This window comes from Patiria miniata, unplaced genomic scaffold, assembly GCF_015706575.1.
Source record: "Patiria miniata isolate m_02_andy unplaced genomic scaffold, ASM1570657v1 HiC_scaffold_9, whole genome shotgun sequence".
Lineage (NCBI taxonomy): Eukaryota > Metazoa > Echinodermata > Asteroidea > Valvatida > Asterinidae > Patiria > Patiria miniata.
In genome coordinates, this window is record NW_024037076.1 from 15,868,200 (window position 1) to 16,156,557 (window position 288,358).

General features: G+C 40.6%; 9 protein-coding genes and 1 long non-coding RNA gene across 16 annotated transcripts; 4 read left to right on the forward strand and 6 right to left on the reverse strand.

The window, feature by feature from the left end:
* Positions 1-3,720: 3,720 nt before the first annotated feature.
* Positions 3,721-33,859, forward strand: LOC119720226. 2 transcript variants are annotated; one of them, XM_038189839.1, is made up of 14 exons: positions 3,721-3,991; positions 6,261-6,370; positions 7,538-7,655; positions 8,660-8,763; positions 13,409-13,500; positions 15,700-15,832; positions 17,119-17,191; positions 19,033-19,236; positions 22,256-22,319; positions 23,022-23,223; positions 27,146-27,272; positions 29,047-29,191; positions 30,449-30,532; positions 32,846-33,859. In XM_038189839.1, exons 1-14 carry the CDS (start codon positions 3,873-3,875, stop codon positions 32,996-32,998), a joined length of 1,728 nt encoding a protein of 575 aa, XP_038045767.1. In that variant the 5' UTR covers positions 3,721-3,872; the 3' UTR covers positions 32,999-33,859. The 2 variants fall into 2 exon arrangements, with proteins under 2 accessions (XP_038045767.1, XP_038045768.1); XM_038189840.1 differs by having other exon boundaries at positions 3,722-3,985.
* Positions 33,860-38,223: 4,364 nt separating this feature from the next.
* Positions 38,224-41,261, reverse strand: LOC119720092 (UDP-D-xylose:L-fucose alpha-1,3-D-xylosyltransferase MGP4-like). Its single transcript, XM_038189624.1, has 2 exons — positions 41,166-41,261; positions 38,224-39,621 (listed from the first exon to the last, which is right to left on the reverse strand). Exons 1-2 carry the CDS (start codon positions 41,257-41,259, stop codon positions 38,732-38,734), a joined length of 984 nt encoding a protein of 327 aa, XP_038045552.1. The 5' UTR covers positions 41,260-41,261; the 3' UTR covers positions 38,224-38,731.
* Positions 41,262-50,439: 9,178 nt separating this feature from the next.
* Positions 50,440-79,815, reverse strand: LOC119720224 (golgin subfamily A member 1-like). Its single transcript, XM_038189835.1, has 21 exons — positions 79,647-79,815; positions 76,772-76,995; positions 75,797-75,956; positions 74,307-74,437; positions 72,813-72,932; positions 71,388-71,536; positions 70,489-70,600; positions 68,443-68,538; positions 66,703-66,831; positions 65,778-65,873; positions 64,232-64,423; positions 62,797-62,970; positions 60,222-60,317; positions 59,786-59,875; positions 58,513-58,615; positions 57,049-57,230; positions 55,450-55,506; positions 53,971-54,093; positions 52,365-52,661; positions 51,900-51,986; positions 50,440-51,740 (listed from the first exon to the last, which is right to left on the reverse strand). The coding sequence occupies exons 2-21, from the start codon at positions 76,973-76,975 to the stop codon at positions 51,672-51,674; spliced, it is 2,667 nt and encodes an 888-aa protein (XP_038045763.1). The 5' UTR covers positions 76,976-76,995; positions 79,647-79,815; the 3' UTR covers positions 50,440-51,671.
* A 67-nt stretch (positions 79,816-79,882) lies between these two features.
* Positions 79,883-82,838, forward strand: LOC119720225 (peptidyl-prolyl cis-trans isomerase FKBP62-like). Of its 3 annotated transcripts, none has more exons than XM_038189838.1 (2): positions 79,883-79,988; positions 81,620-82,835. In XM_038189838.1, exon 2 carries the CDS (start codon positions 81,673-81,675, stop codon positions 82,603-82,605), a length of 933 nt encoding a protein of 310 aa, XP_038045766.1. In that variant the 5' UTR covers positions 79,883-79,988; positions 81,620-81,672; the 3' UTR covers positions 82,606-82,835. The 3 variants fall into 3 exon arrangements, with proteins under 3 accessions (XP_038045766.1, XP_038045765.1, XP_038045764.1); XM_038189837.1 differs by having other exon boundaries at positions 79,909-80,106; positions 81,620-82,838; XM_038189836.1 differs by having other exon boundaries at positions 79,910-80,089; positions 81,620-82,836.
* A 6,382-nt stretch (positions 82,839-89,220) lies between these two features.
* Positions 89,221-161,580, reverse strand: LOC119720030 (myomegalin-like). Of its 2 annotated transcripts, XM_038189534.1 has the most exons (43): positions 161,440-161,580; positions 154,043-154,134; positions 153,185-153,252; positions 152,432-152,530; positions 152,180-152,256; positions 151,647-151,770; positions 148,937-149,079; positions 147,034-147,193; positions 144,871-144,933; positions 143,311-143,406; positions 142,055-142,096; positions 141,347-141,466; positions 139,426-139,518; positions 138,715-138,807; positions 136,804-136,920; positions 135,166-135,240; positions 132,234-132,329; positions 130,076-130,117; positions 127,372-127,446; positions 123,977-124,114; positions 122,972-123,055; positions 121,602-121,805; positions 120,798-120,893; positions 119,380-119,475; positions 119,144-119,239; positions 116,766-116,919; positions 115,659-115,758; positions 114,132-114,192; positions 112,143-112,250; positions 111,385-111,456; positions 109,502-109,763; positions 106,550-108,904; positions 105,552-105,615; positions 105,264-105,398; positions 103,115-103,746; positions 101,030-101,462; positions 99,329-99,435; positions 98,494-98,817; positions 97,055-97,168; positions 94,114-94,334; positions 92,589-92,823; positions 92,004-92,050; positions 89,221-90,397 (listed from the first exon to the last, which is right to left on the reverse strand). In XM_038189534.1, exons 1-43 carry the CDS (start codon positions 161,490-161,492, stop codon positions 90,359-90,361), a joined length of 7,905 nt encoding a protein of 2,634 aa, XP_038045462.1. In that variant the 5' UTR covers positions 161,493-161,580; the 3' UTR covers positions 89,221-90,358. The 2 variants fall into 2 exon arrangements, with proteins under 2 accessions (XP_038045462.1, XP_038045463.1); XM_038189535.1 differs by lacking the exon at positions 130,076-130,117.
* A 2,872-nt stretch (positions 161,581-164,452) lies between these two features.
* On the forward strand, positions 164,453-208,367 carry LOC119720042. Of its 3 annotated transcripts, none has more exons than XM_038189550.1 (3): positions 164,453-164,525; positions 181,336-183,203; positions 183,738-208,367. In XM_038189550.1, exons 2-3 carry the CDS (start codon positions 181,466-181,468, stop codon positions 204,614-204,616), a joined length of 22,617 nt encoding a protein of 7,538 aa, XP_038045478.1. In that variant the 5' UTR covers positions 164,453-164,525; positions 181,336-181,465; the 3' UTR covers positions 204,617-208,367. The 3 variants fall into 3 exon arrangements, with proteins under 3 accessions (XP_038045478.1, XP_038045477.1, XP_038045480.1); XM_038189549.1 differs by lacking the exon at positions 164,453-164,525 and adding an exon at positions 172,168-172,406; XM_038189552.1 differs by lacking the exon at positions 164,453-164,525 and adding an exon at positions 172,444-172,557.
* Positions 208,368-215,709: 7,342 nt separating this feature from the next.
* LOC119720814 (TAR DNA-binding protein 43-like) lies at positions 215,710-227,986 on the reverse strand. Its single transcript, XM_038190666.1, has 6 exons — positions 227,590-227,986; positions 226,045-226,211; positions 222,454-222,591; positions 220,418-220,615; positions 219,399-219,498; positions 215,710-217,782 (listed from the first exon to the last, which is right to left on the reverse strand). Exons 1-6 carry the CDS (start codon positions 227,828-227,830, stop codon positions 217,130-217,132), a joined length of 1,497 nt encoding a protein of 498 aa, XP_038046594.1. The 5' UTR covers positions 227,831-227,986; the 3' UTR covers positions 215,710-217,129.
* Positions 227,987-228,914: 928 nt separating this feature from the next.
* Positions 228,915-230,517, forward strand: LOC119720917 (macrophage migration inhibitory factor-like). The gene is made up of 3 exons (XM_038190784.1): positions 228,915-229,016; positions 230,116-230,291; positions 230,397-230,517. The coding sequence occupies exons 1-3, from the start codon at positions 228,915-228,917 to the stop codon at positions 230,515-230,517; spliced, it is 399 nt and encodes a 132-aa protein (XP_038046712.1).
* A 25,186-nt stretch (positions 230,518-255,703) lies between these two features.
* On the reverse strand, positions 255,704-274,241 carry LOC119720918 (uncharacterized protein K02A2.6-like). The gene is made up of 2 exons (XM_038190785.1): positions 272,045-274,241; positions 255,704-255,975 (listed from the first exon to the last, which is right to left on the reverse strand). Exons 1-2 carry the CDS (start codon positions 274,239-274,241, stop codon positions 255,704-255,706), a joined length of 2,469 nt encoding a protein of 822 aa, XP_038046713.1.
* A 336-nt stretch (positions 274,242-274,577) lies between these two features.
* Positions 274,578-275,775, reverse strand: LOC119721067. The gene is made up of 3 exons (XR_005270142.1): positions 275,579-275,775; positions 274,932-274,982; positions 274,578-274,737 (listed from the first exon to the last, which is right to left on the reverse strand). It is a non-coding gene; the product is annotated as an uncharacterized LOC119721067 (long non-coding RNA).
* Positions 275,776-288,358: the final 12,583 nt, after the last annotated feature.

Genomic DNA, 288,358 nt, shown 5'->3' on the forward strand with positions numbered 1-288,358 from the left:
GAAAATGCAAATGTAACTGAAGAGTGATTTCAGGTCAGGCTAATTAGTTTAAGAGTGGGGCAGAAAGCGCGAAGGGGGGCGTGGCCGCCACCCCCTCCGTGTACATTTCGGCTTACATCTTCGCAATGCAATTTTTAAATAATGCCAAATTTCTCTGACAGGTGTGCTGATGTCTTGCAGTTATTTTGACACCAGTTGTATGAAATTAGGGCATGTCTTCGTCAACAAGTGTTCATTTTCCAGAACAGGTAGGCGTAAGTTAACTTTTCCCATTGAAAATGTACACGTATGCACATATGCATGGAAGTGCACTTGAGAGTGGCTCAGGCTAACAGATCGAATTAAAACTTCCCAGATGCATTACAAATTTAAGAGTATGAAAGTAAAACCATGTTTTATTGGTGCCTTGGTAGTTTTAGAAAATTACATCGTAAGAATGATTTCAGGTTAGACAAAATTAACTTAAGAAAAGAGTGGAGGGGGCGTGGCCGCCACCCCCTCCATGTGCATTTTCGTCCATATCGTCACAATGTGCTTGTTTTTAATCCTGCCAAGTTTCTCTGACATATTTACTGATGTATTTCAGTTGCTTTGAAACCAATATTATGAAAATAGAGCACACCTTCGTCGCCAAACATCCGTTTTCTAAAACAGGGAAGCCTAATGTTAACTTCTCCATGATCATGTTTAATGTCTATGACAGTGCGCATGAGAGTGCCGACGTTAGATGACCATGGCAACTAAATATTTTTAGAGGTTCAATTGAAAGTTCACATATGTACTTCAGATGTCCGGTGGTGTTTTTTTTTTATCTAAGTACCGGTAATTACATTGAAACACACAGGACTAGCAGGAGATGACTAGTCATAGAACAGTAACGGCTTTGTGGATTGGGCTGAAGATGGAATTGAATCTTAATGGGCAGCAGTGCAGGGCGGTTAAGGTCAAATATTTTGTACAAAATTGAGCACATGTTAACACATTTTTCAATGGAATATATAGCAGTATTCACTATTACACCAGTTGTATCCATATCGACTTGGGTAAACCACGTTGTAACTCTTTATCAATCCAACTGGTCACCGTCAGAGTGCGACGTTTGTCCGATGTGCCTGTTGTAAATATTCATTTGCACCTGCTTCGGCATTAAAAAAAAAGGGGGGGGGATGGAGACCAGAGGATGTGAGAAAATTATCTCTGGGGTCTAAATTCTTAACAAGAAAAAGGTCGCATTTTGAAGTAAAGTGGGTATACAAAGTTCACTCGGTGACATATTAAAGGTCACCAGAGGTCAGACATGAACTGTCCATATAGCCTATGTGGAAATTCATATCATGGCAAGAAGACTAGAAGTTTAGATGTGGGTCGTGAAAAAGTAGGGTTTACTTAGTTAATACATAGTCTACCTGATGTTCCCCAATACCGATGTTTCCCGAGATCCTTAGGATGGAGGGTTAAGGTTAGGCGTAGGGTTAAGGTTAGGGTTAGGATAAGGGTTAGGGTTATGGGGTAAGGATTTCGGGGAACATTGGTATTGGGGAACATCGGTATTGGGGAACAGAAGTATGCACCTGCTCCATGGTTAATATCACCATTGAGGTTTCTCTACCCTCATGATATCACCAAAAACCTTGGGCATTTGAACATTGATCTCTTGAAGCACACCAGAGGTCAGAGATGGAATGCCCTGCACGAAAATTCTTTTCATAGCATAAACACCTGCAATTAGAATTGGGTTCTGAAAAAATGGCCTAAGTTAATTACTTGTAGTTGTCGAATAAATAGCCTATAAATGTACACAAAAGCCATGACCTCTGCCAATTATGAATTTTTCCATATCGGATCATTACTTATATAGAACTTAAATTGTATATATATTGTATATACAAATTGTTTGATCTCAAAGTAAACAACTATTTAAGATGTTTGACTTTAACAGTCGATACTGCTCAATAAGATTCAATTCCATCTTCAGACTCAAGTCCCAAAACCACTTTGACTAGTCATCTGCTACCTGTGTGTTGTAATTACTTATAAGAGGACCACTTGACATCTGTAGTGTAAGTTTTAACTCAACCTTTTGTACTGCATAGCAAACATGTCAGAGAAACTTGGTACGATCAAAACATGCATTGTGACAATATACAAATGTAGGCACAAATGCACTGGAGGGGGTGGCGACCAACTCTTTTTGCACCACTCTTTAAGTTAATTTGTCTACTCTAAAACCGGCACATTGTAATTTTCTAAAACTACCAATTAATTAACAAAAACTGGTTATATTTTCGTACTCATAACTTTTATGCATCTGGGAAGTTTCAAATGAATTCGATCTGCCACTCTCATGCGCACTACCGGTACCATGCACATGTGCATGTGTGTACATTATCAATGGGAACAGTTGTTCAATTATGAATGGGAGCTCTGTTTTCATGCTTTCAAAACAACTAAAATACATCAGTAAACATGTCAGAGGAACTCGGCGCCATTAAAAACAAACACATTGTGACGATATAGACGAAAATACACATGGAGGGGGTGGCGGCCACGCCCCCTCCATTCTTTTCTTAAGTTAATTTGTCTAAAAATCATTATTAAGAAGGAATTTTCTAAAACTACCAAGGCACCAATAAAACATGGGTTTATTTTCATACTCTTAAATTTTTAATGCATCTGGGAAGTTTCAATTTGATCTGTTAGTAGCCACTCTCATGTGCACTTCCGTGCATATGTGCACACGTGTACATTATCAATGGGAAATGTTACATTAGGCCTACCTGTTCTGGAAAATGAACATTTGTTAAAGAAGGTATGCCCTAATGGCATACAACTGGTGTCAAAATAACTGCAAGACATTAGCACACCTGTCAGAGAAATTTGGCATTATTTAAAAATTGCATTGCAAAGATGTAAGCCGAAATGTACACGGAGGGGGTGGCGGCCACGCCCCCCTTCGCGCTTTCTGCCCCACTCTTAAACTAATTAGCCTGACCTGAAATCACTCTTCAGTTACATTTGCATTTTCTACAAGTGCTAAGGCATCAATATAAACTAGTTTCAATTTTTTTGTAATCATCACGTTGTAACCGTATCAGCGAAAATGAAAAGGAGGGGTGACGGCCACGCCCCTCCTCCATCCACTTTGGATGTGTCTGGCGGGCCCTATGCAGCAGACAATTTGTCTGGCAATGGATATTTTATACCTAGTAGGGTGTAATTGTTCATTTAAACTTGGTTTTATGTGGAACCTCGAATGTTTGATCCAGCCCATTATTTGCCCCCTTCTTTTGGGCCCCAGGGGCCACATGCAGCAGGGGGTTCCCGGCAGACATCCATATCTGAATATGTTAGGTTACACAATAAATGTTTATGTGCTCGGATATTGGTACCTCGTTCGTTTGATCAAAATGCTCTGGGCTGCCGGTCTATAATGGGAGCATGGGCGTCGGTACAGCTCGAATTTTTGCTAATCTTCAAAACATGCGTAGTAGACATATCAAAGATTAAAAACATAACAGAAAAATTGAAAATCAGAAGAAAAAAAATCGTCTCTAGTTATTTTTCCCACCATTGTTCTCCACTATTGCCTTTGCCCAGAACGGTTTTGGTCGGTAGGGCCTACGTCAAGTGCAATGACAATATTTTTCGTTTCTTGATCTTCGGCCTCTACGCTGAACAAGGGCGCCCTCCATTCTGAAATCCCGGAAGGTATAATCCACTAAGCATTACGTCATTTCTTTTTTCTAAACAAAGACAGCATTGGGGGTGTAACTTGGCGGAATGATGGGGTGAATCAAGCTTGTTCTAAGCCCGTAACTATTGGTTTTTTATTCCTCAGTTTCTTTTGGTTCAGTGTTTTTGGTCTGTAAGTAATGTCCATGCTGTGTGAGCGCGATACCAACCACAATACGGAGGCAGATAATGTGAATGCGATTGTTGACGATTGGCGAAATGGAGCAATGCAAGTCTTCGGTGCCACAACACGGTTTGTGTAGGCCATTGGTTTTGTAATAATATAATATTAATAACGCAGTGGCTATCGTTACGGCAGCCGTAACGTATTTCGGAAAAAATTCCGTACTCGGACGTCACTTTTTTCAATTATTTTTCTAGCGCCAAAAGTTACATCTTTTTTATGGTTATTCCTCCAATTTCCCTCCTTAATTTCTATTTATTAATCAGTCAGTTACTTCATCGGGATTCGAACCTCTGACGCTTGCTTGATATACACGAGACTCTTAACCGCTAGGCCGTGCACGATCGCTGTTGCAATAATCAATCTTTGGACGTATTTGAAGTATCCATTGAAATAAACTAAATATTCATGAGAAAATAAATATTCATAATGACGTATTGCACTATCATTGGCAGGCTCATGCGACGTCATGGTTGTTGATGTCAAGTGTATAACGTACCGCTGTCTTTTAGCCACTACAATCAGTTTTGACCGGCTGCTTCAAGTTAGTTCTGCACGACGTATGCATCCAAAATGTGCTCTAAAAACACATTTTGAGTAAATTTTTTTCACCTTAACACAGCTTCCTGGATTTCTCTTGGTTCAAATGACAAGGTGAGGTGACAATTAATATGTTTGGCAGCAGATAAATTGACGTCCGAGTATGGAACTTTTCCCGTGAATTTGAACGTTATGAAATTCGGACTTTATTTCCCTTTTGAAAAACATCCTCCAAAGCCTCGGGTTAGAAAAGGAAAAAAATTCGAGTGCAAAACTGAGATGCGAACCTGCAACCTCGCGGTGCAAAATCCTACCCTCTATCGACTGAGCTGTCGCACTGCTCGCTAAAACGTGGGGAAACAAATAATTATATACCTGCGTGCATATCAAAAAAGTATCGTAGAGGGCGCTAAACAATGGCTGCCATAACGATAGCCACTTCGTATTAATAAACAGTGCTATTTTAATAGTAGTAACTGTTTATCATTTAGAAGGCACCCGTGTGCAGAGTTAAAGTTGGGAAAGAATGTTGAAACCTGACGCTACTTTTTTTTTCTGAAATAAATCATATCAATTATCATCTCAATAACATAAATAAAGGTCAGTCATTGTGGAAATGTTGAAAAGACGTTTGTTTCTCATCAGTCCCAGATTAATCTGGGACTGAGAAACATTTCCAATTTTGTTGGCAAATATTTAGAAAATTGGGAAAAAATGTTGCAACCTTACGCCACTTCTGCGATAGTGTACAAAGTCTACGGAGAGTCAAGAAGTATTTCCTTGGAAATGTTTCTCAGTCCCAGATTCATGTCTTATCATCATTGTTGCAATGAATGACCTTTATTGAGATGATATATGAAGAAAGAGGTGTCGTCAGGTTGCAACATTTTTTCCGAAAATTGTCTTGACTCTCCATTCGACTTGTACACAACTGCTGAAGAGCCATCTAAATGTCGGTCGCGTTCGGGTGATGTGGACAATCAGTCGATCATGACACTATCATGACACTAGTCGAACACCTTTTCTTTCTAATTCACAACTCTGGATTTTTTTTTTTTAAATGTTAGTAAAGCCCGAGATATCCTACAGAATTGATCGATCGCGCAGATCGACCGATTGCACCCAACACGGATACTTCATTTTTTGCCGACTTTAGTCTTAAAGGTTCCCAATTTATAGTATACAATCAGTTCCAACTTCAGTATTGCACTTGAGCAGGCCAAACCATAGTTGGTATGGGCGGGACGTGTGGAACAAAACCAAAATAATTATGTAACTAAATACAAGTTAGTTTCACTGGTACTTTTCAGCATGTTTGACCAATGTGTACATAAGGCCAAAAAAAAGTCTCCGTAGCCATGCGCGTCGGCAAAGTGAAAAAGTTTTTTTTTCAATGAAAGATGATGTCTCAAAACCGCCAAACTCACTGGTTTGACTGGAATCCTGCTGCTGCACAATTTTAACGTGTTTTTAGATTGGGTTATGGTCGAGAATAAGCTTTATGTGGCCTCTCTGGACTCCCATATATTTGCACTAAGTTTAGTCGGGCACCATTTGCAGTCATCAGCCGAAATTTGAAGCAAAAAAATCAGGTAAAAAAAAAAAAAAGCCGCGTTGCCGCACCACTTTTTGGGCAAGCTCCATACCAGAAACCGGAGACTTTTTTGGGGGGGCCTAAGGCATGGTTCTAAGGACGCCCTCTAACTATAGTTGGGACCAACTGTATATAGTTGGGGCAAAATTACGCTACGATTACTGATTGATGTACGTGTCCTGATTGTTCTTGTTTCACAATCATCCACAGACGCTACTTGGAAGTTTTTGAGGAATTTGATCGTGGAAACAACAAACTGGACAGACAGAATCTACGACAGGCCCTGAATCACATGAAGATATTTCCAACCAGATCCCAAAGTTTGTAGAATTTTATGATATTTCAGGTAGACAATATTTTTTGTGTGAAATTTGCACCAGCCATTTTATTGTTTATGTCAATTGAATTTTTCTTAAGGTTCCCTAAAGATCATATGTCACATGATAAATCATTTATATTCTTCAAAAAAATTGATGATTTGTCCACTAGCATTGACTAGTAAGCCTCAAATCTACATATAACACACTTATTCAAAAACTTTGTTTTCAGTGTTTTATACACTTTGTCTTTGTATACAAGCCGACTAAATTTGCTGGAAATGACATTTCGTTTAAATAAGGAAGTTTATTTTTCCATAGTCAAGGAGTTGTGGTGTCCATAAAGTGAATCATAGCTGCATGAAGACATTTTGGATGAAAACTTTTCGATGAAAAAATTACTGAAACTCCTCAATCCGTTCGAAGAATATCACATTAAATATTAAATGCAACGACCCTAAAACCTGTTTTGTCAACAACAACAACAACAAAAATTTATTGAGTATTCTTACTGTTTGTGGAACAACTAAGAAAATAACATAGAATACTTAACAACTGTAGTGCACGATATCTTTATTAACAACCCTGGTTAGGCAAACAAAAGGATTCATAAAAATCCACTTTTTGGAAAGACGGGCCTTCAAAAGACTTTATTGAATATTTTTAACTTTTAAACTGAGGTTTTATCGCTGCTGATGTTTGAAGACAATTGTGACAACGCATTTTTGGACCAAAGAGGTTTTAGGGTCATTGTGTTTAATGGTGATATTCTTTGAACGGATTTAGCAATTTTGGTAATTTCTTCATCTAAAAGTAGCTTATGAAATTGGCTTTCCAGTCATTATTATTTTTGGTACTACATATTTTGTCAAATATGAAATATAATTTAGGGGGTTTGGGTTCCACTTTTTTTGAACACCCTGTATAACAAAACAATTCTTGACTGCTGTGATGTGAGATATGCCGTTTTTGACCCCCTCGGGTGCATAGCACCCTTGGTTTCGCCTCGGGTGTTAAAAATGGCATGTCCCACATCACAGCAGTCAACAATTAGTAAACATGTCATGGGTTGTATATTCGTCATTGCACGTTACTAAACATGCCTGAGTATTTAAGACTTCATGAGAATTGTTAACATCTTTTGTTCTCTTTTTTTTTTATTGTTGACAGTTTATTCCATGCTGAAATGTGGGAGTGAGTGCTCGGAGAGAGATACCGACGATTTCATTACTTTTGGGGAGTTCTGCGTCTTTGCCTCAGACCTAGAGGAACATTATGAAAAATCCAGGTACTTGACTGTTACTATTTAAGTTATATTGCATTTTCAGTAAAAAATGTCCTTCCAGTAATTAAACCCAGCTGACACTGCATTATGGGGAAGTTTGACCAATTTGTGGGGACTTTCTGCTGTCCCCATAGTGTCTTTGGTCCCCACAATAACTATCACTCAACAGATTTGTAGTCTCTATATGCACAATTATGGAACAAGGGCGGATCCAGGGGGGCCTAAGGGGGCCATGCCCCCCCCCCCCCCCAAAAAGAACCCAATTTTTTTTTAGATGACTTTGTAACAAAGGCAGGCAATGAGTACACTTCCATCTTCTCCTCAACAAACATTGGTTAAAGTGGTCAGAAATTGCCTCAGATCGCACAACAAAGCTTCTAGAATCAGAAAAAAAATTTTGGCCCCCCCCCCAAAAAATTGTGCTCTGGATCCGCCCTTGTTATGGAACAAGGTTGTTTGTACATTCATGGGCGTTGCCAGAACGGGGGGGGGGGTTGACAACTTAATTGCCAACATACCACTCGGGGCTAAAAGGTATAGCCAGGTATTTTGTCCACATCACCAAGCTGCAACATTTGACTTATGGGGATGCTTCAAACAGATCGGACGGACCAATGTTGGGTAACGGGTGGCACTATTCTTGCAGCTTTGCAGGTTTTTTTAGGTCAACTTTCACGCTTTATAAAGGGTGTATCAACAATATGAACCAAATCCAGCTCTGGAACTGTTGCAGTCAGACCTGAGAATTCCAAGCTTAGTCTCACCTCAAGATTCCAAAGACTGGATTTGATTTATCTTGTTCATGCACCCTCTGTACATGTAGCTCCTATGACTGGACCGTACTTGCTATCCAAATCCAGTCTTGGAACAAGACTACCTTCCTGTAAGAACACAATGCTGGAGTACTGAGGCCCTTACACTCGTTTGCTGAGGTGCACCCCTGCACCTACATGCATGGATTCCCCTGATAATGTACAATTCATTTATTTTGCCCCATTGATCCACAGTGCCTTAAATCATTCCTGTGAGATTCCTAATGCAGCTGATCCGCGATTTCACCACAGCACAACTCAGCGACCGCGATCTTCATCGTCCATACCCAAATTCAAAGGTAAACAGTCTTTTAAACTCTTTTCATACTGTGAGTTGAGAAAGTGGCTCATTACATGTATAGGGCTGTGTATCGGAACCAGTTACCGGTTATGTCAGGAAGCAGGTCTGAATTATGGAATCGAGTGCCCGTAACCAACTTTACCTAGGCCCAGAGTTGTAATGACTCAATCAATGACTCGACTCGAGTCTGACTCGGGTCACATTTTTTTAAACACATTTTCTAATTCGCTGTTTCATCATTGGTTTTGGGCGATTTCTTATAAAGCTCTTGGATTCGAACGCTGGCTAAAGTTATGGCCTCCTTTTATAAATGTTGGTTTATAGTGTTCAAATAATCGTTACTCGAATTGACTCGAGTTAAATATTTGACTCGACTCGACTCGACCTTTTGACCTAATGACTCGACTCGACTCGAGTCACTTCTTTAAAATGACTCGACTCGACTCGAGTCACAAAAATCAGTGACTCGTTACAACTCTGCCTAGGCCTAATACTTGAAATAACTTGAAATAACCCATATTTCAACATACTTGTGAACATGCGATGCAGAATGGAACGGTTTGCAGACATGCAGTCGGCATCACACGCCCACAACATCTAATTGTGTAAACAGGTATTTTCAGTCTCTGTCACTCCCACCAATTGCAAAAGCAAATGACTGGGCTCGACTAGAGTCACTGTGAACAAGTGACTCAACATTAGTCGAAGGCTTTGCGGCACAATATACAATGACTATCTGGTTACTACATGTACGTAACATCAAGTTGGAATGCGACTCGCGCCTGCAAGTTCAAAGAAAGAGACTTAACATTTTCTTTCATTTTTTGTCAGTATCATCATTCCTAAATATACTTCTTTTAATTAAAGCAAATTTGTTCATTTTTTTATGGGGCATGCTTGGATGACTTTTGTGAAACAGATATTTTGTGGTATCATTACTGCATGTGAAATAAACCTTGACTAAAGCTAAGGCCAAGTTCGCGCAAGGACTATAGTTGACCAATGGTTAACTAACGTTTGCCCGAACTCTGTCTAGTCGACGGTGGTTGACTACGCTAGTCGACTATTTGGAACCATCCTACTGGGGTTGGTTGCTTCGCTGGTAACCAATAGCCGCGCGCATTCATAACGCAAGCAGAGAGCCAGGATCCAGAAGTTTTGCGATGACATTTTGACCAGCGTTTGACTAGAGACGTTCGCACGTTGCTATCAGTGCGCAGGCGTAAGGTACGTCACAAATCAACCACTAGTCGACTAATGGTCCTTGCCCGAACTTGGCCTAATCTGCTAATCCAAAAGGTTTAAAAATAATTCCCTGAAACACTGACCCTATTTTGAAACAGATCATGTAATCAGAAGGAGACCTTTTTTTTGGCCTAATAATATTTGATCAATTCCTGAGAATGGCGGAAAGCAAAGAAGCTCACAGAAAGCAAGATTTGTTTATTAAAGGAAATGGATTGCATGTACCATGAGAGTATATCCTGATTATTTTAGGCCCTACATGTACTTGTTACTTAAAAGGAATATACAACATTTGCAAACATCGAAAAATAAAACTACCCAGTTTTTATGAAATACCTTACTAGGATGTTGGTAAATGACAGTGTAAAGCATCCTGTAAAATTAAGGCACCTGGTGTGAAGTCATTTTCAAGAAAATTGTGTTTTTGTATAAATTTCCAACAGTGGTCGGCCGACCACCGTTGGAAAAACCTAACTATTTTTCAACTACTGCTCTAAATTCACCATTTTTTCAGTCCAAAAGTTTGTTTGCTATTGGGTACATGTTCATGAACGGGTGCAGGCCAGCTAGACTGCTTCCCTTACCTTACAAATTTCCGGCATCTATAAATTGATCCATTTTATCTTTAGTGGAGTCCGGGAACCAGACTACTCCACCATTTGTGTTTTTCTTGGTTTTTCCAGCATTTTCGAACACAAAACTTCAAACATGTCAGTGAAACAATATTTGATATATCATAGTAACCCCTCAACTAGTTCATTTCTGAAAATTACAGCAAACCAATGATGTACATTCTCTTTAAAGAGGTTGTGGAATGCTCGAAGACATTTCCGTCATTTTTACCCCTCAGCCGAGAGGCTCGAGGGGTATTGTCATCGCCTAGGGCGTCCGTCCGTCCGGATGTATGTGTGTCTGTCCGTCCGTCCGTCCGTCCGGGCAGCTTAGTTTCCGGATGATAACTTGAGTTAGAAATGTTGTTTGGGGTTGTAACTTCGGTAGGGGGTTGCCCTTGGGAGTAGACAAGTTGGGATTGGTTTTGAGGTCAAAAGGTCAAAGGTCAAGGTCACCGTGGTGAGTTAAATGTAAATGGTTTCCGGATGATAACTTGAGTTAGAAATGAGATTTTGGTGTCTAACTTTGGTAGAGGGTTGCCCTTGGGAGTAGGCAAGTTGGGATTGGTTTTGGGGTCAAAAGGTCAAAGGTCAAGGTCAGCATGGTGAGATAAATGTAAATGGTTTCCGGATGATAACTTGAGTTAGAAATGAGATTTTGGTGTCTAACTTTGATAGGGGGTTGCCCTTGGGAGTAGGCAAGTTGGGATTGGTTTTGGGGTCAAAAGGTCAAAGGTCAAGGTCACCGTGGTGAGTTAAATGTAAATGGTTTCAGGATGATAACTTGAGTTAGAAATGAGATTTTGGTGTCTAACTTTGGTAGAGGGTTGCCCTTGGGAGTAGGCAAGTTGGGATTGGTTTTGGGGTCAAAAGGTCAAAGGTCAAGGTCACCATTGTGAGTTAAAGGTAAATGGTTTCCGGATGATAACTTGAGTTAGAAATGCGATTTTGGTGTCTAACTTTGGAAGAGGGTTCCCCTTGGGAGAAGGCAAGTTGGGATTGGTTCTGGGGTCAAAAGGTCAAAGGTCAAGGTCAGCATGGTGAGTTAAAGGTAAATGGTTTCCGGATGATAACTTGAGTTAGAAATGAGATATTGGTGTCTGACTGAGGTAGGGGTTTGCCCTTGGGTACAGGCAAGTTGGGATTGGTTTTGGGGTCAAAAGGTCAAAGGTCAAGGTCACCGTGGTGAGTTCAATGTAAATGGTTCCGAATGATAACTTGAGTTAGAAATGAAATGTTGGTGTCTAACTTCGGTAGGGGGTTTCCCATTGGTACAGGCATGTTGGGACTGGTTCTGGGGTCAAAGGCCAAAGGTCAAGGTCACCACGTTGAGTTAAAGGTTAATGGTTTCCGGATGATAACTTGACTCTGGCTGAGGGGTTTCAACAGCAACGCTGTTATTTTTCGGGTATACATGTATGTAGCCTAAGGCATGTAAGGTGTGATGAAATAAAAACGACTATTGTTTCTGTCATAAAATGAGTACAGAAGATATTTTTGAGAGCTGTTTTTCAAGTCCTGTCATGCCTGTTTCGACCCGAACGTGCAATTTGTGTAAAAGTCGCCGTTGCGGGCAGCAAACAAAACACAGCAAATCGTGACGTAATAAACAGGACTCCCGATGCAGAGTAGCATAAACGAGTCCGTTTTATTACGTCACGATTTACTGTGTTTTGTTTGCTGCCCGCAACGACGACTTTTACACAAATTGCACGTTCGGGTCGAAACAGGCATGACAGGACTTGAAAAACAGCTCTCAAAAGTATCTTCTGTACTCATTTTATGACAGAAACAATAGTCGTTTTTATTTCATCACACCTTACATGCCTTAGGCTACATACATGTATACCCGAAAAATTGCACGTTCGGGTCGAAACAGGACCTGAAAAATAACTCTCAAAAGTAACCTTTGTACTCATTTCATGACAGAAACAATAGTCGTTTTTATTTCATCACACCTTAGGCTGCATATACCCAAAAAATGACGGAAATGTCTTCGAGCATTCCACAACCTCTTTAACACAGTGAAAGGGATTGTTATTTTTAACAGATGATTCACATCCTGTAAAAGTTCTTGAACATGTACATTGTAGTGCATACATACATACACATTATGTGGGATGTAGGTTTATTGGTTTTGTCAATGTTTTTGCCACCTCACACCTATCACCACCCAAGGGGAAACACTGGTTTGGCGGTTTGGCTGCAGCACTACATGTACTTACAACCTGTAACATTTTCCACATCTGTCAGGCATTCTGGCAAAATGAGACAGAACTGGGCGGGGATAGAAATAAGGCTTTTCAAGTGATTTTCATGAAAAAGCCTAAAATGCTCCTTACAATACTGTTTGTTGCACTTCAATCGGATATTCCATTGACAAGTTATGGCTGTTTATATTTCACATTAATCGACAAGACAAAAAAAAATACTGAGAAAAAGGCCTTTAAAGTATCAAGTTTTGTATTCATGAAAAGGAAAGATGTCAATTGTTTTTCCTTAAAAAAAAATGTATTCCACGATTTTTTTAAAATATTTTTTTTAAATATGTGTAGTAGGCGTATCAGAGATTACAAATTTATAAATCGAAAAATCAAAAAAAAAATCACCCCATTGGGTTTTGCATTTTTCACCTGAGCCCAGTTCCGCCTCTTTTTGGCCAGATGGCCTCAGATTTGTGCCATATGTACATGATACAGGTATACATTGTACATGTACATGTTGTATTTTACCATCTAAATGAACAAATATGTAGTTATTTCCCTCTCTTCTCTATTTACTGTTCAGTGTTCCTAGGCGGTTCGTGCAACCCAACAACATGGAGGAAAGACATAGCTATCCCAATGTTGGAAGAGTACAACCTATCCTACTACAACCCAGTCAGTATAGACGTGTATATCGTTAGTCAGTTGTAGTCTAGTCACCAGTCAATCATAAGTCCATTACATGTCTGTTTGCAAGTCCATCACAAGCCTTGAAGGTCAGTCACAAGTCAATCACAAGTCAATCACAAGTCAATCACAAGTCAATCACAAGTCAATCACAAGTCAATCACAAGTCAAGCACAAGTCAATCACAAGTCAATCACAAGTCAATCATAAGTCAATCACAAGTCATATCAATCAAATGTCAATAACAAGTCAATCACAAGTCAATTACAAGTCAATCAAATGTCAATCACAAGTCAATCACAAGTCAATCACAAGTCAATCACAAGTCAATCACAAGTCAATCACAAGTCAATCAAATGTCAATCACAAGTCAATCACAAGTCAATCACAAGTCAATCACAAGTCAATCAAATGTCAATCACAAGTCAATCACAAGTCAATCACAAGTCAATCAAATGTCAATCACAAGTCAATCACAAGTCAATCATAAGTCAATCACAAGTCAATCATGAGTCAATCACAAGTCATGTCAATCAGATGTCAATAACAAGTCAATCACAAGTCAATCAAATGTCAATCACAAGTAAATCACAAGTCAATCACAAGTCAATCACAAGTCAATCACAAGTCAATCAAATGTCAATCACAAGTCAATCACAAGTCAATCACAAGTCAATCAAATGTCAATCACAAGTCAATCACAAGTCAATCATAAGTCAATCACAAGTCAATCACAAGTCAATCATAAGTCAATCACTAGTCATGTCAATCAGATGTCAATAACAAGTCAATCACAAGTCAATCAAATGTCAATCACAAGTAAATCACAAGTCAATCACAAGTCAATCACAAGTCAATCACAAGTCAGTCACGAGTCGTCAATCAAATGTCAATAACAAGTCAATCAAATTTCAATCACAAGTCAATCAAATGTCAAATCACAAGTCAGTTAAAATTCAATCACAAGTCAATCTTCTGTCATCTCATCTCAACAACATTTATTTCCATATTGCAAAATTTACATTGTAATATACAGAAGGTCAATATTATAAAGAAAGATGTTTGATGAAATACATGAATAATTATGTGAGACAAACATGAAAGAGAGGCATTGTGGAGGCATATTCAAAAGACAACGTGTTATAGAAATGCCATTTTAAGACAAGAAACGGGACAAGCAGAACTTACAACAAATCAGACAGGAAAGACAGAGAACGGAACAGGACAGACAAAACAAACAAGAACCAACCAACTGGGATGTACGTGTATTGAAAAGTAGAAACTGGAATCCTCTCAGAAGAGTTCAAGAGGATGAAAAAAATAGAATGATAAAGAGAAGGAGCTACTTTAGATAATTGGAGACAAGATGGTTTTGTAGAAACATGGTTTCTTAAAACATCCCACACTGGATGACCAAGTTGATCACAAGTCCATCAAAATTCAGTCTCAAGTCAGTCATGAGTCTATCACATGCCCAGTGGAGCTTCCCATATTGATCTTTTGCATTGCAGACATCTTTGATGTGTGAGCTTGTATGGCCTTGAGTAGATCTCTTGTACATGTATATGTTCATTATTAATGAATTTTTTGGGATGTTTGAGTAGCTCACCCGGATCGACTCGAGTAAAGGCAGACAGGTTAGCCACAACAGCCGGGCTAATCGAATGTTCAACCGCGGGCCATCACTAATCTCACGTGATGTCTGTAGCAACACCCATAGCCACTGACAAAACGCTCTTTTCAGACTGGGTCTTAGTTTGATAGGCCTATTTATTGTTTTTCAGTCAGTTGCAAAACTAATAATAGTTGGGCTGGAATTATAGCCTTTAAAGTCGCAATGAACTCAACAAATAATTACCTTTAGACTTCAAAGGAACTTGATTTTTTGGTCCTTGAGATTTCCACTGTCCGGCTGCCATATTTGTCCGTTTCTAAAAATGAATGCATGGGTGACGTACTTCCACCACTGACTCTGCTCCAAGAGCAGGGTTTGTGGTGGCTGGCCCGGGTGAGCCCCGAGAATGAAGTCAGAGCTAATCCAACGGCACAGGGCTAACCCGAGTCGACTCAGGTGAGCTAATCGAACGCACCGAATGTAACAAAACACACCTCAGAGATGGCTACTGCATGCAGTAAATTTATTGGAAATACTGGAATTGACTTCGGCCTACTTCTTGTCACAAGCAGCAGGTTGAGAGTTGGAGCCATGAGCTGATAGCTATTGAGGACGATGCCAAGGAAAGAGCTGAGCTGCTCCTGTTTGTCATCGACAGCTCAACGCGCAGTGTAGCATCGCTAGTCGAAGCAGCATATCTATCAGGTATTTTATTTTACATAGGGCAGTCAACCGTCTGGCTCCCTGACCTGACGACATTCAACATCAGGATCTTTGGCTCTTGGAACCAGACTGGTTCAACCATATGGTTCCTGGACAATATTTCATTTAAGAAAAAAAAATGAAATGTACTTCAATGAAAAGTAGGATTTGATTAAAAACATCAAATTATTAAGAGAAGTATTAAAAGAAAAAGACAAATTTCTCACATCCCGAATTTGATCCCCGAACCATTGGCATGATAGTCCATCCTTTATAACCGATCGAGATACCAAAGTGCTCTGATCAGCAGGGCAGTACTAAGTGTGATATAGATTCACAACAGTGTTTTTGCAATGCCGTAACAATAGCAGTTGAAAATCGCGTTACCGCTGCTATAACGATAGCTACTATGTTTATTTTATGGATATGGCCCCCAAAACACAAGGCCAAGAGCTACTCAAGTTACGGTCTACAAACTAGAAGAAACAGAACAGAGCAAAAAGAAAGTCCAAATGACCAAACAAATATCTGTTCACGTTTCTTTTGAATTGTGAAAGATTGGTCAGTTGTACATGTAGGCTCTGAATGTAACATGGAATTGTCCTATTTTCATTTTCAGTTAAAACTTCATTTCAAGAATATTTGGGGAAGCTGTTGTGGATCTTGCAGCTAATACCCAAGGCAATGGGCCTGTTGCCGATAAAGATTTCCGCAAATTATAATATAATACTGAAAAGCTTTGAGGGGGATACAAGAATATAATTGCACGAGCTATAATAATATTGCTCAAGTTGAAATGTTATAGGGAGTTCAATATACTCTTGTATTCCCCGGAAAAAAAGCCATCCAATATTATTATTAGTATTGCTTTCAGGCTGACTTGATATGCAAAAAATTAATTTCAGGACACTGTCTGTATTTCTCAAATTTCGTTTGAAACATTCTCCGAAGCAATTTTCGCCGCTCAAAGCTGCTATTGTGGTTGTTGACAACAGTGCGTGTGTAACCTGCTTGTGCTGTGCGCTGCGTCCGCGTGCAGTCGCGATTGTACAACGAGCTATTCTTAACTGGTTGACAACTGTGAGTTTTATGCTCATGATTGTGAGGGAACCATTGAATATATCCGGAAGACTGCAATATCAAAAGTAATATCGCAGTCATCCGGGTACTTTTTACGAAAGCATACAATACCCTGATATATTTTTACCACTGGAAGCCTGATCATAATCCCAGATATTTTAATGAGATGATTCTTGTCACATTTTTTCTCCCGATAATTTTCTTCATAGGTGGAGGGAGACCGTTGGTGCTTGTCATGAAGGGATTGCCCACAGAAGTAGACAATGAGAGAATCTCAGAAAAGTAAGACATGACGATGCTGTGGCATGTGGCCATTATGGTCTTGTCCCCTGTATCTACAGAACATCATTGATACAGCCTTTCATGATGCAATTGGAACCTGACTATTATTTTGCTTTACTATACTTATTCATGATCGAGAGCCGAATTCTCACCATCATGTGCCAGCCGCTATTTGTGCTGTGTAACCAAGCGTGCATGTGAGTATTCACGCACAGTGTAGATACGTATGCGTAATAGACTATCGCACGGGTTACCCGAACTTTATTTCTGGTATTTATTGGTTTGGTTTTGAAAAGGTTTTTGAAATTGTTCGTGTTCAAATAAAGGCATGTCAAACACAAACTCAACCGATTTCAAGGAAAATCAATCATGCGCATTTTTTCTAATTTCAAAATGCTTCATCTTGTTCATGATGTAAAAATCTTGTTGCCTTTTCCCTTCTGTGTTTCCTTTTCTTTTCGATCCACTTAGACTACACCTTAAATGAATTCACAATATTGTTCTTCATTTCAAGTTCAATGTGTTTTATATATAAATCAACTGTTTTTGTTTTGTTATTTCAACTTGATGACTTGAGTTTGCATCTGATGTACCGCATCATCGATTTTCCTTGAAATCGGTTGAGTTTGTTTTCGACATGCCTTTATTTGAACACGAATAATTAAAAAATTCTTTTAAATATCAAACCAATACTCCAAGCTTTAAAATGGTATAATGTTTAAAAATAAAAGCGGCACGTGTGTCCGCACTGACACTAGAGCCTTGCAAAAAAAAGTTGCGGGTATTTTTGGATGTGCTGTAATTCTTTTGCTTCCCAAACTGCCCTGACTGTTACTTACGTACATGTACAAAATGTACTACCTAAAACACCTAAAACCACCCAATCCCTGCTTGGGTTAATCGATTCATGCAATCAGGAAGGAAATACAGTGTAGTACAATGTAATACAAGTTCTGAAGGGTTATCTCATGACTGTGTACATGTACACATGTTATGCACATACACAAGAACTGAATGTTTTAAAGCTATAGTCCATCATTTGTAATTAGTGCATTTTGTTCGTTTGAAGCAACAAAAGTGTTCAAAATCTAATGAAGGACACTGAACAACTTACTTGATGAAGTTTCAGCTCAGCTTCAGCTTCATATTCCCTTAAAAACAGCATTCTAGGATCTCAATTGAAAATCAAAAGTTGCTAAATTATGTTTCGAATTGTTTTGAATTGCAGCTTTACGCGATGTCGCGCACTGATCCGAGGAATTATACCAACCGCGCGTGCCTGTGCGCCGTTCCAATGCTTGTGCGCGCTGCGCCGAATAACAAAACGAGCAACTAATTTTTATATTTTTTTACGGTGCTTCTTAAGCCTTCTTTCATTGATTTCTTCAAAATGACAGCTTGCCAGAAAGGATAATTTCACAGGGAGTTTAGTCCCCTTACTATCTTTCAACCAGTATGTTTTTCAACAATAATTAGGCCAGTTACTTTTTCGGATAGCTGCAAATGATGGACTTGGGCTTTAAGGTTGCCATTGGAAAGGAAGTCATTCAGGAAATGCCCGGCTCCGTAATAAAATGAGATAAAATCTCATGTCACAAGGTCACAGAGAAGATATTTTAGACATTTGTTTACAAGGGTATTCATTTTGTATGAATTCACATGTTGATTAGGGGTTGCTAAAAGAAAAAACGAACATTCCTAACATTAATTTTTAAGAATCAACTTCCAATACCTTGGGGAGCTTGTATCGACTATCCACCTCAAACCATGTTATATTTTAACAGCAATTTGATAGTCACGGTTTTTAAATGTTTGCAAATGTTGTGCATTACCTTGAGCAGTGAGTTGAAGGATCTCAAGCACAGCCATGCCTTTCTGTGCGATATGGTGGAGAGACAGTGGTGTCCCATCTTTGAGGATCTGAAAATCGCCTTACACTGTGCGGCCAAGGTTCTGCACCAGGGACTGCACATGAGTCAACTTACATCAGAAGACAGAGCACAACCTGTGAAACATCCCACCTTGAAAGTTGGAGACAAACTAAGGTCAGTTACACGATACAAGGGTTATTGCACCAATAGTTAATCCTTTAGGCACTGTAGCGCCCCAAACAGCCCTGCTTATTACACACTGTACTGCCCGAGCAGTCTATGGTTTTATTGATTCTTCAGTAAATATAAAAAAAAATGATGTAATGCAAAGTGCTACATTGTTTTTTCTCACAATCAATCTGGGGCAACACTGAGTATACAGTAGTTAAAAAATATGTTGGTGAAGAGCAAAACCCAATAGTAAGCGTTCTACAGGCGCTAGTGGGTTTATACAGTACAGATGAACACTGCAAAACTGAACATTCAACTACAACGAAACTCTTTGCCTCCCCTGCGCCTCGCTATCATTTTTTGTATACCGATGATAATGAGTCATAAGTTATGACTATTATCTAAACAGCGGTACACATTTGAATAGGGTCCAAAATAAGCTGCAAATATTTTTGGGATAGACCCAATCTAATACTAACCTCGTTCCCAGGGTGTCGAGTAGTACGCGCCCATTACTTCCTGCTCTCTCACTTACTATTGGAAACGAGATGGAAAAAGTAAGCACTGGGGACGAAGTTGATTCCATATGTACCCAACGTGTGCATGTACATGTACACACATACATTGCATGCAGATACATGTACCATGCAGGTTGCCCAAGTAGTCTTGAACACAAGTAGGTTTATTGCGTTGTCGCGATTGGTAACCGACGCTTGTGGCGTGTATTAAGACAAATGAACCTGGTATCCCGCCCATTTGCATGGCGCACTGATTTTACGCATGCTTTAAGTCTATACATGTACCTCACTGGTCCACATGCATATGGTGCTCCGATAGACGTATACACAATACACTTTGCATTGTACATATGCGGTACATGTACCCCGTAATAAACAGGCAAAGGGTAAAAGCAAACGAATCAGAACACAGGAGTTGAATTGGCAAGTCAAACGAGCTTTCATTTTCTTTTTTTCTATCTTATTAATTAAAAAAAAGGGAATTTTGCTTTCCAGTAATTTATCATGACCCACCCACCCACATTTTCGAAAACTTTTTGAAATTTAAAAACATCAAACATTTTGAATGGCCCCTTTAGGGAACTTCTACTGGTACTACTAGGCAGAGGAAGGCAAGGGCTATTATCTGCAGCCATGCCCTAACCGGTTTCAAACATCACGTTTATAACTGTATTAACTCCGGCATCCCACTATTACCCCCCTTCATGTACCTTTTTGGTTCAAAACCATGATAAGTTTAAAAGGTGACAATTAAACCTCCCACGATTTTTGTTCTACCATTTTATTTCATGTTCGGGACTTCTCTGTGATGCGCGTGCACGCGTGTGGTACCGGTACCATCCCATTCAACAGTTCACAATTTATTAAGTACATTCAGGGAACACGACCAAAATGGCTTCATCATGAATAAGGTCCATAGCCTTGGTGGGAATTTTTTGTGTGTTAATTTTTAACATTGAGCTTTTTATTTCTCACCAGAATAACTTTATAAGCAATACACTTAGTGCTGTCACTGCAAAAAGAATTTGATGTAAATGCTCAGGCGTGATTCAAACCAGAAATGTTTGTTAAATGTACTTCATCTGCAAATTTCAAGCTGGGAAACTAATTATGCAAATTTCATGGCACTGCAAAGAATTGAATATGATAGGGCTGTCCATTTCTTAATAAGTTAGTACTTGATTATTCAAAACTGCACTTGACTGAATATTCAAATATTCGAAACGTGCCAGTCAAGTTTTCCACACGCCAACTGCAGCTGCCTTCCTCACTGGTCAAAAGTTGCATACAAAGCGCGCCAGTTAAAATTGCATGCGGCGACAGATATTATGGGCCGCTGGTGTGTTTTGCATTAAGTATTACTATACCTCATACATATTCATGATCGAGAGCCGAACTCTCACTGGTAAATTCACCATCACGTGCCAGATGTTATTCACGTGCCATGATTCACGCACAGGGTAAATACGCATGCGTAGTAGACAGTCTACTACGCATGCGCATTACAGAGCAATCGAGGAACTGTCGCACGGGTGCAGTATGCACGCGCGAACATCGCCCAGGAGAGATGCATGGTTGCACGGTTTGCGTAAATGTGGATTTCCAGAGCTCAATGATGCCATACTGGAGAAAATTTATGGACCGTGTAAAGATGTCTCCTGTACAAAAGAAAGTTGAACACAAACAACTGTATTTACAACTGTAGTAACTGTATTATATTGCAAACAAACTAGTAATTGAAGTTGAGCAACAATATTCTTTTGGTGAGCTGTACAAGTTTCCCCGAATTTTGTTTTACAAATGTAGGTGCATATAATATATAAAAAAAATTGGCAACTGAATATGTATGAAGTATAGTAAAACAAATATAACATGGTTTATTTCGGGTGGACGGCCGATATTAGCTCCCCTCGGTATTGGAAGTTGACAAACTAGTTCCCACAGCTTCGTCTCGGAAACTAGTTTGTCAACTTCCAATACCTCGGGGAGCGAATATCGACTATCCACCCTCAAACCATGTTATATTTGTAGACTGTACAACTGTCAAGGGATTTTACCTACCAAAAAGAGTGGGACCCAATAAATAGGCATCGACAAAAAAGTTACCTTTTACAAAAAAGTGGCATCTGACAGTCAACAACGCAACTTTACGAGCAAAATAACATCACAGCCGTGTGTGCACTTGCATGGTTCTCATGGCCTGGTGAACAGGGGTAATAATTGTGAAGCGCTTGGAGACCTTTGGTGTTAAGCGCTATGTATTGTAAGCACCAGATTATTATTATTATTTTTGTTTTTTCTTTACGAGTATTCAAAACAGCAAAAAAACTATTCAAATTTTCGGTTGATGATCGAATATTTGAATATTCGATATATTCTGAACAGCCCTAGACTTTGCATTTGCTAAGCTTAAAAATCATATTCTTGGCAAACTAGAGGGAAAGTTGGCTGAACTTGTTTTAATTGAGCAAAACGGTTTCTTTTCTATTTTGTTTGCATTTCAGGCAAATCAGAGAGGTCTTCGATGAGTTTGATCGAGATAGTCGCAGCAGAATATCACTGTCTAATGTAAGTTCTGTTACTTGACAAATATTCAAAGCACTGCTAAATTTCTCAAATCTTCAGGCTTGTTTGTACATTATCATGCCGACATGTTTTCTTTTTGTATGAAAGTGGTTCCATTTTTCTTTGGTATCCAAATGTAAAGGAAAAACTATACTTCCAAAGGAGTTGGGACAGACCCAGGAATTGTGGGTAATATTACCCACAATTCCCGGGTAATACTCCATTTCTTGTATTATATCATTACTCACAAGTAGCTGTTGAATGTTGTATATTTTTAGTTATCCCACGAGCCAAGAGGAACACAGAATAATGTAGTGCGTCTGTGTCCCACTTCAGCCTCGTGGTATGTGGGATGCAGACGCACTGCATTTTCCGTGTTCCACGAGTGCAAGTGGGATAACAAATTTATCTTCAAGCAAACTTGGCGCACAGAAAAGATAGAACACGCATGCTGTACGCAAACTTTGCAGCAGTTATCCTACATACATGTATATTACATGTGCGTGCAGCAGGAATGGTGCACGCATCTTGGAATAGCACGATAGACATGATAGAGTGCAATATGGACCATTAAATATTAGGTATAATATCACACGGTTGTTGCCATGGATCGACCAATTAGGATCCACCAATCAGGAATTTCATACTTGTTTTTTTCTTCATTTAGTCTGATACCAAACACAAAAACTTTTCTATTGATTTTAGGCATTCCTTGCCATCCGGGCTGTTACCGGTAAAGATCTAGCCTTCCCAGCGTACGACCAAATAGTAGCCAGCTGTGCCGAGTCAGGGGACAAGACCGACTTGGATTTTAATGAGTTTTGTTGCCTGGTTACCGAGTATAAACACTACGAACCACCGCCCACCAGTAAGGGAGCTTTCTCCCGACTTGTGTCTTCCATATATCGTAAGTCTTTTGTAATTACCAGTACTGATAAAGGTGATTATGTAGTTATGGGCCCCTCTATCATTTAGATCCTTAGAGTATTTTGACATTCCAAAATGACCTCGATAAATTCTAATAACACTATAGCTTGTAATGTTGACCAGCGTCTTTTCCTAGAATATTTTCATATATGCATTTTTCAGTTCATTCCATACAAATTGAAGTGTTTTACACAATTTTGTGCTGCATTTTGTCAACATCATAGTTTACCCCAAAATTTCCCCTTTAAAAAAATCTACAGAGCTGAAACTTTTCAGATTTTAATCTGAAATCAGATTTTTTTTACTTTTCCAATGAAATTTCAGATTTTTTAACGATCTCACAAAAATGATTATTTAACTATTTTTCCAGTTCTTTTTTTTTTTTTATTATAATTTCCATAAAAAGTCGATGAAAAGTCGATGAAAACGGCACGTAAAAATTTTCACAAGTGTAGTAGTTTTAATCTCTTTTACCAGTCATGAATGGAGTGATTCTAAGGTAGAAACACCTAGGCCAACGCTGATCAGATCCTTTTCTGGCTGGAGAAAAGGTTAAATACTGATCTATGACATGGAAAATTCCCTGGGTCCCACGTTGATGTGCTGCACTGCACTGCGCAATGCTGTGGCAGCTCGGAAGGTCCAATTTCAGATTGTTTTTGCCAAGGCCAGTTTCATCTCTGAATCTAAACCCTGCCCTCTATCCACGACACTCTTGTTGGTTTCAAACATCGTTATTAAGGGCATCCCTTTTTGTTTCTTTGGTTCTCATTTCCGACTGATCCAATTTTGGGCTCCCAACCCAAGAAACAGAAAAGTATTACCGCCGACCCTGTCTGGAACCCCATTATTAAACCAGTTCACTTCAGATGACGTATATGTACATGTACACGCAAAGGTTTTGCGGTATTTGGAACAGATGATGGATAAACACACAATGAGCGAGGCCGGAAATATTTGTGTGTTACCCGCTCGCACAGAGCAAGGCCGGAAATATCAGGGTGTGCTACCCGCAGATGATGGCCTGAACCCGTCATAAATCGAGGTTCGTGAAAAACAATCCTGCGCCTGGATCTGGTCTATTTCAAAATAATCCCGGCTAACAAAGTGGTTAACAAAAAAGATATAAATAAATAAACAATGAATCCAAAATACAGGCAATAAGGCTCTAGTGTTGAAAATTGAAAATGAATACCAGATTTTTTACGTGAAGTACGGCATGTAGCAACCAGTGCAATGCCAGAAGATGAGAGGATGTTGCCTCTCATAGTCTAATTAAGGTGTCAGAAAATGGTCAGAAAATATGGCAACATCAATTTTTTTTGTAAGTTAAAACCTCCCAAAAGATGGTCCAACCAATTGCCAAAATTAATATTTCATGCCAACGGAAGTACATTGCCCCCCCCCCCACTATAGTCTATAGTTTACCTTTACTGGTTTATCATGGCTGCATCTATAGCAGTGGTTCAGATGTAATGTAAGTCAACTACATCTCGCCAAATGTGGTTTCATTATTTTATTTTGTGATATCAACTCAGGATAAACCCACTTCAATTTACTAGAAACAATATGCACTTGAGATCATTTAAATTATCCAGCTACAGTAATATACGGGTGCAAGTGCAATTCGTTTTCTTTAATTTATTTTTTTGACTGCCCGACCCTACTATAGAGGCAAAAAATATGAGAACCACGGAAATAAAAAGGGTTGCCCTGACAAGTTGGGTGAGTTCAATAACCTTAAAGTGTAGTTTCCATCTCTTCTAGGAACGGGGCCCGTAACTACCCAATTGCACCGATAAAAATATAAGACGTTTCCTGCTTCCTGACATCCGAGGTTACATAGGTTGTGCCCCGAAATTAGTTCCCTTCATTTCTTTATCTTTGGAAGTTTTTCTGTCCTGAAAAGTTCACATGTACTCTTCTGGATCCTGAAAGATTCCATGGTGAACAGTTCTTGCATTGTTGTTGATTTGAGGCAAAACCAAAAACAAATAAAAGGGCTATTCCAGCTCTTCAGCGAAATTCAGTTTGCGATCCAACCATGTGAAACACATCAGACAAACTTTACTGTTAATACAGGCCCCTAGACAAATCTTGCACAATAAAAACAACATGAAATTTCATTTCTTTGAAAAAAAATATACAACATTTGCTTTTGCTGTAATTTTTAGAAATGGATGGATTTGGGGGTTGGTATTTTAAAGCAAAGATTGTTTTACTGACCTGTTTAAAGTTTTGTGTTTGTAGATGCTGGAAAAAGCAAGGAAAAAAAATGCTCTTGTAGTCTGGTTCCCTGACCCTACTTCAGATGAAACGGAGCAATTTACAAACGTCGGGTAATTGCAGGTCAGGGAACCAGACTAGCTGGCTTGCACCTGTCACGGATGTGTAACCGATTGCAAACAAAATGTGGACTAACTAAATTTGGTAAATTGGGGGCAGAACTTTAAAAATAAAAGTCAATTCTTTCCAACGATGGTCGGCCAACCATTGAAATTTATACAAATATAACTCCACTCTTCTTGAAAATGACAGCACACCATTTGCCAAGATTTCACAGGATGGTTGAGATTATTATTCAATACAGTCCAGTAAGGTATTTCATAATGATTTGGAAGTTTTGTTTTTTGATGTTTGCAAATGTTGTATATTTCCCTTAACATCCATATTCATCAGTGCCAAATTGCGTGATGAAAACAAAGAGATGGGTTTCTAATGCTACAGTGCATGTTCCAGATGCATATGTCACATACGAGTGCATGCATGTTGGATATTTGTGCACGCGTACTGGGCATTAACCCTAGCTCCCTAGGCATTTTTGCTAGGATGCAACCTCAATCCTGCAAAATCCTCCAACTGCCTCCATGTAAAAATAGCATAGGCAGCCTCAATCCTGCAAAATCCTTCATTATTTCTCAAAAGTGGTCCTTGGAGGGGTGACCACTGCCTCAATCCTGCAAAATCCTCCAGCAATCACTGTCAATATTTGAGGCAGAGCCAGTGACATCCTGGAGAAGTGCGGAGGATTTCAAGTATGATTAAGGCCTAAACTAATGCATGGCTGAGCACAGATAACACAAATTCCAGCCCAAGACATTGAGACAGTGGATCCTCCAAAATCAGCCACACATTTTTGCCATATAGCCTTAAATCCTGCAAAATCCTCCACTTTGCAAAGAGGATTTTGGAGGATTTGGGAAGGCTAGGGTTAATCACAGTTGTGATTGGTCAATATGTTGCATTTTTCATAGGGGATAATCTTTGTTTTTTTAACTAATTAACAAATGCACGAAAGGTTTTCTCATGCCTGTCCGAGCAATAGAAAACCATTGCTTGCTTACACCAACTTAAAGGGAAAATACAACATTTGCAAACATCAAAAAATAAAACTACCAAATCATTTTGAAATACCTTGCTGGACTGTTAGTGAATGACAGTGTAAAGCATCCTGTAAAATCATGGCACCTGGTATACTGTCATTTTCAAGAAAAGTGGTATTTTTGTATCAATTTCCAATGCTGGTCGGCCGACCAGCATTGGAAAAAACTGGCTTTTTTTCAAATACTGGCCCCCATTGGCCATCGCACTTGTTTGCAATCGATTACACACCTATGAACGGGTACAAGCCAGCTAAACTGGTTCCTTGACCTTACAATTCCCAAATGTATGTAAACTGCTCTGTTTCTTCTCAAATGGAGTCAGGGAACCAGACTACAGGAAAATGATTGTTTTTCTTGGTTTTTATAGCATTTTCGAACCCAAAACCTCAAAAAAGTCAGTGTAACTATATTTGCTATATATTTCCAACCCCCCAATTCCATCCATTTCTGAAAATGACAGCAAAAAGCAAATGATGTATATTCCCTTTAACTCATGTGGTCTTATTCTTCATTGGCCAGGTTGGCTGAGCACGTTCACGATACAGTCCGTTCCTAGAGAAGTCGTCCAACTCAAGACGGATGTCTTCCTTGGTGGCACCTGCCTGGACACAACATGGAGAGAGGAGATAGCCATCCCTTGTCTCGAGTAAGAATTCGCACTGCATTTGGGACTCCTTGCATGGTCAATAGTATACAAATATAGACTGATTCGAGTGGTGTAGTAAAACCAGCCTCCCGAGGTGATCCATTAAGCATTCTATTTTTCCCAAAGATAATATTATTAGAATGTTCCATGGATCACCGAGGGAGGCTAGTTTTACTACACCACGAGACAAAGCAGTCAATATTTGTTTTATAACACCTCTCCCACAGATCCTGCTTGATTTTAAGTGATAACTGTGTATTCATAACACCTAAGACAGTTTACGCATTCCTATTGGTCGAGAGCCCGTCACGTGGCCGGTCTTAAACAGATGATAAAGACGTGGCTGGCTGGTCTTAAACACTTTTCCAGTGTCACATGAAATTTGGACTCCCATGAAATCCGGTGCCTTTAACGTTTCATTGGTTGAACGTTCACATTCCTCGCGTACAATGTATGCATGTGCAATGTACTACCAGTGAATCAGTATTTCATGGTTTGAAATTCTCACTACACCAGCCCAGCTGCGTTTTGTGTGACATCGCGCAGTACGCGCTACCATGGAGGTGAAATGCATGACGCGCACGCGATTGTGGAGGAGCATTCCATATTAAAGTCAGAGGGGTGTTTCGTAAAACATGAAGTAAAATTGTTGAACAAAATGGTTAACAACGTCTAGTTTTTGACTTGTTTTGATTTTTGGACAGAAAAGATTTGTTTTTTGACCAAAAAGGTATTTATGAATGGGAATAAATAAGTGTTCCGTTGGTATTAAACACTCTGTTTAAAACCGGTGTGAGTCTGGATGGGTGATAATACCCTCGGCTTCGCCTTGGGTAATTATCACCCATCCAGACTCACACCGGTTTTAAACAGAGTGTTATAATACCTCTGGAACACACATTTATTCCCTTAATGTAATCTAAATACGTTTAAAATGTACTTCAATTTGAATACGAAATTGGTTAAAAATTTAACTGCACTTTTCCAAACTACCCCTTCACGAAATATTTGAACGAGGATTTGTAGCGCGCGCTAGCACTTGGGAACAATACGCACATCACGCACACCCGTACATGCATTTGCACACAATAGAGTGCCAAAGTGCGCTGCAAATTATGTTCCATGCTGCAAATTATGTTCCGCACAGCTTTAGTGTGGGACATCAGCGCGCGAACCAGAGTGAACAGCTGACGTCACACTTCGGTACTCTATACCGGTTCTTGTGCGTATAGTACTTTGGTTGCTACGGATATATTGCTTTGGTTGCTACGGGAATAGTACTTTAGACCGTGCACGGCAAGATAGCAAAAATAGCTAATACCATGTGATTCGTTCTCGGCCAATCAAGATACAGAATCTGTGGGTGAGGGGTTACAAATGGCACTATGTGACTTTTCACAAGATGTCCAGTGTACAGTGTATGCTGCATGCATGTACCGATTCATCCATGCATGGTATGGAATATGCACAAGTTACAAGGGAATAACCAACCTCTTTTTCGAGGTGCAACTTGAAAAATAGCACAGGAAGGCATCTTTAAACTCCGGATTTAAGAACACAGCAATTACGTTACTGGTTTAAAGTAGCACATATTACTTATTCAAGTTGCTAGAGAAAAACAATCCAAGTGTATCACATTAGAGGCCTTGCTAAAATATGTGCTTAAAATACACACACGGTACGTTTTGTGGCATGCGTCTACTCTGAGTCAACATCGCAAAATCAGATCCACAGGAATCCAAGTTTGATACCTCCTTTTATTCATCATCATCAGGAGGCACGGCCTGTCCTACTTCAACCCTAAGGTAGCAGACTGGAGCATGTCCAACATCGCCCTGGAGGCCATCGCTAAGGATACATCGCTGTACCTTCTATTTGTCATCAGTGCTACGTCCCGCGGCATTGCATCCATGATTGAGGTACTTAACAAAGATGATCCATAAACAATGGGGGAGGGGCTTGACCTTATTCAACACTGGGGCTACTCTTTTCCTCTTTTTCTTTTTTCTTTCTGTAACTTTTCACAAATCGTTGGAGGGAAATGGCATGATGGAGGGTGGGGGGAGGGGAGCATGGCCCAAGTTGCCACCCCCCCTCTTCCCCTTGGAACCACTCCTCCGATGAATATATCTGAACATAGATAAAGGTCTCAACCAACAGTTTTGGCCCTCTGTGAAGTTGTGCCTTTGACACTTACGGTAATAACTTTTGTCAGCCTGTTCTGAACATTGTGTTGGTAGTGTTGTGGAGTAGTCACAAAGAAAGGCCTGTATCCTTTGCATTCATGGCTGAATATCAGTGAAACTTGTACTGACTGTGACCAAATGTTGGCTGAAGAGAAAACTGGTAACCCTTCCTGTTTTTGTGGGAGACAAAAACGCATCCAAAGAGACATTTGCTTAAATTCACCCTGTAGTGTGATTTGGTAGGGTTACATCTTGTATTAGTATACAAATAATGAAGGTTTGTGAGTGCAGTGGTGAGAATAATTTCATGAGGTGACAGATGAAATGTTCCATTTTACGAGGCGAAGCCGAGTGGAACGGAACATTTCATCTGTCACCGAATGAAATTATTCTTACCATCGCACAAATGTGAAACATTCAATATTTGTTTTATACAACACCTGAATAAATCCTTGTCATCTGATATAGTGTGCCGCGTTTTCTCTTCTCAGTCCTGAGTAAAATCGCGACAAGAAGTTGTTCAGCTGTGAATCAGTATAATGCTTCAACAGATGTTCCTGTATGTTTTGCAAATTTGTCTAGTCGTTTGGCAGCATATTTTATTTGCTTCCTTGTGTCAGCAGCGTCAGTATCGCCTACAAGTTCTGATATTTCATCTTCTGTGAATAGGAGAACAAAGGGTGTTTCAGTCTCGGGTAACATCCGCATTTTGTGAAATAGAGTCATGTCACAGCGCCACCACCGGCAGCAGTGAAACCGTGTAATGGAAGTTCTATTCATCGTGCAATAGAACTTCCATTGCACTGTGCGTTGGGACGAATAATTCAATGACATGTGATCAACGATCCACCAATTAGATGACAGGGATTTATTCACTTGTTGTATAATGTCTGTTACTGTCTTTCGGGGGCCGGGGTGGGGGGAGTACAATGAAGACTTAATGTAGCATTGTTTTATTAACCCTGAATTTTTGCCAATTTGACTGTTTAGGTTGCCCACTATGTTGGTCAAGGGAGGAAGGTTGTCTTATGCATACAGCACATGAAGCATGGACTTTGTGTCTATGGTGAAAAGGTTAGTCATCTGAAGAAGAATCCAGGTTTTCATTCTGGGGCCGGGGGGGGGGGGGGGGGGGGAGTATGAGTCGCCGCATTTTACACATATGGAGATCGATGACGATCATCTTATTATCATTATTTATTCATATCTATTTCTGGTGAAACCAAGGATTTCTCAAAAGCGACCTTGGCAATGTAGCTCACAAGCTTTAAGAAACCTGTAGAGAGGAGACAATGAGAAGAAATTACAGTTTTAGAGGTGGGAGGAAAAGCCCAGAAGAATATTCTGGGGAAAACCCACGGAATTGAGTAGGGACTGAAAACCCAATCCACATGTTGGCCCAGTGGAGAGAAGACAATGAGAAGAAAATTACAGTTTTAGAGGTGGGAGGAAAACCCAGAAGAATATTCTGGGGAAAACCCACGGAATCAGGTAGGGACTGAAAACCCAATCCATTTGTTGGCCCAGGCGGGATGCGAACCCGGGTCACAGCGGTGGAAGGCGAGGAAAGTACCACTACACCAACCTTGACCCCCTTGATGTATTTGAATGCAAAATATTATGCAACCCAGCGTGCCAGTCAGTCATGGACAGAAAATTGTCCAAGCTGTTGATTGGTCAATAGCTGTCGGATGACCCTTTTATTATTAACCCTTTTATTGTATCCCTAACCCTCCGAAATTTCGGACTTATGAGACATTAATTCCGCCTCATAGGTCCGACGCCTCGTAAGTCTGACGCCTGGATAAGTGGCATCTGACAACAATGGATAAATGCTGTTTCGGACTTATGAGGCATCGGACTTATGCAGCGTCGGACTTATCCGGCATTGGACCTATTAGGCGGAATAAATAAATTTTAAGCCTCATAAGTCCCATGCTTCAAAAGTCTGTTGCCTCATAAATCTGAAATTTCGGACTTATGAGGCGTCGGACTTATGAGCGAACCCCCATTGAACATATTCAAGAAATAACGAATTAGCTGGATCCAATTTGTACATGGTAGCAATTGGAGGATTTTGCATGATTGAGGGTAGTTCCTAGCCAAAAGGGCCTGGGTGGTTTAGGGTTAATAGACATGGCAGCCCCACAGTCAAAGATTTTGACCAGGACAACTTCATCAGTTTTCAACTCTCTCCGCCTATCAATTCCAGCACTGAGAAGGGCAAAGAATACTTCATTTTGCACTGTTGCCAACTGCTCAGCTCTCACTTGTTACTGACAGAAGTATTATTTATCAGATGTTAGTGCCTGTAATGCCGTAGACTCGAAGACAAGTCACTAGACAGTCGTGTTTCGATTTTCGGCACCCCAAATATTTACTAGCACGGTGCAGTGTATCGTGTTTATCATTTGCTGGCTTTGACATGTTTTAATGACTTGACTAACATTGTTTTGGATGGATATTTATATGCGACTAGCAAAATGCACGCGCATTACATTTCCATAGAGAAGGCCAGTGACCGCTCAACTGTACCACTGAGGAAGCATCCGTTATTAGTCTGGGGATATCTTTCTCTTGATCAGTGTGCGTTTCTCTCTTTTTTTCAAAAGACTCACATTAGAATGCTAAACTCAGCAGTATAGTAATAAAATTAGAAAATATAACATGTTTTGAATTGACGGCGTAGTATACAGAAGTTTTCGGTGGAGTCAGTCAGTCAGTCATTTAGTCAGTGACTCATTCAGTGATTAGTCAGTGGCTCGGGGGGGGGGGGGGAGTCAGTCAGTCAGTGACTCGGTCGGGGAGTGACTCAGTTAGTGACTGCCAGTGACTCGGGGAGTTAGTCAGTGACTCGGTCAGTTGGTCAGGGACTCAGTCAGTTAGTGACCCAGTTAGTGACTGCCAGTTACTCGGGGAGTGGGGCAGTTTGTCAGTCAGTCAGTGACTCAATCAGTCAGTGACTCAATCAGTCAGTCGGTCTGTCATTGACTCACTCAAAGACTCAGTCAGTGCCTCGGGGAGTCAGTCAGTGACTGAGTGACGGGGAGTCACTCGGGGAGTGACTCAGTCAGTCAGTGACTCATTTAGTCAGTGACTCAATCAGTCAGTGACTCAATCAGTCAGTGACTCAGTCAGTGACTCAATCAGTCAGTGACTCAATCAGTCAGTGACTCGGGGAGTCAGTCAGTCTGTCATTGACTCACTCAAAGACTCAGTCAGTGTCTCGGGGGAGTCAGTCAGTCAGTCAGTGACTCGGTCAATCTGAGGACAATAGGCTGGTCATTCTGGTGCATCAGTACCATATGTAGAAGGAAAAAAAACAATAGTGAAAGTTATTATAGTGATTAGTGATTAGTTATTTTGCATTTTTGTTTTCGCTTACAGCTGACGGAAAGAGCTATCACAGATTACAACCGGGCCCGTAGCTACCTCGCTGATCTGACAGAGCGTCGGGGGCTGGCACTCTATGACGACATCCAGGAAACGATTGATGCACTGGTGCAGAAACTCCAAATGGAACACACCAGACAGACATGAACTACGCGTCGTAAGTGGCCTTGAAATCAGTATTGATTTGCGTACATGCGATCCCTCTCACAGTTTGAAGGAATGATTAGGATTTTTTACTGTAGGCAGGTGGGCATGGGGGGGGGGGGGGTTGACTTTAGTATTTCCTTACTAAAAAAAATATGAAATTCTGATTCCAGAATTTTCCGTTTATTTTCTGTCTGATTCCATCCAGCCAGATTTTTGTAATAAAGAGTAAGTTTTTAGTTTAAAAATCAGGGCCCAATTTCAAAGCGCTGCTTAACAGCCGATTTTGTGCTAACAGAGCCTCCGTCTTTTTCATAGGACTGTAAGCAGTAAGCACAGCAAAAGCACGCTCAACCCCGGAGCAAGAACTTGCTTAAATCAGTGGCATAATAGAAATCTCCATGCACGCGCAACCGTTAACACATCCACGCCATGAAATAATACTTAGGCTCAGCATGAGTTTCTGCTATAGTATGCACAGTTTTCTGCTAACTGTTAAGCAGCGCCATTAAAGTGGGCTCAGTTGTGAGAATATCCTCAAGAATTACTTGTGCATGCAGCACAAATTTGTGTAAGTTCTTGTAATACCCAATTGAAATAGTAAAATGACCCATGTGCCTATCGGAATCACTTGATGATAACCACTCATACCTCCCAAATCTAGCCTTTCATTAATCATTCAATGAAACACAAAGGGAAATTGACTCGGTGCATTATAACAATTTGTAAAAGTTGAACAAAGAAATTGACTGGAGCTGGGCTTGAACCCACGGGGCTTGAATCTACGGGGGTAGTGCACATGCACAAACATTGCCCTAGTTGCATGTACATGAAAAGATGACAGCACATACATCAACATTTTGTCAAGATAATGATGCGTATCAATGAAGTTTTAGTGATTATGTAGATGTATTAGGTACAACATGTATAGTAAAACAAATATAACATGGCTTATTTCGGGTGGATTGTCGATATTAGCTCCCCTCGGTTTTGGAACTTGATAGACTGGTTCCCTGACTTTTCCTTGGGAACTACATTTGTTTTGTAGTTTGTCAATTTTCATTACATCAGGGAGTTCATTACTGACTATCCCCCTCAAACCATGTTATATTTGTATACTATCTACCCTCAAACCATGGTATATTAGTAAACTACACCCCTTGAAACCACAGTATGCCACAACTGAAAAGAACAAACATGTGTTTCAAAAGTTAAGGATCACACCTTCAGTTGGATTTTTCATTGTATCTTGCCATATATGTGATAAATAGGGGTCTAGGAGTTAGTATAGGTTTTCCCGGCCGATTTCCTGAAATGTTCATTCACTTCTGAAAACCGGTCATTCGTTTTCGTCTGAATTTGAATGCACATCTTTAATCCCATTTCAATTCAACAAAAGTTCAATCGTTTTCATTGTCTGTGCATTCGGTTTTGGGAAACAGACGGCCAGTTACGTAACCTGTGCATTCATTTACGCAAGCATACCTTTTCCAAATTGAATTCAGGTACAGCTAATTTGACTGACGGTTAATAAACAAGAAACCCCTAATTGTATCTGGTGCCGATGGCATTAAACTAAAAGTGAAATAGAATGGTGAATGTTTGAAATCACCCTCTTAAAGCGAAAAAGAAGTCGTGTAAACGAATCTGAATGGACATAAACGAAAGGTGCTGCTCAATCACTTAATTGATTGAACTGAAATGGAATCGAATGCTCTGGTAGTGAAGATGAAACGTGTGCTCAGAGCAATTCTCAAATTCAGACAAACATGAATGACCGATTTTCAGAAGTGATTGAACATTTTAGGAAATTGGCCAGGAAAACCTATATTAGTTAGCCTAATAAATGATCTGTGCTTTGTAAATTCCGTGATTCTTTTTTTAATATAAATCTACTCTTGAGGCATTTTGTAAACACTCAATTTATCTACATGTACATGTATATCGATATGTGAGAGGTCTGCACAAACCAGAACATTTAAACTATTAAGAAATTTTGCACATTTTTGTGAATAAAGTAGGTTTTCTATGAACAAATTTAATTCCCAATTTTATTCGGAATTGTTAATATGTATGTACAAAAGGTTGTGATTTGTATAATTTTTAAATACTGCTTTTTTATTTCATATTTCATACTGGTTGATTTCCTCAGTCATCCAGTTCTTTCAGATTGATGGTATTATGATCCACTTTATACACAATTTTACAGCTTTTTCCTATAAATTATAAATTCTTGGGATCTGAAAACAAAACCATCCAGGGAATTACACAAAAAGCAAGGAAACGGATCAAAAGAAAATCTCTTCCTCTTTATATTTTTGGTAGCCTCATCCACTTTATGTACACATTCCAATTTTCCAGGAACTTTATATAATACTGAAATTGCTTTTTTTCTTTTCTAAATACAGTCTGTATAGATTTGCTTAAAAAGCGTTACTTGAACATTCCTAGAGATAGCTTATTATCCATGTATTGTAACAGAGTGTGTCATTGTCACATTATTGATGGCCACAAATGGCATGGACCTTCTGAACAACTTTGCTGCGGTGAAATTAATGTTTAATGATAAGCACTAAACATTCATAATATAGAATTTTGCGTCGGGGTGATGTAAATCAAATTAGGTTTTGCCCTTCACCGACGTATAAACACTGTATACTCGGTGGTTTTGTTTTTAATTTCATCTGCACTAGAAAGCAGGAGGTCGTGGGTTCGAGTCCCACCTGTGTGATTTTTGTCCAACTTTCACTCGGGAGGTAACACACTGAGTATACAGTGTTTATACATCGGTGAAGGGCAAAACCTAATGTGAAACACTAAACATGTAAAATAAAGTGTCATTTTTGTCTGACTAAAATGTCATATGTTTGGGCACAATCACTTAAATGTGTAGGTCACAACATCAACTTATGTTTCTGTCTAGTCCGCAATTCCTGAATATTTACATCTTCCAGACGCAAAACAATTTCATCTGAAGTCACAGCCTCCAAAAACAGCCTCTGTCTTTGTACAGGGTGTCCCGAAGAGTTGTGCAAGCAGATATCCTTTAATTTCTCAAAAACTACATGACATGAGTATTTCATCTTGATGGAGCATATTGATTATACTCTTGTGTATATTCAGTAAAAATGCCATGGAAATCCGTTCATGCAAACCAGAGATTTAACACATTGTAAAAGGCTATGGGTTTTTCAGCCATTCCAATGGGATTTAATACACAGTTAGTGATATCAGTGCATCAGATTGTCATGGACCTTGTCACTCTGATGTAAATTAAGTCAATTGTGCAAATCCAATAGGACATTAAAAAGAAAAGCGCGAGATATCTGCTAAGTTTCGTGCTCATTTTCTGTTGATGACTACAGGTATGTCAAAGCCTTATGAAATAGTGTTTTAGAGGCTGTAGGTTACTTATAACCAGTAGTGTTTCATGCTGCAGTACACATACACAGAGTTTAAATGAGACACATTTATGAGCATGTATAAAGTTTGTAGTATTACTTGTATACTCGTAGCCTTTTGTAATACACAAGATATTTCGAATTGTATATTATACTTATGCAAATTTGATATCCCATGTCAGTTTGTAACTTGTGAAAAACTATTTTCTCCACACAGATATATGCCCTTGATTTACAAGGTTGAAATATGTTGTCATGAAATAAAATGAATAATCGGGATGTTTTTCTACACACACATTGTATTTAATTATAACATTCTTATCTACTCCAATAGTTCTAGCATTTCACACTTATCTACATTTGTAACAATTTTGTGACAGCCATGCAAATGTGTAGTGTTTCTATATTTTTGTTAGAACACGGATTATGTATACTACCTCTTTTGCGCTCAGTAAACAAGAAATGGACTTGTCTGATGAAGTTTTTGAAAAGTTGAAACTTGAAGAGGAGCATTTGCGAATTGAGACAATTAAGACTCGAGAAAACGTAAAAGCTTCGACTTCCAAGGGCTATGCACAAACGTTCAAAAATAGACGAACGATGAAAAAGAATTACCAATGTGTATTTGGCGCGGTAGACTTTAGTTGGATCTGAAAACTGACCTCTAAGAACAATTAAACTGTTCTGCAAACTAGCAGGTTTCTTGTAATTTTGACATCATTTTGAGCCCCACTGGATATTATTTGATAATATCAAGAATATTATACCCTGACGTCAATTAATGGGTCGTTCCTAGTTAGAATACCTCACTGAAATGGTGCCTGTCTTTTATTTGTATGGATCTGAATTAAAAGGAAAAAGAAGACGAATGATGATACTGCCTTACTTGTTCTTATCTTTGCCCACTGTTATGCCTTTGACTTTTAATGTCTTGTATAAAGTTGGTCACCATTATTTGGGCTTTTCAGTCCGGCCAATGTTAGTTCCAATGTTTTTCCCGGGCAAATTTAAAGTAATGCTGAGGGAGGTAACCTTGAATTTTGACTGATATGGGCTGATGTCTTTCCTTTGAAACTGTCATGAATTTCCCTGTGAAGAAAGAAAAGCAAGTTTTGAATATTTTCTGGTCATTTTAGTTTTTGGCGAGTATTAAAGACTTTTATAGAGGATCATTTGTATTTTACCCAAAAGTAACCTAGAGAATTATTATCAATAAGTGGATTTAAGATCCTACTAATACTAAACACCCCGTGAATTTTTTTCTGGCTTGCTGTCATTTAGAAGAAATCAAGAAATGTTGGTGATTTCCAACAACCAGTCGATTTACTGATCGTTGGAAATAAAGAGTTCTTAAACGAAATCGTGTTTCGCGATCAAAAGGTTGTGCGTGCCTCTGCGCTGTTTTCACGAAAAGTGTAATATATCCACCGAGTTGCCGAAACCGCAACAGGTTAATACGTGTATTAGATTTTTTAAAATTCTTTGAATGTTGTGGTTTTATTATTGGAAACGATCAAAATGAATGAAACAAATAATAACAATACTATTGTAAGGGCTAGGGGTTAAAGAGGTTGTGGAATGCTCGAAGACATTTCCGTCATTTTTCGGGTGTATGTAGCCTAAGGTGTGATGAAATAAAAACGACTATTGTGTCTGTTTTGAAATGAGTACAAAGGGTACTTTTGAGAGCTGTTTTTCAGGTCCCGTTTCGACCCGAACGTGCAATTTGTGTAAAAGTCGTCGTTGGGGACAGCAAACAAAACATAGTAAATCGTGACGTAATAAACAGGACTCCCGATGCAGCGTAGTCGAAACAGGACCTGAAAAACAGCTCTTAAAAGTACCTTTTGTACCCATTTAATGACAGACACAAAAGTCGTTTTTATTTCATCACACCTTAGGCTACATATACCCGAAAAATGACGGAAATGTCTGCGAGCATTCCACAACATTTTTAACGTTGCATTCTAAATTGAAATAGCTCGAAATTCGACTTTTCTATGAATCACGGACTTTTAAGGCAAGATGGGCGTTTTCTGATTTTTTGTTATGACCAATAGATTCAAAGAATCATTATTCAGATTTGTACAGCGAAACAAATTAAGTAAATATATAAATAAATACAAGAGTAAGGGATTAACCTTGCAATACGGCCAATACTTCCCAAACATCCAAGAAACCATTTGCTAGCGTTTTTTCTCGAACATTTCAGCCTAAAAGTTGTATTATTCATGTAATATAAATAAAATTTTAAGAATCAGACATTTTGAGATTTAAATTGCCGTACCTCATTTTTGTGTGTGACGTCACTATCTTTGTAACGGAGGCCTAGATTTCATAACAACCATAATCCATTTTCCTTGAACTTCTTCAATTTGCCCTCGTAACCGAAAATGTGACTGAAATGCAGCACAGCCGACCTGCCAGCTTGTTTCTTGACCCAACCTTTATCCCGGAGCACGCGGCCGTCCGGGTACCTACCGGGGTCCAGTGACTTCATTCTTAGGTTTGGTTTTCTCTTCTGGATCACGCGATTCAGCACATCTTTATCCATCGTCTTCTTGTGCGTGGTGTTTAGCAGGCGCACCCACTCCCGCACCACGGCCAGCGTGTTTTCCGTTGGTCGATAGAGGGCCAACCCGTTACAGAACACAGGGCTGAGGCTTGCTGGGTTGACCTCCTGTCGCATGGCAATGTCGAAGTTGCCTCGGAAATCGGGGAACGGATCTTGAAACCAGAAAGTGTCGGCATCGGCAAAGAGTACATTGTAACCATCTTCAAGAAAGCGCAGTATGTAATGCGTGCGTCTCTTCACAAACTGGACGTACGTTCTCCCGTAAACTCGGAGTCGATCTGAAGTTGTCGCCCCTAGATTCGTTCTTTGGACGTGGAGCCCTGGGTGGAGCGTTTTCAAAGCAGACAGTCGCCTGTAAGACCTTTCGTCCTCGGCGATAACGGTGATGTTGGGACAGATTCTAAGTCTCTTGATGCTGTGCAGCATGTTCTCCGTCATGTCCAAGAACCCAGCGTTCGTCGTGGTCAGCAAGACGGTACCCGCGTGTCGGTCGATGTCGACCTGGGTGCAGAGCCGCGCAGGAATTTTCGCAGATGCATCATCAACACGGTTGCTTGACTTGACGGCGTTTGTTACACGCGTCTGCTCCTTAGAATTCGCGTTGGGATAAATATTCTTATTTGTTTGTGAACATTTCATCAATAGGCTTGCTGTACGTAAAAGACACAAAGAATTAAGGGTAAATCACATAAGAATATTTAAGAAAAACAAGGGAGGGAGATATGTTGTTTTTTTCCAAACAATTTCTTGAATGAGACTTGAGGTGTCAATAACGAAAACCAACCAAAGGGTGCGCATTACTATTGAAATGAGAATTTCTACGTGAGCTCATAAGCATGAAAAGTGCCCCCACAACTTTTGTTTTTTTAAGGAGACCGTTGAGCTTAAAAAAAAGGGAAGGATTATGTTAATATAGCCGAGGATCAACTCCCTATGGTTTTGGGTTTCCATCTAAAAATTGGTAAAATCACGGTTGAAAAAAATGGGTCCTATTTGCCTGCGAAAGTGGAGGGATGCCATTTATAAATTGGCTACATGCAGGCTTGCGGACTATCACTTTGCGGGAGGTGAGTTTGTTTTAGTGTGAATATTTAAAAATGTAATTGGCTAACCCACCAAGAATTGAAAAGAAATAGAAAAACGATGGACAAGACAATCATTTAATTTTGTCTGAGAAACCCCAGTGATGTTGGCTTGCATGTTATTTGGCCCTGAACTTTGTTGATTTTACACTGTTTTCAATGAGGCTTGAATTGGTGCAGTGCACCGCAAAATACATCATAGGCTAATCAACATTTTCCAGAAAGCAACTTTGACTTTAAAGTTCTATTTTCATTTTTGACAAAGTAAAATAGACCTTTCATCGTTCTTTGTTTAATTGTTATTATACCCCTGCATTTTATTTTAATAGGCCTATAGGTTTTCTCGTTCAATTTCCTAAAATGTTCATTCACTAAAAATCGGTCATCCATTTTCGCCTGAATTTGAAAACCGCTCTGAACACGCGTTTCATTTTCGCTACCAGAGCATTCGATTCCATTTCAGTTCAATCAATTAAGTGATTGAGCAGCACCTTTCGTTTGTCCATTCAAGACTTCTTTTTCGCTTTTAGAAGGCGATTTCAAACATTCACCATTCTATTTCACTTTAAGTTTAATGCAATCGGCACATACATTTAGTGAAAATGTGAATGCACAGTTAACGTAATTGGCCGTCTGTTTCTCAAAACCGAATGCACGGACAATGAAAACGATTGAACTTGACCGGGAAATTGGCCGGGAAAACCTATATTTATGAATATCAAGCACAGGCGCGGTTCTACGGGGGGGGGGGGGGGCTAGGGGGGGGGCTGTAGCCCCAAAACATTTTGGTTAGGCCCCCCTCAAATAAATTCCTTAAAAAAAAAAAATGCATTAGCAAAAAGAAGGATTGTGATGTACATGCGAACGGTCTCCCCCTAAAGAAGAAATAGCCGTGACAAGGGTGCATTAGTTAATATAGTGTATTTTCGGAGGCCTAAGTGTCTGGAAAAAATAACCGGTCAACATTTCAGCACGCCTCCCTGAAAAAAATCTGGATCCACCTTTCTAGCCCCCCCAAAATATTGGTTCTAGAACCGCGCCTGATCAAGCAGCCCTTTCATTAAAGATGGTATCTCATTATAAATGTCAGGCATGAATACCACATTATTTACCCGCAAGAATAAGCAGCAGCAAGGAGCAAACAAAGCACCAAGCATTGACCTTCCGCGTTGCCATGACGGTTGCCATGGGAACCAAGCCAGCCATATCGCCACCTGTTAATAAAATCCATCATGGCTCCATTATGACTGCTGCACTTGGAAGATATATTCATCATAAAGAACAATGCTTTTCTTCGTTTGGTGTGCTTGCTATACCCGAATACAACAGGTATAAGAATATAGGCGCACAATGTTGGGTGATTTTTTCTTCTGATATTGCCATAAAAAAAAGAAATGAGCAGTAATATAGAAGCTTGATGCAGTCAAACAATTATATCTGGAAAAAAACCCCGACAAATATAGATCTTGAAACTCAAGCAAAATCATTTTAATTCTACACAACTGGCGACAAAATTGGACCTGGGGTCCCTTAATGTAGCCACATTTACCGACGTTTAAACAATGAAATCGTTCGGTTAAATAGCTGTTATAACCCATTTCGAACCTTAATTACCAATGTTAAATTGTATACAGAGGTCCTACCAACAAAAACAGTGAAGAACAGTTGAAGCCACATATACCTCATGCGTTGTAGGTATTGTTATTTTTAATTTTTTACAAATGAATGAACGTACAGTGGTAGTAAACCATTGCCCTCAATCGCTTTAAAATGCATTGTAAGGAAAATAATTTTGTGACTTTAAAGAATAATAGAAAATAACTTACACGTGTTTCCGATGAAAGTCACACAGGGTCTGTGTTTGGTGCATGGAGCTGAGCGGAGTGTTTTATATTTAGATTGCCGTTCTCTTGTTTCCATTGTCACCACAGGGCGGCGTTATTACAATATGGATGGTTACATTTTGTATATATCGACACATTTAATCTGCGCATGCCCATCAACAAATACACCACCGGGCCACTGATCTCTATATAAAGACTGGATAGCTAATAAAGAGCCGCACAATGAATGAATTTGACGCCATATTGGTGAGACCGGCTGGTGATCTACAAGGGACAAGTTGCCGTTTTTATAGACAGCATGATTTCTTTTGTAACGTCGCGGTTCACTTGACTTATATTTTGACCACCACCACTGACCAAGGTTAACTACAGTTTTTCTAACGTCGTGGTTACTAAAATGCCGCAAATATCACTTTTTCGGCGTTTTGAAATAATAATCACTACGGAAATGTGTCCCTTTTAGAACATCATATAATATGTGTACGTGCCCAAAATGCGCGTCAACTGTCGATACAACGCGCGCGTATTTACGCGTAGAACGTTCGTATTATACGCATAGATATAGACCGCTTGCAGACGCGTTCGATAATCGACGCGCGAAGGCGCGCGACGCCATGTTGTGGGACAAGCGCATATCTATCCATGCACATTTTGTCCCACAACATGGCGTCGCCCACCTTCGCGCGTCAATTATCGAACGCGTCTGCAAGCGGTCTATAGAACTTAAAATAACTAGATCGGACGCGCGTTCGAACGCGCCATTCACTGTGCACAAAACTTCTGGGTTCTTCATGGACGCGCTGCAAAGTCACGTGAATAGGGCCACGCGCAAAGGGCAGCTGGTGAATGCTGGACGGAAAAATATCGCCAACACCCCCACCTGAATTCAGCTATGCGTTAAAGTTCTTAACAACAGGTTGACATTTTTAACTACGATTTTTGACAATGTGAAATTTCATATTCCTTTGAAAAGTTACACATGAGTTTGCCTCTGTGTCTTATTTGGGGCCAAATTGGCGACTGTGTTGAAGGTAATTGATTTTCAGCCAAGAATACTAATTTGTACCGAAAAGTAGCCACATTGTGTTCTTATATCTTTAACAAAGGCAAATGTCAAAAGCGTAGTTAAATGTCAACCTGTTTCATGAGATTTTCCCCTCTTTTTAAAATGTGCAATAAAAATCAACCGTTACTTGCCTATCAGACAAAACATAAACTTTTAATTTTACCAACATCAAAATGAAATAACAGAAAATCACTTTGTAAATGAGCAACGATAAAAACGGGCACTCGAAATATTGCGTTGCTTTAATAATAATAATAGCTTTATTTACAGATGGTAGCCATGTCACCTGACAGATGATTTTCAATGGGCCATCAATTAATACTGCTAACCTCAATAGGAACATTACATTTGAAATGAATGGATGACTACAAAAACAAGTCTCTGGCCATCTGTTGTGAGTACTGAACAAACTAATACTTAAATAACTTTTAGGTAATAAACAATTTATATACAATGAAAACTTACTTAGCTAATAAATAATCTGATGAAATGGCAGTTCCATATCCATATCCTCCATTAATCAAGATGTCAAGAATATCATTGCTCATGAAAAAATACATTTGGTTGTCACCATTCGAATATTTATGTGAAGGTCTAGCCTATGCAACTACCAGCAGGTGAGTATTGCTTCCCATAAATTTATGAACCAGAATAAGTAATCCAATATATCTTCCTCATATGCATGAACGCTAACTGAGGGCTATTCAATCTTTCAATTTCTGAGGGGCAACAATAAGACGATAACGAAATACTAAGCGAAACTTGTTACATTTTAGCTATGGTCCACGCACGAGGCCCAGTTATGCATGCGTGGCCAGCTATCTCCTCACTGTACGCACAGTCGGCAGTGCAATCTTCTTTCTGACGAAGATGTACGCTTTTGTCGAGCAGTGCAAACTTCTTCATCTGTTCACTATGATTGTGATTCGTTGAGCAAGGCGCAGTTTTCCCAGCTCCAGCAAAGTGACTTTCAATTGCAGAATAGGAAACTGTGTTTCCATCTGGTCGGCCGTCTCTGGAGTAACAAGTTGCTCCTCTTACAGGCCTTTTACCACCTCTCTGACGGATAAGATCTTTTTTGACATGATCGTCGATTTTCCTGCCGGAGTTGTCTGTTTTCCTGTTCAAGCTTGGATTATATAGCCTTTCTGCTACTGTACTTCCGAGGGTAGATCCATTTCTGGTGGTAGACTGTATGCATGCTCTATCGCTGATGTTTGTTTCGCCGGTACAGCCATGCACTGAAGCAATATCTTCGACGGGGGCTTGGGTCGGTTCTTTCCTTGCCGTCGGCAGCTTTTCTCTCTCGTGCTGAAGTCCATACACGAGACTGTAGTCTTTCTACGAAATAAAACAAATAAAGCACATGATAGGCCTTTAAATACATGACAGTAATTATCGATAGCCTATCCTGGCCGCAAGGCTCATTGTAATACTTACAGGCTTCAAATGAGTCGGGTAGTCTTCAAAGATTGACGGTATGGCATCGACACGCAGACGTGTTTTCCCCCCATTCCACCTTGAAGCACTCTGCAGGGAAATGGTCGCTGCAAAGACGATCGTGCTTTGTTGGATTCCATTTGCTGCCATTTGGAATATTTCTAGGAGAATGGTGCATTTTCTTTAATCACCCACATCCCACAACAAAAAGTGACTCCCAATCCTCGTTCCCCCGCAATCCTCGTTCGGACTATTATTGAAAAGCAGGAGAGGGGAGGGTGATGTTAGGCCAGAAATAGGCCCTAATATTGTTATTCGATGTTCAGGATCAGAAGTACCATCTTAACTTTTAAAACAAAACACTGAAAATATTTTAAGTAGGCCCTGCGCGGTTATTACAAAATTCGGAGGATCCTTTGGATCACACATGGGGGATTTTTCTCCACACCCATTCCTGTGATTTATGCCCATTCGGCATTGCGTAACGTAGCCTATATTGAGTTAATTTTTATAAAAGCTGTCTTGTTCGAAATGTACTCTCAAGAGATAAATTCTGTGTATAAAGTTACTCGCACATGATGTTAACTTCTTGAGAGACTGTCCTCCGGGTCCCTTTCTCCGTCTTAGTTGAACTTTGCTGCCGCACAGATTGCCACCATTTTCAAGCAGTGATGGAGTACAAGTGATCGTCATGCCGAAGAAATGCGCGTTTAAATTGTTGACCCTATTCACGTGACCAATGGCAGCGTCCTGTCAAAACGCGCGTATCATACGCGCGTCCGATCTAGTTTTTTAAGTTCTATATTTATGATTATACGCGGCCATCTTCGTGAGACCGGGGGCGAATTGGTCAATATGCAAAGTCTACTGTGTGAATGTTGTATGCATATCCGCTATCCAGTCTTTATATAGAGATCAGTGCACCGGGCACGTCCGTACGCGCGCCTATAGCCCTTATACGCGTCGCGTACCTCGCGGCAAAACTGCATAATATAGGTTTTCCCGGCCAATTGCGCAAAAATAGCATTCGAATTCATCTTGATAGTGGCCAATTTGAAGCGAAGTAGCGCCCTGCTGTCATTCCCGTGGTTCGTATTAGATTTCAGGCGTTCAAATTCGTTTTAAGGCCTGACATTTTCATGTTTAGCACATCCTAAATTGAAGTTTTGTCATTCGGTTTAAGTGATCATTTAATTGAGCAGTCGGTTTGGTTTAGGGTTATTTGCATCAGATTCTTGTTTTCGTTTTCATTTCCGTGCATTCTATTCAGCACTTTTTTCATTCAAAATAAAAGTCAACGAAGGTATACGATGCGAGGCTTTTCATTTCTTTCACCTTTTCTGTATTTCTGCTTCATGTCGTGGTCCATTTTTGTGTTTCTTGCCCCTCTTCTTGGCAGGTTTTCCCGTCTGCCAGATCTCACGTTTCTACAATTGACCTGGCAGTAGATATCTGTTTATACCAAGATTGTCTGCAAGTTCAAGATAATTGGGCATCAAACGAGCACGGTCTACAATTGAAATTCTCATATAACGCCCATGAGCTGGCACATTGATATTTCTAGCGATTCAATCTAACAGTTTGCATGGTGATCAGAGTAGTGACAGAGTCTTGCTTTTTTATATCTATATTTCCAAATTGGAACAACTGCTCTTCAACTCATTCTAACAAACGACGGAACGACATGGACCTATTTCGAATTACTTTGTCTACTTTCCACATATGCTTGCTTAATGGTGAATTCGAATGACCACACTTACACAGCACGAAGCTCCGGCGAATTTGGATGCTGTTTGTGCATTTATAATTTGAATGCCTTTTTTTTTAAATGGCATGATTAAAATGTGAAAACGCATGTTTCTAATGTGAAATTGAGTGGTGGTTTTAGGTAATTGAATGTTGATCTCAACGTGCATTCAAATTCGTGCGAAAATGGGTGATTGGTCGCCAATTTGGCCGCCAAATCTGCTAACTTGGCCGGGAAAACCTATATTACTATTTAATTGTTTTTAAGGGGTTCATGTAATGTAATTTTTTAATGCAATCCTTGAAAATGCATCTTTGTGTCCCATTTAACCTTATTTTTCAATTTTCATTTTGCCATTTTTATAGGCATTTTGGTGCCTTTTTGGTTTTTATGCTAATGAAATTTCCATATTCATGAGCAAAAGTGGGATCTCATATCAGGCAGATATTTTAGTACCAAAAATTTGGCAGAATTGTTGATATTTTGCCGTTGTAAATTTTCGTTGTTGTTTCGGTACACGACTGCAAGCCCTACCCACCCCCACCCCCATTTCCCCAGGCCAACAAAATATGCCCCTCTCGCGGTCATCATGTGCCCCCTCGAGACGAAAACAAAACTGCCCATCAAATGCACTCATGAAGAAAGCATTATGATCGCGCTTAAAAATTGTCTCCTCTCTAGTAATGCAAAAGTGCGGCCCCTCAAAAACACAAATACCCCTCGCTTATTAACAAGATTGTGAACCTTCTCGAGATGGAAAACTATCCCTCGAAAACACGAACAACTCTCTCGCAATAATAAAATTGCTCCCCGCTCGAGATGGGAAATTGGCCATCAAAAACAATAGTGCTCCTCTCGCGATAACTTATCGAGATGGAAAACTGCCCCTCGAAAGCACAATTAGTGCACCGCTCGCAACATTAAAACTGTGCTCCTCTCTAGATGGAAAGTTGGCCTGTAAAAAATTACTAGTGCTCCTCACGCGAATAAAATTCAAAAGCAACAGTGCCCCTCTGACGACATAAAAATGGTCCATTTGCATAAGCCCATAGTCAAACTCAAGGGCGGACCCAAATAGGTTCCTGCCGGGGGTTGCCGGAGGCCGAAGGGCTCTCTCAAGTGAACAATTTACCTTATTTGAGAACAATACGGCTATATTGAGACTATTTTAGGAATAGGCCTATACTGTATTTTTTGAGTAAGGAATTAAGATTTTAATTTTTTTTAACGCAAATATTATTAACAGTGTATATCAATGTTGTTAGTAATTTTGTTCCGGGTATTCCTTTCAATAGTTTCACATAGTTTCACAATTTTCTCCTCTTTCACACCGAGGGAATGTGCTTTTTTTCTAAGCAAGTGCCCCATTTTGGTGATGCCCCCTAGTTTAAAAAGCGTTCAGCCGCCGCTATCTGTCGTTATAGACTCATCTTGAACGAGTGACTCGTCTTGGACACCGTCCCCATATTAGCATAATTTAGCAAATTATCATATTAGCAAATTTGCTCACTGGAAAATGTCTGATTTGTCACCTCCTGAAATTGTTCTGCTTTCAGAACTTCATGTAGTTCTTTAAAAGCAGTATACGATTTTCAGGAAGTGAAAGATCATACGTTTTTAAATTCGCTATAAACATATTTAGTGTTTGAGGACGGTGTCTTTATGTCTGACGTTAACAGCGACAGCACAGGGTGAGTAAAAGGGAAGTTCTTCATGTAGCACTTTCAAAATCTAGGATTTGTAAGCCCAATTCATAAGCTTTCTTTCAGTACACGAATCATTCAAATCACTCATGTAGTTTTGTAGTGTTGAAAAACAACCACCGTTTTATAGCTCTGTCCACGGATTTAAAGTTCTGTCCGCGGATCACAAAAAGGTGTGTTCTTTCCGCAAAACGAAAAAAAAAACCAATCTGGATGTGTGTGAATTGTTTTCGTTTCGCTGAAAGAACGCGCACTATTTGTGTGATCCGTGTACAGAACTTTAAAACGGAGGTCGTCTTTAAGGCCAAAAAAAAAAAGTCTACGGTTTCTGGTATGGAGCTTGCCCAAAAAGTGGTGCGGCGAAGCGGCTTTTTTTGTTTTTTTTTACCTGATTTTTTTTGCCTCAAATGTCGGCTGATGACTGCAAATGGTACCCGACTAAACTTAGTGCAAATATATGGGAGTCCAGAGAGGCCACATAAAGCTTATTCTCGATCATAACCCCATCCAAAAACACGTTAAAATTGTGCAGCAGCAGGATTCGTCAAACCAGTGAGTTTGGCGGTTTTGAGACATCTTCTTTCATTGAAAAAAAAACCTTTTCAAATCATTTTGCCGACGCGCATGGCTACGGCGACGCGCGCGCATACCAGAAACCGGAGACTTTTTTTTTGGCCTAAAATTCCGCAACTTGAAAAGTACATGGGTGATTTGAATGATTCTTGTACTAAACGAAAGCTTATGAATTGGACTTTCATATCCTTGATTTTGAAAGTACAGAATTTCACTAAAACAATAGTTCCGACATTTGGGTTTCGTTGTTTTGTTTTTTAACTCACCCTGTATACAAGACTAGTCGTTCAAAAGGAAACTATTGACGACAGAGGCAGTTTGGCTATAAACCCCTATACATGTAATTTCTGTACCCAACTTTCATGTGATACCTTTACAGAACCCTCCATATCAAACACATGCAGCGAAAAAAAAACGTACACGTTAAATTAATTCCATGTCGGTTTATTTATGCATATATATTACTTTCTTTTGCGCGTATCTAGTGCTAATATTTCGCTGGTAAATACAATTAAAAATCGTATTTGTGCATTTTCATTTCTGGAGTAGATAATGCATTTGGAAGTCGCGGTTGTAAGATTTTATATTTGGCTGTGTTGACAATAATTTCAATACATGCACATACAATAACAATGCAGGCCCACGTGCAATCCATGGTCATATATACAGGTAGCTAAAATAACCTTCTATGTACAATAGGCCTACTGTTTTAACCCTTTACGCTAAAATGAAGTTTCAAATATTCACAGAAACCGTGTGAAGACAGTCAACTTTAGGAAATGTTTTTGCAACTTTTAAAGTTAGGTATTTATTATTAATTGTTCACCTTTGGTAGTTATCTTTTCACTTAAGTTAACAATAGACTTAGTGCCCATTGTGGGGAATTTTTAGACTTTAACGACGAAACCATGTTTTAAAAAAAGTTCTAATTGTGTTGCAGACAACCCAAAATGGGGGAATTTTTTTTTTGGTTGTAATATAACTTACAAATCCAGGGCGGATCTAGCTTTCAATGATGAAGGCATTCCGAGCTCGCTCTGCTGATTGGCATGCCCCCCCCCCGGAAAATTAATCTACGATGATTTCTCCTACATGCTAAGGCAATTTCAGAATAAAGTTCAGAACTTAAGCATTCCACTCATTACTTTTGGCCCCGTTTTACTAGTTTCATAACATCAGTCAGCGGCAGAACGGGCGGGCCTACTACTGCAAGTTGGACATTTATTGATAGGAAAAAAAATGGAATTTGTTGAAGAGCATGGGCAAAATAAATTTAAAGTCGTTAATTTCTGAACCTTTTCCATCATTTATGATAACACGCTGTACCTGCATATAATCTGTCAACTCTTGAATGTAAATAAACCTTCAAATTTCAAAACCATTTCAAAAGCAATTTAAAAAAAAACTAGGCAATAAGTTGATTAACTTATTTTGTAGGAAACGTACTTCCCATATGCATTGCATTTCACTATGCAGTCATGGCAGTTACTCACATTTCGAACTCAAAACCCTTTTTTTAATGGTAATATATGTTAAGGTAAACCTGAGCACAGTTATTGAATTATTTCATGTACCAATTACTGCATATTGCCCCTTAACGGCTGCTCTAACTGTGTATGTATTTAAGACCACAAATTCAAAGATGTACTGTATGAACATGCCATTTTTGAGTTTCACCTCTAAGAATAGATTTTGATTTTAAATTGCTATTTTTTTCAGGCAACACCAAAATGTATTCACTTTTGAAAAAGACATAATAAAAATAAAAAACCAAACATAAAAAATAAAAAAACCAAACATGTTTAGCGTCCTGCCTTTTTGGAAAAAAAGGAAGGAGGCGGCCCTTTTTTCCCCTCCAAAATGGCCGCCCAACCGGGCTATTTTTCAAGATGGCCGCCAGCTTGTTTTTTTAAATGGCCACCACTTGGACTCAGGGAATGATATACCAGCTGTATATGGGCTAGATGCAACAGACAAAGAGGTCAAAATGATGTCACTGTTTAAAATTTATCATTTTTTTTCGTAAAAAAAAGAAGAAAAAAAAAGAAAAGAGGCCTCCAATTGAAAAAAGGAAGCGGGTTGGGACGCTATATTTTTTTATTTGGCCTAAAAAGGATTTAAAGACTTGAACCCAGTCTAACTGGTATTGGCAGGGCAGATCTGTTTATGCACAAAATCAACCCAAATAATTTTTTTCATTAAAAAGTAACATTCAAAGGTCACAAGTAGTTCTGAAATTGATAAAATTGACTTGCTGAAGAGCATGGACAGTACAACGTAAGAATTATGTATCTGTTCTGAAAATAAGCATGCTACCTTTCCATTTGGAGACTTTTACCAAGGTAACTAATACCAAGGTAACTTTTACCAAGGTTACTTTTACCACGGTGTGAATAAAACTGTACAAATTTATACAATGACTTCTGAATACAATATTTTACATGGAGAATTACGTAAGGCATATAGTTTCATACCGAGCTGTGGATGAGTTTGAGGTGGCCAGTTTATAGTAAGACATGCACAGATAGTCAGTAGTCACACAATACAAATTTATAGTTGTCATGTGATATTTGTGTTTATACTTTTAGGGGTGTGCATCGGAACCGGGTACCCGAGTACCCAACTGTTGATGTCAGGAACCGGTTCCAGATTCTGGGATCGAGTACCCGTAACCAAATTTACAAATTACCTAGTAACTTCTCAAACAATGGAAAAGCAAGATTTTGAATGTCTTTTGTGGGGACTTTTGTCCGGATCAGAATTGTGGGTTTTTTTTGGAAGTGCACGATGAACCCTTTTAAAATGCGCCCCACAGTAAGAAAATCATTTGCTGACAAACTTTTAGTTGGGTACGGGAGTGGAAGCAATGATGATTTCTCAGAATTTATCAACTTTTAAGAAATTCTTAAATGCTAACTTGGGATATTCGTTCAAGTGCGCCACGTTAGGTATCACCCAGCCAATTCTGTGTCCAATTTCCGGACGCCTGAATGGTGGCCTTTGTCACTCGCACTGTCACCACATGCCCAGCCTTTGTGGGATCTTGACATAATGGAATTGAGGTCAGCAACCATGTCAAAGTTCAATTGTTTTGACCTTGTTTCTTGTCAGTGTCTTTGGTGAAAGTATAAATGTGTATGTCGTGGTAGATCTGTGTTAAAGATAATCCTTTGTCAGTGTTTTGTCATGTGACCATCACGTGACCAACTATAAACTGGCCATTAAACATGGAGGCATTGTGTTCATCACCTGTAGGCAAGAGAAGAGACCTGGATGGTTTTCTTGGGAGACGGTCGGATCCCAAACCAAGACGTCTGCGGAAGAAACAAGAGAAATTTTACGGTAAATGGACTTGTTAAGGTGTCTGTTTTCGGGAACATGTATTTTTTGGAGGATGACTCAAGTACACAAGACGAAGAGGCAACTTCCCATAGATGGACTCCATGCTGATTAAGAATACTTGTCAGACTTACCTTCCATTCCAAAGTCTTGTTAATCAGTTTCTCTTCGTGTGGTGTAAACTCCAGCAATGTCGATACTGCCTTCAGTAACTGCTTGGCCTGTCAAGAGAATCACAACCACCATCTTCAGAAGCTATTCATGGCCACATCACTCTTCCATGACTCTCTGGCTTGAACTCTTGCCATTTTTCAACATGTGTACACTATTTTAAAAGTTTCGTTACGACATCTGCTGCTGCATCAGATTCAAACTGGCCAGCTGACCCCGGCAAGCTTGGTGGTCGTGTGGTGAGATGTCTGTACTCCTAAGCAGGAGGTCATTGGCTCGAGTCCCACCAGAGTAAGCTTGTGAATTTTTCCTCCAAACCCTTGGACAACACTGAGTAAATAGTATTCATAAAATATGTGTTCACTGTTATGCTTTCTTTAAGCACTGTTATGCTTTCTTCTGTTATGCTTTCTTTTAACAGGACCCACCTCACTATCAGTGCTACTCATGAACTTGAACACGACGTGTCGGAGATACTGGAAGTTGACTTCTCTGACATCCTGCCGATCCAGGCCCGCGCAGTGTGGACTCAACGAGGAACTGGCCTGAGTGTTAGGAGACTCTGTGGGCCCTGAGTTATGACTGTACCCTGGTGATTGGCCTACACTACTGTTACTAAATGCTGGCGAGCTGCAGCTTTTATTCAACCCTGCAGAGATTGAACTTTGACCCTTGTCTCTGGTAACTTCCTCTGGCGAGTCGTAGCCGGTGGAATTCTGGATTTTCTGTGGACGTGAAAAAAAGGATTGGTAGGAGGTTTTTACAAAAGGCGCTTGGGACTTCGTACACAGGTATCCTCTCAATGGGAACCAACAGTGCTGAAGTCAAGTCCAAGGTCTGGTCAAAAGGGAATCACAAGTCCTTTCATTAGTGCAGTTAAAAGTAATGGGAGTTAAACAATAACAAAATAGCCTTTGTTACAGCTCAATTGAATAGCTTGAGACTTGACTGACTGTGGCGGACGTCTGAGGACTTGTAAGCACTTGTCAGTTCCTGCGAAGACTTGTAAGGACTTGTGAGGACTTGTAAGGACTTGTAAGGACTTGTGAGGACTTGTGAGGACTAATCTTTCATTAGTGCAGTCCAAAGTAATGGGGGTTAAACAATAACAAAATAGCCTTTGTTACAGCTCAATGGAATAGCTTGAGACTTGACTTGTGGCAGACTTATGAGGACTTGTATGGACTTGTGAGGACTTGTGAGGACTTGTATGGACTTGTAAGGACTTGTCAGTTCCTGTGAATACTTGTAAGGACTTGTGATGACTTGTAAGGACTTGTATGGACTTGTGATGACTTGTGAGGACTTGTATGGACTTGTAAGGACTTGTATGAACATGTGAGGAGTTGTGAGGACTTGTGATAACATGTGAGGACTTGTGGTGACATGTGAGGACTTGTAAGGCCTTGTAAGGACCAGTGAGGAATTGTGAGGACTTGCCGGGACTTGTAAGAACTTGTGATAACTTGAGTACAACACTGGTAACAAACAGACCCATGTGATGGAAACTGGAATGGCATTACTGACATCATACACACAATAGTAATCTGCAGGCGCAAAGAATGGTATGTCTAATTTGCCATAAAATACACTAAGGGTTTCAGACACTGTTTCTAAGTACGCTTTTACTCTACAGCTAACTCTGGCTAAAGTCAGCACTGATGTGCAAACGGCACACACCCTACATGTATCCGATCACTTCCCATCCTAATGTAAACACGTAGCCGAGTGGCAGTCTTGGTCCTAGAGTGGATCTGGCAATTGTACTCTTAATGCATTTGGTCTCAATTTATGGCAGGCGTAAAGTCAAGCTACTGTGGCAGCAGAGGGCGCTATTAGCATGATAAATCAGATCCTATCTTGGGAATGATGGCGCTTGGACCCGAGAAATTTGTGTGAGTACATGTACATCACGCACACATTATTAAAATTTTATAGAGCACACATGAAAGCACACATTGCTCCTGAAAAATATTCCAGCCGAATGTGAACACAACCAAATACCCAATGCCCGTCTATTTTCTGAAATCTTACCAGTTCTCTCTGTAGTGTTTTCTTCAGGTCAGCTAACCTCTGTTGCTGCATCTTAATCGTTTTGTTCTTCTCGCTAAGCTGTTGTTCCTGCTCTTCAAGAGTTTGCTTCAACTTCTCGATATCCTACAAGAACACAAGAACGCAAACCTTCAAGATGTACTGCCCTTGCTATTTTTGAGTTTCACCCTGAAAACTAGATACATTTTTTTAATTGCAATTTTTTTCTAGAAATACTAAACGTTATCCATTTTCGTTTTTTGGAACAATGAACGGAAAATTAAAGCACACAAATTCAGTTATGGAATAATTACTTCAAAATTATCAAATTATTTGCAGTCTGATAATAATGCAATTCTCTCGAGGTAGACTGGTTCCCGCCACCCTATCCAATTCGATAATGTAGGGACCGGAACCAGTCAACATGCACGGGGCAGCTGTTGAAATAAAAGCTTTTAGCAGAGAGACACCCACAATTGGAAAAAAAAGTAGTTTTATAGTTAAAATATAACATACAACTTGAAAATTCGGATTAAAACATTGATTTCTCAAAGAGCATTGAAAACTTCAAAGAGCATTGAAAGTGCATCTAGGTCATATCACTCTGTAATCAAAGTATAAGGCCTACGGGCTAGTTTTCAAGGTTATCAGATATCTCTGTTATTTTAGGAAACGGAATGGATAATAGTGGCACTGCTTAGTCTTTAAAATAAACTGACCTAAAAAAAGGGCCTCTCATTAGTATAGTCAGTCGAGTTTATATAACTGACATACAGATCCTAGTCATTTGATTGGTGGAACTCACATCACGTGGCATTCGTTATTGCTCCCATTCATGCCACGGCTCAAAAAGTACTATCCGCCCATGGGGAATGGGAAATACTATTCAACAGTTAGGATCATGACGCGGTATTTGTGTGCAAATGCATGCTGGTGTGCGCGTTCAGCGTTGCGCGTAGCGCGTATTGTTCCAAAGAGCCAGCGCTACAGCGTTGGGTTCAAACATTTTCGTGAAGGGGTGGTTTGGAAGAGACAAATACACTTTCCTCCAGGTTTGTATTGAAATAAAAGTTCAAATATATCAAATGACAAGGATCTATATGTCAGTTAAATAAAACAAATATTGAGTGGCTTTAAATTGTGAAATGGGAGGAATATTATCGCTCGGTAAAATCTGGACTTTTCCATTTCACTCGGCTTCGCCTCGTGAAATGGAAAAGTCCAGATTTTACCTTGCGATAATATTCCTCCCATTCCACGCTGAGCCACTCAATATTTGTATACTATCACAAGTTTATCAAAAAGTCTTCACAAGTCCACCAGATGAAGTCACTCAGTCCCGAGTCATGTCACAAGCTATTCAATGAATGCTAACGAAGACAATCATTTGTTATTGTTCATCCCTTGTTATTTGTGACCAGCTTGTTGGAAGGGACTTGTGCCTGGACTTGACTACAACAATGAAATGTCATGAACTCTGACCTCAGCTTCATTGACCCCGTTGGTGTCAGCTTGGGCTGCTGCCTCCAATTCCTTTATCTGCAAATAAACCAACATTAATTACTGACTCATTATTGCGGAGTCCAATAACATGGTGCACCCTGATGTTGTCTTAGAAACAGAGTTGTAATGACTCAAGTCAATGACTCGACTCGAGTCCGACTCGAGTCACAATTTTTGGTGACTCGACTCGACTCGAGTCCCTAAGGGTAAATGACTCGACTAGACTCGAGTCACTGCAAGCCAATGACTCGAGTCACTGCGAGCAAATGACTCGACTCGACTCGAGTCCCTCATCAGAAGACTCGACTCGACTCGAGCGAAGGCTAATAAGACTCGAGTCCCAAAAAATAAAAGCACAACTTTGCGAAAAGTATTTGCAATGACTTACGGTGCAAAGTTATGCTCACTTCGCTTTGCGAATAGCAGTCATGTATAAATATACAACATGTCACAGACTCCCACCTCATGGTTCTAGAACGCACAAAATACTATCCAGGAACCAGATTTTTAAACACATTTTCTAATTCGCTGTTTCATCATTGGCTTTGGGCGATTTCTTATAAAGCTCTTGGATTCGAACGCTGGCTTAACTTATGGCCTCCTTTTATCAATTTTGGTATATAGTGTTCAAATATTCGAGACTCGAATTGACTCGAGCTAAATATTTGACTCGACTTGACTCGACTCGACCTTTTGACCTAATGACTCGACTCGACTCGAGTCACTTCTTGAAAATGACTCGACTCGACTCGAGTCACTTCTTTAAAATGACTCGACTCGACTCGAGTCATTTTAAAATGACTCGACTCGAGTCACAAAAATCAGTGACTCGTTACAACTCTGCTTAGAAATGCCCAACAGCTTGCCATTCAGAACTCGGACACAGCGTTACAAGCAATCCTCTATCCTGCATATCGTTCACCTCCTTAATTCAATTAACCTATCGCGGTAGAATTGCGTCAACGCATGCTTGTGAAATATTGTCCAAAGAATTTAATTGAAATCATCCAAATCACTCACGTCATTTTCAAGTTACGGAATTTTAAACACAACCACTGTTTTAAAGTTCTGTCCACGGATCACAAACAGGTAAGTGTTCTTTCAGCAAAACGAAAACAAATCACATAGGGATGTGTGTGAATTTATTTCATTTTGCTGAAAGAATGCACACCTTTTTCTGTAATCCGTGGACAGAACTTTAAAACGGTGCTTGTGTTTAAAATTCTGTAACTTGTAAAGTACATGAGTGATTTGAATGATTCTTGTACTAAAAGAAAGCTTATGAATTGGGCTTTCATATCCTAGATTTTGAAAGTGCTACATTAAACTTCACTAAAACAATGGTCCCGACATTTGGGTTTCGTTTTTTTTAAACCCCTGTAGAAAGTTGCACAAAATGTGTTCCTCAGAAAAATTCATTTCATGGACCCTTTAACTTTGCGAAGCACAGAATTAGTGTTGCTATGTAAAGCCGGTTATCCGCCCCCAATAAAGCATATGATAACACAGTGGCTGTGACCGGTCCTTGGCTGATTTTTGTTAACAAGATAAAATCTGCTGAGAGAAATCGGAACAAACCTTGGATTGGTGCACCTCAATCGCTTCCTCCTTCTCGGCGACGGTTTGCTTCAAGACGCTGATGCTCTCGTTCTTCTCAAACAGCGCCCTCTGTGCCTGGTCGTGGTTAGTCTGCGTCTCCACGTCCTGCTGAGCGAGACTGTTGGCCAGCTCCAAGTTCTGGCGTTTCAACTCCTCATTCTCTGTTAGGTTTTAAAACAGAGCATGTTCGGAATTTCATACAAAAATTTGTGCTGATGGCCTCAATTTTCTTTTCTTATTAAAGGGAATATACAACATTTGCAAACATCGAAAAATAAAACTACCAAGATTTTACGAAATACCTTACTAGGATGTTGGTAAATGACAGTCTAAAGCATCCTGTAAAATTATGGCACCTAGTGTGAAGTCATTTTCAAGAAAATGATATTTTTGTATACATTTTCAACGGTGGTCGGCCGACCACCGTTGGAAAAAACTGACTATTTTTCCACTACTGCTCCAAATTTACCATTTTTTTTTTCAGTCCAAATTTTGTTTGCTATTGGTTACATGTTCACGAACAGGTGCAGGCCAGCTAGACTGGTTCCCTTACCTTACAATTTTCCGGCATCTATAAATTGATCCATTTTATCTTTAGTGGAGTCAGGGAACCAGACTACTTGAACATTTTTGTTTTTCTTGATTTTCCAGCTTTTTCGAACACAAAACTTCCAACATGTCAGTGTAACAATATTCGATCTGTTATACTAACCCCTCAAAATAGTTCATTTCTGAAAATTACAGCAAAAACCAATGATGTACATTCCCTTTAAATACACTATGAACCAGAAATATCTGAAACACTTTTGAACCGGACAAAACATCTGAAACGTGAACAATGACGCACTGTGGAGAGCAGTGAAGCTTGACTGATGCTGTCCGCTTGCCCTGAGCTTAACCACACAAAAGAATTGTGCAGGGATTTGAAGTGTTATCCACACTTCATGGAATATCACCTCAAAGGAATTTGGGCAAAAGTGGTTTTGCAAAACCTGAAAGGTTGTAATTAAGTGCTGAAGACTGGGACGGTTAATCCCTTTCACAAAAAAAATTGGAAAGGAAATACAATGTAAAGTGGAGTATCATGGCCTAGCGGTTAAGAACACCGGAGTCATGTTCTGGTGTTTCAGAGGCAACAGTGACGTGGGTTCGCCGACGGACACTTGTGCTCTTAAGCAAGGCACTTCCATTATTGCTTCGTCCTTCGGATGGAACGTTAAGACGTAGGTCCCGTGTGTTGTATAAATGCACGTAAAATAACCCAGTAAACACTTATCGCCAAGAGAAGGGGTTTGCCCCGGTGTTTCTGGCCTCCTGTATAAACTTCCACGTGGAGTATTTAGGAGAAGAACAAACCAAGAACCAAGAACATTGTAAAGAGATTTGCAGAAGCCAACGCTGTCCCATTTTAAAATCTGCCTCACATGTAACCACACACGTTACCTTGATCTGCCTTGTTGATTTGCGTGTCTCGAGCTTCTACAAGCTTCCGAAGCCTGTCTACTTCTTTATGGGCGTCCATGACGGCAGTGCCTGCAGACAGAGCCTGGGTGAAGAATGCATACAGGGAGTCAGGTTGGCGTAGCGGTACTTTCCTCGCCTTCCATCGCTGTGACCCGGGTTCGAATCCCGCCTGGGCCAATATGTGGATTGGGTTTTCAGTCCCTACCTGATTCCGTGGGTTTTTCCTCAGAATATTCTTCTGGGGTTTTCCTCCCACCTCTAAAACTGTAATTTTTTTTTCATTGTCCAATTCTCTCCACAAGTTTCTTCAGGCTTGTGAGCTACAGTGCCTAGGACACTTTTGAGGAATTATTGGTTTCATTACCAGAAATAAATAATAATAATAAGTCAGAAACTGGCAAAAACATAAGGGTACAAAGAGCAAGCGGCAAAAAATCAGGGAAAAAAAAGTAAAAACAATTGAACTTAATGAAAATAATGTAATGACCGAGGTTCTGCAAAGATGAGTGAATGAAACCTCCAGAAACTTTTTGAAATTCCCATTGTTGGCATCCTTTTTCAATTGACCCAAAAATGAATCAGCCAGTTGATTAATCGAAACTGTAACCCAAAAAAGAACGATTAATTGAAGGAATTTCCAATTTTTGAAGACTGAATTTTGAGTTTGATCATCTTGTTTCTGCAACTGGTCCCTGGCAAGTGCAGTCAAAAAATCGACAGTAATAAAAAAGAGAGAAATTTCAGCTTTTGCATTTTATGTGTTTTATGGCACACTGCGGTATTTTCGTAGGCCCCCAAATTTTTCGTAGGCCTTAGGCACAGTAATCCGGGCCTGTACTATCCAGTATATGTTTGCGACAGCAAATGTTGCAATATAAATCCTTTGGACAGACAAATCTCTGTTAAAATACACAGTTTGAAACAGCTGTGTGCCGCCATTTTGAACAAGTCACGTGATCACATCTATGCTGTGAAATCGTCGTCGTGTCGTGGGTGACATGAACATGGTTGCTACTATTGTGTGTTGAGATACTGCTTGTTCCACGCGAATCACACGATTTCTCAGTTTTGTGACCTGGGCATGACTTTTGTGCTTGATGCCGACGGTTCAATCGCGGCGCAAGCAAATCACAAGACGACCTGAGGGCCACTTCAGGATAACAAAATCCAAATTTGGATTTTGACCAAGAGGGCATGTAAATGGGTAATCATTTAAACAATTTGGACCAGGTTAGGCAGAACCAGTTTGTACCTGTCTGGACAAATCCTCTGTCCTCTCTCGAATCTCCTCAACTTCCCTTGTGAGTTGCTCGCATTCCTTGGTCTTCAGGTTGAGAGATGCCTGCAATGTCACACAACAAATAACCACAGAAATAAATCTTGTTCTCTCTCTGCACTGTAGGGTTCATGCAGGCATGCTTGAGGGCACTGTTTGGCTCCTAAACCAACTAAAAAAACAGTTTCTCATATGATTTTTCTTTTAAATGAAGGAGGCTGTTTCGGGGTCCCCCCCCCCCCCCCCCCCCCCCCCCCCCCCCCCCCCCCCCCCCCCCCCGGTGGATATTCCAAGATGGTAGATTCATTCTTCTGGGTGCACCCCAGGATAATAGTTCCCAAACTAGACACCAGTGATAAATACCCACACTTCAAAATGCTTTCCAAACTGAAAATTTGAAAAAAGAACTCACCGAGACATTTTCTTTCTCATCTTCCAGCTGAGTGATGTGCTTCTCATGCTCGATCTCTCGCTCTAAATACTCCTCGTTTTGACTCTCAAGACGAGTCTATTCATTGGACAAAGAAGTGATATAGCTTCATCACAATGCCATCATTCCACAATTATGGCTGCTGTGGGGTGGGCCATGGTGTTTTTGAACACCCAAGGGATGCATGGCATCGAACTAAAACTTCTCACATGTCTAAAACTTCTCACATGTCTTGCCATGTAAACGCGGTGAACGTGATGAATGAACTTGGGGGACGTATATCATCGGTCGCACCACAAACCGGCGTATCTCGATTTTTTGCCAAATTGAGTTTTTGTCATTAACGTTATTATTTCATCACAGTGCTCATTCTCAGAACGTTTTATTCCGATCTGAGTTCTACGTAACTAAGAACGTTAATTAGACTGTGTGGCGTATCTCTAAAAAATGAAAAATGCTGCACCACGAAGTGGCGTATCCCGATACGCCACTTTACGCGCTTATTCCCATAGTGCTGTGACGTCACAAAGGAGCGTCGACATGAAAAATTGGAATTTAGCATTTCACGAACCGACGTATCTCCGTATCTGGCACACGGCCACTATTACGCGCGTTGCATGACATACGATAAACATGATAAAAATCTGTTTCACGAAGTGACGAATAACTTTGGAACTGAATTTCTCAACAACTAAGCAACTCAGATGCACACGGATTGCATACAAGAAAGTTTAATCTATAATTTAATAGCAAAAACGAAACAGCTTGAATTCTTACACAGGGAATATATGGAATGAGCCTACAAAATATGACCAACTTTAAATCAGTTTTTCTCGAAACACAAAAAAATGCGATACGTTGGTTCGTGGTGCAACCGACGATATGTAAGTTTCAAGTTGATCATTATCCTCAGATACATTTATACGGATAATGTTGCCGAAAACCAACTAATGGGCTCCGTGCAGAAGCACCCCTCAAGGGTAAGAAAGGGAGAGTTGGGGAGACCACTGGGCGAGACAGTTGAATGCATTGCCGATGACGCCTGACGCTCATGCGAAGACGCTATGGCTTCACGCACATTCAGAATAAATGAGTCATGCGTACATGTACATCATGCTATACGCGCAAGAACCAGGGGCCAATTTCATAGAGCTGCTTAAGCACAAAATTTGCTTAAGCACAAAAACGTCTTGCTTAATAAAATCAAGTTACCGGCCAAAACTCCATGCAATTGTTATGCTAAGTAAACAACAGCTAAATACCAGTAACAAGCAATGTACATCACATGGAGTTTTGGCCGGTAACCTAATTTTACTAAGCAATGTTTTTTCGTGCTTAAGCAAATTTTCTGCTTAAGCAGCTCTATGAAATTGGGCCCAGGGGCCAATGCTGCTTAAGCACAAAATTTGCTTAAGCACAAAAACGTCTTGCTTAATAAAATCAGGTTACTGGCCAAAACTCCATGCGATTGTTATGCTAAGTAAACAACAGCTAAATACCAGTCACAAGCAATGTACATCACATGGAGTTTTGGCCGGTAACTTAATTTTACTAAGCAATGTTTTTTCGTGCTTAAGCAAATTTTCTGCTTAAGCAGCTCTATGAAATTGGGCCCAGTACACGCACGTGGTGTGTCCCGTCCTCTGAGCTCTCCAAAGTGGTCAAAAAGCACGCTCTCAAGTTCACGCATGGAGCCCATAGAAAAACAAGTGATGATTTAACCATATATACATGCCATGTTTCAGCTGTTTCGCATGGATACGTTTTGAGAAATTTCTCCCCAACAATTTTTCTTTTCTGATTGTACAGGGAATGTACTACCTGGACATCAATGTATTACATGATTAATACAGGTAGGGAAAAGGACACCTGGACTAGGATTGCGGATGCCCAAAGTGGAGAAAAATACAGATGTAGTTTAATTTTTTTCTTGTCAAAATATAACATGAAAGTGTATAATTTTAAGAAAAAAATCCATTGAAGAGCATAAACAATGCACCTTTTAGAAAAAGAGGTACTTAAAGCTATAGTCCATCATTTGTAATTAGTGCATTTTGTTCGTTTGAATCAACAAAAGTGTTCAAAATCTAATGAAGGATACTGAACAACTTACTTGATGAAGTTTCAGCTTAGCTTCAGCTTTATATTCCGAGAAAAACAGCATTCTAGGATCTCAATTTCAAATCAAAAGTTGCTAAATCATGTTTCGAATTGTTTTGAATTGTAGCTATACGTGATGTCGCGCAATGATCCGACGAATTACAGCAACCGCGCGCGCCTGTGCGTCGTTCCAATGCTTGTGCGCGCTGCGCCGAATAACAAAACGAACTACTAATTTAAATTTTCCTACGGTGCTTCTTAAGACGCACCGTTGGAAATGCCTTCTTTCGTTGATTTCTTCAAAATAAGAGCTTGCCAGAAAGGATAATTTCACAGGGAGTTTAGTCCACTTACTATCTTTCAACCAGTATGCTTTTCAACAATAATTACGCCAGTTACTTTTTTGGATAGCTGCAAATGATGGACTCGGGCTTTAAAACAAATGAAAATTACTTACAATTTTGTGTTCTGCTGCACTTTTCTCAAAGTCTGTTGCTGTACTGAGCCCAGTAATCTTGGATTCTAACGTCGCTATCTTGTCCTGAAGTTGTTTCTTCATTTCCAGGGACTGCTTCTTGGTCTCGGCAAGCTGCTCTTGCGTTGCTCTCAACTCCGTCTCGCTCAGCGATTTCTGAAATTTGATTTTCAATGATGAATTGAATGTCAAATGTCTGAATGCTGTCAAAATTGGGTGGTACACACATGTACATCTATGGAAAGATGGAGAGCAGAGCTTGCTTTTTGCCAATGGAAAAAAAAAAAAAAAAAAATTCTTAAGACTCATTTTTTGTTTGATTTATACACCAACAAATATTTTAATGATAAAAGCCACAAAATCTTCATGATTCTGCGTTCTTGAGTGGGACTCTTAACTCCAATTGGCTTCTCCACACAGATGCACAAGTGTGCTTTTAACTTTTACCGCCCAGGGTGTTCTCAGGTTTGACTGTATGACACTTCAAAATTCCACAGCTGTTGTAAATTGTGGTATTGAAATGCTACGTCACTGATACATGAATGTGACATGCAAATTCCAACTATCAAAATGTACTTGTACAGCCTGTCTCAAAACAAATGGTACAATCGAAAACAATTTGTTTTTTCAATATTAAATCTCAACATAAGTAAGTCGATTTCAGCATCACATTAAAGAAAAAAGACCAGGCTTTCCAATACTTTTTGTTTCATCTCATTTGCTTTTGTCAATCCAGAGATAACTCAAGTTTACTGCGGAACACAAAAATCGAGTTAGTGCCACTTTCTGGTTGAGTGAGAACGGTGAAAGAATTAGTTAAACAAAACGTTATTCACACTTGAACAGATTTGAAATTCAAAGAAGGGATTAACTTCATAAAGAAACTATTTATCATTCAACTTATTATGTTGACTATTAAAGCTTGTATCGAGAAAACCAGACTTCCTTTGTGTACTTTAATCTGTGTTTTGTTTCTTTTGCCAAGTTGCAATCTTTTGTGAGCTTCAAGACAGCATGGCACAGTACTCAAAACAACTCTGCCCATGCATAAAAGTGGCACAGAATCGATTTTGGTGTATCGCACTAAATTGATTATATCTCTGAATTGACAAAAGCAAATAAGATCAAACAAACACTATTGGAAAGCCCAGTCTTTGTTCTTTAATATTATGCCAAGTAAGAATGACTTATTTTGAAATTTATATTTAACCAATTTTTTTTCTGATTGTACCATTTTTTTTTTAGACAAGCTGTAGATGTATAATGTGGTTTCAAGGGTTTTGCCAATTAACTTCTGACAACAAAAAATGTTTCTGCTTCCGACTACATGCCTTTCGAAAATACAGTCAGTAGGTTGGAAAGTATTTCATTTTGCAAATGTTTTTCTTAGTGCTGAACATGTCAAGCATGTATTTACCTGTACGGCAATCTGAGTGTCTCTCTGTTTAACAAATTCCAGGTGACTTTGAGCTTGTTGTTCAGCGTCATCTAGCTTGGCTTGTAATTGACTCAGCTCCTCAGAGTGTCTCCTGCTCATGGCGTCTAGCGTCTGCTGCCCCTTGATTGCTTCTTCCGTGTCCTCGGCCATCTTGGTGTTCAGATGAGAAATCTGTTGAGTTTGGCATACAAAGTTTGCATTTATTCTGACACCTCATGCATAGTTATGAAACCAACACGTTTCTTTTATTTATCCGGTTCATAAGTGACTGCGTCATACACGCGCATGCACCACTGATTACTAGCGCCCATTGGTTGAACACGCCACTTTGCACAATTGCTGGTTCCAATGGTTTCAATGCTATACTCCGTATATACAGTAGAACGCCACTATAACGAACAAGATAGGGTCCATTAAAAATGTTCCTTATAGTGGTAGTTTGTTATAGTGTCTGTGCATTAATAGAATTTACTATTTGTGGAGCCAAAGTGGATGTTCGTTATAGCCAAATGTTCGTTATAGCGGTGTTCGTTGTAGCGGCATTTCTCTGTAGTGGTGTGGTTTAAGTTAAAATGACGTCACACTTTATGCAAACCGAATAAGCCTCTGTACTGATGATGTCACACTTTGTTTACTTATGCACTTTTCTATGGGGCAACTCAACTGTCCTCCCCATCAGGCTCCCACAAGAAAGCACACGTGTAAACAAAGTGTGACTTCATCAGTACAGAGGCTTATTGCCAAATTGGTTGACGGTACCAGGTTAGTGCTACCCCTATATAACCTCCTACGCTGAAGATGCCAAACTAAACAACGGAATAGTTCCATACTAAGGCCAAGTAAAAAAAAAAAAGATTCTCGTCCCCGAATGCTGCCTTTTTCCCGCCCGTCTCCTTTTATCATTTTTTAATTCATACATTTGCAATTCATTTTGCAAATATATTGCCAATATAGGTTGTCTTTTTTCAAAAAGCTTGGCAAGAAACTGTTTTTTTTTTTACTTGGGCTAAATTGTACACATTCCTTCCGAGTGATTTTTCAAAGAATTTTGTCAAATTTTGAAAACAGAGCTAACTATTTTTGAAGTTTAATAAAAAAATGCAACATATTTTATTTCAGGTAGGTAATGTGAAACAACTGGGGTTTTGGTGCTGGCTGATTTTTTATGAAATTTTTTTTCCAGTTCTCTTTGATTTTGTATTAACAAACATCCACAGTTTTACAACATACACACACAGTTTTGCAATGAATGTCTACACTTTTACAACAAACGTGTACAGTTTTGTAAAAAACGGCCACAGTTTTGCAACAAATGGCCATAGTTTAGCAACGAACAACCACAGTTTTGCAACAAATGTCCACTGTTTTGCAACAAACATCCTGCAGTTTTGCAACAAATGTCCACAGTTTTGAAACAAACGTTCACAGTTTTGCAACAAACGTTCACAGTTTTGCAACAAACGTTCACAATTTTGCTTTGATTTAGCAAAAGAAAAATCTACATGTATGTGAGCCAGATCTTTACCTGTTGTTCAAGACTGGAGATCACATCAGCTGAGGAACTTTTCACATCGATTAGTTCTCTTCGGGAAGCTTCTAATTTCTGTTCTAGAGTATCTCTCTGAAATTGACAATTAAAACAAAAATCACTTATAATCTGCCACTTTGGTATTCCAATGACGCACACGTCAACAACTGACGATGTTCACTTCAGGATAAACTTATTGTCTTGTGCACACAGAATCATATCCACTCCGTTCACAAGTACCCCCTCACCGGCAAAGGAAGTACAGTTGGGGGTGACCGACCGACGCCATCTTGCCTGACTGCAATTCATTTGCCGCAAAGCGCGGCCACAGCGTGTACATAGCACAAATCCCCTGGTGTACATGCCTCACACACAAGGAGTCAACCAGCTAAATGTCCCGCCCATGGGATGTCGTTGCTGGGTAAAAGGGCGCCCTCTTTCGTCGGCGCACGGAGCCCATAGGTATTAAATAAAGTATTGACTTAATCTGAAGTATGGGCAAAATTCAAACATTTTGGACTGTGTCAAATTTCACAGCTCTAAACTTAATTGCAAACTCGAATTCTCGATTTTGTATCCTTGTGGAGTCATTTCTTTGTTCTCGTGTACTAAAGTTTTCGAGTTTGAAAGTGTACTTTCAAAATGCTCCTATTTTAACCAGAATTAATTTCCTGGGCTGAAATTTGGACTTAATATCCCTTACATAAAATACTTCAATTTGCGACGGATCAACACACCTTGGAAATTTCTAGTTTTTGAGTAAAATCAATATATATCTATTTCGTGATAACCTTGTGGAGATGTATTTACCTATAGAAATTGCTCTGTGGAGTTGTAAATTTTGAAAAAGAAAATTGGTGATTCTTTCCCAAAACATACTTAATTAGCGGCTGTAAAAGAGTCTACAATGTTCCATACATACCTCAGCCATGACAGCTTGCATCTGCTCATCATCAGTCAGACTGTGATCCTGTAGTCTCTGCTCCAGCATCCTAACCTTCTCCTCCAGGTGTTTGTTGGTACTTTCGCTCTCGTGCAGCTGAGTTGCAGACTTTAAAAAAATCAGCAGACAATCAAAAAAACAAAAAATTCAACCAAATGCAGAATCGAAACATGGCAATTAAACGCACGTGCCAAAAAATGATCACAACTGAAACAGTTTCAAAGCTTTCAGTGTTGTTGCATGGGTCTTTCTATAAATTTAAGGTCCAAAGTGTGACATATTTCCTGTCCCTGTTTCCTTTGAACTTTGTAATCTGCCATTCAAAATAGCATAAAGAATGATTTCAAACAATGTTTTATTTGTTGGGTAGGTAGTTTGCTATTCATAATCACTCTTGGAAGACGACTGCATGAAGGAGTTCATCAGAATTATCATATCATAGATCAAATTAGGTTTTGCCCTTCACCGACGTTTAAACACTGTATGCTCAGTGTGTTATCTCCCGAGTGAACGTTGGAAAAAATCACTCGGGTGGGACTCGAACCCACTAACTCCTCCTTTCTAGTGCAGATGTCTTACCACTCGACCACCGAGCTAACAGGATCGGTTAGCTAACGGGATTGGTTGGCTGGTTCAAATCTGATGTACCGGAACATAGCAGGGTACAGCATTAACTATTCATGAGATGGAATTTTGCGTTGGGATGATGTAAATCAAATTAGATTATTCCCTTCACCAAGGTATAAACACTGTATACTCCGTGTGTTACTTCCCGAGCTTTTTCCAACTTTCACTTGGTATACAGTGTTTATACGTCGGTGAAGGGCAAAACCTAATTTGATTTACATCACCCTAAATCATATATATCAGATGTAACAGGGACAAGAAAAAAGTGGACCGCAAATTTGCAGAATGACCCATATCCATACAATATATATACATGTAAATAAAAACAAAAGAAGAATGCTAAATTATTATGTCTGTATAAAGTCATATAACTTAAGATAAGAACGGCCAGCAATTTGTTTTTTAATGCATGATACTGGTTCCCAGGATATATATGGAATCAAACATGCAAAATGAAAAAAAAAACAGCATGTTTCCGAATTCTTAATTCATTTTTAATAATAATAATAATAATAATAATAATTACTCTTTTCGCCCCAATAGGGTGACTTTCCAATAGACTTGTGCACAAACCTAAACTGCCACCTAACCCAAGTTTACCTGATGTTTTTTCCACGAAATTTAGTATTTATACTAATTGGACCATGAGGAATCGATCTAGATGGTTAGCGACAGAAAAATTTCTTGTCCTAAGGGTCGTTTTCATAAAAGGGCGACAGTCATTTTGTCGCCTCAATAAGGTGTATCGCCCTATTGTGGACGGAGTTCGCAAAACCTGTCGCCCTATTACAGTAATAGTAGTAATAACTTGGTGCTAGTTTAGCGCTTTACACCAAAGGTTTCAAAGCGCTTCACAATTATTACCCCTGTTCATCAGGCCATGAGATCATTTTCTGCAGCAGCTCGAGATCAGCGCATTCTAGTCTCTACCTTCACAGGTACCCATTTATACTCCTGGGTGGAGAGAGGTAACGGTGGTAAAGTGTCTTCCCAAGAACACAAGCACCATGTTGCCGTCAGGGTTTGAACCCACATAACACAGCACGTGAGTCAAACACCGTAACTACTTGACCACAGCACTCAGATTGTTACCTGTGTTTTGTGAACTTCACTGTCATGACGCAATGCTTCAAGTTCTTCTTGAGTCTGATTCAATCTTTCCTCCAGTGCCACCAGTCTTTTACTCTTCTGCAAATAAAAGAAAAATGAAATGTCAAAGTAAGTTGAAGAAATTAAAATATAAGCGAATCCTTCGATAGGAGTCTTATAAACACCAATTCTAATTGTGAGTAAAAGAATATTAAAAATCATGCACAGTTGAAATCAAACGGAACCGTCAATGTTAGACACGTATTGCAAAATTTGGCATTTTGATGAATATGGCTATTAGCCGTCTTATGCAATCATACACTGCGTGCCAAGTTGTCCTTTCAGTCAAAATCAATCAGTTGTATGCTTTCATAATGCATAGAAAATTAAACAGGAAAAATATTAGGAAAGAGTTGTTTACGTTTTGTTTGGTTTGGTCACAAATAATGTGCTTCAATGGTAAAAAACACAAAATATTCGTGATTCTGTGTTCTTGAGCGGAACACTTTACTCCAATTGGCTTCTCCAAACAGATGCACAAGTGTGATTGTAACTTTTACCATCCAGGGCTGTTTTTAGGTCAACTGTGTAGAACTACAAAGTACCGCAGCTGTTGTAAATAGTGGTGTTGAAATGCTACGTCACTGATACATGAATCTGACATTGCAGCTACCATAATGTACATATATAAAGCCTGAAGATGCAACAACATGCAGCACTCATTGAAAGGCAATTACATATGGTTGGCCAGCTCACTATAAAAAAACTCTATAAGTAATTACTAGTCAAATAAATATATACAATTTTGAACAATTCAAAACTACATGTACTTACATGTATATCTAGATTTAAAATTGACATCAAACTTCTCTAAAAATATTTTTTTATACTTTAAATACGATGATGAATGTACACCTGATGACAAATAAAAAAAAAAAAAACAACACCAAACTCCCACTGATCAGAGTCTGTGGTTGCCACAGCGGCACTGTTCAATGGGACTAGCTCCTATTGTCTCTGAAATGGCCGTTTATGCACTGGTGTTGATGGCTTAATGCAACAAGGTCCCACAGACTTTACATCTGTTGCACTACATTGCATTTGGCCGGGTTAGGGTTAACCCATTAGCACATGGACTTCATTGTATTTACTGAAAAATCAATAAACCCACAGAGTGCTGGGGCAGTTTCAGGTGCTACAGTGACTAAAGGGTTAAGCAGTCCTTCAGTTGAAAATATAGCAACCTTGACCGAACTAAGCATCCGAACTACGTCCTTGTCTACGGGTGGCAATAACACACACGCTTATGTAAGTGGCTGCAGCCACTTCCCATAGTGTACAAATATTGACTGCTTTGAGTGGTGTAGTAAAACTAGCCTCCCGAGGTGATCCATGGACATTCTATTTGTCCCGAAGCAGAGCCGAGGGAAAATAAAAAGCTCCATGGATCACCGAAGGAGGCTAGTTTTACTACACCACGAGATAAAGCAGTCAATGTTTTGTTTTATAACACTTCTCCCACAGATTCTGCTTGATTTTAAGCGATAAATGATTAATCTAAATCTAAATACAATTAAAATGTACTTCAATTTGAATACAAAATTAGTTGAAAATTTACTTATACTTTTCCAAACTACCCCTTCACGAAATGTTTGAACCCATCTCTGTAGCGCTAGCGTGCTCTTGGGAACAATACGCGTAACGTGCACCCGTATGCATTTGCACACCGGTTCTTATACGTATAGTATGTTGGTTGCTACTGGTATAGTACTTTGGTTGCTACAGGTATAGTACTTTTGGCTGTGTGCAGCAAGATAGCGAAAATAGCCAATGCCATGTGACTCGCTCTCGGCCAATCAAGATACAGAATCTGTGGGTGAGGTGTTATAAACATGCATGTAACTGTCAGCCCTATGTAGCCAAGTACATGCACATATAATTCCAATGTAGGAAAACACACACGCACCTATGGAAGCGGCTGCAGCCTCTTCCCATAGACCCGTGTGCTACATCCAGCCGTAGCCAAGTATTGAATGTAGCCTTTCTTACCTCCTGGCTTTCTATTGACGCACTGTGTAGTCTTTCCTCAAGCAGTTTCTTGGATCGCTCTTGTTGCGTGCCATGCTCCTCTGCTGATGCCTTTTGTTTGATCAACTCATCTCTGTGAAAAAGAGCAATGGCAGACTGAACCATTCGCCAATATCACTGAGGGTTACTGAGTGATATATTAGTATTATACAATGCCCGAATAAATCCCTGCCATCTGATTGGTGAGTTGTTGATCAATTGTCTTTGAATTATCTGTCCCAATCCACAGCAGACGTTTCAACAATGTTTACTGTTTTCAAAAGAAACATGGACAGACACAGAATAACTGCAATACCGGTAATTACCACAATAAAACTGCACATTTGTAATTCTGAGAAAAACAATGTAAATCAATAGAGGATGAAACTATTTCTTATTCAAAATATTAAAGGTAATATACAACAACTGATCATACTTGTGAATGGACTTGCGATTTACTTGTGACTGGACTTGTGATTTACTTGTGACTGGACTTGCGATTTACTTGTGACTGGACTTGTGATTTACTTGTGACTGGACTTGTGATTTACTTGTGACTGGACTTGCGATTTACTTGTGACTGGACTTGTGATTTACTTGTGACTGGACTTGCGATTTACTTGTGACTGGACTTGCGATTTACTTGTGACTGGACTTGCGATTTACTTGTGACTGGACTTGTGATTTACTTGTGACTGGACTTGTGATTTACTTGGGACTGGACTTGTGACCGGACTTGTGATTTACTTGTGACCGGACTTGTGATTTACTTGTGACTGGACTTGTGACCGGACTTGTGATTTACTTGTGACTGGACTTGTGATTTTCTTGTGACAGAACTATCGATGGAATTGTGATGCAATTCACGACTCTTTATCTACCTGGTATGTCTGAGTTTGGTCACATTATCTCTGACTTTGTTGAGTTCCGTGGCCAGCTTCTGTGCCTGTTGATTACTCTCCTCAAGTTTTTCCTGGGCGTGGTCCAAATCGGCCTTGCATTTATGTAACTCCTCCTGGCTGTTCACAAACTGGTTATGAATATCACACAAATGCAAAGGTGTTAGTAAGCTCAAAAGTAAGAAATCGAATTCCAGCAGACCCTAGCGAGCTCTGGGGTTGAGGGGTAAGGCGTCTGCACTAATAAGTAGGAGGTTGTGGGTTTGCGTCCAATGAGGGTAAAGCTTTTGAAATTATCTTGCAAACCCTCTACCAGCAATGAGCATACAGGGCTTAACACGCTTTATGAAAAAAACAGTGAAGAGCAAAACTCAATATCAAAGTAAGAAATGAAGGATACAGTCGCGGATCTAAAAAAATTGGAAATGTGTGGGAATGATGGTCACTTAAAAGAACAGTGTTGTAGTTCAGACTGTTTTAAGGTTGAAAACAGAAATTGACTGGAGCGGGGTTTGAACCTGCGACCTCCGGATTGCTGTTCCGGCGTTCTACCAACGTTCTAGCACTACGTTAATTAACGTTAGTTGATTAATTCAATACATGTATTGGGTTTAGCCCTTCACTGATGTATTTTATAAACACTGTATATTACTCAGTGTTGTCCAAGGTGATTGCGAGAAAAAACCTCAAACTACTCGGGTCGGACTCGAACCCATGACCTCCTGTTTACTAGTGCAGATGTCTTACCACTCGACCCCTGAGCTTGCCGAGCAGCCTTGTTTGCGATTCCCCATTTTGTCAATGTCTTTGTTCAAGGGGCGCTAGTCAGAAGCCATAAACCCGGATATGCCGTATAGCCAGGACCCGCGCTCTAAGTCACGATGCCAGCAACATGACTAGTAGCTGTTTAGATACAACCACACCAACAGTGTTTACGTGCATATAACCCATTATTTTTTTATTACTAGTTTTCGATACACTAATAATAATAATACATAATAAGTCTCATATAGCACACAATTAGGTACTCAAGGCACTGGAAATTATGTCAATTATTAAAGACAGGTAAATGAAGTTTATGAGAAATATGAGACCCATTATGTAGCACCTTATAAGGGTTTACAAGTTGCTGCGGCGCATATTGCAGGCACTGCCAGAAACACCGGGGCAAACCCCTTCTCTTAGCGATAAGTGTCTTTAACGTGCATTACACAACACACAGGACCTACGGCTTTACGTCCCATCTGAAGGACTGACCAATAATGGCAAAGAGCACAATTACTATGTTCCCATGGTCAGGATTCGAACCCATGTAACAAGGCTTAGATTTGAACACCGTAACCATTGGACCACAGCACCCCACACTGTGTATAATGTACTACTCTAAGCAATCATATAGACACTGACCATATGTTTCACTTTGGCAAGCTCTTGGACTTGGAAGCCCTGTAGTTCCTCACTCTCTTCCTGCTTCTTGAATTTATCCAGCGACACTCGCTGGAACTGATCCTTAAGACCCGACTTCTCCTACACAAAAGACCAACGAGGAATACTGTAAGTTTTGAGGTAGGAGTAAGGGTGGTCTTTTTGTTACGAGTGCAATATATTCTTATTCATTTTTTATATTCATTTTTTATATTTCATTTCTTTCTGGTAATGAAACCAAGGATTCCTCAAAAGTGCCTAGGCACTGTAGCCCAATAGCCTGACGAAACCTGTAGAGAGGAGACAATGAGAGGAAATTACAGTTTTAGAGGTGGGAGGAAAAGCCCAGATGAATATTCTGAGGAAAACCCACAGAATCTGGTAGGGACTGAAAACCCAATCCACTTATTGGCCCAGGCGGGATTTGAACCCGTGTCAAAGCGGTGGAAGGCGGGAAAAGTACCGCTACGCCAACCTGACTCCCCTGTATCCCAAGAAAAAAAGCCATCCAATATTATTATTTTTATTCATATCAGGCTGGCTTGGTCCACAAGAAATAATTTGGCTTTCCTCACATCCACACAAAACTTCAAAATGCTGCCTAGCGTAAAGCGTATCCAGTGTCTCAAAATCAATCGGTAGATTCTTCTTGCAAGATACCCCCACGAATTTTGGTATTTTTACTATTGGACCATTAGCAATCGATCTACAATCCCGGCCAAAATGGTTGGGATACTTGGGAATAACCTTAGCTTCCAACGGTCACCAACTCCCCCGCTCCCCCGGTCAATGTTGTTCTCTCCAGCGGATGGAGCACACACCGCGCAATGAGAGACAACATTGAGCGGGGGCTGGGGGGTTGGGGGCCCAGCGAGATTTGGCCAGGATTGTAGCCTATTTGCGACAGTAAAAGTTTGCCTCTAAATAGGAGCTGAGGCATCAAGGAGACATCATTCCACCTGTCTCCCATAGGTATAACTTTGACGCTAAAGTGTCTCCCAAATGGTATAATTTACGATAGTACGTTTTTATCAGAAGTAAAAGCCACTTTATGATTATAACTTTTATTATGCACAATGTCACATGAATGTTGAATTGTCCAAAATGTACATCCGACACGCTAGAACTGCCTGTGTGGTTTTCAAGCATTCATAAGAAAATAACTTCACGCCATACATGTACGTGTTCTACATAACCCCCCGAGGACCGACACACAAATGGAGAACAACAGATCCTCTCAGTCCTTGGGCGTTGGGTCCTTTGTTAAAAACGGTCCTCTATCGTACGATTATGAGCTTAGTCTATGGGAGAGTGTTATATTACAGGGACAAAGGGAAACACAAAGCATTGTCCTCAAGAGTATAGTAAAACACGACTGTATGTGCAAACCTGTGCATGCATGCTGTGCCCCCCACACATAGGAGGTCATAAGTGGTCTACTCTACACATATCAATGTCTGCTGAATGGCTACTTACTTTCTCCAGAGCCTGTATCTGTTCCTTCATCTCGTCTTCCTTCCTCTGTACGGCTAGGGCTAGCTTGTCGGCCATCTTGGACCGCCTCAACTGGAACTCTTCGTTCATCTCCTGAACTCGTTTGGTGTTGGCTGCGTAGTGAATTGTCAACATGAATCTTAAAATTCTCCTTCCAATGACAATATTTGTTTTCAATTAACCCTAATTCCTTAAGCTTTTTTTTTTATTCTCCAATGGCATCTGAATCCATCAAGATCATCCACTTTTTGTCCCTGGAGGTCTCTGCCTGGATCCTTCAAAATCCTTCATTGGGTTTGCTGGCATGTTATCACATAATCGGATTTCAATGCTCTTTTGAGTTATTTGCCTGTGTAACTTATTGAAATCCTCCATTGTTATCCCATGTTGTGGATTGGCAATGCCAAAACCCAAAAAAGTTGGAAAAATACGCTGTACAATACACAGTGGTATGCTGGATGCTTGTCCAAGTATATATATGCAAAAAGCAAGTAACAGCCAGAATCCTCCAATTTTGGAGGATGTTGTCTGGAAAAGCAAATATATTTAAAAAATGAGAACGAGCTTGATTTCAATCCAAAATACCATCTTGTGGTTTTTCTAGCACTAGGCAGTAAGAAGAACCATGAATTCAATATTGGTTTTTGTTTTTTGTTTTTTTATAAACACTGTATACTCAGTGTTGTCCGAGGGCTTGCGAGAACAAATTCACAAGCTCATTCGGGTTGGACTCGAACCCATGACCTCCTGCTTACTAGTGCAGCTGGGTCTACTGGCCGCTTCAAAATCTGTTTACATCAAGTGGGTACAGCAACTGAACTATTTACAGGATTGAACCTGTATTTGGGAGATATAAATTCAATAGTGGAAATTCCTTTCAATTACATAGTTTAGTCTCGCAAGCCCTCGGTGTTTATGGGAGTTTATATGTAGTGTTTTTTAGGACTCAGGGTGGCGTAGAGGTACTTTCCTCGCCTTCCACCGCTGTGACCCGGGTTCGATTCCCGCCTGGGCCAATATCAGACATGCAACTGGGAAGTCACCAAAAAAAGAGAAAATTCAAATCTTTCCAAGATTTTGTACAGTGCTTTTCTATTTTCAATGGCACACATTGGAAGTGAAAAAAGAGGAAATCAGCTGATCCGAGGAAAAGTTGCATGCCTGCAATATGTGGATTGGGTTTTCAGTCCCTGCCCGATTCCCGTGGGTTTTGCTCAGAATTTTCTTCTGGGGTTTTCCTCCCACATCTAAAACTGTAATTTCTCCACATTGACTTCCCCTTACTGGGACCCATGGGAGACCAGTGGATTCCACTGCATGGGCTACCCTATTAAAATGAGAACTACATAAAGAAATAAGTAAACTGTAAAAAATATGTCAGCGAAGGGTAAGAATGCACTATTGAATGTACATTTCCCGACGCAAATTCCATCCTATAAACAGAGCCATGAAATCACGCTGTATTCTCTTACCTTCTTGTTGTTTCTCTAGCACTATCTCCAATTTCTCTTTCGCCTTGACTGTTTCTTTCAGCATCGCCGAGTACTCATCCAATTTGCCCTCCAGACGGCGTATTTGATCACTGCGTTGGGTCAGCTCAGCTTGAAGACTGTCTGCATTTGACTCAGCACCCTGAATTAAAAAAAAGTCATAACTATTAGAAAACTAAAGGTAAATGGGATCATTTGCTTTTTGTTACATCATATGCAAGTTGGAAAACTTGAATAACTTATTTAGATATGCACAGTACTAGTCCGCAATGGCCTGCTAGTCTAAGATGACAGACTAGCAGCAGAACCTCTACATCTGGATCCTGGAGAGCCATCCGGCCGTCACTAAAGCACAGCAAACCTGGGCACGCCCTGCCCCTCTCTAGCGACACCCCTGCTTATACCAACCTACCTTCTTATTCTCAGTCTGTGCATTCAAGCTTGATGAGCTGCCCTAAGATGACAGACTAGCAGCTGAACCTCTATGCCCTCTGGATACTGGAGACCCATCAGGCGGTCGCTGAGGCACAGCAGACCCAAGCATGTCCCCCCCCCCCCCCCAGCGAACCCCTCCTTGTACCAACCTACCTTCTTATTCTCAGCCTGTGCATTCAAGCTTGATGAGCTTCCCTGTGATGACAGACTAGCGGCTGAGCCCCTATGGCCTCTGGATACTGGACACCCATCAGGTGGTCGCTGAGGCACAGTAGACCCAAGCATGTCTGACCCCCCCCCCCCCCGGCAACACCCCTGCTCATAGCAAACTACCTTCTTATTCTCAGCCTGTGCATTCAAGCTTGATGAGCTTCCCTGTGATGACAGGCTAGCGGCTGAACCCCTATGGCCTCTGGATACTGGACACCCATCTGGTGGTCGCTGAGGCACAGCAGACCCAAGCATGTCGTCTGCCCCCCCCCCCCCTCCCCCCCAGCGAAACCCCTGCTTATACCAACCTACCTTCTTATTCTCAGCCTGTGCATTCAAGCTTGACGAGCTTCCATGTGATGACAGACTAGCGGCTGAGCCCCTGTGGCCTCTGGATACTGGAGAGCCATCAGGTGGTCGCTGAGGCACAGCAGACCCAGGAACATACTTCTTGCTCAACTCGGCCTCCTCCACCCCCTCCTCTTCAACAATCTTCTTCTTCAGTCTGGCAAACATGATGACTTATGTTTTATAACCTGTGGACAAACAGAAAGTGATCACCGTGATAATTATGGGAGGAATATTCATTCTAGTACGTTCACATGAAGTGAAGTTGGTTCTTTCCTTGCCTTCCACCTCAGTGGTCCAGGTTCGATTCCTGCCCTGGTCACATTTTTTTCACAAAATTAAGCTAGGTAATATATTCAATATGGTATCTGCAGATCTTAGCTAACTATTTATATGATTCCAAACACATACAGGGACTTTTCCTGCTTGTATCATAGTCCACATAACTTGGACCCTACTTATCGCCTTTTATAACATTGGGACATGGTCTGGCGATAGTACGGTAGGGTGCAAGCGGCATGGCCCACATCGCACGACACGTAGAAACGACCCAAACTGAGATATGAATAAAGTTCAAGGTTTAAGATGGTGGTAAAAATGTTAACTTACGATCTGAATGAAAAGTGAAATTTACCGATTATTGGCAAGGGCTCCGTTGCGAATATCGCGCGGACGCCATTTTGAAAATGCAATAAGTTGGGCCCAAGTTACTACTTTTTGAGGGGGACATCTGATGTTTTTGTTGGGTCATTTCCATTGTGTCACACAATGGCAGTAAGGATGTGACGTTTAAACGGGGAAAAAAAATCAAATCCGTTCAGACATTTTCCCAAACGTTTAAACCGAACTCAAATCAATCTACATGTACCCTCCAGTTTTATTTACAAAGAATTTACAATGTTTATAAATCTATTTAATTGACTAAGCATTAGAAATGCCTTTAGAAATTGATTTCATTCCAAGAAGTTTAAAGATATACCAGCAACACAATATATCTATTATGTCAATGATACACAGTGCATACAGTTGTTTGTGTTTGATATTTTCAATACACCTCTGGGCCAAGATTAGCTTGAGTAACTCCAGCTGACATGCTCCATATTCATTCACATGTGAATGAATATGGAGCATGTCAGCTGGAGTTACTCAAGCTGGGCCAAGATCAATGCTCGGCAAGGCAAAGGTGCATTCCCATTGTCACACTCCAACGTGGTTGTCTTGAAAATACTACATTTTTGTATTGTTAGGGCAAACTTTTCCTTGTGCAATCGATCGATGGCTGCGCGAACGATACATCGCCAAATAGCGTAACGGGGTCTACATATCACGCAGAGTGACCAATCGCACCCAACATACTTACAAACACACGTGACCATACTTTACCGCACACACAGCGGGGCAGGCCGCAGCCTTTTGAAGCGTTGACTAAAGGTTTGAACGCTAAGGGAAAGTTTTGCTTAACGTTTATCAAATTAACGTAGATTCCCGCTTTGACCATACTATCGCCAGACCATGTCCCAATGTTCAGATGTTTAAAAAGGCAATAGGGCCTAAGTAGGGTCAATACTCAGACGGAAAGAATGTAGTATCCAGACACCACTTCAGTAGTCATGGTAGTTGTGTACAAAGTCTATAGAGAGTCAAAAACATTTTCAAAGTATTTCCTAACAAAATTGGAAAAGTTTCTCAGTCCCAGATTCAAGTCTTTTATGGTACATGTATCTTCTACGTGGAGCCTCATAGTTCTAGGAGTAAGCTGGAGTTACTCAAGCTAGGTGTTGAGTGTCGTCCTGGAGGTATTCTTTCCAAAACCGAATATCCAAAGAAAGACTAGCTGACTAGGCCTAGGGCCTATTAAAAAATAAAACACAATAATGAACATGATGAATAATGAACAAAATATACATGCCTTTCCAAAATTTGCTCAAATTTTTAATTTCATTCTCAGTACAAACTTTACATGATGCAGCATGTGTAGCAAAATGTCACAGCACAGCGTGCTGGGAAAGATTTCCATATACGAAGTTCACTACTTTTCCTCTGTATTGACTAACAAGCCCCCAGATAGCAATTTCATGTCATCAAAGTCCATGAAAAGGCATGAAGTCAATTTGAGCAGTGAGAAAATACAAGCATTTTCTTAGAAAACACTTACAATTTGTCAGTCCAATCTCATCAATCTGCTCATCAATCAGGGTTTGTACACAGGGTGTTGAGTGAACTTCGTTTATGCTGAAAACAAATTGTCAAAACAAATCTAGGCCTAATTTGATCATCATCACTAGACATCAGTCAGTCACTCAGCACTGGGCAGTCACTGCACTGAGTCAGTGATCAAGTCTAAAATCTAACGCAGTGGCTATTGTTACGGCAGCCGTAACGCATTTCCCATTTTCTATCGTTACGGTAGACTGCAACCTATAAAAAAACATGACAAGAAAATATAAAATTAGAAGGAAAAAAGTGAATTTGAACTTTATGAAATTCGGACTTTATTTCCCTTTAAAAAAAAATCCTCCAAAGCCTCAGGTTAGAAAAGGAAAAAAATTCGAGTGCAAAACTGAGATTCGAACCCGCAACCTCGCGGTGTAAAATCCTACCCTCTATCGGCTGAGCTGGCGCATTGCTCGATAAAATGGGTGGAAACAAATAATTATATACCTGCGTGCGTATCAAAAAAATATCGTAGAGGGCGCTAAACAACGAGTGCCGTAACGATAGCCACTTCGAAAATCTAAATGATTCCCTCAATTTAGGCTCAAATAATGACCTAAATCTTTAAATCTCGAGTTTTCCTGTGTAAAAGTTAAACTGAAGCGACCCTTCTCTCTTTTCTTACCTTTCAAATTACTGATTTACTGCAATCGTCTTCTGGTATTTAATACGTGGCTTGAAAATGCTAGACTTTAACTCGTAAAATCCTTCCGGTCCGCCGTATGTTGTGTTGTCATTTGACCTCAGTGACCTTTGCAAATTAGGCTGGATCCTCCCATTAGTCTGCACCCTTAACCATCTGCCCCAGAAAGCACATGAAAGGTCTATTATGAGTCTGGGAATCAACACAAATTTGTCTAGTGCCTAGAATCATGGAATTGTCAACATGGATCAGTAGAGTTTTGCGACCGTGTTTTGCTGCCGTTTGTTTGGGTCCGGTTTTGCAATGTTTTGTGCATCGAAATGTGTACGTATGACGACTTGTCAGTCCACTGTGTTGTGAATGTTTTCCTTCCAGTGCTGTGAATGTGATGTTTTTCTTCACTTGACACCCGGTGCACAAACCCCGTATGAGATCGAGACTGGTCTGAAAAAAATTCTAATTTGTTGGGAAAAATGTTGCAAGTGCAACTTGCATCCTGACGCCAGTTTGACTTGTGTATAAAGTCTATGGAGATCGAGCGGGCCAAGAATTGGAAATGTTTCTCAGTCCCAGCATGCCCAGATTCATAACTTATCATCGTTTTTGCAATGAATGACCTTCATTGAGACGATATATGAAGAGAAAAGTGGCATCATCCCCATTGTCTTGTTTCTTTCATGTTTGTTGTGTTTATAATAATTCATTTGTATCATACTAATTATCGGCATGATCGGGGTCCATACCCACAAGCTAAGCTTTCTTATGGATTCCGCATCTCTATTAATTGTATTTATTATCTGCTAGTATCACCTTGTATTCATGTAAATTATGAGATGAAATAAAGTCAAGTTCAAGTTCAAGTTCATCAGGTTGCAACATTTTTCCCAAGTGTTTTCTCAGCTCAGTAGGCATGGTAGGCCTAGGCCTAAATCCATATTTTCCCTGCTGAATTTGACTTTTTTAATTTTAGGAATAGGACATCGGCAGGATGCCTCGCCATGCGCGGCACTTGCTAGTTCAGTAGTTGGGAGAATCTAACAAATGATCTAGTTTGAAATTTCCAGCTTTCTTCTTTTCTGGGCTCTAGCCCTAGCTTGAGTAACTCCAGCTCTAATGCCTAGGCATTAGAGCTGGAGTTACTCAAGCTACTCTAGCCCCATAAATGTGGCCAATTTACTGGACTACCTCCGTAAATAAGGCTCGATTCGCCAGGCATCTCCCCATGTCATGAGCCTAGAAAGTTGGAAATTTCAAGCTGCAAGTGCAAATGATCAGTGGCAGTGCGCCCTCAATTGACGTATTTTTGAGAAGGGGTTCATTATACAGTCATGTTTTGAAATTATGCAAATTCATATCGCACAAATTTGAACGATCGACAGTTAAATTTTCATCATCAACGACCATGACCACAACGTTGTGTTTTGCATAGTTAGTAGCGATACTTTTTGAGTGTTTTCATAGAGATCATGTAATATTTAAGTATTGAAAGTCCATGAAAGAAACAAATTTGCCAAAAAAACCAAATAAATCATTTTTTTTACGTGCCAACCATGTCCGTGACTTCAAAGGACAGTGAAACCTGGGCATATGGGCATACCATTTAAGCACATGCATACCATAACCAAGCCTCTCTGTTAACCTTTACATTTTGTGATTGCGCACACTGTTTAGGCCCGTTACAAACAATGTGACACACAGACAGACAGACAGAACCAGACAGACAGACAGACAGCGTTGAATCTTTTAATAGGGATGTTATCGGTTTCTGATGGCTGATAGCTCACTTAGGGAAAACTGAGTGATGTCAATTTGTGAAATTCTTCCCAATACTCCTTTCCAATTCATGGAAAGGATTTTTTTAAAGGGAAGTTAGTCCATCCGAGAACCATTCACAGTAAGTGTAAATTGTAGGTTGAAAAGAATGATTCAATACCATTGACTTTATTTTCATACAGACATCTGCAGTGATGCCCTCGAAAGTGTTGAATGTGACGGATGACCTTAAACCATGGGTGTAACAGCAAAGACATCACCGATGAACATGCAAAGCGTGGAGCAGTCATCACCATGTAGATCCTTCACCAAGACCGTCATCTCTCCTGGATCAGGATTGGTCAGACCCAATGAAGGATCAATGTGCACCGTGCAGATCAGTCAATCGGGCGACTCGACCCATCTCGACGAGGCTCTGATTGGATACCCACTTGGCGAGGAGACGGTGATTTGTCTCGGTTTCGGAGAAGGCCTGGTTTCTCACATCGTCGATGCTTGTCTTGAGATGATGTTGCCAGGAGAGACGTGTAAGATGGAGGTTGCCCTGGAAACGATGCGGGAAATTGCATCGAGGCAGCAAAGTATCATGAAAGTGGACAGTGAATCATTGCTACAGCAACCAGCTGTGTTGCAGATAGAACTGAAGTCACTCGTACGAGGCAAAGACATTCACGAAATGACCGTCGATGACAAGTTTGAAAGAGCCGCCAAGTTCAAAACCAAAGGAAGCAGATGCTTCAGTTGTGGTAAACTACAGAAAGCTGAAACCTTCTACCTCAGAGCGCTGAAATACATCATAACAATCGACGCACCGGAACTTGATGACGAAACCGACGCAACAAGAGAGAAATTCAACGCACTGAAGTGTGCTTGCCTGTTGAACGTGGCTGCCTGCAAGCTCAAGTACAAATGCTACGAGCACGTTGTTTCTCACTGCACTAAAGCCTTAGCAGTTGACGGAAACAATCCCAAGGGGTATTTCCGGAGAGGAATAGCGTACATGGAACTGCAGGACTACGAGAAGGCAAAAGCAGATTTTGACCAAGCGGTGCGCTTCGAACCAACAAGTAAGCCGTTGAAGCAACAGAGACAAATTCTACTGGACAGAATGAAGACTCTGGATGCCAAGTATGCCAAAGCAATGAGCAAGATGTTTGGTGGACAATGAAACAAAGATGACATTCTTTCACTTTATATCTAACTTTGCAATGAAGTTGCTGATGTGGTCGTATTTGAGGTCAGGAGATCAGACACTTAGTCTTGGGCTAGACGTTGTTATGGTTTTTTCCGGTTTGATACGCGATAATCCGCCGCAGCAAGAGGGTGTTATCACGACCAACCAATATCACCCACGAACCCATCGGAACGTCTAGGAAAATTTGTAAAATCTTCCCCCTGAAAAATGGGGGAAACTAGTGCGCATGCGCGACTTCTGCACACCACAAAAGAGCTGACCAGTGAAGTTGCACAAAAGTCTTGCTGCATCTTTTATACTTGCACAAAAGTCTTGCTGCATCTTTTATACTTACTGCAAGAATAAAAGAGTTTGGTTCGGAACTACAATGAAATGTTTTGAATGCGTGCTGCGTATATTAGGCCAAACAGGTGCGCGTGCAATACACAACCGATACAAATTTCCCTACTCGTTGTTCCTGATAGGTTCATGGGTGATATTGGTTGGTCGTGATAACGCCCTCTCATGGCAGCGAGTTATCGCGGTGGCGGGTTATCGCGTATCAAACCATGACAACGTCTAGCCCCTACATGTAGACTATCAGACTCTCTGCTCAGGGACTGTATCAACACTATCAATTTTGGTTTTGACCTGTTGTAATGTTAACGGTAATACACATGTATGTGTACAACATAAACTTTTGCTGTAATTTTCATAAATGGATGGATTTGGGGGTTAGTATTTTATAGCAAATATGTGACCTGTTCTGTCAAAAGCAGACGCTTCTGGGCAGAGGTTGAAATTGAGATAGGGCCAAAAAACGCTGTGGGGGTGATTTTTATCAATTTTCAAATTTTTGCATATTTGTAATCCTGAACATGTCTAAAATATATTATAAAAGTTTGAAACCCTAATTTTAACTCTACATATACTATTTTTGATGATTTTGATAAGGTATATCAGTTAAAGAAATAACTGTTTTGTGACGTTCGTGGCCATTTTCTCCATTTTCTACTTTTTGACACAATGAACTTCAAAATAGCATAACTCTGCCCAGGAATGACCGGTTTCAAAAATTAAACCACCTACATGTATTAAAAGGAAAAAGAACATACCGTATGTTAACATGTAAAAATATCATTTTCGAGCTTATCCCCAGAAAAGTCTGATTTTGACAGAACAGGTCACATATTGTTACGCTGACCTGTTTAAAGTTTTGTGTTCATAGATGCTGGAAAAACAAAAAAAACTGGCATTCGCGCAACATCACGTTAGTGATTTTATTCCGAATGACCGTTTGACCTGGTCTACTTCATCAAGATATCAAACTGGCTTATTACAGAATACAAATTATTCGAAAGTGCACCGCGTTAGTTCCATACAGACTGTCAAATTCCGCAGTGACACTCTAGAATGAGCATTCACGACATCGTAATCACTGCAGCTTGCACGTAATTAAATGTCAACCGAGTGGCAGCGCAGCACAATGAGTGATAATATGGGTACATGCATTTGTTGCACGAGCATGTGCTAAATGCCGCTCAAATTTGGCGTTGTGTAATATTATCTATGGGTTATATATAACATGTATAAAGAATAAAACTCAATGTACATATAATGCTCACAGATAAATAATGCAGTTTTTTCCCTCCATTTTTGAGAGTTTCAGACCAATGTGTCAAAAATAAAACAGGTTTTCAGATTTTGCGCTTCAAATTCAGACAGTTTGTGATCACATCTGCATTTGCTTGGACATATTCTGTAAATGGTCAAATAATTTCTGATGTTTTAACTGCAATTCATAAATACCTAAGACAGTTTACGCATTCCTATTGGTCGAGAGCCCGTCACGTGGCCGGTCTTAAACGGATGATAAAGACATGGCTAGCTGGTCTTAAACACTTTTCCAGTGTCACATAAAATGTGGACTCCTAAAAATCCAGTGCCTCTTATCATTTCATTGGTCAAAACGCAACGCGCCAGGTGCGTTCTGCGCGACATCGCGCAGAACATGATACGCGCGCGTCAATCTCCATAAAAGGGTTGTTTACATCTTACTCGCCAGTTGAACACTCCATTATTTTGCAAGAGGGATGTTTCAAAAAGCATAAAGTGAACTTGTGGAACAAAATCGGGATGTTTTGAACGAATTATATGATTTTTTTTTACTGAAAAGGTATTTATGAATGGGAATAAATATGTGCTCCATCGGTATTTATCACTCTGTTTAAGACCACTTAGAGTCTGGGTGCTGATAATTACCCTCGCCTCCGGCTCGGGTAATTATCAGCACCCGGACTCTAAGTGGTCTTAAACAGAGTGATAAAAACCTCCGGAGCACACATTTATTCCCTTATTTAACCCTCTGTGAGGCAGAGTTAAACGGGGAAGGAATTAAAAGACAGGTTATGACCACCTAAAAAACCCTCAAACTGTTTAAAAAGAAGGTGACATTTTAAGTAAAATGCTTTAATGTATTTATGGAATTAAGGTTTGCGGTGAACACCGTGTGAATTTTATCTTTCTTGAGTTGTGTGGTTCCGAGAAGAACCAGTTGTTTTCAACCAAATGCTTTTAACAAACATCACTAGCGCAATCAATTTTCAGATGTCTTTTGCACTTCACAGCTGAAAAAAATTATTTGGAACATGATAAAATGACAAACATGACCAAAAAAGTAACTGTAATTTCACAATTTCTGGCCGAGATTTTTGGGTCCCTACATTGGTTCTGCACCAAAAATATCCTTTTGTCACTTTTTACTCCCATTGAAGATCACCTAATCCCAAAATCTGTCAGCAATAAAGGTTTGATTATAATGTTAATGAATTTTATCAATCATATTTGTGATGCGATCAAGCTACATGAGTCGTCAGTTGACCCTGGCCAATTTTTTCTTTTATAACAGATTTCAAAGGAGCACAATCTCAGCATTACTGCTGTGAAAACCGCATGCAGATACCATCTTTAGTTAAAAAATTATGGAATTCCGAACACCAAGAGATGTGATGAAGTGGCCCTATTTTGGCCTGCATCTCCAATAAAAACTCCCGATATTTATTGTTCAAAATGTTGATATACCCATGCATGTATCTAGACGCATCTTGCATGTGATCACTATACACTCATGCGACCCCCTTCAATGGAGAAACCATTGTGCATGCTGGAAAGCAACTTCCTCAGTAACAGGTTATTTGAATCATAAAAATGTAGCTTTCGCCATTGAAGGGGCCTCTGTGATAGAAATGATAGCATGACCGGGTTGGTCTACAGTCCATTTTCAACGTCTCCCCTAATCTTCAATGGAATATCGACAGCAAACCATGAACAAAACAGGAACATAATGAACCACAATGAATGATCATTATCTCTTTATTTTCAGTTTCTCAGTGAAATACATCAGCCGATTTCAGAGATTTTTGTTTTTACAAATATACAAGCTTAAACATATATTTATGGACCTTTTTCTCTATCGCCAAAACCTAAGGGCCCACATCAATTCATATCTGGGAGGAGTACCAGACAAGTTGCGGGTAGAATCATTCACTTTGTCCGGAAGAAGCTCTGCATTTGTCCTGGACATGCTCCGGGAAATTTTCTTAATCGCAACTGCTTGACTCACCGATACTGATAACTTCATTGCGGGAAGATTGCGGGGAGTTGTTTAGAATCCTGCAACTTATACCCGATACAATGTCGGCAACTCGTCCGGAACTCATCTCAGATATGAATTGAGATGGGCCCTAACCTACTAGTGATGCCCAGAAATGAAGATAAACATTTTATGTACATTGTCTGTAAGGCACTGCAAACAAGTGGAAGTTTCTGTAAGCTCTGTAAGCACACCTTTAATGAGCCAGTTCATTCTGATGCACACAATCATGTGACATCAAAATTTGACAATTTTCATTTAAAGGATTAACTTTGGAAAACCATTATGCAAATGAAGAGCAACATTAAACAGCTTGTGTGACAATTTGCGATCAAGCTTCTGGCCCTGTGGAGGCCACAATAGGAGTTGGATATTTGGTTTGGGTAAACTTGTTATTACCCAAATCGAAAAGCGCCCTCTACTGTTGCCGCCACATCTCAATAGGCTAATTTACATGAATAGTATTGTTCATTCATTAAAGTAATGATTTTAAAGAATTTGTATTCAATGGGTTCAACCTAAAAACAGACATGCAACCAGGAAGTAAAAAGAAAAAGTAAAGTTCCAAGCATAACAAGACTTTATACAGTGTTTTTTTTTCAATATTTAAATGCCAAGTTTCAAGTGAAAACAAGGAAAATGAGTTGATCCGAGGAAAAGTTGCATGCCTGTAAAAAGAAAAAAAGGTAAAAAATTACAATGTAGCTCTCTTGTGATACTAAAATGCCCTTAAAACTTAATTTTCTAAAACAATCTACTTTCCGCCTTCCACCAAACATTCACTGCATATATGCAATGCCTCAACAATCTGATTCTACGCATAATTGCCAACATCGTGCACTTAGTACTTTTTGCTAAATATATTAAGTTCTGAAATTGAATTATATTTTTCATTTTGGTTGCAACATTTCTTTAATTCAGTAAATAATTTTCTAATCAGGTTTTGCTGTTTCAACACATTTTAATCAATTTGTTTCATAAATTAACTCCTAACAGAATTTTCTATTGCACAATCTATTAACAAATTTCATTATTTCATGAATCGGTTTTGTATTTACCACTACGTGGATTTAAATTTGGCAAAAAGTCAGTGAGAAGTACAATTGATCTCAATATTCTACAGGGTGAATTCAATTTAAATTTTAAATAAGCACACTGTGCTACTCTTATTTTACGGTGCATTTTGAGGGATTTATACATGTACATGTACAACTGAAATTAAAGGGAATATACATCATTGGCTTTTGCTGTAATTTTCAGAAATGATCTATTTGAGGGGTTAGTATAATAGATCAAATATTGTTACACTCACATGTTTGAAGTTTTGTGTTCGAAAATGCTGGAAAAACCAAGAAAAACAAAACTGTTCAAGTAGTCTGGTTCCCTGACTCCACTAAATATAAATGGATCAATTTACAAATGCCGGAAAATTGTAAGGTAAGGGTACCAGTCTAGCTGGCCTGCACCCGTTCATGAACATGTAACCAATAGCAAACAAAATTTGGACTGAATTAATGGTAAATTTGGAGCAGTAGTTGAAAAATATTTAGGTTTTTCCAACGATGGTCGGCCGACCACCGCTGGACATTTTTACAAAAATACCATTTTCTTGAAAATGACTTCACACCAGGTGCCATAATTTTACAGGATGCTTTAGACTGTCATTTACCAACAGCCTATTAAGGTATTTCGCAAAAATGTCTAATACCAGCCAAGCACATATCTATTCCCATTCAGAAATAACTTTCGGTGAAAAAGTCAAACTAGTAAAAAATTCACAAAATTTCAGAGATTTCGTTTTAATAACAAGTTTACTTCATGGTTTATGAAACACCCCTCTGGCCATGTCTATGGTATGTGCCTCATGCGAGTGGTACTAAAAAACTCCTTATATGGAGATTGGCGTGCACGTGGCATGTACTGTGCGATGTGGCGCAGAACGCAGCGGTGCAAGGAATATAGTGTTTCAAACCAGCTGGCGTTTTATCAGCGGTTTAAAACCACCCACGTGACGGGCTCTCGACCAATAGGAATGGGTAAACTGTCTTAGGTATTTATGAATTACCATTAACTGATACAGAGATTCTTTTCAAACCAATAGCGTTTGATACGTAGGATCACAATATGGCTTAAAAAAAATTAAAGTGGTTTTTCTGCTAAAAAGGGAAAAAAACTTTATTCATGCTGATATATTTCACTTCAAGACTAAAAACATTTGGTACCATTCCAAAGAGGAGCACTGCGACACTTTGAATGCTTGAAGTAAAACTTGGAACATACGTTGTACATATTATTACTGGGTACATCAGGAAACATACTGTATGTGTTAGGTTTCATGTTTAAAGAGGTTGTGGAATGCTCGAAAACATTTCCGTTATTTTTGGGGTATATGTAGCCTAAGGTGTGATGAAATAAAAACGACTATTGGTTCTGTCATAAAATGAGTACAAAAGGTACTTTTGAGAGCTGTTTTTCAAGTCCTGTCATGCCTGTTTCGACCCGAACGTGCAATTTGTGTAAAAGTCGTCGTTGCGGGCAGCAAACATAACACAGTAGATCGTGACGTAATAAACAGGACTCCCGATGCAGAGTAGCATAAACGAGTCCTGTTTATTACGTCACGATCTACTGTGTTTTGTTTGCTGCCCGCAACGACGACTTTTATACAAATTGCACGTTCGGGTCGAAACAGGACCTGAAAAATAGCTCTCAAAAGTACCCTTTGTACTCATTTCATGACAGAACCAATAGTTGTTTTGTTTCATCATACCTTAGGCTACATATACCCCAAAAATGACGGAAATGTTTTCGAGCATTCCACAACCTCTTTAACTGCCCTTAAGAAACACTGCAAATCATACAGCTATGCTTTTATGCAGAGCACACAGCTTGTCAAATACAATAAAACTTTCATCCCGAAAGACAGATTCCTTTTTTCAAAATTTCAAAAAAAAAAATCTAGCAGTACTTAAGTTATTCACTTTTGAAAGAGACTTGGACGGAACAAAAACCGCCCCATGTTTAGTTATTGAATGAATTACTTCACTAATTTTGAATTACCTGCGGCCCGACAATAATTCCGTTCTCGCAGGGTAGGCTGGTTCCCGCTCCACAATCAACACTGATGATGTGCAGTCTGGGATCCTGTCTGCTCACGAGGACCTATCTGTGCCCCCCAAAACCCTTTTTTTTTTGGCAGAGAGTTGTTTTGGTCAAAACAAAGTATACAAGTTGAACATTTATTAGCCAGTTCGCGCCGGGATTATTTTTGCAGAAAATTTTGATTTTCAAAAAAGGCAAAATATAGCAGCCAACTTTTGATATACAGCCAAACGCCACAAATACTGATTCGCAAGAGTCATTTCAACAGCATTTGTACGATATTTCTTAGCGCAACCTCATATTTTTCAACACTCCGGGGTGTGCCCACGGAGCGTAAATTGTACCACAACAGGCCGTGCACAGCGGCCTTGTTCAAGTTCAACACACGGTCCACTTCCACAGACTTCTCGGACTTGGTGTGTGTTTACAAAACAAATGGGGGAAAGTGTGTTTAGACGTCGCCCGGAAGCAAGTCGAGGCATGCTTGACGTTTTAACCAATCAGCCTTGCCTGTGTATAAAGACAGCCAGATCGTGTTAACACGTCATCCGACACGAACTGGTTAACAGAAAAAACTGAATTTGTTGAAGAGCTCGGGGAGAGCAACTTCAAGTAAAATTTCAGTTTATTACTTCCAGACATGAAAAATGTATCCAAAAAAAAAAAAGAAATTTAAAAAAGAATTTCCATTTCCTGAAAAGGTACAGGTAAACTAAAAGCTAAATTACTTTTAAAAATCAACGTTAAAATCAACATGTGGCAAGATTATTCTACTGACAGTAAGATGAAGCTTCTGAAAATAAATTTGTTTCTATGCACATTTTCAAAAAAAAATGAAAATTAACAAAATACAGAATTTACGCTTCTTTGGACACAGTTAACTTTGGAAGGTGCTTTTAAGTCAAACCATTTGCCGCTGTTTATTTTAGTAGTTTTGTGTTTTCGTTTTGCACCACAACTCAAGTGTTGACTTGGAGGGCAGGTTACATTGTCTCAGCGTGGAGGTGTGGATGAGCTAGTCGTTGACTGAGCCTGTGGAATGAACGACAGAAAACCAAATGCGTTGATTCATCCTGTACATCAACAAGTCAGTTTTTGTACAAAGGTCTTCCCATGAAAATCCAGCATGATACTAATAAGGCACAAAAAAAAGTCTTCGGTTTCTGGTATGGAGCTTGCCCCAAAAATGGTGCGGCGACGCGGCTTTTTGGTTTTTTTCCCCCCATTTTTGGTTGTACAACTGCAAATGGTGCTCGACAATCCTGTGCAAAATATATGGGAGCCCAGAAAGGCCGCACAAAGCTTATACTCGATTGTAACCCCATCATCTTACATTGAATTTTTTTTTAAAATTTTGTCGACGCGCATGGCTACAGCAACGCGCGCGCATACCAGAAACCGGAGGAGTTGTTTTTGGCCTAAGCAGTTCTTATATTATTAGTTGTCCCACGAGTGCGAGTGGAACACGAAATAATGTTGCGTGTCTGTGTCCAAAACACCACACGGCATTTGGGACACCAACGCACTACATTTTCCCATGTTTCACGAGTGCGAATGGGATAACGGAAACGCATCGTCAAGCAAACTTGACACACAGTAAAGATGGAACACGCACGCTGTAGGAACTGTCAAGCTTTTATCCAATGCAAAAGCATTTGGCAGAAACAGAAGGGCTATGGTACAATATCACACTGTTGTTGACATGGATAAACCAATCAGGATCGAGGATTCAAGTTTGCTTGAGGATAAAGTGCATAATACTCAACTCAAAGAGTCCGCACTTTTGATTGCGAACGAATAGTCTTAATCCTAAAGAGGCCGGGGGGGGGGGGGGCGGAATCCCCCCCTCCACTTTTTCTGCGTTGGTTTTAAAAAAAATTTTTTTTGCGACCCGAGCTGTTCTGACTTTTTAGCCTCGAGCCTTGCGCATCTTTTGATGCCAAAAAAAAAATCGGACAACGGGTTGCCGCGCAGCCAAAAACTTCCTGGCGCTATGCGCGGTGAAAAGTGAATTTCCCCATATACGTCTTACACACAGAGCAAAATTACCATTCATGCATATGAATAATAAATTAGCCATAATTCCAAAACCCTTTGACCTATGGTCATGAAATTTCTTGGGTATGTTCATCAATAGTTGTTCTATGCATGTACCGAGTTTGAAATTTTTTTGTCACTCGATGGCCGAGATCTTGGCTGAGAGATGATCAAAATAGCCCTTTTAGGGTCAAGCTCCAAGGATGGGCTGGTTTTTATATGAATACGTAATTCAAAGAGTGTGACATGTATTGTCCATTAATAGATTTCTTAGGATAGCACAAAGACTTTAATTTCAATTTTCTAAGTACAAGTTAGGAATTTTCTGTTCAAGTCTACTTGGAAAACTGGCGCAAAAAAATCCCTTGATATATTGACAGAATGTGGTATAACATGGTGTGGTGTCCATAACCTATCATTATTTCTTCTTTAAAATATCACGCCAAAGAACATCTGAATACTCTGAAACACACAGCGTACGTTATCAATAATTCCGTTAAATTAAGTGAGCCCCATAGACATACATACAAATGTCACAAAAATCTACAAATGTTACACAACGTTCTCAAACTTCATATAACGTACAAGGAAAACATCTTACCTCTAAATTTCCCCTTGCTTGTCGCAATACGTCATGTGTCTGGGATACTATACAAGAAAAAAGGGAATAAATATAACTTTACTTTAAATAATTTAGACTAATGATGTTTAAGTTTTAAAGGTAAAAGTTCTGACAACTTGTTCTCGTGTAATTCCACGAGAATTCTCAGTTTTGCTTTTTTGTGGCAGCGGCCATTATGAGTGCCTTTTTATTTTCACATTTCGCGCATGTGTCGCCATGAACAGCGCCATTCATTGTCCATTAGTGTTCATAATTGTCTGTTTTGGACAGTGCCCCCATCTTAAAATGGTACCCCCCCCCCCACTATTTAATTTTAAGGAGGCCAAGAGTCCGGAGAAAAAAACGTGGCTACATTTCAGCAGGGATGTTCGAGTGCCCTATTCAAGAAATTCTCCCCCCCCCCAATAAAAATGATCTTGCTACGCCCCTATTTTCAGCTTGATGCCAACGGTTCCGTCAAGGCACAAGCCAATCGCAGGTGGACCTGAGACTGCCCTTAAGTACAGAACCATGCAAATACGCAGAGACAAGTCATTGAGACCAGTGTGGCGGCTTGGCACTCACATTGTTGGATCAGAGCCAACTCCATGTCCTCCTTGAGTCGATTGGACGTGGACAGCCTCTGGAGGGCCTCCTTCATCAGATCATCCTGGGCTTTGAGTCGTCGCCTCAGCCTGGCTACCTGGTCCCCCTGGGGTAGATGTCCCTTCCAGAACCGCGCCAGCTGGTGATTGCACCGATCCAGGTGAGATTTCAGGTTGTGAACCTCCTTGGACAGGGCTTGCAGATCTTTGGTGGACTGTGTCAAGGAGAACATTGAACGCAAATCTACATAAGCAATGGTAATTTAAATTGTCCATGACAGAGATTTTAAACTGACTGTATTACACTGATGAGACACTCCTTTTTGATTTAATTTGTGTGTTAGTGCACTTTTTAACATGGGCAATTCTGTAAAATCCAACGTACATGTACGTCCGACCACATGGTGTACATCTACAGGGTCGTTTAAGTTATTGGTACCTTAGTTTGGTCTGTAATTGTTTTCAACTCATTAGATGTCACATTATTAGTGATGTATCACGTTCACTTTTCCAACAGCAGCTCACTAAATTGTCTGACTGTACATTCGAATTATGGAATTTCCCACATTTAAAATGGCCTTTCAACTGTTGCTGCTATGTTACTTTAGGCATTCCACAGTTTAGGGATTTTAGTGTACAAAAAAATGAAGCCAACATACATAATATGCAGCTCATGAAAATATCGGTACCTGACTATAATGTACCGAATCATGAACGAAACATCAAAACAGCAACTTCATCGTAGCAAAACCCAAAAAATCTGGCGCAGTGGGAAGTAAATTTGAGAAACAAGACGTATTGTCCAGAGTATTTGGGGTTTTGATTAGGGTTAAGAATCTTGTATTTGGACAAAATGGGATCTGGAAATATCCAGGATAAAAAAAAAAAATATTTTTTTCCTGTTCAGTGCTAAGTTTGATTATTCGTCTTTGGAACTACTTTAACTCCTGTTTTAAACTTTCTGGCTTTACATTTTAACAAATTGCTTTCAATTTATTCCCCTGTAATTCAGCCCTTGACTGTGATGGTCTTTATAACAAAAAAAGACATTCATTAACCCTGAACTTCCAAAACCCTCCAAAATGCTCTTTGCAAAATGGAGGATTTTGCAGGATTGAGGCTATATGGCAAAAATGTGTGGCTGAATTTAAAGGATGCACTGTGTCAAGGTCTTAGGCCGGACCTTGTGCTGTTGATGCTCAGCCGTGCATAAATTTAGGCGTACATTATACTTGAAATCCTCCGCACTGCTCCGGGATGTCACTGGCTCTACCTCAACATATTGACAGTGATTGCTGGAGGATTTTGCAGGATTGAGGCAGTGGTCACCCCTCAAAGGACCACATTCAAGAAACAACGGAGGATTTTGCAGGATTGAGGCTGTATGCAGTTTTTACATGGAAGCAGTTTGAGGATTTTGCAGGATTGAAGTTGCATCCTAGCAAAAGTGCCTAGGGAGTTGGGATTAAAAAACAAAGCCTCAGATTTGGTCTACAAGATTTCACCTCTGGATGGGACCTGATCATCTCTGTCAGTCGCGTCTCGATCAGATTGACGATGATTCTCCCGTCGTGGAGGTTCTCGCGCAGCGTCTCGTAGGTTGGCACTGTGCCAATGACGTGAATGTCGCCCTCGCTGCCCTCGTCTGATCGAGTGGTTTCGCCGTAGTGTTGGCTAGTCTTGTCAGAGGCCGAGTTGGTATGGTGATTTCGTAAAGGTGCAACACCTGCAAATGCAACAAGGGCCATATTTGTTGTAAACTTTGATTCGCTCAATGGGTATCTTCAGAAAAATCACGCAAAAAAAAACATGCTAAACTGCAGGCAATATAATATGTCAGTGCACAAAGCCAAGTATTTGCTACTTATACCCTACCCCTGCCAGCCACAACTACATGCAACAGGTCTGTTGGACCTTGTTGCATTGGGCAGACAACTCTGCAGCATTGTGGAGATACATGTATTGAAAAAAGGCACTGGCATCCACACACCCAGAGGCTTAAAGGGAATATACAACATTTGCAAACATCAAAAAATAAAACTACCAAGTTTTTACGAAATACCCTACTAGAATGTTGGTAAATGACTGTCTAAAGCATCCTGTAAAATTATGGCACCTGGTGTCAAGTCATTTTCAAGAAAACGGTATTTTTGTATACATTTCCAACGGTGGTCGACTGAACACCGTTGGACAAACCTAACCATTTTTCAACTACTGCTCCAAATTTACAATTTTTTCAGTCCAAATTTTGTTTGCTATTGGTTCCATGTTCATGAATGGGTGCAGGCCAGCTAGCCTGGTTCCCTTACCTTACAATTTTCCGACATCTATAAATTGATCTATTTTATCTTTAGTGGAGTCAGGGAACCAGACTACTTAAACAATTTTTGTTTTCCATGGTTTTCCAAGCATTTTCAAACACAAAACTTCAAACATGTCACTTAAACAATATTTCATCTTTTATACTAACCCCTCAAATAGTTCATTTCTGAAAATTACAGCAAAAGCCAATGATGTAAATTCCCATTAAAGGCATATACCGGTAAGGTCATTTGCATTTCATGCATATTGTTCGTTTCCAATAACATTGTTCAAAACCTACATGTAACCTGATGAAGTTTCAGCTCAGTGGATATTACACTTTTCGAGAAAACAGTGATAAACCATGCACAACCAGACAACCTTTGGATCACGAAACACAATTTCTTAAACAGCACTCTTTGATTTCTTAAACAGCACTCTTTATTTCCAAAAATCAGTCAATTGACTAATCGTTGGAATACATCTGTTGACTTCTTCTAAATGATTGCAAGCCAGATGGAATAATTTCACGGGGTGTTTTGTACCAGTACGATCTTGACTCCAAGTGAGCTTTTTTGATCACAATTTGGTAGGTTACTTTTAGGATAAATGCAAAGTTATGCAAAATGATCCTACATGCCTTTACAGGGTATGAGAAATTTGGGGTTGTTGACCAGTTGAAGTTTTTTACACGAGGCTGGCTTCCCATTTTGACAAATATTGCATGTTGTCAACTAAAACTAAATGAAGGGAAAAGAAAAACGTCGGTGAAGGGCAAAACCTAATTTGATTTATATCACCCTGACGCAAAATTCCATCTTATAATAGTTTATGCGGTACCCGCTGCTATGTACAACAGATTCGAACCGGCCAACCGATCCCGTTAGCTCGGTGGTCGAGTGGTAAGACATCTACACTAGAAAGCAGGAGGTCGTGGGTTCGAGTCCCAGCCGAGTGATTTTTTCCAACTTTCACTCGGGAGGTAACACACTGAGTATACAGTGTTTAAAAACGTTGGTGAAGGGCAAAACCTAATTTGATTTATATCACCCCGACGCAAAATTCCATCTTATAAAACTAACTGGTAAAGTAAGGTTTACAAGACATGCTCACAGTTCACACAATTTTCAGCGATTAAAATATAGCGCAATGCCCCAAACCTGTACCATGTTCACTGTCACATTTTGAATGTATTCCATGTTTTCCGTCCTTGACAAACTGAACTTAAGTGGTGGAGTCGTGTTAATCAGGCAGAAACACATGGAAAAGTATTAAGGTAGCACTATGAATAACAGTTTGCATGTATAAGCAACCTGTTGCTGAACATTTCATTCTACATGTACCAGGCCAGCCACTATAAAGCCAATTTAGAGAAGTACTCCAACAGATGGATTCAAATCAAGGGAAGACAGTGAAACTGCAGAACAAAAGATTCTTCATAGACTGGACTGTATTAAAAGAGGGCTTAATAAAACTAAAACATAATGACGTCACACTTTGTTTACATGTGCGCTTTCCTATGATGCGTCCAACCTGGCTCTCATAGGAAAGCGCACTTGTAAACAAAACGTGCATCATTACGTTTTTAGTCTATCCGCTCCGTGCACAAGTACCCCATCAACGGCCAGAAAAGGAGAGTTGGGGTGATCTAGACTGGTTCCCGATCCATCCACTGCGTATTTCGAATGTCTCCAAAGTTATTGGAGACGGAGATTAGTCTCGGAGACCATTGCAAGTTGAATTCGAATGTATTTGCGCGCCGACGATGCCTGACGCTCACGCGAAGACGCAGTTGCTATAGCTTTTGCACACTCAGGAAGTCGTGCGTACTTTGTGCCCGAACCAGTATAGTACAGTACGCGCGCGCTGTGTCCCTGTCCACGGAGCTCTCAAAAGAGGGAAAAACGCGCCCTCTCTTGGATAGGGATCGTGGCTTTTTGTCACACTAACACTACTGACTGGTCACCAACTTTCCGTTTAGACTGTGCATGTACATAAACCTTGTATGATGATGCCCCTCTCCATTGTATCCGATGAAGTTGTTCTAGCCAGGAAAGCTATTATGCAAACTTTTATTCCAATTGTTGGCCATTTTAAGTGCTACTTTACTTGTCCATGTTTTCCGTGATTCTTTAGAGTACCGACCTGGTATTGAGTAATATTCCTCATCTTGTAGCATGCCGTCAGTTGGGTACAGGGGAGAGGTAGCCTGGCTTGACAATGATGTCTGACAGGCTACATGACGCCTGGAAGCATCACCTGCAATGGAAACAAACGTCAGGGTCTTGAGTCATTCAACTTGGTCAATGTGGCTTATTGGGTAGATGTTCCACTATACTTTCCTGAGATAAACTGTCGTACAATCTTTATTTAAGGTTAGGTTTATGGCTGCAGTATGTAACAGATCTCTTTTGTGAGTTTGTGAAGTTCTGAAAAGAACCGGGGAACTGAACTTTTTGCTCTGCCCATCGTCAGGAGACTGTCTTTATGGGGCAGATAGCTTTCTAAAGTTGTGGGTTCTATTGTCCCAATTGTTATTCTGTGTGCTTGGTGTCAAGTAGTCTGAGTATCACCCGTTATCCACGGAGCCATCTCCTGTCTAACGTCTGATATGTCAAAGCATGCAGATTTATGAAAGCCGCGCACCAGCCAATCGGAGTCGACTTTACTAAATCGTGACGTCATTTCATCCCAAAATCAGGACTAACGCTGTGATTGGTCAATTCGAATGCAGTGTTTTATAATACAACAACAGCCGGGAGCGCATTCGTGTAACATGATACGCCCGCCGTGATTGGTCAATTCGAATGCAGCGTTTTGTAATACAACAACAACTGGAGCGCATTCGCGTAACATCATTCCGAGCGCTGCGCGCCGTGACATGTTTTTTTTTTAAACTCCATGTCTAAGACGCGCAACGGGTGAATGACCGAAGACCCGATAGACCTATAGAAAGCGCCTGCTGATTGGTCAAAATCTAGGAAGTCAAGAGACGGGGTCTTGCCTAATTAATCAGCAAATCTGTTCGCGCATAATAGATTCGCCGTGGTCTATTGCATAGACTAGGTGTCGAGCAGACCCAGGTGAAAAAGTAGGAGAACTTACAGTAGAATCAAAATTTTTGAAAAACAAAAACAAAACAGAACAAAACGGAACAAAACCAGGACTTTGGAGGACAAAATCAGTATAAAAGTAGGACTTTTGCGGGCTTTCAGGGGTAGATTTTGTTGATACTCACAGATGTTCATGGCTTCATACATGTAAGCCTCATTTGGAATGTTTTGTACTCACAACACTTGTGCTCCATCCTCAACTAAGCTCTTGCAAGTACAGTTGCAGTACTCCTGTGCCCAAGCCCTTCATTGTGTGACTCACATATGACAGTGTGTAACACTGTTATGAAAAATATTCAATGAAATTTCATTTTTTGGAGTTGTGGGACAACAAACTAGAAAAAAATAGGGAAAGTAGGAATACTTAAAAGCCAGTTTACTTTTTACCGACTTGTTTACAGGCAAAAACTCAAACTGCATCTCCTAGATTGTAGTAAAGTATCTTGCTTAAGAACACAAAATGCATCCTACCATTGAATAACTGCCTCGGAGTGAAAGTCCTCCCAGCCTGCGTCCTGCCAACGCCGTCCGCCAGAGTCCACGAGTCTCTCTCGGATACAGTCGTCATGGTGACAGTTGTCAGGGATGTCTTGTGAGGGTCTTTGGGTGACGTGGTCTTCATCATTTCTTCTAGTCTTAGCCTCAAGGCGTTGTTGGTGTCGATACTGCGCTCGAGTTGGATGCGTAGATGTCTCATCTCCTTGAGGAGATCCGACAGATCCAGCCCAGTGGTCTGGTCCTTCATGGAGGGGAGTCTAGGACTTGCGCCTCCCAGACTAGTCCTACTGGAATCATCTGCTCAAAAGCACAAATCGTTTGAAGATTATTCATAAATACTTAAGACAGTTTACCCATTCTTATTGGTTGAGAGCCCGTCACGTGGCCGGTTTTAAACAGTCGGATAAAGACCAGCTGGCTGGTCTTAACACTTTTCCAGTGTCACAAAATAAAATGTTTTTTTTCCCATCACATTAACTCTAACTCCCTAGCATAATTTACAAGGAACCGCACCCAACCTCGCAAATTCCAACACCCACATGGGAAATCGTACACACACATGCTGTTAAACTTAGTTTCTGGAGGTATGCCAAACCCAATGTAAAAGACCATCAGTTTAGGGGTACTGTACCCATTCTAACAGATTTCAACAACACCTGCTGTTGGGCTTTGATGGGTTGAGTTCGGTTAGGGTTAAAACATACAATTTCAAAAATCAGGACAAATAGGGGGAAACATTTCTCTGGTCAAGAGCGTGGGGGAGGAACTTAAATGATTCGCCTTGCACTTTGCAACAGTGAGTTCTCACCTTTGGTATGTAAGTGCTCGTAGACACTCAACTCAAATCTCAGTGACTCGGCTAGGTGAGTGTTCTCCTCTATCTGGTCTCTCAGCCGTTGATTCTCAGCTTGGTGTCTGTGAGTAACAATGACCAATGATTAAAAACAGTTAAAGCTACAGTCCATCATTTGCAGCTATCCGCAAAGTAACTGGCGTAATTATTGTTGAAAAACATTCTCGGTTGAAAGATAGTAAGGGGACTAAACTACCTGTGAAATTTTTCTTTCTGGCAAGCTGTCATTTTGAATAAATCAACAAAAGAAGGCCTTTCCAACGTTGCTTCTTAAGACGCACCGTACGAAATTTAAATTAGCATTTCGCTTTGTTATTATTTTATAATTCGTTGGATCGGTGCGTGACACTGCGTAGCTGCAATCGGCTCAGTGAGAACGTGTATCGGACGCTGAATTCAGGCCCTATTCAAAACACGACTCAGCAACTTTTGATTTGAAATCGAGACACTAGCATGCTGTTTTTCTTGGAATATACAGCTGAAGTTGAGCTGAAACTTCATCAGGTTAGTTGTTCAGCAACCTTCTTTAGATTTTGAGCACTTTTGTTGCTTCAAACGAACAAAATGCACAAATTACAAAAGATGGACTATACCTTTAATTGATAGTCATTTACTAATATATTGACATCAGGCTTCCAATGAAGCTGGGTGTGACTCAACCGTCGTGTAAAAGCTAAAACACAGACAATATTACATGCAAATGCCACGGTATAAATTTACGGAAATTAATACAAGATGATACTTCAACATCAGTGTGTTTGTCACAATTGTCTTGGGCCAAGAAATTCATTTGTATTCGCAATTGCAAATAAAACAAGCTTTACTAAAAACTTTAGTACACATGTACAAATGGGTAAGAAGCCAACATCCTGTACATTATTCTGCCAAAAGCAAGCTACATGTACATGTAACTTTGAAGAAAAATCATTTCCAACTGAACTAATCACATCCACACGAGTTTGTCATATGAGGTCCTTAAATCTTGTTTTCAGCCAAAATACGAAAATAAGGAAAAACTTTAGGTCATGAACATGTACTAGGGCTGTTCAGAATATACCGAATATATGAATCATTGACCGAATATTCAAAGAGCTTTTTGCCAGTTTGGATATTCGAAGAAAAAAAAAAAATCTACGCATGCATACATGACTGTTATGTTATTTTAATCGTATTGTTAGGCGGTTTATTGTCAGATGCCCCTTTTTTGTAAGCTGGAACTTTTTTTGTCAACAGCAGTTCATTGTTCCTATCCAGTATGTTAAAACCCTTGACTGCAAAACAATCCAGCGGCCCACAAAAACATTAACAGGCGTGCTTTCCATGCAACTTTAAGCCCAGTTCATACTCGGCACGAATGCGAACGCGAAGCGAATTTAAAGTCAAGAAATGTTCGCTGCGAAATTTGCCCGAGTTGAAATGTGTTCCAACTTTTACGAATTCGCAGCGCGAATACTTGCCATGACGTCACCAATGCGCTTTCGCGCCGAGTATGAGCCGGGCTTTAGACTACTGGGCACAGCAGGCAGTTGCAGCTGGGGCGTGTAGAACTTAATAGGCGAGTTTGGAATATTTGAATATTCGGTCGAACGCAATTTTGCACGGCCTAATCGAGTACCACATTTTTCAAAAATGAACAGCCCTATTATTTAGAATCACCTTTGTGCTTCTCTTTTGGCTAACTTCAGATCACCCCTCAGCTCTCTAATGGTACGGTCTTTCTCAGTATCGTCAACTCTTGAGGATCGAACTTGATTGAGTTCACCCCTCAAGTCCTGAATGGTACGGTCTTTCTCTGACAACTGCGACCTCAGTGTACTAGCCCGTCGCAACTCGTCCCTCAGATCGAGAATGGTAGCGTCCTTCTCCGTGAGCTCAACTTTCAGTGAGTTCGCCTGCTGCAGGTCACCCCTCAGGTCCTGAATGGTACGGTCCTTCTCGTCCAGCTCAACCCTGAGTGAGGCGGCCCTCTGGAGCTCACCCCTCAAGTCTCTAATGGTACGTTCCTTCTCAGTTAACTTCATCTTCAGTGAGTTGTTTCGTTCTGTGAGCTCTATGTTTGTTTGTTCTAGGTGAACGATGGTTACGCCTTCTGAAATACCAAACACAATTCAGTGCTTATTTTTTCTTATAACAATCAAAGTCACAATCACATGCTTACCTGCAAAATACGGTAGAATGTTCAGGCCAAACTACTGATTGAAATTCCATCTCACAGTGGAAAAGGGTTTTTTTCAGGAATTTTCCAGTCCCGATGGGTGTTGCAGTTCCAAAGAATATTTTGTGAGTTGAGAACAGTATTTGAAAAAAAAGTCAGCTTTTTCCCAACGATGGTCAGCCGACCAATTCATACAAAAATTTCACTTTTCTTGAAAATGACAGCACACCATGTGCCATGATTTCACAGGATGCTTGAGACTATTATTCACTTACAGTCAAGTAAGGTGCTTCATAATAATTTGGTAGTTTAGTTTGTAACGTTTGCAAAATGTTGTACAATTCAAATGTTAAAATACATGTAGAGAGCATCATATAGCAGACATTATGTAATCCTGATGACAGTCATTAGCATACTGACTAAAACTAAATCCCCTTGAGAGATAACCACACGGCATACTGGTATTCGCAAACCTCTTCAATGTTTTGCATATATTCTATTAAAGCTATAGTCCATCATTTGCAGCCATCCGAAAAGTAACTGGCGTAATTATCATGATTATTGTTGAAAAACAAACTGGGTTGAAAGATAGTAAGGGAACTAAACTCCCTGTGAAATTATTCTTTCTGGCAAGTTGTCATTTTGAAGTAATCAACGAAAGAAGGCATTTCCAACGGTGACTTGTGCGCAGCCCGCACAAGTATTGGAACGACGCACACGCGCGCGCGGTTGTTGTAATTCGTCGGATCAGTGCGCGACGTCGCGTATAGCTGCAATTCAAAACAATTCAAAACATGATTCAGTAACTTTTGATTTGAAATTGAGATCTTAGAATGCTGTTTTTCTCGGAATGTACAGCTGAAGCTTAGCTGAAACTTCATCAGGTAAGTTGCTCAGTATCCTTCATTAGATTTTGAACTCTTTTGTTGCTTCAAACGAACAAAATGCACAAATTACAAATGATGGACTGTAGCTTTAAATATTTTAAGATTAAGGGTACTGTTCAAACAAATTTCAGAACTCATTTACGATATATTACATAATGCCTGAATAGATCCCCGTTATCTGATTGGTCAGTCGTTGATCACTTGTCACTGAATTGTTCGTCCCAGCCCACAGCCCACACTGCAAAAATAGAAGTTCTATTCCACGGTAAATAGAGCTTCTATTGCACGGCCACACTTTTGGCAGCTCTGACCAATCAGTTGACAAGGATTTATTCAGGTGTTGTATGAAACAAATAATGAAAGTTTCACATTCAAGCAATGGAAAGAATACTTTCATCCGGTGACAGATGCAATGTTCGCCTCGTGGAATGGAACATTCCAAATGTCACCTCGTGAAATTATTCTTACCATTGCACTCATAAACATTCATTATTTGAAATACTATGTACATGTATGACTATGACATCATTGCCATATTTACCAGGAACCTCCCTGAATCCTCCCAAATCTTCCACTGTGCAAGGAACCACTGGAACATCAAACCCTCAAGGGGCATAAAGTCCTTTTAAAAGTAACCGTGGCTTGGCTACACCTTCCTATATTCAACAAATTTCCTCGAATTCTTGTCGAATGTCTTACCTTGTTGTCCCATGCCAGCCAGCCTTGCTTCTAGCTGCTCTCTCAGTCGATCATTCACTCTGATCGACTCCTCCAGTTTCTTCCTGAGCTGTCTCAACTCTTCCAGATGCTCCTTCAAGATGTCGTTTGGATCCTGCTTGCCATCTCCTCGTCCTGTACCCTTCCCAATGTCGCCGTCACTTATCACCGACTTGTAAATCTCCAGCTCGGCTCGAAGGGCCGAGTTGAGCCTCTCCACGTCGCGGAGTTTAGATCGCATCCGCGCGAGCTCTGATGTGGTGTCTTCAAGGCTGACTGGTGGATAGGTCGAGGTTTGCGTTGACGCCGCGACGGTTCGAGAGACTGTGGGGGTTCTCTGAGTTGATGAGATTGGTTCTGATTGGCCGGCTGCCGAACCCCGCGTCTCACGCTCCCGGGAACCGCTCGGCTGTCCGAAATCGGGGAAGTCAACGTCGCCCTCGTCAAACTCAAACAGGCCCTGTCTGGGACCGCTGCGTCTTGCACCTGGTACCTCCGTGGGATGCTGCGTGTCGCTAGGGGGCGCTCTTTGAGCAGAGGCTCTGATGGAGTCTCGCAGTTGACTGTGAAGCTCAGAAATCTTCTCGTTCTTCTCTTCGACCTCTTTTGATAACCTGTCAAAATATTTTTTAAACGTTTTTCAGTTTTATATGTTTGCTCGTGCAACAACGTCTAGTCTAAATACCACATATTATCAAAGTAGAATTAAGCTTCAAACAGGGCCCAATTTCACGGCGCTGCTAAGCACAAAAATTTGCTTAGCACAAAAAAGTCTTGCTTATATAGAAGCAGGTTATCAGCCAAGAAAATTTTCATGCTAAGCAAACAACAGCTGGATGCTAATCATTAGCAATATACATCAAGTGGAGTTTTGGCTGGTAACCTGCTTTTATAAGCCAGACTTTTTTTGTGCTAAGCAAATTTTTGTGCTGAGCAGATGGCCCTTAGCTAGGCCCCAGATGATATGTCTAGCCAAAACTCACCAGGAATTTAAGAAAAACCCTGATCTTACATGTACCCTCGCTCTATCGCACTCTCCAGTTCACTTCAATATTTGCCCAAAGTGGATTTCCTACATCTTTTGCAACCCCTTCCACATCTTGCAATGTTAATATCTCATGGGCAATACAAACACCAGAGTGAGCAAGTCTGTAGTGAGCTCCCCAGGACCTCCTAATCCCTCAGAATTAAAACCACTGTTAACCTAGCCTTTAGTCGAGGCGCGCGTGTCTACCCGCGTGTCTAGACCAGTCGAGTGGCAAAGCCACGAGTGCCTTTACTATCTCGTGGAGCTAATCATTATTCATTTTTTTCAAGTAATATGAATCATGCATGTATGCAGATATATATGAACCAATCACCACGAACAAGCCATTTTGAGGTGATGACACGCGCGCGCCCTTGAGCGCGCACCACACGTGTTCTAAAGAAACAAGACGCGCATGCATTTACAACATGTCATGCATTATGCATGAACTTTTGTCTACCAAATCGATAGACAAATGTAAAGAAAAACATAAGCGCTCTTCACGAGATGGTAAAGGCCCTTGCGGCTTTGCCACTCGTTCTAGTCTTTTTACGTGCCAGCATCCGGGTGCGTCACGTGTCCGGATAAAGCGCATGGGACTTGACTAAAGGCTACTGTTAACCAGTTGATGAACCCTCTAGATGCATTCACAGTTTTGACAACATCTTTTTTTGTATGACTCAATCTCAGTCACAAAAACAGTCGCTGCATCACCTCGATCCCGCCATTTGGAAAGTTCTGTCCGACATTCCCCAGAATTAGGCGGCAACTCTCGGAATCGTGCCACAGGTAAAATAGCACTGCATTCACTTCACAAAAGAAGCGGTGATTTATTTGCGTCTACCTTGATAAGTTGGGCTCCACAACAATCACGATTAGGAAGTAATAAAATGACCATGTAGGTTACGACGTAATTTATTTCATACGTCCTATAATAACACAAAGACTTGTGAATCTTTCATGAAGTATGTCCTGATGTGAAATTTTGCACAAGTTTTCAACAAAATGTGGCGTAAGATGGAGTTATGCCATTGTGTGATGTGTCGGAAAATCCGCTGTTGGTGGATTTTAAAGGATCAGGAAAGGAATAAAATGAACAGATACCTCTGCAGATCTTCTCTTGTTTCCTCTGCCACTCTCTGGTTGTCCGTCAGTAGATCTCGTAATTTGTGGTTCAGTTGCTTCCGATCTTTCAACTCTTTCTTCAGGCGAGAGATTTCTTTGTCTTTGGCCTCAAGGCTGTCCAGGAAAACAAAGTCACACAAATAAATGAAATTTGTGGAGTGATTACATATTTACACAAATACTCTTTGACCTGAGAAAATCAGGCCAAACTATCATCCTGACCCCCAGTTGAAATCAGAAAAGTAATTTAAAAACTTTGATGATTACCTGTCAAGATAAAGTGGTCTTGTGCCGACATCAACGAAGGACACCTTTGAACCTTGAATAGGTTCTGTAATTAACAAAAAACAACTAATAAATAAATGAGACTTAAAGGTTTGCAGGGTGGACATGAACAATGAATGGGAGGATTGTGGTAACACCATGTGAATGATATTTCTTTGGAGTTATGTGGCTTTGAGAAGAACCAGTTGATTTAACTCGACGTTTCAAACAGTATGCTCTGTTCGTCATCAGAAGACTGCCGGACTCTTACTGGTGTAGTAGTTTAAGTAGTGGATGCTAAGTTCAGTGGACCGTTAAGGCAGGACATTCCAGAACAGGATGCTAAGTTGCCAGGTAGGATGCTGAAGTGGACTGGGTGTGTACAGCTAGACTGGGTACAGCTAGGATGGACATCAAGGGGTGCAGAGTGCCCAGGGTACTGGGGACCTACAGGCCAAACTAATGAGAAGGAACTATGTGGATTGGTCGGGGTCCTTGGGTATAGAGGTCCCATTGGACCCTACGACGAAGAGATCGGCAGTCCCAGCAAGAGTCCCACAGTCTCCTGATGACGAACAGAGCATGCTGATCGAAACGTCAAGTTAAACCTACTGGTTCTTCTCAGAAGACATAACTCAAAACAGATACCATTCACATGGTGTTACTGCAAAGCTCCCATTCATCACAACTAATAAATAGCTGCAATAAATCTGTCTAAATATTTCCAAATATTTCTTATAATGGCCATACTTTTTCATCTAATCATTGTACAAATAGAGTTGTACTTTTTAAACTTATATATAGTGAGGGATAGAGGAGGTAACACACATTTACTTTGCCAAGAGAGGCCCAACTGAAAATTCCAGTGTAGAGTTACAAAGAAGCCTCAATTTAGGCGTTTCAAAATGTAGCCATCCTTATCCCCATAAAAACTTTAACAAAATCTAGACTTCTTTTCATGCATGTGTATGAAGAAGCAACGATATGTCTTTTCAACCAACCTTCTAGCACTCTATTGAGCTTCTCTGCCAGGTCTCTACTCTTCTGCATCTTATACTGGACACGGTTGATCTTGCTCGGCGAGATGTCGCTACCCTTCTCAGAATCCTTCCCATGTTTATCCATCACTTCCTCCATTGCAGTCACGGCCTCATTCAACATGGACTTCAGCGATTCGCACACCCCTTGGGAGTCATGTAACTGCTTCTTGAGAAGCTCCGTCTCTTCTCCTTGCGTTCTCAACATCTCATCGCTGATACAGCGCCCTCTAGAAGCTGTCGCGGCATCAATAACCTGCAGCTGCTCTTGCAGCTGGTTGTTCATGTTCTTCAGAGTCCCGTTGGCATCGTGCGTTTCCTGGAGCTGCGCTTGCAGGTTTTCCACCTCCTGCTTGAGTCGCTCAAAGGCGTCCTGGTTGGCCGTGAGTTCAAACCACCCACTGGAGCTGCTCTCGCTCATTGGACTTGGTGCTCGGTTGGGACTCCGCGAGCGTTCCTCACTCCGAAGTCGCCTCTGGAGGTGCCTTATGATGCGCTTGTAACGGTCAACTTGGTTTTTCAGCAGAGCGATTTGCTCTTTGAGGTCATCCACATTGTTTGTATTCCCAAATTCACTGAATGATACCTCATCTAGACCACCTCTCTCTGATGGACAAGGACTTGATGTGGAACTCTCACTCGCTTCAAACATCCCAAGGCTAATACCTGACATCCTACGTGGACTGACTAAGGAAGTACTGCTGTGTAAGAGATTGGAGTCACTGTGGACTCTTTTAGGAGTTGATGGTGGGGCCAAGCCAGCATTATGCATCTCTCTACGATAACGGTTGATGCGGTCGGCTTGGTGATGTACTGTCCCCTCTGTGGCCTGGAGCTTGACTTGCAGTGTCCGATATTTACGTTTCAACTCATCAAGCTCTGTCTGTGATCGCTGAAGCTCCTGCCGTAAGGCTTTGAGAGCACTGATATCACTAGAGGAAGCCTTCATGATACTCCTCCCCTTGTCTAATTGTGTCTGCCCAGCATCTTGGAGCTTGTCTTGAGCTTCTTTCAGCTGATCCTGGAGTCGTTCAATCTCCTTGGCCATGTCTACAATCAGCTCCGGATTGAATTGCGGCTGATCAGAATCCTGGGAGCTGTTCAAATCTATATGCTTCTTCAGGAGTTCATTTAGATTCTGTGCATTTCGTAGTTGTTTCTGGAGTCTGCTGATCTCTGGGTTGATGCTCCTAGGAGTGGCTTGCTTCAAATGTTCAAGCTCCCTACTGACCGACTCCAGCTCGGCTCTCATATTTTCTATCCCTTGGAGGGCCTGGTTTAACTTGGACTTCAAGTGCTGGTTCCGTTTTTGCAATTTATCAATGAATTCCTTGCCTTCCTCGACAGGAGTGTCTGGACTGATTCTTAGAATCTCTCTCATGATTTGGTTCTGCCGGTCCTTTTCTTGGATCAGTGCTTTTGCTTGATCCAGTTGGTTTTTCAGGACAGGAACCAAATGGTCTTCTTGTGAAGACCTGGTGTCCGGGGGATTCTCCAATTGATGCTGCAGAGCAGAGTTGACCTGTTGAAGCTGGTTGAAATGTGACTGCAGTGACTGCAGTTGACGAGCCAACGCTTGGTTCTTCTCCACCAGATCCTGACCATCCTGATGCAGCCTTGAGTTTTCTTGATGTAGGGTAGCCAACATGCTCCGACCTGGATGGATAGGAGAGTCAGGCCCAATACCCAGATGATGCCTCAATGTCTGATTCTGTTGCTCCTTCTGCTGCAGCTGATGATCCTTCTCTCTGAGTAACGTCTTGGCTTGGTCCAGCTGTTGCTTCAAGATGGCAACCACTGGTCCTTCTTCCTCCTCCCCTCTGGACTGATTCAGCAAAGAAGCTTCCAACTGTTGCTTAGCAGACTGCTTCTGCTGCTCGCTCTCTGCCAGCATTCTCTCCAACTCTTGAATCCTCTTCTGGTAGGCATTCGCCTGAGTGACCGACGGTGAGTCCTCCTCTTGACCAGGGATGCTACGAAGGCTCTCAACGTCTTGCCGATCTAGGGCATCCTCCAGAGACATCCTTCTCTGCTCAGAACCCTGAAGCTGTGTCTTCAACCTTGCAACTTCTCGCTGGAGCTCCGGGACTGTCTGTCTAGATGCCTGTCCTGAATCACTGGTCTGTGACGGGGAAGACGTCTGATCATCGTTACCCGAGGTTTGATCCGTGTCTAGGTCTCTACCGACTCCTCCAACCCTCTGTCTCATCTCATCCAGGCGTGACTGCAAGGATGCGTTCCATCGGCTACTGTCTTCTAGCTTGTGTCGAAGTGTTTGCATCTCCTTAGATTGCTGAGCTGCAGTCCTTGGAGACATATCTGTGAGAAAGGAAAAGCATTATTACTTGAATACTCATCAAGAAAGCTTACAAACTGAAGATGGTATCAATTCCCTTTGGAAAGAGTTCTCGTCCAACCATCTCCTTATAACACTTAGCCACTTTATTTATGTAATTTAATATTCTCCTTGCTTTCAGATCCTGCCACCAATAGTTCTCAGCTGTAGGGTTGGGTTTTGTTTCTCAATTATTTGGAATCTAATGAATGACAGTGTAAAGTGTGCAATTCTTAGAGTTTTTCGATGGTAATATAATTTCTTACAAACGGGGTTTGTGGCAAACTGCTTGAAGAATACTAATTTGGGAGTTTCTGGAGGTCTCATCAGAAATGGCAACGATGACCAGTATACATTAACAAAACTGATGGAAAGGTTATCAAGAAAGGTCTGCGACAAATTCTGAACCACAATTACAGCCTGATACTGCCTTTTTTGTTATCATTTTCTCTCACATCTGTGTACAGCTTGACTCATCCATCTGTTTCCACATTTTTCAGATGGATAGCTTATCATGAAAATGGAGGGTTCTTAATTACAAAAATCAATCCAGTTTTGGGATTTTGTTTTGTTTTGGTTACCTCTGTGTTCTGCTTGATTCATCTGTCGCTCAAGCTGTTCCCTCATAGCGTCGTTTCTCTTGATACCGTCCTCAAGTTGTCGTCTCAGCGCCTGCACGGCGGCCAGCTCAATGGTCAGACTGTCAGACGACCGTCGCTGGGAGCCATCCTCTCTATCCCCGCTGCCGCTCTGGGTGATGTTGACGTAGAGCTGCCTCTCGGCGCGGAGGGCGTCGCTGAGTCGGCCCAGCTCACGCATCTGATCCTGGAGGATCTGCTGAAGCTGTTAGAGACCATGTAACATTTTTTTTTTAAGTGGAATCCTTGAAATGCACCCTTGTGTCAGAAGGAAGTACAATTAAAATTCATAACGACTCCATAGTGCCTTAACCCTAACCCACCTCACTCCTCCAAAATCCTCCTGGCGGTTTTGGAGGATTCTAGAGGATTGAGGATGAATGGTGATTAAATCAAATGAGGATTCTAGAGGATTGAGGATGAATGGTGATTGAAGCACATGAGGATTTTGGAGGATTGAGGATGAATGGTGAATGAAGCACAAGAGGATTTTGGAGGATTGAGGATGAATGCATTTTGAGGCAGGACTGTCTGATGATTTTGAAGGATTTGGCGTTGGTTATCCTTCATTTCAACACGAGTGCAAAGCTTTGGGATGAGGAAGATTTTGGAGGATTGAGGATGAATGCATTTTGAGGCAGGACTGTCTGACAATTTTGAAAAATTTAGGCGGAGTTGAAACATTTTGGAGGATTTTGGAGGATTGAGGATGGTTGTAAGCAACAAGGGCCTAGGGGGTTAGGGTTAAAGGCATATAGGATCATTTGTTTTTCATGCATTTTGTTGGTTTCCAACAACACCACTCAGAATCCAAAGAAGAATTTCGAAACCTAACCTGTTGAAATTTCAGCTCAGTGGGTATTACACTTTTCGAGAAAACGTACAACCTATTGATCAGGAAACGTGATTTTGTCAATAGCACTCTATACTTAAAAATATCAGTCAACTGACTGATCGTTGGAAATACCTACATTTCTTGATGTCTTCTCAATGAGCAAGCCATGAAATGTTGTAAGCCAGATGGAATAATTTCACAGGCTGTTCAGTACCAGTACGATCTTTCATCAAGTAAACTTTTTGATAACTTGGTAGGTCATTTGGGGGATAAATGCAAATGATCTTATATGCCTTTAATTTCACACTCTACTCCTGTCAGTGGATAACTTAAGTATAAAAGTTAGCAGTCTGAAAGGTCAAAGGAAAATTAATGCATAAAGGTTGCCAGTTTGAAACTATAGTCCATTTCTTTTGACTACAGTCACTCACAATACTTTTTGGTTAGGCCTGACCCTGCAATACCTATCTGAGCTAGGAGTAACTGTACCAAAAAATATCTGTTTCAACCATAGAGCTATATTAAATTAGTAGAGCGCTAACTTCGTGTACAAAGTAATGCCTGCTGGGCGCATCCATGTTTGTGCACAAACCTATGGAGACCTAGAGATTTTGTACGGCTATTTGCATATCTGCGTTTGCATTCCATACCGGTGCATTATCTAAGCCAATACGCCCAAAACCGAAACGCACGATCAGCAAATGAGCGTGTCATTTTGCTTTACGCAAACAGTGCAACGCGTGCACGTATTCGCTGCAGATGCTTTTTGCCGTCACGTTTTTGTAACCATCAATGACGCGTTTAAGTTGTTTGCGTATCTTCTACTTGCACGTTGCATGTAGAGTACACTTTCAAAATTCAATCCATCTAATTTCATTATGTTCTACAAACACGCACATGGATTCAAAATGTCTGCGCCCAGGACAGCTTCAAAAGTGTCAGCCTGAATTTTGGGGTGATGGGTCCAATCTGTTCTGTGGTTTTGACTTACTTGATTGCTTCCATCTTCGCCACCCATCGCTGCAGTTCTGACGGGAACACTGGCCTGCTCCAAGCGAATCTCCTAGGGAAAAAAATGTTTAAAAAAATTCTGAGATCCAGACTTTCTTGCAGGGAGTGCATGTACTTTCTTTAATTCGACACAAACCGGATGAATTTTGTAAGATTGGTAATATAACTCACAACATAGGGTTGGTTCGACACAGATTTATCAACCTTAACATGCCCATTTCGCATTGGTTTAACTGATGAAATCAACAGACGAATGCCCACAACCCCACATTCACTGCTCTAGCAGCTTAATTTGCATTGGCAATTGGTGAACACTTACATCAGTACGTAGGGGTAGTCATGGGAGACCACAACTGCATGCCTCTACTTCTCAACTTTTTAAATGTAAAACCCTGGTGAAGGGCAAAACCGAATATTGAATTTACATCACCCCGACGCAAATTCCATCTTATGAATAGTTTGATTGCGGTACCCGCTGCTGCAAGTACATCAGATTCGAACCAGCCAGCCGACCCAGGCCAGCTTGGTGGTCGAGTGGTAAGACGTCTGCACTAGTAAGCAGGAGGTCGTGGGTTTGAGTCCCACACGAGTAGTTTTTTTAATTTTTTCTCACAATCACTCAACAATGAGTTGCAACAATGACTAATAACATTGTTTATATAATAGTATACGTTGGTGAAGGGCAAAACCCAATGTTGACTTTACATCGCCCCGACGCAAATTCCATCTGATGAATACCTTAATGATGTTGTCTTTGACTTTGCCCGCATGTACCAACGCATCGATGTGGTCTTGTTTTGCTTGCACTTCACTCTCTAGCTCAATGATCTGACGACGCAGCTTACCCTGTGTACACAAATCACAAAACCGCTTACTACATACATGTACATGTATTGTTGATGTACCCTAACATGGCGCGGCCCCCAACGTGGCGCACTTTGATTTTTCGTCTGTAGCGCCTACCTAGAGCAAAAGTTTTAACTGAAATTTCACAGAAAGTCAAATTTCATCAAGTTCTAAACACTCCTGTTCATAAATCGCAAGTTCATTTACCCGTAACAAAGTTAGAAGAAAAATTTATTTTGGCGTGATTTTCCTATTTTATTTTCAAGTGCAAAGTGAACCCTTTGAAAATGCCCCGAAAAATAAGAAAATAATTTTCTGACAAACATCTGGCTGGGTATGTAAGTAGGGATAATAATTAGTTATCAGAATTTATCAAGTTTACAGAAATTCTTAAATGTTAATTTGGAATTTTCCGAGATTTATTCAAGTGTGCCACGTTAGGGAACACTCCTCTAATTTGTGCCCAATTTCCGGACGCCACCGTTTTTGAATTTCGGATTAAATTTTACGAAAAATGAAATTGTTCACGGAGGTTAAATAGCAAGCATTAATAAGGTAAAAGTACTAGTATTTTACTGCATGAATTTGAGGTTTGTCAACGAAGAGGTTTGGCAACACTACACGAGGAAAGTCGGGTAAGCTTCGAAGTGCGCCATGTTATGGAACACGACTATACATGTACGCTTCGTGTAAAGTAAGTAAAGTCTGTCTCCAATCCATAGAACTCTTCAGACTTATCTCAGATTTCCTTGGCATGGAACGACTGAGAATATTTCTGTCCCCCTGGATGGGATGCTAGTCCATTCCAGGTTACTCCCCAGCTAACGCCAGAACCTGTTTATACTCCTCAATGGAGAGAGGCAAGCTGGGTAAAGCGGCTTGCCCAAGGACACAACATAAAGCCAGTGACTGGATTTGAAATCCTGACCCTCTGATCACGAGTCACAAATCTTAAAATACCACACTCCCCCTCGCTGCACTCTGCGTGGCATCTTGCTGCAATAAAAACCAGGGAATATGTGAGGTGCTCTGGTAAAATGAGACAGAACTGGGCGCAGGCCGTAGCGGAGAACACTGCAAAAACTGAAGGGGTGATTTTTTTTTTTTGATTTTTCAGTTTTTCATATTTGTTAATCTTTGATATGTCTGCTACACATGTTAAAGATATAGTACATAATATGTGGAACGACAGTCTTTCATTTTCCTGAATACAAAATTTGAAACTATAATTGGCCCTTTTCTCAGTATTTTACTTTTTTGGCAAGTTGATAAATGCCAACTTTATTACATCCATAACTTGTCAACAGAATGTCCGATTATAGGAGAGAATTTGATTCTCTTTCCTAATACCCGCAAACTCTCATTTCGACTTCTGCCCAGCTCCGACTCATTTTGCCAGAGCGCCTCGCATGTCACAGACACCAATGCACTGAGAAATCACTCAGGTTTCTACAGGCAGTGCAAATTGTAGGTTAACAGTGTAAACTAGATATTCTATACACAAAAAGGGTTCTTAAAATACCCTTATGCCTGTACTACAAGAACCCGTATGACATGCGATTGACCTATCGCATTAGAATCGCGTTAGAATTACATGATATACAAATGGACGCGGAACGCGCAAAATCTGACACAAACAAAAATGAGTGTACATGTACAAAAACTCCATAGAGTTGTCTAAGGAGCATGGCTAATTCGCAATTGAGCATAACGCCACCTCAATGATGACTTCAAATGTAATTCACATTTAGTATCTTATCACTTCAGACCTTTTTTCTGCTGGAAACTCAATACAGCACCATTGCTTTCATACAGTTCAAGCACAAGTATAAAACACAAATATATCATTGGATTTTAACACACAGCAATCTAATGCCTTACCATTTCTTGCTTGTTTTGTTTCTCTGCTTGTTGCTCTCTCTGCAGAGAGTCAATTGTGTTTCTGAAATGAAATCAAAGGGGCATCCATACATTAGAAAACATTCCTTACTGCACAGGAGTTCTCATATTGTTGTTTATCATCACGTCAGTATTTTCAGGCATGCAACTGGGAATTTAGAAACAACAAGGAAATCCCAAACCACACAAGACTTTAAGTACAGTGTTTTTCAATTTGTAATGGCATTAAAAATGTAAACAAACGAGGAATCGGCAGATCCGAGGAAAAGTTGCATGCCTGTATTTTGTGGAGATTTAACGTTTGCTATGCAAACAGATATTGGATGGATCAGAGGTTTCGCTAGGGAACGGATACGGTTTACGCACCGGATAGGCCATGGATTTGTGTGGGCTTGTGACATCACAGCAACCCGCTACCTGCTATAAGGGTACACAGCACACTAGATGTCATTGCAAAATGCATAGTAAATTAACTCAATTTTCAACCTCTTTTCTGATAAGTTTAACTTAGACAAATGTCACATACATGTACGCTAGTAATTCATCCTGTTTTAATCAAGTAGTACATGATTATATAATATATAATTATGTACTACTTGATTAAAACAGGATGAATTACTAGCGTACATGTATGTGACATTTGTCTGAGTTTCAAAACAGGATTAGCTGGAGATGTGAGGCTTTCATCGGACGTTGCCTTTTTGGATTACTGCTTCTATTGGTAACGGTTCTGATAACTAGGTATATGCGTATATATTGTTGATGTACCATAACGTGGCGCGGCCCCCAACCTGGCGCACTTTGAGTTTTCGCCTGTAGCGCCTACCTACAGCAAAAGTTGTAACTGAAATTTCACAGAAAGTCAAATTTCATCAAGTTCTAAACACTCCTGTTCATAAATCGCGAGTTTATTTACCTGTAACAAAGTTAGAAGAAAAATTTATTTTGGCGTGATTTTCCGATTTTATTTTCAAGTGCAAAGTGAACCCTTTGAAAATGCCCTGAAAAACAAGAAAATAATTTTCTGACAAACATCTGGCTGGGTATGTAAGTAGAGATAATAATTATTTATCAGAATTTATCAAGTTTACAGAAATTCTTAAATGTTAATTTGGTATTTTCCGAGATTTATTCAAGTGCGCCACGTTAGGGAACACCCCGTCAATTTGTGCCCAATTTCCGGACGCCACCGTTTTTGAATTTCGGATTAAATTTCATGAGACCGAAATTGCTCACAGAGTTAAATAGCAAGCATTAATAAGGTAAAAGTACTAGTATTTTACTGCATGAATTTGAGGTTTGTCAACAAAGAGGTTTGGCAACACTACACGAGGAAAGTCGGGTAAGCTTCGAAGTGCGCCACGTTAGGGAACACGACTATCTATACAAGATTCGAAACAATGGAAAACAGTTAGGGATAGCTAAAGGTAGCCGTATGGATGCAGAACCTCCCCAATATTGCTTTTCAGTCACACACGCTCTCATATTGTCTCAAAACCTAAATCTTACTTGGCTTTTGCCAGGAGTTTGTTCTTGTTGTCCAGCTCTGTTCTGAGTGAATCCATAAATCCTGCATCGGGCTGGTCACTCTGCAACTCACGCAAAGCAGCTACCAAAAAAAATAAAGGAAATAAAAAATTTACTTCACTTACTTCTTACAACTTGAAATATCTTTGAGGAAGAAATCCGAAGCTTCAGTCAATTTTTGTCATGTAATTAAATTCCTCAAACGTCACGTTTATAATTGCTTCTTCACACTATTATCCCACTCCTACATACATTTACTGTCAAACTCATAAAAAGTGAAGAGGTTGACTAACATCCAGCGATTTCGAGAGATGTAAATTCAATATTGGGTTTTAACCTTCACCGACGTATTTTTCAAATAGTATGGTTGCGGTACGCACTGCTTTTACCAGATTCAAACCAGCCAGCCGACCCCGACAAAATCGGTGGTTGAGTGGTAAGAACATCTGTACTAGTAAGCAAGAGGTCGTGGGTTCGAGTCCCATCTGAGTAACTTGTGAATGAATTTTTTTTTCCGCAAGCCCTCCGACACACTGAGTATGCGATGTTAATAAAAAAATACATCTGTGGAAAGCAAAACCCAAATTGAATTTAGCACCTACAAGTACATACTTTACGTTCACATCACAGGGAAATCTTGGGTGCAGAATTTAAGAGTAAAGGGAACATGTAAATGCAATTGGATATTTCTGCCGGGTTCGACAATAAGCAGTAACCCGCTAGCCAAATGCTAGTCAAAACAGCGGCGGGCTAGTAGAACTATTCCTTAAGTAGCCCTGCTGGCGAGTCAAAAATTATTGGGCTGCAGCAAAGATGAAAGGACAGTAAGAAATAAATCATTACATTTAGAAAGCAAACCTGTATCGATTTGTGTCTACTTGTATTCACTGTTTAGGGTTAAATTAAAAACACCGACAGGATTGCCTCAGGATACACTTTTTACATGTACGCACATTGTTGTTCATGAGACACTCTAGAAACGAAAAACATGCTGACTAGTAAAAATGCCTGCGGCCTTACAAGAGTCTGTTTCAGTAGCCCGGCTGGCTAGTGAATAAAAAAGTTAAAGTCGAACCCTGATTTCTGTACCTTCTTTTTCGCGCAAAGTCTTCTTGAAATCGTTATTCTTGTCTCTGAGGTTGGCTAGTTCGGCCATCATGGTAGGGCTGGGACTCTGTCTGGATGCTGACTGCTGGACCTCCTGGAACAAACGGTCTTTCTCACGACCACTCTCAATCAATTTCTGCAACAACAACACAAAGAATACCAAAAAAAAAAACCCCATTAGATATGTGGACAACAGCTTCTTGAAATACAGCATGTTCTCTGGTCTGAGTGCCAAAGTTCCAATGCCTGGATTTGATTCATCATGTTGATAGCGCCCTCTACTGCTGCAGTGTCTTGACCTTTGACCTTGCTTAACAAGAATCAGGACTGGCTGCAATAGGGGAACACAATCTACATCCAGTCTTGAAACAAGACTACTACTACAACAAAAACCTGAATACCCAAATGTTACATTCAGCAATGCCAATGTAGCATTTGTGACAGACTTTTTAAGAGCTCGGTGAATAAACCTCAAAATGTATTTATAAAATCTTATACATACATCATCTAGTATTGGTCAAGGAGATAACAGACCGAGGGCCAATTTCATAGAGCTGCTTAAGCACAAAATTTGCATAAGCACAAAAACGTCTTGCTTAATAAATATCAGGTTACCGGCCAAAACACCATGCAATTGTTATGCTAAGTAAACAACAGCTAAATACCAGTCACAAGCAATGTACATCACATGGAGTTTTGGCCGGTAACCTAATTTTACTAAGCAATGTTTCTCTGTGCTTAAGCAAATTTTCTGCTTAAGCAGCTCTATGAAATTGGGCCCAGCTGCAGCTGCAGGCTGGAGTTAATGGGAGACTTTTGAGACATTGGTGGCAGCAAACACACCCCTCCTTTTTGAACTGTTTATGTCATGTTTAAGCTAAAGCGCGCATGCTCAATATGACGCAAACAATGGAAAAAGGACCGGTGTGTTTGCTGCAACCAACGTCCTAAAGTCTCCCATATTGGCTCTGTCACGGACATTACACTTCTTCAAGTAATGCTGGAATTGCCCCTTTATTGGCCATAGCTCCCCTAATCTTTTTGAATATCTGCTATGGGCTCCGTGCACAAGTACCCCCTCAACAGTAAGGAAGGGAGAGTTGGGGAGAACGCATTGCCGATTGCATAGCCTGATGCTCATGCGAAGACGCTATGGATTTTGGGGGACTTGGTCCTGCAGGCCTGGTTTGACTAAATATTGATGGAGTACGATGGACTCGGGCCTGGAGGCCTAAAGCAAAGCATGCATTGGAAGCAGTGTGATTGATGGATTTTGGCGGACTTGGTGCAGTACTTAGTAAAAGACAGTAGGGAGTTAGGGATAATGAATGTCAGGTTAGTTTATATTACTACACTGAATAACCAGATAGTTTTATCTTTATCAGCCATAGTTGCCTTCATTTTATTAAATATCTGCTATAACGAATATCAGGGCAGTTTATATTACTACAATGAATACCTGGATAGTATGACATGTATCTATATTGGCTATACATGTAGTTGCCCTCACCTTATTGAATATCTGCTATAATGAATATCAGGAAAGTTTATATTACTACAATGAATACCTGGATAGTTTTATCTAAGTTATCAGCCATAGATGCCTCATCTAATTGAATATCTGCTATAACGAATATCAGGACAGTTTATATTACTACAATGAATACCTGGATAGTATGACATGTATCTATATTGGCTATACATGTAGTTGCCCTCACCTTATTGAATATCTGCTATAATGAATATCAGGATAGTTTATATTACTATAATGAATACCTGGATAGTTTTATCTAAGTTATCAGCCATAGCTGCCTCATCTAATTGAATATCTGCTATAATGAATATCAGGATAGTTTATATTACTACAATGAATACCTGGATAGTTTTATCTTTATCGGCCATAGCTGCCTCATCTAATTGAATATCTGCTATAATGAATATCAGGATAGTTTATATTACTATAATGAATACCTGGATAGTTTTATCTAAGTTATCAGCCATAGCTGCCTCATCTAATTGAATATCTGCTATAATGAATATCAGGATAGTTTATATTACTACAATGAATACCTGGATATAGTTTTATCTTTATTGGCCACAGCTGCCCTCATCTTATTGAATATCTGCTACAATGAATATCAGGACAGTTTATATTACTACAATGAATACCTGGATAGTTTTATCTTTATCGGCCATAGCTGCCTCATCTTATTGAATATCTGCTATAACGAATATCAGGATAGTTTATATTACTACAATGAATCCTGGATAGTTTTATCTTTATCCGCCATAGCTGCCTCATCTTATTGAATATCTGCTATAACGAATATCAGGATAGTTTATATTACTACAATGAATACCTGGATAGTTTTATCTTTATCGGCCATAGCTGCCCTCATCTTACTGAGTAGCATGGCTTGTTCCTGTTCAGCTCGGCACAAAGTGTCTTCTGCAGCCTACAGAAGAAAAAAACAAACAAGATCACTAAAGATTTCATTTCGGCCCAACTGGAAAAAGTGTGTTTTTAACTTTTCATGAAATTATGACAAATGCAAATGACCCTATTACCTTTACAAATATTGGCATCCTGACTAACCTGCACGCTGTATTCCTTGTCGTTCAGTTCCTTCTGTAGTTCCTTGATGACGTTGTTCTTGTTGGCAGTCAGTCGGTTCTGCCTCTCATGAAGCTCCTGATAAAAATAAAAACACAAACGCTGCCAAACATGAAAGAGTTCCACATTGGTACAAGCCAGCCAAACTGGTTAGTACATGTATGTGACATAGCCTATGTCCCTGGGACAACACTTGAGGATTTAAAGGCATATACATGTAGGATCATTTGCTTTTCGTGCATTTTGTTCTTTTGCGGTTACATGTATACCACTCAAAATCCAAAGAAGAATGTTCAAAACCCAACCTGTTGAAGTTTCAGCTCAGTGGATATTACGCTTTGGTGCAAACAGTGAAAACTATGCACAACCTTTTGATCACAAAACACAATTTCATCCATACCAATCTTTATTTCAAAAAAATCAGTCCATTGACTGGTTGTTTGAAATCACCCATATTTCTTGATTTCTTCTAAATGACAGCAAGCCAGACGAAATAACTTCACGGGGTGTTTAGTACCAGTACGGTCTTTAATCTAAATAGACTTTTTGATAATAATTTGTATGTTACTTTTGAAATAACATGCAAATGATCGTACATGTACATGTACAATGTACCTTTAAAGCCAAAAAATGTGCCTATACAGGGTTCGACCATAATTTTTTTTTTCACTGGCCAGCGGGGCTACTGAAACTGACTCTTAACTAGCCTACGGGCATTTTCACTAGCCCGCATGCTTTTCATTTATAGAGTGTCTCATAAACAACAATATGCATACATGTAAAACATGTATTTTGAGGCAATCTTGTCAGTGTATTTAATAAACAGATCTAATAATTTAACCCTAAACAGTTAAAACAATTAGACACAAATGGATACAAGTTTGCTTTCTGAATTTTATGATATATTTCTTCCTGTCCTTTCATCTTTACCGTAGCCAAAAAGTTGTTGACTTGCAAGCCGGGCTACTGAAAAAGTAGTTTGACTAGCCCGCCACTGGTTTGACTGGCATTTGGCTAGCAGGCTACCACTAAAGTCGAAACCTGTTATACACAATTAAACTAAACATTGTCATGACAGTGTAAGTGCAAAGCATGGTATATTTGAGGGCTTTTTCTCCCGAATTCCGAAAAGTAACATATCAACAGCATGTTTCTACACATGCTGGAGTAACGTAGATGAGTAGAAACATATACTGTACCCTTGCATTGTACTCTCTGTCACACACACTGTTGGCATGCACCACTAGTCTGCTCTTCTTCTCAATGATAAAAGGGTTACATGACGACCTAATGTTCTTTTTGAAAAATCAGATACGCTACTCACAGAAACCAGTACCCCGCAGCAGAGATTGTTCTGCAGCTTTTTTTTCCCCGGGATTTTTATTGCGACGACTCCTTACCTTGATTTGGTTGTCTTTATCCTTGATGGTGTCCAGCAGATCCTGGGCTGCTTTCTCATTGGCTACGGCTGCCTGAGATCTCTCAGCTAAGACTTCCTGCAAATCAACAAAATGGAGTTTGATGCAGTTGGTAAGGTTGGGGTTAAGAGACAAAAGCTGAAGTTGTTGAAGACCACAGGAAACCACCTTTAACCAGTTCGCCTCGGAGGACGTGATAACACGCACTGGCTGTTTTTATAGACAGACACGGCTGACGGGTTAAGACGTCTTGACTCGCCTCCGGGTGACATCTAAACACGCTAATCCCGCGTGCCTTTTGTACACACCCACAAAGTCCGTGAAGTCTGTGGAGGCAGACCATGTGTTGATCTTTAATTGGCTGATGTGCACTGCCTATTGTTGTACAATTTACATTCTGATACACACCCCGGAGTATTGAAACATTGGAGGTTTCGGCAAGAACTATCGTACAAATACTGTTGAAATGACTCTTGTGAACAGGTATGCAACTGTGAATTTAGGAAAAAAACGAGGAAATTCAAAACCACACAAGACTTTGTACAGTGTTTTTTTCAATTGTAATGGCATTCATGAGAAGTAAAAAAAAAACCAAGGAAATCAGCGGATCCAAGGAAAAGTCACATGCCTGTGTGAGTCAGTATTTGTGGCGTTTGGCTGTATATCAGAAGTTGGCTGAAAAATGTTTCCTTTTGCAAAAATCGAAATTCTCGGCAAAAATAATCCCAGCGCGAAGTGGTTAATCTACCTAATTTAGCTCAGCTCAATTGTCATATTACTACATACCTCCAACAACTTATCTTTGTCCTGCAGTCTCGTCTTGAGTTGCTCGATGATCTCGTCTAGCTCCCTGGCTGCGTCGCCACTCTCCCGTTGCTTAGCAACCTGCATCTCATTGAGCATGTTCTCGTTTGTCTCCAGGGACTGACGTAGCTTCTGGACGATGCTGTCTCTCTCCGAGAGGGCACGGCGTTGATTGTCATCAGCATCCTGAGCAAATTTCAACAGACATGAATTTAACCAAGTGATTAAAGGGTTGTTGCTGTTCTCTAACCCTAACCTTCCAATTCCTCCAAAATCCTCTTTGCATAATGGAGGAATTTGAAGGATCAAGGCCCTTTGAAAATCGAAGCACTGGAGGATTTTGTAGGATTGAGGGCGTAACAGGATTTGCCTCTGGAGGATAATGGAGGATCCAGGTTAGCAGGCCCCAATTGAGGCTGTATGAAATTGGAGGATTGAGGCTCTGACTGGTTTTACCAAAAAATGATTTTGGAGGATGCAGGCTGTTACTTGCTTTTTTGCATATACTTGTGCAGGCATCCAGCATATACCACTGTTTATTGTGCGGCCTCTTTACTCCAACACGTTTGGTTTAGCTGTAGACCATAGGATTCGTGATCGCGAGATTGGCAGTTCGAGCCCCGCCGTGGCCATGTTTGTTGTGCCCTTGAGTAAGGCGCTTTACCTCAATTACTCTTCTCAACCCAGGTGTTAAATGGGTACCAGCATTATTCAATGCTGGAAAGGTAACAGACTTGCTGTGGAGGAGGAGGTGTGGCGATCCCCCACAGCAGCATATGAGTCTGGCCCAATCGCTATGAAAGAGAGATGGGCACTCCGTTCCTGTGAACACAGGTTCGCCCCCTTTACCTTTACTCCAACTATTTAGGTCCTTGGCATTGCCAATCCACAATACAGGATAACAATGGAGGATTTCAATAAGTTACACAGGCTAATGAACTCATAAGAGCGTTGAAATCTGATGATGTGATAACATGCCAGCAAACCCAGTGGAACATTTTGAAGGATCCAGGCAGAGGCCTCCAGCAACAATCAGTGGATGATTTTGAAGGATTCAGGTGCTTAGAGTTTTTAACTGATTGCCATTGGAGGATATTGGAGGATTTAGGCTGCTTCTGGACAAGAACGCTTTAGGGTTAAAGGCCCCAAGGATCATGAACTACAAAATATTATTCTTAGACCTCACTTGTTTGTTGTGTCTGGCTCGCAGTCATTTTGAAAAAAAAAACGACCAAAAAGATGGTCATTTCCAAAGATTTGTAAACTTTAGAAATTCACAAGTTTTGTTTAGACTTGATCCCAGTCCCTCCATTATTACTCTTATTCTTGCCTTGCCTGTTCTTATTCCTTACCTTGTGTGCCTGCTTGTCTGCTTCTATAGCTTCTTCTAGTTGTCTGGTCTTTGCTTCTTTCTCTTTCAAATTGCTCTGTAATTGCTGCAAATAAAAATAAATAATAAATAAATCACAGAATTTTAAACCAAACCAGCTCATCCGTAGACAAATCTAGCAAACTGTATATTGTAATCTGCCCACTGGCCCAGTAACTTCAAGTTTTTATCACCTTCTACAGCTGATGAGCTGATAGGCCATTGCACACTGATGTACCCAATAATATAGACGAAGTAGACAACACACATAGGAATCGGCCAACAGTACTCTTGAAACTGTGTGACGAACTTGAGTCAGATAGCACCAAACTTCGTATTCACGTTCACGAGAACAATGCATACAACCCACGCCGCATGCATTTGAACACAGACCTTCGCATGCTACATTGGTAGCTATGCCTCAAGTAATTTTTCAGAGAGAGGCTTCTGTTATAGTCTTTTTCGACATGCATGGCCCAAAGCAGTTAATAAATAGCTAAGGCCAAAAAAAAAAGTCTTCGGTTTCTGGTATGCGCGCGCGTCGCCATAGCCATGCGCGTCGGCAAAATGAAAAAGTTTTTTCTTTCAATGAAAGATGATGTCTTAAAACCGCCAAACTCACTGGTTTGACTGGAATCCTGCTGCTGCACAATTTTAACGTGTTTTTAGATGGGGTTATGATCGAAAATAAGCTTTATGTGGCCTCTCTGGACTCCCATATATTTTCACCAAGTTTAATCGGGCACCATTTGCAGTCATCAGCTGACATTTGAAGCAAAAAAGTCAGGTAAAAAAAAAAAAGCCGCGTCGCCGCACCACTTTTTGGGCAAGCTCCATACCAGAAACCGGAGACCTTTTTTTTTTTGGCCTAATACAATGTGACACACTTTCGGCCAATAAAGAGACAGAATCCATATTAAAGCGAGGTGTTATAATGTCCGCTGAAACTCAGTGGGTCACCCATTAATGTTCTGATCCAGATCCTCACATTGATTTTGTCTTGGTTGGCCAGGTTGTCACTGTGAGCCTTCTCCAGTTCCCTGTCTCTGTCTCTCAGGGATGCTCTCAACTGACGCACCTCACCTTCCTTAGCTGCTTCTGCCTGTAACTTCTCCTCAAGGGCTTCCTACAGGCCAGGTCAAAGATAATAGTAATTTTATAACACCCAAGTAAATCCTTGTCATTTGATTGGAGGATTGTAGGCCACCCAGCATTCATTAATCAAACATTACACGGCCTACGTCATAACCGTGCACTTTTGGTTCCATTCATTGTGCATTTTCGTTTCATCCCTTTTGATTTATTGCACGCCGCGCGCATGCTTAGACGTGTTCCCTGAATGCGAGTGGGCCAACGGATTAATCTTCAAGCAAACTTGACTCATAGTAAAGTTGGAACAAGGACACTGTTCACAAACTTTGCAGCAATTATCTGCGCATGCAGCAGGAATGGTGCACACACTTTTGAATGGCGTGATATGCTGGCGTGCGGTATGGACCGTGGTATGCATAAATAATACATAAATGTGACCTGTTCTGTCAAAAGCAGACGCTTCTGGGCAGAGGTTGAAATTAAGATAGGGCCAAAAAACGCTGTGGGGGTAATTTTTTTTCGATTTTCTAATTTTTGCACATTTGTAATCCTGAACATGTCTAAAATATACTATAAAAGTTTGAAACCCTAATTTGAACTCTAAATATAGTATTTTTTGATGATTTGTTGGGGTATATCAGCTAAAGAAATGTCTGTTTTGTGACGTTCGTGGCCATTTTCTCCGTATCTACTTTTTGACACAATGAACTTCAAAATAGCATAACTTTGCCCAGGAATTACTGGTTTCAATAATTAAACCACCTAATAAAAGGAAAATGTACATATTTTAACAATATGCAAAAATCTCATTTTCGACCTTATGCCCAGAAAAGTCTGATTTTGACAGAACAGGTCACAAATATGAACGATGAACAAAAATAAGGCAGGGTGCAGCCTACATCCTTGACACAATGCATCCTCCAAAATCAAATGACTTTCATTTGCCATTCAGCCTCAATCCTCCAAAATCTGTTAAAACGGCCTGTTTTTTGGAGGGAATAGGTTATAACCGGAGACAAAGCCAACATCAGAAACATAGCTGAGCTTATAGACTGGAGAGTTAACCTTATGTACATGTTTATGAGGACTGGTAATGCTGTCAGCGCGTCTAAAATTGTGTGCATGTAAATGACTTGACCCCACACCAGAGGTCAAAAGGACAAACTCCACCATGGCTGTTTTCAGTCTCTATATCCTAGTGTGAGAGGCATCAATGTGTTGATTAAACAGCACACACACATTTCCACTAAAGGGCTTTCACAAAATGTTCCAAAGGCTGCAGTATTAACTTCATGCCAAAATTGAATAGAATCAATACTGAATGTGGATTCAGGATCCAAGCAAATGTCATTGGGTACATGAGGGCGATTCATAGAGCTACGGTATATTAAATTAATAAAGCGCTAACTCCTCATTCTTGCTCGCAGAGATGCTTTGAAGCCATCGTGGGCGCAGACATTTTGAATTCATGTGCATGTCTGTAGAACATAATGAAATGAGATGGATTGAATTTTGAAAGTGTATTCTAAATGCAACGAGCAAGTAGAACGTACGCAAACAACTTAAGCGCGTCATTACTGTTTTAAGAAAACGTGACGGTTAATCCAACGGATTCGCACACACAATGCACTGTTTGCGTAGAGGAAAATGAAATGCTTATTTACTGATCGTGCGTCACGGTTTTGGGCATATCGGTTTCGATATAGTGTGGGCTATATGTGGATGAACGCCGGCCAGACAGGCAAGTATTTTTACTGCTAACAGGGGGCGACTACGGCAAGCTCAGAAAATGGTAGACGGTTTTGAATTTGTAATTGAGCGGGCGGTGCATAAGTGTTAAACCTTTGGTGTGCCAGACCCCAGCGTACACAGACCTAATACAAGTAGATATTGCTTTGCAAACTGCTGAAACATCGATGTGAGGAGATTGAGAAATCAACTCTTGGCTTATGTTTCAGTAGTAAGACCTATTCATTCTTTGATTGGGATTAATTTTACAAAGACTTTATCCATAAATTTTAACTATCTTCCCAAGTAAGGAGTTAACGTATTGGCCAATACATTGACTCCTTATTTTCAATACATCCACTGGAAAAGCCACGATACAAACCACACACTAGAGCAAGGACCCAGCACTACGTGTACTAACAAGTCTAGGTGATATGGGCAATTCCACGGTTACTCACGTTAAATTTTTGATGTGCTTTTGAGTTTCCTTGGGCTGTAATTACCTTACTGAAAAGGTTTCATAACTGTTATCCCCATGGTAGATAGAGTACACCTAGACCTACATGTACCTAAGCACCAAAGATGACATCCAGAAAAATGTGTTATGTATGATAAACAAGACGCACAAAATCGGTTACTTACATTACATTTTCGTAACATGAGTAACCGAGTTTGTGCGTCTTGTTTATCATACATAACACATTTTTCTGGATGTCATCTTTGGTGCTTAGGTAGGTCTAGGTCTACTCTATCAACCATGGGGATAACAGTTATTAAACCTTTTCAGTATTAATTACAGCCCAAGGAAACTCAAAAGTACGGTACATCAAAAATGTAACGTGAGTAACCGTGGAATTGCCCATATACAGAAACATTATGCACAACCCATGCTCTATTATTCATGGTGGTGCGCGTGCCCGAATCACCAAGACTGGATTTGGTTCGCCTCGTCGATAGCGCCCTCTACCGTTGATGTCGTTCGGCTGCATAGCGCGCTAGGCAGCCTGTACGTAAACAAACATTGTAACACGTTGCAACTCGCGACGCGTCGTATCTTCCATTTCACGAAAGTTGCGATGTGTTGAACGCGTCGTAAGTTCCTTGACAACGGCTTAAAACACGTCGCAAGTTACGACATGTCTAGTGGTCATCGCAAAATAAGAGGAGTCATTTCTAAGCCAGTTTTATGCCATAAACATTACATTAACGAGATTATAATACCGAGGCAATGTGTGTAAAGTTGTAAATAGAAAATTCATTGAATAATTATGAATTAGAACGGAATATTAAAGTTGAAATTTCAAAGTAGCTGTACAGTCCAATGAGAGCTAGTTTTCCTTCAAAATTGCATCGCACGGCCGCCATTTTGTTTTACGTTTTAACCAATTTCGAGCTGAGATCCAACGACTCTTTGTTGAATATCAGACGACTATTTACCCGGTTTGAGGACGATCAACTCAAGAAAACACACTTAACACATTTTGCACTTTACAGTATAGCAGTGATACATCTGTATTCAATGCTGCTGGAGTTATATAAAACTAGTGTGCTAAGATGACCTACCTCCACAGCTTTATCCCGTTGATTGAGTCGCTCCCGTAACGTTTGTATCAACGTACTATTACCGCCATTATCATCCTAAATTTATGAAAAGACCAACTATTCAGCTAGCAAATGAAATCATGTAATACCTTATCAATCTGAAACAGTAAGGAAATCATCTGTTTTATCATGAAATCTGTTCGTAGAAAAAAAATAGGCTCTCAAAAAAAAAAAATGTGCAGTTTTTATGCACACGATATTGGTATACCAATACACTTTCCTATGGAGAGCCTGTTGCAGCAATACAGTTCCAAAAAGAAAATCAAGTCCAACTCTAAATCTGTAGCTTATTTTCACTGTTATCATTGGAATACATGGCTCTCCGTACCACAGTACAACAGTACTGTGAATATTGTTTTCCTCACAACATTTTACTGTATGTTTTTTAACAAACCACAAAGGGAAAGTGAATAAGGACATTGTAATGATTTGTTTATCAAGTTGAACAAAGAAATTGACTGGAGCGGGGATATGAACCTGCGACCTCAAGATTACCATTCTGGTGCTCTACCAACTGGGCTGTCCAGCTTTATATAACACCGAAGTAAATCCTTGTCATTTGACTGGAGGATTGTAGGTCAAGCGGCATTCATGATTAAATCGAACCATTGCACGGCCTACGTCATAACCATGCATTTATGGTTCCATTCACCGTGCATTTGTATCCCATTCCTTTTGATTTATTGCATGCCGCGGGCAGACTTACACCCAGCAGCCTGGCGCTATATGATCTTTGCGCTATTTAGACCTCATTTTGCACAATAGCAGTACAAAACTTGCCTTTGCAGTTGATACAGTCGCCTTGCTGAGTTTCTGCATCGGTTTAAGAACCTACAACGTTAGTTTTCATTATTGTCAATGATTTGACTTTTAAACCTTTGTTAGCCTGGAATAAGCTGAAGAAAAGTAGTGGATAAGATACAATTTTTGTGAGTTTTGTTTGTTCTTAAAGTTTTATCCTACAATCGAATGACAAAGATCTACTTGGATACAAACAATGAATGTTTTGCCTTCGTGCAATGGTGAGAATATTTTCATTCGTTGAAAGATGGAATGTTCCATTCAATCGTTCAATTCATGAAAATGTTCACACCATTGCACTCATAAACATTCATTATTTGTATACTAACTACCAACATAGGGCTGGATAGCTCAATAGGTAGAGCACCAGAACGGCAATCTAGAGATCGCAGCTTCAAACCTGCTGCAGTTGTTTTCTATGTTCAACTTTATAAGACAAAGTATAAGCGGCACAGTGCCTGACTCATAATGTGAAATGGATCTAAAGATGCACAGTTCATAAATTGTTGGCGCATACATGGTGAAAGGAAATAAAATAGTAGCAGAATACAAGTTGTGTTTAAGTGATGTTGTCTTGTGTTTGGTGATAATATTTAGCTGGTTTAGGGCCCGTGACCATTCAGCCCCGGTATGAAAAGGGCTCCCCGGTAAGCTCGTACCCTCCCAAGAAGTCCTCTCGTACCGTCCCAGCTACCGGCCCAGGAGCTGGTCCGGTTGCTAATCAGGAACTCCTCTATCCTTGGGTCTATTGTTTGCAAGTATTGACACATGTAATATATCCCAGAAGAAACCCGCTTGTGGTTTTCGTCTCTCAGCGCGAAACAATAGAACACTTTCGTCGGCACAGATCAAAACCCCTGCCATGCGGATTCGCGCACAATGGGACCGTAAATTACCAAGGCGTTATGGAAGGATTTTATCTTTAATCCGGTAAGTCTGCTATTGTTTTGCTCTGGACGTTCTCTGAAGGGCAATAAATTGATGCGCCTGACTGACTTCAAAACTTCTGGTCAGACAGGACCATGTACCGGACGAGACTGGGCTGAAGACCGGACTGGCTTTGGACCGAACGAGGTACGGGGGGGACCTTTTCATACCAGGGCTGAATGGTCACGGTCCCTTAGGTATGATATTTTCAGAAAGGTGAGGGAGGGACAGTTGAGTAGGGTAGTGGTGGACTGAAAGTGCAAAGGACGATCAGTAAGAGTGCATGGGAAGAAATATGTTACATTGGAGCTATAAGGCCGCTCTGCGTGCGTTAGTAGTAATAAGGTATATATTTCTGAGTGAACATTCATGTTCTAGAAAATTATTTCTTCAGAACTCTTTCAACCAACGGCGCAACAGCTTTTAAGTTTTTGTTTGATAACAATGCAATATTAACGTATTTGTTCTTCTTGGATTGTTAAGCTCTGGCAGGAGCTTCTACATGACACTTGGTGGTTGGTTTGTCCCCGGAAAATTGACCAAAAATGAGCCCCCTAAGTTTCCCATAAAATATAAACTTTTGTCAATGGAGGCAAAATATGTGCAGTAATGTTATAGTCACGTGGTATACAGCGCCCTATATACCGCGCTATACACGCTATATTTTATGGAAAACTTGGGGGGCATATTTTGGTAAATTTGGAAAAACTAGCGCGGCGTGATTTTCGCATGGGATGGCGCCTGGGCTTGTACGCACAATTTCCGATCAGCATTACGCAAGACTTTCAAGCAAGATGGCCAGAGCTTATTGTGCACTCGCACTTGTTTTTAGTTGTGACAGACTTGCATGTAAAGAATTTGGAAAGAAAACTTCAAGCACTTCAACAATTCAGACGCTGAATCTGATAGGTGAACACTGATCACACGACACACTTACATGAGTTGGTTTATTGGCATCTCGGGCAAGTTCCATATATTCCTGTCAATATGCAGACAGCAGGATTCGGTTAGCAAGATGCATACATGCAGTGTTAGGAATCAAAATCAGTTGACATTTGCCAAGTTATTCAAGTAAATGTCATAAGTTGTTAAACGGTGCAAGAAAATAATCAAGATGTAAAATGCAAAGGAATTCAGGACATTCAAAAAGCATTGGTCATTCTCAAGCAATTAAGAAAGTGGCAGTTTTTTAGGAAAGATTTCCATAAACGCAGTTCAATCAACACCCTGTGTACAAACCCTATGAGATTGGACTGAAAAATTCGAAGTGTTTTCTAAGAAAATGCTTGTATTTTCTCACTGCTCAAATTGACTTTGATGGCATGAAATTGCTATCTGGGGGCTTGTTAGTCAACACAGAGGAAAATAAGTGAACTTCGTATATGGAAATCTTTCCGTTTTTTTAACCAAAAGTTTGGGTTGGTCGTGTGGGAAACAGAGCTGTAGCCTGTTTTTTTCCCCAGTCCCCATGTAAACCTACATGTAGGCATAAGATTGCATTTGCCTTCCCATGTTAAAAGTAAAGTAAAGTCTGTCCCGAGCCAATGTGGCTCATCAGGCCGGTGTTTATCTCCGGTTTCCTTGGCATGAAACGACTGAGAATATTTCTACTCCCCCTGAATGGGATGCCAGTCCATCGCAGGTTACTCCCCAGCTAATGCTGGTACCCATTTATACTCCTGGGTGGAGAGGGGCAAGTGGGGGTGAAGTGGCTTGCCCAAGGACACAATATATGGCCAGCGGCTGGATTCGAACCCCGGACCCTCTGATCGCGAGTCACGAATCCTAACCACTAGGCCACACACTCCCCCGCCTTCCCATGTTACCTGGTCTTCATTTTGAAAATTCCCCACAAATGACAATCAAAAGCTTTCTTTTCTCAATGTGTGAGAAGTTACTAAGTAATTTGTAAAGTTGGTTACGGGTACTCGATTCCATAATCTGGAACTGGTTCCTGACAACTACTGTCGGGTATTCGGGTATCCGGTTCTGATGCACAGCCCTAACAGGGTCCATTCTGTGACTTCTTTCCAAAAGCCTCAATACCTGAACACTCATGACCATACTGGATTGTTATTGAGGGAATAAATGTGTGCTCGAGAGGTTTTAATCACTCTGTTTAAGACCGCTTAGAGTCTGGGTGCTGATAATTACCCGAGCCAGAGGCTTGTTATTAAGGGAATAAATGTGTGCTCGAGAGGTTGAGCTGTTTAAGACCGCTTAGAGTCTGGGTGCTGATAATTACCCGAGCCGGAGGCGAGTCTGGGTGCTGATAATTACCCGAGCCGGAGGCGAGGGTAATTATCAGCACCCAGACTCTAAGCGGTTTTAAACAGAGTGATTAATACCGACCGAGCACATATTTATTCCCATTCATAAATACCTTTTCGGTCAAAAAAATATATAACATTTCGGTCAAAAAATCCCGATTTTGTTCAACAAGTTCACTTCATGCTTTTTGAAACACCCCTTTAGCTAAATAATGGAGTGTTCAGCTGGCAATTAAGATGTAAACAACCCTTTTATGGAGATTGACGCACGCGTGGCACGTTCTGTGCGATGTCGCGCAGAACGCACCTGGGCTGTTGTGTTTTGAATTTAGAACTATAAAATTCTGACTCACTGGTAGTGTTTCGCATGCCTACTTAAGGACTGTGAACGTTGAACCAATAAAAACGGTAAGAGGCACTGGATTTTTAGGAGTCCACATTTTATGTGACACTGGAAAAGTGTTTAAGACCAGCTAGCCATGTCTTTATCATCCGTTTAAGACCGGCCACGTGATGGGACTCTCGACCAATAGGAATGGCTAAACTGTCTGAGGTATTTATGGATCAAGTATATAGAATATTATTTCAAATTTGATCTCTGTACTCTTGGCGAACTCAGAAAAAAACAGGCTCAACTTCAGCTCTGGTGGAATGGATAGGGAGGTTTGGGAGCAGAACTGCAAAGAGTTTGGGAGATTTTTTCCAAATGGTCCAGAGATTCATTAAAGGAAAGATTTCATTCTTAGTAGACGCTATAGCGTAGGGATCGAACAGTTAGCAATTAAAACCTGCTGAGATGTTAAAAGAAACTAAATTGGGACCAACCTTGACCAGTCTGTCTTTGTCCTGTACACCTTTGGTCAATCGCTGGATGATCTTGTCTTTATTCTGCAGCTGTTGCTGGCCATCTTCCAATAAACCCTGACAAACCAAGTGAAATGATAGACAGATTTCTCAAGAGAGTGGTTATGGTCAGCGTACTGGATAGGGTATCAGTTTGTGTGGTCTAGTGATGTCATTAGAAACTTGCTATCGTAACGCGTCTACACAGCACGGATATGTTCCAATTGCTACACAGGAGTGAAACGCAAATTAAAGGGAATATACAACATTTGCAAACATCGAAAAATAAAACTACCAAGTTTTTACGAAATACCTTACTAGGATGTTGGTAAATGACAGTCTAAAGCATCCTGTAAAATAACGGCACCTGGTGTGAAGTCATTTTCAAGAAAATGGTATTTTTGTATACATTTCCAACGGTGGTCGGCCGACCACCGTTGGAAAAACCTAACTTTTTTTCAACTACTGCTCCAACTTTACACTTTTTTCGGTCCAAATTTTGTTTGCTATTGGTTACATGTTCATGAACGGGTGCAGGCCAGCTAGACTGGTTCCCTTACCTTACAATTTTCCGGCATCTATAAATTGATCCATTTTATCTTTAGTGGAGTCAAGGAACCAGACTACTTGAACATTTTTGTTTTTCTTGGTTTTTCCAGCATTTTCGAACACAAAACTTCAAATATGTCAGTGTAACAATATTTGATGTATTATACTAACCCCTCAAATAGTTCATTTCTGAAAATTACAGCAAAAGCCAATGATGAACATTCCCTTTAAATTGTTGATTTGTTCTTCTTTACCCACCTCCCTCAGCAGACATTTTTTTCATTCAAATTATGAACAGCGCGCACCAATTAAGGAAGTGCAAGTGTACTCCCTATAGACATTTCACAGATACCGCCATCTCTGTGGTCACGTGGCTGTGACAATGAGTGAGTCATGGTCTGGAGCACTGAAATAGTGGTTTGCGGGTAATTCTGCAGGTTGTGGGTTCGAGTCCAGCCTGGGGTTGTAGTGCGTGTGCCCTTGGGCAAGACATGTGCAACCTCGTCCCCAGGGTGTCGAGCAGTACGCGCCCACCACTACCTGCTCTCTCACCCTGGTATTGGATCATTTGCATGTGCAAGATTTTTGAACACATATGCAAATGAGGAACAGTCTGGTGCCTGGATATGCGTTACACATTAGCGTTTGTTTTTGTATGCGGTGTCTGGGGTAAAAACAGAGTCAATTCGTAGCAGCGCGAGCACGGCGTGAGTTACGAAAACACAATTTTTGAAATCAAACTGTTACGATCTTATCGAGACAACATGCAGTATCATATTTCATATTAATATGAGCAAATTGGAAAGGAAATAAGTATTTTCGAGAAGGCGTGGACGAATGATCGCAAAAAACACGTACTGCACGTTGTGAATATATAGCACCAAGTACACGATAAAAATCCATTACTAGCCAATTGCGGTATCCAATCACGATACAGGAAGAAAGTTTGCTATCCAGGGTTTACTATTGGAAACGCGGTTGGAAATAAAGTAAGCACTGGGGACGAGGTTGAGACATGTGTCCCTCATTGCTTCTCCCAACCCAGGAGTACATGGGTACCTGTGAGGGCAGAGATGGTTATTGTGACTGATTTTAGCCGCTTTGCGCCGAAATGGCAGCATCAAGCTGTATACTCCCCAGGGAGCTGAATTTGCCTTTGGAATGTTTCAGTGGTCTGATGAGCAGGGTAATAATGATGTAGCGCATTGAGCACCAATGGGCCTTATTCACGAGTCGGCCATATTGGATTAAGAGCGAGGTAAAATCTTGATTTTTGGAACTTGTGTAGAGAAATGAAAGCAAGTTAATTTCTAATTAATTCCAGTCTGCTTCAATGAATAATTTAGAATTTGTAAGTAAACATTCCCTAATGTTTAAAGCCAGATTTAAAAAAAAACAGTAAGTAAGGCTGCATTGTGCCTGCATAAATAGTCTGGCGCCATCCCATTCAACAGTTAACAATTAATGAAATACATTAAGGGAACTCGACAAAAATGGCCAACCCGTGAATAAATAGTCTGGTACCATCCCATGCAACAGTTAACAATTAATGAAAAACATTCAGGGAACTCGACAAATTGGCATTAGTTAAAGGGAAAATACAACATTTGCAAACATCAAAAAATAAAACTACCAAATCATTTTGAAATACCTTGCTGGACTGTTAGTGAATGACAGTGTAAAGCATCCTGTAAAATCATGGCACCTGGTATACTGTCATTTTCAAGAAAAGTGGTATTTTTGTATCAATTTCCAACGCTGATCGGCCGATGAGCGTTGGAAAAAACTGGCTTTTTTTTCAAATACTGGCCCCAATTGACCATCGCACTTGTTTGCAATCGATTACAAACCTATGAACGGGTACGAGCCAGCTAGACTGGTTCCCTGACCTTACAATTCCCCAATGTATGTAAACTGCTCTGTTTCTTCTTATATGGAGTCAGGGAACCAGACTCAAGAAAATGATTGTTTTTCTTGGTTTTTATAGCATTTTCGAACCCAAAACCTCAAAAAAGTCAGTGTAACTATATTTGCTATATATTTCCAACCCCCCAATTCCATCCATTTCTGAAAATTACAGCAAAAGCAAATGATGTATATTCCCTTTAATCTCAAGGAGCATTTCACTGGGAAATACACAGAAAATGTATGCTCGATCATGCTCAAGATTCAAAGGCATGACAGGACATATTTTCAAAGAAATGCCACCAAGATTACCATGAGAGTGCAAAGATGGCGATAGCCATGAAATGGTCCATGTGATGTTGCTTCGTGAAACAGCGCCCTCTCTTGGTCACTAATGGAGTCCGTTATTCTGGCGTCTCTAAATTATGAATCACAGACTAATTTCATCCAAAGAACTCACCTGATAGTGCTGTTCAATGGCATCCACTTTATCATCGGTGTTCAGCTTAGCATCCTGTAACTGACCTTTCAACTCCTGTTGGAGGTCAAAGGTCAAAGGGCAAAGAGTAATGATATCACTAGAAAGTTTCTACTATACATGTACATAACCTCTCACAAGAGAACACCTTGATTAGGTGTATCAATCCTAACTTTTTTCCTAGATTTCCTTGCTTGGTAAATTTTTGAATCCTTCGTAATTGTATAAGATGCAGTAAACCAATGGAGCATTCTACGGGTTTTTTGAAATCCGGCTTTTCCTTGGTTACAGAATCATCGGAAGGGTTGGGCTAAACACACATTCAAATTGTGATTTCTGCTGCATATTCCCCCATTAGGCATTGTACGCCTCCCTGTAGCGCCAAAAACTGCCCGCGCACTCTATGGTTTTATGGCTTCAGTCATGATCAGTACTGAAAAGTCACAATGTACATGTAAATGGAGTACAGTTTAACCCTAACCCCCTAGGCCCTTTTGGCTAGGAACCATCCTCAATCCTGCAAAATCCTCCAATTGCCACCATGTCAAAATTGGGTTCAGCCTCAATCCTCCAAAATCATCCCTTACTTCTTGAATTTGTTCAGTTGTGGGGTGACCATTGCCTCAATCCTTCAAACCCTCCAGCATTGACCGTTAAAGAGGTTGTGGAATGCTCGAAACCATTTCCGTCATTTTTCGGGTATATGTAGCCTAAGGTGTGATAAAATAAAAACGACTATTATTTCTGTCATGAAATGAGTACAAAAGGTACTTTTGAGAGCTGTTTTTCAAGTCCTGTCATGCCTGTTTCGACCCGAATGTGCAATTTGTGTAAAAGTCGTCATTGCGGGCAGCAAACAAAAAACAGTAAATCGTGACGTAATAAACAGGACTCACGATGCAGAGTAGCATATACGAGTCCTGTTTATTACGTCACGATTTACTGTGTTTTGTTTGCTGCCCGCAACGATGACTTTTACACAAATTGCACGTTCGGGTCGAAACAGGACCTGAAAAACAGCTCTCAAAAGTACCTTTTGTACTCATTTCATGACAGAAACAATAGTCGTTTTTATTTTATCACACCTTAGGCTACATATACCAAAAAAATGACGGAAATGGTTTCGAGCATTCCACAACCTCTTTAAAGGGTTCAGGCAGTGCCAATTGTATTCAGAAGCAGTGCAGATGATATCGCATTGAGCATAATGCAGGGCTCAATTTTGCATGACTGAACATGAACAATGCAGGGTACAGCCTACAAACTTGACGTAATGCGTCCTCCTAGATCAACCAACACTTTCTTGCCGTTCAGCCCCAATCAGCCCCAATAAGCCTTTTCGGAGTTCCAACTGCGCGCATTCGTAACCTGTGACAACGCACATTGTTTGTCTCAAATGCCCTTTGACAGTACCCACAATGCACAAACAGCCTTTTTGTAAAGTCAGTGGCGCGATGTTGTCAAAGGCCATTTGAGACAAACAATGCGCGTTGTCACAGGTTATGAATGCGCAGTTGGAACTCCGAAAAGGCTTATTTTGGAGGATTGAGGAGGGTTAGGGTTAAGGCAAACAATTTGGACCGACTAGTGGAAGAATTGAACCAAGGGAACCATGCCAACCTTGATGGTGAGTTCTCGCTGCTCTAGCAGGTCGTTCAGATGCTGCTCCGCTTCATTCCCATCATGCCTCAGTCCGTCCAGCTCCTGTTGCTTCCTCGCGAGGGTTTTTTGCAGCCGCTGAGTACCCGGCGAAAACAAAATGACAAATTTTGATAAGAGACACACAGGACGGGTACAAATCTACGCTGTAATTTACTAATGCCAGAAAGAACAAATTTATAAAGTTCAAATTTGAAACATAAGCGATTGTAGGAATATCATTTTCAGGGATTGTGCTGCCAACAGCAGACCACTGTTTTTTAAGATCTTAAGCCATCCTCAGGTCAACCTGCAATTTGCCTTGACCGCGGCGAAACCATCAGGATCAAGCACAAAATTCAAGCTCAGGTCACAGAACTAAGAAATTGTGTGATTACTAAGGGAATAAATGTGTGCTCCGGAGGTTTTTATCACTCGTTTAATACCGCTTAGAGTCTGGGTGCTGATAATTACCCGAGCCTTATCCGTAAAAAAATATCAAATAATTCGTTCAAAAAATCCCGATTTTGTTCAACAAGTTCACTTCATGCTTTTTGAAACATCCCTCTAGCAAAATAATGGACTGTTCAGCTGGCGAGTAAGATGTAAACAACCCTTTTATGGAGGTTGACGCGCGCGTAGCATGTTCTGCGCGATGTCACGCAGAACGCACCTGGGGCGTTGCGTTTTGAATTTAGAACTATAAAATTCCCACTCGCTTGTAGTGTTGCGCATGCCTACGTGAGGATTGTGAACGTTCAACCAATGAAGCGGTAAGAGGCACTGGATTTTTAGGAGTCCACATTTTATTGTGACACTGGAAAAGTGTTTAAGACCAGCTAGCCATGTCTTTATCATCCGCTTAAGACCGGCCACGTGACGGGCTCTCGACCAATAGGAATAGCTAAACTGTCTGAGGTATTTATGAATATGGAACAAACGGCATCTCAACACAGAAAAATCGCAACCACGCTATGTCGCCCACCAACAATGCAATGACGATTCACAATCAAATTAGATGATCTAGATGCACGCATGACATCATAACGTCACACAGGTCGACTGCGATTGATTCCCATCTATCGGGAACGCGTTCTGTCGCGTCGCAAAAGTTGACATTATTCTACTGTTGTGACTGTTGAATTTTTTTTTCAGCGTCGATGCCGATCATCTTAATATCATCGAAGTAACATGTACACTCAGGTCCCAAAATAATTGGAGACTGATATGTTCCGGACGGCTGCAGCGCAGGTGCAGCTTGATCCTGAAAATTCAACCCGAGGGCGGCTTCAGGTTCAAGTCCCACTTGTGCCAGATTTCCTTTAATAGCTAATATATGAATGAATCTTCACTTAAAATTAGTATGATTTCAGGAATGTAATATTCAGGGAAGTCAACCTCAACTGTAAACCCACTGGAGCTGCTGTCCAAGGCCATGGGTTCGAGTCTAACTTGTGACAAATTTCCTCAGCATTGCACTGAATTTTCTCTGGAATTAAATACGTTTATAAGCAACGTCCTTTTCAAGGAAAGCAATATCAATGGCACACCACTAAAAGTGCTGCCCAAGGTCTTTGGTTCGAGTCTAACTTCTTACAAATTCCCTTGGCCTTAAATGAAATTTTCAATCTTCTTATGCCAGCCAGAACAAATTAATAAAGTTCAATTTGAAATAAAGGTAGCTATAGGAATGTCAATTTCACTTTCAGGGACATATATCTCAAAGGTAGACCACTGGACCTGCTGTCCGTGGTCTAAGGTTCAATCCCGATGGAAAACAAAAAGTACAATACAGATGAACAGATGAGTAAGTTTATCAGCTTGAAATGAAATGTTATACTGTTTGAATTTTATCCGAGTATGAAAATTGAACTCCACAGTATGATACCATACCTCATTCTCCCGCTGTTTGCTGTGCAGGTTTGCTTTCTGCTCAGCTAGCTTGCCCTCCATATCAACCATGGCAGCTTGGTACTGCTCCATCCCCTAAACAGTGAAAAAGAACCAGAGGATTTCAGAAACACTAATGTCAATATCTTCTGTATAGAAATACATTCAAAGTTGTAGCTTGCATGCTGTCGTGTTTACCACAATCAGGGTTACGTAAGTGTCCATCGACAAAATGCTAAAAGTTAACAGCTACAATAGTTGTCTGAAAATCAGAAAATGTCCCTCCAAGAGATATTATGTTCTTGTCTCGCTTACATGAAAAATTGTCTTGAAACAAGAATTCTTTTCTGTTAAGATAACGGGAAAAAAAGACTTTACTCAGCAACAATCAAATGCTGAAATACTTGGAAGTTAAAAAGGAAAAATTCAATCGATCATCAAAATCAAAGGCCTCGGTGCTCCCTGTTGTGACGGAGATTACAAACACGAGGTTCTCATATCCTACCGCTACAATGGCGTAGCTCTGTAAGCCTTGTTAATTTTAATTTTGTCATTCCTAACATGCCTAGGAACAAAACTTACTTTGAATGCAAGATTTGTCCAAAATCTCAGATACCTTTGATACACCGGCAACACAAGCGTCACACGACATTTTGATTTCCACTTTTGAAATTTCGTCACGTTCTGGTTTTACAACTGTACACGACTACGCACCTCGTATTTGTTCCTCTGCGCTTTGTGCATGGCCTCGCGTGCCTGTGTGAGGGCGTTCTCGCGATCGTCAGCTTGATCACAAAGCAGACGAATCTAAAAACAATCACCAAAAAACAAAAACAAGTTAATCAGGAAAAAAGTGGACATATCTAAAAACCTGAGCCACACACTGAAAAGTTTCTCAAAAAGAAAACATAATACAGAAAATTGCTTTCACTTGTTTACCGTTACTCTATTGGGTATTTTGTCTAGAAACTTTGTCAAAGGCAACAACAGGCAACACTTGTCAAAGTAAGAAGCCTGCTCAGTGTAGCAAGATCCATCAGGGCAAATTCTCACAGCCAAGCCTCAGAGTCTGTGGTCGCCAACTGCAGCGGGATACAACTGTGGCATTGTGCAATGGGACTAGCTCTCAGTGTCTCAGAATTGGCCATTGATGCACTGGTGTTGATGGCTCAATGCAGCAAGGTCCCACAGACTTTTACACCTGCTGCCAGACTTGCATGCCTCATGACTCGGACTCGAGTCATGATGACAAATGACTCGGACTCGGAATCGACCCTGCAGACTCGGACTCGACCTGCGTGACTTGAACTCGACCAAAAGTACCACAAATCACTTATTTTTTTCAACATTATAATTATTTGGAAGATCCTCTCCTGAGCAGACGATACAGTCTGTGCGGTGCAAAAGAAACACATCATGTACGGTATATGTACACAACACAGCGCATGCGGCTGGCTTGTTTGCAATATTGACTTTGGAAATCAATGTATCGAAACATGAACCCCAGCCTCCACACTTGATATTGCGTAAATGCAGGCTTGATAGTATTTCCAGTTCATTAATTTAGAAAAGAGCTGTGAAAACACTGAAACATTTACACTGTGCGATTTTAGCAGTACCTCAAAATTTATTTCCAATACAGTAAACTCTGGCTAAATTGGCACTATCATGACCCGAGAATTTGTGACCACTTACGCGAATGCCGACATCTGCTGTAAGTCGTCCTTTTGCGGACTTACATGAATGGCCTTTTGCACACATGATTCATTGCACTAATTTGCTGCGATTTACCCTGGTTTATCTCCTTAATGCTTGAGTTGAATCCCGCAAATTAATCCTCGAATTGTATCATCACGTTTGGGGTATTGACAGTGGAGACCGCGTGTATTCATATGTACGAGCACAGTAACGAATTGAATGCGTGCGTGGTCCGGTATATACCACGCACGCACTGACTGTAGCACTAGTCATTCAATAAGACGACCCCCAAAATGGACAGAGCGCATGCGTACAGCTTAGAGGGGGTACTGGTATTGATACAATGTATGCTCGCGATGCATATGCGATGTATGCAGTAGGACACCCTTTTTCGACGCCGATGCATGCAGCGATCACAGGCCGTGCCAAACCACTTTTCACTCAACACTTCTTGCCAACCGCAGTACAGGAAGTCGATGCCAATGCGTGATTTTTTGAATGCCGACTTACACAAAGGATTTTGTAATGCTTTTTACGGAAAGGGGACCGAGAGTAACACGACGACTTGAGCGAAATGGCGACTTATAAAAGCCGACTTAGAAATAAAAAAATTCCATGGAAATGCATTACGGACAATCGCGACTTAAGTCAGACGGCCGACTTGAGCGATTTGACGAGTTGTATGATGTCGATTTAACTCGGACTCGGACTGGACCTTTGTGACTCCTGACTCAGACTCAAACTGGACCTGCATGACTCAGACTCGGGAGAGGTGACTCAGACTCAAACTTGATGTTTGGTGACCGTTCTCGGACTCAATGTTTGGTGACTCGAATAGAGGTCTGCGCTGTTGCATCTTGCAGGTTAGACTAGGTTAGGGGAAAAACGAGTGAGAAATAATGCACTTCACAAAATAAATGGTGATAACATAGCAAACCTCTTTATCTTTGGCCTTGATGGTTTCTGCCAGTCCTTGTATTGCTTTGTCTCGCTTCATTGTGTTACTCTCTAACGTCTTCAATTCTTTGTTCTTATCATCAGCCTCTTCTTCCAAATCCTGCGGCGAAAAAAGAAAAAGTTCACCAAAACTACAGAATAAAAGCCGCCTAAAACCCCTAAGAAAATACATGAAAGAAAAATAAACGTTGAAAATTGAATCATTCAATTGTGTTGTTAGATGGGGTCATTTTGTCCTTCATTTTTTTTCACTTAAAAGTAATGTAGATTTGCAAACATTCAAAAGTGCAACTGCTAAAATATTATGAAATAGCGCACTTGATTGTTTATTAATAGCAGTATCAAGCATCATACGAAATAGTAAAGCATGGTATACTGTCATTTTCCAAAAATGAGGAATTTTTGTATCAATGGTTTTAACCAACCCATCATTGTGAAAAAACTTAGGTTTTGGGGTCAAGTACTACATCCGTTAACAGGCACAAGCCAGCTACATGTATTTACCTCGTGCGTGCGTGTGGTTACGCAGGTACATGTACGTGTATGTATATTATATGACACAGCCAGCACTCAGGCACGGCCTGTTACCTAAGACATGGGTTTCATGCAAGACACTACCATGACTGTATAATCAATATTATGTGAATACTGTTCAATCAGAAAGTCAACATTTAAGTGAAACATGTACCTTCTTTTCCTTCTCAGCTTTCTTGAGAGTATTCTGTAAATCCTAAAATAAGACAAAGAAACATGGAACATTTTGCCAGTTAAAGGGAATGTACATCATTGGCTTTTGCTGTAATATTCAGAAATGAACTATTTGAGGGGTTAGTATAATAGATCAAATATTGTTACACTGACATGTTTGAAGTTTTCTGTTCGAAAATGCTGGGAAAACCAAGAAAAACAAAACTGTCAAAGTAGTCTGGTTCCCTGACTCCACTAAAGATGAAATGGATCAATTTATAGATGCCGGAAAATTGTTAAGTTAGGGAAACAGTCTAGCTGGCCTGCTCCCGTTCATGAGCATGTAACCAATAGCAAACAAAATTTGGACTGGAAAAAAAATGGTAAATTTGGAGCAGTAGTTGAAAAAGTGGGTTTTTCCAACGATGGTCGGCCGACCACCTTTGGGAATTAGTACAAAAATACCACTTTTCTTGAAAATGACTTCACACCAGGTGCCATAATTTTACAGGATGCTTTAGACTGTCATTTACATACATCCTAGTAAGGTTTTCCGTAGAAATTTGGTAGTTTTGTTTTTTGATGTTAGCAAATGTTGTATATTCCCTTTAATAAATTGTGCTGCTCCAGCACAAAACCAGTCAGTTGGACCAATTTTTGAAAACTGGAATTTTTTTTGCTTTAATGGAAAGGACATTGAATAAGCTTTCCAATGATGTACAGAATATGGGAATCGGATAAAATCTAACGGAGTTATAGGTATTTTCGGTTTCCAATTTTCATCAATACATGTATTCTACGTATATTGGGTTGCATTATAGGCTGTATCTCAAAATACGGACACGTGAATCCCGACTGGTTTTATGCATTGTACAATCCTGTCCAAACAAATGCATTGTTGAGTGCAAGAGAGTTGTAGGCAATACCGTGCACTAGTGAAATGAAGTAAAATATTGGTCATGATATTGAACGTTTGTTGGAGTGCATAAGATGCCACAGCGACACGCAATACATTAGCAATGAACGGAAATAGAAATGTCCATACATGGATTTATAACACCTCGACCATAGATTCTGTATCACGATTGGCCAAGAACGAGTCACATGACATTCGCTATTTTTACCATCTTTGCTGTGCACGGCCAAAAAGACTACACAACGGCTGCAAAAGTACTTTACACATAAGAACGTAAGAACTGGTATCTAGACTGCCACATCCACCTCTCTTGCAAGTCCAACCCTTGCAAGGCCCCATACCTTGACTTCTTTGTCTTTGTTCTTCAGCTCTTGTTGCATGTTTTCTGAAGACGTCTCAAGGTCCTTCAAGCGTCGTTCCTGTTCCTTAAATGCTTCCTAAGAGCACAAATGACCGTGGATAAACAAAAACAATATCTTTAGAAAAATAACAGATTATAAAGAAAAAGTTACCTAAACTTACCTGCGTGACCATAAACTAAAAACTGATTATTAACGAAGAGTTGTACTCAAGTCAATCACAAGTCAATCGCAAGTCAACAGAAAACCATTTAGCCCAGCCCAATGGTCTTTTGGTCAATCACAGTTGTGTTTAATGTTCGACATGCGTCCGCAAAAGTCTGACATGCATGCACGCGCGCATGATGTGCGCAGCTGGAACTTGCACTGTGGTATTTGAGATGCGCATGTGTTGTTGCCAGCGTGCGCAGTGGGCGGGGCTAAATGAATCCATCTATTCACAGGTCAATTAACCTATCGCGGTAGAATCGCGTGAACGCAGCTTGTGAAGTATGAGGGCAATTCCACGGTTTCTCACGTTACATTTTTGATGTACTTTTGAGTTTCCTTGGGCTGTAATTACCTTACTGAAAAGGTTTAATAACTGTTATCCCCATGGTAGATAGAGTAGACCTAGACCTACCTAAGCACCAAAGATGACATCCAGAAAAATGTGCTATGTATGATAAACAAGATGCACAAAATCGGTTACTCACGTTCCTTTTGCGTAACGTGAGTAACAAATTTTGTGCGTCTTGTTTATCATACAGAACACATTTTTTCTGGATGTCATCTTTGGTGCTTAGGTAGGTCTAGGTCTACTCTATCTACCATGGGGATAACAGTTATTAAACCTTTTCAGTAAGGTAATTACAGCCCAAGGAAACTCAAAAGTACATCAAAAATGTAACCCGAGTAACCGTGGAATTGCCCATTATCAATTACATGATATACAAATGGACGTGGAACGCGCAAAATCTGAGACAAGCAAAACTTAACGTACAAAATTCCATAGGGTTGTCTTAGGGGCGTGGCTAACTCGCAAACGGTGATAGGTCAATTCACCAGTCCACTCACAAGTACCAGGAGATGAACAATAACAAAGGAATGCCTGGTTTACTGTTCATTTGAAAAGCTTGTGAGGACAGGATTGAACTATAAAATTATGACTCACTGGTAGTGTTGCGCATTCCTACGTGAGGATTGTGAACGTTCAACCAATGAAACGGTAAGAGGCACTGGATTTTTAGGAGTCCACATTTTATTGTGGCACTGGAAAAGTGTTTAAGACCAGCTAGCCATGTCTTTATCATCCGTTTAAGACCGGCCACGTGACGGGCTCTCGACCAATAGGAATAGCTAAACTGTCTGAGGTATTTATGAATAATGCTTTCTTCATTCTTTTTCATGCACAAGAATTACAGAAGAAATCTGCATTTTTTTTGAAAACCCAAACACATACTACACTTACTTCACACTCTATTTAGTCTTCAAAGAACTTTGCTTCCATCTTGTGAAATTTAAAAACAAAATCTTTTTTAAAAACCTAGAAAGACTCCTTGCCTCATATTGTCTGTCCCTGTTTCGTCCTTCTCCCTTCTCCTTATCCAAATCCTCTTTGACTGCCTGTACATCAAATATCATGGGCAAAGGTTTATTCATAAGAGGGGTGTGATTGGGGAAAATGAAAATTCCACAAAATAATCAGCAGGTTTGAGAGTCACCAAGGGCCCCACATAAATGTAATGTCTATGGTATATGTTTGCATTGACCTAAGGGCACCCCTTTACAATTCCCATTTCTTTTGTTATGTATAAACGTTTTAGAGGTATTCACACCTTCTAAATTTTCAAAAGGGATTCTTTAAAAATCCTGCAATCAGTTAAAATCCTGACCAAAAAAATCTTAAAATCAGGAAAACTCCTGAAAATCTCATCCCTGTAACAATCTGCAGAAAATATATTATAGTTTGGTTTCAAACGTTTATATTTGGACATACAATTATGACCAAACACTCCCGACTGTTTTACATGTCAGGCAAGGAAGCCTTCATGAATGTGATTGCAGCACAAACATTAAGACTGCAGTGTTTTTTTTAAAACTTGAACTTTGCAGAGAATAATAACCAGAGATTTTTCTCAGCTTAGAAATCATTAGCCAAGAATGAAAAAAACAGACTACCGGCCATAATATCTTGTGATGTATAACTGCAAGTGACTGGTCATTCACAAATTATTGCTTGAAACATAATTTGCTTTGCTGTATATAAATCTAAGTAAGATTTGAGGCTTTGCATGGTGGAGATACTAAATAATGAAAGGTTTGCGGAAACACCATGTGCGAATAATTTCTCAACTAAGAGAATGGTTCTGAAAAGAACCAGAGGTATAAACTCGACGTTCCGGTCAGTATGCTCTGACCGTCTTCAGGAGAATGCCTAAACGTCAAGATCTCCAGGAATCCGGATGGCACCCTGGGACATAACGTCTACAGGAAACCAACCCACACCGACCGCTATCTCCACCAGCGGTCGTTTCATCACCCCAGCATCAAGTCATCGGTCAACCGCACCCTAGTACAGAGAGCCTTTGAGGTCTGCGACCAAGACAACCTCAAGCGTGAACTCAAGCACATCCAGGCATCACTACAACGGAACGGCTACAAACCCAACCGCATCAAGATCAGCAAACCTGACCAACGGGTCTCCTATACATGTACCTAAGGTCCTTCCACTGTATCTCCCTCAGTCACTCTTCCTTACATAGGTCCAGCTTCTCATCATCTGCAACGCATCCTCCGACAAGCCGGCGTCAAGGTGTACCACTCATCTGGCAACAAGCTCCAAGGCAGCCTCCACACTCACAAGGACAAGCAGGACTCCTCATCCAAGCCGGGAGTCTACCACATTCCATGTGAATGCGGCAAAGTCTACATCGGCGAAACCAGTCGGAACCTTCCTATTAGGCTCAAGGAACACAGAGCACATGGACGGCGAGGGGATTTTGACAAATCGGCCATTGTCAAACATTCCCACATCAACGACCACAAAGTTGATTGGGATGCGGCCGAACTCATTGCACCGATTCAGCCCTGGCATCCAAGACGCATACGGGAAGCCATCGAGATCCGCAAGCACAACACAGTTCCGCAAGACATCGGGTTTCACCTCAACGACATCTGGCTCCCACTCCTCCAGACTGATGGGTCTCCTATACCCTACATGTAGGTCCTCAGCTACCACCTTAGACTGATGGGTCTCCTATACCCTAGGTCCTCCCTCTACTGACACTGCAACCCTACTGTTCCACTTCAGTGGGCACCAAGCTTGCTCTAGGATCCCGTCTACTTGGCATCCTCACAAGATGCAACTTCACACTTCATTGATTTCGCCTTTTGCTACTGAAGTATTCACTTTCTTAGAGTTTAGGCATTCTCCTAAAGACGGTCAGAGCATACTGACCGGAACGTCGAGTTTATACCTCTGGTTCTTTTCAGAACCATTCTCTTAGTTAAAAAATTATTCGCACGTGGTGTTTCCGCAAACCTTTCATTATTTATATAAATCTACTTAGAAAATGTACAAAACTCAACCTAGGCAACAATCAGAATTTGAATCACAGATCTGTGTATGTATTGGCCTCCCAAGATGGCTGCCTAGTGACTTCAGCCTTCAATCTTGATACACTATGCTGTCTAGTCTCAGTGTTTATCCACCACCTTTCTGACCTGCAGTTGAGCGTTCCTATTCTCCAGTGTTCTCTGCAGTTGTTGGACCTCTAGCTGTAGTGGATCTAGCTTCTCATCCACAGCGTACTGTTTCTCTGCCTCCAGTTGAGCGATCATGGCTTCCTTCATCTTCACAGCGGCATTCAGATCATCAATCTCCCTGCAGAAGCAAATTGTTTTCTATTCTTCAGACTATGTGCATTCACAAGACTATCAACAGAGGCAAGTTCGCGCAATAGTGACCAATTGTTAACCCCATAGTTTGACTAAAGTTAGCCCGAACTCTGTCTAGTCGACGATGGTTGGTTATGCTAGTCGACTATTTGGAACCAGCCTACCGCGGCCGGTCGCGCACCGATTTAAAGCTGGTTATCAATAGCAATTTCCATAGCAAAGTGCAGAGGGGACCAACTATCAACAAAAATGGCGGAAAACGAAACTGTGAGCGCTAACTTTCATTTTCATTGCACAGTTTGTCCATGTTAGTTTACGCATGGTTTACGATTGTGTCACTTTTGTCACCTTTGTACAATAAGATTGGCGATTATGTAAGATGTCCTAAACTATAAACAAGCACTATTATTGTGTAAATAAAAAGAAACAATAAGTGTTGGATAATTGTGGGACCACCATTTTCTGACGGTCGTTGACATGACAATAGTTCGACAAGAGTCGTTCGCACTTCAACTTCAGTGCGCATGCGCTAGGTACGTTAACCACTTGTCCTTGCTCGAACTTGCCCTAAGATTGGCCAACAAACACATTCACTTCACACCCCTCAATAGACTTCATGCATGTCCCTCCCATGAGAGCTCCATGACAGGGACACATTGCATGCAGCAATAGTTTGAGCACTTGCTTTTCACCTGAATACACAATGGGCTCCGTGCACAAGTAACCCCTCAATGGTAAGAAAGGAAGAGTTGGGCGCAGCCAACTGAAGTCACATTCCAACGCACTGCCAATGACCCCTAAAGCTCGCACGAAGACGCTATGCTTTATCATTTAAATCATCATACACAAACAAAACACACTATACTCATTAATTTGGGATTGTGCGAGCTGCAGCAACCAGTACTTTAATTAGCCTACACTTGTTTCTTCAACTTCTCCAATACACATCATTATTACTGATAACTTTACACAATATACATCGAGATATATATCAACATATCAAACAGTGAATTCGACCCATTGCTTTTGGTGATCGCCAGATACGAAAAACCACAAACCTTTTTGAAAAAGTGGAAACGTATGCACTGACCTATGCTGACCACCGCTCTCGGGCTAGCTAAGCAATGATAATGGGAGGTTCTTAAAACAACTTATTTTAAGGTTGAATGACTTTAGCCATTACAATAGCATATAATTAAATAAATAACGTGTGTTGCGTTGCTGCTAGCAAACGTGAAGTGACGCGTTTCTCCGCTAGCATCACATACCACTACCTATTCAAAATCCCATACCAAAGGACTTGTGACAAATTGTTCTTTACTTGTGAGGACATGTTAGGAGCTGTGAGGACTTCCGAAAACGTATCAGGACTTGTGAGGATTTATGATGATTTGTGATTGACTTGTGAGGACTGATTAGGATGTATGAGGACTTGTGAGGACTTGTGAAGACTTGTGAGGACTTGTGAGGACATGTGAGGACTTGTGAAGACTTGTTAGGACTTGTGAGGACTTGTGATTGGGATATGTGGACTTACATGTATGAGGACTTGTAATTGGCTTGTGGGGATTTGTGAGCATTTGTGAGGACTGAGGACTAGGGAGGACATTTGAGTACTTTTAATAGTCTTTTGACGACTTGTGATTGACTATTGAGGACTTGTAAGGACTTGTGAGAACTTCTTTGGAATTGTGTGGACTTGGCAACTCTGACAATTAGACACACATACCTGTCTTTTTCCTGCATGGCCTGTTGATGAGCTACCTGCATGTCTCTGGTATCTTGACCCTTGTCTTCTTGAGCTGGTTGCTTCTTGGTCTCAGACAGACGCTTCTGAAGGATCTCATTGGCTCGCTTCACTGACTCACATTCCTGCAAACCACCGTCAAAAATACAGTGACCAGGGTCTGATTTCTCAAAGCATTAATGGTATCTTAACCTACAAGGGAATGGAGTTCTACTTTTATGTTTTTTTGATTAAAGGGTCAGTGAGATGAATTTTTCTTAGGAACACAATTTTAGTGCAATTCGGGCGTTTCACAATGCAGTGCGCCACCAAGAGTTTGCCATGGAGAGTCTATTTTTCAAGTTTATGGTCGACAAAACATGGCCCATTTGAATGCCTGTCAGTTGACAACTTGAGCTAATTTGTTATAAATTGGGGCATAGCGTTCTGCCGCCTTATAAAACACATCACATAGATAAAAAGCAAAGAAAAGACCAAAAAGATACTCGAATCATACGCTTACGAAACTACTGACTGGAAAAACAAACAATTTCAAATGTCCCGTGCTTCGAATTTGTCGACCATCTCCCACAATGCACTGGGGAAAATGAACTCTCCTTGGCAAACTCTTGGTGGCACACTGCATTGTGAAACACCCAAACTATTTCTACTCCTCTTAAATGTATTAAACTGTTCGACATTCTGTTTTGGTCAATTTTATTATTAAAAAGTGCACTTCTTTAAACATTAAAAATTGTCATTTCAGGAAGACACTGTTCAGTTTAGGGGTTTTGTGTTCAAATTAAGAACCTAAAAAAATCTGCTCATTTAAAACATTTGTGAGAAAAGTTTGCTCATTGGCTTATTGCTATGTACCGACACACCAAAGAAAACAAAATTCACTGTGTGACAGCTAAATATCCAAAATTCTGGTAACTTTTGGGCTGAAATAGCTGTAACATTGAGGTTTCTGCCTGAAATGGCATCACACTTTTGCTCATGGATATGGAAATTCGCATTAGCATGAAAAACAAAAAGGCACCAAAATACCTTTGAAAAAGGCAAAACCAAAATTGTTTGGGTTTTGGTTAAAGCTATAGTCCATCATTTGCAGCCATCCGAAAAAGTAACTGGCGTATTATTGTTGAAAAACATACTTGGTTGAAAGATAGTAAGTGGATTAAACTCCCTGTGAAATTAATCTTTCTGGCAAGCTATCATTTTGAAATAATCAACGAAAGAAGGCCTTTCCAACGGTGCGTCTTAAGACGCACCTTAGGAAAATTTAAATTAGTAGTTCGTTTTGTTATTCGGCGCAGCGCGCGCAAGCATTGGCACGACGCACACGCGCGCGTGGTTGCTATAATTCGTCGGATCAGTGCGCGACATCGCGTATACATGTAGCTGCAATTCAAAACAATTCAAAACATGATTCAGCAACTTTTGATTTGAAATTGAGATCCTAGAATGCTGTTTTTCTCGGAATATACAGCTAAAGCTGAGCTGAAACTTCATCAGGTTAGTTGTTCAGTATCCGTCATTAGATTTTGAACACTTTTGTTGCTAACGAACAAAATGATGGACTATATCTTTAAAGGTAAGAGCCTCCACGAGCTCCACCTGAGCTTTGCTTTTAGCATTTCTGTTCGGCAGTTCTTTGAATCCTGTATTGTACAAACAAGTTTTCTCCTCCAATACAAACAATCAAGCAATCTTCTTATAAAACTCTTCTGCACGCTGATTAGCTACACAATAAAATTAGATAATCCGGATGTACGCACGACATCATAATTCCACACAGGTCGGCTGTGATTGATTCACGCGTGTCGGGAACACATTCCGTCGCGGAGCAGATGTTGACATTTTTCTACTTATCGTCTTCATACATGTGAAGTTGCAGTTGCACTCAGGTCGCAAAAAAACGATGAGTGAATTGTTCCTGATGATCTTAGCTCAGGCGCAGCTTAATCCTGCAAAGTCAGTCGCCCACTGTTCACATGGACCCGAGGGTGTCTTTAACCCCTTTCTTACCATGGGCGACTTTCGTCGACAAGAAGTACCCCCCTGCTGATTCCCATAGGCGACTTTAGTCGACCAGGAAACAAACACCCTTAACACAGATTTATTCACTGCTTTTCAGAAAGGCGGCGTGTTGATATGTTTGGCTGCCCATACATCAACCATATACCAGCTGAAAGAGTGTTTTCGGAATGTTCTAATGGTGTAGATTATTCACAGTGTTACCATTACAAAAAAATTGAGAAAAGTGCTTCAGAAGTATCCACACACAATTTGAGGTATGGAGTGCCATTTGGTCATGTGGTGAAATGGCTCGCAGTTTGATAAATGGGACCAGACAAACAAAAAGGCATAACTTTCTTATATTTGCACATGTGGACTTCATTTTTACATCACATAAAAGAGTAAGGTTCAAGGAACAAATGTTCCACACAACACCTATGATTTTAATCACTCCTTGGCAGTGAAAATCTGGGTTGAAAAAAGTGAGTTTTGGACTCGTGCCCATTTTGTTCACGCTCTAGTGATTTCCGCATGACTGAGCAAACAATTTGGTCCTGGGGAGAGCCAAGTCAATAAACAATGTGGTAATGAAAGGGTTAAGCGCCATGGGTGCATTGTACGGCTGCTATGCATTTGTGTCATTCTGAACTCTCTCTTTATAACCACACGAGGGAGGTGTGCTTTTCCATACCTGTTGCGATTGTTGCAACGCTAGCTCCAGCCGTTCCCTCTGATGCGTCAGTGCCTGGTTGTTCTCTTGCCTCAGCCTGTCTGTCAGTCCCTCCTTTTCGTGGGCGAGACTCTCCACTGCATTCCTGTCAACAAAATCACAAGAGTTTATCTGAAATACAAGAGATTGGAACTTGATATGGGTCATTCTATAAATGTTATACCTGCGTACAGTTTACCTATCATAAAAGTCTCGTAGAGGGCGCTCAACAACCATGTAGTGCGGATGTTGTTTGGGAAAAAATATTTAGCAGCCAGGTCGTAGGATAGGACTAATAATTCAATGACATGTGATCAACGACCCACCAATCAGATGACGGGGATATATTTAGGCGTTGTATAAAACAATATATTGCACTCACTACCGATATTGCACTTGTGAAATATTATAGCTTGAGCACTATATTCTTGTATCTCCCTCAAAGCCATCTGATATTATGTAAGTACTAGCACAATTGGTAATTGGGGGAAAGGAAAATAACAATGTTTACTTACGATGCTTTGATAAGAAGCTGTTGTTTTTCCATCAGGTCTTTCTTTAAACTTTCAATCTCCACTTTCAGCTCAATATTCTGAAAAAAAAAAATTGTGAAACATAACCATATGGTAAAGTGAAGAAATTGTCAGAACACATTGACAAATTTTGCTGTCATGATATAAAAACTTGGGTTTTTTCCCCAATAAATTTGAGTTAGTCTGAATTATGAAAGAGCCTTGAGCATATTGGTGTGAAGGTAACTGTCTTACCGTCTTGGTGTCGTCATCAAAGTTCTGCTCAATTCTCTCCTCCATGAAGTAGATTCTCAACTTGAGACTGAAATTCTCCTTCTTCAGCTCCGAGATTTGCTGAAAATGATGTTTAAAGAAAATTACACGTCTCAAGAAGTAATATAAAAGGTAAGTGTTCTTTCAGCAAAACGAAAACAAATCACATAGGGATGTGTGTGAATTGTTTTTGTTTTGCTGAAAGAACGTACATCATTTTTTGTGATCCGTGGACAGAACTTTAAACATGTTAAAACGGTGGTTGCGTTTAAAATTCCGTAACTTGAAAAGTACATGATTTCAATGATTCTTGTACCAAAAGAAAGTTTTTGAATTTGGCTTTCATATCCTAGATTTTGAAAGTGTTACATGCAGAACTTCACTAAGACAATGGTCCTGACATTTGGATTTCGGTTTTTTTTCACTCACCTTGTATGTGTACTGCATTCACAGTACAGTACCGGGTTGAAGAATGCTACGTGTACATATTAGGGTTTTACTGATTTGGATTTGTATCCTTCAATGCACATAATGTGGAGGATATTGGCATATCTGGCTGACTAGCAAACCAACTCCACTTCAATGACAAAATAGGTAATGATGCCTAACCTAAATCTATCTGGTCTGATCCGGTATAATCTTGTCAACACCTTTGCTCATGGTGTGTGTTACTCTGCCTGGATCCAGTCAGAACCAGTTAGATCTGGTCCAAACCAGTCTGGTCTGGTAGCTTACCTGCTCATAATCCTTCATGGTGTGCGCTCTGATAGGAGACATTCTGCCACTGCTGATTTTTTGGATGGCTGAAATATCAAAAGTTATACAGTCACAAATTTTAACTTTGCTTGATAGATACATGTAAATATCTTAATTTTCCTCCAAATTTGCATTGCCAAAAAGGAAGACAGAAATGGACAATAATCATGATAATGATTGGAAATTTACCAATACCATATTATTTGTGAGGCGTTCTGTCAAAATGAGACAGAACTGGACACAGGCCTTAGTGGAGAAAAATGAAAAAAAAAAAAAAATGGGGTAATTTTGTTTCAATCAGATTGATCGATACTTGTAATCTTTAATATATCTACTACACATGCTTTAACCCTTACCGCCCTAAATGCTTCAAAATCCTCTTTGCCAAAGTGGAGTAATTTGGAGGATTGAGGTTACATGGCAAAAGTGCGTTACTGATTTCGTAGGATGCACTTTGTCAAGGTCTTGGGCCGGACCTTGTGTTGTTTGTGTTCAGCCATGCATAAACATAGGCCTGGATTATGCTTGAAATCCTCCGTACTGTTCCAGGATGCACTGGCCAAGCCTCAACATACTGACAGTCACTGCCGCTGGATTCAGGCAGTGGTCACCCCTCCACAGACCATATTCAAGAAATAATGGAGGAATTTGCAGGATTGAGGCTATATGCTATTTTTCCATGAGGCCAATTGGAGGAATTTGATTTTCTTTCCTAATACCTGCAAACCCTCATTTCGACTTCTGTCCTGTTCAGTCTCCTATTGCCAATGGGCATTCTAATTTCATTTTTGTCCTTGAAGCAGTTATTTGTTTGTGATTTTAGCCTGTGTACTGTACCTGGCATGTTTCCATCAGGGAAGTGATCACTGAAATTCGCCGCAGTAATGTCTGGTCCAGTGGTCACATCTGGCAGGCCTGCCATGTTGGCACTGTTGAAAAGAACACAAACAATAGGTCAGTTCCAATGGTTAAACATGTTCAGTAGACAGTGTATGGTAAAGTGTGTATCTACCCATCCATAGGGGGCCTACCGTTGAAGCACGGACAGAAAGATACGCGCTGTGGAACATCAAATAAAAACAGTTAAGCCTGGTAGGCCAACCATGTCTGCCACGAGAAATTAACTACATGTAACAGATAAGAGGAATACATGTACATGTACATGTAGGTACACTGAGTGCTACATGTACATATAGTGTTGTAAATTTGTGACCCGCTCTGCAAAACGAGTTGGATGTTGCATACATTGTAATTTAAATTCAAGCTTTCGCCATTTTGAAATGGAAACAATCAAATTTCTATACAAATTTGGATTATTTCTTGCTTTTGTTATATTTTGGTTGTTTTACAAAATGTTTTATACATATAGTTTTAGTTTAACCCAAACTCCCTTGCATGATTTACTAGGAACCATACCCATCCTAGCAAATTCCAACACCATATGGGAAACTGTGCACACACATTTCTGACTTTGATTCTGGAGGTGTGCCAACCCAATGTAAAAGACGGTCAGTTTAGGGGTACTGTACCCATCCAGACAGATTCCAACAATACATGCTGTTGGGGATTGATGGGTGGAGTTCTATTAAGGTTAAATGTCTTACAAAGTAATGTAACTACTGTTTGAATAAGACTGACAAAATTAGGGTTTTTGGTGCTTTTCTTGGTTTGTTGCAGTATACAGTACATGTATGTATTTGTTATTTTCCAAACCCTTTTTTCCCCATTGAGACCTTTCTGGCTTGGTGGAAAAATTGACAGAATGAAACAAGCCCAACAGTGCAACCAAATGTCCCAGAGAGGTCCATGATATACTGTACATACCAGGTCCAAATGAATGCTTATTTCACTCTTATTTCATTATTCCTAACTCCCCAACCTCTTTTAAAAGGAACTGGACCAAGTCCATCAAAATCCATCAATCACTGTGCTTCCAATACAAACCTGTACATGACCTAATGGAATCCACCACTGACGCACTGGTTGACATTCATGGACTTGCTACACATGGCTTTTAACACATTAGCAGTACAGGAAGCTAGGCAAAATCAATCGGATACCCCTAGCACTGCTTCAGGCCATGCCCAAGTCCATCATAGTACTCCATCAATATTTGGTCACGCCAGGCCTTCTAGACCAAGTCCCTCAAAATCCACCAAAATGGGGGGATGGATTTTTTTATGGAGTTGGGGTGGTTAGGATTGTAGTTAACTTAAAACGACAGTTTTGCCACAACAGACTCACTTTTGCAAAGCAGGTCACATTAACATTGATGAAATGAACAATCAAGCGCTAGTACATGTATGAGGAAGTTATTAAAACAATTCACAAGTTCCTGTACTAGGCTATGTGCTTAGGGTTTTGTCAAGGGTGGTAAATTGTCCTCCTCTTTACTACACGTACCTCCCGCCTTAACCCTAACCCTACGCCCTCTTTGCTAGGAACCATCCTCAATCCTCCAAAATTTTGCAGTTATCATGCTTTATGTTCAAATGAAGGATACCCACTGCCTTTATCCTTCAAAATCCCCCAAACAGCTCTGCCTCTCAAAATGCAGCCTCAATCCTCCAAAAGTGTTTCTTCAAACACCATTAATCCTCAATCCTCTAAAATCAACTGATACTGAATGTCCATGAGCCCTCAATGGTCCACAATCCTCCAAAATTGCCTGTTGCATTCAGCTTCAATCGTCTAAAATCCTTTGGAGGACTTTAGGAAAATTGGGGAAGATAAGGTTAAATAAGGTTCATAACAAGTAATGGAAGGATACTACCGTACATGTACATGTCAAAAACAAAATGTCCTACTTTTGATCCTCAATAACTCTGTTGTTTACCAATGGAAATAAACGAGGCATGACAACTGCTTTTTTAAAAACTCACTTTCAGAATCTGCCACTTTCGACTTGGCGTCCTCCAATGTTGATACAGTGCTGGAGACTGTGGCGGAAGGGGCGTGCTGCAGCCGAAAGTTTCTGAAGGAATGCAGGATCACCCCTGATGTCATTGCATACCTCCTCGATTGTTTGGCGCAACACACGATCGAGGAGGTGTGCAATAACATCAGGGCTGATCCTGCATTCCTGCAGAAGCTTTCGGCCGCAACACGCGCCTTCCATCACCGTCTCCAGCGCTGTATCGACATTCTGAAAGTGAGTAGGCCTACTTTTTGCGTATGGCATTTAAATCTCACCCTCTTGCACAAAGCTGATGAAACTCGCTCCATAAAATTGGTCATGCCTTGTTTACATGATTTGAAATTTTGATTTAATTCCATTGGTAAACAACAGAGTTATTTAGGATCAAAGGGTTTTTTTGACACGTACATGTAGTACATACATGTACATCCATTTTGTATATCTACATTGTAAACCCTAACCATGCTCAATTCAAGTAGATTCTGCATAATTCAAATGATCCCTTGGGGGCTAGGGCTAATCACATTAATTTTGCCTGCATAATTCTCCTCTGAATGTTGTGACCACATTGTACAATGGTGGTGCAAAAAAAAGGAGAGAACAAAAATCATAGGTCTAGATGGTATACATGCACAGTATGTATGTACAATGTACAAGTAGATCTACACAACTTTGAATACATGTACATGAACAAGTGTATGTTGTTACATCAGTTGTCTACATACATGTACATACATGTACATGTACATTGTCAGTTATTGTCCATGTATTTTTGTACCATATCTTTGTATAAATTGTACATTCCCATATTCCATTCATTCGTCACAGAGCCTACATTTATGTAGGCCAAAAACAATACATGTAGTTCTGCTTCCTGTTTCCCTACCAACCCTATTCTGACACCCCCTACCCTAATTTTTTTATGGGAAAAATGAGGGGGGAAAACACCCAAAACCATCAATTTCTACAATTTAGCCTTGACTACATGTACATGCAGACACCTCCATATGATCATACAAAAAAAATTTGGCCAAAAAGAAAAAATATCCTACCTACCTACCCTATTTTCGAATGCCATGTAATCGGAAGCAGAATTTTTTTTGCCTTAATTTCATGTATGTTAATTATTTCTCCCTAAATTACAGGTACACTGATGCTGCCTGTGATCATTGTGATATCAGCATGATCAATCAATAGATTTGATGCCTTAAGGGTTATTATATTTACAATGAGACGAGTAGGTTTTATTGATTTCCATTATTTCGCATAATTTGTAATGATGGGATGCAGTTTGTACAAAACCCTACTAGTCTTCTGCACAATATAACCCTTCAAGTTTTGCAAAGCCAGTTTGCCAACAGTGTTGGCACTCAAATTTCAAATTCCTTCGTAATATTGGTGCAAGATGTTCATAGTGGGGTAATTCATGATATACGGTACAACCTTTGTACAGCCTTTTTGTCCATGCTCAAATAAACTACTTGCACAATTAACGGGGTTGAGATTATCTCTTTAAACAAAAGTACTTTCAAAATTGTTTTAAAAGGTTCGCTGTCACAGAGTAAATGAAGGACTGAATTGCAAAACTTAGGTTTTTTTTCCAAATACAGCTTTTGCGTGTCCCTCACGTTTTATAATCGTAAGTGTTGTTTTGAATGTATGATTTTAATGTTGTATTCATTTTTCCACTTGAGATTAGACAAATACAATCCTTTCTTGGGACCTGGAGTGCTCTGAAACGTGCAAAACTAAATCAGGCCAACTTTACTCACTCTTTTGACAGCAAATTTCACCAAAATTTTCATTGGGCAAAGAAAAGGTCCTCAGTATTTCACCAACCAAGTTTGCAGACTCAATTAAATTCTTAAAGCTATAGTCCATCATTTGCCATGTTTGCAGCCATCCGAAAAGTAACTGGCGTAATTATTGTTGAACAACAAACTTGGTTGAAAGATAGTAAAGGGGACTAAACTCCCTGTGAAATTATTCTTTCTGGGAAGCTGTCTTTTTAAAGTAACCAACGAAAGAAGGCCTATCCAACGGTGCGTCTTAAGACGCACCGTAGGAAAATTTAAATTAGTAGTTCGTTTTGTTATTCGGCGAAGCGCGCAAGCATTGGCACGACGCACACGCGCGTGCGGTTGCTATAATTCGTCCGATCTGTGCGCGACGTCGCGCATAGCTGCAATCCAAAACAATTCAAAACATGATTCAGTAACTTTTGATTTGAAATTGAGATCCTAGAATGCTGTTTTTCTCAGAATATACAGCTGACGCTTAGCTGACACTTCATCAGGGCCCAATTTCACAGCGCTGCTTAACAGTTAGCAGAAAAGTTGTGTTTAGCATAGCAGAAATATTTGCTAACCTTAAGCACTATTTCCTCTGAGGTAAGAATGCCTTTTGCTGTGCTTATGCTTATGGTCTCCAAGAAATAAACGGAGGCTCTGTTAGCAGAAAATCGTGTGCTTAGCAGCGCCGTGAAATTGGGCCCAGGTTAGTTGTTCAGTATACTTCATTAGATTTTGAACACTTTCGTTACTTCAAACGAACAAAATGCACAAATAACAAATGATGGACTATATCTTTAACGGAGACTTTTCTTCAATTTTTTGCACATGAGAGGGAAGTCAAGTGATTTCAAAATGAGGCTAAAGACTAGATTTGTACATGCCCAACCATGGTCCAACTATTTGAACCACAAGCTCGCTAATTGCCCAATTTGGCCGAGGGGCTTCGAGCTAACTCCATGTTTCCTACATGTACCTCCATGCTTGAACAGACCATGAACAGACTGACCTCTTCATTTAGTGTCATTAGTCTGGTGGCTGACTATGGAGAAATGTGTAGTAAATAAAGACTAGTTCCCTGTTCATGCCACATGTTTCTTTTGGCACAGTTGATTGATGCAGTTCTGAAGCAGTGCTGGATTGGTTGTTTCAGGTGCCAGTCTATTTTCTTGTAGGCCTACCGGTATATTGCATGTTTTCAATACCTTAAGTTTTGGGACTCTCATACACAGTATCAAGAGTCCCACATTTTTGGACTAATGCATGCCTGACATGTTTTTTAAAGTTGTTGGACAAATTGAAGTGTTTTCAACAAATGTTTCCTACTTTTGGATCAAACTTGGCAGACTTTTGAATTTTTTTTGTTCAGAGAAATTTGGGGGTAAAACCATGGAGCTAGTATAAAAACCAAGGATGAAGACGAATAAACACAACACACACAAACAAATTGTTATCACCGCGATGTAGTCAGTGAATGCATGACATACATGTACATTATAAACTGAAATTAAAATAAACCACACCTACATTGTACATTGTACCAAAAGACACAATTCAACTGTATCAACAATAGGTGACAATTAAACATGTTATTGTTACATGTAACTCTCCTATGCAAACATATTCTGTGCCAAGTAGTCCTTTCAGTCAAAATCAAACAACTGAAATTTTCAACAGTTAAGAATTGTCAGCCTACATAAAGCAGGATTGACTGGCTGGGACTGTGTATAATGTAAGTAACTTGATACAGCTATGCTTTGACTCCGGGTGAATGATAAAACAGTGGTCAGACTGTCTGTGACAGTTTAAATAGCAGGAGGGTTAAACATGTTAAACTTTAAAAGAAGATTGCTAATGCTTGCACTTTGCAGAAGTTATTTCGGTATGATAAAGACACTCTATTAAAGTCACACAAATGAAAGACATGAAATAGTGGACCTTATTATAACTACACAATTGAATTATTGACCATTTGTCATGTGTTTTTTTCACTCTCATTTTAATAATATTCCTTATATCTCACTTTTTTCAGCATTCATGCTAAATCATAAATGCTAAAGTGGAAACGTGGGAAAGAATGTTGCATCTAGCCCCATAAATGTGGCCAATTTACTGGACTAGGGCCTACCTCTGTAAATAAAGGCCACACTCCACCATGTACAAAAACATGTCGAACTTTGTCAAATTTTCATTTTCACATTTAGGCTTAGTTTGTAGTTTATTTTTGCTTTAGAAGCATACATGTACATTGTACTCACCCTCTGTGTAGGCTAAATTTTTCTGAATGTTGCATCCTGACGCCACCTTTTTCTTGATATAGGGGCCTATTAATTTATTATCTCAATGGACATGATGAAGGTCAGTTGTTGAAAAGATGTGAATCTCGCATGTCTGGGACAATGACTGAAAATAGGTCTTTTCTAAAACTGTAAAAAAAAAATAATGGTAAGGCCAAAAAAAAAAAGTCTCTGGTTTCTGGTATGCGCGTGCGTCGCCGTAGCCATGCGCGTCGGCAAAATGAAAAAGTTTTTTTTTCAATGAAAGATGATGTCTCAAAACCGCCAAACTCACTGGTTTGACTGGAATTCTGCTACTGCACAATTTTAACGTGTTTTTAGATGGGGTTATGGTCGTGAATAAGCTTTATGTGGCCTCTCTGGACTCCCATATATTTGCACTAAGTTTAGTCGGGCACCATTTGCAGTCATCAGCCAACATTTGAAGCAAAAAAGTCAGGTAAAAAAAAAAAAAAAGCCGCGTCGCCACACCACTTTTTGGACAAGCTCCATACCAGAAACCGGAGACTTATTTTTTTTGGCCTAATCCTTACTTTTCATGTTAGGACACGAGTTGTGTTCAAAACTGACTTTTGCAGATGACTCTCCAGTACCAAAGTGACTTTTGCAGGCTAAGTAAAGAAGTCTTTTTTCTTCAGACAAACTCATGTTAGTTGTAATTTTGAAAGCACTTTCAAAGAAAATGTGACTTTCCCACTTTTTTTGCAGTTCGCCATCTTACTTTTTAAATATATTTTCTGTTTGTCATCGTCGTCTTTAACCCCTCATAAATCAAAGCCCTGCCCTCTTTCTACAAAATTAAACCTGCTGTGCTGATATTCAAGAGGTGTCAACTGTCATTCACTCATTGCCAACTGTTCAAATATGCCAAGAATTGAAGAAATATCAGAATGTCACTTTTGATTGTCATTTACTGATTTAGTCAGCTGTTTTGGTGAGTCTTTTAACCTTATATAGGAAAGGGGTCCTATTATTATTTTGGGTAATCCTTACCTTTAAAAGGTAAGGATTACCAAAATAATAATTTATTAAAAAAAAAAATTAAAACTGTTCGATGTATCCTATAAGCGCACAGGTTTTCAGACTGACTCTACGCAAACATCTACGTACGCTTATATCAATGACATAGTCTGGAGCCTTGACACGCCAAACTCTCAAACTGTCGGGTTCAGAAAACACTGTGAAAACATTTTCGTTTTCGCCTGAAACTGACCGAGAATGGAATTTTACCTTTCCTCAAAGTCCACTGGTAATGTAGGGTCATCGCCGACCACAGAATCCATTTTGATTTCGGCACGGTTTCTCGTTTTAGTCCGCTCTCAATCGTTTTTGGTTGATGTCCGTTTCGGTTTGTAACCCCGCCATGTTGGCATAATTATTGTAATCGAGGATCATGGGAAATTTGTCAAATGAGCACTTTAACCATTAACCGACGACTGTTTGAGTCATACGTGGGGTATATTTTGTATGTAGTGGTGCCCGGTGTCATAGGAAAATCATTCAGACGCCTGAAAATCGGACTCCAGTTCCCTTTTATTGGTTAAAGTTTCCAGTGGCGCACCCAGGATTTGGCTTTGGGGCTTACACTTTTTTCAAATTTTTCAGAAAAAAATTTTTAAAAAAATTTCAAAAAAAAATTGCCCAAAATGTTTGGCCGCAGAAAAAAATTAGGTTTTTGTTTGTTTGTTTGGTTTTTTTTGGGGGGGGGGGAGGATGGGGAACTATTTTGTCGTCGGTGGCGCCATTTACACCCCTATTATACTGCTCGAAAAAAAAAGGCCACATACATATCACCAAGGTCAAATCGTGGGACTAACTTGAAACAAATCCCCCCCCCCCCAAAAAAAAAAAAAATGGGTTAAACCCTCTTAACGTGACTGGCCAATTCCTATTAAAATATCTTCACTTAAGGCGAAGTAAAAAAAAAACATGTTTAGCGTCCCCGCCCGCTTCCTTTTTAGAGGCCGCCTCCTTTTTTTTTTTTTTTTTTTTTTATAAGACAAAAATTGATAAATTTTAACGATCTCTGACGAAAGAAATCGTATTTTTAGACTTTTATAGCTGTGGAAATAGTCAATGAGTCCAAGTGGCGGCCATTTTGAAAAAAGCTGGTAACCATCTTGAAAAATAGCCTGGCCGCGTTGTCTTGAAAAATGTGTCGGGCGGCCATTTTGAAAAAAAAAAAAAAGGGCCTCCTCCTTCCTTTTTGTCAAAGAGGCAGGACGCTAAACATGTTTTTTTTTTATTTTGCCTAATAGAAGCAGTATGCACAATACATGTACTACCAATGAGTCCGTTTTTATAGATTCACGCTTCACCGGGTAGGCGAAACTATATGGAATTGGATTTCATGAGACGACGTGCGTTACTTCTGTATCCGTTTCTTATGTCATCCATCGGACTCAGACACAGATTACAAGTTTCTGTATGGGTACAGAAGCCGGGCGTACGGTAGACTGGTCGTGACTGGCCCTCAGCAGCGTGGCCATGGTTAATTCTCCCCAGCGATTGGGGGGAGGGGGGGGGGATATTATGTTTAATCCGTTAACCATGGTCACTTATAGGACTACACATTTCCAGTGGCCGGGGCCGGGGCGACTAGGGTTTCCCCTCCCTGGCTACGCCTATGAGACAGGCATGTCAATCACCACAGACATGTCAATCACGTATACTTTCTAACTTTTTTCTATAAACTGTCAACGAGCGAAGGGCAGGGGGGGGGGGGGGGTGCGAGCGAAGCTGTCCACGTGCTGCATTGCCTGACAACTGAGGGCGCTGTTGCAGTCAAACTTTTTGGCATAATCGCATTGGCCTGAAACACATCTAAAATGACCACAAGTGGATCCAGAACCAACTTTTTTTTCGGAGGGGTGGACATTAATTGGACAAAATCAGAAAGGACTGACCCACCCTATTTGACACTGGGGGCGCCCTTGCCCCTTTTTCGTTCCTTTCTTTCTTTCTTTCTAATATTTCATAAATCCGTAGGGGGACAGTTGACTGAAATTTATAGCTTTCAATTCACTTTCACTTCTCCGGTGTATTTATTAACATTTGGTTTTGGTCCCCATTTAGGCCAAATTTGATGGATTTTGCAATTTATTGTAAAAACGAATTTGTAGCCAATGGCGAAGGCCTTCAAGCTCTAAAGAAATTATATTTAAAAAATGGCATTCCTGAGCAGTTTGTTCATACATGATTGAACGCAGTCGTGACTGCGGACGCCAGCACACCTTTAATTTTAGTACAATAGGCACGCCCCCGCGCCGTAGCAGTTCAAGGATTGGTTGAGACAACTTACAATAGTGACGAATAAAGGATGCTGTCACAGCTTGGTGCGCGTGGAATTTGGAGTCCTTCCAAAACGAAGGTTGTCAATATTTGTGCGATATACAAAAATATCAATTATCGATCTCAATATCAATGCAAAAAAATACTGCTAACAGCAACAGCGTTCAGTTACTGTTTTGACTCTATCAGTATTTTTATTCAAACTTTGATTAAACGGGAGAAATTAAACATAGAAAGTTCAGAATTTGTCCGGGTGAAATTCACGACCAATGACATATCAATGATTGGTCGTGAATTTCACTCGATAAATTCTGAAATTAGCTTGTGGAAATTCACCCCACCCGACTTCGCGACTGAAACTAGAAACAAAAGACGGTTAAAGAGTTATAAATTCATTCATTGGAATCGATATAGATTTTCACTCCGAGTTTCCAATGAAGAGATTCCTTTTTAAATACTTTCATTCTAGAATTTGAATGATTTTCACTCCAAATCGTCAAGGTCATATAGCAAGATAGAAACTTTTGAAGCGCAAGCGCACTATGCCCAGCCCTAAACTCCCAAACTACGCTGCGCTACTGATGAGAGCAAAAGCCATTATTGTTAAATAATCATTACGATTTCACTCGACTGATTTTGTTTCTATTTAGGCATACCAGGTATATTGTCCTCATGTTTGTCCTTTCACTGCGAAATATTCCCTTTCGAGGGTAACAGAAAATCAGTGTTTGGGTAAGCCAGCGAGCTCTACGGATGGTGTATAGCATGCATCACAGTCCTAGCCTACCTCCACGATCAGACGAAGCGCAGGACCCACACACCCACTCGCCAACCTCGGGATCAGCACGGCCGGCTGACAGCTCTCGTCACGGAGAAGATTGCAGCCTGGACACTCACCCGAAGTAGGACAGCAATCAGGACCGCTGCTTGTGGACTGTAGTTTGCAACCTGTCTACTCTGGGTTGAGAATGTCACCCACTTATGAGGCATCTTTCAACAGTTCAATATCACAGACGACATAGCGGGTAAGTAGCGATACTTCTTCTCTTCAAAGGTATAATGGACACCATTTGCAAACTATCAAGAATGGAGCTGTCAAAATATTATCATGTAATATCCTCCTTGATTGTAAGTAAATAATAGGATCAAGCATCCTGTAAAATCGCTGCGCCTTATAGTAGGCCTATGCTGTCAATTTCGAGAAAGTAGGAATTACTATCATTTTCTAGCGATGGTTTGTGGGACCAAACCATCGCGCTTTCAACGGAAACTCATGATATGCTTTACGTCGAGAAATATGAATGCATTTTCACAGTTTTCAACAAAAACAAAAATAATGCGGTTGACATCAGAGCTGAAATTTTGACAGCTTAGGTTTTTTTGATAACCTGCTTCAGATTGATTGTATTGTTGTTCCTTGAATCGGAAAACAAAAAACCGCTACACATTTTTTTTGCAAATGGTGTCTTTTACCTTTAACTGTTGACAATATTAAAACATTTTATCGAAAACGAAAAAGTCATTCTCGACAACCTCATCTGATAAAAGCTTGAAAGTTTAAGTCAAACATAAAAATGGTAAACGGTAAAAAAAAAAACCCGGCAGTCTCGGCGGACAGACGACGTCAAGCATCGCAACTATATAGTGCCTTAAAAAATAGAGATTCACCCGTAGATAGTACCTTCTCACCTACGGTGTTCACTTTTACGGGCATGTTAATTTATGCCAACGTTGGTGGTATTTAGAAATGTAACACTTTTTTGAAAATGGGATTCTAACGTGGGCCTATTAAAGGCATATAGGATCATTTGCATTTACACCCAAATGTAACTTACCGAATTGTTATCAAAAAGCCTACTTCAGTTAAAGATCGTGCTGGTACTATAAACACTCTGTGGAGTTATTCCGTCTGGCTTGTCGACTTAGAAGAAATTAGGGAATGTAGGTGATTTCCAACGATCAGTCAAATTGACTGATTCTTTGGAGGGAAAAAAAGAGTTATTATGACGACATCGTGTTTCGTGATTAAATGGTTGTGTAGAGTGTCGAGCTGATGCTTCAACAATTACAAGTTAGGTTTTGAACATTCTTCTTTGAACTTTGATTGGTGTCATTGTTGGAATCGAACAAAATGCATTGATGATCATGTATGCCTTTAAACTCCAATTCTTAGTGATCATTACAAACGGGGCAGTTTATTTCGTTAGATGGTATGTTCCTAATTTCTGTCTTCAGTAGTCTCAAAAATTCGAGGTGTTTCTCTCAATGTCATTTTTATTGTCAATGTCATGTTTTCCAAATTTGTATCTTATTATTTTAGTCTCTAAACTTTGGGAGGTGTTTTTCTCAATATCGCTTTGCTAATCTCATATACTTACTGATGAAGAATAGTGATCCACTTTTGAAGTGGACTTTCCCTTCAGTGTGTTGAGCTTTAGAATAAGTGAAAGGTCGCGGGTGTCATTGTTACTCACCAAGATTAGCGCACACACCTGCGATTTCAATAGTCAAGTCTGTGAAAATCAAGATCAGTGTACATGTCAGTCCGTGAGGCGATACGAGCGGAAAGGATTACAGATAAACCCCCAAGCTTGAAAATAGTTTCAACAAAGGCTTCTTTTATGTATAGGCAAAGTTGTTACTAGAAAGTCATGCGGAAAGTGCCCTTTTTTAAGCTCACGCCAGGGGGCCGGCGGTGGCTTTCGTATCAATTGAACTGTGAGAATAAAATCAATTAAAAGAGAATTTAATGGTCGAAAAAATGAAATCAAAACACCTTCCTTTAGATGAGTTGACCTTAACACTGTGAGGTGGTCCTCTTTATTGCGACTGCTTAAAAAGTTGGACATGCATCAGTCCAGTCTTTGGCCTCAAATTGATATCACTTGACTTCTCTCTCAGCTGCAATACAAGGGTGAGTAAAAAAAAACGAACCCAAATGTCGGGGCCATGGTTCTAGTGAAGTTCTGCATGTAACACTTTCAAAATCTAGGGTATGAAAGTCCAATTCATAACAAATTGTTTTCGTTTTGCTGAAAGAACGCACACCTTTTTAGTGATCCGTGGACAGAACTTTAAAACGGTGGTTGTGTTTAAAACTCCGTAACTTGAAAAGTACATGAGTGATGTGAATGATTCTTGTACTTAAAGAAAACTTGTGAATTGGGCTTTTATATTCGTAGATTTTGAAAGTGGTACATGCAAAACTTCACTAAAACAATGGTCCCGACATTTGGGTTTCGGGTTTTTTTTTGACTCACCCTGTACAGTGAAAAAAAGTCTCCTTTCAAAATTTAATTGAGACCTAAAACTTGGTTGGCTCATGAAATTTTTTAGAATGTTGTCGGCTAAAGAGTGAGTTAAGGTGGCCTGATTTTGTTTTGCATGTTTTTCAGCACTCAAGGTCCCAGTTTGGACTCACACATGATTGATAGTAAACTGTACGCCTATTTTGATCGATTATGAATTGAGGCCTACTGAGTGTTTACGATAATTCACCCCAAAAGTCCTCCTTGTGCACTTTTACCTTGGAAAAATAAAACTGATAATGAAAGGCCCTACCTTTTTACATGCGTGACAAGTATTCATTTGTCATACTGAACTAAAGTCACGATGACAATACCTCACTTGTTATCGCTAAAGGGGATCACAATGTTGCCTGGTGTGGTTCCAAATATCGGGGACTTTATATTTTGGTCTCTGATTCGCCATCAATCATAGTTATTGATGGTTGTAATGTACCGACGCAAAGCCCGCATTCCAAAAGTCGAGGAAACTGAGAGAAAACAAGTAGAAATGACGTAATGCGAAAGGGCTATAGGAAACAATTATCCAGGCGCGAAAACACCCGCAGAAAGTTGTACACTGTCCCATGTCGCTGTGGGAAGAACGTTAAAAGGGGTATGTTAGAGATGTTGGTGCATCAGAGTTGTATCGAGTCAATGACTCGACTTGAGTCCGAATCGAGTCACAATTTCTGGTGACTCGACTCGACTCAAATCCTTAAGGGTAAATGACTCTACTCGAGTCAGTGCGAGCGAATGACTCGACTTCACTCGAGTCCCTCATCAGAAGACTCGACTCGACTCGAGCGAAGGCTAGTATTGTAAGATTGAAGTCGTAAACATAAAAGCAAAACTTCGCGAAAAATATTTGCAATGACATATATACGGTCCAAAACTTATGTTCACGTCACTTTGCGAATAAGAATACAGTCCGATGCAGCGGCCACTTTCCATGTACAAACACACAACGTGTCACAGACTCCCAAATCCTGGTTCTGGAATGCACAAAATACTATTCAGGAACCGGATTTTAACACATTTTGCAATTCGGTGTTTCATCATTGGCTTTGGGTGATTTCTGATAAAGCTCTGATTCGAACGCCGGCTAAATTTATGCCCTCATTCAAATACACTGTAGATACATGCCCAATTTTAAATAACCAGTTTAAACAGTTTTGTATGATAATACAATTTGGTTTTGATGTCAGCGATCAGCGAAAAAAATTATAGACCCGAAGCCAACCAGATAGCCATTGATATAAGATTGAAGTTTCACTTCTTGTTAAATTGCGCAGTCGCATTTTGTGTTGAATTGAGGAACCTAAAGACGATGTTGAAAGTGTTTGAGAATACATGGAATGTCATGTTTCATGGTTAAATCAATCATTTCAAGGATATCTCGTTTATTCATTCAAAAACTATATCTAGTGCAAAACCAAACACTCAAAACTTGGCTTGGGCGTTGGCCCAACTTGGCATGGTTTAATAGGCTATGCCCATTGCAAGCTATGTTTTAAAGGTTGTTAAATTTCATTGCTATAATGTTTGATGAAAAACAAAATCTTTGGAATGACTAATTATTTATGGACAACATAAGGCACCGTTTTAAGCAACAACACCTCTAACATACCCCCTTTTTAACGCACTGCCCAAAAGCCGTGACAGCGCATTCATCAGAAAGCTTAACTCACCACTTATTCAACAAAGTTTTTTCCCCTTTGTGACCGAAGAGGCGCAATTAAGGTATCAATTGAAAGCTGAACTACCCTTTAAGTTGGGACCACTTTGACGTTGTACAATTTCCTAAATTTTACAAATGAGCCCATTGTTTTTGGATTACCTTTATTTTGATACATCCCTGTATAACTTTAGCGGGCGCGGTTTCCTTGCTAATTCTGTAAAAACAAAACCTGTAGTTTTCCTTATTTGTTTCTTATAATGATGGTTTTCAATAATGTGCCTCGTGACCTCCTATTCAAACTGGTATAAACAAGATCCCCACCTAAAACGAAAGTCAATCCCATATACCTGGATGAAAATTAGATTAAAGGAAGATGTTGATTTCAACTCTTCACGAAATCGAACAATATTTGTGGTCAATATAAATATTTGTCAGCGAGAAATAGTAAGAATACTACCTCGCCACTCCCTAACCTTATTTTAGACATTCACATTGAATTGATCAATGTTGCGATCACTAATTATTGACACAGAAAACAGTACGCTGCATTCCAAGTTGACTTGTAGGCGATATGTCAACATGAAATGTTTCTTTTTCAGCCAGGGTCGACGTTTTCCCACAGTGTTGGAGTATTCTGTGATTCATTTGATATTCTTGTGGCCTTCGGAGTTGTAAGCGACTCTCTGACTCCATTGACACCCGTGAGAGACGGCGGATTGTTCTTGGCCTTGCCTGCTGAATTCCGTACCGCGTTTTTTATTTCGCCGTGCGACCGTTTGTGCATTACATTTTTTTTCTGCAGCCAAGTGATAGTCACTTAACCACAATGCGCATGCGTCAGCTGTAAATGCATGATTCTCGGGCTTTAAAAAAATATTTTTAAATCCAGAGACTTGAATCGAAAACAATAGGTGAAATTTACTAAATTGAAAGCACATAACAAAACCACAATAATTTTTAAAGTTGAACAAAGAAATTGACTTGAGCGAGATTTTAACCTGCGACCACCAGATCATCGTTCCGGCGCTGTATCAAGCACAACTGAAGAAAGGCAGGTACGAGTGCACAATAAGCCCTAGCGAAAAGTGCGACGCCGATGGTATATTATGGATTACCATACTTTTGGTAAATTTTTGAGACATTTCCTCTTTCTGGACACCGTCCAACCACTACACAAAATGGCGGTCACCTTGTTCGGGTCTTGCGTGACAGACTTGCATGAAATCGATGAAAACGGTGACCCTACCAGAGCTAAAAAAAATCGATCAACATGATCTCTGCCAGAGCTTAAAAATGCGACGCCGAAAAATGCTACGCCGATGGCACATATGGTACACCATACTCAGGTCAGTTTTCGGGAACAGACAGACTGACCGTCCGACCGACCACAAAGTGACATGTGTAGAACCTCCTGCTAGAGCTTAACAAGTCAAATCTTTGGAGAAAAGAAAATATTTGAGGGTTCGAAGATACAGTGCCCAGCCATTTCTCCTTGCATGGAACGTGTCGGTTCGACTTTTGCTTGAAATTTAAAACCTTATAAATTCATCTCAAATCACGTGGCATTTTTTTTTTCAATCACGTGATTATGTTTCACGCAAGCGAATTATGATGAGTGACTAAACGTGGATGCAAAATAAAATTTGCCGACCGTACGCGACCGTGGTTCTCATGACTGTCAACAGCAAGACAACAGTTGTAGGCGGGTCCTTTAATGAGCGAACTTGAAGTTACTGGGGCCAGGTTGTTTTTTTGCCGTGGCGACCAAAGTGACGTTTGGAGGCCGTTTGTGGTTTAGCTGGAGTCGACGTTGTGTGGAGTACTAGTAACGTGTTATCTTAAGAGATAAAAAGTTCTGTTCTGAGGATCCGTGACCGTTTTGCTGTCTTCCTGAGAAACAGACCTCATCATTAGATTCGCAATGGATCAGTAAAAATGGTAAGGAAATATATGATAGAAAAAGAAGCTCGAATGGCCTATAATTATGTGACCGCCTAGTGCAGAAAACTTGCTTTGGTAAAATTTCCGATACTATATTTTCATCTAAAAAAAAAACAGGCCTGTAAGATTGCGTATTGAAATTCGGGTCATTGTTTTTCCAATTGGCTTGATGTTTAATCATGCGTGCTTAATTTATTGTCCGTAAATATTGCTGACTTTCCATCGAGTCTTGTTTTCATTGTGCATATTTTTTATAAAAGTGTGCATTATGCTGCCTGTCTCCTGTCGAGGTCATGGGAACTTCAGTTTGAACTTTGGGAAATTCCTCGTTGGTGACTAGACACCTTGATGATACACTTTCGAAACATCCTGATTTATCTTCAGATTTCTAGGTTCCTCCACCCATACGGTACACGCAATCAATACCTTAATATCCTGCTGACCCAACGACTGAAAAAGGCTGTTATAGGTTTCATACTGACAATCAACGCATGCAAGACGGTGTTACCACCTCTTTTCTCTGCATCTATAAACATATTTAATTAATATTTATCAGTATGCTCTTCAATTATAGTATTCATTTTGCCCTTGATTTGTACAATTCATTTAACGGAAAAGAGCTTCTTTTCTTTAATGTCTGCAATCATTTAAAGGCTATTATTTTGGGTCGCACGAAACAAAATCTGTTTATCGTATAGCGGCGCAACTAATTCAAAATTTGTCGAATAATTATCCCTTAACTCAACGCGGGAGGATATTGTTCAAAAGGGATTCACATTTGTACTAAAAGCACGAGGAGAGCAATTTTTATTTGTCCACTTTTGGGGCGTCAAGAAAAGTCGTCATAATAAAACCCACGTTTTCTGCTGACAGAAGGTTTACATTTTGAAAAAAGGGTGTTGTGACTTCTAAAATCTAAATCTCTGCAGCCAGGAAATGGGAAAACGGGGTTGTCCACTTTTGAAGAATCATAATTTTTGCTAATAAAAAAATTGAGATTTTTAGTTGTCCACTTTTGAAGCGCCAAGATAGTCGTCAAAGTACAATCCAAATTTCTGATAGCAGAAAATTGAGTTTAAAAAAACAACAGGTGTTGGTATTTCTAAACACCTAAAATTCTACTAGCGCAAAATGGGAAAATGCGGTTATCCACTTTTGGCGCTCCATATACTATATAATATAACTCTTTATTTTAAAAATCAATCAATTATTGACTGATCGCTGTAAACCACCTATATTTCTTGATAGTATAAATGCAAGCCAGACGGAAGAATTTCACGGTGTGTTTAGTACCGGTACGATCTTTAATCCAAGTAGGCTGTTTGACAATAATTCGGTAAGTTACTTTTGGGATAAATGCAAATAAAAATCGACTCATTCCTGCTCCGGCCGGCCCCTGTCGCATGACAGTGGCGGCTCGTTGTTTATATTCTTAACACTTTAAAGTTTACTCAAGGAATATAAATATTTGCCAGTGAATTAAGGAGGCGCAGTTACTTTTCTAAACCTGCTTGTTTGAGCTTACAGCTAGCACTAGACAACGTCTTTTTTGTAAACATTATCCGTAGTTGCAACATTTCCAAATAATTTACACGTATGCATGACGCGCACGGGCCCGTAGGTGTGTGTGGATTTAAATGCCTTCATTGTGTGGCAGCTAACCAGACGCAGGAGATTTTACTGTGAAAAGAAATCGACAGACCAAGCAGCGGTTTTGAGGGGGAGTATTGTGCTTGTGCACTGGGTCGTAACTGTTTGTGGTTGGGTCACTTCATTGTTGCTGTCACACTATACGCTTCGTACATGCATAGTTTCCAGGGAATTTATTTGGCGAGCTACTTGCGTTTCTGTGTGTGGGCTAGGCAACTTCATTTTTGATTTGGGCGTATACGATCGGGCAACTTGAGTTGATGACGAGGCCGGATTATTATAGTCCATGGCTGATATGGAGTCGGTGAAACTGCATGGATAATTTCTTGGAGGTCGATATTTCTGTTCTGGTGAGTTGAGCACTTGACCAGCTATATGCTGAAGTTCTGATACCAAGCATACAATCGTACAGGGAACCATCGTACATTATGTCCCACCCATAAGCTTTTTCACATCACGATCGAGTGCTAAGACTCAGAGTGAATGAAGCAATATCTTGAAGTTAGTATTCGTAAAGTGTGATATACTTTTGACGTAACTTTTTATTTACTCATACACGTTTTTGTCGATCGAGTCTCTTCCATTATTGATGTTGATGTGACTGTTTTAGTTTTCAAACGAATCTGTAAAACTCAAATACACCGTGAATCACGACTCGCCCTGTAGTACGCTAGGCCTTTTACATGCGAAACAGATAGCCCTGCAACTCCGCTTTGGACATCCATACGTAACAGTTTTACGTAATCCTAAATTCATTATTAACCCTAACCTCCGACCCACATAAAGCTACAAAATACTACTGAGTAGTAACCTGTAGTATGCATTTGTGGAAGATCTGATGAAGATGCAGAAATCTGCACAACTTCTTCCTTAAACGGTTTAAGGCTAAATACAAATAAAAAAAACATCAATGGGCAATTCCAGGCATTTATAAACGTCAGTGTTGACCTTCAAACTAAAAATTTAATTGAAACATATCATTAAGAAGTTTATACATGTAGCTATGTTTTATTGAAATAAAGTTTATTTTTAAATAATGCTCAACTATTCAGTTACTTTTAACTGACAAATTAGCAAAGTAGGCAATTCCATGCAGCATATTATTCATTGGCTCTGTCACGGGTATTACACTTCCTTTCATAACTGAATTGCCCAAGTATCAACAAAATCAATCTATCTGAGAACGTGCGACACCCGTTTTTCGAGCCGATTTCTACTATACGTGAACAAAAACGTTTGATATTTAAAAAAAAAAATAATTGTAGTAACTATTTGATACCATTTATCAGAATTGAAATCCACTTTATGATGGTATCTTTTCTGATGAACACTTGTCCAATAAGTTGGAACTGCCCAGATAAATACGTCAGTGGTGGATTCAAATGTGTCATGTACAGTTTTGTATATGACGCACAGTGATTGATGGATTTTGATGGACTTGGTCCAGTTCCTAGTAAAAGACGCTAGGGAGTTTGGGTTAACAGAATCCAGTTAGTCATGTATGAGACCCAAAAATTGTGCATAGGCCTACGTCTTCTCTGTTTCCTCAAAATGTTCAGACATGTGTACATGACTTGTACGTACGGGCCACCGTGCTGAATTTGGTAGGCTATATTATGCACCCTACCTACGTTAGCAGTTGTACTGCTTCAAACGAAAAGAAATGCACAAGCCTATAGTTAGATTACTTACTTTGCGTTCCGTATTTTCGGCATGTTCCGCTAATTATGTACCACACAAGATATTTTGCCCTTTGTTATTGAAATATCTTGAAAAAAAAAGCTACGACTAGAAAACTTTCCAATCTCATTTACTCGGATTTGTTTTCGACCACAGATGGACTTTGTACAGTACACATCCACAAAAATGGCGACTGTCTTCTAGATTTAGTTCGGTTTTGGAACTTTTCCATAGTAGACGGGGTTGTCTAAAATAATGTTCAGTCCCAATAGTGTTTTTCCTTTTATTTTGATTCATTGTTTAAACAGTTTGATTTATTGGACGATGTGCATGAATGCTATACTTCATAGGCATAGGCCTATGGCTGTTTTTGTAACTGTTATTTAACGGATAGTGGCCGGTGTTTGCGTCTTTGGGCGACGTGACAATGTAACAATTGTTAATACTCAAGCTCGTGTTTGATTGCCAAGCAGTTAAAGGCAATTAGGATCTTATTCCTGGATGATTTCTGGTTTGATTTTTGGCCAGATTATAGCCACCCACCACGCGCCAGACTGTGCTTACAATGTAAGCACAGTCTGTATCTGTCGAATACTGCAAGCAAAACTCCACTACGGTTGCAGGTGCGTGGTGGCTACATGTAGCAGAAATGTTTATATGATTGTATTTGTAATGCCCCTTAGTATTGAAGATAACTACTTTCCGCAAATTCTGTTCTGCAGTTTATCACTCAATGCACTGTTTAATTGTATTTAGACTTCAAAAACGCCATTTCTAAATACTCAATGTACGCAAGACCTCATCGTTTGGAGAATTTGATTGCTAAGGTCAGAGTCAGTAAAATGGCGAGAAGTAGTTATCACGGGACCACGTAACCTTTTCGGACAACAGACGGCTATTATATTCGCTCTTCCAGCCCAACCTCTGGCGCCGAAATCTCCCCACACGCCTTTGCCTTATCGCGAAATGAATGACCCGCACAATTCACCCTGTCACATGGCAATCCCCGATGATGAATTACTGAATAAAAATTCGATTCAACTTGAACTATAGTGAAGCCTTTTTGAAACCCCTGCAGGTGAATATACTCTCGTCGTCGGCATTTCATGGTTCCTGAAACCCTTTACCTTTTGCAATTACAAAGAAATACCTTGTTATTTCGGCTTCTTCACGCAACGTTGAACTCCGAGTATTTCAGTTTGTGAATAAAGAGACCTCTATTAATTCCTACCTATACTGTTCTGTTACTGGCACCGTCACAGCCCCCATAGATATACACGTACTAACTTGCCCTGTAAAGTGTTGAACGTATTGTGATATTCGATACGAAACCTTTCCGATGTTCACATTCCATCTTGGGTATGGATGACAAAGAATCAATGCAGTTTATGCACAAACCTATTCGGGCGTGAACCAGTCAGGCTTAAATAATTTTTTTTCTGAAGTATTTTTCCACAATTAACTGATCCTGACTTCACCTTTTACGCATGGAATATAATTTGGAACTTAAATTCAGATGTTAAACTTTAGAATTTATTTTAAAGGTACCAGGCATCAGGCCCAGAGGAACGATTGTGATTGGTCTGTGTTGGAGGCGTGAGCTTGAAATATTGGTTCTGATTGGCCTATATTAGCAGGGCCATAATAATATGCATATTCATGGTAATGGAACTGGTATCTAAAAAATCCCTAAAACTCTCTTCAGTCTGATAAGCTTTAAAAGCATGATTTATGAAATACATATTTCTAATAACAAATGTAACACTGGGGGAAAAGATGATCATTTAGTTCTTGATATACATGTATGATGAAGATGAATCGAATGACATCAGTTGTAAAGTCTGCATCGGTTCACAGCCCCATAGGTTTATGCACAAATTGCCTGGTTTGTTCGTCATCCATACGCAAGATGCATTGTGAATAAAAGGTTGATTGCAACAGTCTATAATCAAACTTGCATCAAAGTTCGAACCCTGGGAACTCTTTGGAAGAACTGAACAATTAATGAGTTTTGTTGCCAAATGAAATTGTCCAGTTTGTCAAACAGCACAGATTGAGAAGAATCGTTGTTTTGGATAATCCGCAGAAGTTTTCAAAGTCTAAACTTTCTTAAGTTAGTGGAATCTTGAAACGAACTGTGTCAACGAGCGCTCAGCGAGTTCATTTGTTTTCTATATTCAAATGTAATAAATTGAACAACATCTCTTATCTGTGAAGTTATTTATATATTGAGCTTCATTGTTCAAGAATAAGAACCGGCCTACCATGCATGTATCTTGTATATTTTGGGATCATTGCGGTTTTCTTTTTTTTCGTTTACCATTATACTACGTTTAAAAAAAAAAATGTCCTACTTTTGATCCTCAATAACTCTGTTGTTTACCAAAGGAATTCAACCAAAATGTTCAGATCATGCAAACAAGGCGTGACAATTTTACGGAGCGAGTTTCATCAGCTTTGTGCAAGAGGGTGAGATTTAAACGCCTTAAGAAGAAAATTCGCACTTTTCGATACAAAAATCACACAGCGCGCGCTGGAGACGGTAGTGGAAGGCGCGTGTTGCGGCCGAAAGCTTCTGAAGGAATGCAGGTTCACCCCTGATGTTATTGCACACCTCCTCGATTGTATGTTGCACGAAGCGATTGAGGCGGTGTGCAATGGCATCAGGGGTGATCATGCATTCCTTCAGAAGTTTTCGGCCGCAGTATACGCGCCTTCCGCCACCGTCTCCAGTGCTGTATCGGCATTGGAGGAAGCCAAGTTGAAGGTGGCAGATTCTGAAAGTGAGTATTCTTTTCGTATGCCGTTTATATCTCACCCTCTTGCACAAAGCTGATGAAACTCGCTCCATAAAATTTGTCGTTCGTTTGTTTACATGATCTGAAATTTTGGTTTAATTCCATTGGTAAACAACAGAGTTACTTAGGATCAATAGTAAGACATGTTTTTAACACGGCCTATACAGGTTGTCCCACAAAAAACCGTCGAAAACCAATTAATAAAGGTGTACTGCATGTGAGTTTTGGAACATTTTCAAATCACCAATCTACTATACACACTTCATTTAATTCAAATGGATGCATTGAAACAAACGCTATGCTATAATCGAACTCAAGGGTTGAAAACCGTCTTGGGCCACTTTCCTTGAAAGTGAGAAAGCGCAGTTACAGAAACACACAAAGGATTTATTTTTTTTGTTCAAGAGCAACTTGTGACTTATTCTACCGGCTTCTACCTGTAAAGTTAATAAATAAAAAAAGTGGCCCAAGTAGTTTTTCAAGTCCCGCATTGTGATTGCTGTGTTAAACAAAACATCCTAATGAAACCAACTAAAAAGCATTTGTAAGACCTTATTATTCTACTCAGCAATACATTAGACACGATGTTGAATACATGTACTACCCCCACTTTTCTGAAAACATGCCCGATTCGACAGTTAGTTTTTTTGTGGGACTGTATGTGCATGTTTCTCTCCTCACAATTATACATGTACCTGCAATTCAAGCGGGAGAGCCTCGGGGAGGGGACTTGGACACAACAACGATTACAAGGAAAACCGAAAAGTGCATTGGTCAGTGCCCCCTGTAACACAAATCAGTGATCTGTAAACCCATTGTCGTACGACGCAGTGAAAAAGCTCAAATACCCCAACCCAAACCCCCATCAATTCATTTGTTAATGGCTGCCGTGGTTGGGTTGTTCAGCCTTTCAACAGTTTGTTGTCCGAGCGATTTAATGGGGTCGACTCTATGGTCAGAAGAAGAATTACTGAGGGTCTTATTAACCAAACACTTGGGGCGCAAATATTTTGAAATGTAAAACTTTTCATCAGAATTCAGGCATTCTTGGCAGTTCAAAAGAGGGCGGTCACTTGTCAGATTGCTGGAAAGCTGCGTCGTGTCACTTTAGATGAAGTTGGCGTGGGCGAGGTGGTGCGTCATACATGTATACGTGTATTTGGTAGGCGCTCGGTGCAAGATTGCATGTTTGTGGAGAATGTTCACTTATAGACGCATCTGGGCAGCGATTTTTTTCCCTGGTGTACGCTATGACGTTCTGGACATTACTTCCCTTAAAAACATGAGAAAAAATATAAGATTAGAAGAAAAAAAAATAATTCGATCGTAATGAATTCGGACTTTATTTCCCTTTTAAAATAAATCCGCCTAAGCCTCAGGTTAGAAAAGAAAAATAAATCGGGTAAAAATGGTGTTTTGAACCCACGTCGCGGAGATCCCTCGCGGTACAAAATCACGACCCTGTCGACTGAGCTATCGAACTGCTCGGCAAATTCTGGAAATTCATGGTAATACCTGCTTTCGAATCATAAAATTCGCATCCGGGCACCTGGTCACTGTACAGTCACAAGGTCCCTTCAATGGCGAAACCATTGGGCACGCTATTGTACAAAGCAACTGCCCCTGATTATCTGACTGTTTTAACGCTATTATAGCACAATGCTTTCGCCATTGAAGGGGCCTTCGTGGTAAAATTGTTAGCGTGCTTGCATTTGTCTTTAGATTTTATACCTACATCTGGTCAAGTTATTAAAGTTTGTCATTTTATTGTAGGGTGCAGGATCAGAAGATAACTATCCAGTCCAACTTGTGTGCTCTGTGTTAATATATTTTGGTTTCACTTTTAGGCAATATATACATGTACTGGTATAGATTATTTTGGTTCAACACTGAGTATACAGAGTTAATACGTCGGTGAAGGGCAAAACCTAGTATTGAATCTTTTGGTTCAATTGGGAATATGCTCCAATAATCGAACTGAGATTTCAGAGTTTGGTACGGTGCCAAGAGACACGGACACAAGCGTTCATTTGACAGGTTTCTGAGGCCGTCTAGTAAAAGTACAAATGTATGTTCCGATCCGCCTAACAGCCGGGGTGAATGTTTATACAGGGGGCATGGATGAAATGAATTCCCACACTGAATTGTACATTCTGGATATCTAAACCTAAGCCCGCCGGTCTTATTCTCAAACTTCCAGAAGCGTATGACCAACATGGGGCAGACACAAACAATGACCCAATTGTTGTTCTATTTGGCGACTGAGATTCGTTTCACACCCAAACTCAGTGTGGGCCTACCGTACATGTACCAACGCACCGGCGTTGAAAAGAACAACTCAGGGCTTGTCAACAAGCTTCAACAATGAACCAAATCCTGCCTGAAGGCAAATATGAACTAGGTCTGTACTTTCAAAGAGACAAACTTTATCTTTTCAAAAGTGCTTACGCCTGAAACGTGACTAGTACGAAACAAATGAACTTCGAGTTCAAAGCCATCAATGCGTTACAATTTCATGGCTATGTGACGAGTTGGTAAAATGTGGACCAATAATGCAAGGCATTGAAAACGTTATACAGCACTGGTACTGTTTACTCGTACATTACAGACAAACTATATATGGACGCGTTTCTAGGGAAAAGTTAGGAATCATGACTTAAAAATATCTTTGTATGTTTCCGGCTATTTAAAACAATTTTGATTCCAATGGGCCTTATTCACGAATTGGCAATTTTTGTCGTGTTCCCTGAATGTAATTCATTAATTGTTAACTGTTGAATGGGATGGCGCCGGACTATTTATGCAGGCACAATGAAGCCTAATTATTTACCCTCTTTTTTTAATCTGGCTTTAAACATTAGGGAATGTTTAATTACAAATTTTAATTTATTCACTGAAGCAGACTGGAATTAATTAGAAATTAACTTGGTTTAATTTCTCTACACAAGTTTCAAAAATACAGATTTTACCTCACTCTCAATCCAATATGGCCGACTCGTGAATAAGGCCAATTCTCTAATTCTAATATGATTCAAATTCGTCCGAGAAGAATTTCACATGCTGTAGTATAATCAGTTTAGTCATTTACCATTCACTTTCAATTTCAAAGTTCGGCAACCTATTTAAATACTTAGTTAAGAATGTTTGTCAATACAAATATAATGACTAAGCTATTGCCGAATGACAGCATTAAGAGATCGAATTCATCGTATATTCTTAACTTTAATACTTATGATAAGTAAATTAGTCTGGGTGTGTGCTTAAACATTTTTTTTTACGTGTCTTAAACACAATTCCGCACATTCGTTCGCATGATGTTACCAAATCACCAATTCTATTTCATGTATTCAAATTCGTCCGAGAAGAATTCACGTGCTTTAAGTAACCCTAACTCCTTAGGGGGCGTGCTAAATCATATTACAATTAGAGGATTCACGACTGTTAGGATAGGTAAAATCAAAGCAGTTATGTATTATTCATTTACAAAAGTTAGTCAACCTATTTCAGTACATGTGTGCCTACTTGGAATAAGAATATTCGTCAATGCCATTGTTGCCGAATGACAACATTCAGAGATCGAATTCGTCTTACATCAATCAATTTAAATCTTGTGTTCATTAAATGAGTCTGGTGTGGACGTGCTATAAGGCATTATCCTTGTGTCCTTCAGCACAATTCAGTACAGGATCGTTCGCATGAAAAGTGTAATGATTACCAAGAATAACAAAACAAATTTCTTTTGCAGCAGAAGGGTTTAAGCCGCTGAAAAGAATAAGTTTTTACTTTTTTATTTCCCTGTTCTTTTATAAATTTATGTTTTTTTATTTTATGTTTTTTTAATTTTCTGAAACATGTTATAAAATAGGCAGAAACAAATGTTACACGGGGAATCAATGGTCATAATAGTTTCTGACATTTCCTTCTGTCATTTTAACACTTAGTTTATTCATTTCTAAATGTAAAAGTGCTTTAGGTTTTGTTGCTCTTGGTAATCTTTACTCTTTTCTTTTGGTATTAAACTGTCCTCTGACTGTAGTACACCTACTGACATCATGCAAAACGAATGTGACGAATTGTGCTTGAGTACACAAGGAAAATGCTCTAGCACACACCAGACTAATATACTTAACACAGGTTTTAAATGGATTGAAATAAGATGAATTTGATCTCTAAATGCTGCCATTCGGCAAGAGCTCAGACGAATGTAATCTGTATTGACGAATATTCTCGACCAAGTGCCTAATAGGTTGACCAAACTTTCAAACTGAATGAAAAAAGACTAAATTGACATCGAAAAGACTAAAAACGGCATCTCGTATTATGCTGGGACAAATTTGAATATATGAATATGTGAATTAGAATCAAAAACGTTTAGCAAAGAAACCTATAACAAAGACTTGCCACATGTTTTACTACAAACATTGTACTTTTTTAGTTTTGCTGGAAAAAAAATAGTTTAACAAAATTACATGTACATGTGTACTTGACTAAAACGGTATAATCCTAAAAAAATACGGCTTTAACTAATAACATTTTTTGAAGGTCTTCAAATGTCCTTGTGTTTTTATTTTTGAACATTTAATTGATGTGTTAGTCACAGAATGAGCATCTGGAACTTTTACTGAAAACCCTGATTTACCCGATACACCCCATTTTGGGTCTGTCTTGTTTCTTTTGGTCTAGCTGTCAGTTGCTTAGCCACGTTTCATTTCAAGTCCAGTCCAGGCCCTTCCGCAAATAGTATTGGGTTTCCAAATAGTGTACATAACCTCTCAGTAATTTTTCTTCTTCTCTTTTTCAGATCCTTGTTGATGGTGAAACGGACTTTCCACTGCCAGTTGCTGCAATCACTGTGATAGCATGACATCAACTCCAAACTAGTGACAGTTCACGCTTTTCTGTTTGCGACAACTCCCCAAGCAACTTCCAAGATGACTTCCATAGGCAATGCGACTCCGCTGGTTTGTTTGGTGGTTCTCATTCTTGCCCTTCTTGTACCACCAGCAGCACAGCAAGGAGGAGCTAGCCCACCAATTAACTGTCCCCAAAACACAGTTAGTGTTGGGGTGCTCATTGCTGCCTGTGTGGCCGTTCTAGTTGGGACGTTAATCTTTGAAGGCCTTGCCATCCTATGCTATAGGAGGTACTGCAAGGACCGCGAGAAGCCGCAGAAGGTAGCTCATCGGTTCATGATCTCACCCGATCAGGAGCTGGTTGTGAAGGAGAATCTTGGCTACGAAAGTGATTCTGATGCTCAGGAGCGGTCGCTGAGGGAAGCAAAGGAGAAGAAACGAGCATCTATCTTCAACATCAGTGAGACTAAGGATAACATGATGTATGTACCCGCACTCTACCGTAACCCTATCACCAAGGACCGTGACACCGGCTCTGCCATCATGAATGGTTACCATGACTATGAGCCAGACTATGGCATGGACACCATGTTCACCTATAATGCCGGTTGGGGCTCCCGTGTTCCTAACATCCTCAGTGGCAAGGGCAACACTAACAGTCTTGAGTCCCTCTACACGGATGCTGATGAGTATCCCATCTTGCATACCCCACATGGAGTTGGCCCTGTGAACTTTGCATCCTCAAAATTCAGGGATGGCTTTGGCCGAAAGAGCATCGACATCCATGAAGATGATGGCGACGTAACCACCTATACATACACCACTGGTTTTGGGGGAAAGGTGCGGCGTGAGGTTGCCACGGTAACATCAGAGACAGGTGACGATATTGAGATCGAGGGAGACAGAGTCACCTGGCGGAAGTGTAAACTCCCGGACGAAGTCGTATTGGATATGGACGAGGAAGAAGCCAAGCCTGAAACACGCATTGCCATTGATGACAATTTCACAATTGGCAAACCAACATCAACCAGACGCCAAGAATACACCACAGCAGAAGTCCACAGCGATTCACAAGGAACCAGTTATGATCCATCTGGCAACTTCATCCTTCGTGCAACACCCTCCACCTCCCGCTCAGACAGCAGTGATGATGACCTATACGATTACGGAGACAGCATCGAGAGACAGCAGCAGACCCTGAACATGCCGAAGCACTCACCAGGCACAATTGGTCACGGTACATTCCGAGCAACCGTCGGTGGAATCCCCCTGGACCATGGATCTTCAGAAGAAGAATCTCCGACTGAACTTTTCAACAGCAGGTACCGATACAGCACCGGACTCAACAAAGCCAAATTGGTTGCAATGCGTGCCGCTGCTGCTGCTCATGCCCGAGAAGGAATCCTCAATGAAGAAGATCCGCCAGAAGATCAAGGCCAAGACGGCATGCCGCCAGTCATGGGTTACATCAAGCTTGTCAAACCTGATGACTCTTCCCAAGATGGAAGCAGTGAAGAACAGCAATATCATGTAATGCCAAGAAGAGATTCAGACAGTCCAAACTCAGTACGGCTGTATCCAGTTAACTCCAGAGGAAAACCAATTTCAATTCAGACCCAGTTACCCGGAGGTTTCTCTCGAGATTCATACATCAGGCACCGTCGGGAGACCTACATTGAGGTTTCAGATGCAGGAGTGCAGTGTGAGATAATTCCACGAGGTGGCAGACCTGGTCAGGAGAAGACGAGTATCTTGAGGAAAGAGCGAACATCCTATGACCAAGAGATGAATTCCGTTGATGATATTCCAACCATCGGTAAGTTTGAAATCTAATAAAAAGGTTTAACATGTACATGTATTCTAAAGATCATGTGTAAACACATATCGTCACGTCGGTGCAACAAGGTCGTATCTCCCAAAATGGTTTAAACGCAAAACACAAGTTTTAGAATGTCAAAAGGTCGTATCTCAATGTCAATGGACGCCGAGATATGACCTTGTTGCAAGGAGCATATTTGCCCGAGATACGACTTTGTTGCACTGACGCGACTATATGTACATGTATGAAATTGTATCTTTTGGACTCTTGTATGTTCAGTGTCACGAAGATAGTCTTCAGTTCAAATTGACAAATACATTGTACAGAATATGTTTACATATCATTTACAACTGAGCAATCATTTCAAATTTGAAACTGTAACATCTGCATGACCACATAAATTACACAAACCTTTAATGTACTTGGCTACATATCAGAAATAGAATTGACTGGTGAGACTATTAAGGCTATGCTTGTTGTAAGTATTACAGTAATATTAAGGAGGTACGTATTTTTTTTCTTGGTTTATAGGTGTGATCCGACTGATGCATCCCAAGTCATCCAAGCATGTAAGAATAAGAGAGGATCAGACTGATTATTCAACCATGACATTCAGTGAGGAGGATCTTACCTCGGCCTCTCTTGAAGATGTCAGCTACCGCTCCACAAGCCGGTCAAATGAACGTATGTCCCCAAGACCTCGCCGTGCAAGATCAGCCCCAGCCAGAAGTGAACGTGCCCCCATGACAGAGGATGACCAGCGTCCCTTTGAAGAAGTACCAACGATTGGAGTCATTCGGCTTGTTCGTCCAGACAGTGCTTCTGACACCTCTGGTGTGGATAGTGAGGTTACAAGTGGGGAAGAGTCAGTGCCCGGAGACAGATTTCATGGACCAAGGAATGACAAGTGGACACAGCATGAAGTTCCCATTGTTCGGTTGGCTCAGCAGATACTTCAAGAAAGTGTCAATGAGAGGGGTTCATCCCAGAGGTCTCTACATCGATTAGATCAAGACATGGGTGACATACCAACTATTGGAGTTGTAAGGTTGGTGCGCCCCAAATCAACAACTCATGATGTGAGACCGATGACAAGTTCAAGAGTGGATGAGCGCTTTGATGAATCCGAAGAAACAAATAGGCAGACATCTTCCAGAGTAACTCCTGTTTCTGACATGCCAACCATTGGTGTCATCAAATTGTTGCAGCAAGAGTCCAGAAGGGAGCCTACTTCAAGGTTCCCGGTGTCAGTCGTAGACAGAGGAACCCAACCCATTAATACCTGGGCGCAGTTGCTGCGGGAGATGCATAGCATGGTGGAGAGTGAAATCTTGCGCAAGATGAGCAAGAAGCAGCATGATCAACCAACCGATGAGACCGATGCTCTACCCCGTACCATCAGTGTCATCAAACTGAAGCGTGAGGAAGTACAAGTACAGCCTCAGGTTCCATATAGTTTGATGGATCAATCAACTCAGAGCAGTGCTGAAATGAGAGATGAAGCAACAATGCCAACCTTTGGCTGGTCACATCTGATCCATGAGGTTGAAGACCAGATCGAAGAACGGTATAAGCGAATGTCAGCCCCTGCTCCAAAGGAAGAATTCCAGGCTACCAAGTCAGTCCAGAAACTTGGAGTAATCCAGTTGAAAACAGCCCCAGAAAAGATCATCAGGGACAGTTTCACCCAGGTTTCTGGTCCAGACACATATGAGAAGAGCACAGGGCCTGCATGGAGCTTCAAAGAACTAGTTGAAGAAGTGGAAGAAGAGGCTGTCCAGAAATTCAAGAAAACCTTGAAACAACTTGACCGATCAGCTGAACCACAGGACTTCCATGAGCCAGTCCGTTCTGTCAGTGTAATCAAGCTGAAGAAAGAACCAGGTCAAGAAAAGCTGGTTCGAGATTCGGTAACTCAGATATCTGGACCCAACACTTATGAGAAAAGTACCGGATCCACCCTGACATTTGCAGAAATCAAAGAAGAAATAGAGGAAGAGGCTGTCAGGGAGTTCAAGAGAACCTTGAGTCAGTTAGATCGCCCGGCTGTTGTATCTCAAGATGGTCCACAACCAGTCCGATCTGTCAGTGTGATTAAACTGCAGAAGGAACCAGAGGCTGAAAAGCCAACAGTAACAAGCAGAGGGGTTCAACCAGATCTACCATGGCGGGAACTCAAAGAAGAAATTGAAGATGAGGCAATTGAGGAGTATAAAAAACAGATGCGTCGATTCCAGCCAAAAGAGGCTGTGCAACAAGTCCCAGAAACACAAGCTCCTACAGTGAGTGTTATCAAACTTAAAGGTCCGAAGACCAAACCTGCACCTGAGAAATGGGATAACATCACTCAGTGTGATTTGATCGAACCAAAACCTGTCATGGCTGATCAGGTGACCGAACCAGCACGACCATGGTCTGATGTCCTGCACAATGTACGCAGAATTTTGGAGAACGAGTACAGACGTACCATCACTGAGCTTGAAACAAGACTGACATCCTTACCCAAAGATCAGCCCATTGTCGAGACAGTTCCAACTGTTGCGGTCTTTAAACTGAAAGGACCAGATGTGCATGTGCAACCAGAGCCTGAAAAAACAAAAATGATGGATGAGAAGACACAAGCAGCACCACGCACTTCTGAGCAAGAAACTGCCCCAGAAAGACCCTGGAAGAATATCCTCACAGACGTCAGGAAAATTCTTGAAAACGAATACAGGCGAACCATTCGGGAGCTGGAAGACCAGTTGAGTGGCAGAGATGAACCTGACTCTGGGAAGACCATGGCCTATTTCAAGCTCAGTGCCCCTGAGGTGCCCAAAGTGCAGACAGTGAGTATGTACACACAAATTGATGCACCTCAAACTGGAGACCAAGGAACACTTCCCGAAAGACCATGGGGAGATCTTATTCAAGATGTTCGCAGTTCAGTTGAAAATGAGTATCGAGTCACGATCAGAGAGCTTGAATCTCAACTTGCTGAAAGACCTAAAGATGTGACTAAGGAACCTACACGCTTAGGAATCTTCAAGCTTAAAGGGCCAAAGCAACAAAAGGTGAAGAAACCAGTGCTTCATGACACTTTTACTCAACCAGCGAAGCCCTGGTTGACACTGATGAGTGAGATGGAAGAAAATGTAGAGCGGAGACTTTCAATGAAAAAGATCAAGCCAGTTGCTGTGGAACCGGAAATTGTCCAACAGACCCAACAAGTGGTGGAAATGACACCACAGATAAAGCCTACAACAGCTGATGTTATGACACAAGCTTCTCAGCCAGCAACTAGTTCTAAAGCTTCCCAGAGTGTGTCTGTTCAGAGATCCTCAATGTCCACAGAAGCTAACATCCAGCCAAATGTTACTGAGCGAAGCACATCATGTGATCTACTTAGACCAGGGATAAGTGAGCAAGTACAAGTGAAACCCATGACGGCAATAAAATCTACTGTGACTGAGGTCACCAAATCTTCCGATTTCTTCCAGCTTTTCAAGCCAGAGTTCTCCATGCAAGAGACTCAAGCTTCACCATCGAAAACATCAACAGCTACAATGCCTCAGAAGTCATTGTTGCAAGAAGTGGGTATCCAAACTCGTCCTTCAACTGAAGATCTTGAGGTTATTACAGATCTTGTGTCTACTTCTGACTTGAGCATACAGGTTGAAATGCAGTCAACTCCAGAGATTCCTATCATCACACCAACAATCATGCAGCCAGTTCATGCACCCGTAACATTCAAAGAACCAGATGTAGAGAAGATCGACTTTGCTGTTCAGGTTGTTCCTGAGAAGACCAGCAGAGCTTCAGCTACTGAGCTAAGAAAGTATGTGGACAACTTTGTCCAGGTTGCCAGTCCAAAGCCAACTCAAGAAGTATTCGGTGCTCAGGTACAGCCAGATGTCACTGATGGTCATTCGTCTATAGTGATTGAAATGAAGGATGTGGGAACTGATAATTTGCAAGTTCATTCGACTGAAAAGTCAACAGAAATTAGCATCGTAAAAGAACTGCTTGACCTCGCAGTCCAAGTTAAACCTGAAGTAAAATCCAGGGTGGCTGCTACGGACAAGAAGAAATACTCTGATGTATCTTCTCAGGCGGATGATGCACCAATTGAAGAAATGGCTGACACTCTTGACTCTTCCATTCAAGCTGTACCAAACATTAATGTGTCATTCACAAGCATGGACACTCCAAAATCGACTGATGCCTTCACACAGCTCAAACCTCTTGTAATTCAACAGGGAGACAAGTCTATTCAGGTTAATGCCAACATGGCTGAGGTGGGAACAGAGACTCCAGTGGTAAGCTATGTGGACAACAGCTCACAGATGAATATCTCGACATTAAGCCAACACGTCCAGGCACGAACACTTCAAGCAGACGCTACCACAGGAAAAGAGCTTCTAACAAATGAGATATCTACACAACCTGACATTGCCACAAAGCAGGAAGTTTCTGTACAAGTTTCCATGGAAATTGAGACAGAGCCAGCAATTATTAAAGCAGTTGTACAAAGCGAGCAGTACTCAATGCCGACCCTACCTACCCCTGCTGAAGTGACAGATTTTGCCATGCAAACCATGTCACAAACAGCAGAATTTTCCAACCAATATGTGCCTCAAACAACTGACAAATACACAGAGAAGAAAATGGATGGACACAGCTTTGCATTACAGGTTTCTCAGAACAGCACAGACTCTTCCACAGAGACTATGGAAGTTGTGCAAAAGACTGTTCCGGTACAAGTACGCCCTCGCACAGTAGACAAAGCAACAGAGTATTCTGAATCTAAACCTGATGGTATTGACATTGGCATTCAGTACAGCATTGACAGCAATGAAATTGGTGTTAGTGCAGAGCCTCAAGTGATTGACGATGGTACATTGATGGAGATCAAACTTCAGCTGGATGTTGGCACTCAGGCAGACTGTGAAATTACAGTAGAACCAGCAATTATCCAAGAAGTGATAAAAGCTCCTGAAGAGTCTGTGGCACTGATGAATTGGGATGTAGAGACATCTGATGCAGATACACAAACTATACAAGGAGAGACCACACAGCGAGGAACGTCACCAGATGGCATCAAGACTGCTGATGCAGTAGTGCAGCATGTTCAATTACGAAACATCAAAGATGGCAGCGTCCAGGCAGATCCTGATGTCACAACAACAGGTACCTTGGCGTTTACAGTAGATCACATTGTGCATGCTACCCAAGTTAAGCCACAGACTATAGACCGTGGTATGACAACAGTCATACGAGGTTCCGTGGAAAGAAGTAACATGGCCAATCTGCTTCCAAAGGCTTATGTCAAACCTCCATCTAAGGATGTGTCTGTCCAAATGCAACCGGTCTCAAACTTGAAGACACAAAGTACCTTGACAGACAAGACTGAGATGAAATCCATGCCAGTTCAGGCTTCACCAGCAACTAGCACCCATGGACAGACATCAAGACCAGATGTCATAGAGCAGTGGAGTATGACACATGAGGCACCAGAGAAAGAAGTAATTGAGCTTATCATTCCACAAATAGAAAAACCAGTTGAGGCTCCCATTCCCATCCTGAAAGCAGAACTTCTGGACAAAACAACCCAGGTGATTTTGCCAAGCACGAATGACATGTTCTCCTCAATAGAGATATCTCAAACGCAGACTGCTACTCAGTATGATCATGACAATGATGAAATGTCCACTCAGACTGATGTGGAAGCTGAACCTGAACTTACAAGCAGCAGCACTCAAATGGATGTTCATGTGGTTGACACTACTGCCCAAACGATACCTGTCAAGAGGGAAACAATTGGCCTATCTACTGACGTCACCCAATTCAGGGCATCATTTACCCAGTACGAACCAGAACAATTTAAGTCGTCTGCCTCCAATCAAACATCTGTTAATACATGTAGCACAGGGTTCTCCCCAGAAAAGATTGTGCTTAAATCGACTGGCATTTCCCCAGAAAAGAGGGATGTGACGACATCATCAACTCAATATCAAAAAAGTGTTACTGAAGACAGCAGTATGCAAACTGAAGAGCAGGAAGAACTAGAAATCATTGAAGAAATAGTGTCCTTGGAAAAGATTGAGACACTGGAGTCTGCTCCTATATTCCCGGAGGTAGAACTGACGAATACAGACACTCAAACTGAAAGGGAAGTGTTACCGATAATGAGCGATGTTGGTTCCCAACATGAAGTCGGCATTAAAACATCTGTTGTTCAAACTATTCAAGTGAAACTTGAGTCAAAAGCTATGTCAACAACTGGGCCCCAGCTAAGGGAGTCAGTAGTCCAGTATGAGCCTGAACGTTTCAGGACAGCTGTCTCATCTCAGACAACAGTTCCAACACGCACTACCGGGTCTTCAACAGAGAAAGCATCCTTCAAGACAACTGGAGTGTCTCCTGTTAAAGTTGATGTGAAAGCTTCATCTACTCAATACCAGATTGCTGTCTTGCAGGACAACAGCATGCAGACAGAAGACCAAGAAGAACCAATTTCAATTGAAGAATTCATCACTGTTGAGCGAGCCCCAGTTGTCGAATTCATGCCTGAATACCCTGCAGTGGAGCTGGCTGATGCAGAAACACAAGCCGAATTGGTTACAACTGATAGAGCAATCCTTACTGACCCAGAGACACATATAGTCATGAAATCATCAGATGTTCAAACAGTAAAGTTACAGCTTAAAAGCAAGTTTACATCAACATTTGGCCCGCAGCTGAAGGAATCAGTTGTCCAGTATGAGCCTGAACGCTTTAGGATGGCTGCCTCGTCCCAGACAACAGTCCCAACACGTACTACAGGATCTTCCACTGAGAAGGCATCCTTCAAAACAACTGGAGTGTCTCCTGATAAAGTTAATGTGAAAGCTTCTTCTACTCAGTACCAGATGACTATCACCCAAGACAACAGTATGCAAACAGAAGAAAAGGAGGAACCAATTCCACTAGAAGAATTGGTAACTGTTGAACAAGCCCCAGTTGTTGAATTCATGCCTGAATACCCTGCAGTGGAGCTGGCTGATGCAGAAACACAAGCAGAGTTGGTTACAACTGATAGAGCAATCCTTACTGACCCAGAGATACATAAAGTCATGAAATCATCAGATGTTCAAACAGCAAAGTTACAGCTTGAAAGCAAGTTTACATCGACATTTGGCCCGCAGCTGAAGGAATCAGTTGTCCAGTATGAGCCTGAACGCTTTAGGATGGCTGCCTCGTCCCAGACAACAGTCCCAACACGCACTACAGGATCTTCCACTGAGAAGGCATCCTTCAAAACAACTGGAGTGTCTCCTGATAAAGTTAATGTAAAAGCTTCTTCTACTCAGTACCAGATGACTATCACCCAAGACAACAGCATGCAAACAGAAGAAAAGGAGGAACCAATTCCACTAGAAGAATTGGTAACTGTTGAACAAGCCCCAGTTGTTGAATTCATGCCTGAATACCCTGCAGTGGAGCTGGCTGATGCAGAAACACAAGCCGAGTTGGTTACAACTGATAGAGCAATCCTTACTGACCCAGAGACACATAAAGTCATGAAATCATCAGATGTTCAAACAGCAAAGTTACAGCTTGAAAGCAAGTTTACATCAACATTTGGCCCGCAGCTGAAGGAATCAGTTGTCCAGTATGAGCCTGAACGCTTTAGGATGGCTGCCTCGTCCCAGACAACAGTCCCAACACGCACTACAGGATCTTCCACTGAGAAGGCATCCTTCAAAACAACTGGAGTGTCTCCTGATAAAGTTAATGTGAAAGCTTCTTCTACTCAGTACCAGATGACTATTACCCAAGACAACAGCATGCAAACAGAAGAAAAGGAGGAACCAATTCCACTAGAAGAATTGGTAACTGTTGAACAAGCCCCAGTTGTTGAATTCATGCCTGAATACCCTGCAGTGGAGCTGGCTGATGCAGAAACACAAGCCGAGTTGGTTACAACTGATAGAGCAATCCTTACTGACCCAGAGACACATAAAGTCATGAAATCATCAGATGTTCAAACAGCAAAGTTACAGCTTGAAAGCAAGTTTACATCGACATTTGGCCCGCAGCTGAAGGAATCAGTTGTCCAGTATGAGCCTGAACGCTTTAGGATGGCTGCCTCGTCCCAGACAACAGTCCCAACACGCACTACAGGATCTTCCACTGAGAAGGCATCCTTCAAAACAACTGGAGTGTCTCCTGATAAAGTTAATGTGAAAGCTTCTTCTACTCAGTACCAGATGACTATTACCCAAGACAACAGCATGCAAACAGAAGAAAAGGAGGAACCAATTCCACTAGAAGAATTGGTAACTGTTGAACAAGCCCCAGTTGTTGAATTCATGCCTGAATACCCTGCAGTGGAGCTGGCTGATGCAGAAACACAAGCCGAGTTGGTTACAACTGATAGAGCAATCCTTACTGACCCAGAGACACATAAAGTCATGAAATCATCAGATGTTCAAACAGCAAAGTTACAGCTTGAAAGCAAGTTTACATCGACATTTGGCCCGCAGCTGAAGGAATCAGTTGTCCAGTATGAGCCTGAACGCTTTAGGATGGCTGCCTCGTCCCAGACAACAGTCCCAACACGCACTACAGGATCTTCCACTGAGAAGGCATCCTTCAAAACAACTGGAGTGTCTCCTGATAAAGTTAATGTGAAAGCTTCTTCTACTCAGTACCAGATAACTATCACCCAAGATAACAGCATGCAAACAGAAGAAAAGGAGGAACCAATTCCACTAGAAGAATTGGTAACTGTTGAACAAGCCCCAGTTGTTGAATTCATGCCCGATTTCCCACCAGTGGAGCTTGTTGATGCAGAAACACAAGCTGAACCAGTCACAACTGATAGAGCTATCCTCACCAGACCAGAGAGCCGGGAAAAAACAACTTCAACGTTTGTTAAGAAGTACACCCAGGCTTATGTGCAGAATGTTCCTAGAATGACTTCTGTAAGTCAACAGATGACAATGCAAAGGCCACAGTTAGTCTCGCAAGGCACTACCATGGTGAAGATTCAGTTGACTTCTATACCAACACAAGCCCAACCTTCCACTAGGGCATTTGGCCAGATGATGGAGCCCATGGTTAATGACCACTGGAGCATGACAGATGAAGAACCAGTTGAAGAAATGATTGCGTCTCAGGTAGCAACTGTGGTTGAAAGCATGCCAGAGTTGCCTGTAGAAACACAAGATGCGGATGTCCAAGTTGAACCCAAAACATCAAACATTGCTATAGAAACTTATCCTGAAACAGCAGAGCAAGGCAGCCTTGTTCAACCAGAAACACGTGAAGTTCCATCTCAGATGTCAATTCACCAGGCAACTGTTTCTGCACAGGCAACTGTTAAACACTCAACCATGTCTTCTCAGACTGATCAAGAGGAGAAGAAACGCTTGAAAAATTCAGGGGTTCAAACTCAGCAATATCTGGTCACAAGCAGCAGCTATGTCCCATTGAAAGAGAAGAGCTACAAGTCTGTTGAGCATATGGGCGACTTGGTGGGCATACAGCCACGTGGACCAATCAAGACACAGCATAAGAACTTGCAGGCGTCAGTTTCCACTGCTACTATGATGTCGCAGTCCACTGGACCTGAACAGACAGCAACAGGCTTCCAGACAGAGGAGATGGTTGAGGTCACTGATATGGAGGTCCAAACGAACCCGGTAACCATCATAGACTTTGTTCCTGTGCTTAAGGATTCTACTGTGCAGTATGAGCCCATGTATTTCTACAGTGCATCCACACAGGCAGAAATACCCACAATGCATCAACACGTAAGTGCTGTTGTACAAAACCGAAACCAAGAAACAACCACACACATCATTAAGGTGCAACCTTCATCAAGTCAAACAGAAGCCCATCAAGGTGAGGATAACAGCTCACAGACGGATGCGATGTCTGAACCAGAACCTCTCATTGCACCCATGAAGATTGAACCAGTCCTCTTTGCTCCACCTGCACTGCTTCCCGAGACACAGGTTGCTGAATCTCAAACTGATAATGTAGTATCAACAGACCAAAGTACCTCAATAAAGCTACCTAAGCTACTACACACCTATGCTCAAGTCGGTCCTCGGATGCAGGATACCAACACCATGACACCTGTGAAGCAGTATGCTCCGGTTGCTGTACAAAATGAACCCGAAATGTTGTCTCAAATGATGCAGACCTCACCTGATGTCAGAGAGGGAATGACACTGACGGAGAAACCAGACATCACTGATCAAGCTTCCCAGCATGACACTGCCTCTATGCATATATCATCACAGGCAGCCCCAGAGTCCTATGATGCCTCAACCTCCTTTGATCTGGTTGTTCAGGAATTGATCGAAGCTGGAACACAGCACATCATAGAACTGAGAAATTTTGAAACTCAGACACACACAGACAAACGTGATCAAGCCTCATTCGTTGACATTGAGATGCAAGAATCTGACTGCCAGACAGAACTGACAATAGAGGACCTGGAAGAAATGCTGGCAACTCTGAAGCAGAAACTTGATGAAAAGCCCATGGTGCAGGAATTCATCATTCCTGAACAACTCAATCCTGTTGAGTCTCCCATGAGTTTCCCTATTGATACAGAGGACTCTGGAATCCAAACCTTCCTAGAAACTGTCCAAAGGAGCACATCACCCATTCTCCTGGAGGTTAAGCATGCCATTACCCAGTATGAAGCAGAACTGAAGGAGTTTGGTGTACAAGTGAAGCCTGATGTCATTGACAAAGAAATAGAGACCTTTATAGTCAAAGTACATGATGCAGCGATTCAGTATGCTTCGCTATATGGCAAGGACAAACCTACACAATTTTCCCCAGACGTCAATGATGCTGAGTCACTCACAGATCAGAAAGAATATCAGCACAGTTATACAAATACCAAGTCAATTTCACTTTCATCAAAAACAATGCAGGCTAACCCACAGAACATGGACAAGGCAACAACTCCTACATTACAGCAGTACGACAAAAGAGCAACCCAGACATCAGCTGCTGAAACGATTACCAGAGGGACGCAGAGAGAGTATGCTCCGGTTGCTGAACAAAATGAACCCGAAATGTTGTCTCAAATGATGCAGACCTCACCTGATGTCAGAGAGGGAATGACACTGACGGAGAAACCAGACATCACTGATCAAGCTTCCCAGCATGACACTGCCTCTATGCATGTATCATCACAGGCAGCCCCAGAGTCCTATGATGCCTCAACCTCCTTTGATCTGGTTGTTCAGGAATTGATCGAAGCTGGAACACAGCACATCATAGAACTGAGAAATTTTGAAACTCAGACACACACAGACAAACGTGATCAAGCCTCATTCGTTGACATTGAGATGCAAGAATCTGACTGCCAGACAGAACTGACAATAGAGGACCTGGAAGAAATGCTGGCAACTCTGAAGCAGAAACTTGATGGAAAGCCCATGGTGCAGGAATTCATCATTCCTGAACAACTCAATCCTGTTGAGTCTCCCATGAGTTTCCCTATTGATACAGAGGACTCTGGAGTCCAAACCTTCCTAGAAACTGTCCAAAGGAGCACATCACCCATTCTCCTGGAGGTTAAGCATGCCATTACCCAGTATGAAGCAGAGCTGAAGGAGTTTGGTGTACAAGTGAAGCCTGATGTCATTGACAAAGAAATGGAGACCTTTATAGTCAAAGTACATGATGCAGCGATTCAGTATGCTTCGCTATATGGCAAGGACAAACCTACACAATTTTCCCCAGACGTCAATGATGCTGGGTCACTCACAGATCAGAAAGAATATCAGCACAGTTATACAAATACCAAGTCAATTTCACTTTCATCAAAAACAATGCAGGCTAACCCACAGAACATGGACAAGGCAACAACTCCTACATTACAGCAGTACGACAAAAGAGCAACCCAGACATCAGCTGCTGAAATGGTTACCAGATGGACGCAGAGAGAAATCTTATGGGCTGATGCTCCTATTCAGGTCAGACCTGTTCTTGATGATGCCACATCTCAAACGGATACAATAATAAAAGAGGATATTGCAGCCATTCTGAAACCAATAGAGAAGAAGGAAGTAAGACTAGAGATGAAGTCATTCAAGGAGACCAACACAGTCGAAATTCAAACAGATCCTGTCATCATCAAATCTGCTAGACCTGATGATGATGATGAATCATGGCTCGACAGTGGAATTGACACAGATGTTCAAACAGATCCAGTTGTCATTCTTTCTGATTTGGATTCTGAGATTGAATTGATGGATGAGGACAGTCAGACATGTCCAATTGACATGATTGATGCTGATATCCAGGTTGAGACCAGAAAGGAGGTAAATGATACAACTTCGCAAACCTCTCCTCAGCCACAGGTCGACAAAACAGTACAGACGATGCCAAAGCAGATTTCTTATGCTAGTACTGTAACAACAACTCCCATGGTTAGACCAATCTCCTCTCAAACTTTCCCCACCAAAACAGCAACAAAGGGATTCCAGTTTGAACCAGTGCCATATTTGACCAACGAAGACATTAACACTCAAACTCCAGGAACTCTGACCAAGGAACAAGGGACACACGCACTGGAAAGCCAGGTGGAGACTTCAACTACACAAACTGATGAGATGCCAGTAATTGAACCTGAGATTATTCATGTCGCCAACCTCCAACCTGTTGAAGCACAAATGACTTTCTCTGCTCCAGAAGCAGAAGTCATAGATACCGGAGTGCAGGCAAGTACTGAAGTAACTGACGAAGATTCACAAACAACTAGAGTCTTCACAACAGACAGACCCTCTTCACCAGGAATCAGTTATGCTGTAGCTGAATCACAGACTGTCTCTCCAGCCCATCGGACGAAAGATACACAGTATGAACCAAATGCAGCACAGAAGAAAACTCAGACAGAAGCAACGGTTACTGTTAGCATGGGTACTGCCACTTATCAGGTGATTTCACAAGATATTTGCCTCCAGACTTTCTTGGAAACCAAGCCAGAGATTGTTGACAGATCAATGCAGCATGCTGCCGTGGTCTTCACAGGATACTCTCAGACTGAGGAGACTCAGCATCAGCATGAAGAAACACAAACAGATCAGGTTGATGAAGAAATCCAATTCATCACTCCATCTCCAGAATTCCTTGAAGCTTTCACACAGACAACTGACAAGAGGTCCAATGCAGGAGCTCAAACAGAGGGTCTACATGTTGTGGAGAGTGGCACTAACGCACCTTTAACAAAAAAGCAAGTTGGGGTGACCCAGACACTAAGGACGAGTACATGGAGCGAGGGCACAGTAACAGAACCATTGAAGTCTGTAAGTATGGCAGTGCAGACAGATGCCATTCCAGTTCGTGTTGTGGATGAACACATCTCTCCAGTACACCTGCAACCAGTACATGCACCTCTGAAACTTCCTGAGTACAAACCAGAGCTAAAGGATGCCTCTATCCAGGCTGATGTAAAGACTAATGAAAGGTCAATGCAACATGAGAGTGAAAACACTCAATTCAACATCTTTTCAACGAGAGTGGTCAAGGGAGAAGTGAAACCAACGGTCCTGAGTGAATTTTCAATGACACCACAAAAGAAACACTTCATCAGTCATCTTGAATCATCTGCATACCCGAAGGAAGAAACGCTTACTTACAAACATTCTGTTCATGCACACACTCAAGTCAAACCGGAGGTGGATGAGGTACCAGTCCAAGTGCAGCCTCTTCAGGATGACCGTTCAACAGCTACAGAGGAACAAATCTTCACCAGTACTGAGGTGCAGACAGAGTTTGCTGAAGAACCGATGAAGGAAGTCATCAGAGTTAGTCAGGTTCCTCTGCAACAAACACCCTTCCTTGACTTGGGTCCGATTCTCATGGATTCTGGCGTACAAGTTAAACCAAAGACAACTGACCATGGTATGTCTCCCATTGAACTTGAACGTGGACCGATGCTACTTGACACCGCTGCCCAGCACGAGATTTATTCAGAAAATGCTTTCAGCCAGACCTTTACCTATCAGCAGGAAAAAAGTACATACACCAGCATTGATGTCCGACAGGAAAGCTCGCAAGCAACAACAGAGAAGAAAGATTCTGGAGTGCAAGCTAAGACTCCCAAGCATTTTGTTCATGCACGGACACAAGTCAAACCAGATGTCGATGACATACCAGTCCAGGTACAGCCTATTCAGGATGACCAATCAACAGCTACTGAGGAAATAATCTTCACCAGTATTGAGGTACAGACAGAATTTGCTGAAGAACCGATGGAGGAAGTCATCAGAATAAGTCATGTGCCTGAACAACAAACACCATTCCTTGATTTGGGTCCAATTCTTATAGATACTGGCACACAAGTTGAGCCAAAGACAAGTGATCAAGGTATGTCTGCCGTTGATCCCGGACCAGTGTTGCTTGATGCTACTGCTCAGCATGAGATCTATCTTGAACATGCTGTCAGCCAGACCTTCATTGATCAGCAAGAAAAGAGTACCTACACCACAGTTAATGTAAGACAGGAGAACTCACAAGCAACAACAGAGAAGAGAGATGCAGGGGTACAAGCCAAAACAGAAAGAGAGGTTAGCCTGATGACATCGGGCATCCAGACTGTTGTCATCCATGAAGAAAAACCACAAATGATTGACATGGCAATGCAGTTCAGGCCGCTAAACACCGACCAGGCTACTCTGACAAGCATCGTTGCGACAACCAGCTCTCACAGCAACACTGAACCTGTCAATATGAGGCAGGCCATGGTCCAAGTTGGAATTAAACCAGATACAGAATCCAGAGCTACCCTGACTACACCTAAGTACGTAAGAAACATCACCACTCAGGCAGAGACAAAATGTTATGATGCATGTGTCCAACATGATGATCTCCCTGATTTGGCTGACAAGGGTCTTCAGATCAAGCCAGTGATGGTAGATGATACATCAGAGACGGTTCAATCAAGGCATGTCGATAGGCCAACCCAAGTCGACATGGATGGCATGAAACCAGAAACAACTGATGTCTCCATTCAGCATGGTGAGGAAAAGGATATGAGAGACAAAATCTCACAAGTTAAGCCGATATCAACCGAGGCGGGAGTGTTGACAGAAGTTTTCACAAAAGACAAAGGCAACCAGGCTAGTTTTGCTCCAGAAGTTGATGAAATCATTCGTCCTGATGTCACAGAGCTACAGCACGCTCCTGTTCCATTCCCTGAAGTCATGACAACAGACAAGTCCATTCAACATCAACCTTCAGTTGATATACAGACTGTGCAGACCAGCATCGATGTCAGTGAGCGAGCATCATCCCCAGTTGGTCCTGATTACAGTGATGTCTCATCTCAGACTCGAACAGACGCCTCTAACATAGGACTGCAGACAAACTTCCAAGAAACCTCAACAGCTGAGGTTCAGGCTGTAATGTCCTTTTTCAGTGAGGAGTCTTACAAGATGGAGTCTGTTGAGGAAGACTTGATTAGTGCACAGGTAGTCACAGAAGAACAGCACATTGCACCTTTACCAACAGTGCAGTATCAAGATGCCGAAATGCAGTATAATCCAACCACTGAGGATTCAACAACAGAAACTGTATCAACTGGAATCGATTTCGCGAACCAGTCACAACCTCTGACCATTGAGCAAGGAACAACTACTGACATCACTAAGCACTCCCAGGCTGAGGTTCAAGTTGATATTGGAAACAGCTCGGTTATAACTCATGAAACAGCAGTACAGCATGAGAGGATGTTTAAGCCAGTGGATGTGTTTACACAAGCTCATCCTCTGACTGTGGAGGAAGGAACATCCACAATGCCACTGAAGAAAACTGAAGTGTCTGTTCAGTACATTGCACCATCAGACAAAAGGCCATCCTCTCCACGGATTGTCACGCAAACTACTGACAAAGGAACATTAGCTCAGTATGTAACATCCCAATCTTCAACACAGACAATCCTGTTCAAATCGGATGTCGGTATACAGTCTAAACCAAACACCAAGTCGGAGCTGACTCATGCTGCTATCAAACCTGATTCTCACGACCAATCTACAGCGACCAAACCTGATGTGCGAGCATTTGAAACCCAAACATTCTTCCCAAAGAAGAGTGAGGGCTCCCAGTGTGACCAAACTACTCTTGTGCACAACACCTCTCAGTATGAAAGAATGTTTGTTGAGGACAACTCTGTCCAAGTCAAGCCGGTCATCAGAGAGCAAGCAAACTCTCCTATCTTCAAGAGGAAAGAGGTTGACAATGCTTCTTCCCAGACAGACACTCTACCAGAGGACATGGACAGCTCCATCGAAGATCTCATCAGATCAGCTCCACATCAACCCTTCAAACCACAGGCTGACAGTGACTTCATGCACGACTACTCAGACCGACTCTGTGAGTACCTCGACCGAGATGAACAAATGCCAGTCCATGTTGAGCATCCCATTGAAAGGATCAAGGAATTATCTCAATTTGTACCACGCCAGGAAAATTCCTCACCTATATGGGACTACGCTGGTGATTTCTCCAGCCGCCTGTATGATACTGAAATGACTGAAAGTATAGACATCATTGACAGACTTTTCACATCAAATCAGAGCACCTTCGAATTGGAGGAACCTATTGCAAAAGATGAGACTGACCAACAGCTGGCTGCACCCAAATATTACATTGAGTCTGCTGTTCAGACTGGTCCCCTGCGAACCAAGGAAAGGAGCACATCACCCCTGTTTCCTCCAACAAAGGAAGCTCAGAGCCAGTTTGATAAAGACATTGGCCACACAGACACCAATGTCCAAGCTAGCCCAATTACAGCCAGTGAATCCAGCTACACTGCCCCAGTGTTCAGTCAAGATGTCTCTGCACAAGTTGACTTTGACATTGAAGAGGTTCCAACCAGTGATGCAGCAACACAGCATTACACACTTGGCCAGGATATCTCTGCTCAAGTTGAACCACTGATGACAGATGCTGGCATGACTTGCAAGGTAGACAGCACACCTACTTCCACTCAAGCCAAACCTGAAACATTGGAACAAGGGACATCAACTCTGAAACAATCAACACCAACTTCAGACATGCAGACTCAGGCAAAGCCAGATGCAGTTGCTAAAACGACCTCGCCACTGGCCATCCGAAAGAACCAAATGGCAGTGCAAACAAAGGTCGACCAACGTCACATCCCAACTCAGTATGACAGGGTGAGCTCTGCTGATGCAGTTGTTCAGATGAGCCCACAGTCCCTGGAGAAGGGGACATCAACCAAGCCTGAGAACAGGGATGTATCAATCTACGTCATTCCTACCCAGCGCCATGAGTCTACACAATACGAGCAGAGCATCAAAACTATGGACTTCATGGTACAGTATCGTGCCCAGCATCTTGACATCTCAACGCAGTCTATTGAATTCAAAGCTACATGTCTAGATCGGGCCAGCTCCCCAATTAACATGACACCTGAAAAGATTCTTCAGGACATCAGCCCCATCACAGAATCTGCAATCCAGCCAGTGATGGTCCAGCAGGTTTCCGCATCTCCAACACGGTTGCAACATTTCAGTCGAGTTGATGATACAGAGCTCCGTCAAGAAATCCGAAATGAAATCAGGATGGAAGTGATACATGAAATACGAGAGGAGATACGGGAGGAGGTACGAGAAGAAGTACGAAAGAACCAGATGGCAGTGCAAACAAAGGCTGACCAACATTACATTCCCACTCAGTATGACAGGGTGAGCTCTGCTGATAAAGTTGTTCAGATGAGCCCACAGTCTCTTGAAAAGGGTACATCAACCAAGCCTCAAAACAGGGATGTATCCATCCATGTCATTCCTACCCAGCGCCATGAGACTACACAGTACGAGCAGAGCATCAAAACTATGGACTTTATGGTACAGTATCGTGCCCAGCATCTTGACATCTCAACTCAATCTATTGATTCCAAAGCTGCATGTCTTGATCGGGCAAGCTCCCCCATCAACATGGCACCTGAAAAGATTCTTCAGGACACAAGCCCCATCGCAGAATCTCCAATAAAGCCAGTTTTGGTCCAGCAGGTTTCAGCATCCCCAACACGGTTGCAGCCTTTCAGTCCAATTGATGATACAGAAGTCCGTCAAGAAATCCGAAACGAAATCAGGATGGAAGTGATACGTGAAATACGAGAGGAGATACGGGAGGAGGTGCGACAGGAGATATGGGAAGAGGTACGAGAGGAACTTCTGCATGAAGTCCAACATGAGGTAAATTCAAGGGTTGAGATGGAGGTACGCGATGAACTGAGGACAGAGCTTGAGATCACAGTTCGTGAAGAGCTCCGGGAGGAGTTCATTGAAGAATACAAGGAAGAAATCCTGATTGAGATCAAAGAAGAATTAAAGATTGAGTTTGAATCTCGAATAAGGCTCGAATTTGAAGAACGTACAAGAGATGACTTGGAGTTTAAGATCAGAAGAGAAATTGAGCCTCGGGTACGAAGTGATTTAGAGCCAATAATTCGCAGAGAGCTGGAACAAGAGTACATCAAGGAAACAATCCATGAGGTAAGGACCGAGGCACCTGTGATGTACCAGCCTTCTGAGTATAAGGCAGAACCAGTCAAGCCACTAATGCTGGACCGTGGAACCTCCCCAGTCATGAAAAACCTACATGATGCTCCTACTCAAGTAAGCACAGTTACTAAAGATAGATCGTCACAGTATGATAAACCAAGCAAACCGGTTGATGGCATCACACAGACCAAGGTGTACACAGTTGAGTGTGGAACTACGCCAGACAATGTTCGAACTTCAGATGCCCCAGTGCAAGCCCAGCCAAGCATGACCCATCGTGGGACAACACCAAGTGAAAAGCCAAGTCGTGAGTCTGGAATTCAAGTTGTGGTGCAGAAGATGGACAAGTGCGATCAGTACGAAGCCAAACCAAGCCAGTCAGATGTGTCTGTCCAGTTCTCTCATGATCCTCAGACAGTTGGATTTCTGTGCCAGGTACAACCAGACACTGATGAGCAAGGTACATCGATGGAAGTCACGAAGATACATCAAACATATGTACAGACAGAAAATCCCCTCATAAGATCTGAGAATACACAAACTGTCACCGATCAGATGGATGCAACCTGCCAGTCTGAACCTGTATTCCACAGAGACACTACAATGCAAGTCAAGCCTGTGACTTTTGATAAGAGCACTTCTACTCAACCTCAAGAGACAGGTGATTATTCAACTCAGGTGGAACTCATTGAACCGTATGAAACCACTCAGAAGATCCCTGTCAAGCAGCAAGACAGTTCAGTACAATACGAGCGAAGCATGGACGTGACAGACAGGAGACTCCAGGCCAAACCAGTGGTTAGAGAGCAGGCCAATTCTCCATTGTCATTCCTCACATTTGATATAATCAGCCCTCAAAGGCAAGATCCAGTCCATGCACCATTTTACACAGTCCAAACGAGAGATGCACCTAATGAGCGTGCTTACATTACAGAAATAATAACAGGAGAGAAGGTTCCACCAGCAGAGCAAACACTACCAATGTTCACCTCGCCCAATACTTCAGCAGAACCCACAAGTTCCAAATTCTCATACAGCTTCAATGATAGACCAGGCTCCACTCATCAAGCCAAGAGTCCTTTAGAACCACTGGTTGCAAGGTTGGACTATGTCCCCATGAAGTCAACAGACCTGGACGCAATCAGACCAACTGTGTCAAGGACCTCATACAGGAGCTCCTATGAGTCATCGTACGAGTCAAGTAGTCGATTCACGAGAGATGTCCTACAATCCATGCCACCAAGGTGTGGGATGATTCTGCTCCAAACAACTGCAGCTGGTACAACCTACACCAGTGCGTTCAGGACATCAACACCAACGACTCGTGTTTCAGATCCTTCCACATCACTCTTTTCTCACACAAGCATTCTAGAGCAAGGGAAACCTGTAGAATCCACACCCCCAATCACATCTCCAATCTTGTCAGACACTGAATCTGACAGTTTACCAGAAATGTCAGAGCTGGAGAAGATTCGTCGTGACCTCCGACTTTCCAAGGTGATTGTGACAGATGACCAGGCTACTTTGGTTGGCTACTTTGTAAACAGGGATGATGAACCTCAGACACCAGACCTACCAAATGGTTCACCATTCAGCCCACCGGAATATGCTCATCAGTCCTCCAGGTTTGAATACTCCAGCCACTCAAAATTTAGCCACATTCCACAAAGCCCTCATAGAGGTCGTCAACACTTCATGAATCTTGAGCATACACCAACAGAAAGCATTCCAAATATTATAATGGATGATGAAGATTTCCCAACACCAACTGAGGAAGGTGATTGGTTCAAGCGGGAGACCTCAGCATACAGGCTGAATGTTCCATATGACAAGAAGGGATCACCAAGACCTGGTGCCCGCATTGTCCATTCTTTATCTCCATCACAATCCCCATCACATACACCTGGTAGGATGTCACCAGTTTTCCTGTCCTCTGAGGATGGTCATCCTGTTGAATTGCTACCAATACCACGAGGTATGGTAACCCGTCTCTCTGATCTTCTGTCAGATGGGATCCCAAGTGATGATGAATCTGTACTGCCAATGAGCAGACTGTCGGAGATGATCGAGAAGCATCGTGAACTGAGCCAACCGCCAAAGTGGTCCCCGAGAAGTGACCTATCAACATCCACATCCCAGGATCCTGAGTCTGAAGTAGACACAACTGATTCAGACACTGACACTGAATCATTCAGTGCTGTGATGGATTTCACTGATCCATTCCTGCACGAGAATCCAAACTTCTGGCGAGGAGGTCCCACCGACTTCACAACCTCATCTACCAACTCTGATGTCAGCTCTGATGACGACGATGTCACTGTGTATGGGGACTGCGATGTCTACTCATTTGACCTGCCCTTTTTTGCACCTTCCAAGCCAAGTAGGTCCCCACAAGATGCATCCTGGATGCCTGGTGAGCCACCTCGCAAGAGGCACTCAGTCATTAAAATCGACCGTCAGCGAGTCAGGGAAGAGTTGAGTATGTCTGAAGTCGTCCTCCCCGATGGGCCCCCTCGTCTCACTGGCTACAGAATTAACATGGACGATGGCAATTGGCAACGAGACAGGTACAGCAATCGGCTTTCAAGATCAGAGCCAGATCTCTACAGATCCACCACCAGCAATGCCACTGTCACATCGCCGCCATCTTACTCAACTGCATATCCCTACACCAAGCTGGGGAGCAGCAGAAGACACCCTGCTCCGGAACAGCTGATGGTGGATGCTGGATCCATGCCAGCTCTCTCGGCAGAGATCAGGTATGCCAAGCTGGTGAAGAAGCAAGAAATCAGCCACACCCAGCAGTCCAAGTACAGCAGGCTTTCACACTCAGACCCTGACTTGGCCTCATGGCAAGAAGAGCTCTTTGATGTTGGGCACTTTTAGATGGACAAAAAGAACTGATTTGAGTATTTAATACTCCAAGCAGCATGTAGTTTATTGCTGCTAGTTTCAAATAGGCAGTTGCCTCCAAAAATGCGTTGCACTGTAGTTTTTTTATAACAGCAAAATAATAGAGCCATTGGCAATGCGATTGATAATCAATCTTTATGCACCTGAAAAAAAGTTGAGGATCATTGTGCCCTTGTATATATTTTTAACATGATTTGAAAGTTGTACTTAGTAAACTAAAAAACCTTAACAAACTACCAAACTGTTTTTGTTTAGAATTGTGTTTAAAATGGTAAATGATTTCTGTTTAGGTAGTATTGCCATCTCAAGAACTGGCTTAAAAAGTTTATTGAATCACTGCAAATGTGTAATGTAAGTGCCCCTTTTGTAAATTAGAAATTACTTTATATAATAAGGTTGAGTGGTTTTGCTGTATATATATTTGTACTCCATATGTGTAATGAGTAACTAAATCACAAAGTACATATACTTTTACAGACTTTGTTACAAAAACTGTAGATTTATATCACAAAAGTAATTCACAGGGAAATCGTCAACATACATAGCCAGCTATATTGTAACGTTGTATTTAAGTATAGATATTTCTATAATAGGCATACAAAAATTGGTGCAAGTTTTTTTTATAGAGATATCATTGAAGTAAAGTGGCTATAAGCATGACTGTGTAGTTAACTTTTTCAAATACAGTTTTAAGGTAACAAATGTAAATATCTATGCATTGTACATGTCATTTGGAAGCGATTTCAATTAAAAACAAAAATAGGGCTATTCCAGCTTGCATGCCAGATTCACAAAACTCCACTTACAAACTATGGTAGTGTACAATGTACACAACCAGTGGGGCCATAGAATGTGAAATTATTACTCCGATTTCTGTAAAAAATATTATAATGCAGGTAAAAGCACTAGCCAGAACCGAATATAGTGGACATTTAAAGTGTGATTGTAATTAAGTATACATGCGAATGAAATATGTAGCATTATCTGTTGAAGTGGCGCAGGATATAAAGCAAATTAAAGTAATTCATATGTCTGTGATTCAACTGTAAAATTTTGTTTATGGGAAAGTTACTAGGTTGATCTTGTATTATTTTTTGGAGAAAACACAGCCCAACTTGTAATTTTCAGATTCGTATATTTCAAACAATAAGTAATCATTTATATACTGAACTGAGGAAACATAAACTTTTGAAGGTTATGGTGCATTTGACAAAAAACTATAGGCCTAAAAAATATATATTTTTGAAGTATTGCTTTGCAGTTAGTTTTTACTTTTATATCTCTTCATAATGTATGCAAGGTTTTTTATTATTTACTCGCTTAGTAACTTGTGCAAAGTATGAGAAAGGTGCTTGAATCTTAATATTTTTAGGGAACAATCTTGATTTTACTCTGTAATTAATGTTGTTAGGGACAACTAATGACAGATTCACTCAGCATGTATTTGATGTCACATTTAGGTAATGCTTTGTCTTTGTTAATGTTTTTTGTATGTGTAACAACACTGAATCTCTGCTTAGATTATTACGTCTGTTTGTACATAAATTCTTCCAATAATTATCTGCAGCTGCCTCATGTATTGTTAACACTCTGACTAAACATTGCATCTTTCTGTATTAATCTCTCCTTTATATTCAATGCACATGTATACTTCTATAGCATCTCAAACACAAATTGGGCGGATTTCTTTTGGTGTAAAGTAAGTAAGTTACAGATTTGTTATCAATTATATGTATAGGTGTATTTATTGAGTTGTATTGGGGTATGTATTTATGTGACCAGTTCTTGTATGTAACACAAGTTGAAAATCTTACTTGTTTGAGCACAACTTTGAAACAAGACATGAAAAAGGGAAAGCTAAGGAAAGTCAGTCTTTTATTCCACAATGAAACCTGTTAATATTCTTTGAATGCCTTTTGAAGGTATCCCAAACACATACACTCATTTTCTAAGATCTGGTTAAATATATAAGCAATGAACTATTACTTTATTTTGAAAATGATTAGAGTGATCATATAAATGAAATGATGTAATCAAGGTAGTAAGGGGAACAAATAAGTATTCAGGAGATATGTTTTTTTTTTAATAGAATTTGTTTATAAGTATGCACAATAGTGGTGTTTATAAGAGTGGGTAGAAGTGATGTCACATGGGATGGGTTACAAGTTGTCACTAATTGTATAGACCATGTCACATTTGTTCACAAATATGCGTTGTGGTCACGTGATACCACCTTTAAACAAACTTACTGCATCTATATCAATTGAAGTATCGGTGGTTTTTCAGTATTGATACTCACTGTACAATAGGACAAAAACAGCATGAGAAAGTTGCTGGGGTAATTGAGATGACTATTTGTGCCAAGGTGACATGGTCGATACAGAGAGATCATGTGACCGCAGCCAATTCCGATGGCGGTGCCGAATCATAAAGCCTTTTTCACACTTGTCTTGCCTTCCCATGTTGAAATTAACATGGGCCCACCATAAGAGGGGGCCCACCATAAGCGGGGGGCCACCTGCGCTGCATACGTCGCATACCATTCACCTTTACACCAGATGTACAGTCGAACACCTTTATAACAAGGTTCTTGGGACTTTATAAATTACCTTGTTGTAACAGGTACCTTGTATTATTCAGTAATGGAAAACAAAGCAAAACAAAGACTTGGGACCTAAAATCTTTGCTTGTTATAAGCAGTGTATTGTATTATAATTTGGTTGTATTAACAGTGGTCTTCTTATCACGGTTCGACTGTACAAGGGTTTAGATTTTGTTTTATATCAACGTAGAGCCTCCCAACCATGGTCTTGACCAGGGTTGGATTTTACTCGAGTACAAAGCCTGACCTGTGCACAAGCCATGTTTTGGATTCTTACTCATGTACATGTACAAAGGGTTCCCAAAATCTGTGTTGGACCCAGAACACAGAGATTTTAGATAGTGTGAAAGGCATGTCTATAAAGGTCAATATAATACATAGTCTCTCCCCATATATGGCGTGATGAACAGGGGTAATAATTGTAAAGCGGTTGGATACTTTGGTATAAAAGTGTTATCTATAAACATCACGTTATTGTTACGGGGTTCCAAACGAAGTACACGTATACAGTGACATCTATAGCAATGTGCACATTTTTGTTTTTAATATAACATTACTAGTCTGCATTATATACGACTTGAAGCTTTGCATGGCGGATGAGATAAATTAAAAAATTGTGCGTGTAGTAACACCATTTGGAAAGATATCTCTTCTTGGAAGAAGTGTGGTTCTGAAAAGAACCGGTTCTTTTCAGAACCACACTTCTTCCAACAAGAAATATTATTCCACATGGTGTTACCCACAAATTTTATAATTTAGTCTGCATTACTAGTCTGCTGGCAAAGGAAATTGCTCTTGCGGAAGAAAGCGTAGATTTTTTATATTTTGTTTTTAAATCCAACCCCCAACTATAGACTTTGTTTTTAAATTCATGTACCTGGATTTTTAAATAATATGTTTCCTAGTTTTCAGTGAAGGGCTAACAAATACAGCTTAATCCTTTCTCACTTTTAGTTTAAGACAACTTTGTTACCTGAAGTATATGCAACATTAATTTTAATTATCCCATAAAACATGCATATTTAAGTCAGTGTATTGCCGGCTATATTCATTTATTAACTATGTATTTGGTATTAATTAATGCAGGGAATTAAAACAATAGCAACGTAATATGAGAAATAATTCTGTCGTTTGATGTCGATAGCTAAGTTATTTGCCAACAATCAGTATCAAGGTCCATTCTTTGGTGATTGCTAACAATTTTCAAATAATACTGAGCTTTAATAGCTCACTGTCGCATCATGTGCACATTGAAGTATTGAATTTCCGGTTATTGGCATATCCCCCCCCACATTTTGCCAATTTTAGTTATGTTTTAAAGGGAATGTACATCATTGGCTTTTGCTGTAATTTTCAGAAATGAACTATTCGAGGGGTTAGCATAATAGATCAAATATTATTTAACTGACATGTTTGAAGTTTTGCGTTCGAAAATGCTTGAAAAACCAAGAAAAACACAACTGTTTATGTAGTCTGGTTCCCTGACTCCAATAAAGATAAAATGGATCAATTATAGATGTCGGAAAATTGTAAGATAAGGGAACCAGTCTAGCTTGCCTGCACCCGTTCATGAACATGTAACCAGTAGCAAACAAAATTTGGACTGAAAAAAAGTGTAAATTTGAAGCAGTAATTGAAAAATAGTTAGGTTTTTCCAACAGTGGTCGGCCGACCACCGTTGGAAATGTATACAAAAATACCATTTTCTTGAAAATGACTCGACACCATGTGCCATAATTATACAGGTGCCACAATGCTTTTGACTGTCATTTACCAACATCCTAGTGCTTTCAACCAGTTACACTATATGCAACATTTTGCATTTTCCACACACACAAAACCTGGATATATGTCCTTGGTCACAGTTAAAGTTAATGTAAAAGATTTTTAAACATTAAACAAACAAAAAACTACCAAATTGTTATGAAATACTTTAGTTGACTGTAAGTGAATCTCAAGCATCCTGTGAAAATCCTGGCACCTGGTGTGCTGTCATTTTCAAGAACAGTGGAATTTTTGTATCAATTTCCAACGATGGTCTGGTGACAATTGATGGAAAAAGTACTGCCCCCAATTAACCAAATTTAGTTAGTCCACATTTTGTTTGCAATTGGCTACACATCCGTGAAAGAGTGCAAGCCAGCTAGTCTGATTCCCTAACCTGACAATTCCCCGCTGTCTATAAATTGCTCCGTTTCGTCTGAGGTACAATCAGGGAACCAGACTACAAGAACACAATTTTTTTGTGTGGCTTTTCCAGCTGACATGAACACAAAACTTTAAAACGGGTCAGTTTAACGATAATTGCTATAACACACTAAACCCCAAAATCCATCCATTTATGAAAATGATAGCAAAAGCAAATGTTGTACATGTCATTTATTACCTTTAAACAAAATTTTTCAAAAGTACCCCCCCCCCCCCAACAAGAAGAAAAAAATTGTAAATCTAATAAAATACAAAGTCGCCATCACCAGTGTTATTGCATTTGGTACTTGGAATCATGTTGGTGAACAAATTAAACAGTTTGAACAGATTGAGCTTCCATTCTATTTAAAGTTGCTCTTTCAGTGCTCTCCCAATGCTATATTTGTCTTTCCCTTAAGCAAGTAGATTTTGTTTAAAAATTGCCATTTTTCTAGCAATAGAAAAAAAAAAGTCATTCCCTTTTGAATGAGACGTTGAAAAAAAAATCCACTATGTTTAGCCTTGGATATTTACATTACACATTTTGAATTATTTGCAGCACAACAGACGTATACCTTTCTCTGCGTGTTAGTGGACGCAAAGCACCCCAAAATAAGCACATACTTTCAGATAGAAATTGAAACCAGTGATCCCGCGGATCGCACGTGTCGCCTTTTTTCGTTGTAGATCCCTAATGTTTTGTGTTCTTTATAAAAGTCGGGTTATCAGCATTTTTAAACAATGACCTCAATTGACCCCTGGATGACCTTTGACATCCAATTTCGGAAGAGTTGTCATGAACCCCCACCCAAGGATCACTCCATCCAAGTGACCTTAATATCCTTCGAATTCTGTAGAAATGTTTGAAGCATATTTGAACAATGACCCCCACGTGACATTTGACCTCTGCTATCCGATTGTGTCTTCACACCGTGCACCCAAGGGTCACTGCATCCAAGTTTCACGGACATCCCAGCAGATGGACAATTTCGTGGCAAGAGCATGTTGTCCTTTTGTCCCCATATCTAAAGATTTCACTTGCGGGGTACCTCTACCTTTGTTCGACTCCCCCGCAAGTGGTCCATGGTAAGCACACGTAAGAGATACGGTCATATAGAATTTAGGACTGATGTCCCCCCCCCCTCCCCAAAAAAAACCCCTTTATTAAGGTGACACAAAAAGTAGTTTTTTCCATATAATACATAAAAAATTGAAAAGTTGTTGGGGAAAATATGTTGAAGAGAATGGGAAGAGAACTTTAATCCGATTTCATCTGACTTAATAGTACATTAGGTCTATAGCATGACAAAACAGGTTCAAACATTCTGACTTTGAGAATAAATAAAAACAAAAACAATTTCCTTCAATTTTGATTCTTTTTTTTTTTATTCTTCATTTAAAATGAGACCTGCCAGTCTTATCAAACAGAAAAAGAAAAGGAAATTGACTGCAAAATTTGCCAGTCCATGCCAAAACCAGGAACTTCCCAGCTAACAATTGTATACTTCACTCTTTTGTTGTAAATTAAAGTTATGACATTATAAGTTTGATTACACAATCATACAGAGAAGACATGGTAAAATCTGACATTTGACATTATGAATGAGTTCTTAAAATTTGTGGGCTGCAGTTAAATGATGTTATTTCAACGATTCCAAGAACAGCCTAGTTTTGCCATGAACATCACATAAAACTCACTTTTAAGACTTTTGAGCAGAAAAGAGTTTACTGTACAGAATTTCCATTTTTTCATCCAACAATTTTCTCACACTTTTTTTTGGCATACAGTAGGAAAACTGTCTTCCAACTTTCTCTGTTCAGTTTTCCATTCAATAAAATATTTAGAAAAAGGGCATTTCTTATATGAAGACTACATCACATACAATACCATCAGTATTAAAATTCATTATTCTTTGAAGAAAATGGACAGTCCTCAACTTTTCTGAGAAATGAGAAATATTACAATGAAAATTTCACATAAAATATAAATACATAAAATATAAATATATAACATTTATTTAATAAAGACAAACACAGAGAAATGAACTTACCTGTCGTCTGCTACCTGAAAACAAAAGCTTATATTTCAAAGTTAAAACCAAATCACCAACAATTAAAGCAATTCCACATCTTGTACATTGTATATCAAGACTAAAATCCAATTTTTTCACTCCTTTTGAGTATGGCAAAAACACCGTAAACTGAAACGTTGCTCGCAGAATCCCACAGCTCCAACCCTTGAATACTCACTTGATGCTCATGCAGTTCTTCACTCTAATCCGTCATCGAAGCTCCTTCACACCTAACCTCAAATCCAAAATCCTTTATTTCTTTACCACATTGGACATCACCTCAAAACCAGAAAATACTGAATCGCACACTAATAACACAAACTCGCAGTAATGCATGGTCACATGACAGCGTCGCACTGATTTTATTGGTCATCCACATTGACAGCATGGCATTCTAGTTCAGACATGTTAACACTGAGGCGAAAATTGAAATACATTCTTACGGATGCTTCTCACTATTGCAAGCAGGCTTTACTAACACATCAACTACAATTCTGACAAACTCATCCACAGCCTTTTGATTTAAAATGGCAGTTTCTAGTACATTGTGTACACAACACAGACTTTTAAGGCTGAGCAAGTTTTTTGGGGGAGAATACTCAAACGAGGCAAAAAATCTCCAGTGCACAAATCCATACCCTGCCGAAGCGTCAGGCTCATGTCCTCAACAACGGTTCACGCTAGGGCTGTGCCAAATATACTGAGTACCCCAGTGTACTGGATCATCCACCGAATAACTGAATTAGCATTTATTTGATAAAAATGTGAGCTGTCTCGAGAAGCTGATAATAAAATGTTAGTGATGTAATTTTGCTTGTGTATTACAGACAAACGGTTTTATTGTTTGTCAAGTGCCACGTTTGTGGACAGCCTCTTTACATGCATGATTTGAGAGCTCCCGTGAGCTGAGGAATATTGGCTTGAATTTGCATCTTTATTTTTCTTTCAAATATCAGTCAGTAAGCGATCTTGAAAAAACAAATATCAATACATACACGACAGTTTTGGAGATAAAAATATAATGTAAATTAATTTTTTGCCTGAATAGTTTCTGATGTGTGTACAAAAGCCTGTGTGTATCACGCTCCTGCCCGGGCCAGAATGACCAGCCATAAATCTATCTAGAAGTCAGATTTTCCAGGAACATTTTTACATGGTTAAACAGCTGGATAGTAGGGCAATATCGATTCAACAATCCCCAAGTTTCTAGACCAAACAGTTTAACACACACTATCACTTTCTCAAATTAGTACCTGAAAATGGTTAAGCACATTGCAGCAGACTGCCAACGCACAAGTTAAAACCACAGTTGAACTTAGTTTCTTATCCCAGAGGTCATTCAAAACAATCATAAAACCTGGGTTTACAACCGCCATAGCGAAACACTGTGTTCACGTGGGCCATTGCAATGCGCGTTGAATTATGGTTGCACCGATTAGACCGGTGTATGTGTGACGTCGCGTCTTCGGCAGCGTATTGGCAAATTCCAGCTCACATCCCTTTACAGATACTTTCAGTGTATACGGAAATACCTTTGATGAGACACAGGCTGAGCATAAACATACACTAGATTTCTTTTTCACCCTCTTTCGAAAACTATCCTATTGTTTTCAACAGGTCAAATAAAGGCAACGTCCATTTCCATACATACATGTACGTGAGGCAGTGGCTGTTGAAAATGAAATATCATGATTCGTTAAATTTTGCGCATGGTCTCTCACTGATCAGGAACTATTAAAAGCACCAACCCTCAGAATGCTACACTATCTACACTTATGACAGCTGCATAAGAACCCTATCAGAACCACGGAGGGAAAAGGGGGGGGGGGTGGTGGTGGTGGTGGGGGAGGGGGAAGTGGTGGTGGTGGGGGGGGGGGGGAGGTGGTGTTGGGGGGGGTTGTGGTAATGGAGGGGGGTGGCAGTGGGGGTGGTGGAGGGGGTTGGCGGTGATGGTGGAGAGGGGAGGGGAGGTGGTGGTGGTGGGGGGGGGGGGAGCATGATGTGCCTCCTCCGAAACTTTTTGTAATAGCTTTCAAATGCTCTAGGCTCATCGCTGCAGCACAATCAATTGACGTACTGGCTAGGCAACATTCCTGTTAAATTTTAGGAAAATTGGCTGAAGCATATCAAACTTAAGATGTGTACATTGTGCTCCCTCCCCTTCCAAGAGACCCTAAATACGCCGGTCCTAATAGGGTTAAGGGCCTTTTTACACTCATTTGATACATCCTTTTTTGAGTGAACAGTGCTGAATCTTTCTCTTTTTACAGCTTCCAGACAGAAATGATGAAAAGGCTTAAACTAACACACACTACAAACACATGTACAACAGGGAAAATTAAACAAGCGGTAACAATGGGTTGAATCTTGATGTTACCGCCTTTTAAGTCACATTCTTTCATTAGTTTTTGGACACAACAGTTTTCACAGCTTACGTGTATATAATACTTGATGAGCATACACAACCATTTATTCACTTCCCTGGCTAGAAGGTTCTGTCCGAGCGAGATTCTTTCTCTGGAAGTGAACTTCACTGAAATCATCCAGCAATGATCATTCCACAAACTACATAATCCCACAGTGTTATGCATAATACCACTTTGCACTCAGTGCCAAGATACATGTACATGTAAAACTGACAATCTTCACATATAAAATTCTGGCATGACAGCTTGGCTCTCGCTTTCAAGGCATTCCCATTGTCCCATCATTTCAAGTGAAACATTCAGCACCTTGATTCCGGATAACTTTCAGTTCCTTGAATCTGCATTAGGGCAATTCCACGGTTACTCACGTTACATTTTTGATGTACTTTTGAGATTCCTTGGGCTGTAATTACCTTACTGAAAAGGTTTAATAACTGTTATCCCCATGGTAGATAGAGTAGACCTAGACCTACCTCAGCACCAAAGATGACATCCAGATGTGTTATCTATGATAAACAAGACGCACAAAATCGGTTACTCACGTTATGAAAATGTAACGTGAGTAACCGATTTCCAGCGTCTTGTTTATCATACATAACACATTTTTCTGGATGTCATCTTTGGTGCTTAGATAGGTCTAGGTCTACTCTATCTATCATGGGGATATAACAGCTCTTAAACCTTTTCAGTAAGGTAATTACAGCCCAAGGAAACTCAAAAGCACATCAAAAATGTAACGCGAGTAACCGTGGAATTGCCCATTACATTTTTTCCCATTACTTACAAGAAGTTACATGAATGCAATTCCTCATCAATACATCTGCTAGTCAATCTTCAATCCATTAGCTCTTAACAGATCACAATCTATGTTCCTCATACATACACCAATGTACATTCCAGTCCTTTACAATACAAGAGTTAGTGGGAAGATCATTTGAAATATGCCACGTCTCTCTGGTTGCCTTTTCATTAGCCCTCTTAACTTCCTTTTATTCCTGTCACTGTTTTTATCAGACCTCTTACTGGTTGTTTCTCACTTTCTAGAGTACTCCTATCATCCATTCCACTTTCTGCAAATGATTTCTGCCATCCCTTTATACAGTTATAGCAAAACACGTACAGGTACTGCATTCCTTGATAGCACACATTTCTACAGAACAAATACGTAATTAGACGGCATAATTTATGTTATGTAAAGATTAACGCGTGTAACACGGTACTGACCACAAGACATTAAATACATGCATTGCCGCAAACCCACCCCAATCCAGTGCGCAGAATCCCTCTCCACAGAACACCACTACCCAACCCACAGTCCCTGCTCTAATAGACCTTATTCAGAAGGAAGCCATGCATTTTTGATCGTGTTCCCAGAACCTTATTTTCACATACGCAATTTTGTCGCGTGTTAATGTCACGCGTATTCATATACACGCGCAAATCGAAGAGCACCTTTACATCTATGCGATGAAGTCGTGCTACGTATCATGCTAATTGCAAAAATCGCGCAACTTATCACTCATTTGTTCGTGACATTACTGCGCGACACAGTCGTATCGCGCATGTGTTAATAGGCCCGGTTGAATGGAATGGTGCCAGACTATTTATGCGGTCCAAGCCTCGCTTTGAATATTTTTTTAAAATGTGGCTTAAAAACATTAGCGTATTATTAATCACAAATTTTTTATTATTCACCAGAGTAGACTGGTATTAATTTGTAATTAACTGTATTTCATTACTTTGATTTCTATTCGCAAGTTCCAAAAATGAAAATTTTTCCTCGCTTTCAATTTAATATGGCCGACTCATGAATAAAGCCTATTAACCCCAATTTAACCCCCTTCAGTTTCCCTCAAACCCCCCCACTCCTTTCCCCTTCCACTCCCACCCTTATCTCCAGCAATTAAAATGCCATGAAAGATGAAACGCTACTTTTTGCCAAACATTGATAATATTTACAATTGTATTTACAACAATGTAGTTTTGAGTGTTACACTGCCCAGCGATATCAAAATAGAATGGTGCCTTTGCTGTCATTTGACACGTACAGTGAAGGGGCTGTTTCAAGGTACATTCCGACCTTCAAAATTCAGCGATCATATTAATATTACATTTCAAAATTAGTTGTGCTACATGCTTTACAAGAACTTCATTGAATTCAATAGAGATCACTAACCTGAGTGTGTGTTTAATCGCGAATTAACTAATAGCACAAAGCACCAAAGTAAGATGGCAAGATGCATATGGGAAAAGTCTTCCGAGTTGTCTTTTTGGGATCGTTCATACAAGTAGTCTTGGTTTCAGACCGCTTTGGATTTGATTCCCCTAATGCTGCAGGACCCTGACCAATTTGGTTAAGCCTACGTGGCAGTAGAAAGTAACTAGAGGAATCACATTCAGTCTTGGGAACTTTGGCACCCGCACCCACGAAATTCACAGCATACCTTACATGCCATATACATTATAAAGAGCACTTTTATAAAGAGGTTCTGCTTATAAAGAGCAAATTCTTAGGTCCCAAATCTCAGGTTCTCTTTGTGTTTCTTTGTTTCGCTGTCCTTTTATAACAACATTTCTGTTATAAAGAGGTAATTTGGCTAGTCCCATCGACCTCGTTATAATGAGAGTCGCCTGTATTTAACCCTAACCTTCCCAAATGCTCCGTAATCCTCTTTGCACAGTGGCAAAAATGTATGGCTGATTTTGGAGGATGCACTGTATCAAGGTCTTAGGCCGGACTTTGTGTTGTTTATGCTCAGCTGTGTATAAATTTAGGCCTATATTATACTTGAGATCCTCCGCACTGCTCCGGGATGTCACTGGCCCTGCTAAAACACATTGACAGTGATTGCTGGAGGATTTGGCAGCATTGAAGCTGTGGTCACCCCTCCAAGGACAACATTCCAGAAATAATGTATGATATTGGAGGATTGAGGCTGTATGCAATTTTGCATGGAGGAACTTGGAGGATTTTGCAGGAATTGAGGTTGCATCCTAACAAAAATGCAAGGGAGGTTAGGGTTAATCTAATGTGTGCATGAGGTATGCTCACAATTTGTTTGGTTCCCGGTGCCAAAGTTTCCAAGACTTTGTCCTCTGCCACCGCACAAACTTTACCATGCTTGCCAAGGATCTGACCAGCAGCATTCAGAGAAACAGAATCCAAATCCAGTCTTGGACCATGACTTCTGGTACCTCTCTACCACCCACTGCCTCCACTCTTACTTTCCCCCATTAAGTAACCAGGACTTCCCGTCTCCCCTACGCTAGACTGACTAGACCCCCATCCTAAGGATTGCTGCCCGGACCCGTACCCGCCGCTACTGTTTGGTGTCTGCATCACTTGATTTGACACTTGCGAGGACTGACTGCCTTGCGACAAGGAACCCTGAGATGGCTGTGACTGCTGCTGCGGCTGCTGCTGCGGGGGCTGGTTCCCCTGCTGCTGTTGCTGCTGCTGCTGCTGCTGTTGCTGCTGCATGCCTTGCTGCATACCCTGCGCCAGCATATTGCTCATCATGCCCCAGCCTGCCTGGCTCAGCGCAGCCAACATTGCCTGATTCCACGGAAAGTTGCCCATTTGTCCTGGACCTTGCCCGCCTGGGTTACCCCCCATACCACCCCCCATGCCGCCACCCATACCCCCACCCATGCCCCCACCCATGCCTCCTCCCATACCCCCGCCAACATTGGACGTATTGACCTGGTTCCCTGGTCCCCCTATACTACCTTGGTCTCGGTCCCGGTACCCGTCTCCGCCTCGTGGGACAATCTTGCCACCTCCCCGTCCTCGGCCCCGCCCACTCTGGGGGTAGTCCCCTCGGGAGTAGTATCTGCCTTGGTCCGAATATCCTTGAAGGGAAAAGAGACAGAAATCTGAGATCAGTCCTATTTTCCTTGAAATTTTTGCAATGAACCTTCCCAAGTCCACCGCCCTGTTGGGGTTTTAGTAGTAAGTGAGGTCAGTCTCAAGTTAATATAAGTCCCAAGCTCAAATGGAAACTATTTAATAATCCTGGATAACGAGAACAACTGGGGTAATGTAGCTTGCCCAAGGACACAACATACGGTCAGCGGCTGGATTTGCATCCCTGAACCTCTGACTATGTGTCACAAACAGAACCATTAGCCCCACCCCTCCCCCATGACCTGGGTACACCCCATGCTGTTTAGATATTAAAAAGTACTACTGGGTTAACTGCCTCCTCTTCCCATACCCATGTCTTCAGTATCGCCCATGTTGCTTGGGGTATTGACAAGTACCTGCATGTACTGGGTTACCTACCCCCTCTTTTCCGTACCCATTTCCTGGGTAAAGCTGATGTTGCTTGGGTATTCAGGAGTATCTACTGGATTACCTATCTCCCCCTCCTCCATGTCCAAGTCCTGGGTATAACCCATGCTACTTGGGTATTAATGAGTATCTACCAGAGTTGCTGACTCGAGTCATGTGACTTGGACTCGAGTCGGACTCGAGTCGCTATTTTTGTGACTTGTGACTTGACTTGTAAATACCAGCTTTGACTTGTGACTTGACTTGGACTTGCAAACAATGACTTGTGACTTGACTTGGGATTGCAAAAAATGACTTGTTACCAACCCAAGTCAGACGCTACTCGAGCGACCCAATACACTTTAATTAAGCTATTATACTTTTAATTAGCTTTTTCATTCCAGAAAATAGACCTCAGTGACTGAATCCAGTAAAATGAATAGTTCCCACTAGTTTCAAAAGTTTTCAATAAGACTGTCACAACAAACTACAGTTTTCAATGACCAATTGTCTCTTGCTTAATGTATTGGTTGAACAAACTTTGAAAGGAAACCCTTTCATGAAAAGAAAGCAGGCCTTTGTCAATTGCATGTAAAATACCGGATAGCCTAACCCATTGGTAGGCGTTTAGTATACATGAAAATTGAACAATAAAGTGTTAGTATACTACATGTAATCGAGTGAGTGGAGTCTTTTTTTCACGGTCATCTCAACATTTATTTCTACAATGTAAGGTAAATTTATTAAAGTATACAAAGAGCTAATATCCGACAGATATGTGATAAACTACAAGAATAGTAATTGCAACACATTGAAAAAGGGGAATTAAGGAGGCATGTTCAAAATAACTCGTAAGTTGACGCCAGGTTAATTCTTTTAGCTTTTACAGCTGGACAAAATAATGTGGAACTCGACGTGTTCTTGGACAAAGATACTTGTGACTTGACTTGTTTTTAGACCAAATGACTTGTGACTTGACTTGTGACTGGACCTAATGACTTGTGACTTGACTTGTGACTGGACCTAATGACTTGTGACTTGACTTGGACTTGCAAACAATGACTTGTGACTTGACTTGGACTTGCAAAAAATGACTTGCTGCCACCTCTGGTATCTACTGTGTTACGTACCCCCTTCTCCATGTACCCATTTCCTGGGCACAGCCCATGCTGCTTGGGTATTAAGGAGTACCTACCTCCCCCTCCTCCGTACCCATAACTTGGGTAATGGTCATCTCCTTGCATTCTGATCTTAGGATTCTTGGGCTCAGCGCGATTCACTTGTAGACTGGTACCCTACACGCATTAAAAAATGGGGTCAGAACAAAACGGAGTTAAACAAGGGCCCAACTTCATGCAGCTGATGACAGAAAATACTACTGAGAATATTTTTGTCACTCAGCAAAAATGAGCAGAGAAACAGTATGCGCAAATACGCATTGCCTGAAATAGTGGCTGGTTTATCAGTTACTCCCTTTACTGCCCGAAACGCCCAGCACCGCATAGTTTAACCCTAACGATCCCCAACCAGCCAAACTCCAACACCAGGGTTTGTTGGGATCTGTTAGGATGAGTACTGCACTAGAAACTGACTGTGCTTTATGTGGGGTTAGGCATACCACACATAAACAGAGTCCAACTGTTGATGTGCACAGTTTACCATATGGTGTTGGGATTTGCAAGGATGAGGAAGGTTCCTAGTAAATCACCCTAGGGAGTTAGGGTTAATGGATTCTTCAGGTTTGTACATGTACAATGTTTGGGTTAATTTATGTTTTGCAAACCTTTCCACTTCCATGTGGGGAGTCAGGTTGGTGTAGCGGTACTTTCCTCGCCTTCCACCGCTGTGACCGGGGTTCGAATCCCGCCTGCGTCAATATGTGGATTGGGTTTTCAGTCCCTACCTGATTCCGTGGGTTTTCCTCAGAATACTCTTCTGGGCTTTTCCTCCCACCTCTAAAACTGTAATTTCTTCACATTGTCTTCTCTTTACTGGGACCCATGGGAGATCAGTGGATTCCACTGAATGGGCTACCCAATTAAAATAAGAATTGAATAAATAAACTCTGCAATTTGCTTTTGCTCAGCAACAGATCCACAAAATTGGCCCAAGCACAATGTGTGTTTCCTCAAAGGTAAATGTCATATCTACAGTCTAAAAAAGATCAATACATATATCCAAAGTTAGGAAAAGCAAAAATAAAAACTAATTTACCTTGTAAATGTGGTCTTCACTGGCAACAACTGTTGCCACATCAGACCTTAAGAATGTCACAAACCCGAAACAGCGATACGGCTTTGGGATGTACACATCTGTGACTTCACCATATTTAGAGAAGTAGTTATACAGGTCTTCCTTGGTCATGTCTTGTGGCATGCGTCCAACAAACATCTTCTTGGAGTCTTGGGAATTCTAAAACAAAGAAAAAAGGCTCATGGACTCAATTATACCAAATTGAAGAGTGAATGGCAGTGGAGGTACATTGATTCTGGTGGTGACGATTGTGGTAATGAATGCTGTTGATTTTGAGGATTGGAGAAGTAGCTGCAATGATCTGGGTGATAGTTGCTACATGTATGGTGGTGATTACTGCGATGATAAATAGGGTGATAGTTGTTGTGGTAGTGATCATGGTGATGATGATTTGACAGATAATTGTGATTGTGCAGCTGATGATATTTATAATAATTTGGGTGATAATTGCTATGGTGATTATCATGATGACAATTGAGGTGAAAGTAGCTACCGTATGGATGAGTTAATGTCAGTGATTGAGATGATCCTTGTGAAGGTGGTGATTATGGTGGTGATTATTGAGATGATAATGGCTTAAAGTTTTGATGATAATAATAGGGCTGTCCGGAATATATCGAATATTCAAATATTAAATCATCAACTGAGTATTGAGATAGCTTTGCTGGTTCGAATATTCAAAACATTAAAAAAACTACACATGTACATGTATGTAAACACATGACTGAAATGTTATTTTAATCACTTTATTGTCAGATGCCACATTTTGTTGACAGTAACTTTTTTGGTCGATGGCGGTTCATTGCACTTATCCTTTTAGCAGGTTAAAGCCACTGACAGTTATAACATACTGACTGCAAAACACTCCTGCAGCCCAAAACATGGATCAGACCCTGCCCAAATTTTAACCGATGTGCTTTGCGTGCAGCTTTTGACAGGTGCCGCCTGCAGCTGCAGCTGGCATGTGTAAATTTGAGAGCTGAGTTTCAAATATTCGGGTATTCGGTCCAACACAGTTTTGAATAATTGAATACTAAATTATTCGAAAATGGACAGCCCTAGATGATTATGGTGATTGTTGTGATGGTGGTGATCTTGGTGATGATAATGATTTGGCTAATTGTTGTGATAGTGGTTACGATGGTATACAAACAGTGAATGTTTGTGAGTGCAATGGTAAGAATAATTGCATCTGTCACCGAATGAAATTATTCTTTCCATTGCACAAACGTGAAACATTCATTATTTGTTTAATATAACACCTGAATAAATCCCCGTCATCTGATTGGCTGACTTTGGATAGCCAATTTATTCAAGTTTAAAACTGTTTAAAAGTTTGACAAGTTCCGAGCCATCATATTTAATTTATGTAAACTGTTCAACAGGTTGAAACTATCATATTCAATTGATCTCGATTTAAAACTGTTCCACAAGTTTAGAACTCAAACAGTTCAACAAGTGCGTAACTTTTATTACCAATTTATGCATGGCAAGTTAAAAGCTGTTCCACAAGTTTAGAACTCAAACAGTGCAACAAGTTCAGAACTTTTATATCCAATTTATGCAAGTTTTAAAGCTGTTCCACAGCGCCACCACCGGCAGCAGTCAAACCGTGCAATGGAAGTTCTATTCACAGTGCAATAGAACTTCCATTGCACTGTGCGCCGAGCGCCGCGCGCGCGCTGTGCGTTGGGACGAATAATTCATGACATGTTATCAACGACCCACCAATCAGATGACGGGGATTTATTCAGGTGTTGTATAATAATGACTGCGATGATACATGTTTCTGCAATGGTGATCAAAGAGATGATGACTGGGTGATAGTTGTGATGGTGGTGAAGGGGTGATATCGATTGGGTTGAATGATAGCGTTGTCTGAGTCGATGGTAGTGACGATGGTAAAAGTGACCATGCTATTAGAATAATTGTTAAAATGAAGACAAGGATTGTTCTATTAGGAAGACTCTCATCAATGAAGATACTCTGGTTCTTACCTTCGAGTCTGGTATTTTGACGTCACAGTATCTACCATCAATGTTGTGCCTCTGTGATACCACTGAGCTTTGCACTTTGTAATCCTTGAATCTCACAAAACCAAAACCTTTGGATTGGTTCTCCAGATTCTTCTTGATCTGAAACAAGAAAAAAAAAATCTTCAATGAAAAGTTGTTTTGAATCAATGCGTCTACCCAGGTTCAAATCTGACACACTGTATGTGGAGGATTTCAAGTATAATCTAAGTTTAAATGTATGCACGGTTGAGCATAAACAAAAAATGGTCCGGCCCAAGACCTTGACACAGTGCATCCTCCAAAATCAGCCATACACTTTTGCAATATAGTCTCAATCCTGCAAAATCCTCCAATTTGCAAAGAGGATTTAGAAGGTTAGGAAGTAACTTTGTCACACAGAGAGTTACTGAACAAGAAAAAATAGCACTGTGGAGAGCAGTGAAGCGTGACCCAATCTGCCTGATTGGGCTGAGCTTAGCTCTACAGAATTTGTGCAGGAAGTGTTAAGTCCGCCACACACCTTTTCCCATTTTACCGGATCACCAATACTTTTATTTTTTAACCATTGCGGAGACTGCAACGCTACCCGCACACATGCTCGATTCTATTCTATAATCGGTCACATGATGATCAGTCACGTGATGACAAAATGGCAGCCATCAATTGTGAATCATGTGAATGCCTTCGTAAATTTATCTGAATTGCTAAGATAAAAATCTGAGTGCTGCCCGCACACCTTTCTGGTGAAATCAGATGCGAAAGAATCAAACATGTTTGATTTCATCAGGTCGCCCAGTGTGTGGTCAAATCAGTCTGATTTTTCAGCACACACATTTTCGATCTGTATGTGCGGTGGCCTAATGAGCAGTGTACCAGTAAAATTGGAAATCTGTGCTGTAGGCTTTATCCAAGCTCCATAGAAGATTACCTCAAATGAGGTTCTGAAAAAATTTGAAGGATTGTTTAGAAGACTGTCGTGTACAAAAAATGTAGCTTTAGGCCTAGTGTTCATGAACAGAGTCAGCAGGCTTTACATTTTGCCAGCTAAAACAATGTTGCATCAACCCAAACATTCATTCTGTGCCAAGTGGTCCTTTCAGTCAAAATCAAACAAGTGATTGTTTTCAACAGTTAAGAATTCCATAAAAGCAGGATTGACTAGCTCGGACTATTTATTAATAACTTGATACAGCTATGCTTGACTCCAGGTGAATGATAAAACAGCTGTGACCACAACTTGCAGGGGTCCGCTCATTAGTCCGACGCCTCATAGCTCCGACGCCTCATAGCTCCGACGCCTCATAGCTCCGACGCCTCATAGCTCCGACACCTCATACATGTAGCTCCGACACTTCATACCCCCCTTTTTCCGACGTCGGACATACACCGCGTTCCCACTTGAATTGGAAAAAGGTGGATCAAGATCCGGCATTTTAGTGTGATTGTTATCTTACCGCAACGAAACCGCAAGACGCGTTCCCACTTATGCTTGATCCACCTTTTCGTACGGAAATGTTGGGTCCGAAAGGTCACTGAGTTCGGAATTACGCGCGCTCTGTGGGAGTGCCATTGTTGCATGGTTGCATGCTAGGCCAGGATGGGTCAGTTTTCAAACAGCACTATCAGAATTCACAGACAAAAATTACGTGAATTCACCAACATAAATCACGGACCTGTAGAATAGAAGATCCGTGCGTGCATAAATTAACAGGTGAAATCCAACAGAGCCGCTCATTGTGTGACATCACGGCAGAAACCAATGCATCGATAAGGGATTCCCTGGTTCTGAAGCTTCTCATTGGTAAGAAACGGTCACATGATGTACTACGACATCATTTTCCAATTTTCTATAATCAATACTTCAGATTTGTCACCTCCGTACGTACCGCGTTATCGGCACTATTCTCATCGCATACTCGTAAGCTTTTCCATGATTCTGTGCCAAAGTGAAGTCTTTTGGTGAGTGCGGACTCAGAGTCATTTATGGATGGAAAAATAAGTAAAATTTCAGGAATGAAAAAGGTTTAGTAATGGACTAACACGCAACAAAAATAAGGCCTATAGTGTAGTTTTAGGATACCACGTGCGCTTTTGCATGCGCGGTGCTAGCCCGTAGTTCAGCGGTTGTTTATTGTGCATGTTGTATACGCTGGAAATGTTCACATGAGCTACACGCCTGTAAACGTGTTTCTTCGTTCATGAGACCGCAACATTTTCGCGCCACTCGTGCACCGGGCGGATGTTAACAGGTCAAATTGCCGGATCAGATCCACCTTTTGCGTTCCCATCTGATCGTGATCCGGCAATTGCCGGATCTGATCCACCAATTGGGGGATCTGTATCCTGGTCCAGAGGTGGATCAGAAAAGGTGGATCTGATCCTGATCCACCTTATAACGGTTAGCGTTCCCACTACACACAATTGCTGGATCTGATCCACCAATTGGGGGATCTGATCCGGCAATTTGGCAAAAGGTGGATCAGATCCCCCAATTGGTGGATCAAGTGGGAACGGGGTCTTACAAGGCTTCGGACTTATTAGGTGTCGGAACAATGAGGCCGAATAATTCAATTGTAAGCCTCATAAGTTCCGATGCCTAATAAGTTCGAAACAGGTGTCGGACCTATGACGCGTCGGACTTATGATACGGCCCCAACTTGCCTGCTTTGTCCCAGTTTGACTAGTCACAGTGCTTGCATGACAATGACATATGATCTGACTGCTGGTGACTAGCTTTTGTTAAAACGTATGGAAGTGAAAGTGAATTTTCGACTGTCTGTGACTGCTTAGAAGCAGGAAGGTTAAGCAAGAGTGGTATTAAAAAGTATGTCACTTTGGGACCAGGATTAGGAGTTGCCTAACCCTGACATAACCCACAGACCATCATCATGTCAACCTTTCCCAGGTATGTTTGTGCCTTCCACTTAGTTTGTCTCATTGTGCCCAGGTATCCCACTCGGCGCCATCAGCCTTTGACCCTTAATAAGGCTTAAATGCGGCATGACATAATCAGTCTTTTCTTACTCTAATTTTTGTTTCAATAGGTCTATTGATGCTCCGTATTCAAATGATGTAGTAGTCTTTTCGCAAGCAGTGATTTTCGTTGATTAAGATGTTTATTTTGTTTTCCTTAAAAATTTGAGTTTTTAGGAATAAGTGAGACCTATGGAAGTGAAGCCAGCAATGTCAAAATTCCTGTCCAGTTGGTAAATAGATAGCTACATTTTTTTTATTCACAATTATTGATTTGCTCTTTATCAGTATGATTCGGGTTCAATTTTCATGGCAAATAGAAAGCAACGAATATTCCTTTGAAAAAATGTAGCCCAGTTGATTATATGGTGAGTTTTATTGGAATCTTATTTTGAGTATATCTTTTCGGGGTTTAACTTTGGGAAAACTCACATAAGGGAAATTTTGGACATTTTATGCCACCATAGCGCCAGAGTATGTTGGTAACATGCGAAGACTAGTGGATGTCTCACACTGAGCATGTGCAGCAAGTAACCCCCAAGTGACTACACCGGCAATAGGCTATGAATGTATACGTGTGTCCACACAACATGCACATACCTCACACATGAGAACTTCACCGAAATTCTTCTCAAAGTATTCCCTCATGCTGGCTACCGTTGTCTTCCAAGCCAACCCGAGCACTATCAAGTCCACTGTTTTATTCTCTACGCGGCGGGTTTTAGCTGAGTTGTTCTCACTGCTGTCATCGCCTTTGCGCTTGTTGTCTGTGAATACCAGAAAAAAAACAAAGTCAGTATTCAGAATAAATGCAACACACACTCTCTTATTATGAGATAGGCCTATTTTTGGCAAAAGTGCTTGTTTGTATACAGGTGTGACATAGTCCACCCAAACTGACAACTTGTAATGACACAGCGCAGCGTATTCAGCGCGCCAAAATGACATACATCATGATGTACATACAGGTACTGTTTCGCGATGCAAAGTATACAATCTCCCCTCTATCCGGAATGGTCGAGCCGAATGTAGAGTTGACCTGCTGAGGTCACGCGAAGATCAGCGCAACGTACTTAAACACACACATGAACTACTCCTAGTCCTAGAACTATGAGGCTCCACGTAGTGGAGCCTCATAGATCAAGAAGCCCACAAAATTGCCTGCAGCACAAAACACTAATAAAGTACAAAAACGTCCATCAAAATGGAGACATTTCACACAGAACCGCTGCACAGTTTGCCACTATACTCCGTACTTTATCTCTCGACATACTCACGTATCATGTGCAGAACTAACATAGGTGGATTCTGTCGGTTTTTAGGCCAAAATGATGAAAAATATGCCCTTTCCGCACTGAGCCAACCTGACACTTGAAACGTGCATGCATATGATCGAGCGATGATTTTCGGTTCGCTCGGAGCGTGTTGCGGGGGGTATGGTACATGTACTTGTACGCATGCACATACTATCATTTCGCTTGATAGTATAGTGGAGCCTCATAGTTCTAGGAGTACACATGAACATGACCGCTGCATTCGTTGGATCAGCAACGCAAGGCTGGTGAGTAAAGATTCAGATTTTCCACCCAAAATTTTTTGTCCCATGATCCAAATTTCAATCGTTCTAAAACATTTCAGAGTTAAAGATCAACCAGTTCAACTTTTTGGTGGATTTGTGCTTCAGAAAGTGGAATTTCAGACAAAGGTATTTCATTTAGCAAAGGGCATTTCCAAAAACCATAGCGTGCTGACCCCCAAAAAATCACCATGCTAAGAAGGCTGATGGAGAGAAGCCTTCTAATTCTAGAACTTAACGGAAAGAAGCCTTTTAATTCCACAAGTAGTCCCCACCCTGTTCATCATGTTCATAATCATTCATCTTAACCAAAGAAATATTCAGGCATCAGTATTTTGTTTACATGTTCTCAAATGTTTAACTTGACTTTTAAATTTCGTTTACCTTGAGAAACATTTTCAAGGATAGGTTTATATTGTGATAAAACAAAGTAGCATTTAGGGTGTGTTCCCTTTCTCAACGACATTTAATTTCTGTTCATGTCTTGACTGTTTTGGTTTTAAAAATAAATTTATAAAAGGAAAAAAATAAAGCAAGTTGAAAAAATGAAGATAAGTAGGTGGTCCTACCTTTGGGGAAGACTGCTATATAAAGGTGGTCTCCCCACACATCATCAGGCGGTTGTATTCTTCCCTCCACGACCCGTAGTCCCCTCAGACTCCGTGTACCGGGGTTGCGGTACTTGAGGCCCGAGGCGCAGGGGAACTGCGCTGTCAGCGTGCTCAGCAACATCGTGCCATCCGGCTCGACCGGCAGCTCGATCACTTCGGGGTCCAACTCGTCCTCAACGACACGGATATATGCCGCCATATCTAGGAATTTTACAACAATGGGTTGCTATAAACATTCACAATTTATTCTCACCATGTAATTACATTGAAAAACGAGAAAAAGTGAAGAAATTAAGATTTTCTTGGCGACTTGGTTTTACAAATTTTGTTTTGATGGCTAGGTGCAATATTTTTTACTATGTGGACAACGGACTGCTTAAGTCAAGGCACCAGACTTAATTCCACTGTTGAGGGCGCTCTATTCAATTTACGATAATCAGAGAACACTACAGTCTACACTGAACATTATCAGCCGCGCTGTTAAAAAACGTTAGTTGATGGTTTCATTTCAAAAAGAGGAGGATGAGGGCCTTTTTATTTTTTTATTTTTATTGAAAAAATAGGCAAAAAAAAAAAAATATTCATATTGAGCTGACACGATATGTGCCATAAAGAGGAGGAGGCCCTTTATATTTTATAGTTCTAGTAAATGTCTGCTCACAACTTGAACATTCAGTAAAGCTATTCAGAAGCATCTGAACTTCTGAAACATCTTTTAATAAAAAAAACCTGTTGCCTTAAATTTAAAAAAGGCGGGGATGATCAACTAGCACTATTTTTTACTTTGCCTTAGTTTAGAGGCTCATCAAATTACTAATAAAAAATATTGACAGTCCTAATCAGATACAAATGTAACGTACTAAGCCATGTCATAGTTTTCACTTTTTGGGGGTTAAAGTAGTGAGCACCTGATAGCTTGAGTAACTTTTTTGAATAAGATGGTGCATACCTTTAATTGTTATAAATGATGGTCCAAGTGCAGGTTCACTGCTACACTGCCGGACCCGCCCACCCAACTCGCTTCCCGACTGATTATTGATGATAACGGCCATCCCGATCGGGCTCGTGTTTGTTTATAACCAGCAGAATTGAAATTTAGCCTTGCATTTCCTTTTTGTTATCTTTACGATGTTTTCTTACGCTACAAAGTGTTACTGAGGCCGGGTGATTATCATAACGTGTTTTTCTTTCTAGTCACAAACTGAAACCGTACAGACCGTCTTCAAAGTTGAAAATCGAAGTTTAATTAATCGGCGATTAATTAGATGCAACTCGGGTGTAATATGCCGCTGTGTGACATACAAACCAACATCGACAATGGAGATATTAGTAAGGAGTTTGTGCTTCAATTAGGACAAATTATATCACACCACACCTCTGGAAAGGTAAGACGGGATCGCAGTCGAAACTGCACGCAGTAATCTGAAAATTATAGGCTTGCTCGCACCGCGCGCAGCGGAGCGAGTCGGCTACTGTCTACACTGTAACAACAGACAAAATGGGTTGATATGCAGACCAACTGGTCAGCATATCAACAGGTTAAACTCTTGGGCAAATTCTTCCCAATAGTTGGAAAATGTTTACTCAAATTAGGTAATTTCAAACCAATGTTGGATAAAATTATGTTGCCCAACAGTGTTTTTACCCATCATTTTTTTTACAGTGTGGTTACAGTGATGATGTAGATCGAGGAGGGGCTTGCACCCCCCACCACGTTTAGCCGCTGAATATATGTTATACTAGTAAAAAGGGGCCAAAAATAACAAATGGAATGATAAACCGGTTCCTAAATTTTATCTTAAAATAGCCTTAGAATACAAGAGAAAGCATCGCACAAGGCTGGGGCATGCCCCGGATATAGCAGGGCACGGGGGTACGCCTTCAATCGACCCCCCCCATTCATATCACCCCACCCCACCCACCCCGCCCCACCCCAGCCCACCTCAGCCCACCCCACCCACTTTCCTGAAAGCCCCCGAGTTGTTTACTAACCATAATTGTTTCCGACTATGATGAAGAATTCAAAAATGCACCATAATGTCTTACATTATGGAGAAAATGTGTGTACAAGCATTACATACGCTGTGTGGACTTCCGAACAAAAGAGGTCCACATAAATAGCAGCGACGTTGCGTGGACTTGCCCACGTCTACACAGTGTTTCCCCATTTCTGGAAAACAGGTTTAGAGGCATTTTGGGGTTACGTTTATGTGTGGCAGAATGAAGAGAAACACTATGTAGAGTGACTGCCTATCCATGCGTATAATATACTGATATTATCAGACACAATAGCAGTCCTCCAATGTGACGTCAAATGCAAGGAGTCTATTTTTCTAAAAGCCATCAAATTATGAGATAAAACTGTAATTTAGAGCCAAAATACTTTGATATGTCAAAAAGCTGCAGCTGTTAATTTACACAAGGTTCAGTGTACGTGTATGACCATTCTATTGTTTTATATTTTGTATTTCTTGATCCACCAAGGCGGCTACAGTGCGTGTCCAAGCAGGAGTGAGGATGTTCATGGGTGCTGGACCGGCCTCAGCTCCCCTCATGTTGATTCAACTTCACGGAGGATTCACTGATGGTGACACCAACAAACAGATCTGCGAGGCCCTCATCCAGTGTTCAACTAAGGAACTCGGCATCCGTGAAGACCGGTAAGATTCTCTGCATCTAGATCTGCCGAACTATAGAAGCGCCCTCATTGAAAAAAAATTGACCAATTATTAATGACTGCACTTTTATTAATTTCTTCTTTTCAGGATTAGTTTGGTGTTTCACTACCTACCCCCAACTCACGTAGGCTGGTCTGGGGGCCGACTAGTGGCAGATGTTTTGCCGGAAACCAGATTGAAGCAAGTAATGGGCGGTGCAGACTCCTGAACACTCAGTAGCAAGATGAACAGAGTACAGATGTCATGCATACAAACGACAACTTCATGGCAGCAAGAGACGTTAAAAAAAAATTAAAGGAGACCCTCTATTATAAAAGTAGACATAGTGTACCATGGGCCTCTGGGTCATCCTTTTCCTATTGGAATGAAAAACAAAAATAATATGGCCCCTTCTCGCTTTCTTTTATCAAATAACACCCTATCCCATCGACTTCGTTTTCGGCCGCGGCTTTAAGACAGTGAGCATTCACTTTAACTGCCGCTGCAGAGAATCGCGTCGATCAAACATATTTCGAAGACATTTCATTATAATACAATATATTAGGTTCGACGTTTGAAACAATAATAACGACCCTGCGCGAGCAGTTGCATAGGGGTCATTCCATGTCAGACCAACGCACTTTTTTACCTCATGTCATCCGATTTTGATAAAAATTGCTGTGCTTGTAGGTCCTGATGAGCAATGAATGCACACCAATTTTTAGCCCGATCCGACCTACCATGTGCAAGGGCGGATCCGGGGGGGGGGGGGGGGGGGGGGGGGGCAAAGGGGGCCATGCCCCCCCCCAAAAAAAACAAAACCAATTTTTTTTTTATTTGTATGTAACATCGCAATAAAGGCAGGCAATGAGTACACCACCATCTTTTCCTCAAAAAAACATTGGTTAAAAGTGGTCAGAAATTGCCTCAGATCGCACCACAGAGCATCTAGAATCCAAAATTTTTTCGGGGCCCAAAGCGGGCCCCGAACCCCACGCCGTAATTTTTTTGACCCACTTTTTTGGGGGACCAATTTTTTTTTTGGGCCCCCCCGAATATTGTGTTCTGGATCCGCCCTTGACCATGTAATCAGGGCAGAAACCATGAAAAATTGACATTTTTGAGTTAAATACCACCCTTTTGATAGAAATATGTCAAAACCATGTCAATTTTCATCGAATATATGCGAATTTGGTATTAAAATAATAAGAATTGCATGCTCAAATGAACTCTTTTGTCAAAATTAAATTTTGTGTGTGAAAAGGAGGTCACTTGACTTTTAATATGTTATCGTGACCTTTGACCCAATTTATGTACTAATGTATCATTCCAAAAATCAACGAAATGAAAATGACTTGATAGAGCATGTCTTCCTCTATCAGAATCTACTAAAAATCAATTGGGGTCTTCAAAATTTACAACTGTATGACTATTTTTGTACAGTTGGTGGGTTACAAATGGGTCAATTTATAGACTTTACATTAGAAATCTACCCACACAACTTACTATTCTGTTTCTAAAGCTACTTAAATTAATCTTGCTTTGCGAATTTCTCATGTTTAGGGCTGATGAGGTCTAACCAGACTCATAATATAAATTATCAGCAGTGGCCCACCCAGGATTTTGCTTTGTGTGTGTGTGGGTGGGTGGTGTGTGTGTGTGTGGGGGGGGGGAGGTGCCTCATAATTTGTTTGGTTTCAAATTTCTGTAGAAGATTGAAAAAAAAAAGAATTACCCAAAAATCAAACAAACAAATTGGCATTGGCAACCTTGGAGGGGGGGGGGGGGAGGGGTGGGTTCCAGCCCCTTGAGCCCCCCCCCCCCCTCCCTGGTGCCACTGATAATTAGTTATCCCACGAGCGCGCTTGGAATATGAAACAATGCAATGCTACTGTGACCCATATGCCACCCGACGCACTACATTATTCCGTGTTCCACAAGCGCAAGTGGGCTAACGAATTTATCTTCAAGCAAACTTGACGTCGAATGCTTGAGAGTCGATTGTCATTAGCAGTTACTGTTTAGGGTACGCAACAGCTCTATACTTTCTATCCAGACCCAGTACAGCGGACACACATCCAGGTGAAATTTGACTCAAAGGAAAAAATTGCCAAGTCTGTGAGACTCATTAAATTTCAAGAAGCGCAGTGATGAATGAGTAAGGTAACTTTGATTGCGATATTGAGTATTATCTTCAAGCAAACTTGAATCCTAGACCCTGATTAGTCCATCTATAGCAACGACAGTGTGATTTGATATAATATTGCACAGCTATATTGCACCCCAGATATCGAATGTATATGTACATGTATGTATTGTGTTCTTTTTATTTGCTGCTGAACGGTCCGATACACTATGCACCTACATCCCTCACCACGTACAATGTACGCATTCGACGTCAAGTTTGCTTGAAGAAAAATTCGTTATGGCTCGTGGAACACGGAATATTGTAGTGCGTCGGGTGGCATATGGGTCACAGCAGCATTGCATTGTTTCATATTCCAATATTCCAAGCGCGCTTGTGGGATAACTAATTATCAGTGGCACCGGGGGTGGGGGGGGGGGGGGTTTCGAGGGGGTGGAACCCACCCCCTCCAAGGTTTTCAATCTGTTTGTTTGATTTTTTTTCAATCTTCGCCAAAATAAGTAGTACTAGTAATTACAATCCCTCCTTCATCAAGACTAAACAAGATGCTGAAAATAACATCCAACTTAATAACAGCAATGATAGTGTTATTAATGAGCCTTTTAACATTGATGAGGTAAACCATGCCATCGATGCTTCTAAGTGCACCACCCCTGGTAAAGACGGAATTAGTAATATGGTCATTAAACATCTCCCCATCAAAGTTCGTGAATACCTGCTTATTATATTCAATATGATTTGGCACACTTCCCAATGTCCCGTGCAATGGAAAGAAACTATTCTCATCCCAATTCTCAAACCATTCTCAAAGATCCTGTCAACCCTTCATCCCACCGACCTATAGCCCTCACCTCCACCTTTTGTAAACTGATGGAACGAATGATTAATTGCCGTCTTCTCTGGTACATTGAAACACATGATCTTTTCAGCCAACATCAGAGTGGATTTAGAAAAGGCCGCAGCACCAAAGACCACATTATCAATCTGGAGTCATCGATAAATAAAGCCCGGGCGAACAAAGAAAGCACCCTTGCTGTTTTCCTAGACGTCGAAAAGGCCTACGATATGCTATGGCGCAAAGGGGTCATCATCAAACTTCAAGCCATGGGCGTATATGGTCGCGTTATCTGCTGGATTAACAACTTCCTCAGCGACAGGAAAATTCAAGTAAAAACTAATGACACCCTCTCCTCAGAAAGAATTCAAGAACATGGCGTCCCTCAAGGCATTGTCATCAGCCCCTTTTGTTCAATATTGCATCTTTCCCACCACATACCAGATGTTCACATGTCCCAATATGCCGACGATATAGCGATCTGGAAGTCAAACAGAAACATCCCATTCATTCAAAAGAAAATCCAAAAAAGTCTCAACAATATCCTTTTATGGTGCGGAAAATGGGGATTCAAGCTCTCTCAACCCAAAACGATAGCGATCCTCTTCACAAACAAACAGAAATCTAATATTTCTCTCCTCCTTCAAGACCATAATATCCAAATCCTCCAATCAGCTAAATTCCTGGGTGTCACCTTTGACAGCAAGTTAACCTGGAAGCACCACATTAACAATATTGTCACTAAATGTAAGAGAAAACTTAACCTTTTGCGTTGCATTAGCGGAACTACATGGGGCGCTGACTGTAAGACACTTTTCCAGTTATATAATGCCCTCATTAAACCGATCCTTGAATATGGTTGCGAAGCTTTTGATTCAGCTTCAGCCACTATCAAACAGAAGTTGGACAGTATCCAATACCAGTCCCTCAAACTCTGCACTGGAGCCCTCCAAGGTTCACCTTTGTATAAACTTCAACTTGAATGTGGCGACCCCCCACTGAATCTTCGTCGCCAATTCCTAAGTAATCTGCACAATATCAAAATAAATGCCCATAAAAAACATCCTAACCACCATCTCCAACAGGACAATTGGCAGAAAAACTACTTCACAGAGAAATGGAGACTAACTGCTCATAAAACCCCTTTTGAAGCTAGAATTACTCGATACCCTATTGAAACGTTTCCTTTAATCAACCCTTTCCCATATTGGCATTATTATAAACCTAGTATATCTACAGAAATTGTCTCCCAGGTCTCGCATATAAATGATATCAACATCAGAGGCAGTATTAGCAAAGAAATTATTAACACTGTCCGGAACAATTCACTCCAAATCTATACTGATGGTTCCTTTAACCCCGATTTCAATACTGTTGGCTGTGGCCTTTATATTCCTCAACTCAAGTATTCCAAAAGCATCAGACTTAACAATGGCATCTCCATATTCACAGCTGAACTTTTTGCTATCCTTCTAGCTCTAGAATGGATTGAAGATGTCAAACCCATTCATGCATGTGTGCTCAGTGACTGTCTCAGTGCAATTCAAGCCATCTCGAACCCCATTCCTCAGAATAAAATTATCTGTGACATTCGCCATATCCTCATAAATATACAGCACCAAGGCAACATTGTTGTCTTCGAATGGGTCCCTGGCCACTGTGGAATTCCTGGTAACGAAAAAGTTGACAAAGTTGCTAAATCTGGCGCAAAAAAGCCAAATGTCGATCACAATATCCCCTTTTCTGATACCGAAATCAAAAGATGCCTTAAAAATGACCTTATAGACCAATGGACGAAAATTGTCCCAAACCTTGATCCGACTAAACATTTCAAACTTAAACCCTCTTTCACCTTCACCAATTGGGGTAAAAGACGCCAACAAGAAATCCCCCTTCACAGACTTCGGCTGGGAACTTGCAAAGGACTTAATACCTTCCTGCATAACATTGGTCAACACCCCGACAAACTCTGCGTTACATGTGGATGCACGGATGACGTCGAACACTTCATGGTTAAGTGCACAAATTACAAAGTCCAAAGACAGTCACTCCAGAAGGCACTTGGATACTCTGATGCTCAAATGACACTCGAACAACTTCTAGGTCAGAAACATAACTGTGACGAAATTCTACGATATATCCACAAATGCAACATTAACATCTAATTGTTATGCCACGCCTCCATTACAACTCTAATCTATTCTGCTTAGCCACGCCTCAACAACAACAACAACCCCCCCCCCCACCACCACCACCACCACCACCATTCCAGTTAGGGTTACGTTTCACAAAGGTTGCCCTCCGTTAGGGTTACGATCCGTTAGGGTTGCCTCCCGTTAGGGTTACGATCCGTTAGGGTTGCCCCCCGTTAGGGTTACGATCCGTTAGGGTTGCCTCCCGTTAGGGTTACGATCCGTTAGGGTTGCCCCCCGTTAGGGTTACGATCCGTTAGGGTTGCCCTCCGTTAGGGTTACGATCCGTTAGGGTTGCCTCCCGTTAGGGTTACGATCCGGTAGGGTTGCCTCCCGTTAGGGTTACGATCCGTTAGGGGTGCTCTCCATTAGGTTTATACCCTCCGTTAGGGTTGAAGTCGGCCTGAGCTAGGGTTATATTACTGTAGCCAGTTAAGTCTGAATATCATGTACATGTACATCAATAATGCACTTTGGATGAGGCTATGCCCTATCCAGGCCTTATTCTGTTCACAATCCAGAACACTGTCTCCCAAAGCTAGTTTTGTCTCTCTATCGACTTCTACGACGAACGTAAACAAAAAAAAACTGTATTCAAGTCCCCCGCCCGCATGACTACTGGAGGCCGCCATTTTGAAATATATATATAGGGTCCACTGTACTAATTCAAGCCCCATTGAAAACAGTGTAAAATTAACAAAGTTCAGGGCCAAGTAACATGCAAGCCAACATCACTGGGGTTTCTGAAACAAAAATTTAATTATTGTCTTGTCTTTCATCTTTTCATTTCTTTTCAATTTTACGTACCGTAGCCAATTACATTTTTAAATATTCACACCCAAATAAAATCACCTGCCGAAAAGTGATAGTTCCTGAGCCTGCATGTAGCCATTTTAAGAGTGGCACCCTTCCACTTTCACAGGCAAATAGGACCCATTTTTTCGTCCGTGATTTTATCAAGCCTGCCCTCAGATGGAAGCCCCAAAACCAGGGAGTTGATCCTTGGGTATATTTAAACAATTCCACCGTTTTTAAAGCCAAACGGTCTCCGTTTTCAAAAGAAATTGTGGGGGCACTTTTTATGCTAATCAGCTGGCGTAGAAATTCTCGCTTGAATTAGGTCTGTGCACCCTATAAACAGATTGATTTTTATTACCTGACACAAAATGAACAATCTTCTACAGAAATTTGACAACAAAAAGCTATGAGCCCCCCCCCCCCCCCCCAAAAAAAAAAAACCAATTCCTGGATGGGCCACTGCTGATAATTTATATTATGGGTCTGGTTAGACCTCATCAGCCCTAAACATGAGAAATTCGCAAAGCAAGATTAATTTAAGTAGCTTTAGAAACAGAATAGTAAGTTGTGTGGGTGGATTTCTAATGTAAAGTCTATAAATTGACCCATTTGTAACCCACCAACTGTACAAAAATAGTCATAAAGTTGTAAATTTTGAAGACCCCAATTGATTTTTAGTAGATTCTGATAGAGGAAGACATGCTCTATCAAGTCATTTTCATTTCGTTGATTTTCGGAATGATACATTAGTACATAAATTGGGTCAAAGGTCATGATAACATATTAAAGGTCAAGTGACCTCCTTTTCACAAAATTTAATGTTGACAAAAGAGTTCATTTGAGCATGCAATTCTTATTATTTTAATACCAAATTCGCATATACTCGATGAAAATTGACATGGTTTTGACATATTTCTACCGAAAGGGTGGTATTTTACTCTAAAAATGTCCGTTTTTTGTGGTTTCTGCCCTGATCACATGGTAGGTCGGATCGGGCTAAAAATTGGTGTGCATTCATTGCTCATCAGGACCTACAAGCACAGCAATTTTTATCAAAATCAGAAGACATGAGGTAAAAAAGTGCGTTGGTCTGACATGGAATGACCCATTGCCAGGAATGTTTTCGGGGTGTGTGTGTGTGTGTGTGTGGGGGGGGGGGGGGGGGGGGGGGGGAGGGGGGGGAAGAAACCAGCAAATGTTTCGGTCGGAACCAAGGGCGGATGCACAACAAAATATTTCAAAAAATGGCGACTGGCCAGGTAGTTGCTGCAAATTCGGGTGGGGAGATGGGGGGGGGGGGGGGGTCCGTCCAGAATTCAGTTGACGCTAGGGTATGGCACGCCAAAGCGGAATTTATTTAACCCTGCACGGCAGCTGCCAACATTATAAAATACATCACAACTTTTTTTAAAAGTATGTCAACATTGTAAAAATAACATTTAAAAAATATTTCAACATTGTAAACAATATGTCAACATTGCAAAAAACGTATGTCAACATTTAAAAAATATATGTCAACATTTCAAAAACGTATGTCAACATTTTAAAAAAATATGTCAACATTTAAAAATAAATTATGTCAACATTTTAAACAATATGTCAACATTGTAAACAATATGTCAACATTTAAAAAATATGTCAACATTTCAAAAACGTATGTCAACATTTCAAAAATATATGTCAACATTTAAAAAATATTTGTCAACATTTTAAAAAATATATATCAACATTTCAAAAACTTATGTCAACATTTAAAAAATATATGTCAACATTTTAAAACAATATGTCAACATTTAAAAAAAATATTTGTTCTGATTAATTAACTAGAAATTACATGTCAACATTTGCCAAAACTACCTACTACTTGTTGACAAATATATGTGTCAACCCATCCTGCGAAAAAGTTCACTTAAAATACGTGTCAACATTTCGTCCAAAAATATGTGTCAACACTACCCGATGAAAAATATATGCCAACATTCACGTGACCGCCACGACGGAGTACATGCGCGAAGTATGCTGCGCTAGCACCCGGTGTCACGGTCTCACTTCTCCGGCGTACTGGATTCTCCGGGTGAATGCGGCGGATAATTGAGCACTTTACAGTGCACGTTACATGAGCACGATACATGCTCATGTGTCCGCTGTGCTTACTTTTCCTCGGGCGGTGCTATGGAGTCTACCAAATCCACCCAAGAGGGTGCAGTGAACTAATTCAAGTGAGAATTTCTACGCGAGCTGATTAGCATAAAAAGTGACCCCACGGTTTCTTTTGAAAACGGAGACCGTTTGGCTTAAAAAACGGTGGAATTGTGTAAATGTAGCCAAGGATCAACTCTCTGGTTTTTGGGCTTCCATCTGAGGGCAGGCTTGATAAAATTACGGTTGAAAAATGGGTCCTATTTGCCTGAGAAAGTGGAAGGATGCCACTTGTAAAAGGGCTACATGCAGGCTTGGGAACTATGACTTTTCGGGAGGTGATTTTGTACGGCGTTCCATGAGTGCCATCCACTTCTTTATTTACTCAGATAATTCATCACGTCATGTTGACATATCGCCGAGAGTAAGGCGATTTAATCACATAATTGTATCGCCCAGTCGACTTACCGAAGTCGACTTGTCCAGATGCATTATCTCTCTAAGTCGACTTCCAGAAGTCGACATGACGACTTTTCCAGAGGCATTATCTCATTTTCTCTCCAAGTCGTCTTCCATAAGTCGACATGACGCCTTGTCCAGATGTATTATTTCGTCAAGTTGACTTCTCGAAGTCGAGATGACGACTTGTCCAGATGTATTATCTCGCCAAGTTGACTTCTCGAAATCGAGATGACGACTTGTCCAGATGAAATATCTCGCTAAGTCGACTTCCTGAAGTCGAGATGACAACTTGTCGAGGTAAATTATCTTGCCAAGTCGACTTACGATGTGAAGATGATGACATGCAAAAATCTCGTTCTGCATGGATATCACGTTTTTTGAAGCATTGTCGTGGATTCTTTCTTGTTCGTCGGTGCTTTTGAGGTTTTCCCCACCCGTTCTTATATGAACAATAAACTGGCAGAGGAACAAGAGATAAACTGTAGGGTATTGATTTGATCTGGGTCGAAATTGATTTGTGTTTTTTTATTTTCATCTTATTTTAAATTACTCCCAGCTTCGTAGGAAATCACACCTCTGCCTTGTTTTCCCCTATTTATCCCGTTGAAAAGTAATTCACTTCACGTTAATCATTAACAATCATCAATTCACAAAAATGTCTTTATTGACAGGTTGCCTAAAAATGACACTTACAAATCCAAGATTTGCTTTAAATCATATTGAGATCATATTTAAGATAAAACGACTCTCACGGCTTAAATTGGAATATCGGAAATTTAGCAAAACTCTTGTCTGATATATTTAATAAAAAGTCACTATAAAAGCTCTTATTGCCAACATCAAATCTGGGGCACTGAAGACAAAGACAAATTTGTGTTAATTTCAAGATTTTAAATGGGGAGCGCCGGGGGCATTTGTTGCAGGACATTATATTCTTTTACATTTCGTTCGGAAAAGAAAAATCGAAATTTTGAAAAAGCACGTATATAATTATACCAACAATAACCTTTCAAATTCCCAAAACTATACAATCATGCGTTGCATGTTCGTCAAGCTTAATAGCTTCTCCATAGATGATCATACCCAAACGCTTTGCATCAAAGCAACAATACCTTTTCAATGAAAACAACTCTAATGACATCATTAATCATCCGTCTCTGTGCCGCTTTATGTGTGGAAAGGAAATAGACGAGCACATTGGTGCACACAATTTTTAATGGGGAACTGAAGGCAAATGACAGTTTTTTGTTCATTTCAAGATTTTAAACGGGGAGCGCCGGGCGGGGGGGGGGGGGGGGGGATGGCACGGACATTTGTTGGGGGGGGGGGGCACAACCCAGTTACGCCACTGATAGCACCGGTATGTTTTACCTTTTTTCAAGAAATGAAAAAGAATTATAACTGTAAATATATGTCAGCATGTTTTTTTAATATCCTTCCTTTATCACCATGCAAACGCCGGTCATATTTTACAGCGTAACCGGCTAATTCGACAATATTATACTTTTATCACGCCTGCCTGTGAGTTGCGCAAAAGGAACGTTTTCCCTTTGGAATGTTGTTGTCAGTCTCTCTTTTTGGAAAAGCCGAATATATTGGTTAATAGGACATGATGCAAACCGCCATGCGAGTGGTCGGTCGGTTTCAGAGTACAGGTTACTGATGAGGCTACCGTGTATACAACCATGCATGCGGTGCTCAATCGATACCGATTCGCAAGGCATTCTACCGGCTTCTTCTTGCAGGGGAGTCAAAAAAGAAAATGACTGAATTTGAAAATATTAAAAAAATATTCGGCTTGCTCAATTTCATTATGAAAAAATGATAAAGTACATCTTATTGACTTTTAACTGTGAAAATTTCACGTCATTTGCATACTTTGTTCCCTCGTTATGTCTAAAACAAGATAAGTTTGCGGTAGCACCATGTGAATAACTCTCTTTTGTGAGTATGTGTGGTTCTGAAAAGAACCGAGGGACTCAACGTTTCGAGCAGTATGCTCTGCCCGTCGTCAAGAGAATGGTATTCACATGGTGCTACCGCAAACCTTTCTTGTCTTAGTATCTTTCCACCATGCAAACCTTCAAATCTCACGTTATGTCTATTTGAATAAAAAAACTCGGCTGTCCACCTCTGATAATTCTACGAACTGGTTAATACACATTGAGTATTATGAAACATGGACGTTTTCCCACCTCGATGAATGAACGAGAACTTACAAAGGATTTTTATATCGTTAACAACATTTCAGAAGAAAAAGAGTTGACTTGTTCTTCATATGCAAACCATTACAACTGACAGTAAAAACAATGGTTTTGATTTCAATTATTAATATCTCATTTTAATGAATGCTTATGTGTATTATCACTACGCTCAATGGCACTCCAAGGAGAGCTATAAAAATGCTTTCTTTAAGTAAAACATGCATAACTTCTGTTGGCATAGATCAATATCAGTAACTGCTTTTCAGATGAGTGGAAGAACATGCTCTTATTAGACATACTTCATTGTATCAAATTTGTGTATCATATTTGATTGCATTTTGAATCACCTTGTAGACGAAAATAATTGCCGTATATGCACAACAACAATCGGGGCGGAACCAGGAATTTTTGTGGAGTGGTGGTGGGGGGGGGGGGGGTCATCAGCAAATCAATGCTAAAATGTAGACAGGTTTTTTTGTCCGGACACTTGGCTCCTTAAAATCAATAGGGCTCCTTAAAATCAATAGGGGGGGGGGGTGGGGGTGGCTCGTACCATTCTTTCAAAGCGGTCGCTGTTCAAATCCGAAGATTATTAACAATATGTTACGGGATATGTAAAAATACCCCCTAACCCAGCAGGTTCTGTTCGTATGTTGGGGAAAGGCGTATAGTACCAGTATAATTTCTCGGGGTGTCAGAGTAGGGGCGCTGGGCAGTACTATTGTACAGGAATACCCCGTAACGTCACACGAATGGGCTATTGTGTACACAGATGCATGCAAAGGCCTCAATTGAATAGCCATTCGGAACCAGTTGAACATAACTTTTTATGATTTGGGAAAAGCTTGGCTAGGCTTGACTTGTCTTTTTTATTGCCACAAGAACATTTAGTTTTACCTCAAAATAAGTCATCAACTATTATTTACATGTACATCATTATGATGTTATCAAAATATAAAACAACAAACCCAAAAAATCGACGAAATTTATTTCTTTGTAGATTGTGTTTATCCAGCTTACAAACTCATGGGGCATCGAACCGGGGACATCTGTGGTTTAGTCGAGTAAACACACACAAAAACATGTAAAACTAGAACTAAAGGAAAGTTGAGTGTCAATACGTTTGTGGTACATTTTGAAACGTGTAAATTATTTTTGCAAACGGGCTTGATATTTCTTAATTATTAAATAGCATTCCTAGAAAACTAATACCCGACGACACCGAGACTGAAAATTTGATCAAAATGCGGCGTGCAGAGGCAACTAATGGTTGTGTCTCTTTTGTTGATGTTCATTAAAAATGCAAAACATCTGCTCGTCTATTTCCTTTCCACACATAAAGCGGCACAGAGACGGATGATTAATGATGTCATTAGAGTTGTTTTCATTGAAAAGGTATTGTTGCTTTGATGCAAAGCGTTTGGGTATTATCATCTATGGAGAAGCTATTAAGCTTGACGAACATGCAACGCATGATTGTATAGTTTTGGGAATTTGAAAGGTTATTGTTGGTATAATTATATACGTGCTTTTTCAAAATTTCGATTTTTCTTTTCCGAACGAAATGTAAAACAATATAATGTCCTGCAACAAATAACCCCCCCCCCCCCGGCGCTCCCCATTTAAAATCTTGAAATTAACACAAATTTGTCTTTGTCTTCAGTGCCCCAGATTTAATGTTGGCAATAAGAGCTTTTATAGTGACTTTTTATTAAATATATCAGACAAGAGTTTTGCTAAATTTCCGATATTCCAATTTAAGCCGTGAGAGTCGTTTTATCTTAAATATGATCTCAATATGATTTAAAGCAAATCTTGGATTTGTAAGTGTCATTTTTAGGCAACCTGTAAATAAAGACATTTTTGTGAATTTATGATTGTTAATGTTTTACGTGAAGTGAATTACTTTTCAACGGGATAAATAGGGGAAAACAAGGCAGAGGTGTGATTTCCTACGAAGCTTGGGGGAGTAATTTAAAACAAGATGAAAATAAAAAAACACAAATCAACTTCGACCCAGATCAAATCAATACCCTACAGTTTATCTCTTGTTCCTCTGCCAGTTTATTGTTCATATAAGAACGGGTGGGGAAAACCTCAAATGCACCGACGAACAAGAAAGAATCCACGATAGTGCTTCAACAACGGGATATCCATACAGAATGAGATTTTTGCATGTCATCATCTCCACATTGTAAGTCGACTTGGCAAGATAAGTTATCTCGACAAGTTGTCATCTCGACTTCAGGAAGTCGACTTAGCGAGATATTTCATCTGGACAAGTCGTTATCTCGACTTTGAGAAGTCAACTTGGCGAGATAATACATCTGGATAAGTCGTCATCTCGACTTCGGAAAGTCGACTTGGAGAGATAATGCATCTGGACAAGTCACCAAGTCGACTTCGGTAAGTCGACTTGGCGAGATAATACATCTGGACAAGTCGTCAAGTTGACTACGGTAAGTGGACTTAGCGATACAATTATGTGATTAAGTCGCCTTACTCTCGGCGATATGTCAACATGACGTGATAAATTATCTGAGTAAATAAAGAAGTGGATGGCACTCATGGAGCGCCGTAATTTTGTTTTGGTGTGAATATTTAAAAATGTAATCGGCTAGTCTACCCAAAATCGAAAAGAAATGAAAAGATGAAGTACAAGACAATAATTTAATTTTTGTTTGAGAAACTCCAGTGATGTCGGCTTGCATGTTTTTTGGCCCTGAACTTTGTTGATTTTACACTGTTTTCAATGGGGCTTGAATTGGTTCAGTGCACCCCTAAGGGAATTTTTGGAACCAGACTAAAGCTGCTGCAACCTCATTCCGCCGAGAGCTGGAGGTAATCGAACTCGTTGGTCCGTGAATCTTGATATAGCTTGTATTCATAGATTTTTAAAAAATGTTGACATAATTTTTGTTAAATGTTGACATATTTTTTTAAAATGTTGACATATATTTTTGAAATGTTGACATAAGTTTTTGAAATGTTGACATATATTTTTTAAAATGTTGACATATATTTTTTAAATGTTGACATACGTTTTTGAAATGTTGACATATGTTTTTTAAATGTTGACATACGTTTTTGAAATGTTGACATATTGTTAACAATGTTGACATATTTTTAAAAATGTTGACATAATTTTTTTTTAAATGTTGACATATTTTTTTAAAATGTTGACATATATATTTTAAAAGTTGACATAAGTTTTTGAAATGTTGACATATATTTTTTAAAATGTTGACATATATTTTTTAAATGTTGACACACGTTTTTGAAATGTTGACATTTATTTTTTAAATGTTGTTATACGTTTTTAAAATGTTGACATATTGTTTACAATGTTGACATATTTTTAAAAAGTTGTAATAATTTTTTTTTCAATGTTGACATATTTTTTTAAAATGTTGACATATATTTTTTAAATGTTGACATAAGTTTTTGAAATGTTGACATATATTTTTTTAAAATATTGACATATATTTTTTAAATGTTGACATACGTTTTTGAAATGTTGACATATTGTTTACAATGTTGACATACTTTTTTAAAATGTTGACATATTGTTTACAATGTTGACATACTTTTCATATATTTCATAATGTTGGCAGTTGCCGTGCAGGGTTGAATAAATTCCGCTTTGGCGTGCCATATTTGCCACAGGGAACTTTCAGGTCCTTCACCAGCCATACCGGTGGTACCACCCATAGGACAAGGGGTCATGTCACCTGCACCACCCAGGCGCCGTTCTAGAACCAATATTTTGGGAGGGCTAGCACGGTGGATCCAGAATTTTTTCAGGGAGGCGGCGCGTGCTGAAATGTAGGCCGGTTATTTTTTCCAGACACTTAGGCCTCCGAAAATCAATAGGTGGGGGTGGGGGGGGGGGGCATGCCATATTTTCAATGGGGAGCGCCAATAAAATCCTAAAATCATTCACACTATATTAACTAATGCACCCTTGTCACGGCTATTTCTTCTTTAGGGGGAGACCGTTCGCATGTACATCACAATCCTTCTTTTTGCTAATGCAATTTTTTTTTTGGAATTTATTTTTTGGGGGGGCTAGACAAAATTTTGGGGGGCTACAGCCCCCCTAGCCCCCCCCCCCCCCGTAGAACCGCGCCTGGCACCACCACTAATCTAATCTATTTAATATCTTGCAAAGTTTGTGGTGTTCAATATATAGGTGAAACGAGAACTACACTCAAGAGAAGTTTCTACGGCCACAGATCCACAGTTAACACCCATAAGCTGGATACACCCGTAGGACATCATTTCAATCTTCCTAATCACTCAATTTCTGACATGATTTTACGGGGCATTGAGGCACTAGGAAACCACAGAGAGATTGTTCGTCTGAGTAGAGAGAAATTATGGATAAGACGTCTCCAGACCATTCAACCCCATGGTCTGAACATCCAAGAAGGAAATGACTAATAACTTTTTGTCTTTGCCTTCTCCTTTTCACCACAGATAAGCCCCCCCCCTCCAGTCTGCCTCATTCACCAATTAACTACCTTTCTCTCCCTCTCCCCATCACTGACTTTGTCCTTTGTGTTCCCGACCTCTTGTGGTCAACCATCCCCTTCCCCCAGTCCCCCTCCCTTTTGTTACCCTCCTTTCTGTTCAGCCGCCTGCTTTCTCTGTGTATTTTCCTCTGCATCATCTATTTCCACTTGACTGATTTTGTTACATCAGTAATGTATACGTGTACCTGTTTATGTTTATAGTCTTGTCATTTAGCGTTCGAGAAAGACCCTGCTAGGGTCGAAACGTCAGGCCACTAACTATTTTTTTGCATTTATACCATAGGTAATTTTGGTTGGTAAGCAGTTTGCAACAGCTAATTCTATTTTTCATTTGCTCTTGTCTAAGATCACCTTGAAACTTGTAAAACAGTTTAGATGACAAAAACACAGAGATGACACGGCAGAACTAATCCCGAATTCTACAAAGTAAAATGTAAAACCAGTTGAATATAGAGTATGTACATGTAAATTTCAGTCTTTTATTAAATATTAATTTCCCAAAAACTTAAAGAAAAAAATAGTCAGTGATGCATGGATAATGGCGTGGATATTTTTGTAACAAACAAGAAAAGAAAACCGTAAAAAGTGTTTGGGTTTTTAAAGTACATGTAGCCTATATGCAGCCTTTCCTTTTATTGTGTGATGTGGATGAACCCCCATCACATTTGGTTTTCCCTTCGTTCTTCTTTCGTGTTCATGTTCTTTGTTTCAATAGACAAATTGAACGAAAGTAATTAGTTTGATTTTTGAACGAACCCCACAAATCATACCTTTCAAACAAACGGTACAGTTGCCGAGTAACGTGATGATCCTGCAGATCGCGCCACAGATAATGTTACACGGCACATGTCATGAGAAAGTTTATGAATAAAATGAGATATTGCATCTGCCGAATCATTGGAATTAGTAGGGGGGCCAATGTGCAGATTTGGGTTCCCGTCGAAATTTCATGTTAATTTATGGCAACCATTATAAATGTAATCTTATGAGTCCTGAGAACAAGAAAATTGATGTTGCCATTTTTTGCATTGACCTTTAGTGACCTTGACCTGAGGTCAAAGTTCATGGGTCATTTTCACCTAAAATTTGCCTTTCGGAAGGGTTTGCGAGGATTTTCGAGGCAAGTGAGCACATATTGTATTTGGTTGAGAGTTTCTCCATTATAATAAATGTTATTAATGTATTTATGGGTTTTCCTGAAGAAAACATGGGAAAATGTCACTTTCGCCCGAAAAGGGCCGGGTTGTTTTGACCATCTCACGCAGATTCCGCCCCCCATGACTTCGGCCATCGAGTGACGAACAATTATGAAACTTGTTACATGTATAGAACAACATAACATGAACAAACCCAAGAAATTTCATGACTATGGGTTAAAGGGTTTTGGAACTACGGCTAATTAATTATTCAGAAGCACGTATGGTAATTCAAATGTGTACACTACGTATATGGGGAAATTCAGTTTTGACGGAGGGTAGCGCCGAAAATATTTCGCTGCGCAGCAACCTGTGGTTCGAATTGTATGTTTTTGGTATCAAAAGATGTGCAAGACTCGAGGCTAAAAAGTCAGGACAGCTCAGGCCGCGAAATAAATAACTTTTCAAGAGTATCGCGGAAAAAGTTGAAAGGGGGAAAATCTGCCCCCCTTTTAGGGCCAAAATATGACCAACCCTTTAGTGCCTGGCATCTAAATATGAAATGTTGTAAAGTGTCCTCTGCAGTACCACACTCACACAGGGTGTTTGTCGGTTGAGGGAAATCCCCACTTCTTTTGGTGCGAGCCACTCCAGAGCGGAGGTGATTTAAGCACCTCCAGGTCTTCCATCCTGCATTGGATCCTGTAGGTAAGGCTTCTGCAGGCTTGATTGGCACCTCATGTAGTGGGGGAGACGCCACCAGCCTGGTCAGCCCAGGAGGCACACACTTGGGTCTTAATAGCAGGGTTGTTCGCTTTCAGGTGACTCACAGTGTAGCAATGCTGTGACTGGTCAAGAGCATCGGTCAACGTCTTCCCTTGGGGGACCGTTCCTACAAAGAAACGATGGTTCTTCAGTAGAACACCAATAAACTGGGTAAGGGTCAGGTCTGCTGTCATGTCCATGATCTTCTGAAGGAGTCGGCAACGGTTAACACTGTCAAAAGCAGCTGTAAGATCAACAAAGACAGCGCCGGTGATCTATTTTTTTCTGTTGGAAGCAGTCCTTAATGTACTGAGTGAGGTTTAGAAGCTGTCCCGTTGTAGATTTGCCGGGACGGAAGCCTGCCTGCCTGTTTCTGTATCAGTTGTAATTTCTCAATGAAGAGGCAAGAAGGTTGAGGAGGAAATATTCCAGCAACTTGAATGTGTGACTTTGGGACGATAAGTTTTGACATGCATTGGGTCTTTCCCGGGTTTTAAGAGGGCGATGACCTTCGACTTTTGCCTTTAGGTATTGTTTGTGTGGCGAGGCAGGTGTTGATGAGCTGGAGTAACCAATTTGAGGCGTTTGGTCCAAGATGTGTCAGTTCTTTGGTGAAAATGTTATCCAGTTTGGTTGATTTCCTGTTCTTTATTTATGCCAGTCGCAAGTTCATTAGCAGAGAAGGATTTGATGAAGCCAATTAGGTCGATGGCGGGGTCTTTCTGGCGGAGCTTGGCTTTCGGTCGCTTATTAGGAGAACGTGGCACTTTACCATTTAAATAGCAGTTGTTGTGGGCTATTTGGTTGGCGGTGATGTTACAATGCTGTTCACTTGGCTGAGTTTTTTTTTATATTATACTCCAGGCTTGGAGGCCATATTGGCTTCTTGGCCATATTGGTGGTTACCACAAAGGTTTGCCACATGCTTTGAAGCTGTTCTGATATGGCTGTTATTAATTCCTCCCCAGATGATATGGTATCGTCAGCAAGAGAGTCGTTTTCATACATGCGTTTCTATTTCCTGTAAAGTTCAGCACTACGGGATGCTAAGCCTGGATGTAATTAGTGCGGCAGCTCTTGGGATGTCCTTGCACCACCACATCAACAAACCGGTGTCATAGTTATCAGGGGTTGGATCAATGTCAGCTAGATGGTGTTTGAGCTCATTGGTGAAGCCTTCACAGTTGGCCTTACTAAGTTGAAACAGCGGTGGAATGGAATTGTTGCGAAGAGACAGCAGCAGTCACTTTGATTCCAATAGGGCGATGTCGGGTCTTTGGAATGGGGTCAAGGACCATCTTGTTGCTAAGTGAGGCGATGTTGTGGCTCACCAAGGGCGGATACAGGGGGGGGGGGGGGCCAATGGGGGCCAAGGCCCCCCAAAAACGAAACCAATTTTTTTTTATTTTATGTGACGTCGCAATAAAGGCAGGCAATGAGTACACCACCATCTTTTCCTCAAAAAAACATTGGTAAAAGTGGTCAGAAATTGCCTCAGATCGCACCACAGAGCATCTAGAATCCAAAAAAAAATTCGGGGCCCTTATAAGCGGGCCCCGAACCCCACGCCGTAATTTTTTGACCCACGTCTTGGGGGGACCAAATTTTTGTGGGGCCCCCAAAAATTGTCTTCTGGATCCGCCCTTGTGGCTCACAAGGGCTAGAGCAGGGTTGAAACTTTATCTCCAGCCTCCACTGTGGAAAAACTTCGACAGTTTCGCATTTGTGAATAAGGCTCAGTTGACTTGCTTCGGCCAGCGATTCAAAAGCGTCGACGTCTGTGCTGGAATGATAGCCAATGATGCTGCTGTGGCTATTAAATCCCCGATAATTATGCGTGGCTTGGGCTGTTTTGTGGATTGTGGCGGTGGCATTAGGATGGAAGACCTGGAGGTGCTTAAATCAACTCCGCTCTGAAGTGGCTCGCACCAAAAGCAACATGAAGAAGTGGGGATTTTCCTCAACCGACAAACACCCTGTGTGAGTGCGGTACTGCAGAGGACACTTTACAACATTTCATATTTAGATGCCAGGCACTAAAGGGTTGGTCATATTTTGGCCCTTAAAGGGGGGCCGATTTCCCCCTTTCAACTTTTTCCGCAATACTCTTGAAAAGTTATTTATTTCGCGGCCTGAGCTGTCCTGACTTTTTAGCCTCGAGTCTTGCACATCTTTTGATACCAAAAACATACAATTCGAAACACAGGTTGCCGCGCAGCGAAATATTTTCGGCGCTACCCTCCGTCAAAACTGAATTTCCCCATATATGTAGTGTACACATTTGAATTACCATACGTGCTTATGAATAATTAATTAGCCGTAATTCCAAAACCCTTTGACCCATAGTCATGAAATTTCTTGGGTTTGTTCATGTTAAGTTGTTCTATGCATGTAACAAGTTTCATAATTTTTCGTCACGCGATGACCATGCGTGAGATGGTCAAAACAACCCGGCCCTTTTCGGACGAAAGTGACATGTTCCCATGTTTTCTTCAGGAAAACCCATAAATACTTTCATAATAACATTTATTACACTGGGAAAACTCTCAACCAAATACAATATGTGCTCACTTGCCTCGAAAATCTTCGCAAACCCTTCCGAAAGGCAAATTTTAGGTGAAAATGACCCACGAACTTTGACCTCAGGTCAAGGTCACTAAAGGTCAATGGAAAAAATGGCAACATCAATTTTCTTGTTCTCAGGACTCATAAGATTACATTTATAATGGTTGCCATAAATTAACATGATATGCCAACGGAAGTACATTGGCCCCCCACTAAATATTATTCTCCATGCATGGGCGGAGATCGGGGGGGGGGGGGGGGACACGTCCCCCACAATTTTTTGGACCGGGACGCCAATGGTAATGCCCCAGCAAAAAATTATTCCGAGGCATAAGACCTAAATTTTACCATTCCATTGAGTTCATTTTTTCAAGCATTAACGTGATGTCTGTTTCATCCAAATAATTATTTTCGTCGAGACCCGAGTTTATGCTTGTCTGGAGTAGTGCATTGATTAAAGTCACTCTTGACAAGTACAAGCAGATGTCTCAATAAAACCTCGTTTTCATACCTCCGGATCTCTTCGATTCAGCTGTTTGAATTACATATGGACAATGATCGATGTGCATGCAGAGCTCATGTACAGAGGTACATCTTTTTCTTATTAACCTCAGAAATGATTGCTTAGTGATCAAAGTGATTTGAGATTTGATTTTTTTGTTTCATATTACATACAAAATGTAAGCGCTCAAGCAGCATTAGAACCCAAGCCGAGTATTTCCTGCAGTTTCTTCAGCAAATTCAAAATGTGCTCATCCTCATCATTTTCAGGCGCTTAATCAATTCTTAAAATAAATATTTTTCGCTTTACTTTCAAAACGGTACATGTAGGCTTATATACCGTCCAATCGTTTTCCATCCGTGTATGATCAAATTGATTTTTGACATCTTTTTTGCAAATACACGTATACATCTCGTCTGTGCACTTTGTACTTGTTGCGCACTATTTGGCGGAAAGCCGTCCACTCTGTCAGTCTGTCCTTAGTGCCCTGGATGTGGTTATGACTTACCTAACCAAAATGGCACACACACACACACGGACACACAGAAGGAATACGCGATCGCAATATCTTTCTGTCTGGCTTGAAAGCCAGGGGGATAAAAAGGAAAAAGAAAAATCTACCACACTGTCGTCTGCTTAAACTGGTTCCCGTTCCCTCCGCTCCATGTTCTTCGGACTTCGAATATATATAGGGACAGATAGCTTACTCTAGCAATAAATCCTTGGCGCACCCAAGGGGAGGGGGGGGGGGGGGAGAGGGGGGCTTGAGCCCCCCTAAGAGGTTTTGTTTTTGGGGGGGGGGGAGGGCCGAGGGGGGGGGGTGAAAATGTTTGTTTTAGTTCCACGACTTGACCGTGCCCTTACAAAAATCTCCCATGTAATTACAGTCGCCCCGACTGGAAATTTGTTAATTATAAGTGAATACGGTTAACTGGTTCAACAGGAAATTTGGCACCCCCAACCCCAATCTAACATCCAACCCCTCCACCCCCCCCCCCCCTCAGAACCCTGGCCACGCCGCTGGTAATAGTACATGTAGTTTACTGCAGCGTTCATTGTTGCGTGTCATTACGGCTGTTTAAGACATGGCAATATCCAGACAAATCAAACGCATAATTATAGGCTATTGCTCATCTTACAATCATCCACGTGTTTCCGCCCATCAGGACATAATTGCCTGTACAGAACAAAAAAGAAACCACATGGTCGAGTGGTCAGCTTCGTTGCCCACTGATCTTAATTTTTTTTTTACCCTTTAGAAAAGTAAGAGATGCAGCCACTTTTTCAGAAACTATTCATTTTTCTCCCCGGCCCCCAAATTGGATATGCTGAAGATGCCTGGACTGATGCCGAAGGACGAAGTGATTCCAGTAAGCATTTTGTGAGAGGCCCCGACAATGTGGGCCCGAGGCCGGCCTGGGCCCGTACGTTAATCCGATACTGGGGAGGAGGGAGAGGTCGGACACCATGATACTCTATAGCTTGCGCTGTTTATGGAATTCCGAATGTTTCGTACATGTACTGCCCAATTCTGGTTATCTTGACAGCTTTTCCTTTATTGAGGTTTGCATCTACGTTACATTATCACAAGAACAGTGCTAGATCCGCCATTTTTAATTAAATTAACAAATTTAATACTGTCAAACAAATAGTTCAGCGCCCCATCATCCTGCGTTTGTTACAAAGCCAAACGCAATTAACATCTAGTTTTTTATCTTTATTTTATTCTTATTTAATTTTTTAAGGAAACGCAAAGTTGCCAAGCACAGTGGGTACAGCATACAACCGTCCTGTTCAATGCATATTGAAAAGAAGTAGACAATAAGAACGAGATTGTAAGGCATGGTCATACATTTTGGCCTTCGATTTATATGGTGAGTTTTTACAACATTTATATGCATCTGGGGGATATTACTGGTTGCGTCCCGGATGAAATGTTAAAACTAATTTGAGTGTCCATATTATGTTATCCCCATCCTAAGGGATCACTACCCACGTGGATTAAAAAAAATGATTGGAAGCAAATTGATTGAGGCTTTTCCACAAAATTATGCTTTTCAAACAAATGGTAAACTCATCATTAATACAGGTGTATAAGGTTACATGATGTTCTTGGAGATCACGCCAGTGGCGTAGCCACGGGGGGGGGGGGGGCGTGGGGGGGGGCGTCCGCCCCCCATGAAACCTTGTCGCCCCCAGTCCCCCCCCCCACTGAGATTTTGAGTTTCAAAAAAATTATCATTGATCTAAATCTAAATAGTCGCGAATGATCCACATGATGACCACTGAGAAACGACCCTTCGACAGGCGACCGCGGACCAGTAAGCTGACAACCGGCGTGACATAGCGCATAATGGTAATCTAAAATGCGTATTACCAGTGTTGTAGGTCTCGAGACCGGTCTCGGTCTCGGTCTCGGTCTCGAGACCACTTTTTGCCGGCCTCGGTCTCGGTCTCGGTCTCGGGAGCTGTGGTCTCGGTCTTGGTCTCGGTCTCGGTCCCCTTTGGTCTCGATATTTTGGCTGGTCTCGAGTCGAGACCACCCAAAAAGAGAGGGGGGCGGATTCCGCCCCCGGCCCTTTTAGGGTTAAGTAAAGAATCAGTTTAGGGCAAATGTGACTGCAGTGTGATGCTAATGGACATGTCTCTCTTCACTTTCTAGTGAGTGAGGCATAGTCCAATAACCATTGCTCCTCTTCTTATTTTTCGTTTTTATTGTGGGATGATCTATTGAAACAAGCACTTTATAGCCATCCTCATTGATTCCAAATACAACTGAGATTTAAATCTTATGAATCAAGACTGAAACATTATTTTTACAGTCAGATTTTGTATTTTGAATATGGGGAACAATTCAACTCTTCTTCCCTAGAAATATTGGTGATTTTTTTTCTATTTTCCTTTTCAATTTTTCCTTTATAAATATATTTATTAATGGATATTCATCATTTCGTAGACCGTTAAATTGGTATTAGTGGTGGACAGCTGAATTTTGTGATCTCTTTATTAAAATAGACACGACTTGGGAATAGAGTATGCAAATAACGTGAAATGTTCACAGTTACTACTCAATAACATGTTCTTTATCCCAATTATATTTTTTACAAAATGGAGCGTGCCATTTGTTTTGATCATACGGTCACTTTCTTTTTGACTCGCCATGTATTCATCTTTTCATCTGTGATAAACACAAATTGAGCTACTGCCATAGTCACACAAAAATAGAGTCTAATTGCCTGCCTCGAATCCTTCCTAAATGTCAATTGCAGTTGCATGAGTCGAGAAGAATTGTGTTCCGACCTCTTGTGGTCAACCATCCCCTTCCCCCAGTCCCCCTCCCTTTTGTTACCCTCCTTTCTGTTCAGCCGCCTGCTTTCTCTGTGTATTTTCCTCTGCATCATCTATTTCCACTTGACTGATTTTGTTACATCAGTAATGTATACGTGTACCTGTTTATGTTTATAGTCTTGTCATTTAGCGTTCGAGAAAGACCCTGCTAGGGTCGAAACGTCAGGCCACTAACTATTTTTTTGCATTTATACCATAGGTAATTTTGGTTGGTAAGCAGTTTGCAACAGCTAATTCTATTTTTCATTTGCTCTTGTCTAAGATCACCTTGAAACTTGTAAAACAGTTTAGATGACAAAAACACAGAGATGACACGGCAGAACTAATCCCGAATTCTACAAAGTAAAATGTAAAACCAGTTGAATATAGAGTATGTACATGTAAATTTCAGTCTTTTATTAAATATTAATTTCCCAAAAACTTAAAGAAAAAAATAGTCAGTGATGCATGGATAATGGCGTGGATATTTTTGTAACAAACAAGAAAAGAAAACCGTAAAAAGTGTTTGGGTTTTTAAAGTACATGTAGCCTATATGCAGCCTTTCCTTTTATTGTGTGATGTGGATGAACCCCCATCACATTTGGTTTTCCCTTCGTTCTTCTTTCGTGTTCATGTTCTTTGTTTCAATAGACAAATTGAACGAAAGTAATTAGTTTGATTTTTGAACGAACCCCACAAATCATACCTTTCAAACAAACGGTACAGTTGCCGAGTAACGTGATGATCCTGCAGATCGCGCCACAGATAATGTTACACGGCACATGTCATGAGAAAGTTTATGAATAAAATGAGATATTGCATCTGCCGAATCATTGGAATTAGTAGGGGGGCCAATGTGCAGATTTGGGTTCCCGTCGAAATTTCATGTTAATTTATGGCAACCATTATAAATGTAATCTTATGAGTCCTGAGAACAAGAAAATTGATGTTGCCATTTTTTGCATTGACCTTTAGTGACCTTGACCTGAGGTCAAAGTTCATGGGTCATTTTCACCTAAAATTTGCCTTTCGGAAGGGTTTGCGAGGATTTTCGAGGCAAGTGAGCACATATTGTATTTGGTTGAGAGTTTCTCCATTATAATAAATGTTATTAATGTATTTATGGGTTTTCCTGAAGAAAACATGGGAAAATGTCACTTTCGCCCGAAAAGGGCCGGGTTGTTTTGACCATCTCACGCAGATTCCGCCCCCATGACTTCGGCCATCGAGTGACGAACAATTATGAAACTTGTTACATGTATAGAACAACATAACATGAACAAACCCAAGAAATTTCATGACTATGGGTTAAAGGGTTTTGGAACTACGGCTAATTAATTATTCAGAAGCACGTATGGTAATTCAAATGTGTACACTACGTATATGGGGAAATTCAGTTTTGACGGAGGGTAGCGCCGAAAATATTTCGCTGCGCAGCAACCTGTGGTTCGAATTGTATGTTTTTGGTATCAAAAGATGTGCAAGACTCGAGGCTAAAAAGTCAGGACAGCTCAGGCCGCGAAATAAATAACTTTTCAAGAGTATCGCGGAAAAAGTTGAAAGGGGGAAAATCTGCCCCCCTTTTAGGGCCAAAATATGACCAACCCTTTAGTGCCTGGCATCTAAATATGAAATGTTGTAAAGTGTCCTCTGCAGTACCACACTCACACAGGGTGTTTGTCGGTTGAGGGAAATCCCCACTTCTTTTGGTGCGAGCCACTCCAGAGCGGAGGTGATTTAAGCACCTCCAGGTCTTCCATCCTGCATTGGATCCTGTAGGTAAGGCTTCTGCAGGCTTGATTGGCACCTCATGTAGTGGGGGAGACGCCACCAGCCTGGTCAGCCCAGGAGGCACACACTTGGGTCTTAATAGCAGGGTTGTTCGCTTTCAGGTGACTCACAGTGTAGCAATGCTGTGACTGGTCAAGAGCATCGGTCAACGTCTTCCCTTGGGGGACCGTTCCTACAAAGAAACGATGGTTCTTCAGTAGAACACCAATAAACTGGGTAAGGGTCAGGTCTGCTGTCATGTCCATGATCTTCTGAAGGAGTCGGCAACGGTTAACACTGTCAAAAGCAGCTGTAAGATCAACAAAGACAGCGCCGGTGATCTATTTTTTTCTGTTGGAAGCAGTCCTTAATGTACTGAGTGAGGTTTAGAAGCTGTCCCGTTGTAGATTTGCCGGGACGGAAGCCTGCCTGCCTGTTTCTGTATCAGTTGTAATTTCTCAATGAAGAGGCAAGAAGGTTGAGGAGGAAATATTCCAGCAACTTGAATGTGTGACTTTGGGACGATAAGTTTTGACATGCATTGGGTCTTTCCCGGGTTTTAAGAGGGCGATGACCTTCGACTTTTGCCTTTAGGTATTGTTTGTGTGGCGAGGCAGGTGTTGATGAGCTGGAGTAACCAATTTGAGGCGTTTGGTCCAAGATGTGTCAGTTCTTTGGTGAAAATGTTATCCAGTTTGGTTGATTTCCTGTTCTTTATTTATGCCAGTCGCAAGTTCATTAGCAGAGAAGGATTTGATGAAGCCAATTAGGTCGATGGCGGGGTCTTTCTGGCGGAGCTTGGCTTTCGGTCGCTTATTAGGAGAACGTGGCACTTTACCATTTAAATAGCAGTTGTTGTGGGCTATTTGGTTGGCGGTGATGTTACAATGCTGTTCACTTGGCTGAGTTTTTTTTTATATTATACTCCAGGCTTGGAGGCCATATTGGCTTCTTGGCCATATTGGTGGTTACCACAAAGGTTTGCCACATGCTTTGAAGCTGTTCTGATATGGCTGTTATTAATTCCTCCCCAGATGATATGGTATCGTCAGCAAGAGAGTCGTTTTCATACATGCGTTTCTATTTCCTGTAAAGTTCAGCACTACGGGATGCTAAGCCTGGATGTAATTAGTGCGGCAGCTCTTGGGATGTCCTTGCACCACCACATCAACAAACCGGTGTCATAGTTATCAGGGGTTGGATCAATGTCAGCTAGATGGTGTTTGAGCTCATTGGTGAAGCCTTCACAGTTGGCCTTACTAAGTTGAAACAGCGGTGGAATGGAATTGTTGCGAAGAGACAGCAGCAGTCACTTTGATTCCAATAGGGCGATGTCGGGTCTTTGGAATGGGGTCAAGGACCATCTTGTTGCTAAGTGAGGCGATGTTGTGGCTCACCAAGGGCGGATACAGGGGGGGGGGGGGGGCCAATGGGGGCCAAGGCCCCCCAAAAACGAAACCAATTTTTTTTTATTTTATGTGACGTCGCAATAAAGGCAGGCAATGAGTACACCACCATCTTTTCCTCAAAAAAACATTGGTAAAAGTGGTCAGAAATTGCCTCAGATCGCACCACAGAGCATCTAGAATCCAAAAAAAAATTCGGGGCCCTTATAAGCGGGCCCCGAACCCCACGCCGTAATTTTTTGACCCACGTCTTGGGGGGACCAAATTTTTGTGGGGCCCCCCAAAAATTGTCTTCTGGATCCGCCCTTGTGGCTCACAAGGGCTAGAGCAGGGTTGAAACTTTATCTCCAGCCTCCACTGTGGAAAAACTTCGACAGTTTCGCATTTGTGAATAAGGCTCAGTTGACTTGCTTCGGCCAGCGATTCAAAAGCGTCGACGTCTGTGCTGGAATGATAGCCAATGATGCTGCTGTGGCTATTAAATCCCCGATAATTATGCGTGGCTTGGGCTGTTTTGTGGATTGTGGCGGTGGCATTAGGATGGAAGACCTGGAGGTGCTTAAATCAACTCCGCTCTGAAGTGGCTCGCACCAAAAGCAACATGAAGAAGTGGGGATTTTCCTCAACCGACAAACACCCTGTGTGAGTGCGGTACTGCAGAGGACACTTTACAACATTTCATATTTAGATGCCAGGCACTAAAGGGTTGGTCATATTTTGGCCCTTAAAGGGGGGCCGATTTCCCCCCTTTCAACTTTTTCCGCAATACTCTTGAAAAGTTATTTATTTCGCGGCCTGAGCTGTCCTGACTTTTTAGCCTCGAGTCTTGCACATCTTTTGATACCAAAAACATACAATTCGAAACACAGGTTGCCGCGCAGCGAAATATTTTCGGCGCTACCCTCCGTCAAAACTGAATTTCCCCATATATGTAGTGTACACATTTGAATTACCATACGTGCTTATGAATAATTAATTAGCCGTAATTCCAAAACCCTTTGACCCATAGTCATGAAATTTCTTGGGTTTGTTCATGTTAAGTTGTTCTATGCATGTAACAAGTTTCATAATTTTTCGTCACGCGATGACCATGCGTGAGATGGTCAAAACAACCCGGCCCTTTTCGGACGAAAGTGACATGTTCCCATGTTTTCTTCAGGAAAACCCATAAATACTTTCATAATAACATTTATTACACTGGGAAAACTCTCAACCAAATACAATATGTGCTCACTTGCCTCGAAAATCTTCGCAAACCCTTCCGAAAGGCAAATTTTAGGTGAAAATGACCCACGAACTTTGACCTCAGGTCAAGGTCACTAAAGGTCAATGGAAAAAATGGCAACATCAATTTTCTTGTTCTCAGGACTCATAAGATTACATTTATAATGGTTGCCATAAATTAACATGATATGCCAACGGAAGTACATTGGCCCCCCACTAAATATTATTCTCCATGCATGGGCGGAGATCGGGGGGGGGGGGGGGGGACACGTCCCCCACAATTTTTTGGACCGGGACGCCAATGGTAATGCCCCAGCAAAAAATTATTCCGAGGCATAAGACCTAAATTTTACCATTCCATTGAGTTCATTTTTTCAAGCATTAACGTGATGTCTGTTTCATCCAAATAATTATTTTCGTCGAGACCCGAGTTTATGCTTGTCTGGAGTAGTGCATTGATTAAAGTCACTCTTGACAAGTACAAGCAGATGTCTCAATAAAACCTCGTTTTCATACCTCCGGATCTCTTCGATTCAGCTGTTTGAATTACATATGGACAATGATCGATGTGCATGCAGAGCTCATGTACAGAGGTACATCTTTTTCTTATTAACCTCAGAAATGATTGCTTAGTGATCAAAGTGATTTGAGATTTGATTTTTTTGTTTCATATTACATACAAAATGTAAGCGCTCAAGCAGCATTAGAACCCAAGCCGAGTATTTCCTGCAGTTTCTTCAGCAAATTCAAAATGTGCTCATCCTCATCATTTTCAGGCGCTTAATCAATTCTTAAAATAAATATTTTTCGCTTTACTTTCAAAACGGTACATGTAGGCTTATATACCGTCCAATCGTTTTCCATCCGTGTATGATCAAATTGATTTTTGACATCTTTTTTGCAAATACACGTATACATCTCGTCTGTGCACTTTGTACTTGTTGCGCACTATTTGGCGGAAAGCCGTCCACTCTGTCAGTCTGTCCTTAGTGCCCTGGATGTGGTTATGACTTACAGTTAAAACCTAACCAAAATGGCACACACACACACACGGACACACAGAAGGAATACGCGATCGCAATATCTTTCTGTCTGGCTTGAAAGCCAGGGGGATAAAAAGGAAAAAGAAAAATCTACCACACTGTCGTCTGCTTAAACTGGTTCCCGTTCCCTCCGCTCCATGTTCTTCGGACTTCGAATATATATAGGGACAGATAGCTTACTCTAGCAATAAATCCTTGGCGCACCCAAGGGGAGGGGGGGGGGGAGAGGGGGGCTTGAGCCCCCCTAAGAGGTTTTGTTTTTGGGGGGGGGGGGAGGGCCGAGGGGGGGGGGGGTGAAAATGTTTGTTTTAGTTCCACGACTTGACCGTGCCCTTACAAAAATCTCCCATGTAATTACAGTCGCCCCGACTGGAAATTTGTTAATTATAAGTGAATACGGTTAACTGGTTCAACAGGAAATTGGGCACCCCCAACCCCAATCTAACATCCAACCCCTCCACCCCCCCCCCCCCCTCAGAACCCTGGCCACGCCGCTGGTAATAGTACATGTAGTTTACTGCAGCGTTCATTGTTGCGTGTCATTACGGCTGTTTAAGACATGGCAATATCCAGACAAATCAAACGCATAATTATAGGCTATTGCTCATCTTACAATCATCCACGTGTTTCCGCCCATCAGGACATAATTGCCTGTACAGAACAAAAAAGAAACCACATGGTCGAGTGGTCAGCTTCGTTGCCCACTGATCTTAATTTTTTTTTACCCTTTAGAAAAGTAAGAGATGCAGCCACTTTTTCAGAAACTATTCATTTTTCTCCCCGGCCCCCAAATTGGATATGCTGAAGATGCCTGGACTGATGCCGAAGGACGAAGTGATTCCAGTAAGCATTTTGTGAGAGGCCCCGACAATGTGGGCCCGAGGCCGGCCTGGGCCCGTACGTTAATCCGATACTGGGGAGGAGGGAGAGGTCGGACACCATGATACTCTATAGCTTGCGCTGTTTATGGAATTCCGAATGTTTCGTACATGTACTGCCCAATTCTGGTTATCTTGACAGCTTTTCCTTTATTGAGGTTTGCATCTACGTTACATTATCACAAGAACAGTGCTAGATCCGCCATTTTTAATTAAATTAACAAATTTAATACTGTCAAACAAATAGTTCAGCGCCCCATCATCCTGCGTTTGTTACAAAGCCAAACGCAATTAACATCTAGTTTTTTATCTTTATTTTATTCTTATTTAATTTTTTTAAGGAAACGCAAAGTTGCCAAGCACAGTGGGTACAGCATACAACCGTCCTGTTCAATGCATATTGAAAAGAAGTAGACAATAAGAACGAGATTGTAAGGCATGGTCATACATTTTGGCCTTCGATTTATATGGTGAGTTTTTACAACATTTATATGCATCTGGGGGATATTACTGGTTGCGTCCCGGATGAAATGTTAAAACTAATTTGAGTGTCCATATTATGTTATCCCCATCCTAAGGGATCACTACCCACGTGGATTAAAAAAAATGATTGGAAGCAAATTGATTGAGGCTTTTCCACAAAATTATGCTTTTCAAACAAATGGTAAACTCATCATTAATACAGGTGTATAAGGTTACATGATGTTCTTGGAGATCACGCCAGTGGCGTAGCCACCGGGGGGGGGGGGGGGGGGGCGTGGGGGGGGGGCGTCCGCCCCCCATGAAACCTTGTCGCCCCCAGTCCCCCCCCCCCACTGAGATTTTGAGTTTCAAAAAAATTATCATTGATCTAAATCTAAATAGTCGCGAATGATCCACATGATGACCACTGAGAAACGACCCTTCGACAGGCGACCGCGGACCAGTAAGCTGACAACCGGCGTGACATAGCGCATAATGGTAATCTAAAATGCGTATTACCAGTGTTGTAGGTCTCGAGACCGGTCTCGGTCTCGGTCTCGGTCTCGAGACCACTTTTTGCCGGCCTCGGTCTCGGTCTCGGTCTCGGGAGCTGTGGTCTCGGTCTTGGTCTCGGTCTCGGTCCCCTTTGGTCTCGATATTTTGGCTGGTCTCGAGTCGAGACCACCCAAAAAGAGAGGGGGGCGGATTCCGCCCCCGGCCCTTTTAGGGTTAAGTAAAGAATCAGTTTAGGGCAAATGTGACTGCAGTGTGATGCTAATGGACATGTCTCTCTTCACTTTCTAGTGAGTGAGGCATAGTCCAATAACCATTGCTCCTCTTCTTATTTTTCGTTTTTATTGTGGGATGATCTATTGAAACAAGCACTTTATAGCCATCCTCATTGATTCCAAATACAACTGAGATTTAAATCTTATGAATCAAGACTGAAACATTATTTTTACAGTCAGATTTTGTATTTTGAATATGGGGAACAATTCAACTCTTCTTCCCTAGAAATATTGGTGATTTTTTTTCTATTTTCCTTTTCAATTTTTCCTTTATAAATATATTTATTAATGGATATTCATCATTTCGTAGACCGTTAAATTGGTATTAGTGGTGGACAGCTGAATTTTGTGATCTCTTTATTAAAATAGACACGACTTGGGAATAGAGTATGCAAATAACGTGAAATGTTCACAGTTACTACTCAATAACATGTTCTTTATCCCAATTATATTTTTTACAAAATGGAGCGTGCCATTTGTTTTGATCATACGGTCACTTTCTTTTTGACTCGCCATGTATTCATCTTTTCATCTGTGATAAACACAAATTGAGCTACTGCCATAGTCACACAAAAATAGAGTCTAATTGCCTGCCTCGAATCCTTCCTAAATGTCAATTGCAGTTGCATGAGTCGAGAAGAATTGTGTTCCATTAATCGCTATATGCTGCTTACGGCCATCACAATAAACTATTAATATATTGGCAATATGTCGTACTTGTTAATCACTAAAATATTCAAGTAAATTGCCCAGCAAAGTAGCTGATGCGGGCGAAACGATGGCACGGTACAAAACACAGAGGCGTGGGCACTGAGTCATGAATCCAAAAAGTACATCTCGCCCACCACATTCAGTTTGTGACAGCGCCCTTCTATTGTGTCGGCCATATTCTCAAATAGGCTAATGACGATGATGACGGCGGGCAATTAACAGAAGATAGATCAGGCAAATATGGTTCATCAATCTTCTATAGTATATGTAACGTTATTGACATTAAACAAAAATAAAGTGGCATTACATTTCAGCCTTAGCCAGGCCTTCTTCAGAGGTAAATGACAGAGGAACAAGAAACAAACATGTAGGGGACACACAAACATGCAGGGTTGGAAGGAGAATCACAAAGAGGGATGAGGGGGGGGGGGGGGGCAGACCAATCCATATCTGGCTACCATCTCTCAATTTTTTTGTCTACATGTACAAATCTATATTCCATGACTGAAATTTTAAAAAATAAATCAATATTTTCTTGCTCCGAATTTTTTTCGAATCAGGTTTACAAGGAGGTCCAATGTAAAATTAAAGTTGCATTTAAATATCCGTTAGTGGTCATTGCTGAAACCAAGGGGTGGCTGTGGAGTTTAGGGTCCGAGTTCCTATAACAGATGAAACATCCACCTTTAACTTTTTACTTTTGTCAAGTTTCAACATGTTCAAGTTTTGCAAAAACTAGTACAAATTGTCGTACTCCTAAGTTAGTTTCTTCATCAGATTTACACTTTAAAGTAGTTAAACAATATTTAAAAAAAAATGTTTTTTTTTTAAAAAGTGGCAAAAATATAGAAGTTCATCAAATAAGGGTTTCCCCTTCTTTAAATTAGGTTGTTTCCAAATTTTTAATTGATTGTGACAATAACAAATTCTGTTGCCATGTTGTAATTTATGGCATGAAGCAAACACGAAGAGCACTCGCATGACACAATTAAGCAGGTACAAGTGATTCCTAACCTTCAATCACTTCCTTCACATCCCCATGAACATCAACATCTCAAGGACAGACTTGTTTATTTAGATTATTGTTATTTATTATCCGCGGTCTCGGTCTCGGTCTCGGACCATTTCGGTCTCGGTCTCGGTCCGCCTTGAGGGGCTGGTCTCGGTTTCGGTCCCGGTCTCGCAACTTCAGGTCTCGGTCTTGGTCTCGGTCTCGGACTATCCGGTCTCGACTACAACACTGACACCCACTCACACCACGGAACACGTATTATAGACAGGTGTTCCGTGGGTCACACAGTTTCAGTCAGCGAAATCACGCCAATCGGCCACGCACAAACTTTTTCCTCCATTCATATAAGCTAAATAATAATAATAGACCAATAAAAATTCCTTGAAATCAGTGGCGTAGCCACGGCGGGGCGTGGGGAGGGGGGGGGGGGGGGCGACAGCCCCCCATGAAACCTTGTCGCCCCCCCCCCCAAGTCGCCCCCCACTGAGATGTTGAGTTTTTAAAAAATATTATCATTGATCTACATGACGCCATGGGCGTCAATCCTGGGGGGACTTTTTGAAGGGTGGGGGACACGATATCAAATGTCCCCCCCAGATTTTTGAACTCGTGTTTCATTTACCGGGCCCTATTATGTACTACAATGTATCTTTTGCTTAGAAAATATTGGTTAAAGTGGTCAGAAATTGCATCAGATAGCACCACAGAGCATTGAGAATCCAACATTTTTCGGGGCCCTTAAGCGGGCCCCGAACCCCACGCCTAGAGCTCAGAATTCTGGTAGCTGATTCAATGACTCCAACCTCGAAAACAATGTTCAAAATTTTTTCTTAATGCCTTTAGCTGAGAAAACCTCGAAAATTATGTTTAAATTATTATCTTTTGTGCTAAGATAATTATTGGTTAAAGTGGTAAGAAATTGCCTCAGATCACGCCACAGAGCATCGAGAATCCAATTTTTTTCGGGGCCCTTAAGCGGGCCCCGAACCCCACGCCGTAAGGGATTCGCGCTTCGCGCTTGCATCAGTTCTGATCAAGGTATGCCCCCCCCCCACTTTTGAGAAGCGATTGACGCCCCTACATGACGCCCCCATGAAATGTTCCAGCCCCCCACTGAAAAATTTCTGGCTATATACGCCACTGGATCACGCCATAGACAATGGTATACAAAGCACACACTGTCCAAGAGTGATAAAACAGAACGCACCTGTAGTGTTGCTTCAGTCGACGCCGTTCACGTTATCACGTCAGGTTCACGCTTTGGACTCCCTTTGATTTTGGGTTCAGCTTCTTCGGACTTGAGCTCTATTGTAAAAGTTGAGCGCACCTGGATTGGACAAGTTTCACTGGAGGATATTCGGATCACACCTCGTCCGGACCAGAGGCCATTTGGACTTCGCTTTTTAGAGGACAATTAAGAGATTCTGAGGAGGGCTTGGACATCCAACTAAGCACTTTGTTTTGTAAGGTAAGTCTACATTTTTTTTTACATTTCGTAGTTAATCATTGCTAGAGTGAAGGTTGTCAAATTGGCATTCGACTGAATATCTGACCAATTTGTTTTAATGATATTCTAATACTGTATGTGCTCTTCAACAAGTTCGAATGTTCCTTTTATGTGTATTATTTATGGTGGTTCTAAATGAACATCGCACTTTGTGAATATTGACGTCAATATTATATTAACGTCAAAAATTCACATCTCGCTCTCCGGTCGCAAATTGTGACGTCAATATTCGCAAAACTTTGACGTCAATATTCGCGCCAAAAACTTCACGTCTCGCTCTGCGGTCCCAATTATTGACGCGAAATATTCGCGTCAAAAAATGCACGTCCCGTTCTGGCATCCGCAAATTTTCGGTCGTGAGTTTTATCCCCAGCAAGCTTCGTATTGCAGGTTGCCGCGCGAGCGGCTGCTTTGAAAACCCAACTACAGACGACGCCTGATTAACGCAACACAGCAAGCATCCTGTGGAATCATGGCTCCTGGTGTGCTGTCATTTTCAAGAAAGTTTACTTTTTTAAATACTGTCCCCAATCACCAAAGTTAGTGAGTCCACATTTTGTTTGCAATTGGGTAAACATCCGTGAACGGTTGCAAACCACCTGGTCCCCTGACCTGACAATTCCCCGACGTCACTAAATTTCGTCTGAAATAGGATCAGGGAACCAGACTAGAAGAGCAACATTTTTATCTTAGTTTTTCCAGCATATATGAACACAAAACCATTACACAGGTCAGTGTAACAATATTTGCTATGAAATACTAACCCCCAAATCCATCCATTTCTGAAAATTTCAGCAAAAGCAAATGTTGCATATTACCTTAAGCACGCCCACAATACTGTTACATCCATAGAGCTATATTAAATTAATTTGATTTAATATAGTTCTATGGTAGTCTGAGTTTTGCCCGTGGTCGTTCATATTGTAAGCGAGAAAATACAGAAAAACACAACGGACAGTCTTTGGTGAAATAATTATAATGCACTACAGAATCGAAAAATAAAGTGCATCTTTCCAAGTCAAATTTCTTTGGCGTTTCTTTTTATGTAATATTTTTTATGAAACGAATGATGTGATCGATATCTTGTGCTTTGGTCAACTCGCCCCCTGACCAACTCGCTCCCTGGTCAATTTGCCCGACAGTCTTGCCTCTCCCGCCCCAGCATCTAAGTCTCTGAAACCTTTTTCCAGGCTTATGTGTGAAGGTATTCAGGTTATCTTTTATTTTTGTCCTTGGAAGACTATAACATATACAATAAAATAGTCAGGATCTGTACAAAATTCGTTTTAATTTCAACAAAGCAAAGAAGAAACAGTTTTAAACAACTTCAAAACGAAAATCTAAATGTAATTCAAAAGAAAAATCTAAATAAACTATTTACACAAATATTTACAGAGTACTCAAGTTAAATCAGGAGTTTCCTTAAATCAAAAGAAGTCAACAAACTCAAGAATGATCAACAAATTTAGGATTTTCTCAAAATATTAAACTCAAAAGTGAACGCAATGAACAGCAAATATAAATCATGCAATTTCTCAAGTCAAACCGAATTAAACAAGTTCAGAGTCATTTCGTGTAAATACTTCATATAAGTGTCCACGCTCAAATTTTTTTTTTTATACTTTGTGGTATGAAAGGACTTGGGGAGCAAGTGACCAAAATAGACTTTTTTAAACCGATATTTTACTCGTTGCCATAATAACGGGCCATTATGTGTTTTGGCCATTTTGGGGCAATTTTGAGGCTGCAAAAATTCATTTTTTTTGCGTTATTTCCAAAGGTCATCAAGCCAAAATGCGAAGTAATGACACAAAAGTCGATATATAACAACAAAGTATCATCCTTACCCTTACAAGAAAAAAATAGAAACGCTTCTGACAAATCAACTTTATTTTATTTTTAGGCCCTACAATACAGCATGTTTTTACGACTGGCAAAATTGCATTTTTTACCCCATTTTTAACCCTCCAAAATGGCACTTGCCAGGGCATTCAGAATAATTTCCCTTCGGCTATGGTTAGTTCAGACATTGGTCTTTTCATATCTGGTGAGAACATCTTGGGTTATTGTATATTCTTTGTGCAGTGGCGCTCCAAAAATTGTAAATTTCACAAAACCTTAAAAAGTGTATTTTCAGTTTTTTCCTTAAGTTGGTTTGAGTAATAACTTGTATAATTGGTATTGTTCTTGAATCTAGCACATTTTCACAAACAGAATCACACATCATTTTAGACCAGTGGATGAATAGTAGGTCGTGTAGCCCCCCCCCCCCCAAACCTGGCTAGGCCCCGCCCACTTCCCCTTTGCTACCGAATTTAGAACTTGTATGTTGTATAACGAAACAAATGTTAATAAATAATATGCAAGTGAACACTTTAGAAATAACATAGACTTCTTTTTCACAGCCTCCCCTTCCCCCACCTCCGGGGCATTGCTTGGGGTTGAGGGTGGGGTGTGACCACCCACCAATAACTTGGTTTTGTCGGTAAAATCATTGTCACATGGGCAAAACTCATGTGTTTGCAAGTCGCAATGAATATAAAAATTGCCATATACATTGTCCTCTGATTGAAGTGCACCATTCTTCAAATGATGTCCAGTCCTTCCCGACCAGCTAGGCCCCGCCCATTCCCTTGCCAAATTTAGATTTTGATTTCTACATGTATTTGCCTAAATTAAATTGTAAAATATATATCAATTTGCAAGTGAACCTTTTACAATCTACACCAACAGCCGTCTCACAGCTAACCCCTTCCCCTGCCACCCCCACTCCCAAAGCTCAAAAGAGAACCACGCCCTCCCCCAACAAGTCAACAAGTTCAATTTTGTTCAGATTACATACATGCATATGGCCTCTGGGAAAGTCTGAACTATGTAAGGTGGCTTTCTTTACAACACGGGGCAGTTTGGAATATCTGAAAAGCGAGGAGGAGAAGGGGTGTGTATGTCTCGGGGGGGGGGGGGGAAGGGTGATCTGGACACACGCATGTACACTGCACATATTTTTTTTTTATATTGCATGTTACTTTTGGAACTACAGCAAAGGTGTGTAAAGCAAAATGACTTAATTTTATTATTTCCAAAACGGAAAAGATATGGCGATTTAGAGAGCAACTAACTTTAATTTGTTTATATTGAAATACATGTACTTTAAAACAAGGATCACTTCAGTAAAAACCCAAAGAGAAAACAGCATCAATTTGATTGCATGAATTTCACTCTGACTTGACTTGGCTATATATATATGTAGTCGGGATCTGAAGTATGTTTTTGGTGGAAGTGTCCTCCAAATTTGTATTTGCCTCACTGTAAACCATGTGTTTAGGTTTAGAACACCTAAATAAACACTAATCTGTGACAGTTTTTAAACATGTGACGCAGTTTATCCAATGAACATGTTTAATTTGAAAACATATTTGGTGTTTAAAATCAGCACACTGACGGTGTTTAATCTTTAAACGGAACAGTGTTTAAAATATATACATCAAAGGCGTTTAACATTTAAATACTACTGACATTTAAAAAGTAAACACACAGTCAAAAAGAAAACACGTCAATCTGTTGTAATTTTAAACATGTGACACGTTTATTGCCTGTGACAGATTTTAAACATGTGACGCCATTTATTATTATTTTCAAGTGTTTATATTCACAGTGTGTGTTTAGTTTTCGAACAGTATTCAAAATTGCAAGTAAAACTTCAGTCACAATATTAACAACATTGAAATAAACGCATTAAGGGCACTTCACAAAGCTATCTCCATTTTCACATATAGGATTGTGGTGAAAGGCCTATTGAGTTCTATCGAATCATGAAAATGGACACAATAAAATACAAATGTACTTTTATGGTCACCCCTAGAGAATATTTTACATTACGACAGCAAAAATAATGTGACATTTATGTGAATATACTACCATGCCTATCAGTATGTTTCCAACAATCCTTTTTTAAGACCCCAACATTAAGGCCAATTACATTTTTTACAAGTATCAAAACAAAGAAACAAAAACATAAACAAACACAAAAGGGTGAATTTGAAGTAAATGAATATATCTGTAAATAGGGCTAAAAACAATTATTTTCCAATTCAATGAGAGTTAGAAGTAAAACTGCAAATGAATTATACTTGTTTTTTAAAACCTATGAAGGTTTGCGTTATACATGTAGTTTGAAGTGGTAAAATAAGTATTGATCTTTAGCTGAGATTTCAACAGTATATCCAATTAATTTATACACAAATACCTTGTAGTGAACTGCCTGAATTTGCTGGAATCTGCCAGGAAAACTTTTCTCTGATTATGATTTTTTGAAAAGAACTCAAAGCACGTGAAAATACTTTGGATAATCCAAATCAAAGGCATAGTACCCCGAAGCTGGAGAAGAAGCGCATCATTGTACGTGTTGTAGTTTGAGACTTTCTTGATGGTGTCTCCACATGTAATGTAAACTGTAGTTTTGATGCAGATACTCTGTCTGGTTCAGCAGAATTCTGTGGACATAAACAAGATTTCTGAGTGAGCCATACAAAAACTGATCAACTTTGAAAGTGAAACCATGCTCACAGTAAAAAAAAAAAATGGAGACCCTAACATGACAAGTCATTAATAAAGTTTACTCCAGGAAGAATATGAAAACTGATTACAAAATTGGGTTCAAAAGTAAATTGCACAATTGTCGGCCTTTTTGGGACTCGCGTCAATATTAACCTTTGTTATCAGAGATAATGTGCACAAAGACTGTAAAGTTACAGCTTGAGCTTGATCATGGATCAAATATTAAAAATAAAATCTGAAGAAAATAGGCAAGCTTTTCACAGTTTCGTACCAATAACTTTGCAGTCATGTAGGTATTTACGGAGACTTTGTATTTAAAATTTAAAAATTTAAAAATTGTATTTGTGGTATCTTTAGGGGAGCGGGCACTAGGAAGAGTCAACTAAACGTGGCGGCCATTTTGCACGAGACACTCTCCGGTGTCGTTTATTCAACTTCAAGAGAGGGCGCTCTTTAACATCAACAGTAATACGTTAACACATTACACTCCTCCCCCCTTAGTTTTGGACCCCATGAACTTTCAAGTAAAAAAAAAATGCAATGAGTTATTTGCCTCAGCAAATTATTTCACCATACAAAAATGAGATACATGTGAGTGTCCCTAATTTATCATTGGTCCTATAAAAGCAGAAATATTAACATGTGTCCCCTTTATCCTTCCAAAATGTGTTCACAATCCTAATTTTGCTAAATTCTTGTTTTTGGAGAATAACCAATGACCTTGGTTAAATTTATAACTACATGTACATGTATTGACTGTTTAAACACATGTATTTCTGACAAAATTGTGAATAAATTTTAATACAATCACATGTAACCATGAACACTGTTTCTTTTCTTTTTGTTTTGCGTACAGTTATGTAGTTTACAATTACAAATCAAGTCTATCGGGTGCTTTTCTGTTTCTTTGTGGATAACGCCTCTGAGAATTTTCCGTGCAGTTTGTCCCTGTCCCATTAGTTCCCCGCACTGGACAACTTTGAGAATCCCTAGCTAGATTTTGAGGAGTGACCTGACATTTATCAGGAGTTTTCACATCGGTCTTATCACATGTGTCGCTCTTTTTCTCTTGTTCTGGTGACTGTGGTAAGTTTACTACTAATTCTGGACCGTTTGTGTAACTTGGGACCCCTACCGGTACAACAGACTCTGACTGATTTTCTTCTTGGGAGGGAAAAATGTGGTCAATATGCACATACCTGTTTTTGCCATTTTTATACACATGAACAATGTATGTACGTGGTCCACAAACTTTGACTACTTTTGCAGGCAACCACTTGACCAGACTGTTTTCATGACTGTTGACCCTCACTTTCTGATCTACCTAGAGTGTTCGCTCCTTTACTCTACCTTGGTCATGATATACCCGTTGTTTTTCTTGTTTACTCTCTACTTTTTGTGCCAAGTTGGGTTTCAAGGGGGAAAATCTTGTTCTAGGTTGCCTCTTGAGGAATAACTCTGCTGGAGTTCTACCTGTAGTAGTCTGTGGTGTGTTTCTATACATTATGAGAAAATTGGCTAGTTTGTGATGCACTGATAGATGCTGCTTTTTTCGGGTTTGGATCAAACATTTGTTTGATCAGTGCTCGTTTGACAATTTGAACAGTCCGCTCTGCTGCTCCACTTGAAGCAGGGTGGTATGGTGCCACTCGGGTATGTTTGATACCGTTCCTGTCCATACACTCTTTGAATTCAGCTGAAGTGAATTGTGGCCCATTGTCTGAGACGATTTCTTCTGGTAGTCCATAGGAGGAAAACAACCTCCTCGAGACATCCAGAGTTTTTGCCGTAGTTATCGTTTTCATGGGGTACACTTCGACCCACTTTGAGTGACTATCAATCAAAATCAACAATTGCTGACCTTTTAGGTCGGCGAAATCAATATGTACCCGTTGCCAAATTCGGGTAGGCTACACCCATGACTTGAGTGGAGTCGTAGGAGGAGCATTTCGGACTGATAGGCACGTGGTGCAGGCGTTTACAAGGTTTTCGATGTCCTTATCTAACCCTGGCCACCACAAGTAGCTACGTGCTAGGCTTTTCATACTACACATACCCATGTGTTGGTTGTGGAGATCACTTAACAATCTGTCTCTATGCTTACTTGGAATAACTACCCTTATCCCCCACAAAATACAGCCCTTATCAATTGACAATTCAGCTCTACGCCTGAAGTATGGTTTCATCTGTTCATCTGGAACAAAACCTGGCCAACCATTTGCTACTAAGTCATACACTTTGGCTAACTCTGGGTCAGTTCTAGTGGCTCTACTGATATCATCTGATGTAATCGGCAACTCATCTATGTATGAGAAATACTTGACCTCCTGTACATTAGAATGGTCAACCTGTCTTGGTAATCTGGATAATGCGTCTGCATTTCCATGGTCTACAGAACGCCTATACACAATCTCATAAGTGTATGCAGACAGTATGATAGCCCATCTTTGCATTCGCGCTGCGGCCAATGTCGGAATGGATGCCTGCGGATTGAAAATGGCTGTGAGTGGCTTGTGGTCTGTGACCAGAATGAATTTCCGTCCAATCAAGTATTTGTGGAACTTCTTGACTCCAAATATCAACGCCAATGCTTCTCGCTCTATTTGCGCATAATTTCTCTCACTTTGTGACAGAGTACGCGAGGCGAATGCAATGGGTCTTTCTTCCCCATCTGGCATTACATGCGAAATCACAGCACCTACTCCATATGGAGAGGCGTCGCAAGCAAGATGTAATTCTCTACTTACGTCATAGTGTACCAACAAAGTACTTTCCATGAGCTGGATTTTACTTTGCTGGAAAGCGGTTTCACAGGCAGCAGTCCATTTCCACTTCACATCTTTTCGCAAGAGCTCATTCAAAGGGTGCAACAGTGTTGAAACATTTGGAATGAATTTTCCATAGTAATTCAGTAGTCCCAAATAGGACCGGAGCTCAGCGATGTTTGTGGGGCTGGGAGCCTGCTTGATCGCTTCCAACTTCTCCACAGTTGGGTGGATGCCCTCAGCATCAACTACATGCCCTAGGTACTCTACTGACGGTTTATGCCACTCACACTTTTGGCTTTTTACCCGCACATTATACCTCTCCAAACGCTTCAGGACCTCATCAAGTATTTCACTATGCTTTTGTTCAGAGGGTGCAGAGATGAGGATATCATCTAGATAACAGACAACTCCCTCAATCCCCTGCAAAATCTGATCCATCACACCCTGAAATATCCCGGGTGCTGATGATACCCCAAACGGTAACCTATTGAACTGAAACAGCCCAAGGTGAGTATTTATGGCCAGGAACTTTTTGGACTCTGCATCCAACTCGAGCTGTAGGTATGCTTGTGCGAGGTCGATTTTTGTGAAAATCTTTCCCCCTTCTAGTGTCGCAAATAGGTCCTCTGCGTTTGGCAAGGAATACTGTGTGTCATCTAACAACTTATTGATTGACACCTTATAATCACAACACAATCGCAAACTACCATCAGGCTTAGGTACTGGTACAATAGGCGAGGCCCATTCACTGCGTTCTACCTTACTTATGATGCCTTCATCTTGCATCCTTTTTAACTCTTTTTCTAGTTTTTCTTTCAGAGCATACGGTACCGGACGCGCCTTGCAAAACACCGGTTTAGCATTATCAATCATATGTATGTGCGCCTTGAACTCAGTGATTGGGCCCCCCTTCTCACTAAATACCGTTTTATACTGTTCTTTCAGTCCTGCCATGTCCTTGGCTGGTTGACTGACATGAGGAGAGTCCTTGGCTGCTCCGCTTGTGTCTTGTACTCTGAAGATCTGAGGCCAGTTCACCTTGATTTTGTCCAACCAGTTCCGACCGAATAAGGCTGGCTTGTCTCCCGCCACTACGTATAGTGGCAGTGTCTGTGTCTGACGCTCGTACGTTACTGGCAGAGTGAGTTTTCCCCGCACTTCTATGGATTCTCCTCCATAAGTTTTCAGTTTCACGGACGACGGTTCCAATGTCCAGCTTGAAAACTGCTGCTGGTAGGTCTTATCTGATATGATGGATACAGCTGCCCTGGTATCCAGCTCCATCTCTACTGAAGATCCTGCTAGGTCAACAGTCACAGCGATGCCCTTTGCTGGTGAGCTCACTGAACTTATCGTGTAAACCAGAAAGTCGCCTGATTCATCACTGTCCGCGTCTGCGGCCACGTGTTTCACCGACTTCGAAGACTTGCCATCCTTTGGTGTCTGATTCTGGTACCGTTTCTTTCTGCATGCCTTGGAGATGTGCCCAACTTTATTACAACAATAGCATGTTGCTCCTTTGAAGGGACATTCCCTTGGCGAATGTTGACCTGTGCATCGGTAGCAGTTCCCACTTCCTGGTTGGTTCTGTGCCGATTTAGGCCCACCACTTATTGCAGTGGGTGCTGGCTTCCTCTTTGGAGTGAAGACTTGCTTGGCAGTCATCTTTTTCACCTCCAGACTGGCTCTTGGTTGTATATGTAGTTCCTGAGCTTGCTTATTTGCCATCTCAAATGCTACCGCCAGCTGCAGTGCCTTGTCAAAAGACAGCTCTTTCTCGGTTAACAGCTTCTTCTGACATGTGGTGTTGATCAACCCACACACTAGTCGATCTCTTAAGGCATCCTTCAGGAAGTTTCCAAACTTGCAGGTGGTTGCCAGACGCTTCAGTTCGACCACATATTCATTCACAGATTCCCCTGGTTTCTGGTCTCTTTTGTGGAATTTGAAGCGCTCTGCGATTGTCAAAGGTTGTGGTGAGTAGTGATTCTTTAGCAAAGTTTTCAGTTCTTCCAGTGATTTATCACTCACTTTGTCTGGTGATACCATTGACTTTAACAGCGAGTACGATTTCGGCCCTATGACCGTAAGAAAAACACTCACTGCTTTTGCATCCTTGATGTCGTTGGCAATGAAGAACTGGTCCAACCTTTCCAAATAGCACGTGAATGTTTCCTTTCCTTCGTCAAACTCATCCACTTTTCCGATGATCGCCGCCATCGTATAACGATCGTAATCTATAACTTTATCTTATCTATTTAAGACTCTGGTACCGCAGGATCCCATCCTCGTCGCCAATTTTGTGGTATCTTTAGGGGAGCGGGCACCAGGAAGAGTCAACTAAACGTGGCGGCCATTTTGCACGAGACACTCTCCGGTGTCGTTTATTCAACTTCAAGAGAGGGCGCTCTTTAACATCAACAGTAATACGTTAACACATTACAGTATTCACCTAGAATGTTATACTTTTTCATTTCATGATGTTTTACCGCCAAAGTAAATTTACAGTGGAAGTTGAAAGGTTATTATGCAAGATAGAATCTCAGCCAAACATCATCATTCAATGAAATTGAAGATTTGAATAATATATTTTACAATACAAAATTACCTCATGAATAGTTAGCACTCTCCTCGTCTTCGTACCCTCGCCACGTTCAAACTTGGTGTTCTGCTGGACGTACATGTATGCAGTTACATCGAGCATCTACAGAGGACCCTATATTCAAAACATAACACATGTTCTGTAAAACGAACGTTTTGAATCACTGTGAAATACTGCATGGTACCCAAAAATTTAGGGATATTTATTGTGTACACGCACTGCGGGTTTTTCAAAAGTTTTATACACAGCTGATCTATACAATCACACACTGCACTGCTAAATGACGATCAATGCCAAAAGACACTTACCTTATTTTAAAAGTCAATAGCTTCTTTCATCTGCAAGGGATTAGACACACCCTGAAAATATACAGAAAGAAAATATTACACAATATACGCCAATAACATCATGTGAAATGGAAATTATGGTTAAACAATTTGTACCTGACCATACAAATACTAGAATTTTCTTTTCAAAATCATTCATATGCTGGTCCCTTTCAGCTTACATAACTTAGGCAGAGGTGATAACACTAGCATGCTTTTATTGAATAGTTAATCACGATTTAAAAAAAAATCCACTTCACTGAATTTTCCAAGATTACAAACATTTTGATATTGCGTGTTTGCAATTGTAATTCGCCCCATAGGCTTATAGCCTCATATTAAGTATACACTCAACAAAGACCACCCCATAATGTGGCTCAAATACAGAACTTCCTTCATAATATTGTGAGCTGCACAGCAGTTATACTGTATAACAGCATCGTCATCCAAGAAAAATAATATGAGGAAATCAAAATCAGGGTTGTTTTTTCCCCTTCATATTCATGTTTTATCACACGATCCTTTGGCCAATAATTGCTCCCACTAATTCAACTCATCTCACATTTCTAAATCTATCATATTGTATATCGGGATTAATTAAATCAAACAACACAAAAGACAAAACTTACCACCTGTGTGGAAGCTTCCAGAACTGGTTCAAACTACAACCGTCGTACTGCATGCACAGAATACGTTGCATCTGAGTACTCTTGCTGACTTGGCAATATGCATACCAAACTTGACCTCTAGCCTAGGTCATGACCAACTGTTAGTACCTTCTGTGAGACTACATCATACATGTATATTGTTTCATTACCCGATGCAAATTTTGTTACCATGCACGAATGACGATACTAATTCTCGCCATTACATTATTATATTAGTGTGCCCAGATTATTGTCAGAAAAATGGCGGTTGGCTTTGTGCCGCGTAATAACTGCCCCGATTATGCCAGCACGCAATCGGATTTAATCCTATTGGTTAAGACCTAACATCACGTGGTCATTTTAAACATCGTGACGTGTACCGTGTTTATTAGGTGTTGAACACAAACAGCTAAATTAACAACTTGAGTTATTATTAGTGTCCTAATTAGTTAATAAGCCTTTTTTTAAACAAAGTGTTATTCTTTGGGAATAAACAAAATGCTAACTAGTGAAATTGAACAGTTAAAATATTTTCTAAAACCGATAATAAACACCCTATAGCACTGTTGACATTAAACGCTAACTGTTTTGTTTAAAAACACATGATGTGTTTAATTTTGTCACATAGTGTTTAAATCTAAAACACTGCGTTTATTTTTTAAACGTGTCACATGTTCTTGCGTTTTACAGTGAGCTGATCAACATGAAATTTTGTGACTTTTCCAAACTTGTTACAGTGGTCACCATGGTACCAAACACACTTTTGTAGTGTGTTCATAATTACCATGGCAACCGATGTAAAGACATCGGTGCTCATAAACTAAAAGCAAAATACTTCCATTTTCAAAACCTATCACGGAGGAATTATCTTTAGGGCAAAAATTATTATGTACCATGTATACATGTATCCATATTACACCCCCCCTCCCCCTGCGCTTTCCAGATATTCCAAACCACTCCCACAATGACAAAAGAATAGCCAAACCTACATAGTGCATATAAATATGTGGACTTTCCGCAATTAAGGCAATATGTAAAATACATGCTGAATTCTTTGGGAGGGGGAGGGGTCGTTGCTCATAATGAGCACTGGAGTAGGAAGAGGGGTGGCAGGGGCTGCAGGGGCTGTGAAAAGGGTACGGCTTTAAGTGTAAGTTATGAAAGGTTCATAATTGTTTTTTTAAACTAAAAGCAATAATACTTCCATTTTCAAAACCTATCACAAAAGTATTATCTTTAGACTGAAATTCGTGGCTATATAAGTAACAACAATACATGCTCAGTATTTAACGTGGCCAGCATCGGTGCGAGAAGCACATGTAGTTTTCACCTTTCAATCTGCATTTTGTTTGTTTTGATGTACTTCTCTGATTATTACATGAATCAATTGCAGAGCATTAAATAACATCACCAAAATTATGTATATTTACCTTAGTTTTGCCAATTCGGGTTGAAAACCCACACATTTTACAACAAAACAAATCAGTAAGTATATAGTCGCCATGGCAGTGACAATGGATGCATACAATTACCTGACTGGGATGAATGTTTACACATAAAATACAGAAATTATGCCCCAAAGAGTTTGGAAAAATACAAATGTATATATATAAAATATCTAGCGTTAACAGCAATAGAACCAAGAATGTCATATTATAGAGTAGTGGTCAACCAATATTTTCCTGCCAAATCAGTTGTAGGAAAATCGGTCAAAGCATATATGCAAATCAACATGGGATCACAGTGTGCTGTACCCCTCCCTTTTAGAAAAAACAAACAAATACCCGCCAGAAAGGGTTCAAATCTGTAAGCACTTCGTTAGGTGGGGAAGTTGATTTTTTTTTTAATTAACACATTAACAAAACATTCCCTGTTTGTATACCCCCCCCCCCCCAAAAAAATGTAATTTATAAGCACTCATACATTGCGTGCCATGCAACAATGGATGCACCACAGAAGTGTGGCCTGCATGTTGACTACTGATGACTACTGATGAGTTTGGAAAAGACTCAAATGTCATGCTGGTTACGAAATTACAATTTTGGAGGGCATAGCAGCACCCACAACGGTAGTATATTCGACTTTATATGCACTCGATCTGACCATAACTACACGTAGGGCCAAGACAATTCAATCAATCAAAACAGATTGAAGCCGTCTTGAGTTTTCGTTAGCGCGATAGTTGTTTTAAAGTACATGTATTTTGATATACAGATATGAGTTATTTGCTCTCTAAATCGCCATATAATTTCTCTGTATTAAAAAAAATTAATAATAATAATTTTGTTTAAAAAAAAGCACTATGCACCATGTACATGTGTCGATATTACACCCCTTGCGCTTTCCAGATATTCCAAACCACTCCCACAACGACAAAAAAAATAGCCAAACCTACATAGTGCATACAAATATGTGGACTTTCCGCAATTAAGGCAATATGTAACCTTCACAATAATACATGTTGAATTCTTTGGGAGGGGGAGGAGTCGTTGCTTATAATGAGCACTGGAGTAGGAAGAGGGGTGGCAGGGGGTGGGCTGTGAGACCGGTACGGCTTTTAGTGTAAGTTATGAAAGGTTCACTTGCAAATTGATATCTATTTACAATTTTAATGTAGGCAAATACAATTAGCAATCAAAATCTGAATTTGATGGCAAGGGAATGGGCGGGGCGTAGCTAGGAGGGGAGGACTAGACATCATTTTTTTTTTAACTAATGGATGCATTTCAATCAGAGGACAATGGATATCATGGCCATTATTATTCATTGCGGCTTGCAAACACATGAGTTTTGCCCATGTGGCAATGATTTTACCGACAAAGCCAAGTTATTGGTGGGTGGTCACACCTGACCCTCAACCCCAAGCAATGCCCCAGGGTGGGGGAAGGGGAGGCTGTGAAAAGGAAGTCTATGTAATTTCTAAAGTGTTCAATTGCATATTATTTATTTACATTTGTTTCGTTATGCAACATACAAGTTCTAAATTCGGTGGCAAAGGGGGTGGGGGTGGGCGGGGCCTAGCCAGGTGTGGGGGGACTACACGACCTACTACTCATCCACTAGTCTAAAAATGATACACAATGTGATTCTGTTTCAGAAACTGTGCTAGATTCATGAACAATACCAATTATACAAGTTAGTACTCAAAACAAAGGAAAACACTGAAAATACACTTTTTACGGTTTTTGTGAAATTTACCATTTTGGAGCGCTACTGCACAAAGGATATACAATAACGCAAAGTGTTCTCGCCAGATATGAAAAGACCAATGTCTGAACTAATCATAGTCGAAAGGAAATTGTTTTGAGTGCCCTGGCAAGTGCCACTTTGGAGGGTTAAAAATGGGGTAAAAATGCAATTTTGCTAGTTGTAGAAACATGCTGTATTGTAGGGCCTAAAAGTAAGATAAAGGTGATTATTCAAAAGTGTTTCTATTTATGTTTTGTAAGGGTAAGGATGATACTTTGTCGTGAGATACTTTTGTGACTTTACTTCGCAGTTTGGATTGATGACCTTTGAAAATAACCCTCCAAATATGAATTTTCGCAGCCTCAAAATTGTCACAGAAAGGCCAAAACACATAAGGGCCCGTTACCATGGCAATGAGCAAATATGTTTAAAAAGTCTATTTTGGTTACTTGCTCCCCAAGTCCTTTCATTCCACAAAGTATAACATTTTTTTTTTAGCGTGGACACTTATATGAAGTATTTACAAGAAAAGACTCTTAAGCAGCAAATTAATAAACAAGTTAATCAACAATGCATACGAAAATGCAAACTTTGCAACTGCAAGTAAACAAAAACTAAAATTCAGCAAAACAATTGGTAGCTTCTCAACTGAGATTTCCAACAAATGCCTAAGGGAAATCAAACGTAACAACCAAATAAATAATATAATTACAGTCTTGAAATAATAACAAACTGATTATAGAAAGCAATATAACCCAACGAAAAATGAACTGCTCACTTCTCAATAAACTAATTCAAGGAAACAAAAAATACTAAAGTTTGGTTTTATGTTTAAGATACAATCCCCCCAAGATGGTTGTGATGTCTGGGCTGTCGTCCCGGACGCACTATTGGGTCAGAGGTGGACCGGATCTATCAGTCACCGGCTGGCGAGTATAGGTCCACTGGATCCTTGCCGACACTGAGTATAGGTTCGGGCTCACAGGAATGGAAATTGGTTGAGGTTCCAAACCGGGGTCCCTATAAACCCTAACCCTAATCCAATGGGACGTCGGACCGATGGGACGTCGGACCGACGGGACGTCGGACTAATAGAGACGTCCCCAAAACAATCTACATTAACTGTAGTTCTCCTCGTGACACGATGTCTTTTGTTTTAATTATTACAACTTTAACCGTGGGCCTACAGGGTCTAAAAGACGCTTCCCTCCTACTGCATGGATACATTCTGTTAAAAAAAAGACCACAACAAAGCGGATTCGTATCTCTGTTTTAGGGTTGAAAACGGCCAATAACGATTAACGGTCAAGTATATGTTTCCACCTTTATAAGTCAAATTCAACTCTCTCACATGATTTCCGATCTGATAAAAACAGTTTCAGAACACTAAAAATCTCAGCTACAAGTTAAAACTTAAATGGACTCCCACTAAATGCGTATCAGATTAATTTACAATTCATTGGTACCCCCAACCAATTTGATCTATTAATGAATGTCGTATTGAAAGTAAACGAATCTTTTACTTTTAGTGATTATTGACGACTGAGTTTCTCATGATGGGTTGGACTTGTTCATCGTTCTCTCTGCTGGTTACCATCACTTTGATGTTGTGTGCCACCACTTCTGCACAGTCCTCAACAGGTTGGTTGGAAATGTATTATTCATTTATTTTGTGTCTCCTTTTTTTGGATATTGATTAAAAATGATAAAAGTGAACAGGAACTGTCAGGATAAATCAGTGGCGTCAATCGCTTCTCAAAAGTGTGTGTGTGGGGGGGGGGGGGGGGGACATACCTTGATGCGAAGCCCTTACGGCGTGGGGTTCGGGGCCCGCTTGAAGGCCCGAAAAAATAATCGGATTCTAGATGCTCTGTGGTGCGATCTGAGGCAATTTTTTTACCACTTTTCTCTATGCTTTAACTAATATTTTCGTGGCAAAAGATAATTATTTGAACATCGTTTTCGAGGTTGGAGTCATTGAATCGGCTACCGGTATTCTGAGCTATTGGCGTGTGGTTCGGAGCCCGCTTAAGGGCCCCGAAAAATATCGGATGCTCGATGCTCTGTGGTGTGATCTGAGGCAATTTCTTGCCACTTTAACCAATAATTTTCTTAGCAAAAGATAATAAATTAAACATAATTTTCGAGATTTGCTCAGCTAAAGGCAAGATAATTATTTGAACATCGTTTTCGAGGTTGCAGTCATTGAATCAGCTACCAGAATTCTGAGCTACAGGCGTGGGGTTCGGGGCCCCGAAAAATTTGGATTCTAAATGCTCTGTGGTGCTATCTGAGGCAATATCTGACCACATTAACCAATATTTTCTAAGCAAAAGATACATTAAAGTACATAATAGGGCCCTGTAAATGAGACACGAGTTCAAAAATCTGGGGGGGGGGGGACATTTGATATTGTGTCCCCCACCCTTCAAAATGTGTGTGTGTGTGTGTGTGGGGGGGGGGGGGGACATGTCCCACTGTCCCCCCAGGATTGACGCCCATGGGATAAACACAAGTGTTTAAACTGTCATCAAAGATGTATTAATCCAGGCCCCTGTTCACATAATAATATTCAATAAAGTATATAATGAATTAACACTAATAACAAATGGATGAAACAAAGTGCAAAACAATACAACACAAGAGCAAGATAAACGAAAAAACAAGCGATCAAACAGAAAAGACTGCCCGCCCGCCTGATAGACAGCCAGACCCCGCTCGCCCGACAGACATCAGTGTTGTAGTCGAGACCGGATAGTCCGAGACCGAGACCAAGACCGAGACCTGAAGTTGCGAGACCGAGACCGAGACCGAGACCAGCCCCTCAAGGCGGACCGAGACCGAGACCGAAATGGTCCGAGACTGAGACCGAGACCGCGGATAATAAATAACAATAATCTAAATAAACAAGTCTGTCCTTGAGATGTTGATGTTCATGGGGATGTGAAGGAAGTGATTGAAGGTTAGGAATCACTTGTACCTGCTTAATTGTGTCATGCGAGTGCTCTTCGTGTTTGCTTCATGCCATAAATTACAACATGGCAACAGAATTTGTTATTGTCACAATCAATTCAAAATTTGGAAACAACCTAATTTAAAGAAGGGGAAAACCTTATTTGATGAACTTCTATATTTTTGCCACTTTTTAAAATTTTTTTTTTTTTAATATTGTTTAACTACTATAAAGTGTAAATCTGATGAAGAAACTCTAACTTAGGAGTACGACAACTTGTACTAGTTTTTGCAAAACCTGAACATGTTGAAACTTGACAAAAGTAAAAAGTTAAAGGTGGATGTTTCATCTGTTATAGGAACTTGGACCCTAAACTCCACAGCCACCCCTTGGTTTCAGCAATGACCACTAACGGATATTTAAATGCAACTTTAATTTTACATTGGACCTCCTTGTAAACCTGATTCGAAAAAAAATCGGAGCAAGAAAATATTGATTTATTTTTTAAAATTTCAGTCATGGAATATAGATTTGTACATGTAGACCAAAAAATTGAGAGATGGTAGCCAGATATGGATTGGTCTGCCCCCCCCATCCCTCTTTGTGATTCTCCTTCCAACCCTGCATGTTTGTGTGTCCCCTACATGTTTGTTTCTTGTTCCTCTGTCATTTACCTCTGAAGAAGGCCTGGCTAAGGCTGAAATGTAATGCCACTTTATTTTTGTTTAATGTCAATAACGTTACATATACTATAGAAGATTGATGAACCATATTTGCCTGATCTATCTTCTGTTAATTGCCCGCCGTCATCATCGTCATTAGCCTATTTGAGAATATGGCCGACACAATAGAAGGGCGCTGTCACAAACTGAATGTGGTGGGCGAGATGTACTTTTAGGATTCATGGCTCAGTGCCCACGCCTCTGTGTTTTGTACCGTGCCATCGTATCGCCCGCATCAGCTACTTTGCTGGGCAATTTACTTGAATATTTTAGTGATTAACAAGTACGACATATTGCCAATATATTAATAGTTTATTGAGATGGCCGTAAACAGCATATAGCGATTAATTGAACACAATTCTTCTCGACTCATGCAAATGCAATTGACATTTAGGAAGGATACGAGGCAGGCAATTAGACTCTATTTTTGTGTGACTATGGCAGTAGCTCAATTTGTGTTTATCACAGATGAAAAGATGAATACATGGCGAGTCAAAAAGAAAGTGACCGTATGATCAAAAAAGAAATGGTACGCTCCATTTTGTAAAAAATATAATTGGGATACAGAACATGTTATTGAGTAGTAACTGTGAACATTTCACGTTATTTGCATACTCTATTCCCAAGTCGTGTCTATTTTAATAAAGAGATCACAAAATTCAGCTGTCCACCACTAATACCAATTTAACGGTCTACGAAATGATGAATATCCATTAATAAATATAATTATCAAGGAAAAATTGAAAAGGAAAATAGAAAAAAAATCACCAATATTTCTAGGGAAAAAGAGTTGAATTGTTCCCCATATTCAAAATACAAAATCTGACTGTAAAAATAATGTTTCAGTCTTGATTCATAAGATTTAAATCTCAGTTGTATTTGGAATCAATGAGGATGGCTATAAAGTGCTTGTTTCAACAGATCATCCCACAATAAAAACGAGAAATAAGAAGAGGAGCAATGGTTATTGGACTATGCCTCACTCACTAGAAAGTGAAGAGAGACATGTCCATTAGCATCACACTGCAGTCACATTTGCCCTAAACTGATTCTTTACTTAGCCCTAAAAGGGCCGGGGCGGAATCCGCCCCCTCTCTTTTTGGCTGGTCTCAACTCGAGACCAGCCTAAATATCGAGACCAAAGGGGACCGAGACCGAGACCAAGACCGAGACCACAGCTCCCGAGACCGAGACCGAGACCGAGGCCGGCAAAAAGTGGTCTCGAGACCGAGACCGAGACCGGTCTCGAGACCTACAACACTGACAGACATACAGACAGATAGACAGCCCAACAGACGAACAAAACATGAAATAAAAACAGACAAACAAAACACATCCTAGATGAATAACAAATATCCAACCATTGATGGTAATTGATAAAATCTGAATAGTGTCTCCGAAACTGAAACCGCTTATTATAGATTTCCCAGATGTTCACGATTCGTTTGCTCCGACTCTACGAAATTGATAGGATCTATCCTTTTATCTTTTCACAAAACACTTTGCCATCCATCAAAATCCAATTTCCCCATTAACGCTTTGTGGCTTCATTTTACGTCACCTGAAAATGATCATGGCATTAACATCTGTCTGCTCCTCTCTTCATCAGAAACCGCGGGGCACGAATACGAGGTTTATTTATATCAGTGCGCGCTGGTGAAAAGATGATGTTTGGGCAATAACATTCATTTGGAAGTATAACTGTCGATTTTTCTCTTCCATCAGTTCTAATTATGATACGGTGAACAAGTTTCATTTTGTGTGACGAGATGGAACCAATCGTCACCTTGTGATTCTTCAATGATTTATGTTGATTGTTTGTGTGTCGTAACAGAGCGCTGCCAGATTGATTGTACTCGGGGGATGTGTTGCAATCGATGTTCTGGCAGTTGGAGTATTGAAACCGTCCAAAGCATCGACAACACAACGATCTGTCTGTAAGAAACATACCTAGTTTTTGATGAAAGAAACATTTTTCACTAAAGATTTGAACTTTATTTCTTTGATTTTGTAGTGAATAATAACAATAAGAACAATGTATACAAGATGGAATTTTGCGTCGAGGTGATGTAAATCAAATTAGGTTTTGCCCTTCAAGAACAATGTAGTTGCATTTAAAACACTGATTTCTACTTCAGGACATTAGTATAAAGTACTACACAATAAAGGAAGACAATAGTACATCTTGAACCAGGACCATAGAAGTACAAACATTGCGCACAATTTGACGGATTGAGATAAAATGTGAATTGAATTCATCTATAAACCATGTCAGGCCTTAAACGTTTAAGATTGAATACTAAATAGTACTTTATCCAAAGCTTATGTCGAGACAATTCAACATGAGATTGTATTGTTTTGGAATATAGGTTGTTGTATAATGAACTCATGAGTGAAATAGACCTATAACATAATGAAGTCCCGTTTTGTTATAATGTGCGCTTTCCTATGGGAGCTTGTTGGCTCTCGTCCCCACCTGGCTCCCATAGGAAAGCCGCGTGTAAACAAAGCGCGACGTCATTATGTCTTAGGTCTATTGCGCTATTGCAATTACAAGTCTAAGGGTACAGTATCTGATTCAAGTAGTAGTATTTTCAGCTTCTTATCGTTCCATGATTGTCTACAGGAAACTAAACGATGGCATAATCTCACATTTGGAGCCAGGCGTATTCAAAAGATTTTCTCGTCTCGAAACCCTGTGAGTATTTAGTACATATTATGGGCGTTTGTGTTTGTTGCTATCCCCCGCCCCCCCCCCCTGAAAAACCAGCCATGCAGGTTAACTACATTATCAATACTGATATAAGCAGGAACCAGTCTACACTGGTCTTTATAAGAAATGAAATGCGGACCGGCGTATTTTGTAAAAACTATACCACGACCGGTTTTTTTCTCATTCAAAAGGAAGTAATTTTATATTGCTGGGACAAAGGCAATGAAAAAGTAAAAGCTGCCCCGATCTATACAATGGATCACGTAAACAGTAATTTTCACCACGTTATGGCATTAGTCGAAATGATATGATAAAATATGCGTTCTGCGTGCTATTTTCGAGTTTCAACTCGAATTTTTTCCCCCTCACAATTACTGCTTTCCCCCTTTGCTATATAAAAGTTATTCACTTTGAAAGAGACATCTAATAACCAAATCCAGCGCCGTTTAGTTATTGAATTATTTCTGTAAATAACTTGGATTATTATTAGCTGCCGAACAATATTTCGGCTCTTGCAGGGCAGGTTCATTGATGCGCAAAATGAAAACCCCTATCAGAGAGTTGCAGACACCGTAATTCGATTTTTTAAACCAATACAAATTGGAGAGAAAATAATTTCTTTTTAAAGCAAGGGGTATGCACATTTTATATTTTGCCAATTAATGTCAAGAGAGTTCTTCCCAATGTAACTATTTGGCAGAATATTTCAACTGTGTTGTTCTCAATTTGATTCGACAGTGAAATGAACAATCTTCCGCTAGTGTCGATTTACCCCGGTACCTTTGGTGGACTTTCCAATCTCACAGAACTGTAAGTTTGATGTGGTTTGCATCTTTTTCTTTTACAAGAATTAACCTTAATGACTTTCTCCATGAACCACACATTTTAATATTCCTCGATGGAAGAAATAAATAAATAAGTCTAAATCTTTCCAATGTTTAATGAAAATGAAGAGAAATTTGAGGTCCATACTGTATGAATAGTGATAAACATTAATTGGAATAGAAATTACATTTTAGCAGTCCTTTTAACACAAATCTAAATTTACAGATTTTGCAGTGTATTTCAGCTTTGTTATATTCTCCATTTGATTCAACCATTGGAATGGTAAATCTTCCGCTCGTGTCGTTCCCGCTGGTGCACTTGATGGGTTCTTCAATCTCGAAACCCTCTAAGTTTGACACCGTTCTTGGTGTCACAAAAGAAATTAAAAGCTCAATAAGCATTGGAAGCTATTAGAATGGGAATCGAACTAAAAAGTATCAATCTCACACTAAAAACTGTTTTGGCAATTCCCTTTTTTATTTGGATCGTGGGCAATGTCTTTAGGCTCCCTTTTTTGGCATATAGTTTGCATATAATTGAAGTTGTTGGTTAAGTACCTGCACAGAAACCGCATGTCTTAATGAGTTTTGAAAAGACGTCTTGAGTCATGGGTCACATGCTAAAACAAATATATAAATCAATGCCCCGTGGTTGGTATAACTGGTAATTATTGGATTTCATGGCCGTTTCATTATGTTTTTATTATGAGTTTTGAAAAGACGTCTTCAACCATGGGTCACAGGCTAAAACAATTAAATAAAGGCCCCAGTGGGTGCTGAAAAATTGGATTTTATGGCCGTTTTATTATCAGTTAATTAGCATTATTTTACAAATCCTTTAAATTTTCGCAAAGCACCGAGTATGTCGGGATATACGTTATTTTATTTGGTGTAAGAGTCAGAAAATATAAAAATAAAAGTCAACAGCAATCTATAATGGATCACGTTAAATTGACGTGCACCACCTCATGACAAAGTCTAGATAAGTATGATTAAAGTGTTCCTGAGGCTAGTTTCGAGTTTAAAATCGAAAAAAAAAATATTTATTTGTTATTTAATTTCTTTTTTTCCTAGCAAGTTATTCACTTTGAAAGACACATCTTACAACCTAATCCAGCGACGTTTAGTTATTGAATTATTGCTTCATAAAATTTGAATTATGATGCTGCCGGACAATATTTCGGCTCTCGAATGGCGGGTTCATTATGCGGAAATGAAAACCCTTTTTCAGAGAGTTGGAGACACCCAAAAATTGAAATTTGTGGTTTAAACATAATATACAAACTAAAAATTTGTTATCGGGAAAAATCCTGTTTTGAGGAGTACATATATGGATATTACATTTTGCGAAGTAAAGGAGCGCGTATCCCCACGATAATATAAATATTTTGCAGAATATTTCAATTGTGTTGTTCTCAATTGGATTCGACAGTATTAGTAATTCTTTGAGTTTTTTTCTGAGCAATCTGATATGACTTCAACGGGGAAGTCACTACAATGATTTCTTTAAAACAAATAATTGTGTAACAGATCATAATAACTACTTCCAACACAATGTGTTTTCGAACCAAGTAATATATATGTTTGCAATGTGATGTCTTTGGAGTGTAAATTAGAAATATCTTGCTGTACAGGGCGTCCCCAAAAGGTAAACCACAAACAAAGGTATAATTTGAGCAAGTTATATGAACTCAACGACCATTATTTGATAGCTTTATAAAATAATGACCAGAGGAATGCATGACCAGAGGAATGCATCCAAAATATTTTTTTGAAAATTTACTGCATGTCAAAACCATAGTGATGGTCCTTAAGTTCATAGTTTGGTCATATTGATCCTTTCTTTGTGTGATACCTCTTTGTGAGAGGACACCCTGTGTATTTCAACTCCGTTTATTCTTTACTGGACTTGACAGTTGGATGCAGAGTCTTCCTCTAGCGTCGATTACCAACGACACATTTAGCGGGCTGATCAATCTCCACCAGCTGTAAGTTTGATACGACTCCTGTTTGTTTATGATGTCACAGCAGAAAATGCAATTTTAATTTGCATATCATAAGCGTTGGGCATCAATCTGACTCTCTCCATAGTTACCATTAACCATTTTCTTTCGAGTGACAATAGCGCATCCAGCTTTTGATATCAGGCGGGGGGGGGGGGGGGGGGGGTGCAACCGCACATCCTCGCCGAAATGTAGAAGAATTTTTTCCTTCTCCAGACACTTGGCCTCCGTAAAATAAAAAAACGGGGGGGGGGGGGAAGACTATTATCTATCTTCCAAATGGGGGCACTCGTCAAAACTGACCATTATTGTGCATACTGGAAAAACTATGTCAATTTTCATGACGCATCGTAATGAT

What these genes read in the sequence shown, in the direction of transcription:
- LOC119720030 (XM_038189534.1), bottom strand. Translation starts at nt 161,492, where the DNA reads ATGGATTCTGTGGTCGGCGATGACCCTACATTACCAGTGGACTTTGAG. An exon ending in GCGAAGATGGAAGCAATCAA is followed by an intron (nt 109,764 to 111,384) that starts GTAAGTCAAAAC and finishes GGTCTCTAACAG; the next exon opens with CTTCAGCAGATCCTCCAGGA. An exon ending in ACAAGAGAAGATCTGCAGAG is followed by an intron (nt 103,747 to 105,263) that starts GTATCTGTTCAT and finishes ATATTTTGACAG; the next exon opens with GTTATCAAAAGAGGTCGAAG.
- LOC119720917 (XM_038190784.1), top strand. Translation starts at nt 228,915, where the DNA reads ATGCCGCTGTGTGACATACAAACCAACATCGACAATGGAGATATTAGT. An exon ending in CACACCACACCTCTGGAAAG is followed by an intron (nt 229,017 to 230,115) that starts GTAAGACGGGAT and finishes TGATCCACCAAG; the next exon opens with GCGGCTACAGTGCGTGTCCA. An exon ending in CTCGGCATCCGTGAAGACCG is followed by an intron (nt 230,292 to 230,396) that starts GTAAGATTCTCT and finishes TCTTCTTTTCAG; the next exon opens with GATTAGTTTGGTGTTTCACT.
- LOC119720042 (XM_038189550.1), top strand. Translation starts at nt 181,466, where the DNA reads ATGACTTCCATAGGCAATGCGACTCCGCTGGTTTGTTTGGTGGTTCTC. An exon ending in TGATGATATTCCAACCATCG is followed by an intron (nt 183,204 to 183,737) that starts GTAAGTTTGAAA and finishes CTTGGTTTATAG; the next exon opens with GTGTGATCCGACTGATGCAT.
- LOC119720814 (XM_038190666.1), bottom strand. Translation starts at nt 227,830, where the DNA reads ATGGCGGCATATATCCGTGTCGTTGAGGACGAGTTGGACCCCGAAGTG. An exon ending in TCAAAATACCAGACTCGAAG is followed by an intron (nt 220,616 to 222,453) that starts GTAAGAACCAGA and finishes TCTTTGTTTTAG; the next exon opens with AATTCCCAAGACTCCAAGAA. An exon ending in GTGAAGACCACATTTACAAG is followed by an intron (nt 219,499 to 220,417) that starts GTAAATTAGTTT and finishes TAATGCGTGTAG; the next exon opens with GGTACCAGTCTACAAGTGAA.
- LOC119720092 (XM_038189624.1), bottom strand. Translation starts at nt 41,259, where the DNA reads ATGGCTGGCTTGGTTCCCATGGCAACCGTCATGGCAACGCGGAAGGTC. An exon ending in GCTGCTGCTTATTCTTGCGG is followed by an intron (nt 39,622 to 41,165) that starts GTAAATAATGTG and finishes TTTTACGTACAG; the next exon opens with CAAGCCTATTGATGAAATGT.
- LOC119720225 (XM_038189838.1), top strand. Translation starts at nt 81,673, where the DNA reads ATGGGTGTAACAGCAAAGACATCACCGATGAACATGCAAAGCGTGGAG.
- LOC119720224 (XM_038189835.1), bottom strand. Translation starts at nt 76,975, where the DNA reads ATGTTTGCCAGACTGAAGAAGAAGATTGTTGAAGAGGAGGGGGTGGAG. An exon ending in ACACTCAGATTGCCGTACAG is followed by an intron (nt 62,971 to 64,231) that starts GTAAATACATGC and finishes ATCAAATTTCAG; the next exon opens with AAATCGCTGAGCGAGACGGA. An exon ending in ACGGGGTCAATGAAGCTGAG is followed by an intron (nt 54,094 to 55,449) that starts GTCAGAGTTCAT and finishes GTGTTCTTGTAG; the next exon opens with GATATCGAGAAGTTGAAGCA.
- LOC119720918 (XM_038190785.1), bottom strand. Translation starts at nt 274,241, where the DNA reads ATGGCGGCGATCATCGGAAAAGTGGATGAGTTTGACGAAGGAAAGGAA. An exon ending in TGAAACCGCTTTCCAGCAAA is followed by an intron (nt 255,976 to 272,044) that starts GTAAAATCCAGC and finishes TTGATCTTACAG; the next exon opens with CTGCTTTTGACAGTGTTAAC.
- LOC119720226 (XM_038189839.1), top strand. Translation starts at nt 3,873, where the DNA reads ATGTCCATGCTGTGTGAGCGCGATACCAACCACAATACGGAGGCAGAT. An exon ending in ACTTGTGTCTTCCATATATC is followed by an intron (nt 23,224 to 27,145) that starts GTAAGTCTTTTG and finishes TTCATTGGCCAG; the next exon opens with GTTGGCTGAGCACGTTCACG. An exon ending in TTTGTGTCTATGGTGAAAAG is followed by an intron (nt 30,533 to 32,845) that starts GTTAGTCATCTG and finishes TTTCGCTTACAG; the next exon opens with CTGACGGAAAGAGCTATCAC.